Source organism: Ovis aries, chromosome 12 (genome assembly GCF_016772045.2).
Source record: "Ovis aries strain OAR_USU_Benz2616 breed Rambouillet chromosome 12, ARS-UI_Ramb_v3.0, whole genome shotgun sequence".
In the NCBI taxonomy this organism is placed as follows: domain Eukaryota; kingdom Metazoa; phylum Chordata; class Mammalia; order Artiodactyla; family Bovidae; genus Ovis; species Ovis aries.
The window spans coordinates 67,323,825-67,612,182 of NC_056065.1; the positions used below are offsets into that span (position 1 = coordinate 67,323,825).

The window sequence follows — 288,358 nt, forward strand, 5'->3', positions numbered from 1 at the left end:
CACTGGCATAGATGAAACTTAAAAAATAAAACTATCTATTTGGCTGCGCCAGATCAAAATCTTTAGTCGTGGCTTTGGAACTCTTAGTTGCAGCAGGTGGGATCTAGTCCTCTGACCAGGGATCAAATCTTGGCCCCTTGCAGTGGGAGCTCAGAGTCTTAGCTACTGGAAAACGAGGGCAGTCCCAGCCCAGGTGAAACTTGTGTGTAGTCATTAACATCTTTCATTCTAATTCCTTTCCATTCTACTTTTTATTGCCTATAATTACTTTTCAAAGAAGGGGCCATCTGTGGATTACATTGGTTACTCGTAAAAGTGAAGAGATTGATGAGAATGAGTGCGTGTTCTTCTTTCCTTATCGTCAGGTTTACTCCTCTTTCCTTAATGAGAGATGAGTTTAAACTGTGTGGTCCTAGTGGGTATCTGAAAGAATAAATACTGCTTAAGTTGAAGGGGATAATAATGAATAGGAGTTTGGAGGGCCTTGAAAACAAACATCTAAGCTTCTCACTTGAAAATTTTGTTCATTGCTGTTTGTTGTTAACTTTTGGAGGTAAAAGTAATTTTGTCTGGCTCTTCTGAGACAGTATCGTTGAAACCATGGTGTGAACTACGAGTATCCAAACTCACTGATGTGAGTATCATAAAATGCGCTGGAAATGAATAAGCCACATTTTTTCCAAAATAGTCTATAAATTAAAGTATTTACGAAAGCGCTCTAGAGACCCCATTCAGAACAAGGGAGCCGCCTGCACAATTATTCTGAGTGAGGTTTTCCTACTCAGTATGTTGTCAGAGGCCTGGGTCCTCATAACAGGATTTTGCAATTTGGTAATTCCCTTGGGAAAAAGGAAATAATAATGTTGTTACTCTTTAACCATGGACAAGTTTTGAAATGATTGAATAGAGCATTCAGAAACATAATCAACTGTGCTGTTTCAAGGCTGGACACGGTTATTACGCAGTCATTTTCTGAAGGGCATACAAGGTTATTCACACCATTGCCTCTTGATTACCTACTCTCCCTAGCCCCTGGTTGTTGTATTTTAACCAATATCCACATTGGACACAAATAAGAGTGGAAATTTTTAGTGCGATATCAGTGCTTTGAAATAACTAGTTTCCAGCAATGTGAACATAAATCAGCCAGGATGTGAACTTTCTTTCAAACATATAATGAATCAATTTGTCATTATAATATCACCAGGCTTAAAACAATTTTGTGCCATGCTTATAGATTCCTTTTCTTTGGAAATATTCACCTTTGTTCTGTAGAGAAGCAAATTTGCCACCCCAAAATACCTTTTCAGTATGGATAACTTTTGACCTGAAAATAATCAAGGCCAAAAAACAGAAAGAAACTTTGGTCTCCCCCCTAACTGCTTAGAAGAATTTAGAAAGAAGGCCTATGCCTCAGATAGAGCTACCACCAGATATATTTGCAAAGAGTTGGGTTAAATGGGCTTCCCTGGGGGCTCAGTGGTAAAGAATCTGTCTGCCAATGCAGGAGATGCAGGTTCCATACCTGGGTCGGGAAAATCTTCTGCAGAAAGAAATAGCAACTCACTCCAGTATTCTTGCCAGGGAAATCCCATGGACAGAGGAGCATGGTGGGCTAGAGTCTATGGGGTTGCAAAAGAGTTGGATGTGACTTAGTGAACAAGCACCACCACCACCAACACAGACTAAACATGGTGGGGGGAACTTTAGGCAGGGCCTGGAGATCAGAGGCCACTCTGTGTCTCATTGTCTCCCATGGCGCAGCAAGCATTTGTTTACCAAACATTCGTTTGTCCACCTCCATGTAAATTACCTTCCTCCTACTTGAGGTTCCAAACCACTACTCTCAACCTCCTCTTTTGTATTTAGCTGAAGGTAGTATTTAAGTGACTTGCTTAGCCGTTTTAGTAACTTGCAGTCTTGGGGTATCTTTCCCATAAATACATCTTATTAAACTTCTGTTAGTTAATCTGTCTCATGTCTTTAAAAAAATAATTTTATAGATTGATTGATTTTATTTTTGGCTGTGCTGGGTCTTCATTGCTTTGTGCAGGCTTTTTCTGGTTGTGGTGTGAGGGCTTCTCATTGTGGTGACTTCTCTTGTTGCAGAGCACGGGCCAAGTTGCTCCAAGGCATGTGGGATATGTCTTGGATCAGGGATCAAACCCATGTTCCCTGCATTGGTAGGCAGATTCTTACCCACTGTACCACCAGGGAAGTCCCTATTTCATGTCATTTTAATTTTTAGACCTGTCAAAAGAACCTAGAAAGAGAAGAATTTCTCCCTTCCTGATTATTTAAAAGTTCATGAATTATACCAATCCACCCCTGGATCCAGATTGCCTGGCCCACTTGAGGAAGAAAATAACCAAGCTGACGAAAACTGCTTCCGCAAAGTACATCATGAGAGGGTCAGAGCTGTGTTTATCTATTAACACAAAAGGCATTAAGTAATTAACTTACTTTCTACATTCTCTTAAACACATGAGTTGCTAAAGTTAATTGAGTTGCAGTCATCTGGGGGAATCAGTAGTTAGTGAGGACAATTGTCCAGATCCTAGCTGTCACAACAGAGAAAGCACAGCCCAATGTCCTGGTTTCCATTGCACAAAGTGAATAGGAAGCTGCTGCTGCTGCTGCTAAGTCGCTTCAGTCATGTCTGACTCTGTGAGAGCCCCTAGATGGCAGCCCACCAGGCTTCCCCGTCCCTGAGATTCACCAGGCAAGAACACTGGAGTGGGTTGCCATTTCCTTCTCCAATGCATGAAAGTGAAAAGTGAAAGTGAAGTCACTCAGTCGTGTCCGACTCTTAGCGACCCCATGGACTGCAGCCCACCAGGCTCCTCCATCCATGGGATTTTCCAGGCAAGAGGACTGGAGTGGGGTGCCATTGGCTTCTCCCATGAATAGGAAGAGAGCAGGCTTTTCCCTTACTAGCTCCTTCAAATAGCTTTCCCCCCCATGAATTTTTTTAAGACTTAAAAAAATTGCAGGGTTGGGAAGAAAGCTGAGTGCTGAAGAATTGATACTTTTGAACTGTGATGTTGGAGAAGACTCTCGAGAGTCCCTTGGACTACAAGGAAATCCAACCAGTGCATTCTAAAGGAGATTGGTCCTGGGTGTTCTTTGGAAGGAATGATGCTGAAGCTGAAACTCTAGTACTTTGGCCACCTGATGCGAAGAGTTGACTCATTGGAAAAGACTCTGATGCTGGGAGGGATTGGGGGCAGGAGGAGAAGGGGACGACAGAGGATAAGATGGCTGGATGGCATCATGGACTTGATGGACGTGAGTCTGAGTGAACTCCAGGAGCTGGTGATGGACAGGGAGGCCTGGCGTGCTGCGATGTGGATAACTGAATCACTTTGCTGTACAACAGAAATTAATACCACACTATATATCAACTATACTTTAATAATATTTTAAAAATAAATTTTAAAATAAAGTTAAAAAGAAATTGTAAGCTGTTTTATATTTGCCTCTAAATAAGCATTTAAAATTTCTTCTTCTTTTTTAAACAACTAAAGATGGCAAAATCTCCTAAATCCATCAGTTCCTCACTCACTCCTTACCAGACATGATACCCTTGCTCTGACTGTGAATCTTTACCAGCTTCCCATATGATATGTTGTGCCAAGATGCAACTCTACAGCATGAATTGTGCCTCTTAATACTTGACTTAAATTTTATTGAGGAAAACTTTGCTTATTTGTCCAATAACCACTAGTCTAAAGTTCTTCTATAGTTACAGTCTGTAATGCTCCATATCACTTGAGGAATTCTATAGTTTTTCCTGGGCTGACTCTGATTTTTTTCTGCTTTTCAAAAAATTTATTTTAAAGAATGAGAAATTTGCTTGAATTCTGTTTTAAAATGAGTTGATTTTTGTGACAGTAATTAAAAAATAAGGACATGTTTGTAAAATATAAGCTGAGAATTTTAAATAATTTTGTTGCAATATTGTGATTTATAAGAAATATTTATATTTGGTCATATATGTGTGTGAGTACTGTGTTCTCAGTCATTTCAGTCATGTCTGACTCTGTGATCCCATGGACTGTAGCTCGCCAGGGTCCTCTGTCCATGGGATTCTCCAGGCAAGAATATTGGAATAGATTGCCATTCCCTTCTCCAGGGGCTCTTCCTGACACAGGGATCGAACTCTGGTCATATATATATATATATATATATTTGGTTAAATATATTTCTCATATATATTTTGTTTTCATCTATAGTTTCTGACTCATAGTTCTCAAAACCTTTGAAATTTCCTGAAAAATGAGAGTATCTTTGGGAGTATCTTTGTTATAATAATTGTTCTCTTATGCTCAGTTTCTGAAAATGCTTCTTTGATGCCAAGGTAAAATGGGTAAAATGGGTGTCTTGCTATTCGCAATAGGTTCGAATTTTTAATTTTGTGGGTTTTTTTAACAATTAAAATTAAAAAATCTCTGAAAGCCATCTCTTCCTCACTCATTCCTTATCCAGTCATAACAAGTTCTTATAAGAACACTTCCATGTACCACTGTGTCAGGCCCCATGCTCCGCAAGGACAATGCCTCCTTGTGAGGCACCCCCTCCCCACCTCCTTACCACTCTATGTTTCCCTTTGTCTGGCTAGCTCATATCCTTTGTAATAAATCAGTGATTGAGTGAGTGAACGGACTTTCTTGAATCCTGTGAGCCATTCTAACAAGCTAATGAAACCCAAGGATGGGGTCATAGGAATCTTTGATTTATTACCAATTGGTTAGAAGCACAGGTAACTAGTTGGACCTGAAACTGACATCTGAAGTGAAGTGGGGTACGGTGGAACTGAGCTCTTTTACAGTGGAATCTGACTCAATCTCCAGTTAGATAGGGCCAGAAATGGATTGAGTTCTTGGACACCTTGCTGGCATCTGAGAATTGCTCACTAGTTTGGGAGAGCCCCCCACACCCCACCCTGCCCACACACAGGAACTGAGTCCAGGAACAAAATTTATTTATGCACCAATATAATTTTTAATTTATTTTATTTTAAATTTATTTATGCTGCAATATAATTTTTAATGCAGCAATATAATATATTAATTTTCTACAGAAGTCTAGAAAGATAGTTCTGAAAACCATAAGGAAACAAGAGATCAATGCTGCTGCTTGCTGCTGCTGCTAAGTCGCTTCAGTCGTGTCCGACTCTGTGCGACCCCATAGATGGCAGCCCACCAGGCTTCTCTGTCCCTGAGATTCTCCAGGCAAGAACACTGGAGTGGGTTGGCATGTCCTTCTCCTATGTATGCACGCATGCTAAGTCGCTTCAGTCGTGTTCGACTCAGTGCGACCCTATGGACCACAAAGCTTTCCAATGAAATTCATCCAGGACAGCTGTGACTCTTCTCATTTTATTCCCTTCTAAAATGACAACCCACTCCAGTATTCTTGCCTAGAGAATCCCGTGGACAGAGGCAAGAATCCCGTGGCAAGAATATTGGCATGGGTTGTCATTTTAGAAGGGAATAAAATGAGAAGAGTCACAGCTGTCCTGGATGAATTTCATTGGAACGCTTTGTTCATTCAAAGATCTCTTCTCCAACTGCAGGAGCTTACAGGACAACAAGAAGGCTGGTGAAGTGACACCCCCTGCTGACCTGTGAGAGAATGCTATGTCATTTCCCTATGTTTCATCTGGCAGGACTTTTTCCTGAATATGATGATGATGGAGGACACATTATGTTCCATCCTCCCAGGTTAGAATGAAACTCAGTAATTGCAGGAAAGTTTAGAGGTTGGTTTGGTACTTTTGATCCTTTATTCTGATATTTAGCATCTATGACACCAAAACTGTCCTATAATTTGACTCGTTATAGACAGGAATGTGCTGTCTTGGAATTCTACTGTACTGACAGCTCTCAGTTCAGTTCAGTTCAGTTCAGTTGCTCAGTCGTGTCCGACTCTTTGCGACCCCATGAATCGCAGCATGCCAGGCCTCCCTGTCCATCACCAACTCCCGGAGTTTACTCAAACTCACGTCCATTGACAGTGATGCCATCCAGCCATCTCATCCTGTGTCGTCCCCTTCTCCTCCTGCCCCCAATCCCTCCCAGCATCAGAATCCTTTCCAATGAGTCAACTCTTTGCATGAGGTGGCCAAGGTACTAGAGTTTCAGCTTTAGCATCATTCCTTCCAAAGAACATCCAGGGCTGATCTCCTTTAGGATGGACTGGTTGGATCTCCTTGCAGTCCAAGGGACTCTCAAGAGTCTTCTCCAACACCACAGTTCAAAAGCATCAATTCTTTGGCACTCAGCTTTCTTCACAGTCCAACTCTCACATCCATACATGACCACTGGAAAAACCATAGCCTTGACTAGATGGACCTTTGTTGGCAAGTAATGTCTCTGCTTTTGAATATGCTCTCTAGGTTGGTCATAACTTTTCTTCCAAGGAGTAAGCGTCTTTTAATTTCATGGCTGCAGTCACCATCTGCAGTGATTCTGAAGCCCCAAACATAAAGGCAGCCACTGTTTCCACTGTTTCCCCATCTATTTCCCATGAAGTGATGGGACCAGATGCCATGATCTTAGTTTTCTGAATGTTGAGCTTTAAGCCAACTCCTTTAAGAGGAGTTCACTCTCCTCTTTCACTTTCATCAAGAGGCTTTTTAGCTCCTCTTCACTTTCTGCCGTAAGGGTGGTGTCATCTGCATATCTGAGGTTATTGAGATTTCTCCCGGCAATCTTGATTCCAGTTTGTGCTTCTTTCATCCCAGCGTTTCTCATGATGTACTCTGCATATAAGTTAAATAAGCAGGGTGACAATATACAGCCTTGACATACTCCTTTTCCTATTTGGAACCAGTCTGTTGTTCCATGTCCAGTTCTAACTGTTGCTTCCTGACCTGCATACAGATTTCTCAAGAGGCAGGTCAGGTGGTCTGGTAGTCCCATCTCTTTCAGAATTTTCCACAGTTGATTGTGATCCACACAGTCAAAGGCTTTGGCATAGTTAATAAAGCAGAAATAGATGTTTTCTGGAACTCTCTTGCTTTTTCCATGATCCAGCGGATATTGGCAATTTGATCTCTGGCTCCTCTGCCTTTGCTAAAACCAGCTTGAACATCAGGAGTTCATGGTTCATGTATTGCTGAAGCCTGGCTTGGAGAATTTTGAGCATTACTTTACTAGCATGTGAGATGAGTGCAATTGTGCGGTAGTTTGAGCATTCTTTGGCATTGCCTTTCTTTGGGATTGGAATGAAACTGACCTTTTCCAGTCCTGTGGCCACTACTGAGTTTTCCAAATTTGCTGGCATATTGAATGCAGCACTTTCACAGTATCATCTTTCAGGATTTGAAATAGCTCAACTAGAATTCCATCACCTCCACTAGCTTTGTTCATAGTGTTGCTTTCTAAGGCCCACTTGACTTCACATTACAGGATGTCTGGTTCTAGGTGAGTGATCATACCATCGTGATTATCTTGGTCATGAAGATCTTTTTTGTACAGTTCTTCTGTGTATTCTTGCCACCTCTTCTTAATATCTTCTGTTTCTGTTAGGTCCAGACAATTTCTGTCCTTTATCGAGCCCATCTTTGCATGAAATGTTCCCTTGGTATCTCTAATTTTCTTGACGAGATCTCTAGTCTTTCCCATTCTGTTGCTTTCCTCTATTTCTTTGCATTGATCGCTGAGGACGGCTTTCTTATCTCTCCTTGCTATTTTTTGAAACTCTGCATTCAGGTGCTTATATCTTTCCTTTCCTCCTTTGCTTTTCGCTTCTCTTTTTTCACAGCTGTTTGTAAGGCCTCCCCAGACAGCCCTTTTGCTTTTTTGCATTTCTTTTCCATGGGGATGGTCTTGATCCCTGTCTCCTGTACAATGTCACGAACCTCATTTCATAGTTCATCAGGCATTCTGTCAATCAGATCTAGGCCCTTAAATCTATTTCTCACTTCCACTGTATAATCATAAGGGATTTGATTTAGGTCATACCTGAATGGTCTAGTGGTTTTCCTACTTTCTTCAATTTCAGTCTGAATTTGGCAATATGGAGCTCATGATCTGAGCCACAGACAGCTCCTGGTCTTGTTTTTGTTGACTGTATAGAGTTTCTCCATCTTTGGCTGCAAAGAATATAATCAATCTGATTTCGGTGTTGACCATCTGGTGATATCCATGTGTAGAGCCTTCTCTTGTGTTGTTGGAATAGGGTGTTTGCTATGACCAGTGCGTTCTCTTGGCAGAACTCTATTAGCCTTTGCCCTGCTTCATTCTGCATTCCAAGGTCAAATTTGCCTGTTACTCCAGGTGTTTCTTGACTTCCTACTTTTGCATTCCAGTCCCCTATCATGAAAAGGACATCTTTTTTGGGTGTTAGTTCTAAAAGGTCTTGTAGGTCTTCATAGAACCATTCAACTTTAGCTTCTTCAGCATTACTGGTTGGGGCATAGACTTGGATTACTGTGATATCCAATGGTTTGCCTTGGAGATGAACAGAGATCATTCTGTCGTTTTTGAGATTGCATCCAAGTACTGCATTGCAGACTTTTTTGTTGACCATGATGGCTACTCCATTTCTTCTGAGGGATTCCTGCCCGCAGTAGTAGATATAATGGTCATCTGAGTTAAATTCACCCATTCCAGTCCATTTTAGTTCGCTGATTCCTAGAATGTAGACGTTCACTCTTGCCATCTCCTGTTTGACCATTTCCAATTTGCCTTGATTCATGGACCTAACATTCCTGGTTCCTATGCAATATTGCTCTTTACAGCATCGGACCTTGCTTCTATCACCAGTCACATGCACAACTGGGTATTGTTTTTGTTTTGGCTCCATCCCTTCATTCTTTCTGGAGTTATTTCTCCACTGATCTCCAGTAGCATACTGGGCACCTACTTACCTGGGGAGTTCCTCTTTCAGTATCCTATCATTTTGCCTTTTCTTACTGTTCATGGGGTTTTCAAGGCAAGAATACTGAAGTGGTTTGCCATTCCCTTATCCAGTGGACCACATTCTGTCAGATCACTCCACCATGACCCGCCCATCTTGGGTGGCCCCAGATGGCATGGCTTAGTTTCATTGAGTTAGACAAGGCTGTGGTCTGTGTGTTCAGATTGACTAGTTTTCTGTGAGTATGGTTTCAGTGTATCTGCCCTCTGATGCCCTCTTGCAACACCTACTGTCTTACTTGGGTTTCTCTTACCTTGTGCGTGGTGTATCTCTTCACGGCTGCTCCAGCAAAGCGCAGCTGCTGCTCCTTACCTTGGACGAGGGGTATCTCCTCATAGCCACCCCTGCTGACCTTGAATGTGGAGTAGCTCCTCTAGGCCCTCCTGTGCCTGCGCAGCCACCGCTCCTTGGAAGTAGGGTTGCTCCTCTCGGCCGCCTCCTAAATCATTTAGGCCAGTATTATTAGATCAGTTTTACAGAACAAGAAACTAATTTTTAGCAAACAAGATAGATAAAATGGTATAGTGTCAAGTCTAGAGAAACGAGTTTTCCATTTGTTGTTTTTTCTTTATTACTTAGACTATCTAGATTAGTGTGGTTGTTATTCACTGATGTCTCCATAAGACCTAAAAATCTTCTATTTTCCAATGGCTAAATGCCTGTTTTCCAAATGCTCTCTTATTAGCCACTTCCAAAGGAGAATGTCTGCTGAACAATCCTTCTTAATAACTCTTGCCTTAGAATTTGAGCAGGCTGTGGGTTTTCTTTTAATGGTTTTACATACTTTAAAATTCTTCCTTTAATACTCCAGCACCCCAAAAGTTAGTGATTTGTATTATGCACCACAAAATAGCACACCTTGGACTAGAGTCTAATTCTGAGCTTAAATAAATTTCTTAAGGATAGGAACTGGGTCTTCCTAAAATTGCTGTAACACCAAGTAGGCATAATTCTCTTTAAAATCCTCTGTTAATTGTTTTGCCAATGGGAGAAATTGGTGCTAAGAACTGGGGAAATTTCATTCTACTTACAGTCCCACAAAAATGTTGATTTGTTGCAGTTTACCAGTGTGTATTATTTAAAAGTATATACTTTAGATCTCAAGTTACTGAGACCAATATGACAAAGCTACAGTAATCAAAATAGCATGGTACTGGCACAAAAACAGACATACAGATTAATGGAACAGAACGGAGAGGCAGAAATAAACCCACACAGACCAAGCCAGTTAATCCCCAACAAAGGAAGCAAGAATATACAGTGGAGAAAAGAAAACCTCTTCAGCAATCAGTGTTGAGAAAATTGTACAGCAAAATGCAAAAGAATCAAACAAGATCGCTTTCTTATTCCATGCATAAAAATAAACTCAAACTGGACCTAAATGTAAGATCGAAAACCATAAAGCTCCTGGAAGAAAACATTGGCAGCACGTTATTTGGTGCTGATCTTAGCAATAGTTTTTTGGATATATATTCTCAGGCAAGGGAGATAAAAGCGAAAATTTTAAAAAAACTAAAAAGCTTTCATACAGTGAAGGAAACTATCAACAAAACAAAAAGGCTGCTTATTGCATGAGAGATTTTTGCAAATGATACATGCAATAAGGGGTTCATATCCAAAATATACAGGAAACTCATATAATTCAACATCAAAGTAACAAATAACCTGATTAAATAATGGGTAAAAGGAATGAATAGACATTTTTCCAAAGAAGACACACAGATGGCCAACAGGTACATGAAAAGATGGTCAGCATCACTAATCATCAAGGAAATGCAAATCAAAACCACAATGAGATACCACCTTACACCTGTCATAATGATTATTATCAAAAAGATAACAAATCACAAGTATTGACAAAGACGTGGAGCAAAGAAAACTCTTGTACGCTGTTGGTGGGAATATTGGTGCAGCCACTATGGAAAACAGTAGGAAAGTTCCTAAAAAATTAGTTTGCTGTAGTCCCATTTGTTTATTTTTGCTTTTGTTTCCCTTGCCTGGGGAGATATATCCAAAAAACTATTGCTAAGACTAATGCCAGAGAACCAGTCCAGCCAGTTGATTCCTGGATATTTATACAAAGGGGAAAAGTTCATTCTAAATGATACATGCCCCGCTAGGTTCACTGCAGCTTTATTTACAGTAGCCAAGATATGGAAAGTAACTAAGTGGCCATCAGTAGACAGATGGATGAAGAAGATGCAGACTGTATAGTTTTAGCCAGGAAAAAAAGAGTCTCGCCATTTGTGAAAACATGATAGGTAGATCTAGAAGGTATTATCCTAAGTGAAATAAGTTTAACAGAGAAAGACAGATACTGCATGATCTCACTTACACGTGGAATCTAAAAAACAAGACAAATGAACAAACATAACTAAACAGAAACAGAATCATAGGTACCAAGACCAAGCCAGTGGTTGCCAGATGGAAGAGGGTGGGGAGATGAGAGAAATAGGTAAGGGAGATTAAGAGGTACAAACTTCCAGTTACAAAATGAATGATGAGACAGCAAAAGAGACACAGATGTATAGAACGGACTTTTGGACTCTGAGGGAGAGGGAGAGGGTGGGATGATTTGGAAGAATGGCATTGAAACATGTATACTATCATGTGAGAAACGAAGTGCCAGTCTATATTCGATACAGGATGCTTGGGGCTGGTGCATAGGGATGATCCAGAGAGATGATATGGGGTGGGAGGTGGGAGGGGATTCAGGATTGGGAGCTTGTATACACCCGTGGTGGATTCATGTCAATGTATGGCAAAACCAATACAGTATTGTAAAGTAAAACAAAGTAAAAAAACAAACCAAAACCCAACAATGTACATTATGGGAAATATAGCCAATACTTATACAATATCTTTGTATAGTGACAGATGCTAACTAGACTTAACATGGTGACCATTTTGAAATGTACAGAAATATTGAATCACATGTTGCATACTAGGATCAAATATAGTGTTGTAGGTCAATTGTAAGGCAAAAACAAACAAAACTCATAGATAAATAGATCAGATACATGCCTGTTGATGCAGCAGATACAGAAGACATGGGCTTAATCCCTGGGTCAGGAAGAACCCTTGGAGGAGGAAATGGAAACCCACTCTAGTATTCTTGTCTGGGAAATCCTGTGGACAGAGGAGCCTGGTGGGCTGCAGTCCATGGGGTTGCAAAGAGTTGGACACAACTAAAGATGGACATACATAGTTACCAAAGGTTGGGGGTAGGAGGTGGGAGAATTGGGTGAAGGTGGTCAAAATATATAAACTTCCAGTTATAAGATAAACAAGTACTATGGGTGTAATGTACAACATGATCAATATTATTAACACTACTGTATGTTATCTGACATTTAAGGGAGCAAATCCTAAGAATTCTCATTACAAGGGGAAAAAAATCTGTATTTTTTCTATTTCTTTAATTTTGAATCCACATGAGATGATGAATATTCTCTACGCTTTTCGTGATAATCATTTTAGGATGTGTGTGAGTCAAAACACTATGCCATACACTTCAAACTTATACAGTGCTGTATGTCCATTTTCCCAATGAAACTGTATGGGAAAAAGAGTTACTGAGAGCATTTACTGGATGTGTTTTGTTAAAAAGTATTATGTTCTTCCACTTTGACACATTTAAAATTCTCATTGAAGTAAAAATGACGTCACATCCAGATTTAAAATAACTCAGTGCTTAGAATAGGTCCTGGCAGATAGGAAAAGTCCATAAACATCAGCTATTATCAGATGTTCTAAAGCAACAGTATTTAGGGGTCGCCCAAATCCCATAAAGAAGTCTATAAGGAGAAACATTTTCATAACAATGCTAGGGTAGTAATTGCCCATTATTCATTTAACCGTTGTGTTTAGTCACTAAGTTGGGCCTGACTCTTTTGCAGCCCCCTGGACTGAAACCTGCCAGGCTCCTCTGTCCATGGGATTTCTCGGGCAAGAAGCCTGAAGTGGGTTGCCATTTCCTTCTCCAGGGGATCTTCCTGACCCACGGATCTAACCAGCATCTAGTGCATGGCTGGTGGATTCTTTACTGCTGAGCCACCAAGGAAGCCTTATTTAACCATTTTTAGAAGTCACTGTACTCTTCACTGCTAGTACTGCTGCTGCTGCTGCTGCTACTGAGTCGCTTCAGTCGTGTCCGACTCTGTGCGACCCCATAGACAGCAGCCCACCAGGCTCCCCTGTCCCTGGGATTCTCCAGGCAAGAACACTGAAGTGGGTTGCCATTTCCTTCTCCAATGTGTGAAAGTGAAAAGTGAAAGTGAAGTCGCTCAGTCGTGTCCGGCTCTTCATGACCCCAGTGGACTGCAGCCCACCAGGCTCCTCTATCCATGGGATTTTCCAGGCAAGAGTACTGGAGTGGGGCGCCACTGCTAGTACTAGTACTCGTTATAGTCACGGAATCCTTGACTACTATACAATCTCAGTTAAAAAAAAAAAAGCCAGCATTACTTAAAAATGCCCTTTAAGAAGTAGTACAATATAGTAATTTTGTTATTAATAAACCTCAACTTTTGAGTATATTCCTTTTTAATATTCTCTGTGATACAAACAGAATACATAAAACCATTCTATTTCCTGAATATGATGGTGTCTCAAGGAAAAAGCTTGCATACCATTGTCTGAGCTTTGAGCTAAAATAGTCACATTTTTAAGGAACTACCATTTTTAATTAAAAGGCCCACTGGTTGACAGATTATGGTTATTTCGGCTTTAATTTTTGGCATTCACTCTCTCAAAAATGAATGAAGTGAGGCTGTCACTTCAAGGAAAACAGCTCACAGTGTGTGTTGACAATAACATTTGAAGTTTCATATGAAAATCAGAATTTTGGAAAGCTTATATCCAGCACTGTGAGCTTGACAGTTTCCAAATACCTAAACACTTTTCTGATGAGATAGGTAGTAATATTAACAAATGTGACCTTTCGTTTTCTATAATGAAGTGTGCCAATGTTTTAAAGAGTGTGTGACTCAATCAACCAATATTTTCCAAAGACAAACACATTTGCCACAAAATCATGCATGAGTAAAAAAATCTACTCAAGCCTAAGACAAGCCAATGAATTTGAACATTAAAAAAAAGTACAAAAAGTTTATTGATACTTGGTTTCAGAGTCCACATTTCAACTCACATTTAAGAATATTATAGTGTGGTGTGGAAGCAAAGGTAATTGTTTAATTTCATTTATTTATGTGTTTTTGGCTGTGCTGGGTCTTTGCTGCTGCACATGACATTTCTCCAGTTATGCTGAGCAGGGCTATTCTCTAGTCGCAGTGCGTGGGCTTCTCATTGTGGTGGATTCTCGCAAGAGCATGTGCCCTCGAGAGTGGGTTCAGTAGTTGTAGCAGAAGGGCTTAGATGCTCCATGGCCTGTGGAATCTTTCCAGAGCAGGGATCGACCCCATATCCCCTGCATTGGCAAGTGGATTCTTAATCACTGCACCACAATTAAAAAGTGAAAGTGAAGTTGATCAGTTGTGTCCAACCCTCAGCGACCCCATGGACTGCAAGCCTTCCAGGCTCCTCCGTCCATGGGATTCTCCAGGCAGGAGTACTGGAGTGGGGTGCCATTGCCTTCCCCGATCTTAATCTTACTGCCACCTTATTCTTCAGTTTCACCTTAGAGACAGTTGACTACATCCTGAATTAACCTTTCAGCACAGAATTTTTCAATAGTCTCAAATGTGTGAGGGATTTACAAATGTGATTAGTAGTAACAGTAGCCAGAATCATAATGCCCGTCACTAAACCAGGGCTGTTTTAATAAAAGCCATATATATAAAATACTTCCTTGTCAAGAACACATATCTGTGATTTTATTTTATTTGTAACACCCTGTAGGATAGGCTGTTTTTAGCACATAAGCAAAACACTAGGTTTATACTGTTCTATAACCTAAACCAGGTCTTCTTGCCAACCCGGCCCAGAGATAGAGAGATTTGCTTCAGGAAAAGGAAACAAACAGTAACTAACATTCATGTGATTACTAACAAAACTAGAAGAAAGGTCTCTTCACAATGATGCGCACAAGATATGCACAAGGAAAAGTGAAGTTCAGTGTCATTTAAGCTAATCTCTATTCAAACCTCAGAGATAAAACCATTTGAGCAATAATTTAGGACTGAATTAACTTGTTTTTTCCCTCCCTATCTTTGAAGCTTTAAGTATTTCTGCAAGAAGCAAGGTCCTCTTCTATTCAGAAGCTGATGGTGTGTAGTAACCTCTGCACAGCTCAGCTTATCCCAGGCTGATAATCAACAAACAGCCAAATACATACCACATCTGACATACAATCTTTTCCCCCAAGACCATCCCCAAATACTCCATGATAATCAAGTGTTTGTATCACTGAATTCTGTGCTACAAAGCCTTCCAGTAGCAAAAACCGAACTCTGCAGAGGCAGTATACCAGTCGAGGGAAAAAAAAATAAGAGAAGAACCGTGGCAGATATTCATATCAGATAAAAGCTTTGCAAAGAATCCTTCAGATAACAAGTTTAGCAGTTAGACTGAGAAAGATTTCATTTTTTTTCATAAGCCAGTAACAATTCAACCTGGATGTAATCAACTAAAATGCGATCAGCCTTGATAGAGGGAGAAGCCTGTGTTTAGAAAGGTAGTGCTGCTCCCAAAGTCAACACTAATGTTAGCTAATACAGACCTGGGCTTCCCTGGTAGCTCAGCTGGTAAAGAATCCGCCTGCAATGCAGGAGACCCCGGTTCAATTTCTGAGTTGGGAAGATCCCTTGGAGAAGGGGTAGGCTACCCACTCCAGTATTTTTGGGTTTCTCTGGTGACTCAGCTGGTAAAGAATTTGTCTGTAATGAGGGGCACCTGGGTTCAATCCCTGGCTTGGGAAGATCCCCTGGAGAAAGTAACTGCTACCCACTCCAGTGTTCTGGCCTGGAGAATTCCATGGACTGTATAGCCCATGAGGCTGCAAAGACCTGGGTTTCAGTGCACTTCCTTCTGGCTCCCTGGGGTAGGAACTTCTTATTAACTGACATAGAACCAAAAGCATGAGCACCAGTTGCTCCTCTAAGGCTGCATCTTTTGGAATCTTCAGGAGGCTGATCTCATGTGTGTCAAGTCAGCAGTTCCAGACGAAGCCCCCTGACTCTGACCCTTCCAAAGTCTTCAACTCCTCAAGGCTTAACATTTTGCCCCAAAACCTTAACTTAGCCAGCTTGTAATTTGTTAATTCAATTATACTGTTTTCAAGCTATAGTAAATGTCTGTATTCCAATACACACTGCCAAACAGGCATAATACACTTTCAGCATTCTAAGGTTTAAATATTTCATTAAAATATTGGTGATAATATCTACACACTGTGGCTTACTGAAACGAAATAGAGTCATGTCTACACCTGTAGAGCAGAAAAAGAAACGTCTGTGTCAGCATACATTTTAGATAAGCACATATTAGTTAAACTAGATGCAAAGGAAAGAGATTTATCCTCAAGGTGGGCAAGGAGATTCAGCCGTCCTACAATTATAATCCAAAAGAGTTAAGAGAAAAACTGAACAGAGAGCAGATTTATACAAAGGCAACCAGCTGAAGGCTGATCAGTGGAACCACTTTCTTCCTCAGTTTCACTGGAGAATCACCAGTCTTCCAGTCTCATCAGGACTGGGCTGAAAAGTAATAAAAAAACAAGGGCAGTTAGAGAAGGGGTGAAAGAGCAATTGAGGAAGGAACAACCTAAAGACAAAACAGTGTGGATTCTGAATCTGGTGCGAGGAGCAAGGATGTGAGATTAGGCTTGCTGCTAGGGCACTGTCATGATCCCGTCCAGGAAAAAATTACAGCTGCGGTTGCTGTTGTTTAAGTCGTGTACAACTCTTTTGCAATCCTGTGGACTGTAGCCCGCCAGGCTCCTCTGTCCATGCGATTTCCCAGGCAAGAATACTGGAGTAGATTGCCATTTCCTTCTCCAGGGATCTTCCCAACCCAGGGGTTGAAACCATGCCTACTGATTCTTAACCACTGAGCCACCAGGGAACCCCACAGCTGCGGAAGGTGGACTTAAATTCTGACTCACAGAGGCTGGGAGTAGGGAAATCAGTAGGGAGCTTCTGCTAGTAAAACATGGTTTGGAGAGGACGTTGAGGCGTCCAGAAAATATAGTAGAGAAATACTCAGCCCCGTTTTATCCCATATTGTTTCTGTCCAAGGGTGAAAGCTAAGGAAGAGAAAAAGAAGACTCCAAATTTCAGGGACTTGGAGACCAGGATGACCAAAGGTAATTGTTAAAGAGCTATTAAAATATTTCTCTTTTCCCAGTGGCATATCTGAGTGAAGCTGGATTTTCTTTGTACACTCTAACTGAAGCAATATATTGCAATGGACAGACCAGGGACAGTATATAGACATCCTCTCTTCAGCGAGACAGTACAAAAATTTGCAAAAATGTCCAATAATGCTACTCTTCCCACTAATTTTTTTTTTTTTGCTGGAGAATCTTATTTATCCCTAAAATATATTTATGTTCTTATTAATGAAGCTATTATTCTTATTGTTAGATGAATATATAGATAATTGTCTTAAATGTTTCTGTTTTAGTGGCAAAGGCTTTGGTTTCCTCATATGTAAAAAAGGCAGGGTAATATCATCCATTTCACAGGATTACTGTAGGATCAAATAAGAGAATGTTCCCTAACAATGGTAAATCTCCGTAAGAATGTTATTGCTATTGTTATTATTATTCTCATAACTATTATTGTCATTACTTTTTTTAATGCATATATGTATTTTTATAGCCCCAATTAGATTACAAGCTTTTGGAAGGAAAGTATTGAGTCATTCTTTACTTCAATATTCCTCCTTGGTTACTGGTATGTAATAAAGGTTTGAATAAGGCGTATTGAATGCATGAATAAATTTTTACAAAAAGGGAATTAAGAGGGCTGTGGCAATCCCCAAATACATTTTTGTTTTGTTAAGAGAGAAAATACAGGGTGGCAGCCTAGCAAAGTGAAGATTACGCTGCTTTCACTGAGAGATTGCCTCATAGTGATGAAAATAGTCTTACTACTGAAATCTTTTGAGCCACAAGAATTTTTAAAAGATTCTAAGATAAATAATTTATAGCTCCTCAAGGGAGACTGAGGTCAAAATTCTACAGGAAAAGAATGAACCCAAAAAGAAGAGATTTGAGTATGAATCAATATGAAAAATAGAAGTATAACAGAAAATGGTGGTCTGGATTACTTGCTAAGTCATCTTTGACTCTTGTGATCCCATGGACTATAGCCTGCCAGTCTCTGCTGTCATGGGATCTCCAGGCAAGAATACTGGAGTCCTGGAGCCAGGAATCAAACCCGAGTCTCCTGCGTTGCAGGCAGATTCTTTACCGAGTAAACTATGAGATAAGCCCATGATACAAAATAAGTTTAGCTAAATTCCGGGCCAGTAGTTTACCTCTTACACAAAATAATTGAAAAGAGATGAAAGTCATCTATATCAGTGGTGCCCAGCCCTCTAGGCACCAGGGATTGGTTTCACAGAAGACAATTTTTCTACCAACTGGAGAAGGAGGGCAGTGCTCTTGGGATGATTTTCATGTGGAGCACGCATTCTAGATCCCTCACAGGCGCAGTTCACAGCAGGTTCAAGCTCCTGTGAGTAGTCTCTTCTGCACTGGCTGTTGGATTCTTTCCCACTAGTGCCACCTGGGAAGCCTGGTCTATATAGTTAAGCTCTTAATAGTCGATCAACTGAATGATGGGCAGGTTATATGAAGAAAAGCTATGACCAACCTAGACAGCATATTAAAAAGCAGAGACATTACTTTGCCAACAAAGGTCTGTCTAGTCAAAGCTATGGTTTTTCCAGTAGTCATGTATGGATGTGAGAGTTGGACCATAAAGAAAGCTGAGCGCTGAAGAACTGATGTTTTTGAAATAAGCTGTTGGAGAAGACTCCTGAGAGTCCCTTGGACTGCAAGGAGAGCAAACCAGTTCATCCTGGAGGAAATCGTCTCTGAATATTCATTGGAAGGACTGTTGCTGAAGCTGAAGCTCCAATACTTTGGCCATCTGATGCAATGAACCAACTCATTAGAAAAGACCCTGGTGCTGGGAAAGACTGAAGGCAGAAGGAGAAGGGGACGGCCGAGGATGAAATGGTTGGATGGCATGAGTTTGAGCAAACTCTGGGAGATGGTGAAGGATAGGGAAGCCTGGCATGCTGCAGTCCATGGGGTTGCAAAGAGTCGGACACAACTGAGCAGCTGAACAACAGCAACAACAATGAAGGATTATGGTTCTATAAGGAAACCGATGTTAGATGAATAAACTTTCAGCGCTTTCAGAATTACAAGAAATTCTCTTAAATTTCTAATAAGAAAATACCATCTTGAGTTAATATAACTAAAATTAAATTCTGATCCAATGAGAATATTCAAGGTTAATATCAGGCTTATAAGAAAAAGAGTACAGCATCATACATGTGTATGTAAGTGGGAATAGAGAAGGGCAAATGGACCTCATAAACACAGGGATCAAATGAGTATGATCCAATCAGAGGATGCACCCAAGAGGATAATATCTTGCCTGTCTCCTTCTCAATTCCTTTTTCCAAACTTGATAGCTGGGCTTTTTTGACACCTACAGGCACTGCTTGGCTCTGCTTCAGACTCTGGAACCAAATCAAGGAAAACATAATAAGCACTAAAATAATAGTTTTTTAGCTCAGCCTCCAGCAAAAAATGTTGCTGATCTGTCTCTAACTTTGAGACCTACCTAGTTCTCATCTTCTGCCTCTTACTATGATTGAAGTGACCCCTCCTTTGTTTTCTCTATAGCTAAGCCCTGGCTGAGTTGGGGTCTTATACAGTAACATGTTACTCTTCACCACTTATCTGTCACAAACATATCACTGATTCTTCTAAATCTGGGGTCTTTTTGCCTTCTACACAATACGGGAAAATAAATTACAGAATGGTAAACAAGATACATTGAAAAAGCACCTAAAATATTACAAATCTGCTTTTCTGCCTATTGAGGAAAGAATGGAGTTTCTGTAATAACAAGTAAGAGAAAGCTAAGAACAGTGGGCCTTTGATGTTTCGGTGCTAAAGCAATGAGACCCACAAGCACAGCCATCTGGGTCAATTCCCCTGAGCAAGCACAGTCCAACTCTGTGACAATTCCATGGACGCCAAAGCAGTGGATCCAGCACTCCAGTGTCACAGCCTAAGCTGCTGGTGGAGTGAAAGAGCCAAGCTGTGCTCCACAACAACCTTTGGAAACATGATTAATTTATTTTGGTCTTCAGTGACATTGAAAATAAATTCATATTCTAAAGCTAAGATAGTGACTTGTGTTAAGGGACAAGGATAAACATTAGTAAGTTTGGCTGAATGATGACAACTAAATGTTGTTGGCTAAAGTAGAGGGGTCAGCTTGCTGATTTAATAAAGTATGAGTTAAGGACTGAGATGGGTAAAATAATGGATGATCTTCACTATCCATTATGTGGATCTAGGGACTTGTATGGCAACCAGTGGCGTAGATTGTAAGAGAAAACCAGAAGTTAACTGAAAGCAAAGGAATCTTACCGGCCTTGAGAATCTGGAGAGCAGGAATTTATGGTCAGCTGATAGAGATATTCACTCATCCATTCATTAATCTTATATTTGCTGATAATTTACTATGTTCCAAAAAATGGTCTGGGCAGTAAGGGTAGGAGGAGAAGGGGACTACAGATGATGAGATGGCTGGATGGCATCACCAACTCAATGGACATGGGTTTGGGTAGACTCTGGCAGCTGGTGATGGACAGGGAGGCCTGGTGTGCTGTGGTTCATGGGGTCGCAAAGAGTCAGATGTGACTGAGCGACTGAACTGAACTGAACTGAACTGTGGATGCAGCAGGGAGTAAAACAGACGTGGCTTTAAACCTCATGGAACCTACATCTTAGGGAAAGAGTCAGAAACACATAGTAAACACATGGGAAAAAATACCAGATAACAATTGCAATGCAGAAATTAAAGTGAATACTATGAAAGAGACTGAGTTTGAGGTTTTCTTTTAAATCTGGAAATGGGGAAGGGAGGTGAGTAGGGGAGGGCCCTTTGAAGATGTGATATTTAAGCAAAGACCTGATGTCAAGAAGGAGCCACACACATACACTGAGGGATGTGTGGCTGAAATGAACTCAGTCTGGTGGAAAAATTTCAGCAGACAAACGAATTCCAAAACCCTGGGAGGCCAACGTGGCCAAGAAGGAACAGACAAGAAACAAATGGCTAGGCAAGCACGGTAAAGGACCCTGTGAGGAAGGATCTCAGGAGTTTAAACCACGATTCTGAATTATACAGAAGCAGAGAAGCAGTTCAGAGAAAACGTGTCCAGAGCTGGGTACGGGGGGGTAGGTGTGTGATTCAGTCACAGACAAACAGGGCAAAGTTAGAATTCAGTACAGTTGCTGTAAGTAAGGAGGCAGAAGTTAACTTGGATCTGAGGCAGTGCTTTCTGGTGGAGATCTTTATAATAATAATAACCACACTGACAACCACATTGTCACAGTAATCGACCCATATACCTCTGACAGCCTTTTGTTCTCTCTTTGCCTTCATAACATTAACTCATTTTTGCCTATTGATTGAAATCAGGTGTCCCATTCTCTAGACCCAAATTTCAAAGTTTTAAGCATGTATTTATTTATTCATTTGGCTGCATCGTGTCTTAGTCATGGCACACAGGATCTTTTGTTGCAATGCGCAGGCGCTAATTGTGTCTCATGGGCTTCAGAGCACACAGGCTCAGTAGTACTGGCATTTGGGTTTAGTTGCTCTGGGTATGTGTGATACGAGTGATCTTAGTTCCCTGACCTAAGGGATCAAGCCTGAGTCCCTGAATTGCAAGGTGAATTCTTAACCACTGCACCACCAGGAAAGACCCTCAACTTTCAAATTTTAGCTGAGTTTAAGATTCTACCCTCAGGGATCCACCAATGCACAGTGTACTACTATTCTCACACAGGCGCATTGCTTTATATTTATATTTTTACATTTTGATACTATGTGAGTTTTTCCAAGGTGAGGGATTACATTTTATTCTTTATATTACAAATAACTGACATAATGTCTGACACAAGGAAGTGTTCAATATATTTGGTTAAATACATGAATTTAAAAATGAGATGATGGCTTATTTAAATCCTTTGTGAAATCAGGCAGCGCAGATATATAAGACAGTAGCTATTAAAAGCGGAGAAGGCAATGGCACCCCACTCCAGTACTCTTGCCTGGAAAATCCCATGGACGGAGGAGCCTGGTAGGCTGCAATCCATGGGGTCGCTAAGAGTCGGACACAACTGAGCGACTTCACTTTCACTTTTTACTTTCGTGCGCTGGAGAAGGAAATGGCAACCCACTCCAGTGTTCTTGCCTGGAGAATCCCAGGGATGGGGGAGCCTGGTGGGCTGCCGTCTATGGGGTTGCACAGAGTCGGACACGACTGAAGCTATTTAGCAGCAGCAGCAGCAGCTATTAAAAGTGTGAGTGTGTTTAATACATGCCACGTGCTATACCTGCGTTGTTGTTGTTCACATGCGACTCTTTGCGACCCCATGAGCTGCAGGTTTCCCTGTCCTTCACTGTCTCCTAAAGTTTGCTAGAACTAATGTCCATTGATTCAGTGATGCCATCCAAAAATCTCATACTTTCATTATGTCTGTTAATTCTCACAGCAAGTCAATGTGGTGGAGAGTGAAATCATTTACAAACTGCAGCTCAGAGCGAATGAAAAGCAGCAGCAAGGTCATACACCTGATGATGGGCAAGGCTGGGAAATGATGTCTGGGTTCTTTCCACTGCTGTGCTTATCTTATCCAGTTAGCCCAAGATCCCAGCAAGGATGGTGTTGAACTCACAGACATGTGTGCAAGAAGGGGAATTTTCTGTCCAGGTGCAGATAGTTCCTGATTGCTGTGAATGTTTTCATTTTACTAGGCAGTGGAGAACTATTTAAGATTTTAAGTGATACAATAACATGTTTTATGCTATGATGGAAGTGATCTTTGAGATAATCATTTTCATTGCTCTGGCTGCTTTGTACAGGCTGACTCAACAGAGAGATCAGTTGGTGCTTATCACAGATCTTCCACACGAGGAATTATGGAGAATTAGAATTGAAGCTGTAGAACTAGAAAAGAAAAGAATAATATAGGAGATATTGAGTAGGGGAAAAAAAATGACAGAATCTCATTAAATGTAGGATAACATGGAGAGAGTTCTTACAAATTTAACTCTAGGAATATGAGCCTATGGCTCTTAAGAGCACTAGGGAATTTGGAATAGAATCCAATTTTAGGAATGTGCTAAGGGCTGCTTAAATTCATTACATTTTTAAGGTATCCTAAGGGTTCACTTGGGCTTCCCCAGTGGCTCAGTGGTAAAGAATTTGCCTGCAATGCAGGAGATGCAGGTTTGATCCCTGAGTCAGGAAGATCTCCTGGAGAAGGAAATGGCAACCAGCTCCAATACTCTTGCCTGGAAAATCCCATGGACAGAAGAGCCTGGGTGGGGGTGGGGAAGCTATAGTCCACAGGGTCACACAAGTGCTGGATATGACTTAGTGACTAAACAACAAAATGATCTCTTTAAATATCATGGACTGGGTGAATGTGAATTAGAGCAATTCATATCTCAGTTCCTCATATTTGAATTGACGAGAATTTTCTTAGGTGGTTTTGAAGGTCATTGTCCCCTAAATTTGTAAGTTTCTTGTGAATTGAGGCAGTTTCCTTCTTTTACATTCCCCTCCCCTTCCTTCCCTCTTTTTATTTCAAAATGATGGTCCTGAAAGTGACCATTATCTGAATGAACAAATATGTTTAAAAATAGGTATATAATCCGAAATCTTTCCCAGGTTCTACACACAATAGTGAATTTTTTTAGTTTGCAAGGCCTGAAAATGTTTGTGATTGCTTCTTCTCTTCAGTAAGCATTGTTTCACACAACTGCCTACCATTTTTTTCTTTTTTAAAATTTAAACAACATTTAAAGTTTTAAAATTTATTAATATTTAAATTTAAATGACAACTTAATCCATAGTTATGAGATGGTCTTCTATTGTGGTTTCCTTTTCCTCCACAGTAATTATTTGACAAAACGCTTTTTCTGTTTACTTTCAACCATTTCACCATATCACACCTTCAGAAATGACAAAGAAGCCCTACTGCCGTCAATCATCCAGTTGGGGTATGTTGCAGAGTCTTAAGACTTCACTCTACCCTTAATATGAGAAACAGAAGCATACTAGCTTGTGTTATTACTGGTCCTGTATTCATCGCAGCTTATCTTTAAAAAATTAAACCAGAATCTGGGAAGCATAACACAGAATTTGGTAACACAAAGAAGAAATGTTACAGGAAAACATGTTATTCATATATTAAATGCAGAGCAAACGAAGATCATGGCATCTGGTCCCATCACTTCATGGGAAATAGATGGGGAAACAGTGGAAACAGTGGCTGCGTTTATTTTTTGGGGCTCCAGAATCACTGCAGATGGTGATGGCGGCCATGAAATTAAAAGACGCTTACTCCTTGGAAGGAAATTATGGCCAACCTAGATAGCGTATTCAAAAGCAGAGACATTACTTTGCCAACAAAGGTCCGTCTAGTCAAGGCTATGGTTTTTCCAGTGGTCATGTATGGATGTGAGAGTTGGACTGTGAAGAAAGCTGAGTGCCGAAGAATTGATGCTTTTGAACTGTGGTGTTGGAGAAGACTCTTGAGAGTCCCTTGGATTGCAAGGGGATTCAACCAGTCCATTCTGAAGGAGATCGGCCCTGGGGTTTCTTTGGAAGGAATGATGCTAAAGCTGAAACTCTAGTACTTTGGCCACCTCATGCGAAGAGTTGACTCATTGGAAAAGACTCTGATGCTGGGAGAGATTGGGGGCAGGAGGAGAAGGGGACGACAGAGGATGAGATGGCTGGATGGCATCACGGACTTGATGGACGTGAGTCTGAGTGAACTCCAGGAGCTGGTGATGGACAGGGAGGCCTGGTGTGCTGCAGTCCATGGGGTCACAAAGAGTCGGACACAACTGAGCGACTGGACTGAACTGAACTGAACTGAGTAAAACCTTGGAAAGTGGGATACTGATTTATCACATTGTCTCTTGAATGAATTAAGATCAGTTATTGAAACTAATAGATAGAAAATAATCTGACAAAAGAGCTTAGAAAGCTAAGCAGAGAGAATTCATTCATTGAAAATATTTATAGAGTTAATTAATAAATTATTGAGTTAATAAATAAGTTAATATTAACTTATTTAGGTATCAGGCTTTACATTGGTTCTATCAGTCAGGTCAGTCACTTAGTTGTGTCCGACTCTTAGCAACGCCATGGACTGCAGCACGCCAGGCCTCCCTGTCCATCACCAACTCTCGGAGTATACCCAAACTCATGTCCATTGAGTCGGTGATATCATCCAACCATCTCATCCTCTGTTGCCTTCTCCTCCTCCCTTCAATCTTTCCCAGCATCAGGATCTTTTCAAATGAGTCAATTCTTCACATCAGGTGGCCAAAGTATTGGAGTTTCAGCTTCAGCAACAGTCTTTCCAATGAATGTTCAGGACTGATTTCCTTTAGGATGGACTGGTTGGATATCCTTGCAGTCCAAGGACTCTCAAGAGTATTCTCCAACACCACAGTTCAAAAGCATCTATTCTTTGGTGCTCCGCCTTCTTTATAGTCCAACTCTCACATCTATACATGACTACTAGAAAAACCATAGCCTTGACTAGACAGACATTTATTGGCAAAGTAATGTCTCTGCTTTTTAATATTGCTATCTAGGTTGGTCATAACTTTTCTTCCAAGGAGTAAGCATCTTTTAATTTCATGGCTGCAGTCACCATCTGCAGTGATTTTGGAGCCCCCCAAAATAAAGTCTGACACGACACTGTTTCCACTGTTTTCCCATCTATTTGCTGTGAGGTTATGGGACCAGACGCCATGATCTTAGTTTTCTGAATGTTGAGCTTTAAGCCAATTTTTTCACTCTGTTCTTTCAGTTTCATCAAGAGGCTCTTTAGTTCTTCTTCACTTTCTGCAATAATGGTGGTGTCATCTGCAAAGCTGAGGTTATTGATATTTCTTCTGGCAATCTTGATTACAGCTTGTGCTTCATCCACCGAGCGCTTCTCATGATGTACTCTGCATATAAGTTAAATAAACAGGGTGACAATATACAGCCTTAACATACTCCTTTCCCTATTTGGAACCATTCTAACTGTTGCTTCCTGACCTGCATACAGATTTCTCAAGAGGCAGGTCAGGTGGTCTGGTATACCCATCTCTTGAAGAATTTTCCACAGTTTGTTGTGATCCACACAGTCAAAGACTTTGTCATAGTCAAGAAAGCAAAAGTAGATGTTTTTCTGAAACTCTTGCTTTTCGATGATCTAACAATTGATGTCAATTTGATCTCTGGTTCCTCTGCCTTTTCTAAATCCAGCTTGAATATCTGGAAGTTCACAGTTCACATACCTTTGAAGCCTGGCTTGGAGAATTTTGAGCATTACTTTACTAGTGTGTGAGATGAGTGCAATTGTGTGGTAGTTTGAGCATTCTTTGGCATTGCCTTTCTTTGGGATTGGAATGAAAGTTGACCTTTTCATTGGTTTTACAGCAGAGCACAAAATAGACAGTTCCTTTGCTCCGCAAGAGTATAGTCCAGAGCATGAAACTATAGGGAATGTAGGCATTGCGCAATAACATGAAGTTTTAAGATGGAGACACCCTGGGGAAACAGAAGGAAAAGGGGAGAAGCCTGGTTTGTCTGGGCAGAAGAAGGGAAGTGTTGACCTGGTTAAATCTTTTTGGAAAAAGTAATGTTTAAACTGAACATTGAAGTTAACTAGATGCCAGCATGGCAGAGATGATGAAAAAGACATGGAATACATGGGATGATAATTAGACAGTCAAGAGTATGAGATATTCTTTGAACTGAAAGAAGTCTACATAGCCATGGGACAAACAAACAAAAGAACCTACAAATAGAACTACCGTTATGACTCAGAAACCCCATTACTGGGCATATACCCTGAGAAAACTGCAATTCAGAAAGGCACATGCACCCCAGTGTCCACAGTAGCACTACTTACGATACTCAGGACATAGGAGCAATCTAAGGGCCCGTTGACAGATGCATGGATAAAGAAGAGGTGGTACATATATACAATGGAATACTACTCAGCCATAAAAAGGAATGAAATTGACTGATTTGTAGAGACAGGGTGAAGGCAGAAAGAGGAGAATAAATATCATATATTCATGCAAATATGAGAAACAGATGATGATTATTGGGTCAAGATATTCTGAGATGGTGTCAAAGAGAATGGGTAGCATCTCAAAGGAAGTGGGGAGCCATTGAAGGAAAGTGACAAAAGGTTTGTGTACCACAGTGATCATGATCTTACTGGATCCTATTGGAGAAAGCTTTGGACGGAAAATGAATGCAAGTGGGGAACATATGTGTGTATATCTATATGTGCCTCTGGGAAAATACATCTATCAGATAATAAGGTAGATTGTATTAACTGCAGAAAAAGCTAGAAGAAGTTTGGTATGATGATTTATCACATTTATGCAGCCTGGGAAGTCTTCTTTCTTGATGACAGCACTCATTGTGAGATTGTAACTGTTTGTACTGCTGGAAGCATTTTAAGAAAGCAAGATTTTCTAGTCTTTCTGGAAAGGGTTCAAAATGTTGGTTCTCAGACCTTTGGATATCAGGGATCAAAAATTACTTCCTTCTCCCCTCCAAAAAACAAAATAAAGCAATAGCTCCAATAAAAATTTGGATTGCTATTTTTAATGCTAAAAGTTAAAAAAATTTATTTTATTAATCATTTTTATATTGAGTTATTTTTTGCCACACCCCACAGCATGCAGGATTTCAGTTCTCTAACCAGGGACTGAACTCACACCCTATGCAGTGCAAGCGTGGAGTCCTAGACACTGAATGGCCAGGAAAGTCCTTAACACCAAAATTCAAAGAGCATATAATCCCACAGTAGATGGTAAGGCTTTTCATTCCTGTGAAAGGACAGTTAATAACATTTTTGTGTGTATGATTTTTCTAGTTATATAGTTCACAAAGCTATAACATTATGTCTTATTCACAATGGCCCCAAAACGGAATTTGTGTATGCTTCAGCCCTGGGATTTCTTTGGAAGGAATGATGCTAAAGCTGAAACTCCAGTACTTTGGCCACCTCATGCGAAGAGTTGACTCATTGGAAAAGACTCTGATACTGGGAGGGATTGGGGGCAGGAGGAGAAGGGGATGACAGAGGATGAGATGGCTGGATGGCATCACGGACTCGATGGACATGAGTCTGAGTGAACTCCAGGAGTTGGTGATGGACAGGGAGGCCTGGCGTGCTGCGATTCATAGGGTTGCAAAGAGTCGGACACGACTGAGCGACTGAACTGAACTGAAAAGCTCTACCTACCAGAGAGACAGGATAAAAACCAGTGTTGCCTTTAATTGTGAATCAAACATACCCTAAGTCACTTAAGGGTTTGACATATACCTTAGGTCCACAGCTGTGTCTTTGGCTTGGGGTTTCCCTGGTGGCTCAGTGATAGAAAAATCTGCCTGCCAATGCGGGGAATGCAGGTCCGGAAGATCCCCTGCAGAAGGAAAAGACAACGCACTCCAGTATTCTTGTCTGGGAAATCCCACAGACAGAGGGGCCTGGTGGGCTACGGGGTCCCAGGCCATGGGGTTGCGAAGAATCAAATATGATTGAGCCACTAACAACATCAACCAGGGGATTAACCTCTCTTACCCAGAAAGCAATATTAGTTGCTTATTCATTGGAAGAGAGCAGATGTTTCTGAGTTTTCCTTTGTTTGATAGCTACTAGATTTGTAAATATTCCCCTGGAAGACACAACACAATTCTGATGAGTCATCATGCTTTCATTCAAGGGTGCTGAAAAGTAACCCCAGAATAGGAACAGAAACTTAAAACCTCTTAAGACTTCCGTGACTTGTGGCATTTTTCTAAGGAACAGACACCTAAAATAGCTACATATATATTAATTTATATTGAAAATGTTTAGAAAATAAAGATCCAGTGAGTGAGCATCTCTAAAAATGTTTATCGACATTATATTTTCACTTTCCTTTTATTCTTAACTAAAATAGTTCATCTGGGGGAAAAGAGCTTTGGAAACATAAACGTGTAATTTTCGTCTCTATATAAAGCAGGCTTAAGAAGGTCTGTGTGTTTAATCTTCACCAGGAGAGGAACATGCCAGCATGCCTCTACTAGCCCACCAAGAAGAGTATTTCCAGAAATTTGAACTTCCTGCTTCCTTCATCATTTCTTACATATTTTAGAGCAGAATAAATGCTATTATTATTAGCTAAAATCTTGCCTATGTACAGTGTTGGTCAAACTTGTTTTAAGTTATCCACTTTAAAAGAAAGGAAAAAAAGCAATTAAAAAAGCCATGGGCTTTGAAATCAGGAAGACTTGAATCTGGATCTCTGCTCTAACACTTACTAACTTAACCGTGGGCAATTTAGGTAAACTGTGCCTTAGTCTTTCATTTATATGGGAATATTATTAATTATTAATTAATGTGGATAATACCTTGTCACAGTGCAGCTGAACATGAATGAAAGAGCATCAATATGTTTTCTGGACCCTCAATAAATGACTTCCCTGGTGGCTCAGCCGGTAAAGCCTCTGTCTGCAATGCGGGGGATCCGGGTTCGAGCTCTGGGTTGGGAAGATCCCCTGGAGAAGGAAATGGCAATCCACTCCAGTACTGTTGCCTGGAAAATCCCATGGACAGAGGAGTCTGGCAGGCTGCAGTCTATGGGGTCGCAAAGAGTCGGACACGACTGAGACTTCACTTCACTTCATTCTCTTCTCAAGTTCATTCTTCAGTTCTAGTGTACAGCGCTTCCTTTCCACTTAGATCCCTTTGAATACATAGGATGGTGGACATCCATCTACCTGATCTAGAGTGTTCTCCACAAGGAAACATGCAAATGTTAAATTTCCCATTGCTTCTCAAATCAAAGCTTGTCTCTTTGATTAATTCTTTATTTCGATTGAGTTTTAGTTACAGAAAATTTATCAAAGCATTGTTTATAACAGTGAAAAGTTGGAAACAGCATATCCTAAAATACTTATCCTTTAAAAAAAATTCTAGTGTACCATATATTGTAATTCTACAGAACTGTTAAAAATTGGCATGTTAAATATTTCCAACACGCTATGAATAGGGAGAAATAGAAATAAAACAATGTATACAGTGTAATGTTATGGAAAATTACATGCATATGCATAGAATAAAAAACCAGAATGATAATACAACAAATGTTACCCATTGTTAACTCGGGGTGTTAGGGTGTATGATTTCTATTTTTTTTCTTCTATATAACTAGGCTATGACTTCTATAAGCCAGGATGTAAGAAATACCATGTTTCTTCTATTTTTCTAGTCAAAGTTAAGCTGTTCCCAGTTGCCATCTGGCTAGGACATTTAATTCCAAATACTGTTGAAACTTATTTCCTCTTAAAATTCTCCAAGTTTGTGCAAATGTCTTGTGGATACTATAAAGTTCCAAACTTTTATATATAATCTTCAGCTTTTGGCATATTCTCATCATTCATGATAAGCCCAGCATGCCTTCAAATGTAAGAATTGTTCTCATGCCTCTGTGCCAAGCTTGAGTCCTGTGAACTCCTGCAGATATAGTCCAATGTTTACCCCGTCATCGTGCATTTTGTAATCCCAGATCTCTTCATGCGTCCTCAAATTGTTTTTCTCATTTCTTTCTTTGGTGGTGCCACAGGGCATGTGGCATCTTAGTTGCCAGACCAGGGATCAAACCCATGCCCCCTGCAATGGAAGCCCTGGGAGGGTGGAGTCTTATCTACTGGACCGCCAGGGAAGTCTGTTTTTCTCTTTTTCACATGGTAAAAGTGGTTCCCACTAAGAATAAACTGGCTTTTTTGTTTAAGACTTAATTCATGATGTGTGTAAATTTAAAGATGAAATCTGAAAGTACATGATCAAATGCATGCTATTGTATATCACTGTGTACTACTTATGTACTACCATGTAATAATATCTATTACTATGTGTAAGGCGCTAAAGTCCTTAATTCTAAATGGAGTCTCTGAACCAGCAATCCTACACAAATTATCTCCTATCATGTGGCCAGTTAGCCATTCTGCAGAAGTCTTGTTACCTGCTCTTTATCTGAGGCATGGGGTTACCAGTTCTCTGTAAATACACAAATCACCTGGATCCCTTCTACCTTCATGTTTGTTCCCTTTCATAATTCCCTACAAGAATTTGTGCTTTTCAAACATAATTGGGAAAAGACATGGAGGAAAGCAGGGAGTCCACAGTAGTAATCCCCATGCTTTATGGTGGTTGCTTTTACTTCTTAAAAGAGTCTTTATTAAGGGAACACAAAATCATGACTTGGAATAAAAAGAAAAAAAAATACCCACAATCATGAGGGATAAACAAAAAAGGATGGCACATACATTTTTCTAAATGTTCAACAGTGGAATTGTTACCTTTCTAATGTGAATTAAAGAAAAATTATCAGGAAACAAAGCAAGCATCTGTAGACAAAAACTCAGAAACGTCCCCATTTCCTATTTATTTGGGAGCTTTTTCTTTGACTTCTAAGGCTCAATTAATTTATCTGGGAATTTGTTTTGTTCAGTCTCTAAGTTGTGTCTGACTCTTCTGTGACCCCATGGACTGCAGCATGCCAGGCTCCTCTGTCCTCCACTATCTCCCAGAGTTTGCTCAACTTCATATCCACTGAGTCAGTGATGGGCTATTTAATCAAATGTGAACAAGCAATGGGAAATGGCTATAGATATGTAATTTGAGGTCAAAGGTTTGGTTAAACTTTGATGTTCAATTTTGGGTAAATCTTCTACTTTACAAGGTTGGGGTAATGCTGCAAAGACCTCCCTTAATCTTAGAGTTTACACTCCATCAGAAGACCTCAGGACACTGGGGTGTTGAAGAAGAGTTTCTTCTTTAAGCAATCATGTCTGCCCCTCTGAGGACTTAAAAGTAGAGGATACATTTTATAATCCTAAATCTCCTTTTCCTCTAAATTGTTTTTCACAGCTTTCAGATGGCAAAACTGATCCCAACTGAGAATAAACTGACTTAACTTGTTCAGACATAAATATATGAAGTAAGAGGCAATTTGGAGATTATATCTTCAGTCGCTCAGTTGTGTCTGACTCATTGCTTAATTCTTAATAAAACACTATTAAATACATACCACGTAGAAGTCATTAAGTCTCTAGATTGAGTGTCTGAATCATGCATCTGATACAGATTATCTTCTCATATCAAATGACCTGGTTTATTCCTGTAGCTGAGTTTTGTCAAATTGCTTCAACCTAGTCTTTCCCATTTTGATAATTCTCCTCCCTTGGGAGTTGACCATTCCTTTTTGACACAGTAATAATTCTGGGTTTCCCTTCCCCACATTACAGTCTCCATTCTTCAATCTCTGCCAGGTTAATAATGTCATTCCCTTACTAGGCCAAGAAACCAACACCCATCTTGGACAATCAACTACCAAATTCAAAACAAAATAGTGTAACTAACTACTTCCATCATTTTTTCTTTTTTCTATTTTTTTGAATTTGCCACATTCATTTATTCTCTTTGTAAAAAATATTTTTTGTTGTTGAAGTATAGTTGATTGACAGCTTCTTGGCTAGTTTCAAGGGTACAGTAAAGTGATTCGGTTATACATGTATATATACTCTTTCATATTCTTTTCCCTTATAAATTATTGTAAAATATTAAGGATAATTCCCTGTGCTATATAGTAGGTGCTTGTTGGTTACCTATTTATATGTGGTAGTATGTACATGTTAATCCCAAACTCCTAAATTATCCCCCTTCTTCCACTTCGGTGATACCAGGGAAGATTTCTTTCTCACTTTTTTTTTTTTTAATTAATTCATTTTTGACTGTGCTAGGTCTTCATTGCTTTCATGAGGGCTTTCTCTAGTTGTGGCAAGCAGTGGGGTTGGGGGGAGGCTATTCTTCCTTATGGTGCATGGGCTTCTTACTGAGGTGGCTTCTCTTTTGCCTAGCACAGGCTCTAGGGTGCTTGGGCTCCGTGGTCATGGATTGCAGGCCCTCAAGCTTGGGCTTAGTTACTCCTCAGCATGTGGAATTTTCCTGGACCAAGGATCAAAACTTGGTCCCCTGTGTTCCCTGCACTGGCAGGTGGGTTCTTATCCACTGCACCACCTGAGAAGTCCAGGAAGTTTCTTCTTCATCACAGGAAATTGTCTAAATTCCTCCATCTGTTTTTCATGAATTTTTAAAGTCTGACCCTCAGTATACATTTCTGAACTGCTCTCTTCACAAGCTCTCCTCCTTTCTTAGAATTGCCTTTATACTTCCTCTCAATTGTTAATTCCTCCCTTTACCTTTGCTGCTTAAATTGATCACAGCTACCCACCAAAATCCAATCCTAGTTTCATGGGCCAGTTTGGATTTCAGATTTGACTTGGTGCTTTCTTGTCTTTTCCTTACTGTCGTATTTCCTGTTCGAGACACTCGTAATTGCTCTGGTCATATATGTCTTTCATGGTTCATGTGATGATAACAGGTTTCTATGCTTGCACTTGTTGGTTCTGTCTGAAACTTTCCTCTCACATGGTTTCATGGTTGGTTGGCATATCCTCATCTTTCAAGTCAAAATGTATCCTCAGAACAGCCTTTTCTGGACATGTTTTTATTTTTTTGATCATTATCATGTTTATCTTGCTCCTTGTCTCCTGCCTGTGCTAGGATGTAACCTCCATGAAAATATGGACATTGTTCGCTCTCTCCAGGGCCTAACCATATGCTAGGCACAGGGTAAGTAGGAAAGACCTCTGGGGACTGGCTGTATGGAGCCCTTGGTAAAGTTGGGTTATGTTTCCAGGAATTCTCAGGCCCAGTCTTGGCATAGAGGTAGAGTAAACGAGTCTTATTTTCAAGGGATTAAGTGACTTGGCCACTTCAGTAGTAATTCTGTGCTTACTGAGTTTAATTTTTGCTTCCCCAAGTATATTACAAAATTTGTAAAGGATTTCCTCACACAGACATTTAAAAACTGTTGTGAATGAGGGACCAAATGAATGAATCATATTAATTGGGTGAACTGATGTTGTTTACTAAACACACATTAAATCCAAAGAGAATGATGTATGAGAGTTGGTGGAACATTCCAAAATAATGACGATATATAACGTAAGTCGTGGGTTTATTACAAATAGCAGAATGGCTGTTAAGGAAAGTAAATAGAACCATCTAGAGAGCCAAATGAAAAGGAGAATCTTTTTCTAGAACTATTATTTATTGCTAAATAGTTGTACCTTCTTCTTTCTTCCTATTTTAGTGATAAAGGAAAACATTATCTGATATTTCAATGCTTTCTTTAAATTTAGCAATTTGTAAGTGACAATGGACATACAACTGTTTAGGATATTAGCCTAAAATTTTATTTTTAATTCAATTACTGGACTACTGCTATTTTCAGGAAAGCAAAAATACTTCAGTAGGGTATTAATTAGGGAATTAAATTTAAATTAAGTTTAAATTTGTTGAATCAGCACTGTTTTCTTTAATAGTCCTGTCTATATGTAGAAAACAGTTGGATCATTTTGTTAATTTGGAATGAGTTAGATTAGCAGAAATTGTTTTTTATAACTTCTGGATTTTTGTTACTATGGTTATAAATGATCAAATTTTACTCTATCTGAAAAAATAAACTTGGGACTAACAGGACTTTAAGGCTAAATTATAAATGTAATGAAATTAAAATTTGTTATGTGACTATTTTTGTTATTTGGGTGAAGATCAAGAGTTGTCTGTTGTATTTCCAATCAGAGAAAGACTATATATATATATTCATTCTTTATATATATGTAAAGAATGAATGAAAACATATTTTACCAAAGAGAAAATGTTGGTCTTGACAATATATTTAAAAAGTCAAATAGCAAAAGTGCTTTTGAGATGCTTAGTTACTGGTTTTATAAACATAAATATAGAAATGCTATTACCATTCTCTAATGGAAACCCTCTACTGACATCATCACAGAGCTCAGTTAATTGAGGAACTCTGGACATTTGCTTAGCAGTAATTCTTCCTAATCAAGATTACCTTCAAAGCAAAAGACACGGATTCAACTTCTTGCATGACTGCCAGTACATTTAAATTCCAAAGGCACAAGAATTTTTAAATCCCTATAAAGTGTCTGCAAGTCAGTTTCTGAGCTGTGTGACTGGGTTTGTGCCCATTCTGACAGAAAGGCTGAAATTAGACATAAGTTTACTTTACCAAATTTAGTGGGATCTTGAAGAGAAGAAGATAGCTTGTACATTATTGCCACAAGAAAGTCAAATGAATTAGGACGACTTGGTTTCGTCAAAAGTTCCTGAACATGTTCTACTGTGTATTAAGTCATATTAATCACCGAAAATATAACTCCATTTGTACAACATAAATTTGTAAGTCAGGGGTTTTGCTGACTTGGAATAGGCTGAAAACATGGTCAAACAATACTTGCTATAAGAGATGGCATAATACACTGAAATAATTGTCAGACAGACTTGGATTGAAACCCTGGCTTCACTACTGATTAAATAAGGACAATAATGCCTAAGTTAATACAGTGGTTAATGATACTGCAAGTGTAGTGATGAAACAAAGTACGTGGCCCAGCACCGGCTTATCTAGGAGCAACAATGATATGACTGCTGCTTTATCTGGTGGTGTTGTCATTCAGTCGTGCCCGACTCTGCAACCACATGGACTGTAGCATGTCAAGCTTCCCTGTCCTCCCCCAGCTCCCAGAGTTTGCTCAAACTCATGTCTATTGTGTCGGTAATGCAATACTATTATCTGGTGTAGTCCTCTCAATATATTTTAAAAAACCATTGAGGAGGACAAGTTTCATAAAGTAGTAATAATCTCCCTAATGTGTTCAATTAAAAAAATAGTAATTGAGAGAAAAATATCACTTCCATTTTTTAGGTCAAAATATTGATGCAAACATGGGTATGGTAAGTGTACATTGAAAATATAGATGATAACCTCTTGTAGGTATTTAGCTATTAAAATAGAGTTCTTATTGTTCATAAATATACTCCCCCCTAGATCTGTGCTTTCATCATGACATTTAATTTTTATGTATTTTTAAAAATACTGATTTATTTTGGCGGTACCATGCAAAGTCTCGGTTCCCTGACCAGGGACTGAACCCAGACCACGGTGGTGAAAGCTCAGAATTCTAACCGCTAGGCAACCAGAGAACTCCCATGATATCTAATTTTTAAATTAATTGTAAATATATTTTAAGTAGGGTTCATTTCATCCTTGTCTCTGATTATCTTCATATTTCCAGGAATTTTATTAGTGTGTGTGTGTGTGTGTGTGTGTGTGTGTGTGTGCGTGCGTGCGTGCAGTGGGTAGGGAGAGGGACATAGGGTCTCCCTGGTGGATCAGCAGTAAACAATCTGCCTGCCAATATAGGAGGCACAGGTTTGATCTCTGGATCAGGAAGATCCCCTGGAGAAGGAAATGGCAACCCACTCCAGTACTCTTGCCTGGAAAGTCCCAGGGGCAGAGGAGCCTGGCCAGTTACAGTCTGTGGGGTCACAAAGAATCAGACATGGCTTAGCAACTAAACAACAACAATGTAGGGGCATTAAAAAAATTAACATTTTCTTCTTTCATAATGATGAAAATGGCAGTGACAAGTAGGGTGCTAATTGGGTGTTAGGTTTAAGACGTCTTTGAACCTAATACCGTCAATAACAAACTCAACAAACATCCTTTGAGCTCCTAATATGTTATAGACTTTGTGTGGAAAAAGGGTTTACTAAAATAAAGGTCTATTTCTTACCATCATGGAGCATAAAATATTTTTTCTTAGACAGCCAAATGTGATACAAATTTATCAGTGCTTTAGTAAGTGTTCATATTGAAATTAAAAGAATAATTCTGCTGGAAAGGGGAGTGGGTAGAGAAACTTTTCAGACAAGGTATAATTGAGGTAAGCCTGGCAGAATAAGTAGGATTATTTTAGTAGAGAAAGTTGTGCTAGGAGATTAGTTTCTGTGGCAGTCTGAATGAAAGATGAGAGTTAATTAGCTGGATGCCAAAAAAATTCACAAGTGAGACTTACTTTCATTTTCTTTGATTGGGGTGTCTTATTAACTTGATTTTGTTAATATATAAAGAGAGGAATGACATTAATTATATTCACAGGCAGATAAATAGTGACAATGCCAATTTATTGTTTTACTATCACTATTGTTACATTATGGAGTAGGACACCGAAGTGAAGCAGTATACGAGAGGGACATATTATTATGAATAAATTGGTTCACTGGTGACAATTTAGAACCTTCTCTGTTCTATCTGCAATCTGTACTAGAGTCCTCTATTAAGAATCCCATGTTGGCTAATAATTTTCACTGGATGTATGGATTAAACTATCAAATAGTACCTTATTCCTCAAGTCCAAGGTCATGGGAGACTGATCATTTTCATGTGCTTAGAATATAGGAAAGGTGAAGTAGAAGTTGTGAAAAAGAGAATAGAAAGCGACTGCACGTAAAGGAAGAAAAATCAGTCATGAAAACATCAGTCTTCTTTTTTGCTTTTAAGCCATGGATTTTGACAAGTAACTACTTTCTTGTAATTAATTCAGCAAGTTCTTGGGCTGTTCTTTTTGCTTACTTATCTAGTGAATAAATTACCTTATTATCTTCTGTCTAAATTTTTCAAGATTTTCATAACTAATGGTAAAGGATCTGAAACTTAATGACTAGTAATAATGCATAGGGTGGGATTGGACTTAAAGAGGCTGCTACATACAACATTGCTCAGTTTCAGATGGGCCCACCTATATTCCTCCTAACAAATCTTGATGGGCAGGCCCAGTACATAGGATGAATAACAGTCTTCACACCCAATTCATACTATATATCGAGACAGGCTATGAAAGCAGGGACTGTATTACCTAAGGTGGAGATTCTTGGAACTAGTAGGCTAGCGCTGGAAATATTTTTGGAGGAACTAGGACAAAGTGAGGATAGCCAATTTGAATAGGCATCATTCATCAAGGAGTAAACAATGAGATCATAGGTAGGGAGCCAAACTGAATAGAATGTGGGCGATGGGAGGTGACCTGACATCCATTCCAGAGAGGAAGAGACATACCTGCAGTAGATTGTTCACTATAAGGATGGAGTTAAGTCAGTCTGATTTAGTAAGGGTGGAAAGAGGCAAACATCTGCCCATACATTAAAAAAAATTAATTTATGTGTTTTAATTGGAGGCTAATTACTTTATAATATTGTAGTGGTTTTTGCCCGTTGACATAAATCAGCCATGGTTGTACATGTGTTCTCCATCCTGAAACCCCCTCCCACATCCCTCCCCATCCCATCCCTCAGGGTCATCTCAGGGCACTAGCCCTGAGCACCCTGTCTCATGCATTGAACCTAGACTGGTGATCTATTTCACATATGGTAATATACATGTTTCAATGCTATTCTCTCAAATCATCCCACCCTCGCCTTCTCCCACAGAGTCCAAAAGTCTGTTCTTTACATCTGTATCTCTTTTGCTGTCTCACATATAGGGTCATCATTACCATCTTTCTAAATTCCATATATATATGTGTTAATATACTGTATTGGTGTTTTTCTTTCTGACTTACTTCACTCTGTATAATAGGCTCCAGTTTCATCCACCTCATTAGAACTGATTCAAATGCATTCTTTTTAGTAGCTAAGTAATATTCCATTGTGTATATGTACCACAGCTTTCTTATCCATTCGTCTGCCACTGGACATCTAGGTTGCTTTCATGTCCTGGCTATTGTAAACAGTGCTGCAATGAACATTGGGGTACACATGTCTCTTTCAATTCTGGTTCCTTGGTGTATATGCCCAGCAGTGGAATTGCTGGGTCATATGGCAGTTCTATTTCCAGTTTTTTAAGGAATCTCCACACTGTTCTCCATAGTGACTGTACTAGTTTGCATTCCCACCAACAATGTAAGAGGGTTCCCTTTTCTCAACACCCTCTCCAGCATTTATTGTTTGTAGACTTTTTGATGGCAGCCATTCTGACTGGTGTGAAATGGTACCTCATTGTGGTTTTGATTTGCATTTCTCTGATAATGTGTGATGTTGAGCATCTTTTCATGTGTTTGTTAGCCATCTGTATGTCTTCTTTGGAGAAATGTCTGTTTAGTTCTTTGATTTTTTGATTGGGTTGTTTATTTTTCTGGAATTGAGCTGCATGAGCTGCTTGTTTATTTTTGAGATTAATTCTTTGTCAGTTGCTTCACTTGCCATACATTTTGTTTGCTGTTTTGCCATACTGTGTAGTATGTGGAAGCTCCCCAAGAAGGGATCAAAACCATGCCCTCTGCAGTGGAAGCACAGCATTTCGACCACTGGACCACCAAGGAAGCCCTCCCCATATGTTTTAACCCTAATCATAACATACCCTGAAATTCTCTTTAAAAGCATTTAATCAAAACTTTTTTTGATTAAATGTTTTTAAAGATGTATGGATGTGAGAATTGGACCATAAAGAAGGCTGAGTGCCAAAGAATTGATGCTTTTGAACTGTGGTGTTGGAGAAGATTCTTGAGAGTCCCTTGGACTGCAAGGAGATCAAAACAGTCCATCCTAAAGGAAACCAGTCCTGAATATTCATTGGAAGGACTGATGCTGAGGCTGAAGCTCTAAAATTTCGGCCACTTGATGCGAAGAGCTGGCTCATTAGAAAAGACCCTGATGCTGGGAAAGATTGAAGGCAGGACGAGAAGGGGAAGACAGAAGACAGGATGGTTGGATGGCATCACCGACTCAGTGGACATGAGTTTGGGTGAACTCCGGGAGATGGTAAAGGACAGGGAGGCCTGGAGCACTGGAGTCCATGGGTCGCAAAGAGCCGGCCACGACTGAGTGACTGAACGACAGAATCAAAACTTTTATCTCTAACAGGTTACACACTGTTGGCTATCCCCTCCAAATACTGAGGTACAATTTTTTATTATCAAACTGATCTGAGCATGTTGAAGCTGTTTTTCAAAGGAGTCTTTCTTCACAAGAGTCTTAGGATGTATGCCATGAAAAACATAGTCTTTTTTTTTTCACCTTGGGAAAAAGGTAAAAAAGAAAAAATAGTAGTGTGCTCTCTGTTCCTCTACTTAGCATACTTAACCTTCAGAAATTCAGAATCTTCTTCGGAAAGAAAAAGATCTTGACTTTCTGAGACACCACAGACCTTTTCTTTAGGAAGGATAGATTGATGATATAGCAGTTTGAATTTACGGGAGAAAATCAAGACAAAAAGAAGTTGGATCTTGGGCTACAGAAAGCAAATAATTTTCCAGAATATTAATGATGGCATCTACAGAAGTTATATTCTTCGAAAATGTTTTAAAAGAGTGTGCTCAATATGAAAGATAAAACCTAGAGCTTGTTATACCGAGTGAAGTTAAGTCAGAGAGAAAAACAAAATTCATATACTAATGCATATATGGAATCTAGAGAAATGATACTGGTGAACCTATCTGCGGAGAAGCAGTAGAGACGCAGACATAGAGAACAAGCTTATGGACACAGCGGGGAAGGACAAAGCGCGATGAACTGAGAGAACAGCACTGAAACATATATACTACCATACGTAAAATAGACAGGTAATGGCAAATTGCTGTATAACAGAGGGAGCACAATGCAGTATTCTGTGACAGCCTCCAGGGGTGGGATGCAATAGCCGATGGGAGCAAGTTTCAAGAGGGAGGGGACATATGTATACTTATGGCTGATTCACAGTATTGTACGGCAGAAACCAACATAACATTGTAAAGCAATTACCCTCCAATTAAAAATAAATTAAAAAAAGACCGAATTAGAAGATCCTGTGTTTGAAAAGCAAGATATACTAAACGAATAGGTCAGTCTTTAAAGAGACTAATTGATTCTTATGGAATTTGGATAAATTTAATCTATATACCTTCTTTGTTACAGTGACATCAGGTATTTGAATTTACTTTGCATATTTTTGATTTAACCTGATTTGATTTTTTTTCCCCCCTAAATCTCAACATATGTAGTACATTCTTTGGTATGTCTTTAATCTTAAAGTTACAAACACGTGGTTATAAACTGGCCTTTGGTGTTTGGGGAGGAAATATTTAAATTGATTTCATTTTTAAAGTGGTCTAATAGTTCATCTCCAAAATGTGTAGCCTATACTTTAGGTTCGTTATAAACTTTGCTTTTGTAAAGAAGAAAAAAAATGCTCTGGGTTATTCATCTTTTCAGTTGAGTTCTTGTTGAGAAAAAAAAGGAGGAAGCAGTAGCTACTTAAGGACAAGAAGGATTTTCAAACACACACATACATACACAGCATCCATGAAATTTAGAACTGGTTAACTTACATTTTACTTGTGCATGTTGGCTGACTTCAGCATCCTAGTTCTAAACAGTAAACGTTTACATTTAAGATGTTAACTCCTCCAAGAACAGCGCTTTCCCTCCCTTCCTTTTTAATTCCACCTTAACGCATCTGCAAAGACGAAAGGAAACCAGCCCACATTTTAGCCCCTCCTACCAAGGATAAGACTTGAACTTCTCTGTGGTCCCGGGCTAAGAAAGGATCCCGACTGAAAACTAGAGGCGTAAAGGAGCCCGAAGGATCTCACTGTAACTCTGGGAACTGTAAGCAATCTATTTACTCTCCCCGCACCCCCATCCCCGCTCGCTCCCAGGTCTCTCTCCCCCTCTCGCTAACTTTTAGTTTCTACCTTGCTTGGAAGGAGGAAGGGACGGAGGGAAGGCTAGGAGGCATCGCTCTCTCGAAAGTCTGCATGCCCTCTGTATTTTCCAATAAGACACAGATCAGGGGACCTTAATTTGCTTCTAACAAATGCCAGTTTGCTTTCCGGGGGCTAGAGGCACCGTGGAGTCCAAGATAAGGCGTTTCCTTCTTTTACAGCCCGGAAAGAAAGCTAACGTTTAGAACCACAGCGAGGTGACTCTAGCTAGAGCTCCACGTGAGGTTGTGGCCAATGCCCATACGAGCGAGCAACCTGCTGTTTGACAGCCCTGAGGCTCTTTAGCGAAGGAATTTATCCACTCATTTAAGGTTTAATTGAAAAACGGTCATTTCGGTTACTTATGCAAAGCATACCTGGGTATTTAATGTGTAGCAGTGTTATGCGAAAAGATGGACAACATTGAAAAACTAATTGTACAATGACTGGCCTTCTGATTCGTCCTTCTAAGTTATTGGACATGCCAAGAGGGCAGAGCTTGAAACTAGATGTGGAAAAGATTTGCTCAAATAAGAAAGTTAAGTTTTGAGTGGGAAACTATTTTAGTAATTTCGTATTGAAAGCATTCGTTAAAAATAATAAAAAAGCCACTTGGATTTGAAATGATAGTGGTTTAATTTATTTAAGTCTCCTATATTGTACTCATTTTAGTCTTAGAAATGACCTCAAAACGTAAAACAAGAAATGGTCTTCAGGTTGGTTGATGACGTAAGCACTTATTCATCTAAGGGAGATGGAGCATACAGGAGGCAGACCATTTGGATGTATGTCAATTTCAACCTATGATATTTGCATGTATAACCTTTTGGATTCAAGGGGAATTTCTGTTTTGTTTTATTTCTGTTTGCTGCACAAATTTGAAATTGTGGCCTAAGAGAGGTTTGCAGGGAAGAATAATGAAACAAATCTTGCTTAAGAGTTTTAAAATTATATTCCAGTTATCTCTAAACCTTGCCGATCAAGTTGAATATTGGGATTAAACAACAGATATTTGGTTCTTTCATTGTGCAAAGAAAGAGTTAAATTTTCATTTAAGCAATAATTGTGAAATGCACAGAGAAGTGTTTAATCTGCATTTGCTCAAAACTGCTTCACAAACTTCCTGTAGGGGAAGCACATTTCATGGGATAAGAAACTAAGAAATGTATTTAATAATTTTCCTTTTCTCAATTAAACATGAATGAAAAATATCTCAAAAGTGACTTGCAATGTTAATTTTTTCCTTTTTTTACATTTTACATTTATCAGCTTCTTGCTAACAGTACCTGATAAAGCTCATCCCACAGAGGTAATTTGCCTGTGTTTTTAACCTATCAGTATCATTCCTAGTGTCTGCTTAGAAAGCAAAGTCATAAAAACCAAATTGTTTGCATATTAAAAAAATATGTTCCAGGAATAAAAAAGAGGAAGACAGAATTAGCTGTGGTTCCTTTTCCTCTCTTGTGCCTTTTATTTACCATTAGTTTTTTTCTTCCTCTTGCTTGTAGAGTTAAGCTTTAGTCATTCTCAACTTCTTTTTTATTTTCACAGACCCTTTTACAAATCTTATGAAAGCTGTAGATCCCTTCCCTGAATAATGACATATGCTCCTCAAAAATGCACAAATTTTTAAACACCTTTAGGAATTTCAGATTCTCCAAATGATTCATGTCATGTGAAAACATAGTATTTCTTAGAATTTTGGAGTTTTCTGACAGTATAAAATAATTAGCAAATTATTTCCCTTATAAGTAAAGAACTGCCTTATAGTGAATATTGCATTTATTCAGTTAGTGTTTCAGAACTCTAAATAATTGGTGTAATGGAAAAACTACTTGCCTGGAAATCAAATGACCTACATTCTAGACTCCACCCCAATAGTAATTTGCTGTACAGTCTTAAGCTTGCCATTTTTCTGTAACATCTGTATTTCTTATTGCCAAATGCAATCAGTAAAACGTAATAGGGAAGTAAGATACATGTTATTCTTTTTATTAGATTGTAGGATGTCTATATTTGCTACTTTTGCTCCAAAATTCTTAATGACATTTCCCAGCATAAGTATGTTTTATCATATTCTTATTTATTACAAAGATAATTCACGCTTATTGGTTAAATCTTGTCAAATATAGAAATTACAAAGAAGAAAAGGAAAACTGTACATATAGTCCCCCTAAGGGGTAACTACTTTTAAAATGTCATTTATTCAATCAGAAATATTTATTGAGTAACTAGCATGCATCAGCATAGAGACAAGGAATTCAAGTATATACATCTCTTTATATTTTTAGACATTTTTCTATAATACATTTATCCATATGTAGATTTCACAAAATTGTGATTGCACTTGTTAAAAGATAAACTGAGGCATATTAAAAAATATTTGAGTTTATTTGAGGAAAAAGTGATTGCAATGAGGCAGTGCCCAACCAGAAGTGGTTAGGAGTGCTTCACTGACATTATATGGGGGGAGAGATTTTATAGAGGAAAAGCAGAAGCAGAGTAAGGAATTTATTGATTGGCTACAGCGTAAAGCTTAGTTGGCTGTTTCTGAATGATTGTCCTTAGTTTTCGATTTTGTAACTTTGAGGCATTTACTGGCTTAAATTTTGGTTTGCTGATGCAGGTTGTGGTGGCATTAGGGTCACCTTAGTCTAATGACCTCCATGTTTAATTAATTTAATGCACTGTTCTTGCTGTTTTGTAACATGCTTCTCCTCAATCATGAAATTTTCTCACAAGACATTTTTATAGTCTTTAGCTTTTCTTTAATATTCATTCAGATAGTAAACAAATATTAGTGAGCCCTCCTATGGGTCAGGCACTATGCAAGTGATGGCAGTCTAGCCATGAGCCAGAGAGTATGGTGCTAAGATCTAATTTTTTGTCAGTGGAAATTCTGTATTAGCTGATTATAAATTGCTAGATCTTTACAGGGATGAAATTTTTCTGCTGTTATTAATAGTGTTTCACTTAGGACCTCTTAAAACAAATGTTTGTTACATTTGGATAGATTTTTACAACTTTATTTATTTATTTATTTTCGGTTGTGCTGGGTCTTCATTGCTGTTCGCCAGCTTTCTCTGGTTGCAGCGAGTAGGGGCTACTCTTCGTTGCAGGGTTTGGGCTTCTCATTGGCGTGGCTGCTCTTGTGGAGCACAGGCTCTGGAGCATGAGGGCTCAGCAGTTGCTGCACTGGGGCTTCAGCAGTCATGGCGCACTGGCTTAGTTGCTCCGTGGCATGTGGAATCTCCTGGACAGGGATCAAACCAGTCTCCCCTGCGTTGGTAGGTGGATTCTTATCTCCTGTGCCACCAGGGAAGTCCTGGATAGATTCTTAAAATGTATTTTTCAAGTTCTATCAAAAGTTCTCCTAAGTACAGGTGAGATTGTTAAGTCAAATGCTTAATCAAAATGTTCTTTTGTCAACTGTAAAAGGTTAATAATAATATTTATTGAGTATCTAGAGGATTTAAAAAATATTCAGCAAAATATTGTGGAGTGCTAGTTATTATTTTTGCCATTTTTCTGTTGATAAATATTGTATCCATGTATAAATAGAATAAGAGTATAATTTCCCTAAGCCAACATGATGTTAATATTCAAACAGAACAAATAACAGCAAATCAAAAAGCTGAGACAATTGTTATATGAAAATGGTATCTTGTTTAAATTTGCATTTCTTTCAGAAATAAGGTTGAATAGTTTTCATGGCAGCCCCTTCTGTCTCTGTGTTTATGAATTGCCTCTTTTAATGTGATTTTTCAATCTTTTTTTCAGTTTTAATTTCTAACGTGGTAAATATCAGTGGATATAACTTATATAATCAAAGACCCTTGCAGGTCCTCAATAATTTTGAAGAGTGTTAGGGGTCTTAACATTAAAGGCCAAATTTTGAAATAGAAATAGAAATTCTGTAGACATTGCTTTTTTCAAGTTTAAAGGATTTGTTCATATTGTTTCCTGATAACTTTTCTTAAAAAGTGGGTGAGAGGCATAGAAAAATGAAAGCAAGTTTTTTTATTCTCATAGACTGTCATTTTCTACAAAATCAGGGAAGTAGAAGAGATTTCCGAGAAGAGGGCCAAAACTTTTGTAGAATCTCCCACAGCTTTTGAAACGTCCAGACTTGCTTAATGCAGAGAAGATGGAGACAGGACTAAGGGTTACAGATAATTCTTGCTAAAGGCTTTGTAAGAAAAATGGTGTCCATGTTTGTCAAGAACTAACTTAGAGACAATGAATTTAAGCTTTAGCTATTCATCTTCTGCTCCTTGGCCACTAGGGCAGTGACAGTTGGGAGAACCAAAGAGTTGGTTCTGGAGTTCTTTCCAAAGAAACCAGTGCAACAGAGCTGATTTTGTTGCTGTCTTTTGATGCTGCTATACACCTGAGAAAAAGAGATGCACCCTAATTTTGCTACCCTTGCCAGTGTGTGATTCTCACTTTTTTTTTTTTTTTTTGGATTCTCTTTGATTCCTGGTCCACTCTTAGAACATTCTTTGAAAATATAATTTATTTCTCCATCATACAAATATAATATAAGCTTAAGTAATTCAGTGCTCTCCATAAGCAGGTTTATGAAGCTGCACCACCAGTTTTATTGAATGAGTTGAAATAGCTTTAGTGAAACTCAGCAATGGTCTGTAAGTGATCCCTGTCAGAGTTTAATAACCACTGAGTCAAAGATGAAGGACTGGGACCACGTTGCACTCATTTCCCTTGCTTTTCCTTTTTATAGGGAGGAGAGTGCACTTGTAAATCAACTGCGCCCTTTTCCTTAATATTCCTCATTTGCTTGACTTCTGAAGTCTGCAGGGAAGTTTATGCACTTTAGGTAATAGTCTGTTTTGAGTTAGAAAACAAATATCCATAATATGTGTGATTTCAGTCTTCCATAATATGAAAAACTCATTTTGGTAACACTGAGCTTTGTTTTTCATTTTATTTAATTTACAATCTGTTTTCTGATTACCTGGTTTGAAACAAAATATCAGAGGGACAATAATACCTTTTGTTTACATAGCATTTTTTGGTTTATGAAGAGACTGCTTAAGAACTTTGTTCATATACTAACCATGTAAGTTAGCAGAGCAGATATTCACATTTTACACATGTGAAAGAGGTGTGGTTGGACAGTTATATACCATAAGTCCCTTATATACAAACCTTCAAGTTGTAAACTTTCAAAGATGTGAACATATGTCGCAGCCCCTGTATGCCAGCGTTATATCATACTACTGTACATTTCAAAGTACTATACTGTAAGATTTAAAATGTTTTCTCTATTTTTTGTGTTGGCTTTTTATGTGACAAATATTATTAATATAAACCTGTTACAGTACAGTACTATATAGTCGCTTGTGTTAATTGGGTACCTAGGCTAACTTTGTTGGGACTTATGAATACACTCTTGGAATAGAACGGGTTCATATGTTGGGGACTTGCTCTAGCTTATTTAGTATCCAAGTCTTATGATTTTCATTTTGATGTATTTTGTATGCTTCAATTGACTCATTGATTGGTTTATATTTCCAGTTTTGATGCATGTCATTTAAGACTGTCCACCTCTTCCTGTTTGTGTTAACATCAGAAAAATTATAGGGCAAGAACTAGAAGGTACACATCCCAACAGTTCCCCTCTTAACTATTCTGTTCTTATAATGGGATTACTGATTGACATAATAGAGGAAGTTGCATAAACATTTAAGAATGATTGAAGAAGTAGTATATGATATATTTATTTGTTGAATTAGCTCCTTTTTAATGAAAAAAAAATTCTTTTTTTTCCCATTTAATTAATTAATTTATTTTTGCCTGAGGCACCACAGGGTGTGTGGAATCTTATTTTCCTAACTAGGGATTGAACTTACACCCCTTGCACTGGAAGCACAGAGTCTTAACCCCTGGACTGCCAGGGGAGTCTCTGGAAGTATTATATAATTTAGAATTTCTTACTTTGTAACTATTTAGCATTGTATATAGGTATATGCTACTTTAAGAAAATAAGGTATATGAAGTTTAGTCCAAAAATACAAAATAGACATATTATGAGTTGTACAAAAAACGCTAATTCTACTGAAGATTTTACTTTTATTTGGTAATAGAGCATTCTTTTAGAATATTCTGAGTATAACCTGCAGAGCCTATGGTTCCTTTGGCCTCATTAATATTGGTAGTTAGCTTAAAGCATTCATATTGAAATAGTTACTCTGACTTTGGATTTATCATTTGTATGAAAACCTCATCATTATTTTACCTTTCTAAGCAACTCAGTAGCTTACCTAAACTAGATATTGTTTTTTTTCTGGAGTAAAATCAACTTTAGTTATAGAATGGCTTATTACACACACATATGTAAAACTCCATCATAAATAACACACAGTAGGTCATGTTTGACTGCTAGATGAAACTGTGCCCTTTGACACATAAGGTCAGCAGGTAGCTTCTGAATTTCCGTCAGTAAACAGACACACTTCCTATTTGCCCCATACTTTTATGTCCATAGCTTCGACAAGATGAGTGCCGTACCTCAGCAGTAAATTGAAGGGTTAGACCCTTTATGTATTCTTGCGAGATTCTTGCATCTGTAATTGTAGAAGAGATAGTGTCTGCCTGGGATTGTTTAAGGGGAGATAACTGGTGTCTGTAAGTTTTCTTCAGCCTCTTCTTGGCATGCTGGATATTAATTTCCCAATCAGGAATCAAACTGATGCCTCCAGCAGTGGAAGCGTGGAGTCTTAACCACTGGAATGCCAGAATTGTCCCCAGGCTCTCATTTTTTATTTCTTGAAACAAAAAGGTCGTCCATTTTATGGTCTTTTTATATGTAGTTGATGCAATATTATGTGAGTAGTAAGAAAGTGCATGTGCGTACACGTTTTCAGTTGCGTCCAACTCTGCAACCCCATGGACTGTAGCCTTCCAGGCTCCTCTGTCCATGGAATTTTCCAGGCAAGAATACTGGAGGGAGTTGCCATTTCCTTCTCCAGGGCTTCTTCCCAACCCAGGGATTAAACTCATGTCTCTTGTGTCTCCTGCGTTGGTGGGCAGATTCTTTACCACTAGCACCATCTGTCCAGTAAGGAAAGTAATTTAGAGCAATTAAGTAAGAATTTCTAGAACAGCATCCTGGGAGAAAGTATCTAAAGATGCATATGGCTTTGAGGACATACTAGATTCCTGCATTTGTAATTAAGATTTCTTAGTATCCATCAATCCCTGTTATTATCTACCTCAAACAGGTATCAACTTCCTTTCCATGCAACTGTCATGAAGAAGTGACAGACGAGTTTAAAGCTGGTTGAGGTTGTATGAACTTAGATCTCAAAGAGACGATGCTAGGGCATTTCTGTAGTTCATGGAACTAGTTTTCAAAATCATTGCTTTCAGTGTGCAATGGGAATTCATGTTCAAATATGACTTCAGAATATCATTATATCATTGATAAGTATGCCCTTAACTTATTTTAGGATGATTTCTCACAGCAAAAATTCTCATTTATAAAGATTGCTTAATTAAAAATTTAGTTGCAAAATATTAAGATGTGTGGTATTTATTTTTTTGAGGCAGTGGCAATCGGGTTTATATTTAAAATATATAAATGTTCGCAATGTTTATATGAGATTTTTTTCTTATTTTTATCACTAATGACCCCTCTGTTGTCAGTGAAAAGCAATAAAAGAACCAGTTTTTTGAGACTCATTCAGTGTTTGCAGAAAATTTTACTGTCTGCTTAAATTATGTGTTAAATTGATAAATTGGCTTGGTTGATTAATACCTTATGAGCTACTGTCACAATGAAATACGCACTCTTGTAGAAATTATAATTTTCTGTGAAGAAAAGAATTTCTAGATACTGTTCATGAGAATGATTTGATCCCTGGGTTGGGAAAATCCCCTGGAGGAGGGCATTGCAACCCACTCCAGTATTCTTCCCTGGAGAAGTCCAGGGAAGAGCTGGAGCCTGGTGGGCTACAGCCCATGGGGTGGCAAAGAGTCGGACAGGACTGAAGTGACTTAGCACACACACGCATTCATTAATATATGCAACATGCCTAAGAAAAGAGTAGGAAACATATACCTTTTAAAAATTCTTCAAAGAAGAAGAGGTATTAGAGAAAGCATATTAGATAGTCTGTACTCACTTTTTCACTTAAGAATTTTACCTGCTGGGTCAAGGAAATAAAAAGGCAGATGCTAGTATTATCCAGGAATGTTTGATCTCTGGGCTATGCACATTTTTTCCTTCACGAATTCAATATGTTTTAATTAATAATAACTACATGCTAGGCACTGTGCTACATTTACGACATACCTGAATAAAGAGTTAATTCCTGCTTGGAGGAGAGAGATAATAATTAAGCAAATAATAAACAAATAATAAGAGGAGCAAATGGACTTTATTACTACAGGCTAACCTGGGGAGGTGAAGGAAAGGTTTCCTGGGGAGGTAAAATTTAAACTGGGATGTGAAGGTTGAGAAGCCAGGCATGAAAGGGGAAGGGATTGAGGGTGGTGAAGCTCAGATGGGAGCTTCAGACAGAGAACAGCATTTGCAAATAAGCCTGCAAAGGAACAACCAAGAAATCTGATGGAAAACCAGTAGTTAGGATGATGTCATGGAACTAAAAAAGCAAAGTGGTTCCAGAGAAACAGGATAGGAAAGTTGGCAACCACATTTGAAAACTTGGAAGTCATTAGTGGTATTAATAAGAGCAGTTCCAGTGGAGTGGTGGGGATTCGATAACATGGCGGAGGGGATGGGAGATGAGGACTCTGAGGACATGAATAGATACATTGGGAGCAAATGGCCCTTTCAAGAAATGTGCCCAGGAAACACAAGATAAAAATGGAGACATACTCTTGGCAGAACCTCTAGGAGTTCAGTTCAGTTCAGTTCAGTTCGGTCGCTCAGTCGTGTCCGACTCTTTGCGACCTCATAAATCGCAGCACGCCAGGCCTCCCTGTCCATCACCAACTCCCAGAGTTCACTCAAACCCATGTCCATCGAGTTGGTGATGCCCTCCAGCCATCTCATCCTCTGTCGTCCCCTTCTCCTTCTGCCCCCAATCCCTCCCAGCATCAGGGTCTTTTCCAATGAGTCAACTCTTCACATGAGGTGGCCAAAGTACTGGAGTTTCAGCTTTAGCATCATTCCTTCCAAAGAAATCCCAAGGCTCATCTCCTTCAGAATGGGTTGGTTGGATCTCCTTGCAGTCCAAGGGACTCTCAAGAGTCTTCTCCAACACCACAGTTCAAAAGCATCAATTCTTCAGCACTCAGCTTTCTTTATAGTCCTACTCTCACATCCATACATGACCACAGGAAAAACCATAGCCTTGACTAGATGGACCTTTGTTGGCAAAGTAATGTCTCTGCTTTTGAATATGCTCTCTAGGCTGGTCATAACTTTCCTTCCAAGGAGTAAGTGTCTTTTAATGCTGGGCATCTTTGGTACTGATGTGTGAGTGCAGAAGTGGGAGTCTGTCTTTTGAGAGACCCCAGTCATGTTCATTGATGGAAGAAGGGGGTGGAAAAACACCCCGGGGGAAGGCAGTCTTCAACACCGGAAAACAGGTTGGAAGGGATTTTTTTTTTCAGCTTTATTTGGTAATTTACTGATATTTTAATAGTAACCATAATTGTTTTTCTAGTCGTTAAAGCAAGTGGTGTATTCCTACTATTTTTTAAAAAATGGAAACATGAAGGGAAAAGAAATGTGAAGTCAGGGGGAGACTAACACAGTTTGCCAATCAGATGATCTAGTAGAAAGTAAAGTTTGATAACTTAGAAAAGAAAGGCATGGCCATTAGAGGGAAGTACCTGAGGAAGATAGAGGGATTTTGTGTCTAGAAGCCACCCATGGGTCGCAACAGGAGGGGGAACTCTGCTTCCTTCATGACAGGGAGAAGGAGAACCCGAGTGCCTGGGCAGAGGAGTTGGCAGAGTCGCTGGTGGGAAGATGGGGCACTTCTGTCCGCTGCCTTCTGTGTTTTCAGTGAAGGGAAATGAGGTCACAGCCAAGAGTGAGGGTGGGGTCAGGTGAGAGACTTGAAGGGGAGAAGAAAGTCTTTCTAGCGTTGGCATAGAAGGGCACCAGAACAATTTAGCAAGATGCTGTGTAGTCGTGAGAGCCTCTCTGAGATTTGAGAAAGTGAACCTAAGATTAAAAACCAGTTTGCCAGGTTAGGTGGTTTTTCTCCAGCTATGTTTAAATGCTAGGAGCAAACCTAGAAAAGCCAGAATGGCTTCAGTTTTTCTGGATAGCTTTGTTTTGTTTGGTTTCAGGGGAATGAAAGAAATCTAGAGAGAGTGAAATCTTTAAAGAGTGAAAGAAAATCTAGAAATCCTTAAAATAAACCACCGAATACACAAAGCAAACAAAACAAAACACCTAAAACAAAAATACATAGAAATTCATGAGCATGTAGAATACACATCCTTTTTTCTAGAGTAATTATTAACTAGTAGGGAGTAGTCACAGATTAGCTTGATTTCCAGCATCTGATTGGCAAGGATTGAGTCTTTGTTCTTTTACACTCTTGGCCTCTGGGCTTAGCCAACTGGTAGGCCTGGTTCTATACTTCAGTGGCCCTCAGTGCCTTTAACCTATTTCCAGGAGCCATTCTGCTGGGCTCCTTTTCCTTCCTAGTTGATAGATTGTTAAGTTCTAAAAGTTTTAACTGTTGCCATGCCTACCTTTCTTGGATGTCTAGCTGGGTTCTAGTGTATGGTTTATATCTTACTCCTCAACTCCTGCAAGCTCCTAAGGCCACCTCAGTGCTCCCTAGAAGACAGTGGTTATAGACTTGGAACCATTACAACTGTGCAATGTAAAGAGAGCTGAAACATTGAGTGATTGTAATCCACCACTGCAAAGAAGGGTCTTTTCATGTACACACTGCCATATTTAGAATGGATAACCAACAAGGATCCGCTGGACAGTACAGGGAGCTCTGCTCAATGTTATGAAGCAGGATGGGATGGGAGTTGGAGGGAGAATGGATACAGGTATATATATGGCTGAGTCCCTCCGCTGTTCACCGTGAACTATTACAACGTTGTTCATCAGCTATACCCCAAGATGAAATAAAAAGTTTTATAAAGGTTATTTAAAAAAAGAAATACTGACTCTTGTATTTCCTCAAAGTTAAAAAAAATCTTGTTTTAATAAATTTTTGATTCAATAGCCATTTTTCATAAATATTTTTATTGAAGCGCTCTGGTTTTATACTGTTGATGGCCAGGTGCTTCCATGAACGGGAAGCAGTGAATCTGTGTGTGTCAGGCTGGGCAGGGAGGTATGGAGAGGAAACTCTTTGTGATCAGATGAACTTGAGTGTGCTTCTGGCTCGGATGTTTCTCAGATGCACGGCCTGGCACTCAGGAGATGCCTCTTTGTCCTCCTTTCCTCCCTGTTTCAACGACACATGTCTAACATGTGTTGGAAAGTCATCCTGGACTTTATTCCTGGTGCTGCCCAAATTTCCTTAGGCTGTGGTTTAGTTATCAAACTTCTTCCTGTCCAAAATGAAGAGAAGAGTATAACTTTGCTTTTGGTAATTTTGCATTTTCACAAACCCATTGAGGCATAATATTTCATGGGTAGAAGCTCAACTGAAACATTCTTATAGGTTTTATTAATGTTCTTGTCTCTGTTCTCTGCTGTTGATCAAAGACTGAGGAAATGTAAATTTCATAATTTGGAGCAAATGAGTATTTCTAGTTCATTTTAACCTGTGCTTATTATGTGTGTGTGTGTGTTAGTTGCTCAGTCATGTCTGACTCTTTGTGATCCCACGGACAGCAGCCCTCCAGTCTCCTCTGTCCATGGGCTTTTTCAAGGAAGAATATTGGAGGGGGTTGCCATTTCTTTCTCCATGTGCTTATTATATGTAACCCCTAAATATTCAGGTTGGGTTTACATGTTTATTACAGTGCTAGCAGAGGGAACAAAAGCCATTTAGTTTTCTATTGTTTTACCCCTTACAGTTCTGTAAGTTCTGTCTTCAAAAATTTTACATTGAACTTTAGAATTATCTGGGTGTATTCCACAGAGGTAGCGAGAGAAAATGCAAGCCTTCAAAGCATACATAAATACCATTTAAGAGGTCTACTACACTGCATAGATTCCATGTATTTCAATATAATTGGTTTCCTTTGTAACCCAGTGCTTTCATTTTAAGAATTTTTCAGGGTCAGACCATATCATGGGGTCTGCAGTCTTCACCAGACTGCCAAAGAGATCCAAGACACAAAACATCTTAAGGGCTCCTGAGAATTCCTCCTCAGATGCACACTTCCTATGAACAGAGTTCTTAATCCTGCAAACGACTAAATTTCTGGATTATTTCAAAAGCGAATTGTCATTCACAGTGTCTAGAAGCCCCTTCTAAAACTTCTTACAACCTGAAAACAGAATGGTGAACTTGAACCCATATTAAATGTTACACAATCCAGGATTTGTAGAACGCTCATGTCATGCTTCGTGGTTTAGCTTCCCAGTAACCCATGAGATGGGTGGGTATACGGAGCCTCTGATCTTCCACAGCTCCTGCTATTTTTTCTTTCATTTTTTTCCACTTCAAGATCATAGTCAGCATCCCACTTTTAATTATGAGATCAACCTCAGTGGCTGCTTTAAATAGTTACAGTGTGAGTTGAAAAGTAAAACTTCTCCAGAATGTTATAACTCATCCAGTAATAAAATGGCTTTCATGAAACACTGAAGCCATCATGACGGTTTTCCTGGGGGGTTTCCCTGGACTGTTTTCTTTAGAAAAAGATATGTCTTTCCCTGCTGTGGCAATCTTGAGTACGTCATAAAAAGAGGCAGCAATTAAAGAGGGAGTGGAGCCCTCACCAAAACACAGATACACTCTAGGGGGACATATTTGCAAACCGTCTGGTCTGGAGAGAGAAAATTGTAGAAATAAATGCACTTTTCAAAACCCATTCCTTTTCCTGGCATTTTGTGCCACGTTGTTAGGTATAGTTAAGAAGCGTTAATACTGATTCCTCTCCATGATCAGTTTCTTTTAAATAAAAGGTGGAACATTTTCTGAAAATGAGCGTAATATAGTTTGTTCAGTGTCAGTGAGACATTAGTGGTCTGTGTGGGGAAGAAAATTTTTTAAAACTTTTTTTTTCATATTTTATTTTTGGAATATAACTGCTTTACAATATGATACTAGTTTCTGTTGTACATCAAAGTGAATCAGCTGTATGTACACAGGTGTTTCTTCCCTCTTAAGCTTCCTTCTCACCCTCCACCTCCCCTCATCCCACAACTTAAGATCATTACAGAGTACTGAGTTGAGCTTTCTGCGCTACACAGCAGGTTCCCATTAGCTGTCTGTTTTACCCGCGGTAGGGTATATATATGTCAGTGCTACCCTCAATTCATCCCATCCTCCCCTCCCCTCTCTGTGTCCACACATCCGCTGTCTACCGATCTCTAGGGTTTGCAAATATGTCCCCCTAGAGTGTATCTGTGTTTTGTTGAGGGCTCCACTGCCTCTTTAATTGCTGCCTCCTTTTATGATGTGCTCAAGATTGCCACAGCAGGGAAAGCCATCTGAGTCTCTATTCCTCGCCTGCAAATAGATTGATCTGTACAATTTTTCTAGATTCCATATATATATTAATATATGATGTTTTTCTCTTTCTGACTTATTTCACTCTGTATGATAGACTCTAGGTCCATTGTGAGAAGAGGAATTTTTAAAAAACCATCCATGTAGGATTTGTAAGTCAGCGTCTAATAACTATGATTCAAATCTAAAAAAGTATAAAAGGTGAAAATGGCTCTTTGCCAGCTTTATTTAACCAATCACAGAGAGAAACTCAGTTATTCCTTTCCTTCAGATTCATATCTTAAGCCTGCTTCACGCCACCAAAAAATAGCTTAGCAACTTAAAATAGTGGTCAAACTAAGTTGTATACAAATGCTCTTCTAATTTTGGCTCTATTATCTTTTTAGCCTGAGTGTTTCAGGGGAGTGGAGGGAAAGGAGAGGAAGGGATGCTGAAAGGGTGTAAAGAAAGGGCCCCAGCTTGAGAGTGCAAGATGAGTTCAGCTGTTTCCGAAACTGGGTGAACTCTAGGTTTGTTTATATCTTTAGACCTCAGCTTACAAATGTGCACAAGGTCTGTCTAGGTGGCGATTATGACTGCTTCTTTTTTGTGATCTTAAAATAGAGCCCGAATGGCTCCTTATTTTTTGCCACCAAAGTGGTGAAACAATGGAAAAATAACAGCAGACTGTGAGGACACATTATTGCTCTTTTGTAATGCAGCGTGTGAAACTGGGCTAGCCAGTTTTCTGGTCCTTAAAATAGTTTTGTACTTCCCAATCATGAAGGGGTAAAATAAACTACATTATGCATTGTGTCTCACTTAAGTACACTCTGTGTGTGTGTGTGTGTGTGTGTGTGTGTGCGCGCGCGTGCGCACATATGCATATGTGCACGTATGGGGTGTGCTTTCAAAATAACCAGATAAGGGAGGCTGGTCTATCTAAACAGTGCTGTGCTCTCTCTTCTTTATCTCCTCCCGGCCCTAGTTGAGGTGCCCATTTTATGACTTCTGGACCTCTCTGCTGGTTACTCCTCCCTTCTCAAATGCCACCCTTTCCCGTTAACAGTTGTATGCTTACTTGTTTATCTGTTGTATTTATATTACTGAACTGTGATGTGGACTAATTTGTGCCCCTCCCCATTCATATGTTAAAGTCCTAACCACCCCCACCCAGGCCCTGAGAATGTGACTGTTTTTGGAGATTAGGTCTTTAAAGAGACAACGGAGTTAAACGAGGCCCTCAGGATGGGCCCTCATCAAACTGACTGGTGTTATTATGAGAAGGGGCTTCCCTGGTGGCTGAGATGGTAAAGAATCTGCATGCAATGCAAGAGAGCTGGATTTGATCCCTGCATCAGGAAGATCCGCTGGAGAAGGGTATGGCAGCCCACTCCGGTATTCTTGCCTGGAGAATTCCATGGACAGAGAAGCCTGGTGGACTATGGTTCATGGGGTTGCAAAGATTTGGACGCTCAAAGAAACACCAGGGGAACGTGGGTACAGAGGAAAGACCATGTGTGGATTCAGGGAGAAGACGGTATCTTCAAACCAAGAAGAAAGGCATCAGAAGAAGCCAAACCTGGGACCTCCCTGGTGGTCCAGTGGCTAAGAATTCACCTTCCATGCAGGGGTCATGGGTTCAATCTGTGGTTAGCGAGCTAAGACCCCACATGCTGTGGGGCAAGTAAATCTGTGTACTGCAAGCATTGATCCCCTGCGGTCTAGAGCCCCTGCGCCACAAGAGAAGCCAGAGCTACAACTAGAAACTCTCAAGTACTGCAACTAAGACACAGCAAAGCCATAAAACCCCACACCTGCTGGGCATTTTGATCTCAGTCTTCTGGCCTCTAAAACTGTCAGAACATAAATTTCTGTTGTTTAAGCCATGTAGGTTGTGGTGTTTTATTCCAGTAGCCCTAGCAAGTGAATACAAAGTATCACTTCCACTGGGTCCGCTTTCTCTGCCTGTGCTGCGGGTTCTTCTGTAGAATGGCAGAATGAGGTTGAAAGAGAATTTGGTATGAGTTAGAGGGTCAGGATTCTAGGACCAGCTCAATATTTGAAGCTGGACGAGCTGGGCAACATTTCTTAGTCTTTCTGGAAGTCAGTATTCTCTTGTAGAGTATATGAGGGCCCATCTGCCTCAGTTTGAGTTGTCAGTGATTTTTAAACTGATTTTAAACACTCACCCTTTATTTCTAAAACGGCAATAGCAATTCCTCTCTTATTATGAAGGCAAAACAGGATGATATATAAAAATCACTTAGCACAGCATCACTGGCATCTAGCAAATGTTTAATGTGAACTTTGAAGATTAAGTATTTAAATTAGTAATTGCTGAGATATTTTCCAGCTTGTCATTCCAGGTTCTATAATTAGGTTCTACTTCTCCTTAACTGTTACTCAACGCAGAACCTCATCTGTGGTTTAATCAGTTTTCCCCTATACTCCATACAAATCCCCAAGTTTGTTCATTTATCCTTTAATAAATATTAGTTGAGTGATCACTTGAGGTCCAACAAGAATACGGGGAGAAGGAGACAGAATTTCCCTCTTGTTGCTCAATACCCTCTCAATCATGGCAGTAGTGTACGTAATGCTGTGGTAAGAGATAACTAGGAGAAATACAGGGTCCTAACCATGTAGATAAAAGAGCCGGTTTACTTCAGAGAGTGAGTTTATGCAGAATCCTGAAGGACAGGCAGAGACTCTGCTGTGCTGAAGGCATGTGGGGGAGGGAGTCCTTGGTAGTCCAGTGGTTAAAACTCTGTGCTTACACTGCCAAGGGCCCCAGGTTTGAGTCCTTGATCTAGGAACTAAGATCTCACAGACCATGCATGGCGAGGCCAAGAAGGTATGTGGGAGGGGGGGTAGGAAGGTTTTGGGCGGCATTTTGGGGTGACTGGGTAGCACTGATAAGAGCCTGAGATGGGAAGGGCATCTATCTCCACTGTGGCTGTAGCTTGCTATTCATGACCTTTTCCCACAGCACATGTTTTCATCCTCCCCTTTCTAGACATTTGGGCCCTTTCCTGGTTTCAAATATCAGCTCAGTTTTTTGCCTTCTCCAGCAAGCCTTGTCTGTTTTAAACCACAGAAATCTTTCTCTGTTCTGAAACTCTAGGAGATTTTCCGTATAAACTTGTCTGAATAAATAATGAACTCTCAATAATGAAATTTTGAGAGACAAAGAAGCAGAGTCAGTGGTCTAGGAATAAAAATAGAGTGGGAAAAGTCAATTCAAAAGGAATATTGTCGACGAACATCAGTGAGGGAGCAGGTATCTCACTGCAGGGCCCAATAGGCACAAACCATACTCTTGGTTTTCTGGCTTGAGAAATAGACCCAGTTCATTAATCTGTGCCTTTGTATCTGGTGGCATGCTTTTCCATTTCCTTGGAAATGGGAGAGTTATTTTAACGGATTTTGTGCGTGTGTGTGTGTGTTTATGTAATTTTGGGCTGCACGGTGTCTTTGTTGCTGCACAGGCCTTCTCTTGTGGAGGGGTGCAGGGGATACTCTCTGCTTGTGGTGCTGGGGCTTCTTGCAGTGGCTTCTCTTGTTGCAGAGCACAGGCTCTAGGTGAATGAATGGACTTCAGTAGCTGTGGTGCACGGGCTTTGTTGTTCCAGCACGTGTGGAATCTCCCTGGACCAGGAATTGAACCTGTGTTCCCTGCATTGGCAGGCAGACCGTTATCCAACGTACCATCAGGGAAGTCCTTGTATTAAAATTAGGGTTCAGCCTAAGAGACAGGCTTCCCAGGTGGCTCAGTGGTAAGGAATCTGCCTGCCAGTGCAAGCAATACAGGAGACACAGGTTTGATCCCTGGATTGGGAAGATCACTGGAGAGGGAAATGGTAACCCTCTCCAGTATTCTTGTCTGGAAAATCCCACGGACAGAGAAGTCTGGTGGGCTACACTCCATAGGGTTGCAAAGAATTGGACATGACTTAGTGACTTAGCACATATACACAGCCTGAGAGACAGTTCTAATTTAAAGCAGCTCATTTACTTAATTCTTATTGTTTCTTCATTCTTCTGTGCTTGTTGGTGATGTCTAACTCTTTTCTTAGCCTAGGTTTTAGAAAAGCAACAGCAAAATAATTTAAGGATTTAAAACTTTATTGATGTCTTAGTAACTGTGTGTGTGTATTTATATTTATGGATGATGATGGAAACAGTAATGAACTATCCTTAGTCCTTTTAGAACATGTTTCTATATCCAGAATAATGGAGAAAGCTTTGAATTTGGAAGCAGATAAATCAGAGTTATATATATACACACACACACACACACACACACACACATATATGTATGCATATGCTGCTGCTGCTGCTAAGTCACTTTAGTTGTGTTCAACTCTGTGTGACCTCACAGATGGCAGCCCACCAGGTTCCGCCGTCCCTGGGATTCTCCAGGCAAGAACACTGGAGTGGGCTGCCATTTCCTTCTCCAATGAAAGTGAAAAGTGAAAGTGAAGTCGCATACACATACATACAATTTTATAGATCAGAAATAGCAGTACTTTTTAATCTCAATTAAAACTCATTTTTGCGTATCACAAATACACAGTCTTTATAGAAAAGATGCTCATCAAACTTGCCTATTTGAGTTTCTTAGAAATCTTCATAGAGCCAAACCAATCTCAGGAATTTGGGAGAAAGCATGTTTCATAACTAATAATAACAAATGATACGTTTGTATACTTATGACCTGCTAGGTACTGTGCATAATTGTTGACATACATACCTTCAATTCATCCTCCCATTGCCTCTGTGAGGTGTGGGAACCATTTCTCCCATGTTACAGATAAAGAAACTACTATAATTGTGTGGAGGCTCCACAAACTGCACCCATATAGGACAGTAAACTTAGTCAGTATTGTGTGTGTTCTGAAGACTCTATCCGCTGTCTGCTCCCCACCTCTGTCCCTCTCATCAGGTCTCTTTAGTCCCTAAGACACAACAATCTTGAAATTATACCAGTTAACAGGCCCTACTGTGGTCTTTAAGTGTTCACATGAAAGGAAAAGTCACATGTCTCTCACTTTTAAATAAAACACTAGAAATAAGGTTAAGCTTAGTGAAGAAGGCATGTTGAAAGTTGAGATGGGCCGGAAGCTAGGCCTCTTGTGCCAGAGTTAGCTTAAGTTGTGAAATGCGCAGGAAAAGTTCTTGAGGAAATTAAAAATGCTACTCTAATGAGCACATGAATGATAAGAAAGCAAAACAGCCAACAGCCTTTCTGCTGATATGGAGAAAGTTTCAGTGGTCTGGATGAAAGATCCAGTTAACTACAAAATTTAATTCAGCCAAAGCCTAATGGTGAGCAGGGCTCTAACTCTCTTCAGTTTTATGAGGATTGAGAGAGGTGAGGATACTGCAGAAGAAACGTTTGAATCTAACAGAGCTTGGTTCTTGAGGTTTCAGTAAAGAAGACACATGCAAGGTGAGACAGCAAGTACTCATGTAGAAGCTACAGTGAATTATCCAAAGGCTCTAGCTAAGGTAATCACTGAAGGTGGCTAAACAATGGATTTTCAATGGAGATGAAACGACCTTCTATTGGAAGAAGATGCTATTTAGGACTTCAATAGCTAGAGAGGGGAAGTCATTGACTGGCTTTAAAGTTTCAAAGGACAGGCTGATTTCACAGTTGCATCTTGTGATTTTAAGTTGAAGCCAGTGCTCGTTTACCATTCCAAAAATCCTAGGGCCCTTCAGAATCTACTCTGCTGTGATCTATAAATGGAACAACAAACTTGGATGAAAGCATATCTGTTTACAGCATGATTTATTGAATATTTTAAGCCTACGACTGAGACCTACTTCTTGAAACAAAGGCCTTTCAAAATACTACTATTGTTCATTGACAATGCAGTTATTACCCAAGAGCTCAGACAGAGATGAAATTAATGTTGTTTTCATGCCTCTTGACACAGCATCTATTTATTTGACTCAAGTCTTGTTCTTTAAGAAGTAAATTTTATATGGCAATTGCTGCCTCTGATTGGTCTGGGCAAAGTCAACTGAAAACTTTATAAAGGATTCTCAATTCTGGATGCCATGAAGAACATTTGTGATTCATGGAAAGAGGTCACAATTTCAACATTCACAGAAGTTTATAAGAAGTTGATTCCAATCCTCAAGGATGACTTTGAGGGGTTCAAGATTTTGGTGGCGTAAATAACTGTGGTGGAAATGCTGAGAGAACTGGAACTAGAAGGGAGCCTGAAGATGTGACTGAATTGCTACAGTCTGATTGATAAAACTTGAAAGGATGAGGAGGTGCTTCTTATGGATGAGCAAAGTGTTTTCTTAAGGTTGTATCTACTCCAGGTGAGGATGCTGTGAAGACTGTTGAAATGACAGTGAAACAATTAAGATATTACATAAACTTAGTTGGTAAAGCAATAGCAAGGTTTGAGAGGATTGACTCCAATTTTGAAAGAATTTTACTCTGGGTAAAATGCTCTCAAATAACATTGCATACTACAGAGAAATTGTGCTTGTGAGGAAGAATTAATTGATGCGGCAACCTCCATTGTTGTCTCATTCTAAGTAATTGCTACACACACACAAAAGAAATTGCCATAGTCAGCCCAGCCTTCAGAAACCACCATCCTGGTCAGTCAGCAGCCATCAACATTGAGGTGGGACTCTCCACCAGCAAAAGATTATGACTCACAAAGGCAAACTATTCAATATTACAGTAATCAAAGTATGTGCCCCCCACTAGTGCTGAAGAAGCTGAAGTTGAATGATTCTATGATGACCTACAAGACCTTCTAGAGCTAACACCAGAAAAAAATGTCCTTCTAGCTCAGTTGGTAAAGAATCCACCTGCAATGCAGGAGACCCTGGTTTGATTCCTGGTTCAGGGGTATCCACTGGAGAAGGGATAGGCTACTCACTCCAGTATTCTTGGACTTCCCTTGTGGCTTAGCTGGGAAAGAATCCACCTGCAATGTGGGAGACCTGGATTCGATCCCTGGATTGGGAAGATCCCCTGGAGTAGGGAAAGACTACACACTCCAGTATTTTGGCCTGGAGAATTCCATGAACTGTATAGTCCACAGGGTCACAAAGAGTTGGACATGACTGAGTGACTTTCACTCTCATCATAGGGGACTGGAATGCAAAAATAGGAAGTCAAGAGATACCTGGAGTAACAGGCAAGTTTGGCCTTGGAGTACAAAAATGAAGCAGGGCAAAGGCTAACAGAGTTCTGCCAAGAGAATGCACTAGCCATAGCAAACACCCTCTTCCAACAGTACAAGAGACAACTCTACACATGGACATCACCAGCTGGCCAATACCAAAATCGCATTTATTGTATTCTTTTCAGACAAAGATGGAGAAGCTCTATACTGTCAGCAAAAACAAGACCGGGAGCTGACGGTGGCTCAGATTATGAACTCCTTATTGCCAAATTCAGACTTAAACTGAAGAAAGTAGGAAAAACCACTAGACCATTCAAGTACGATCTAAATCATATCCCTTATCAAAATTCTCCAAGCCAGGCTTCAGCAATATGTGAACCATGAACTCCCTGATGTTCAAGCTGGTTTTAGAAAAGGCAGAGGAACCAGAGATCAAATTGCCAACATCCGCTGAATCATGGAAAAGCAAGAGAGTTCCAGAAAAACATCTATTTCTGCTTTACTGATTATGCCAAAGCCTTTGACTGTGTGGATCACAATCAACTGTGGAAAATTCTGAAAGAGATGGGGATACAGACCACCTGACCTGCCTCTTGAGAAATCTGTATGCAGGTCAGGAAGCAACAGTTAGAACTGGACATGGAACAACAGACTGATTCCAAATAGGAAAAGGAATGCATCAAGGCTGTATATTGTCACCCTGCTTATTTAACTTATATGCAAAGTACATCATGAGAAACGCTGGACTGGAAGAAACACAAGCTGGAATCACGATTGCCAGGAGAAATATCAATAACCTCAGATATGCAGATGACACCACCCTTATGGCAGAAAGTGAAGAGGAGCTAAAAAGCCTCTTGATGAAAGTGAAAGAGGAGAGCAAAAAAGTTGGCTTAAAGCTCAACATTCAGAAAACGAAGATCATGGCATCCAGTCCCATCACTTCATGAGAAATAGATGGAGAAACAGTGGAAACAGTGTCAGACTTTATTTTTTTGGGCTCCAAGATCACTGCAGATGGTGGCTGCAGCGATGAAATTAAAAGACACTTACTCCTTGGAAGAAAAGTTATGACCAACCTAGATAGCATATTCAAAAGCAGAGACACTACTTTGCCGAGTAAGGTCCGTATAGTCAAGGCTATGGTTTTTCCTGTGGTCATGTTTGGATATGAGAGTTGGACTGTGAAGAAGGCTGAGTGCCGAAGAATTGATGCTTTTGAACTGTGGTGTTGGAGAAGACTCTTGAGAGTCCCTTGGACTTCAAGGAGATCCAACCAGTCCATTCTGAAGGAGATCAGCCCTGGGATTTCTTTGGAAGGAATGATGCTGAAGCTGAAACTCCAGTACTTTGGCCACCTCATGCGAAGAGTTGACTCATTGGAAAAGACTCTGATGCTGGGAGGGATTGGGGGCAGGAGGAGAAGGGGATGACAGAGGATGAGATGGCTGGATGGCATCACGGACTCGATGGACATGAGTCTGAGTGAACTCCGGGAGATGGTGATGAACAGGGAGGCCTGGCATGCTGTGATTAATGGGGTCGCAAAGATTCGGACACGAGTGAGTGACTGAACTGAACTGATGATTATACAGTGGAAGTGACAAATAGATTCAAGGGATTATATCTGATAGAGTGCCTGAAGAACTATGGACAAAGGTTCGTGACATTGTACAGGAGGCAGGGATCAAGACCATCCCCAAGAAAAAGTAATGCAAAAAGGCAAAACGGTTGTCTAAGGAGGCCTTACAAACAGCTGAGAAAAGGAGAGAAGCTAAAGACAAAGGAGAAAAGGAAAGATATATCCATCTGAATGCAGAGTTTCAGAATAGCCAGGAGAGATAAGAAAGCCTTCCTCAGCGAACAATGTAAAGAAATAGAGGAAAACAACAGAATGGGAAAGACTGGAGATCTCTTAAAAAAAATTACAGATACCAAAGGAACATTTCGTGCAAAGATGGAAACAATAAAGGACAGAAATGTTGCAGACCTAACAGAAGCAGAAGAAATTAAGAAGAGGTGACCAGAATACACAGAAGAAGTATACAAAAAAACCTTGATGGCAAAGATAGCCATGATGGTGTGATCACTCACCTAGAGCCAGACATCCTGGAATGCAGAGTCAAGTGGGCCTTAGGAAGCATCACTATGAACAAAGCTAGTGGAGATGAATTCCAGCTGAGCTATTTCAAATCCTCAGTGATGATGTTGTAAAAGTGCCACACTCAATATGCCAGCAAATTGGGAGAACTCAGCAATGGCCACAGGGCTGGGAAAGGTCAGTTTTTATTCCAATCCCAAAGAAAGGCAATGCCAAAGAATGCTCACCCTACTGCACATTGCACACATCTCAAACGCTAGCAAAATAATTCTCAAAATTCTCCAAGCCAGGAATCAATAGTACATGAAGAGAGAACTTCCAGATGTTCAAGCTGATTTTAGAAAAGCTAGAGGAACCAAAGATCAAATTGCCAACATCCACTGGATCATAGAAACTGCAAGAGAATTCCAGAAAAAAATCTACTTCTGCTTCACTGACTATGCTAAAGCTTTTGAGTGTGTGGATCGCAACAAACTGTGGAAAATTCTTCAAGAGAGGGAAATACCAGGCCACTTTACCTGCCTCCTGAGGAACTGTATGCAGGTCAAGAAGCAACTGTTAGAACCAGACACAGAACAACAGGCTGGTTCCAAATTGGGAAAGGAGTATGTCAAGGCTGTATACTGTCACCCTGTTTATTTAACTTACATGCAGAGTACCTCATGTGAAATGCTGGGCTGGTTATCCAGCACTAGTTGGAATCAAGATTGCCAGGAGAAATATCAATAAACTCAAATATGCAGATGATAAGGCCCTAATGGCAGAAATAGAACAGAAACTGAAGAGCCTGTTGATGAAGGGGAAACAGGAAAGTAAGAAAGCTGGCTTAAAACTCAACATTCAAAAAACTAAGATCTTGGCATCTGGTCCCATCACTTCATGGCAAACAGATGGGGAAACAATGGAAACAGTGAGACTTTATTTTTTGGGCTCTAAAATCACTGCAGATGGTGACTGAAGCCATGAAATTAAAAGATGTTAGTTCCTTGAAAGAAAAGCTATGACCAACCTAGACAGCATATTAAAAAGCAGATACATTACTTTGCCAACAAAAGTCCATCTAGTCAAAGCTATGGTTTTTCCAGTAGTCATGTATGGATGTGAGAGCTGGACCATAAAAAAGGCTGAGTGCCAAATAATTGATGCTTTTGAACTGTGGTGTTGGAGAAGACTCTTGAGAGTCCCTTGGACTGCAAGGAGATCAAACCAGTCAATCCTAAAGGAAATCAGTCCTGAATATTCACCGGAAGGACTGATACTGAAGGTGAACCTCCAATACTTTGGCCCCCTAATGCAAAGATCTGGCTTGTTAGAAAATACCCTGATGCTGGGACTGATTGAAGGCAGGAGGAGAAGGAGATGACACAGGATGAGATGGTTGGATGTCGTCATCTACTCGGTGGACGTGAATTTGAGCAATTTCCGGAGTTGGTGAAGGACAGGGAAGCCTTGTGTGCTGCAGTCCATGGTGTCGCAAAGAGTCTGACATGACTGAGCAACTGAACTGAATTGAAAGGCTGAGATGCTAGTTAGCAATAAAGTATTTTAAACCAAGGTTTGTATATTGTTCTTTGGACACAATGCTACTGCACACGTAATAGACTACATTACAGTTTAAATATAACTTTACTATGCACTGGGAAACCAAAGCATTTTTTGTGCTTAGTTTTATTGAAATACTGCCTTTGTGGTGGTGGTCTGGAACCAAACCTGCAATATCTCTGAGGTATGTCCACGATTGGGCTTCCCTGGTGCTAAGACAGTAAAGAATCCACCTGCAATGCAGGAGACATGGGTTGGATCCCTGGGTCAGGAAGTTTCCCTGGAGAAGTAAATGGCTACTCACTCCAGTATTCTTGCCTGAAGGATTCCATGGACAGGGAAGCCTGGAGGGCTACAGTCCGTGGGGTCCCAAAGAGTCAGACACAACTGAGTGACTAACACCTTCAGTTCACCTTCACATGTCCATGATAACCCCTTGTTTTCCTGTTTCCCATAATTCTAGGCAGGGAAAAGTGTTAGTCAGTCCTGTGTCTGACTTTGCGATCCCATGAACTGTGGCTGACCGTACTTGTCTGTCCATGGAATTCTCCAGGCAATAATACTGGAGTGGGTTGCCATTTCCTTCTCCAGGGGATCTTCCCCACCCAGGGATTGAACCTGGGTCTCCTGCATGGTGCAGATTCTTTTAACCACCAGAGAAGCAGAGAATGACAAAACCTTCTAGTCTGTGGGTATTTTTGTTTGTTTGTTTTCACCTTCCCAAGAGAAGTCCATCTCTCCTGCCAACATGACTAACAGGGTTTTGGACAGACCACACACTATGAAGCATTCGCTGAAAGCCAACAGTTACATCGCACAGGCAAGTGTGTGTTGAAAAGTGTATCTGCATTTCCCCCTCATTAGTGTTCAGGAAGTATCTAATTAGAGGGGAGGGGGGGAACGTAAAGAATAAAAGAAACTATGAGCTTCATATTTGTTGCTTCAGACTTAAAAGACTGTACACTCACCAAGATTGGTTATTCAGCATAATTAGTAAAAACAACCCTCCCCTCCACCCTGCTCCCCCATCCCGCTCCAAACTGCTGTTTTATAAGCATTCATGATAGTGGTTATGCAAACTAGTTGCAATAATGTTTCCAGGCTATGCTAGTTGCAAGGGGTGTGGTGGGGGAGGGAAGCGGGGGTGGCATTTTCTCTGTTTAATGTGGCTGGGTGGACAGAAATGTCATAATTCCACAGAAACTGAAGATATCTATTGCTACTATTAACAGTGTAGGGAGGTAAAATGATGAATGGGTGCCTATTTGTAACTGGAACGGAAAATGTCATCACTGTCTGGCAATAATAACCAATGTTTTTTTGTTTTTTTTTTTCGGAAGAAAGTGAACCTTACCCAACAGTTTCCCCATATGACTGATGTTGCTTCTCTAAGTTTGGAATGAAAATTGTATGTGTAAATTGCACCTATTCACATATAGTGGACTTTTAAGATATATTTTTTATTTTGAAATAATCTAAGTTAAGAAACAGCACAAATTGCCATTTCCATATATTCATTACCCAGATTTCCCCAATATAATATCTTGTATTGTTCAGTTGCTAAGTCGTATCCGACTCTTTATGACCCCGTAGACTGTAGCACACCTGGCTTCTCTGTCCTTCACCATCTCCCACAGTTCGCTCAAATTCATGTCCATCGAGTCAGTGATGCCATCCAATCATCTCATTCTCTGTCCTCTGTCGTCCCCTTCTCCTCCTGCTTTCAATCTTTCCCAGCATCAGGGTCTTTTCCAATGAGTCAGCTCTTCACATCAGGTGGCCAAAGTATTGAAGCTTCAGCTTCAGCATCGATCCTTCCAATGAATATTCAGGGTTTATTTTCTTTCGGATTGACTGGTTTGATCTCCTTGCTGATCAGTAGACTCTAAAGAGTCTTCTCCAGCACCGTAGTTTGAAAGCATCAATTCTTCGGCACTGTCTTCTTTATGGTTGAACTCTACATCTGTACACGACTACTGGAAAAACCATAGACCTGGGCAGTTAGCTATTGTGTGCATGTTGCCTACTTTTGGCTTTAATATGGAGAGAGCCTCTATCTAGGTCCTGATGCAGGATACAGTATTGACAGAAGTGGTAAAGAGTTAGGTGGTAAGCACAGGGGTTATGAATGGAGTTGCTAGAAATGGAAAGAGGAAATAAAGTTACTGAAACCAAGCTTTGGGCACCAGCAACAAATTTCCTCTAAACATTTGGAGTACTAGCCTCACTCCTTCTCGGATTTCACTGGTTCTGATTTTTTTTCTTTTAAAATTAGAGATGGATATTTAACATCCTTTTACATTAAGAATAGTTAGGAATGAAAAAGAGGGACATCAAAAGAGAGTACCCAGTACTATTCTGTGAATTTCCTTCATACATAAACCTGAAATTATGTAATATTTATCCATCCATCCACCCATCTATCCAACAAATATTTATCCTCAACCTACTATATTTTAGGCACAGCACCAGGCAATAAAGATGCATAACTCTATGAACAAGATAAATATGGTCACTGACTTTACGCGTCTTTAGTTCTCTCAGGGAAGGCAGACGTTGTATAAGTGGAATGAAAGACTTGAAAAAGTATAAGGTACAAGTGAAACTGGGAACAGGCAAACCAAACATACTCTGAACATCATGAAAGTCTTCTCAGAGGAGGTGACATTTACGCTGAGTCTTGGAGAGTGGCTGAGCTATATCTAGGTGAATAGTTGTTGCTTCCATAGCCTTGCATGATCTGCTCCTCCCCTTATTTCCAAACTCATCATGAGCCACTTTTGCTCACCATTCACCAGCCAGTGTTTTCTCTCAGTTCCTCAAACGGCCTGCCTGGAACTCTAAATTCTAAATTCACTCCTCCTCACCCTCTATAGTTGCTCCTCTACTGAGATCAAGTTCCCAGTTATTCCCTAGTTTCACTTACTTGTTTCCATCATTTTGTACAGCACTATTTCTAATCACTTAAACTTTCATTTAATTGCTTTCAAATTAAGTTGGAACTTCAGAATGAACAAATCATTTATTTTAAATAATCAGCATTAAAAGTTGAAATTTAACATGAATATGTTTTTAAAACTCTTAACACATAGCTAAAATGAAAAACATTCCTTTTTTAAAATTGTGAATGTGTGTAGTACTGATCCAATTAAGAAAACAAACAGTAGCAGGTGGCATTTTGATTATAAATAGTACAAAAATAATTTTAATTTTCCATAATTGCAATAAATTTCTCATGAAGTACTTGGGAAATGCAAAAAAAAAATCCTGGAGTTTCCTAATAATTACTCACAGAATAAATTTGAACAAATATGGAAAGTAAGCAGTAATAGCAGAATATGTTTATCCTTTTCTAAGTGATGTGTGTATAGCCACACGTATAAACAATTAGGGAGCTCAATCTGCACAAGTCCCCTTGGGTAGAATCTTACTTCCTAAGAGTCATATCCATCATCATTTAAATCTTGTAAATGCATCCAAGAAAAGGCTTAACAATAAGGACTGTTTATTTTGTAGGTTTTAAAGAAGCTAGAGTGCCAAAGAAGACTTTTGAAGTGTGAAGAGATTTCTCGTAATTGAAACCAACATGTCATTTATAGATCCTTATCAACACATTATAGTAAGTCATTTACTGCTTATATATTTTTCTGGGAGGGGGTCAGACATACTTTTGCGCGTGGGTATCGCTGATGTTTCTTGTTAAGTGTCAGTTACAAATTGGCACTTGCCATGGGCACTTGCCATCTACCTACCTCTACAAGTATTAAATCATGTGCTTCTGCTGAGACCTTCAACCACCCCCTGAAAGGAGTTCAGGGTAGAGAGTATAAATGAACCAGGTAATGGCACCCCACTCCAGTACTCTTGCCTGGGAAATCCCATGTGTGGAGGAGCCTGGTGGGCTGCAGTCCATGGGGTCGAAAAGAGTCGGACACGACTGAGCGACTTCACTTTCACTTTTCACTTTCATGCATTGGAGAAGGAAATGGCAACCCTCTCCAGTGTTCTTGCCTGGAGAATCCCAGGGATGGGGGAGCCTCGTGGGCTGCCGTCTATGGCGTCGCACAGAGTCAGACACGACTGAAGCGACTTAGCAGCAGTAGCAGCAGAGAGTCTAAATATGCTGGAGGTGGGGCAGGCGGAACTGGCAGAATAGGTCTTTAGATAGATATTTTCAGGAGCCCATTTTATGAGCCTGATTCTTATATCTTCCATGTCTAGAAAAGCATTAAAATCCTTCATAGTGACAACTGCTCCTTGTGACTAACAACACCTTCACAAGACTAGTAGGAACCTTCTGGAAAATATGTGCTTGATTGCATGTATTCCCCCTTCACCAAAATCGCATATACACTGACCTCTTTGAAGCAGATTCTTAGAGCTATCTGAGGTTCTGTCTCCTGGGTTGCAATCCTCATTTTGCCCCAAATAAAACTTAACTTGCAGCTTTCTTTTAAGTGGACAAAAATATAAAAATCTATGAAAAATCTTACATTTTTTAATGAAAATTATGTGAACTTACTGTGGTTCAAATAAGATAGAATCTGTAATAAAACTAACTCATCTCTTCTTTTTATCACTGTAAGTTTCCAGAAAAGAGGGATGCGGAGGGGAAAATGCCAAAATATCTGAAATAGTACTGAATGTTTATGAAACAATAAAAAGTGTAGTTCAGTTCAGTTCAGTTCAGTCGCTCAGTCATGTCTGACTCTTTGCGATCCCATGAACCACAGCACACTAGGCCTCCCTGTCCATCACCAACTCCCGGAGTCCACCCAAACCCATATCCATCGAGTTGGTGATGCCATCCAACAATCTTATCCTCTGTCATCCCCTTCTCCTCCTGCCCTCAATCCTTCCGAGCATCAGGTCTTCTCCAATGAGTCAGCTCTTCGCATCAGGTGGCCAAGTACTGGAGTTTCAGCTTTAGCATCAGTCCATCCAGTGAACACCCAGGACTGATCTCTTTTAGGATGGACTGGTTGGATCTCCTTGCAGTCCAACGGACTCTCAAGAGTCTTCTCCAACACCACAGTTCAAAAGCATCAATTCTTCGGTGCTCAGCTTTCTTTATAGTCCAACTCTCACATCCATACATGACCACTGGAAAAACCATAGCCTTGACTAGACAGACATTTGTTGGCAAAGTTATGTCTCTGCTTTTCAATATGCTGTCTAGGTTGGCTATAACTGTTTTTCCAAGGAGTAAGCGTCTTTTAATTTCATGGCTGCCATCACCATCTGCAGTGATTTTGGAGCCCCCAAAATAAAGTCTGACAGTGTGTAGTTCTCACTTATCAATTGTCAACCTGCACTCTTCATATGAAATGACAGAGGGAGAAAATAATTAATAGATTAAGGACTATACTTTGGTATGCATTTTCAAGGTAATTAATTTTGTAAACTATCCTTTAGTTAGATATATTGTGTGTGCTCAATTTCTTAGTCATGTCTGACTCTTTGTGACCTTATGCACTGTAGCCCACCAGGCTCCTCTGTCCATGGGATTTTCCAGGCAAGAGTAATGAAGTGAGTTGCCATTTCCTATTCCAGGAGATCTTCCCAACCCAGGGATTGAACCTACACCTCCTGTATCTCCTACATTGGCAGGCAGATTTTTTACCACCAGCACCACCTGGGAAGCTCAAGATATATTTAAACAAACTCTTTTATGCTTGGGTAATTTTTAGTAAAATGTTGAGTATTTCAGATTTTATTGTGGAACTTTCCAAATTCCATTAGAAGTATACTCTCTCTTCTGATCATAGAAGCAGAGGAGAAAAAATTTCTTTGCTAAGTTTAACACTTGAGATCCAGTTAGATTTATATGGACTAGAAATAGTTTTTATGAATAGTAAGGAATAATACAAAGCCTCATTTCTATTTAAATTGAACCATTCTTCTCTTACCCAAAGCCTCACAAGCTGCCATCCTCTCTCTCCTGCTTGGATAGCAAGGATTAATGTACTGTAGCTTTTTGTAGTTCTTTCTTCCATTCACAACTTGAATCATTGAAAACTATATTCAGCTTTTCTACTTCATAAAGGTCTCATCACCAAGGACCTCTTTGCTGCTGAATTAAATAGATTCTTCAGGTACCCCTCCCCCCATCTCTGCTGGTCATTCTCTCTTCTTAAAACTCCTGAAAAAGTTTTTTTTTTTTTTTTGCAAGCTTTTTTTAATGTTTGATTTTTTTTAAAAGAGCTGAAACATAAGATATATAAAGTGCACAAATTTTAATTGTTCAGCTTGATGGATTTTTGCACATGTATTTCACCCATGAAACCATCATCCAGATAAAGGTGTGCATTAAAAGTACCCTGAAAGAGTTGCTCATGTCCCTTCCAGTCTGTAAGCTCCACAAAACTAACCAGCTATTTGTCTTTTCTTACCAAAGATCAGTTTTCCTGTTCTTGACCTTCATTAGATGCCTGCATTCCACTCTGTCTGTGAGATTCATTCATGCTGTTGTGAGTAGCAGAATTCCACACTTTTGCATTGCTGTGTAGTATCTCATTATTTGAATACTGTGCTCATGCGTGCCAAGTCTGACGCTTTCATATCTGATTCTTTGCCACCTTGTGAATGGTAACTCACTAGGCTCAAAATTCTCCAGGCAAGAATACTGGAGTAGGTTGCCATGCCCTCCTCCAGGGGATCTTCCTGACCCAGGGATCAAACTTACGTCTCTTAAGTCTCCTGTGTTGGCAGGTCAGTTCTTTACCACTAGCACCACCTGGAAGCCCTGAATACAGCAAACTTATTATGCCCTCATGCCCTCACTAAATGGCAGTGGTACCTTTGCTAATCAGGCAGTGTATGATTTGGCTTCTTTTCAGTTCCGTTGGTCTTTGTTTGCCCCAATACCGATCCACTTTAATGTCTATGGCTTTGAAATAGTAGTGTAAATCCTCCAACTTTTTCTTCTTTGAGATTTCTTGTCTCTTTTTAGAGTTCTGCATTTCCATATAAGTTTTGAAATCACTTTGTCAACTCACACACACACACACATACATATGCTGGGATTTTTATTGGAACTTAAATTATTTTATAAGTAATTTAGGGGAGAGATGACATGATAATAATATTGAATCTTCCAATCCATTTCCAATGCATGGAGCGTTAGTCTCTCAGTCATGTCAAACTGTGTGTGACATTATGGACTGTAGCCCACCAGACTCCTCTGTCTGTGGGATTTTCCAGGCAAGAATATTGGAGTGGGTTGCCATTCTCTTTTCTAGGGGGTCTTCCAGATCCAGGGATCGAACCTGGGTCTCCTGCATTGCAGGCAGATTCTTTACAGTCTGAGCCACTAGGCGAGCCTTCAATGCATGAAACTAACGTTAAACTAATGTTCAACTAGAAACTAAAATACTAATGTTGCATTTATATGGAAATTATTTTTGCAGATGCAGTGAGCTTACTAAATTTCTTTATTAATTCTAATAGTTTGTAGGTTCTTTTAGATTTTTAACTTGCACATTCCTGCTATTGGTGAATAACTCATTTTATTTCTTCCTTTTTAATTTTTAATGTTCATTTATTTTTCCACTTTACTGATTGGAGACCATCTATTTTAGGTATAGCTTACAAGTTTGAAAATATTTTATTTTCATAATTGTTCATTTAAAAGAATTTTCTAATCTTTATTATGATTTATTTTTTGACATATAGGTTAAACATTTATTTCTTAATTTTCAAACATTTGGTAATTTTTTTGTTTCTCTTTGTCATTAATTTCTAATCTCATTCCTTTCTGTTCAGAGAATATACTCTATAATTTTTGCTGTTTCAGATTTTACATGAGAATCCCCTACACATTGTCTATTCTGGTAAAGGTTCCATATACAACAATGTGTTTCATATTCAACTTTTGCTTTATGAATTTTTAAGATATATATATTAATGCATATGAGTTTTGAATTGTATATCTCTCTGTTTAATTGATATTTTATCATTATAATAGGTCTTTTTTACCTCATTATTAGAGGCTGAATTTTTACTTTGTCTTTTATTAAAATAATCCCTTTTAGTTTCTTTGATAAGTGCATCCTTTCACTTTCAGTTTATATTTTCCTTATATTTAATGTGTGGTTCTTATAAAAAGCATATAATCAAGGTTTAATTTGAGATAATCTTTGTTTTCTGAAACAATATCCTACATTCCTTCTAGCATTATGGTTTTTTATAGATGAATTTAAACAATGAAGGTAGGTTCTTTTTAACTGGTTTTTCATAATGATGACATTTCTATATTTTTTGTGGAAATTAGTTTTTTTCCTCACTCTACCATCTCAAGATATATGGATAGTTTCTGTAACTCAGAGAACACAATCAAAGTGACATAAACACTTTGGCACTTGAATCTGAGAAGAGAGATAAGGTTAAAGTGTATAACCCTGAGCTTGAGACGAAGACCAATGATAATTCTAAATCTTAACATTCGGACTTTGAATTCACTCTGACTCCAAATCTATTTTAATATATATTTTTTCTGAGTACTTATCATCATTTATTTTATTTTTTAATTTTTATTTTTTTGGTTGCAGCTTGTAGGATCTTAGTTCCCAGACCAGGAATTGAACCTAGGCCCTTGGGAATGAGAGTGTGGGGTTCTAACCGCTGAGCTGCCAAGGAATTTCCTTTATCATAATTTATTGAAAGCCCATTGTGTTCTAGTCCTGGTCAGTAGGCACTGGGAATCAAAATAATCCCTGAGTTGAGCTTATAGTGCATATTGGTGCTCAGTCACTTAATCGTGTCCAGATTGAGCTTATATCCGGCAGACAAGCAGTCTATAATAATCGCAATGACTCTGATAGGAGATGATGAAGATTACTCTGGAGATATACAACGTGAATAACTAATAACAGGAATCTTTCTGGAATTCCCTGAGAAAGTGACATGTAAGCACAGATCTGGAGGTTAGGAAAAGAGCGAGAAAATGACTGGATTGGAAAGGGCATGTGTGACCTAAGTAGTCTGGAGGTAAGAAAGTACATGCCATTAGGAAATGAAAGAAGTTAGGTATGGTTGGAGGATAATACGTTTTGAAAAACATTATTACAAATGACCTTCTCTTTTCTACCTCATTTGACCAGGACTTGCTATTAATGCCTGTGCAGTCCCACAGGTCTCACGGCAGTTGACCATATTAACTGGCCATTTAGTTTCTCTCTCTTTTTTTTTCAACAAGGGATAACATATTTAAAATCAAACTGTATCTGGATAGTTTAAGGCTCATTTCTGTCATCTTTCCTTGCAGATTTTGTTAACTATAGCCAAATATGTAGATCATAATAATTCTCTCTCTCTCTCTCTCTCTCTCTCTCACTTAGTCATGTCGAACTTTGTGATTCTGTGGACTGTAGCCCACCAGGCTCCTCTGTCTATGGAATTCTCCAGGCAAGCCTACTGGAGTGGGTTGCCATTCCCTTTCCAGGAGATCTTCCTGACCTAGGGATCAAACCCAGGTCTCCCATATTGCAGGTGTATTTTTTGCTCTTGGAGCCACCAGGGAAGCCCAATAATTACCTATATGGCACCTTAATGTGATGAAATGTGCCAAAGCCACATATTTGTATCACATTTTTCTTGACCTTCCCCAGCATCAGAATTGGACGCCCCATCAACATTCCAGTGTATAGCCCTTTTCTTTTTAAAAAACTTTTTATTGTATATTGAAATATAGCCAGTTAACAATATTATGATAGTTTCAGGTGGATAGCAAAGGGACTCAGCCATACATATACATGCATCCATTCTCCCCTTAAACTCCCCTCCCATCCAGGCTGCCACATAACATTGAGCAGAGTTCCCTGTGATTGTATAGCCCTTTCAAAACAGAGGATCCTAAGAGCTTTCTGGTATTATTCATGCTTGTTTTTGTTATATGTTTTTAAAAAACAAACAAACAACTATGTACGTTTGTGCCTGTGTGTAAATTGCTTTTGTGACAAAAATTTCCTGCTTTAGTTTTCACAGAAAGATACTTTTCACAATATACAGGTAAGTGCACTCAACACAGAACAATTTTATTAAAAAGGAAAGATGTGGAAAGCCAAGCCAACTTACTCGTAGTGAAGGGTGCCAGATGGGCCAACGCAGTTTCAGCTGCCTCAGGGCAGTGAAGATTGGACTCATCTTCACCATACCTGTGATGCAGGGACATGTTGGAGAATCCTGTGGGCTGATACAGCAAGTTCTCATTTTCAGTGGTGCCAACTTTTAAGAATGGAGGAGAAAGTGGAGTAACACATCTATGACAGCATGCAATGTCCACAGGTCTAGAGTTGTTCTGAGGTTCTGTCCAACCTGAAGGGTCTTTATGTCTCCACAGTCTATTGAAGTTGTGCTGGATCAGGAAGATATCAGTGTTACAAAGATAGATCAAATATAAAATATTTATTAAAAAATTTCTATCTTTTTACTCTGAAGGGATGAGTCACTTCCCTGGAGTGAAAAAAATCCAGAGCTCTTCCCACCACCTATTAGCAATGGAGGGCCAGGGCCCCACATCCACGGAAAACTGAGGTTGTGTCCACACTGAGGTCAACCACCTGGGTATGCGAGCATGACTGCCTGCTAAAATACAGGGACCTTTGAAAAAGGTCATTGTAGGATGACTGGAAATGTTACCAAAAAAGTACAAAGCTATTATTCTAGATTATTATGGTAACATGGGGGGTGGGGGAAACCACCGAGTAGGTCATCAAAGAACTAGTGTTTTAGAGCCAATTTCAGATTCAGTTACGTGCTCTTGAGCACTTAAACTTTTAGCTGCTTCACATGTAGTGTGAATAGTACCTGTATGTCTGTTCCACAGGGCTTTGTAAATAATAAATTGTACATAAGTGTTCTTTAGAAACTTAATGAGGTAAGATATTTCCAGAGAGCAGCAGGAGGTGAGATACTGCTGCTGGGAAATCATAAATATAAAGGTGACAAAAATATTACAGAAATACAAGTACAGTGCACGGAGGGATAATGAGATTTATGGCAATAGCATATTTTTAGTGAGCTCTAGCCAATTCTAGCAAAGTGAGAAAGAGGACGGTTAATGATAAGCTTCTGCTGTTTTTCTGATACCAGCCGTTCCCTGCCGCAAGCCTTTCATTTGAGGCAAAAGTATGTGGATTTAAAGTAATGTCCCTATTTCTACTTCTTCACCACAGAGCGCAGGCTGGGAATCCCTAGAAAGTCCCCAGGCTTACTTCTTAGTTCTTGAATTTTGATTTGGTTCTTTTTCAAAACTTCTGAGCCTTAAATATATATAGTTTAATATAATCCTACCGAAGTTTGACTTCAATTTCCTTAAACATGGTAAGTGTAGTTTCACTGTTTCATGGAGAGAACTATTTCTGTGTCTGTTGATTAACTGTGATGGTTTGTAGTCTTGGCGTGATACCTCCTCGTGTTCCTAATTACCTTTGATTTTGCTGAACATCATTATAATGAAAAATCATCTCTAGAAATAATTCTTCAGAATTTCATTGGTTTCCATCAGGCTCCTCAGGAAACTAGCCGTCTGGGATAAAGGTAATCCCAGTTTCAGGTTACTTGTTCTCTGGGTTTCCTGAAGGACACTAAATCTGGCTGACAGTACGGGGTAGGGGGCATTGTACAAAGCTATTCCTGTGGCGCAGTCTGTGAGTTTTAGGCTTGAAACAAAGGAGTGGTTTGCTAGGTTCTTTATCCCTAGATAAAGGGCTTCCCTGCTGGCTCAGATGGTAAAGCGTCTGCCTGCAATGCTGGAGACCCAGGTTCGATCCCTGGGTCAGGAAGATCCTCTGGAGAAGGAAATGGCAACCCACTCTAGTACTCTTGCCTGAAAAATTCCATGGATGGAGGAGCCTGGTGGGCTACAGTCCATGGGGTCGCAAAGAGCTGGACACGACTGAGTGACTTCACTTCACTTATCACTTATCCCTAGAAGGCTCCTAATCCCTCAGCTTCTCAGCCTCCTCCTCTTTGGATCAGCAAATGTCCTGTGGTCAAACTGTGCTCATCCCTGTGTTTCTCTGCACTTCTTGATCTCTCTCATGGGAATTAAGGATTCCTATCTTGTTAGTTCTTTGTTACTGTAATAGTCAGGATCTCTGATTAGAAACAGAACCAAAAGGAGATGGGTAGAATGTCTTAATTTGTTTCGGCTGCTTCCCTGGTGACTCTGATGGTAAAGAATCCGCCTGCAATGCGGCAGACCTGGGTTCGATCCTAGTGTTAAGAAGATCTCTTGGAGAAGGAAATGGCAACCCACTCCAGTATTCCACTTTAGTCTTCCACTCCAACCCACTCTAGAATTCTACTATTCTTACCTGGAGACTCCCCATGGACAGAGAAGCCTGGCAGGCTACAGTCCATGGGATCGCAAAGAGTTGGACATGACTGAGCGACTAATAACAGGCACCGCACAATGCTACAGACTGGTTGGCTTATAAACAATAGAAACTTATTGCTCACATTTATGGAATCTGAGACGTCCAAGATTGAGACATGAGCATGGTTGTATTTGATGAGGGCCTGGTTTGTAGCTGCAGTGTCCACTTTGTGGACGGGGCAAAGCATCTCTCTCAGTTCTTTCATAAAGGCACTTATCCATTCATGTTTTTTTTTTTTTTTCCTTCCCAAATGTCCCATCTTCTAATACCATCATCTTTGAGGGTTTAAATGTCAACATGTATTTTGGGGGGACACAAACAGTCAGACTATAACAGATTGATCTAGCCATGGAGATATATTGTGAAGAATTGCCTTATGAGGTAATGGAGACTGAAAAGTTCCATATCTACCATCAGCAAACTGGAGATCCAGGACAGACAGCAGTGTAATTCAGTTCAAGACAGGAGATAAAATGAGATGTCTCAGCTCAAGCAGTGAGATAGGGAAAAAAAAGGCAAATTCTTCCTTTTATTCTTTTCAGGCTCTCAACAGATTGGATGATGCCAACTCACTGGAGATGGCAATTTCCTTTCCCAACTCCAGTGATTCAAGTACTCATCTTATCCGCAGACACCCTCAGAGACACACACAGAAATGATGTTTAATCTGGGCACTTTGTGGCCAAGTTGACAAATGAAATTAAACATCACAGTTACTTTTAGGAAAATGCTTACTTACCTCATAAAACCTCATTCAGTTTTTATTTATTTTCTGTGGGAAGTGGTAACTCAGATTATTTAGTCTCCCACCATCACAAGTGGAATTTAATGTCTTCCTTTTACTCTAAATCCGTGTGCTTCTAGATAATTCTAAGAAGACAATCATCTCGTCTTAAAAGATTTCCACAGATGGTAAAATTATCCCCCAAACTTGACATTCAATATTGCCGTGTGTGAAATTCTAATGTTGGAATCTGGGTTTGTAACAGGGGACCCTTGAGAAATCCCGTGTAGTTGGTAATATTATAGTTGCCATTTTACAGATGAGGAAACTGAGGCTGCAAGGGGTTCCTGGACCTAGTTCCAAGATGTGTGTGAAGGCTTCTCCACATCAACAAACAATTCTTGGACACTAGCAGAGTGACCAAGAATTCAACTCAATTCTATGATTATAAAATGCTTAATTATATAATTATAAAATTGTTATGATGATATACGTATATTTGATTATCTGCATAACCAAATATATATATATTTCTTATAAATCATAGCACTGCAGGGGTAGAAAATGAAGATGGAAAGGGCAAAACACTATATTGTAAATACCTTTCTGACTTTTGCCTGTGTCTTTTAGATATTAATCACTTTACAATTAATGCTTAAGGGAAAGAACAAATAAGACAAAGAGGTTTTTAACAAGTCCCTTAAAATAAGGGTATATTGTCCAAAATAGTATCTGTAAATATATTCATATTTTCAAGTCTGTTGGGTCTACTAGACTTAAAGTTCACCTCTGAAAATCATCAGTGCAAAGACATCTTAGATTTGAATGGACATGACATATCATCTAGGTCAATAATTCTAAACCAAATTAGTATCTGACACCCAAGGACTTTAAGGACTTATGGGGAGAACTTTTCAAGGGCACATGCTGCTTCCTGTGCTCTAGTGAGCTCCCCCCAGGAGGACAAAGGTATATCTATACTTCACGGGCCTTAACTTTGCTGTAATTACTCCTAGGAGAGTGTAGATTTTTTTCAGGATTATTGTTACCTGAAAACTGGGTGAATGTTGAACCAAAAGACACAATCACGCAAAAGATCAAGAGAAGGAAGGATTTACTATTTGCGGCAAGTAAGGAGAATACCAGGCTTCTTTCCCAAAATAGTGTTTCCCAAACTGCAAAATTGGGGAAGTTTTAAACTAAGGGTACATGCATCTTCATGAAGGGGCTTGAGCCTTTAGTTTGGCATAATTGCAGCAAAGATGGACAGAGTCCAAGCTTTTGTTGACTTAAGTCACAAAGGCTAGAAACAATGCTGCTGCTTCTGCTGCTAAGTCGCTTCAGCTGTGTCCGACTCTGTGCACAAGTCATATTTCTGACTATAATTTTCCTTAATGATGTCTGCTAAAGTTAAATTTTGTTGCCAACTTTGGTGTTTTGGACATTAGGGTAATTTGTACATACAGCCAATCCATGACTAGTAGTTCTTAAAGCAAGTTTAGATAGAACTGCTGATTTTAAATAAACTGATTGCTCTTTTCTTTAAAAAATGTGGGAGAATAGTGTACAAGGTCTGTGTCTCTTAAATGTATTAGAATGAAATCACACTGGAATGTGACATTGAAAATAAGTATTTTTTCCAAACAAGCATCTTGACTCTTGGATGACATCAATGCAGCGGTTCTCTTCAAAATTGCTGAGATCTGTTTGAAGTTGCCTGTGGCTGATTATGGTGATCACAATCTCTGTGTTCAGTATTGAGATTCTGTAGTCCTGATCATCCTAACAGTCTTTAGTTTTAATTTCAGTTAAAATTAGGCAATGGCAGTTGAACAGGAAAAAAAAAAATGTGTGTGCGCAGAATCTACCTTCTCTTCCATCAGGTTTCTTTCATGACTGTTCTTTGTTTCTTCTTTGTGACTGTAGAACTTTCAAAAATTAGGATAATCATCAAATTGATTTTGGATAAATTGATTAGTTCTTTTTTCCCAATCATTTTAGTTACAGATGTCAATATAATTCTCCAGGATGAATTTAATGCCGTAGGAGTTTTCATGATGACTTGGGAATTGTAGTTGTGGAAAAAAAAAAAAAGGAGGGCGGGTGGGTCATGATTTTCACTATGAAAAAGATTTTGGATAACAAGAGACACTCAGAGTAAGGTAATCCAAGACCTGAAGGCAAGGCTTAATCTTGGTGACTGAGTCAGGGCATTGAGCTTATATTTGACGTCTCACTTGAAATATGGCCTCTCTTTTGTCAACTCCCAAGTAGTACAGTGCTGAGTCATTAGGTTCCCCACCACACCGCAGGGAACACTGGTTTTGTATTCAATAACATTATTTCCTCTGTCATTATTCCTGAGACATAACCAAAAGTCTCTTGTCCAAGTTAGAAGCTAGCCTAGTCCATACTAGTTTGAAATTATATGTGATACTGGCCCCAGGAAACATGGCTCTTTACAGCACTTAAAAAGAGCATAATTTTGACACTCTTGTTTTGGAGGTGATGTACTGGTCATCTGAAGATTTGTGATGCCTCCAAAATTAACTTATAAAAACCAAGAGAGTGGGTGCTCCTTATCTTCTGTGAGCAGTGTGGAAGTTCGTATATATAAGTTCTGATTGCAGTTAGTAAGATAGAATTGAGGCTAATGGAAATAAAAACAGATTAAAATGGAGAGTTGAATGATAGAGATAATTACCCAGTTACTAGAGAGACTTTAGAGTAACTTCAGATATAACAGACTAGATTGTAACTATCTGTAAAACTTTAATAAATGGAAGTAACCCTTTTTTACTATCAGGAATCAGTGTTGGTATTATTATTCTCTATAAGTAAGGGAATATAGAAAGAATAAAGACACTGGGGAAAGGAAGACTGGTTTCTAATTCAATTTTAGCTTTTATTGTCTGTGAGATACTGGGAATTACTTAATATCTCAGAATCTCACTTACTCGTCTGTAAATATATATAGTAGCATCTATTTTGTAGGATTATTGGGAAACAGAATTTGCATTTATTAGAATATTTGACATATGGTTCATTCTCAATGAATCCTTATAATAACAATATCATCTCTTTGCACATGTTATTAATAAACATTTGACATGAGTACATATGTAGCCATTTCAAAAATTGTGTTAAATAATAGGTGAGTATTGATAATCATTTTTATCTTACAGGAAAGGTTTTAGACATTTGAAAAATCTTGTAGTATTAAAAGTTCGAGGATATGCAGTCTAAGCACAGAGTCCTCACCCATGGACCACCAGGGATTTCCTTTGATTATCTTTCTCTCTCTCTCTCTCTCTCTTTTTTTTTTTTTTGGTGGGAGGAGTGTGTGTGATTTTTGGTAGTAGTATAAGACAATATGCCTATTTTTAGGCATTCATTTTTTAAGAGTGATAATTTCATTTATGTGGAATAACTTTGGCTCTTCAGAGCTCTTCTGAATATGGAAGGTATTTCTCTTTGACAATAATCCTGAATGAGAATTATCTTGAAAGATTTTATATGCTTCTGTCTTTTTAAACAAGATATGCTTATTCATGACTTCATCTCATCTGCCTCCTTGCTTTTAGACTCATTTCACAGTATTGTCAGTTTCTTAGCTTCTTTTAATTAGTTATGGACTTTTCAACCAGTTTAGCAAGTCTATTAAAATTATGAAACGTAGGAGTAACTTGGGTTTCCCAGGTGGGTCAGTGGTAAAGAATCCGCCTGCCAATGCAGGAGACACGGGTTCAATCCCTGGGTCGGGAATGGCAACCCACTCTAGTATTCTTGTCTGGGAAATCCCATGGACAAAGAAGCCTGGTGAGCTACAGTCCATGGGGTCACAAAGAGTTGGCTATGACTGAGCATGCATGCACACACACACACGTGCACACACACACACAGTTCAGTTCAGTTCAGTCGCTCAGTTGTATCCGACTCTTTGCGACCCCATGAAATGCAGCACGCCAGGCCTCCCTGTCCATCACCAACTCCTGGAGTTCACTCAGACTCATGTCCATCGAGTCAGTGATGCCATCCAGCCATCTCATCCTCTGTCGTCCCCTTCTCCTCCTGCCCTCAATCCCTCCCAGCATCAAAGTCTTTTCCAATGAGTCAACTCTTCACATGAGGTGGCCAAAGTACTGGAGTTTCAGCCTTAGCATCATTCCTTCCAAAGAACACCCAGGACTGATCTCCTTCAGAATGGACTGGTTGGATCGCCTTGCAGTCCAAGGGACTCTCAAGAGTCTTCTCCAACACCACAGTTCAAAAGCATCAATTCTTTGGCGCTCAGCCTTCTTCACAGTCCAACTCTCACACCCATACATGACCACAGGAAAAACCATAGCCTTGACTAGATGGACCTTAGTCGGCAAAGTAGTGTCTCTGCTTTTGAATATGCTATCTAGGTTGGTCATAACTTTTCTTCCAAGGAGTAAGCGTCTTTTAATTTCATGGCTGCAGTCACCATCTGCAGTGATTTTGGAGCTCCAGAAAATAAAGGCAGCCACTGTTTCCACTGTTTCCCCATCTATTTGCCATGAAATGATGGGACCAGATGCCATGATCTTCGTTTTCTGAATGTTGAGCTTTAAGCCAACCTTTTCACTCTCCACTTTCACTTTCATCAAGAGGCTTTTAGTTCCTCTTCAATTTCTTCCATAAGGGTGGTGTCATCTGCATATCTGAGGTTATTGATATTTCTCCTGGTAGTAACTTATAAATGTGAGTCTCTCCTGAAACAAAAATGCTTGAACTTTAGATAAAGTTCGATAAACTTTAGATAAATCTTTTCATTTGCTCAGAGAATTTTGTGAATTCCTGCTTTCCCATTCTGCTTTGGTGAGTAGAGTTATTTGAGAACTAATTTCCAGTTAGGTATTTAATAAAGTGTTTAATTAAGTCTTCTACCTCTTAATATTTCCTATGTGCATACAAGCTATTAGGCTAATAAAAACTTTTGACATTGTCATGTATGGTTTTAACAGATATGTTAAAATTTAGTTTGCTGGTTATTGTTTTACATCCAAAGAATTCTGAAAACTGCTCTGGAAATGTTATACCAGAAAAAAGAGTTTTATTGAACAGTAACAGTAAAAACAAGCAAATTTAGATAATGCAAACATCTTCCTCTGCACTTCACCTTTCTAAGGCAGGTCTTACTTATCACCCAGTACAAAGCCTGATTGTACACCGAGAGAAAGCCTGCAGTCCTTATTTACATTTTTCCTCAGGGCTTGATAAACCCTGTAAAGTAGGGACTGCAAAGCTGTTCTAGCAGTCAAGCTGTAGGGACATTTCAAGCATGATCTAAACATCTCAGTTGTCTGTGCTACAGAGAGGAGAGGATCAAAAAAGGAAGAACCTCAAGATCAGAGAATCAAAGAATGTTTCTGGTATGCATGTTGCTTCCTTTCAACTGGAATATTTTTGATTTGTATCAAGGAAGCATTGAGAACAATCTGCTTGAATCCTATATTTCAGGCTTGTTTGAAATTCATTATTGTTTATTTTCTTCCAGGTGGAGCACCATTATTCCCACAAGTTCACAGTAGTGGTGCTGCGTGCCACAAAAGTGACAAAGGGAACCTTTGGTGACATGCGTAAGTTCTCTTATTTGCTCTTCTGTTGAAAATACGTAAATATGATTCACTCTTCAGTGGCTTGAGTTCCTTGACAAGCCAGGGGCTGTCCCTTCTTCAGATGTGATTATCTTTGTCTACAGCTTTGAATGGTAACATTTCGAATGGTTCTCTGATGCTCTTTTATCTGTTGGAGTAGCGTTCCATGTTGACTTTACATCAGTTGCGAGTTCAGTTCAGTTCAGTTCAGTTCAGTCACTCAGTCATGTCTGACTCTTTGCGACCGTATGAACTGCATCACTGATTCCCTGTCCATCACCAACTCCTGGAGTCCACCCAGACCCATGTCCATTGAGTCGGTGATGCCATCCAACCATCTCATCCTCTGTCGTCCCCTTCTCCTCCTGCCCTCAATCTTTCCCAGCATCAGGGTCTTTTCCAATGAGTCAGCTCTTCACATCAGGTGGCCAAAGTTGTGAGTACTTGGAGTCAGATAAAATGACTGTCCTATGACATACAGAGTTTCGGATTTCAAAGACATTTGTATTCTCCTTTGGAAAGAGGACTGAGTCGAGAATTTAAATTACCTGCATCTGTGAGATATTGTGCCTATAGGATTTTTTTTACAATGCAGTTTATCTAATTCTTACTCCTTTAAGTTGTGTTTTTTATGTGTGAAAATAGCTATAGAAACTGGTGTGGGACAGTTTGAAATGATGTGAACAAAAGCCTCAGGATAATTTTGAATTAACTTGTTGGCAGTATCCTTCTCTATGTTTTAAAATGCAGTTTGCCTGGTTAATCTTACCATTCAAATGACTGGGAGTCATGGATGTGGGAATACAAAGAAAAATGAATAAGTACTGTGATGCTGAATTGGGTAAAGTTAGTTGTAGATGATTGCTAAAATATGGAAATGGCAATCTACCTCTCCGAACGGGTTCTGAGGAAAGATGGAGATTGCCATTAATCAGTCTGGGAAACAGGGAAGTCTTTCCTGCTGAAATGGCATTTGAACTGGTACTCGAAGGAGGAGGGTCTAGTGTTGAGAGCAGGGAGAGTCTCAGGCAGAGAAAACAGCATATTCAAGGGTGAGAGAAGGGCAGAGTACTTGTGAGGTCGTGAGCTGCTGGACACACAGCAAAGGTGAAGGTGAGTGAGATTAATTCAACAAGGCTGCAATTTTATCAGAAATGCAGCAGGAAGAACTTGATGGCATTTGAGTCACAAATCACATGATTCGCCCTTTATTTTAAAAAATATTTGTTCTGCTTATGGTTGCTGAGGGAGAGGGGGAAGGATGGCGGGAAAAGATAGTTAAGGAATTTGGGAAGGACATGGGCACACTGCTATATTTAAAATGGATAACAAACAAGGTCCTGCTGCATAACGCAGGGAACTCTGCTCAATGTTATGTGGCAGCCGGGATGGGAGAGGGGTTTGAGGGAGAATCGATACATGTATAAGTGTGGCTACCTGAAAGTATCACAACACTGTTGGTCGGCTATACTCCAACATGAAATAAAAAGTTAAAAAAATGATCTTGCCATAGTATGTTAAATATATTTGAGGTGACTGTAGGATATGCTTTTTATATTTAAAGATAGGAGTGACTTGAGCTTGTTGAAATCATAATGAAAATGGGCCACGAGAGAGAGAGAGAAAAGTTAAATACTAAGGAATGAAGAATTTGAGCTCAAGCCTTCAGTGATTGAAGAAGAGTGTCCAGGAAGTTAGCAAAAGTTGGGAATAAGGGAATGACCAGGAGGTGGGATCCGATGAGCAATGCTTCTCAGGAGACATGATGGAACAAGGACAATGTCTTTACATTGTCCCTAATCTGATCAGGGATTTATTTTCTAAATTTTATCTCATACACTGATACACTTCAATTAATCATGCCTCTGCCAATGTTTTTGTTGTTATTCTTCTTTTGCTTTTTATACTACTTTGAATTTTCATCAATTCAATGAGAGTTCACTAGAAGAAAGGTATCTGTGAAAAAGAAGCCAAATCAGATGCCATATTTAAAATCTGGTAACCCTGTGACCTTGAGAAAAGCACATGCCTTACAACTCCAGATGTACTGTTAGTTAGAAAAGCCATTTATAATTCGACTAAAGGCTCTGTCAGTGACTCATCAGCCATACAAGTTACTGACCTAATTTGACTTTAAAAATTTTAGTTATCTCTTATACAAAGTAGTGTGGGCTTCCCAGGTGGCTCAGTGGTAAAGAGTTCACCTGCCAAAGAAGGAGACGCAAGAGACGTGGGTTTAATCCCTGGGTCGTAGTTCCGTAGGAACTACTTACCTTAGAGTAGGAACTGGCAACCCACTCCCATATTCTTGCCTGGAAAATGCCATGGACAGAGGATCCTGGAGGGCTACAGTCCTTGGGTTTGCAAGAGTCAGACGCAACTGAGCACAGACATATAAAGTAGCAGCATCCTTTTCTGTTATATCAGTTACAGAACTCTGTCCTGGAGAGACAAGGATCTTTATTATGCTTGAGGTGAGGTCACCAGCAGTTTAAATTCTACTTTGAATCTCTTCAACTGGTATGGATCTGATTTCTTAGCAGTCAGTACTTTCTCCATAATCCTCAGGCACTTTGGCAGTGCTTATTTATTGTAGTTCTGGAGAAGGAAATGGCAACCCACTCCAGTATTCTTGCCTGGAGAATCCCATGGACAGAGGAGCCTGGCAGGCTATGGCCTATGGGGTTGCAAGAGTTGGACCGACTAAGCACACACACATTTATTGTAATTAGGACTGGAAAGAGAGTAATGTCACAAATGTCGTTTTAAACCTACTTGAGTTGATATTGCTAACATTATTCAAAAATAAACATGAGACATTAATTCATCTCACAAAATAGCCAACAGGTATGTTTTGGATCCCCATAGTGTATACAGCACAGGTTGCATTCCTGAATTCCAGAAAGCTTGTTATTGATTTATTTACTTATTTATTTGCTGGCCATGCCAGGTGCCTTGTGGGATCTTAGTTCCCTGACCAGGGGTTGAACCCAGGCCCACAGCAGTGAAAGCATCGAGTCCTAACCTCTGGACCACCAGGGAATTCCCCAAAGCTTCTTTTTTAAAGTGAAGGACCCATGAAAAGAATAGTCACCTGACATTAATCACTACTGGAGAAAGGATTGTGTTGTGAGATTCTCTTAACATTTTTAAACAGCATTTGTCATTTGACTTTATCTTGCTTGAGTTATCATCTTTTTTTGAGGGGGAGGAATTGTTGCCACCCCTTGATGTCACCTTGATGAGTTTACAGAAAGAGAGTCTTAGGGAAATAAATTCAATAATAAGGTTGGTAAGAAATAGTAGAGGAACAATACGCAGTGCCAAACTATTTTCGAGAAATTGTAGGTGGTTATTGTGAGAAAAGGCATGGGCCAGCCTGAGCTGCCACTTAAGAGTTTTGATGGCGTTGCTCGGTGAGCTTGATCCATACAAATTACCTAGTAAACAGAGTTTGACATGTTTGCACACAGAATTTCTTTAAAGATAGCTGAAGATAGAACTATAAAAAATGTCCTAAGATCTGCAAAGGATGACAGGAAACTATGCCCACTTCTGTTGTTGATAGTGTCTACATTTATTTAAAAAGGCAAATTTCCATATAGTTTTGCATGTTGGTAGAGAAGCATGATGGAGAAGGCAATTGCACCCCACTCCAGTACTCTTGCCTGGAAAATCCCACGGATGGAGGAACCTGGTGGGCTGCAGTCCATGGGGTCGCTGAGAGTTGGACATGATTCAGTGACTTCCCTTTCACTTTTCACTTTCATGCATTGGAGAAGGAAATGGCAACCCACTCCAGTGTTCTTGCCTGGAGAATCCCAGGGACAGCGGAGCCTGGTGGGCTGCCATCTATGGGGTCCAGTGTTGGACACGACTGAAGCAGCTTAGCAGCCGAGAAGCATGGCCGATTGCTACTGGGTTTTCCAGTTTTTCCTGTGCGTGTGGCAGCTGCACAAATAGCTGACACCTGACAAAATACCTGTATCTGACTTTTAAAAAAATCTAATACTAAGATTGTATCTATTTTTCATTTTGTCCCTTGTAAAGCCCTCCTATTCTAACTAGCTTCATTTCAGAATACCATCTCGTGTTGCTAAAACATCATCATAGCATCAGGAACACCCCCACAGTCTCTCTTGAGGGAGTAAGAGCTGACATTTGAATCATAACATCACACTCATTTCCTTTTTTAAAATTTTTTTTTAACCTCAGAGCACTGGGCCAGCCCCTTCCCAGACATCACTGTTAATCTCGGTTTGTTCAAATGTATCATTAATACCCAGGGCTTCAGGGCCAGCCTTTCCCTGCCTTCCTATGCTCACACCATATGAAGACGTAGTTTGAAGTTCAGATACGCACCTGACTCACCATGTGTTGCTCAGTTGCTAAGTCGTGTTCGACTCTTTGTGACCATATGGACTGCAGCACGCCAGACTCCTCTGTGCTCCACTATCTCCTGGAATTTGCTCAAATTCATGTCCATTGAGCCAGTGACTCACCATAGACTTATTTTTTAAAAAGTAGTTTGCATTAATTTGACCTGACCAGGAGCCAGTCAGTTGTGCCAGTGCCAAGCATTGATTGGATTAGTTAACATTTTATTAAATATTATATTAAACTCTGTATTTTGCATTGCTCCTTTCCTCTTCTAACAGAAGGTATGTATTTGTAGAATGAGCACAGCGACAGTACAATTTCAGTTGGTTATTTAGTTTCCTTTGTGCATATATGAAACAAAGCACACAGCCCTGGCCACAAATCTCATTTTATAACCAAATAAGACAGCTGGCACAAAGGCTGTAGCTCCTTCAGTGAATTTCTGTTCCTTTAAAGAAGTTGGGGAAAACAGATCATGTATGATAATAGGTGATAATGGAGGCTTGTCTCAGAATTCAGAACTAGGTCGATGAAATCATTGACTAAGATGAAATCCCTAAGGATGATATCAGATAATAAATATCATAGTGTTCTTGAAACAATAAAATGCCTTATCAATGCTCAGTGTTTTTAATATCCTAATTATGCACATGTACTGAGAATCCTTGTCTTCTTGGATGCTGAACTCTTTACAAAATTAGCACCATAAACACTAGGGCTTCTAAGGACAGTTATAGAAATGCAGATAGATCTTCTTTCAGCATTCAGGAGACAACCAAGCTTGATGCCAACATTTAAACTCTATGAAGAAAATAAAAATATTTGGGTGAATTGTGAACTCATTGTATTTAAACCAATTTTTACAAATTCTTCCCGGTTAATATTTTAAGGAAACTTCTCAAGGTTTTTTTTTTTTTTAAGTATCCCACACTTTAATTTTTCATAATGTCTTTGTCTATGGGTAAAGTGTATTTTATTTCAGATAAACTCAACAAGATCTGCATAAAATTCTTCATTTTTAAATAGCAGATCTGAGGCTGACCTAATCTCTCCAGATAGTGCTTCTCAAACTTTAATGTGGCTATGAATCAGCACAGGATATTGTCCAAAACGCAGATTCTGATTCAGAAGGTCTGGGGAGTAGATTCTAGCACACAAATGATGCAGACATTGCCCATCTATAGACTGCATTTGGGGGGGCAAGGTCTAGGCAATTTCTTTTATGTTTGCTTATTCTGAGTCTGGGGCTTCTCAGGTGGTTCAGTGGGTAAAGAATATGCTTGCAGTGCAGGAGATGTAGGAGACGGGGATTTGATCCCTGAATCTGGAAGATCCCCTGAAGAGGGGCATGGCAAACCATTCCAGTATTCTTGCCTGGAGAATCCCCACAGTCCATGGGGTTGCAAGAATCAAACACAACTGAGTGACTAACACACACACATCCCGAGTCCACAGTGCTTAAAAGCTCAGAGAAAAGAAAAAAACATCGAAACTTTAATATTCTAAAATGGGCAAAGATTCTAATGTTTTGGGGTTTCTGCTGATTTGCCTTTTCTTAAACGAAATAACCATGAACACTTTAATAACATTTTGTTTTTAAAATTCCTATAAAGGATTAATTACATGGCTCAATATATTATCCTTGAGAAAAATGATAGAAATAAACACAAACATCTTAAAGGTCCACCACAATTATATTATGAAATTCTGAAATTTATAATATAATTGCATGATCATTCTAGATTAAAGCAATGAAGAGAGTAAGGCATCTATTTTTACCATTTCAAAGGTCAGTTCAGTTCAGTTCAGTTCAGTCGCTGAGTCGTGTCTGACTCTATGCGACCCCATGAACTGCAGTATGCCAGGCCTCCCTGTCCATCACCAACTCCTGGAGTTCACTCTGATTCATGTCCATTGAGTCAGGGATGCCATCCAACCATCTCATCCTCTGTCGTCCCCTTCTCCTCCTGCCCTCAATCTTTCTAAGCATCAGGGTCTTTTCAAATGAGTCAGCTCTCTGCATTAGGTGGCCAAAGTACTAGAGTTTCAGCTTCAACATCAGTCCTTCCAATGAACACCCAGGACTGATCTCCTTTAGAATGGACTGGTTGGATCTCCTTGCAGTCCAAGGGACTCTCAAGAGTCTTCTCCAACACCACACTTCAAAAGCATCAATTCTTCGGCGCTCAGCTTTCTTCACAGTCCAACTGTCACATCCATACATGACTACCGGAAAAGCCATAGCCTTGACTAGACAAACTTTTGTTGGCAAAGTAACGTCTCTGCTTTTTAATATGCTGTCTAGGTTGGTTATAACTTTCCTTCCAAGGAGCAAGTGTCTTTTAATTTCATGACTGCAATCACCATCTACAGTGATTTTGGAGCCAAAAAAAATAAAGCCAGACACTGTTTCCACTGTTTCCCCATCTATTTGCCAAGAAGTGATGGGACCAGATGCCATGATCTTAGTTTTCTGAATGTTGAGCTTTAAGCCAACTTTTTCACTCTCTTCTTTCACCTTCATCAAGAGGCTCTTTAGTTCTTCTTCACTTTCTGCCATAAGGGTGATGTTATCTGCATATCTGAGGTTATTGATATTTCTCCTGGCAATCTTGATTCCAGCTTGTGCTTCCACCAGCCCAGCGTTTCTCATGATGTACTCTGCATATAAGTTAAATAAGCAGGGTGACAATATACAGCCTTGACTCCTTTTCCTATTTGGAACCAGCCTGTCATTCCATGTCCAGTTCTAACTGTTGCTTCCTTGACCTGCATACAGGTTTCTCAAGAAGCAGGTCAGGTGGTCTGGTATTCCCATCTCTCTCAGAATTTTCCACAGTTTATTGTGATCCACACAGTCAAAGGCTTTGGCATAGTCAATAAAGCAGAAATAAAGGTCAGAGTACACAGTTTAAGTGAAATGACCAAGCGTATGGAAGGTACTGTATACCTGTACAGATATAGTACACTCTTTCTCTCATGTACATCAATATAGTCTCCCTGTCGTATACACAAATATACTTTTCCTCTCATATACACAAATATATTCTCTATAAATATTTTAATATGTTTTAATGCTCCCTCAACTTAGTAATCTGTGATTTTATTTAGGACATTTCTAAGAACTCAGGCAGGGTAAATTTAGGTAGTCTGCTTTTCATTGCTGTAACATTGTGAAATACTATTTCTCTCTCCGCAAAGAGCTTTGATTGAGATGTGTACTCAAAGGGTGTTGACTGCAAGAAGTTTGGATAAAAGCTTATCATTACTGAGAACTTGGCTGTTCTTCACAGAAGAGGTTTCAATTGTCATCTTTCACTTATTGTCAAAGAATATATAAAAACATGGTGATTCAAAAGGAATGGAAGACTTTTAAAGTATTCTGGACCACCTGACTTCTTGTGGGGATTCAGGAAGAGTGCTGGGTTTGTACCCCTTGGTCATCTTGCGGAGAGAGGAAGCACACACACTTGGGGCTTTACTTCTACTTTCTGGATTGGCGTGGAGTTGAGGATCAGCAACAGTACTGATGCAGGGCTTGTGACCTGGGGCATGCAAGTGGAGCATCTTTAGATGGTTTGAACTAAAAGCAGACGTTTGTTTACACTAATTCATATGTAAAATAGGCATCAAGTACAGACGCTTACTCCTTGGAAGAAAAGTTATGAGCAATCTAGATAGTATATTCAAAAGCAGAGACATTACTTTGCCGACTAAGGTCCGTCTAGTCAAAGCTATGGTTTTTCCTGTGGTCATGTACGGATGTGAGAGTTGGACTGTGAAGAAGGCTGAGCACCGAAGAACTGATGCTTTTGAACTGTAATGTTGGAGAAGACTCTTGAGAGTCCCTTGGACTGCAAGGAGATCCAACCAGTTCATTCTGAAGGAGATCAGCCCTGGGATTTCTTTGGAAGGCGTGATGCTGAAGCTGAAACTCCAGTACTTTGGCCATCTCATGTGAGGAGTTGACTCATTGGAAAAGACTTTGATGCTGGGAGGGATTGAGGGCAGGAGGAGAAGGGGACAACAGAGGATGAGATGGTTGAATGGCATCACTGACTCGATGGACACGAGTCTGAGTGAACTCCGGAAGTTGGTGATGGACAGGGAGGCCTGGTGTGCTGCGATTCATGGGATCGCAGAGTCGGACACAACTGAGCGACTGAACTGACTGACTGAACTGACTAATTGTTTGCAAGTGTTCAATTCTTTTTGAATCATTCTGTGCTGCTTTTTATGTTTTTCAGTCCTATGGAGTAATTACTCTGAGAGTTCACACATCTCTGTGTAGTGAAATGACTATTCTCCACGCTAATGAAGTCCATAAAATTTCATCTTTTATGATTTTTCTAAACCACATTAACTTTGGCTCTGAGCCCCTGGCTTACAGATTAGGTGGGGGATTAAGGGTAATCTCCCCCTCCTCAGGGTCCTTCAGGTATTTTAGTCACTTAGTGCCTAGTTTCTCAGTCGTGTCCGACTCTTTGTGACCCCATGGACTGTAGCTCACCAGGGTTCCTCTACTCATGGGATTCTCCAGGCAAGAATCCTGGAGTGGGTAGTCATGCCCTTCTCCAGGGGATCTTCTCGACTCAGAGTTCCGATCCGGTCTCTTGCATTGTAGGTGGATTCTTCCCCAGTCACCCAGGCTGCTGTCGTTGGTATCAAACCTTCAGCTAAATGTTGTTTGCATGGATCTGCGCTTTCCCCTAGGACAGGCGCTAGGACGTCTCAGAGTAGTCTTCCTGGTGATCACATGCCACACCAGAGAGAGACTCCACTCCTGTGCTCAGAGCTACAGTGCTTACAGACCAGACTCTGTGACCATCCCATAGTCATCAGGCTGTGCACAGAACAGCAGAAGCATGACTTTTCAACTCTTGTAGAAACTGCAGAAAATCAAAACTCTTCTGAGCTTTAGGACAGGTAGCCCTCTTGTCTCTCCAAAGCAGCGGTCTGAATTCTGTCACCTCGAGACCATCCAGAGGATTAAACTTCTTCAAAGGATGTGACTCCCAACACAAAGTGTTAATAATTCCCTGGGAAAGGCAGTCAGAACTCATCCTTCCTATTTGTAAATGTTGGGCCGAGAGGCATGGTGTTAGGTCTTCATTAGAAGCAAGGGCAATGTAGAAATTACTATGAAAATACATTATCCTCTCCTATAGCCAATTTTTTTTTTTTTTTTTTGCCACACCATAGTGGATCTTAGGTGAGGTGAAGTCACTCAGTTGTGCCCGACTCTTTGCGACCCCGTGGACTGTAACCTACTAGGCTCCTCTGTCCATGGGATTCTCCAGGCAAGAATACTGGAGTGGGTTGCCATTTCCTTCTTCAGGGGATCTTCCCAACCCAGGGATCGAACCCAAGTCTCCCGCATTGGAGGCCGACGCTTTAACCTCTGAGCCACCAGGGAAGCCCATAGGGGATCTTAGTTCATGACTATAAGGGATCTTGGTTCCCAAACCAGGGCTTGACCTCAGACCTCGGATAGTGGAAGAATGGATTCTTAACCACTGGACCATCAGGAAAGTCCCTTACTCTAGCTGTCCTTGAGTTCCACAGTGATCAGAATCTCCAGGGAGGAGGCAGGATGTATTTATGAAAGAAAATGGTCTTCAGGGGCAAAACGCTACTCAGCAGTCTTGTGTCTTCAGGCAAGTTTCCTGTCTTTTTTTTTTTCCTCATCTTAGAGATGTTGAGAGAATTCAGTGAGCTGATACCTGTGATGCATTTACATGCCTCATGCGTAGTAATTACTCAATGAATATTATATATTATTGTTAAAATGATTTTGGATATGAATGTAAGAAGACATTAATTTCTTATATATAATCTTTATATGAATCAAAGAATTTTCTATTTAGGTAGATTATTCACTTGACATAATTTTCAGGTTTTCATCTTGGAAACAGGAAATTTCCATTCTGAATTTCTGTGTTGAGCAGATGATTGGATCCTTGCCACACACCCGCCCACCCCGCCCCCGCCAACACTCTGGTCTTTTTTTTCAAATTAATTTATTTTTTGATTGAAGGATAATTGCTTTACAGAATTTTTTCTGCCTTTTGTTTCTTTTTCAGCTCAAGAGAAATGGTGGAATGCTGCTTTCACTGTCTTATTGATACTCTTGGGCGCAGTTCACTCGTTTGCTGCCTTGACAGCTGTCCAGGCCTCTGTTTAGCACTTATCACACGCAGAAATTCCCTGGTGGTCCAGTGGTTAGGACTCTGTGCTTCCACTGCAGGGGACCAGGGTTCAATCCCTGGTCTGGGAACTAAGATTTACAAGTCACATGGCATGGCCCCCCAGTGAAACAAAAACAATCCCTTCCCACAAAATACTTGTCACATGTACTTGTAAGGCAGGGGCCTAGTTCTTACTTTTTAGAGAATAAGCGCTTGAGTCTGGAAGATCTCAGAGAATTTTGGGTGAATGAATAAAATGCATAAATATATATAACTATACCTTTCTTCTTGGATATTGTTTCCTTTTTTGCCTCACTAGAGAGAGAATTAAAAAAACAATTTCATATTGCATTTTTGTAGACTATAAACACTTCTGCTATTTTTATCCATAGCTATCCAAAATTTTCATAGGTTTCAAACTTATAACACCTTGGATTGATTTATAACATAATTAATCTTTTCTTGGATTAATTATGGAATTGCAAATACTTCTTTTTATAAATGGCACTGCTGTTGTCATCTCTTCTGAATCAAACTTTTCCCTAACATCAGTGGTGATTGAACATGAATTTTGGTTTACTAAATATTTTTGTAATATTTTTGAGTATCCACCCATGACTCTAAAAATTCTGAAATATTTCCCAGTGAGCTTTTTATGGAAAATAATTTCAAGATGAGCAAAGTATTCTGGAACACACACATCTGTCTCTTATCTCTTATCTAGTATTTTCTATGTGGTAGGAAAATAGAAATGTATTAGAGAGGCTTTGTTGTTTAGAACTTAATTAGAATGTCATGCAATTTATTAAGTTGTCAAATGGTTTTGTGAGTATGGTTAGTCTTTTTCCTCTCTATCTAAATTTCAATGGATTTTTTGTTTGTTTACAGGTATATATTTGGGTGTTTTAGGTAAATGTAGTGAATGACACTATTTTATGATATTTTGTTAACATCAATGGATCCTTGGTGGATTTCACCACGTTTATTCAATAAGATAAATAGAGCTATATTCCAGTGGTATATTTGGCAGCCATGCTTCTGTGAGATAATTTATTGGCAGGTTCCTGTCAAGGTGAAGAGTACATTACCAGTAGTAGTAGGGACACAGCCCATGTGTTCTCTTTTTATTTTTTTAAGACTTATCAGTAGTGGATCTTGCTCACCTGGTCTTCTGGGGAATTCCCTCATTTAGTTCTTTATTGTGTATATATCTTATACTTGAGCTTCTTCATCTTAAAAAAATTTTTTATGTTTTTCATACATGTTATTTAACATCTCAGTGTTCTACAAAGTATCTTTAATTTTCTAAAGTTAAAGGAAAAAAACCCTAATTTTTAAAACCGTTTTTACATCTGAGTAATAATAACCTTCTTGTTATGTGCTAAGTAGACACTCTTTGTCCAAAATCATATACCACTTCTATTAATATATTGAACTGCTGTGATTAGTATGTAGTGGAATTAAACTAGAAAACAGGTTAAATGTTTCTTGAATTTCCAAAGAAAAGCATACTGTTAAAGTTTTCATTTCAAAGAGAGTGGCTCTGCTGGTCTAAAATTTATGGGAAGACACTTATCATATATATTATTTTAGTATATTTTATATTTTAACTTTTTTCTTAAGAAGAAAATTGTATGAAGCAGAGATTGAAATGACTAGTTAAAGTTCACTGAGATCTGGTATGAGGGGTTTTGTAGATTTTGCTACTTTTTGGAAGCACTTTTACCTTCTCACTCCTCATTTGATGTATCAGTACGTTTTTCATAAAATGTTTTAGATAAAATCCTAGACAAATTATTTTAAGTTGGTGTTCAAAGCATAATCTAAAGTTCCAGATGCAAAATGAAATAACAGTTCTGAAATTTCATCTTTGGAAAAGAAATGTTACACATCACCCAGTGCTTACCCCAGCATTATTAATGTCATCAATGCTTGCTGAATCAATTATGTGTGCACACACACACACATATATTATTTTTTCAGATTCTTTTCCCTTATAGGTTATTACAAAGTGTTCCCTGTGCTCTATAGGAGGTCCTTGTTGGTTATTTATTTTATATACGTTAATGGTAGTGAGTTTATGTTAACCTTAAACTAATTTATCCTTCCTCCCTCCTAGACTTTTTTTTAATGAGGATTAAATGAGATTGTGAAATGCTTAGAAAAGTGCTTGATGCATAATGTACACAATGTGTTTGTTAAATGAATAAACAAAAATGCTAAGCAGAGTTCTTAGGATTTTATATTTCATATACCCATTTCTGTAGCACTGTGAGATATGTGATGTTGTTAATTTTACCAATATAGGGATTTGTTTAAAGATATTAAATGAATAGCCCCAAATCACACAGCTGTCACTGTTTTGGGGCGAGAGCTCAAGCCTGTCTCATGCTGATGTCTATTCGTGCAGCAGCTTTGCCTTTGAGCTATTTATAACCTAGCTGGGAAGATGAAACGAGTGCAAATAGCTCACAGATTGTGTGTTTAGATTACACAGTATTACTAATTTTGAAAAGTGTTGACAGTAAGCTTCTGAGAAGGCTTTACAGCTTGAATAGAGGTATAGATGGGTTTTATAACTTAAGTAGAGTTTTAATGTCTGGAATGGATATGGATGTGGGATATTTCAATTTGGAAAAAATATAAGAAAATATTTTAAAAATGGGATTGACATAGCCCATTGAATTACACTACTTAGGGAATTTGGCTAATTTCTAATGATTTATCCCAAGAATAAATATCAGATAGCAAGGATAATGCCCTCTAGAGCAGTGGTTCTAAACTGGTGATTAGTTTTGGCCCCAGCCACATGGGGAAATGTCTGGAGATACTTTTATCTTGATTTATTTTTTAATTTATTTGGCCACCCTGTGTGGCGTGTAGGATACTAGTTCCCTGACCAGGGATCAAACCTGCACCCCTTGCACTGGAAGCATGAAGTCTTAACCATCAGACCATCAGGGAAGTCCCTGGAGACATTTTTACTTGTCACAATTGGGAGATCCTGCTGGCTTCTAGTGGTTAGAGGTCACAGACAGTGCCCCAGAGCAAAGGATTATCTATCCTCAAATGTCAATAATGTCAAAATTAAGAACTCCTGTGCCATCTATGGGGTTGCACAGAGTCAGACACGACTGAAGCGACTTAGTAGTAGTAGTAGTAGTTTTAATGAAAAAGAATTATTCTTGTGTAGAGTAGAATTATATATACATATAATATATTGATAAATCCACATAGCTAAAATTAATGATACAAATATATTAATATGATTTATAATTCTACAGAAGAATTTCTAGAGATTTACTCTCTCCAACCTAAAGGGATTCCAAGAAACATCCCTAGTTTATGAATCTTTAAAACATTCCAAGCAGAAATACTGATAACAGAAATATTTTTGTTTTCTTCCAAAAAGGCATCATAGAGATTTAATTAAGAGGGCAATGTAGGTAACAACAAAACTTGCTGTTCTGTTTTAGATCTATGTTTAGCTTTCTTTGGGTCATTTTCCATGTATCTTTGTTCTTTCATCAACACCAGCATTCTTTACGATAAGTTGTTTTTGCTATATGCCAGGTGGTAACTTGCTTCCTTACTCTAGTAAGTCAGTTAGTACAAAATGTACCAAGTCAATTGTGAGTAGATATTATGGGCTTTCTTTCTGACATCCATTTGGCTGATGGTACATTCTGATAGTTTCATGTTCATTTCAAAAGGAAACATGTGATGCTGAGCAGACACCATGCAAGATCAGAGGCTGTGAGAAAAAAGGAAAATGAAAAATAGGAGGTGTTCAAACTGGAGACTCTGCCTGATAAAGGGATCCCTAAACAGTGTTAATAAAATGGCTTCATAATTTCAAACAAAGAAAAACCATTCTATAATTATTTGAGTTCCAGACTATGCTGCCTTAATTATAAGGGTTTTGCACATCTTTCCCCAATTTATATAGAATCACTATCAAAGATCTGTTTTACTAAACCACATCAAATTCTTCACTAACTTTTCCAGCTTCTGCATTTGCAGCAATTTACAGGGGTTACCCTTCAGCACCTATAGCCATAACAATTCTAATTTTGAGCCCATTCTGGCGGGAGTAGGGGCTGCTACTCATAAACCCTTAGCACTTTGCCCTATTTTTTGAGTTATTAAGGAAGCCACTCTGGGATTTGAAGATATGCTTATTTATTCATTTATATTTGTGTTTACTACTTGGAAATAAAAGTTAAATTCAAATGCACTTGGAAAAAATAACTGACATTGATATTTGTGTATTAAAATACAAATAAATGGGGTAGGACAAAGTACTAGGAAGTATGAAACATACTAACAAAGAGTAGAAAGAAGTTAGAGAGGAGAGATGGTTGTGCCTATAATAAAGGTCACCACTTCTACAGTATTGCTGAGAGCTAGTTAAAGATTATGTGGAATTATTTTAATTTTATGAAGATGAGGCCACTAGGAGACATGATTGGCAGTGCCCAATGTAACCCGAGAGGAAAATAGAAGTTGACTTATGAACTAGATAAGGGAAGCATAGAGAGAACATCTCATTCCATGCATCTTTTAAGTGACCCTTATCTTGGATAGTCTTAGGACAAGGACGTGAATAACATTTAGTTATGAATGACTAGTGTTTAGTTATCAGCTAAACTGTCCAATGAAAACACAATGATATGCTTAAGTAAAAGAGAAGCAATGTTCTCTTAGATAGAACAGATGCTTCTGCCATCAATGTGGCTGTGCAGCATGTTTGAAATATGTGGATTCCAGATTTGCTCCATGGCCTGAATGTTCTAGTGCCTGTTGGAGGAGGGTCACTGACCAGAAAGAAACCTGGGGTCCAGTTTGGGAGGCCTTGTAGGCCTGTTATCACAATGATTAGGCTTGCACTGAAGGTCAAAAGTGTTTCACAAAGACAAGTATGGCAGCATTATGGAGAGTGGCTTGAATGTGGGAAGATAAGCAACAAACAAAATTATGTGACTAGTCCAGGTGACTTAGCTGAACTGGGTAGGTGACTTTTCGAGAGGAACTGAGGAGCCAGCATATTAAACGTTAAATAGGTAAAAGCTGGAAACAGGAGCTATGAGGAAAAGAGAATGACTCTCATGTTTCTGCCTCAAACAGCTAGAAATGATGGTACTATTCAATAAAGTAAGAAATTCGGGAAAAATAACACATTTTTATTTCAGTTTTTTTGGTTTTGTTTTGCTTTGTTTTTTCTTTCCTTTTGCATTTAGGGAAAAAAATTCAAAATGGACTACTTAGCAATAGATGATATATGGGTGTATAATGAAGAATCTTGTATTTGTCATTTCCTTAAGGCTACAAGGAGGAATGTATGATGACTGCCATTTAAACCTGAAGATGATTGGCTTTAGAGGATCTGAGAATAGTTATCCTATAGGATTGATATGTGCCGTGTGACTTGAAGGGTGCACACTGAGTATTCTTAAGACTGTATAGGCCTTCCCTGGTGGTCCAGTGGTGAGAACTCTGTCCACCCACTGCAGGGGACATGGGTTTGCTTCCTGGTCAGGGAACTAAGACCCCACATGCTGTGTGATAGGGCCACAAAAAACCCCGAAACTGTATAAGTAGCTGTGATAATTCCTTTTCAAATGTTTTTGACTACGTTAGCACTAAATTTTTTAGAGTTTACTTTCTTCTAAAACATTCTAATGGAGATTTGTAAGACCAATGAAGAGAAAGTCCATAGTTTAGTGGTAAGCTGGGGATAAAAGATTTCAGATACAATGAGGAAACAGAGATGTTGTTAGGGAATCAGGAAAAAAAAATGTTTTGAACACAAAAGAAGATAATTGTGTAAAGGGCATTGCATATATGCCAAATCAAATGAAAATTGAGAAGAAAAACGTACTGAATTTGACATTGAAGTTATGATAGGGGCATGGTGACTGTCAGGAGTTAATGAGAGGAGGTTGATATAGAGAAATGTTTGTTAAAAAGTACACACTTCCAGTTATAAGAAGAATAAGTTCTGGGGCTGTAATGTACAGCATGCTGAGTGTAGCTAATAACATTGTACTTTGTTTCTGGGACTTCCCTGGTAGTCCAGTGGCTAAGACTCTGCACCCCCAGTGCTGGAGACCTGAGTTCCTTCCCTGGTCAGGGAACTAGATCCCACCTGCCACAACTAAGACCTGGCACAGTCAAATAAATAAATAAATCTAAAATTAAAAAAAAAAACTTGTATTATGTTCCTAAAATTAGCTAGGAAAGTAGATCTTAAACGTTCTTACCATAAAAAAGAAAAGGCAATTATGTTAGGAAATGGAGGTGTTAACTAGATCAACTGTGGTAATCATTTGGCAGTAGGTATGTGTAGCAAATAATCATATTTTATGCCTCAAACTTACACAGTGTCATTTGTCAATTACATCTCAATAAAATTGTGAAATAAGAGAGAATAGACTGATTATGGTAATAAAATAAGGCAGAGCATAATAGGTCAGGTGTTTATGGGTAATGGGACTTAGAAGCAGTACATATAAACTATATTATTTTTCAAAAAACTTTGATAGGAGAGAGGAAAGATCTTGAGGAATTGGCAGAATCAATTAAAGGTGTATTTGTTTTTTAGAATAATCAATGTTTGTTTATATTTATAGGTTGAAAGGAAGTAGCCATGCCCACATAAATATATACAAATTACATTTGGAGTTGGGGATAAATAAATGAGAAATCTCTGAAAGGAGGTGGAATAGTCTGAAATTGAGAAAAGAGTACATGGAAACTTATTCTTCTCAGACATCAGGGAAGAGTTTAAGTATGAATAAATACAATTTCATATTATAAATATATTTTTTAAATTGTGAGGGATGGGGAAGAGAAACTAGAAGAGAACATTTAATCCTCTCCTTCTTGTTTTCCTAGTGAAGTATACACCTGAGTTGTTTTCTTAGATGATAAATAGTGAGTAGGGTAGGTGACTCGAGAAAAGCAGTAAATGTTTGAACAACCACATGGAGGATGAAAATAAAAAAGAATAGGGATTAGTTATATGTTTGTTCAAGTTAATAGTTAAATGATCATTGGACTATGCTGAAGCAACTAACAGTAGAGCATTCCTTTCTCCTAAGAGCAATTTAGAAAATACAGATTAAATTAATTTTTTAAATGTCTGAAAGATTTAAAAGCCGCTGAGTCAACTAGGATTTGAGGAACTAAGATCTCAGTAGGAAGAAAAGTCATTGAATTAGGTCCAGTATTCTGCTAGCCGCTTCCTGCTCAATCCACTGTGCAATCTCAGTGGGTATAGGGGTGATGGGGATGTGAGATGTGGCCAGGTAGTGAAGAATCCACTAGAACTTTGGCAATCTCAAAGGACTTGGGGATATAAAAGCTGGATTTCAGAACCAAGTCAGTGAGAATTTGAGGGGCAAGATCCCTGAGAGAAGAGAAGCATAGAGGAGCCCGGAAGTCAGCACCTGAACCATGTGTAGGAGCCAAATTTGTAATTTATGCAAGACAGCAGGCTAAGAGGCCAACACAAACTATGAGAAAAGAAAAGCAGTGTTGTTGGCAGTGTCATAGTGCCAAGAGGACAAGACAAATGGGTACTAGAGCTGCCAGATAAAAGGGGCCAAGGAAATGCCCCAGGCTCTCAGTTGAGAGTGGATAAGAAGTAGACTGAACTTTAAAAATTCTGGGTTGTAGGCTATACACATCCCCAAATGTTCAAGATAATGCCTTCCTAATGATTGCCAACAAAGGTCCATCTAGTCAAGGCTATGGTTTTTCCGGTGGTCATGTATGGATATGAAAGTTGGACTGTGAAGAAAGCTGAGCACCGAAGAATTGATGCTTTTGAAGTGTGGTGCTGGAAAAGACTCTTGAGAGTCCCTTGGACTGCAAGGAGATCCAACCAGTCCACCGTAAAGGAGATCAGTCCTCGGTGTTCTTTGGAACGACTGATGCTAAAGCTGAAACTCCAGTACTTTGGCCACCTCATGTGAAGAGCTGACTCATTGGAAAGGACTCTGATGCTGGGAGGGATTGGGGGCAGGAGGAGAAGGGGACAACAGAGGACGAGATGGCTAGATGGCATCACCGACTCGATGGACATGAGTTTGGGTGAACTCCAGGAATTGGTGATGGACAGGGAGGCCTGGCGTGCTGCGATTCATGGGGTCGCAAAGAGTCGGACACGACTGAGTGACTGAACTGAACTGAACTGAACTCAAGGAATTTGAAGAGAGAGAATTAGTAAACTGAATAGGCTAGTAGAAAGTATCCAGATTAAAATACAGAGAAAAAAAATGTGAAATAAAATATAGATTAAAGTATAATGAATATCTGGGGTATGATTTAAAAATCTCTGGGGAAGAGAAAGAGAATGGGGCAGAAATAATATTTGAAGATATAATGGCTGAGAATTTTCTGTAACTGATAAAAATGCTGTTATGAACTCAAGGGTAAATACAAAAAAATCAGATTTTATGCATATTGCATTAAAACTGTTGAAAACTAAAGGCAAAGAAAAAACATCCTAAAAGCTTATCCAGAGGGGAAAAGACATATTCAGAATAGCAAGAGCTGACTCACTGGAAAAGACCCTGATGCTGGAAAAGGCTGACAGCAGGAGAAAGGGGCGACAGAGGATAAGATGGTTAGATGGTATCACGACTCAGCAGACATGAGTTTGAACAAATTCTGGGAGATGGTGAAGGACAAGGAAGCCTGGTGTGCTGCAGTCCATGGGGTCGCAAACAGTCACACACTACTGAGCAACTGAACAAGAGAAAACCAAAAAACTGAAAGTAAATTCCTCAACAGATCAGATCGAAGCCATGAGGTAACAGAATGACATTTTTCAAGTGCTGAAATAAAATAAGAATAATAATTTACAGTATAATCATTTACTATAAAATGCAATAATAATTATCATAATAATTTATTATAAAACCATTATTTATTATAAACTGTAATAATACTAATTAGTTGCTACAAGCTTAAATGAATACAGTAGACAGTCTGTAAGTCCATAAACACTTATACAACCACTTGATTAATGAAATGTTTATATTGTAGTATTAAATGGTTAAAGACAGCATTTCTAATAAATAATGCCAAGTTTATTGGACAAGATTTTGAGTATGTCTTTTACTCAAGAACATATCCAACAGACCAATAGAAACACATAAAGAATTAGTCAACCTCAGATGGTCATGCAAGATGTGTGAATTTAATCTATAATGAGATATTGTTACATATCCACCAGATGTTTAAAATTACAAAACTGACAATATTAAATATTGAGAATGATTTCTGCCATGTGAGTATTAACATCCGGATGTGCAAAGGCCTAATAATTCCACATCCAAGTAATTGCATTCTTAGGAATTTCACATTAGAAACATAAAAATGTGTGCACCAAATGTCACGTCCAAGAATGTCCATAGCAGCATCATTAGTAATAGCCCAAAGTAGAAACAATCCAATGTCCACTAACGGTGGAATGGATAAACATTTTAGGAAATACTCAAACAGTAAAACAGTTTACATTAATAATGAATGAATGTGTTATTCTACACATGTCAATATGGATGAGTCTCACAAACTTAATGGTGAGCAGAGTAAGCCAGACTGATACATACAGGAGTACATACTGTTCTTGATTCTATTTATATAAGGGTAAAAATAAAAGTAAAAATATTCTCTACTGACAATGTAATGGTCACCCTCCTGGAGGAGATGGGGAAGGCTTTTGGAGTGCTGATATTGTTCTGTATCTCGATCTGGGTGGTGGTATCATGGATGAATTCATTTTATGAAAATTCATCAAACTGTATGATTAAAATCATCTATTAATAATTTTTCTGCATCTATCTTATCCTTCAATAAAAATATTACATTAAGAAAGGGACTAAACTGTTACTGAAATTCATATGTTTATAGTGGAGCTAACCATCACTTTCCCAGGGTTTATATTAGTAAATGAGCTGGCACAGTGCGGGGAGCGTTGAAGAAGCCTGAGCCCCAACTTGATGCATTCAAACTGTGGTGTTGGAGAAGACTCTTGAGAGTCCCTTGGACAGCAAGGAGATCAAACCAGTCAATCCTAGAGGAAATCAACCCTGGATATCCATTGAAAAGATTGTTGCTGAAGCTCCGATACTTTGGCCACCTGATGTGAAGAGCTGACTCTTTGGAAAAGATCCTGGTGTTGGGAAAGATTGAGGGCAGGAGGAGAGGGGGTCGGCAGAGGATGAGAAGGTTAGATAGCGTCACCGACTCAACGGACATTAATTTGAACAACTTCTGGGAGGTAGTGAAGTACAGAGGAGCCTGGTGTGGTGCAGCCCATGGGGTTGCAAAGAGCCAGACGTGACTTAACAATTGAACAACAAAAAGTGTGGAAATAGTGAAAAGGTTGGCATCATAAAACATTTATGTTTTTAAACCTGTAAGTTTAAAAGCTTTAAGTTCTCCATCTAATTATTATTCCTAAATCATAAATGTTTAAAGGAGTGACCCCACTGGAGAATAGTATTCAGAGGCATTTTTTCAACAAATTATTATTTAATTTTTGGTCTTACTATGGCATTCATGCTTTGGTGGCAACTGAAGCAGAACACTTGAATATTAGTCCATCACCTTAAATAGATTGCCAGCTCACACACTCTCATGTACTTTATTCTTGGATTTGTTTTCATTTGGTCACTTGAAAATGTATTTAATGGCTAGAGAGAAACAGACATGAATTAATTTATTGTGCTTAATATAGTCTACAGGCAGAATAACTCCATGATGAAGTCTGGTGAGCATGTTGACTTCTCAGTGCCAAAATGTTTCTACTTTTTTGTGGGTGTTATTAAACCATTGTTCTTTATTTGATTGTCACGTGTGTGCTATCTGCATAGTCGTGTTTGACTCTTTGCAACCCCATAGACTATAGCCACCAGGCTCCTCTGTCCATGGGATTCTCCAGGCAAGAATACTGGAGTGGGTTGCCATTTCCTTCTCCAGGGGATCTTCCTGACCCAGGAGCCGAACACGGGTCTCCTGCATTGCAGGTGGATTCTTTACAATCTGAGCCACCAGGGAAGCTGGTGATACATGATTGTCATGAGGTACTTTAAACCCCACTTTTCAAACTTGTGTGCCTAAGTATCATCTGATAAAGTTGTTAAGATGCAGATTTCCAGGTCCATGCTGAAGACTCTGAAAATGTAAAGTATCTGCATTTTAACACTCCAGGTGATTCTGTGAAGATACTTTAGTGGACTGTTTTGGGAAATACTACTTTAAGCTCATTGTCAGTGGATTGCAGCTATTCAGAATGGGATTTTTATTTTTTAATATATTTGGCTGCCTTGGGTCTTACTTAGATGTAGCACTTGGCCCTTTTGTTGCATCATGCAGGATCTTTCTTTGTGGTGAACAGACTCTCAAATGTGACATGTAGGCTCAGTAATTGCAGCTCACGGGCTTAGTTGCTCAGAGGCATGTAGGATCTTAGTTCCTTGGCCAGATATCCAACCTGAGTCCTCTGCACTGAAAAGTGAATTCTTAACCACTGGACCACCAGGGAAGTCCCCAGAATGGGATATTTTACTGTAGATTTGGGGAGGGGGGCGCTTTTCCTTTGGTTTTTTGTTTGTTTGGTTTGCTGCATATATCACATGAATTGTAACATTATGGGGCATCTTTGGGCTTCACCAGTGGCGCAGCAGTAAAGAATCCAGCTACAATGCAGGAGACTCTGGACACTTGGGTTTGATCCCTAGATCAGGAAGATCCCCTGGAAGAGGGCCTGGCAGTCAAATCCAGTATTCTTGCCTGGGAAATCCCATGGACAGGGGAGCCTGGCGGACTACAGTCCACGGGATTGCAAAGAGTCGGACACAACTGAAGCAACCATGCACAGCATATGGGGCATCTTTATTTGAAGCAAAGGGTTTAAGGTGCTACTGAGCAAAGTGGATATGAGAAAGCAAATGGAGCATATTTAAAATCAGACTTGGAGTTTGGAAGCTGCCACCAGCTCCTGTGATGAATCATATAATATATGACTCAGACAAAGCTGAAATGACAGATGGCCTTGTTATGACTTTAGGCGGGCACTCCTTCAACTACTGAAGTTTATGAGAAGTTTTACAACCCGGGAATTCTGAAGTTATTTCTGATGCGTGTAGTTTCATGTCATCTTTATGGGAGCAAAAAAAGATCTATATCTCACATCCCGAACATTTTTGTTAGTCACGATTCAAACAAAAGGATACAATGTAAGAAAGTCTGTGCCCACACATTGCATCTTTACCACCCGTTTCTTTGGAGCTAATCAAGGTGAAGCTGAATCAGTGACTCAACAACACCCTGTTAATCCGACAGGCATTAATTCACAAAGGCATGATATAAAGTTTTTTTCATGTGTTTGACTTTTTCTCCCCTTAATGCATTTCTAGGAATTACTCTAAAGTATGGGCTAAGTTTTGCTGTCAAAAATGGACTGATGTCCCCTTTCAAAGCTTCCTGCCAATGACGATTATAGATTATGTTTTTTTTTTTAAGTGAGCTGAGATATGTAGTTCTCTTAATCCAATTTTAAAATAGCTTCTTAAAACTTCCTTTCATCCTGTGTTGTCCACCACTGTTACAGCTGTTTCTTAACTTGCAAAGATAAGCAGTGATGCAGATTGCAATATCATGGTTTGCAGCTGTCAGTGGTTTTCCACTGTCTAGCAACCTTTGATGTCTCCTCTTATTAATGAAGCACAACTAGAAAAACCACCAGTCTTGACAAAAACTTTTAGAGTATTGACTGTATTAAGAAGTAAAAATAAGAATCTAAAATAACAGCTTTGCACCAGATTTCAATTTTTTTCTTTTTCAAAAAATGTCTGTTGGACTTCCCCGGTTGTCTAGTGGTTAAAACTGGACTGCCAATGCAAGGGGCATGGGTCACTTCCTGACTGGGGACTAAATTCCTCATGCCATGTGGCATAGCCAAAAGATTAAACAAAAAATCTGTCGATGTTCTGACATATAAACACAGGGCTGGCATCATGTTGTATGGTATTTTCTTAATTATTTTGCAAGAGTTAGAATCTGGAAAAGCATATGACCCAATTGGTAATATCACTGGTTGATTCATGCCACTTCAATTTGCTGCTTCCTGCCTCTATCTAGTTCCTCACAAAGAAACTTCACTTTCTACTTTCTCTTTCTTGTTTGACTGGAGAAAACCTGTCCCTCCTCCTTTTCAAAGATTCAAATAAAGATCAAACCTCATAAGGCCATTTCTCCATCTACGATTTAACATTATGTATGTGTAACAACCTGGGTGACTGAGCTGCTAGTCACTAGTTTAGCGTATCTGCTTGTCTTCCTTGCCTCTAAAATTAGGCTATTAGCATTTGACTCACTTCCAAGTTTCAAATCTGCACTTTCGTGTTTGGCTCCCTCAAACTGCTTCTTGATGGGCAGTCCCTGGCGTTTAGGAGGCAACCAAATATTTGTTGAATGAGTGAATGATATTTACCATGTTTACTTCCCCTTCCTGGCACACTTTTTGTTTTCCAAGATTAGCTTTTGCTTGGTTTTTTGTTTTCCAATATTTTCTTGTTGTTAAGTCGCTAAGTTGGGTCTGATCTTTACGACCCCAGGAACTGTAGCCTGCCAGACTCCTCTGTCCTTGAGATTTCCCAGGCAAGAATACTGGAGTGGGTTGCCATTTCCTTCTTCATTTCCGATATTTCAGGGGGGTGGGGAAAGAGCATTAGTCCCATAAAAAACTAAACTTATGGGATGAGGAAGGGCTATGTTTTTATACATTTAATGTGAAGTGCCATTGCGTATTCTCCTTAAGAGTATGTATTTACTTCTACTCAGAAAAGGAAAGGTATTTTTCTCTATAATCTTCCACCTCATGCTATTCTAATAATTTTATTTCATTATTTTTGGCTGCTCTGGGTCTTCTTTGCTGCATGTGGCCTTTCTCTAGTTGTGGCCAGTAGGGACTACCGTCTAATTGCAGTGCATGGAATTCTCATAGCAGATGCTTCTCTTGTTGTGGGGCACAGGCTCTAGGATCAGGGGCTTCAGTAGTCGTGGCTCTTGGACTCATTGGTTGTGACACCTGGGCTCTAGCACACAGACTCAGTAGCTGTGGTTTCTGGGCTTATTTGCCCCACGGCATGTGGAATCTTCACAGACCAGTAATCAAACCTGTATTCCTTGCATTGGTAGGTGGATTTTCAACCACTGGACCACTAGGGAAGTCCTCTACTTGCTATTCTAAATATGTAGTTTTATTTGTGGTTTGCAGCCCTGAGCACTGGTGACATGGCAGAAACATGGTTAAGGGAAAGGAACAGTCATCTCTTGGTCGAGGAGTGAGTTGAATCCCCTTGTAGCGTGTCCTTCTCTTCTTTGGCCCATTTGCTCTTCCATCCTTCCTGCCTAGTCTTCTGTTTTCTAATTTGTCTACCATTGACCTGTCGAGAGAGAAAAGCATCAAGTTGGAAATTGCTATGTATAAATGTTCTAAACCAATACATTGTGTACCTTACTCAGTGTTACACATCAATTATATGTCAATATGAAGACATATATAAATTCAATGAAAATAACTAGCTATTTCCTTCTGTCTAAAAGAAAGATATCAAAAGTGTGAACAGACATGACCTCCTCAGATCAACTGAATAACTGTTTAAAAATGCAGATCCCCAATCTCTCTGTAGATCTGATTATGGGTCTTATGGAATGAGGGTCAAAGTTTTGTGTATTTAATCAAAACCCTAGGCATTTATTTTATACTTCTGTTTTAAGACTCAGCTGCCCTTGACCAATGATACATAAACTTCAAGTGGAAAAATTAACTAAATGACAATCCCAAATGCTTATTCTTTTGTAGATCTTCTAACTTAACAGTAAAAAAAAAAAAAAAGCCCACTTAAAAAGTATGATAACCACAGAGAACTGTGATGGGCATCAATTACATTATTTGACCATAACTATTGTAAAAGGACAAAGTATATTTTTAAAAATTATTCATAAAATTATTCTTTGAAAGCCAGTCATTTAAGAACTATTGTTTTTGCTCTTGCTTTGTTTTCAATGTTTGTATCTTTTTCTGTGTGAACTTTTGCACCTCTCTCTCTCTCTTTCCACCCTTACCCTCTCTCCGTTTCCACTTCCCCTCTCTTCCCTTCCTCCTGTCTCCCTTCTTCTTCCCCAAAACTCCTTTCCAGCCCCTCTTGCCTTGGCAAGCCACCCATTATGATCACATCTTTAGCACTCAGGAGCATGATGTCATTGAGAGAATGACCGTCGCGGTCGCATCTTGCTCTGATACTTACTAGGTGTATGATATTAACATTTCTCATTTCTTGTTGCCTCAACACTAAAAGTACTTTATAGTGCTGTTTTGTGAGATTAGAATGAGACTCCCGCGTGTGAAGTGCTCAGCAGAAATCCTGTCAGTCATCACTCAATGGCTGGTTTTCGTGGTTATGAGTTATAATGGCCACACAGGAAAGGATGTGTTAAAGAGAAAAGTTGAGTCCTTAAGTTCAGTTCAGTTCAGTCACTCAGTCGTGTCTGACTCTTTGTGACCCCATGAATCGCAGCACACCAGGCCTCCCTGTCCATCACCATCTCCCGGAGTTCACTCAGACTCACATCCATTGAGTCCGTGATGCCATCTCGTCCTCTGTCGTCCCCTTCTCCTCCTGCCCCCAATCGCTCCCAGCATCAGAGTCTTTTCCAATGAGTCAACTCTTCTCATGAGGTGGCCAAAGTATTGGAGTTTCAGCTTTAGCATCTTTCCTTCCAAAGAAATCCCAGGGTTGATCTCCTTCAGAATGGACTGGTTGGATCTCCTTGCAGTCCAAGGGACCTTCAAGAGTCTTCTCCAACACCACAGTTCAAACACATCAATTCTTCGGCGCTCAGCCTTCTTCACAGTCCAACTCTCACATCCATACGTGACCACAGGAAAAACCATAGCCTTGACTAGGCGGACCTTAGTCGGCAAAGTAATGTCTCTGCTTTTGAATATACTATCTAGGTTGGTCATAACTTTTCTTCGGGACCTTAAATATTGTAATCGTTGTTAGATTCTGAAGATACAAAGAGGAGTTCCTAACCTCACGTTGTTCACAGTCTTGTAAGAAAAGTGCAGTAGTGTAAGATGAGGATTCAGAGGAGCCACTCAAGAGACAATGATCAATATTTCCACACACAGGGTCAGTTCCCTTGCTATGAAATATATATATATATATATATATATATATATATATATATAGAGGAAATTTAAACAGTTCATTGCAGTCATTTCTCTCAGTTTAAAATGGTAACCATATCATGTCCTGACTCAGTGGGTCTTTACATGCAACTGAAAAAGCTGTCACTTCCTTGATATACTCACTTCCATCCGATTGAGTACCATAATAAATACAGAAATATGTATTGACTACTATTGTAAATGCCTCCCCTTAGAGTTTTTCAGTGTACAACCTGTACAACCATCCAAGGCAGCCTTGTAACCTTAAACAGTATTTATGTCACATTGGTTTTCATTATTTGGTTTGGCAAATAACATAGTTGGGTAATTTTTCTAATACAAACAATCATGATGATCCTGAGCTCATAATCTTGTCATCATTGTAGTCCTAGGATAGAGGTTATGTTGTGGTTAGCTCAATGAGATTGTTATCATTGTCTGTAGTTGGACTGAAATTTTGATTGCAGTGACCATGCCCTCTAGGCAGAGAGAGGAATTCTGAATAGGTCACCTAATAAATGGTTCCCTCTCAAAGGCCTGTTAGGAAGTACAGGAGCATAATATGTAGAAAGCATATAACCTACAATGTTCTTCCAATATATATCATTTGGTCTCAGACATTTCAAATATGTAGTTGTAGATTCATTGAAAATAACCTGATAACACATGTCAATAAAAACAAATCAGAATTTAATCACATTTTTGCTTCCTTCTCACTTGTGTTTAATGTCTACAGTTGACACTCCAGACCCCTATGTGGAACTTTTCATCTCTTCAACCCCTGATGGCAGGAAGAGAACAAGACACTTCAATAATGACATAAACCCTGTGTGGAATGAGACCTTTGAATTTATTTTGGATCCTAATCAGGAAAATGTTTTAGAGGTAAGTGAGTCATCGGGGGATAGTGGGTCAATGGGGGTCAAGTGAGTCACTGGGTGGGGGGGTTATCTTCAAGTTGAGCTCGAATGCATCAAATTTTCCCTCTCACTGCCTTCATTCTTCTCAGTTAGGTGGCTGGAGTACAGCTGTACCGTATATGGTAGATGAGCTTCTAGCTGCCACACATCAAGCTATGTGAGTGTCCAAATGCAAAAGTTACGAGGGGCTAGAGTCTTTAATCCTCACCATGTATTTTGCTACAGTCCATGGAGTCATAAGAGTCAGACATGATTTAGTGACTAAACCATGCCAATCAATTGCACTTTGGAGAAAATATTCTTTCTGTTTTAAAAGGGAGGATCCAAGTACAAAGGATAAAATATTGCTGATTAGGACGTCAAAATAAGTTAATTTCCTTAAATTTGAAATAGTTAGCTTTAAAATAAGTTCACGTAAATCTTTTCCAACAGTTACATGAGTTTTCTACATTAACTTCTTTCTCATATTCCAAAATAACATTTCCTCTGAGAGGGGAGAATTTCATTTTTCAAAATGTGATAATGAATGGGTCAATCACAAGAGTGAAAAAATGAATGATTATGTTAGAAACTCAGAAAAGACAAAGTATTACTAGTAGAATATTTAGGATTTCAAATGACTATTAAATATTACTTCAAGTTTTTCATTTTTTTTTAAAGTGTGGTGGAGATTTTAGATATAATTTCCAAAGATCCCAGAAAAATTTGATATCTGTGCTCTATTTTTTCTCTCTACAGATCACGTTAATGGATGCCAACTATGTTATGGATGAAACTCTTGGGACGACAACGTTTCCCATATCTTCTATGAAAGTTGGAGAGAAGAAACAGGTTCCTTTTATTTTCAATCAAGTAAGCAACACAACAGAATTATTTTTCAACCTTATGTCGGATAAAATCTAGTTAATCTGGAAAGTTGGAGTTTAATGTTTGGAAATCCTTCCCTTCCTTCCTTTCTTTTTTCCTTAGGTGTGCTGCATTTCTCAGATTTCAATAATTTTTTTAAGAATAATAAAACTTTAGAAAAATTATTTACACTGAGCAAACATTAGAGTCTTTTTACAGGAAACTAGTATTTTACAATGAGAAATGTAAGCAACTGGTAGACCAGGATTCAGAAAGCTTGTCAATGCATTAATTTATTCTTGTTGGGTGCAACCCGGTGTTTCTGTCCCTTCAAATGATTTTCCAAATCTCTCTCCTCACCTGAATGTACATATCCCTTAATCTTACCTCCTTTCCTAACAGTTACCATCCTGAATTATCTCTTTCTTCATGAACCTCCATGATAATTACATGTTGTTCATTGGGACTGAATCTTTTAACCTCTGCAAACTAAAATCCTGTAGTCCAGAAATTTAGAATAGTGGTCATGCATGCCTAAGAAATGACTTAAGCCCTGAGGGCTACCTGACCAGTTCATGTAATCAGAGGAACCCTGGTGCCTTATGCACACTGCAGTCACGCACTCCCCACTTATCCCTTTAGCTGCTACAGGAAGCACGTCGTCTATATATTTTCTGTCCAGTGCCAAGAGATACACTGGCCACATTTTAAAGTTATTTCATTCATTCCTCTTTCAAATGTTTACTGGAGTCTACCCATCATTGTGTTGTGCTCAAGGCTTCTAAAGAAGAATAAGATATAGGAAGCTTTTCCCTCAATTATCTTCATCTGGGGTGGAGGTAAGGTAGAGGTTGGGAAAGCAAATGGATATAGAGAGATAGATGTGATGAAAAGAAACCACCACATAGCAAGATTAAGTATCAATGAGGCATATACAGAGTGCAGTGGGAAGACAGAATAAAGAAAGATTGTGGTATGAGAGAAGGCCAGGTGTGGATCCGTATCAGTAGGTGATTTTGAGCAGGTCAAACAGTGAACATAGCTGTTAACACTTCGTCATTTGAAGCCGGGTTGTTTGGTGTTTAAATCCTACCTTTGTTTCTTACCATCTGTTTCATCCTGGCAAAATCACTTAGCTTCTCTGAATCTGGATTTACTCACCTGTGAAGTGGAGATCCCTTGAGGAGGAAATGGCAACCCATTCCAGTATTCTTGCCTGGAAAATTCGATGCTCAGAGGAGCGTGGTGGGCTACAGTCCATGGCATCTCAAAGAGTTGGACATGACTGAATGACTGAGCATGCAAAGTGGAGATAACATCTCTTAGGAAAATCACTATGATTAAATGAGTTAATTCTATTTATATATATCTATATAATTTATATGTAATGCATATTACATTTAAATATACTCTGATATAATTATTCAGTTCAGTTCAGTTCGGTCGCTCAGTCGTGTCCGACTCTTTGCAACCACATGAATCACAGCATGCCAGGCCTCCCTGTCCATCACCAATTCCTGGAGTTCACTCAAACTCATGTCCATTGAATCGATGATGCCATCCAGCCATCTCATCCTCTGTCGTCCCCTTCTCCTCCTGCCCCCAATCCCTCCCAGCGTCAGTGTCTTTTCCAATGAGTCAACTCTTCACATAAGGTGGCCAAAGTACCGGAGTTTCAGCTTCAGCATCAGTCCTTCCAGTGAACACCCAGGATTGATCTCCTTTAGGATGGACTGGTTGGATCTCCTTGCAGTCCAAGTTAGTCTCAAGAGTCTTCTCCAACACCACAGTTCAAAAGCATCAGTTCTTTGGTGCTCAGCTTTCTTCACCATCCAACTCTCATATCCATACATGACTACTGGAAAAACCATAGCCTTAACTAGACGGAACTTTGTTGGCAAAGTAATGTCTCTGCTTTTAAATATGTTATTCAGGTTGGTCATAACTTTCCTTCCAAAGAGTAAGCATCTTTTAATTGGCTGCAGTCACCATCTACAGTGATTTTGGATCCCCCCAAAATAAAGTGTGACACTGTTTCCGCTGTTTCCCCATCTACTTGCCATGAAGTGATGGCACCAGATGCCATGATCTTCGTTTTCTGAATGTTGAGCTTTAAGCCAACTTTTTCACTCTCCTCGTACACTTTCATCAAGAGGCTTTTTAGTTCCTCTTCACTTTCTGCCATAAGGATGGTGTCGTCGGCATATCCGAGGTTATTGATATTTCTCCTGGCAATCTTGATTCCAGCTTATGCTTCTTCCAGCCCAGCGTTTCTCATGATGTACTCTGCATATAAGTTATATAAGCAGGGTGACAATATACAGCCTGACGTATTCCTTTTCCTCTTTGGAACCTGTCTGTTGTTCCATGTCCAGTTCTAACTGTTGCTTCCTGACCTGCATGCGGGTTTCTCAAGAGACAGGTCAGATGGTCTGGTATTCCATCTCTTTCAGAATTTTCCACAGCTTATTGTGATCCACACAATCAAAGGCTTTGGCATAGTCAATAAAGCAGAAATAGATATTTTTCTGGAACTCTCTTGCTTTTTCATGATCCAGTGGATGTTGGCAATTTGATCTCTGGTTCCTCTGCCTTTTCTAAAACCTGCTTGAACATCTGGAAGTTCATGGTTCACGTACTGCTGAAGCCTGGCTTGGAGAATTTTGAGAATTACTTATATTTATATAATTTTTTATGAAATATGATTATATATTAGTTTATACATTAAGTATATAACACTACATATAAAATGTGCTCAGTCGTGTCCAACTCTTTGAGGCCCTTTGGACTGTAGCCCGCCAAGCTCCTTTGCCCATGGAATTTTATGGGCAAGAATACTGGAGTGGGGTGCCATTTCTTACTCCAGGGGATCTGCCCAACCCAGGTATTGAACCCATGTTTCTTGTATCTCCTGCATTGTCAGGCAGATTATTTACCACTAGAGCCACCTAGGAAGCCCACGTATAAAATATATAACAATAATTGAGTATAGAAATATATATAATACTCAGACAAATTCCCTGGGGCTTAGAGGGTAAAGTGTCCATCTGTAATGCGGGAGACCCAGGTTCAGTCTCTGAGTCTGGAAGATCCCCTGGAGAAGGAAATGGCAACCCACTCCAATACTCTTGCCTGGAAAATCCCATGGATGGAAGAGCCTGGGAGGCTGCAGTCCGTGGGGTCACGAAGGGTCAGACATGACTGAGCGACTTCACTTTACTTCACATAGATTATCCATCCGTACATATAATACTTAGTGCCTCATACATGTGTGTGTACCTATTAAGCAGTATATAAATGTTTGTAAAGAGCTGAATTTCAGTAGGCAGAGAAGCAGTTATGAGCGTTCTAGTTTCTAGTTGAAACTGCCAAGGCATGGAGTCTTGAAAAAAGAAAGCAAGCTGAGGCATGACAAGTTACACAGCTTGGCAAGTACATGCTGGTAGGCAGTGGGTAGAGAGTTAGAGGTGGTAAAAGGCTAACATTACCTAGGCATGGGTCAGTTCTCAGCAGACCCTTGTTGAGGGCTTTGTAAGCACGATGGGCCTTTCTGAAATGGAACGTTTTTTCCTGCTCTTCAGTCTGTGACTCAAAGATTGATTTTAAGAGAGGAAACTTTAGGAAAACATGCATTACCTCTCCTGTCATTTCCTATGCTCAGTTGTGTGGCTGCGGGCTCTGAAAAAGACTTTCTGCATTCCTGAATTTTGAGTAGCTTATATAATTATTTTCTTTAACGTGCTTGAAAAAACAGTTGGCCAAGCAACTTTTTTTTTCATTACACCATTCTTGAGTCCTTTGTAGTTTCAATCTGAATGAGAGTTCTTTTTTGTAAATTAATTAATTTATTTCTTAAAATTTATTTCTTTATTTTTGGCAGCGCTGGGTCTTTGTTGCTGCCAGCTAGCTTTTCTGTAGTTGCAGCGAACAGGGGCTAGTCTCTAATTCTGATGTGCAGGCTTCTCATTGTCAGGGCTTCTCTTGTTGCTGAGCATGGGCTCTAGGAGCGTGGGCTCTCTAGCATGGCCTCAGGAGTTGTGGCACGTAGGCTTGGTTGCTCTGAGGCATATGGAATCTTCCCAGTCCAGGGCTGGAACCTGCACCTGCTGCATTGGAAGCTACGAGTCTCAACCACTGGACCACCAGGGAAAGTCCCTCCATTAACTTATTTGTTTTTAATTCATGAATTTCTATGCACTAGAAAGAATGTCTTGTTTATCATTTGGCTATTTTTACCCAGAAGTTTTCAATGCTTCCCATTTACAGATATGGAGAATGATTTTGTAATAATTAAAATCTAATGATAATGTAATAATGATATCTAATGAAAATGATAATGTAATAGCTAAAAAAATCTTTTTTATGCATCTTTAAAGTATTTACCTAGCCATAGCTTATTTTTTAATATAAGAATCTGAGTCTTTACAGTGTACCTAAAACTTTGTTTAATATCAGGAAAAGCTATCAAAAGTTTCATTTTCAAGGAACTAACAGTCTGTTTGGAGAAGGAGTACGCATTCATGATAGGCTGATAAGTAATAGAATAAGTAGTCTTATGACGCATCATTCATTGATTGACTTATTCAACACTGAATGTGTTCCAGGGAATATTCCAGGTGATGGGCAGACAGCAAAGGACATGGTGGATGATGGTTCCCAGGGAGCTTGCATGTTGATGGGGAAAGTAAATAGGCACCAAGAAGCAAAAGGATAATGAACATAACATCAGCCAGTGATAAATGCTATGGGGAAAATAAAATAGAGGGGTGTGATAGAGAACAGTTGGTGGGCAATGGAGTTTATATAGCCAAAAAAGGCCTTTCAAAGGTATTGTTGTTTTTTTCAAATTTTCTTATCAATTTTCAAGCATATGCAACGTTGAAATATTTTTACATTGGATACCCATATAAATGCTACCTAGATTCTACAATTAACATTTTATTCTATTTGCTTTTCACATATCTTTCTATCTGTCTGTCCATCAAACCATCTTGATACATACTTATGTATGTATGTATATATATATATATATATATATATATTTTGTGGCTATAATAAGGCTTGTGAGATCTTATTTCCCTGACTGGGGATCAAATCCAGACTCTTACAGTGAAACTATGGTGTCCTAACCACTGAGCATCCAGGAAAGTCTCCATCTTGATACATTTGAAAACAAATTGCAGGTCAAGAGGGATGGGACATCCTTCAATTAAAAAATAAATAAATTTCTAATTAAAAAATAAAACAGACTGCAGACAACAGCCTGTTTCCTCCCTAAACACACTTCAGCACATCAGCAACTAGAGTTCAGGATTTATGAATTATAATTGCAAGTACCAAATAAATCATGTAGACAATGTAGACAGTGAGAATTATTCATCCATTTATACATTTTGCAAATAACAATGGAGCACCTACCGTGTGAACAGTCTTTAGGCACTACCTATTCAGCAATACACAAACAAACAGGAATCCTTCCCCTCCTGGAACTCATATTCTATTGGATTGGCCAAAAAGTTTGTTTAGGTTAGTCCCATAACAGTGTACAGAAAACCCAAATGAACTTTTTGCCTAACCCAATACCTAGTAAGATAAATACGTAAAGGATACTTATGTTGGATAGAGAGCTAAATAAATCAAGGAAGGAGGAGAGGGGAGTAGGCATATGTCTGTGAAGAGGGTTGCAAAGGCAGTTTCAAAACTGTGACTAAGAACAGCATCTGTGATGCTATCTGAAGGCAGAAGGCGCTCGGTGTGGGAAGGTCTTGAAGCAGAAGTTTGCCTGACTTGTTGAGAACAGCAAGAGGGAGAGCGTGGCTGGAGCACAGAGTCGCAGGGAGGGTGGCCGGCTGGAAACGAGGACGGGCCTGTGGCCACAGTGGACCCTTGTGGGTCAATGGTGGGGGCTTGCTCTTAAGGGAAGGATGCGGTTGGGTCACTGAAAGGTCAGAAGGCCATTCTGGTGGAGAGAAGAGCCCTGGGCCTTTGCTCACAGTTCCAGGACTAGAAAGGGCAAGCATGTTCAGGAAGTGGCGTCTAGACGAGTGCTGGTGGAGGTCAGGGGGTGGGGTGGGCAGAGCATTCATGTGTGAAGGAAGAATAGATACGTGGAGATCAAACCTTAGCAGGGCTCAAATTCAAGATGAAATTCGAGTATTATCTTACTGATATCAGTGAGTCATGGAAGGTTTATGACCAAGTCATGGGGGAGTTTAGAGCGAACAGGATTTGGCTTTTTCCTCAGAAGTATTACTAAGTCAAAAGTTGGTAGGTAAAGATATAGAATGTTTGATATTGAGAACAAGAAGGTTCATACAGCTTTAACAGACTAGCTCTGTTGAAAGTGGCAGGTATAGATGTGAGGAAAACAGGGTGACATGAGCAACAATAAGTATGGCATTAGCTTTAATGTGTCAGGAAACGGAGAATGGAATGGGTCAGTGACAGTGAGAATCAACTGAAGTTGGAAAGCAGAAGTTTTCCAGCTTTTCCTGAGGCTATGATTTATCATTCAATTCAATTTTAGAATGCTCTCTCTCTTTTTTTTTAGGAGAAAACCAATTTGAGCCCACAGTTTTGTTTCCCAGCTACCACTCATAAAATCTGGGTTAGGCTGTGCTTGTTGGAATCATAAGTTTGGAGACAGTCAGAGTTGTCTTGCGAGCGAGACTGGTGAGACGTGCAGCTTTTCAGACCCTAGGCTCAGAGTCAGACAGACAGCCGTCTGGGTTGGAATCATGATTTGGCTACTTATTCACTGTGTGATGTTGGATGAAATTTTTTTTTCTTTTAGCCATGCATTTCTATTTGTGAAGCAGAGTTATATGTAGTGCCTACCTCTAAAGGTTGTGGTTATGGGTAAATGAGTTAATAGATGGAAAGTTTTAGAGCAGTGCCTGGCTCACTAAGCACCAAATAAATATTAAATATTCTCTTTATAATTATACTGGATGGATTGAAGTATTTGTCAAGTGCTTCATGAACCTGACTTAACTATTACACTTGCTGATTTTACTTACTGACTGAAATGAACTTCTTTATATACAGGTAGAGACTGTACATTTAGTGATCATTGTTTCAACCCAGTTCAGAATCAAAAATGCTCTAGTCACCCATTACTGAATATATCAAGTGTGACATTTGTTGCAGTATCCAATTTTTAAGTGGAAAGATAGGGTTTCTTCTGAGTTTAATATGTTTTGTGTAAGCAAAATCACCCACTTCAAGAAAATCATGAACATGCTAAGGTTTCGAAGTTAGATGGGTAGAAATTACACTTTTTTAATTCTCTAGATGAATCTTTATCTTGGCCATTACTCTGAGGAATGTAGTCTTGGATTTCCTGCTGTATGGTGTTTCAATTGGACATATTTATTTAGAAGTTAGTGTTATTGTTTTAAAATAGCCATATCTCATGGTTTCTGTGATATCTTAAGTTTGACTAAATGTTTCCTTTGGTTATTGTGCATTCCTGATTGTGACTTGAAAATGAATGAGAGAGTCCTATAGAAAAGATAGTGACAAAATTAAGAAAAGGTAGTTTTGATGGTGAGTTAGTGTCAGAATGATTGCACTGGAAAACTATGTATTGATATGTGAAGGCAAAGACTATGATTTAGCACAGTGAGTGAGACAGAGCAGACTTCGGAGGGAAAGCAAGAGAAATATATAATTTTGTGGGAATTTGGGAGATCTTCAGCTAAGATATGAATGCCATTGTATTAACACAGGGCAGAGTTCAAACAAAGGTCAAGCAATTCCTGACTATGAGAGAACGCATTTGTATTTTGGCGTCCTAGCAATGAAAACTTGCATGAATCTATTTTGATACTTCTACAATTTATAACTTTTAAACGTCAGGGCATCTGAGAGTGCCCTTGCATCCTTGGGGTCCTCTTCTGGACCAAAGCTCCATCAAGGACTAGAACACTTTCAGTTACTTATCTGACCTGACAGGCATCAGATACTTTCATTGAAGGAATGGATAAATGAATGCAGGAAATACAGGAAACCTGGAAAGTGCTCAGATGAGCATAATGAAAGTAAATGAAGTTTAAAAAAGAGAAAAACTTAAGAGCATGAGAGATTCCCATTTGAAAAAGAGGTAGTATTTTGGTTTCATAGTAGTGCTATAAGAAGTCTGATTTATTATATGATAGCTGATGATTACACAGTTCTTTCTGAATTTCCAATCTCCATGTTTAAAAAAAAAAAAGGACTTTATGGGAAAAGAGACTGTTGTCAAATGTAAACAGGAAAACTGTGATAAAGTGAAACATGGCTACAGAAATAATAGTGTATTTTTTTGTCTTTCAAATCTTTTAAGACTGCCTGGGATATTTTGAGGGGTACAACTGCCCTGAATTCTTGGGTGATAGATTATGTGATTCCTGGTAGTGAATGCAAATTTAATTTTATTAAGAAGCTATATTTGTTAGCAAGACTTACTGTGGTGATCCTCCTGCAATATATACAGACACCAAATCATTGTTATGTACCTGAAACTAATATAATGGTATATGGAATTACATCTCAATTAAAAAAATGTTAGTTTGCAGTGATATCAAAAAGTCATATGTATTTTAAAAGATGATTTTAGCAGCATATCATTCAATTTTAAACATGCAAAATTTATTTAGATGTGACTTGTATTGGTGATATTATAATTTCCTCTCTGTACCTGGATTGCCTACTTTTCTACATCCACATCCGATTCCTTCTTCATAGGATGAAGTTACAGTTTATGTAGACATGATTCTTTGTAAAAATGACCCTTATTTGTTGATATAATTTTTTTGTTATCTTGCATAGGTCAGGTAAATGCAGATAAAGTAGAACATATCATGTAATTCTCCTGAAAGATGTAATGATTATTGAGTCAACATGGTGATAAGCTGCTCTTTGTTTCTAACAAGGTGGGGAATGGGTAGATTGACTTAGGAGGGATCAGAATTCAAAATCAGTTTTATTGAAAGTAAAGTTTGTAAATACTGGAGTGTTATAATAAGTGATGACATGGCATATTTGAAGAGCTCTTTACTAATACGATAGATTTTCAAGTTACAACTTATTTGACTGTGTGCATCTTTTGGAAATAATTCTAAAGGACTTTCTTAATCCTGGGCACTGTGCTTATTTTATTCACTTTATTATTTCAAAATAACCCTGGAAAGTTTGCAGGAGAATTAGTGGGTTAGATACTTTAAAAGTTATTTTTAAGTCTGAAATGGCTTTAGAAAAATAGTTTCTCGCCTATAGCTCCCCTCCCCTGCTTGCCCCAACTGAATATCTTCCATTATAAGCATCTAAAACTGTTTTACACTGTGAAATTCAAAGAAGAGATTGTTGTTTATCCCTAGAGCATGCAGTGGGTATAGCCTGCTTTTTATATTAGTAATTCCTAGAAGAGGTGGACTTCTCATTGTCCTGGCTAAGTGTATTTTGGGGTTGAGGAGCACAGGGAGATTTGACCACCTTTCCTTTTAATAGCCTTGATAATGCAAGCAACCAGGAAGAGGGTGATGCGGAACTGCTTCATGCGATGTGTGGGAAGGAGTTTTCAATAGTTGTTTAATGCCTCACAGGAAGTACATATTTTTGTGGCTGTTTTATCTGTAATGATATGTTCCAGGTGAAAGATGCAGAGAGATTGTGAATGTCCATCTTCATAGCATGTCTGAACACAGAGCATCAAGTAGGAGAATTTAAAATTTCCTCCAGGTTGTGGGTGGTCCTCTGGGGCAACAGATGGAAGTAAGGACCCGAATCCACGTGACAAGAACCATGGCAGCACCTTCTATAATACTCGAAATTTCAGAAAAATCATGTCTTCTCTTCTCTCCGCCTGCCTTCATTTAAAGAGTCTTATCAGCCTGTCTAGGATCACGAGTATCTTAGCCAAGAAATGTTGCATTTGGATGTAGAAGGGACATTCTCATGGAGAAAACAAATATGACCCTAAACATAGCAGTTAATTTTCCTTTTATTATTGTTGGGACAAGTAGGCATTAGATATATTCAGGCATCAGATGTTTTTAAATGTAAAATACTTAGAGAGCTACCAGTTGAGAAGCCAGCTTTTTCCCACTTTCTGTCATGAGGTGGCATATTGAAATGGGAAGCCCATTCCAACTTAGAATTTTTCCATGAGTTAGAAAACTCCATATTGTAATCTTGTTCTTTTAATTTCCATTCTTTCTTGAGGCTTTTGCCTTTTGTAGATAAAAACAGTAAATCTAGTCTCATTTTAATACCAGTTTTCATGTATTTTTTTTTTTAACAAGCAGACCGTGTTTTATCCACTTGTTTTTTTACTGAATATCCGAAAAAGTAACCTCACTCAGTGTAAAATGTTTTCCAAGCCCCTCTTTGGAAATGACTCCATTTGAAATGTGGAAATGGAACTGTGCTGAACTGTGGTCTGAGCAGTGCTTTCCTTGATAGAATGCACAGCAATTACACAAATTGTTTAGAAGCCAATCACCTTTTTGACTTAAAACTGAACTATAATTTATCTAGGCATGAATAATTCCATTCGTACTGGGATTCTTGATTATTTTATCAACTTCAAAGTAATACTGAATATTCATAGAATTCCTTATGAGAACTGCTGTGTGGGTGGGACCAGCCTATGATTTTTTCCTCTAGCAGCAGTGAAATATTTCTCGACAGGAAATGATGCCTTATATGCTCCTCTTCCACGCACACGTGCACAGTAATTCAACAGATACTTATTGATTGTGTATTGTATGCCAAACACTGCAATGAACTTGTAATAGAGACCTACTTAAGACAGAGCTTACAGTCTAGTGGGAGAGGCAAATTTTTATACAGATAATTTCCATGCCTTTTTCTTACTCATAAAATTCAGTACTGAGAATTATCCATGAGATTATTTTAACATTTGGAAAGCTCCGTCTAGTTTGTTTTATTCCATCTCCTGAAACCAAAAAAAGAAAAAGTCAATAATCTGCAGCATTTTATGCTGGCTCAAAAAATATCCTCTTCCCATGTTAAGAGGCATATCCTAGTTCTGTTCTATTTGAAGGTATTCACCACATTCATTCAAACTATTTTCTTAAAATAACTGATGTAATAAAAATAATAGCACCATCTTACAATTGTGCAGCAAACTTTGAAACATGTTCTCATTTGGTTCTTGTAACAATCTAAAGTTACATAGTTTATCACTAATGGCTGGCATAATATTGAGAAGGTCTTTCTATACAATATATTTATAGTCTCTGGAAAGACATTTTTTAATACCCCTTTTCTCTGTGGATGTTAATCATTCTTTTCTTCATTAAACCCAAATCGGCCTGTTGGAAGGATAGAGTCCTCCCATAAGTTTGGTTGGTTCACACAGTATTGAAAAAATAAAAACTTGAGCCCCACATCCCATTTCAGACGTTTCTTACACTGACCACAGTTGGCTGGCCCCTAGGTCTTGCTGTCCACTTTGGACAGGCATTCTGTTTCTGGTTTACTACAGCGATTTGTCACAAATGCACAAATGTGACTTTTCATCCAGGTTTTCTTTAACTTTGGCCCCTGATTTTGAGGCCTGGGGATAGCCCCTAAATAATGGTACACATCTCTGTAGTTTTAAATCTTAGGAAATTTTCATGATTTTTGAAAAATGATTTTTATATGCACTGCTTTTTTTTTTGGTGAAAGAGGATAACAACTCTATCAAGGCAATTCTTATGCTTGTTAAAATCACGTATAAGACTTCTCTGGTGGTCCAGTGGTAAAGACCCTGCCTTTCCACTGTAGGGACAAGGGTTCATGCCCTTCAGTGGGATCCCTGTTCAGGGAACTGTGATCCCACATACCCCATGGCACAGCCAAAGAGTAAGAGAAAAAAATGATTATAAAGTAGGCCTATCTCATGAAAAAAACAGCAAAAAATTATTTATTGAAATATACCTGTAATTTAGGATCTTAATAGAGCTATGGTACTTTTATTTTTACTATAGTTTAAGGTTAAAAGTCATCTGTCACTTAAAAATTATTTTGACTTTGTTTGCATTATAAATAACACACATCCATTTTATGACCTAACTAACTAATTTATCTGTTCTAGGTCACTGAAATGATTCTGGAAATGTCTCTTGAAGTTTGGTAAGTGCATTTATTTCATTGGATAGAAAATATTGTGAGTGATCCACAGATTTTAATTGTTAAAAATTATGCTTTTAATATATGAAGTAATTCTGACAGCTTTGAGTATCAAAAATGCGCACTAAATGTACTTTGCTTTTCTTTAGCTCTCTCCTAATAGCTACAGCATTAAAAAAAAAACTCCAGAAACTAATATTCTTTGCTTAAATTTCCAGTAATTTAGTGGTTAAATCATAATTGTCAGAAGAGCCTTTAGAAAGGGCCCTCCATCAAGTTAAATATATATTCCCATAGAGATAAATACAGCTATTGAAGCTGATTTTTCATGGTTGATTCAGATGGATATTTAAAACCATGAAAGTGAACATACACAGAAAACTGTAAGAGGAAACACTGAAAATTGAGACTGCCTTTGTTCATAAAGATCAGCCGGAAAACAAATTATGAAGTTCCACGTTATGTGTTGTGCTTTCAAAGTGGCCTCCAATCATGAATGTTGGAAATCCAATTTATTCATTTTCAAATGGTGAGCCTAGGGGAGTCAGGCCTGCCTTGAGAATAAGTTCATCTCTGATCTAAGACTGAGGTCAATAGATGCTGCCTTCTTCAAGCTCTCTGCATCTCTTTGAAGTGGGTTTTTACCAAAGTTACTAATACACACTTTGTTTACATGGACACCACAGAATTAGTGTAACATTTTATATCGTATAATTTGCTAAATGAATGAGTATGGATACATTGACATTGGGTTTATATATTTTTCTTATTTTGATCCCTGGATAATGTTGATTCAACTTAGAAAACTATTACATAAGTTACTGCTGCCCTTCAGTAAATAATCAGGATGTATCAAAGGACAGCTTTTTTACTTCTGTTATTTTGCATTATATCTATTCTCGCTTGTAAGTGATATATTTTGGCATGAGATTAGAAATATTTTTGTTACTTGACTATGAAAGTAATGCTATTCATTTTAATGGGAAATGGTCTCCACTGGTGTAATTAATACACTGTTAGCTTTAGCAAAGCAGAATTATCAAAAATAATGTAGGAAAAAAACCGCAGCTAAATAGTATACATAGGTCTAGAAGCAATTTACTATAGTGGACTCGATGGTCGTTGAGTCTCCGGGAGATGGTGATGGACAGGGAGGCCTGGCGTGCTGCGATTCATGGGGTCGCAAAGAGTCGGACATGACTGAGCGACTGAACTGAACTGAACTGAACTGAACTGAAAGTTTAATTAAACTCTAGTTTTACGTGTTAATTTGTCTTGATTCTAAAATGAAATGCTCTTTAAAGAAAAATTCAATTTTTATGGAATGTCTTCAATTAAATAAAAAATAAAATCAGGAAAGAAATGAATTAGAGAGCTTAAAGATGGGACAGAAGATATGAACCATACCTCTGTTACTATATTTGCCAAAGTATTCAAAATGTTTTGAATTTTCTTTTACAGATTTTCATACTGATATCTTCTAAACATCTATGTTCATTGCTTTATTTGTAGATCTTTAAAAAATCATGCTTCTTGTGCTTAATGTAAAATAATGATCAGTATAGTATGTTACAAGGAACGTGAGTTGTAGAATGAGAAGTCCTGGATTTAAGTATCTGCTTGCTAATTTTGCTAATGGCTGAAATATTTCTAATCACTTTTTTACTTATTTGTAAAATAAAAGTACTTTATAAGTATATCTGTTGTGACAATTTAATGAGATGTTCTTTCTAAAGAGCATGTCTTACCAGAAACTTTTCCACATGTTTGTGGTAATACTGCTTGTAGTAGTTAAAAAAATGGACATAACACCAATACTTATGGATACATAAATTGTGTAATAATCACATAATGAAAATGCCTCAGAGTAGTAAAGATATTTGGATTAATTCTACTTATAAACACAAACGAATCCTCAAAAAAAGTTCAATGGAGAAAGTGATTTGCAGAATACCTCCGGTTGATAGCATTTACACAAAGTATGAAAAACCTATAAAATGACTCTATATTATTTAGACCTAAATGTATAATGTAAAATTATAAATAAGTACATCAGAAAAAGAAAGAGCAAGTTCAAAGTAGTGGTTACCTGTGAGGAACAGAAGAGGAGATAAAACTGAGGAGTGTCCCTTGGATGTTTCTGTGATAAGATGCAGTGGCATCGTTTTATAATTTCATTTCAGATCCCCTCCTAGGAAACGGCTTGAGGGAAGAAGTAAGAATATATCAGTGTAGTCATGGGGGCTTGTGGGAACTGGATGATGTATAACGAGGCTATAGACTTGAGGTCATTAGTTCATTATCTCTGTTTTATATGCAGTTCATCCCCCGATCTCCGATTTAGTATGGCTCTGTGTGACCAGGAAAAAGCTTTCAGACAACAGAGAAAGGAAAACATAAAGGAAAACATGAAGAAACTGCTGGGCCCGAAGAATAGTGAAGGCTTGCATTCTACACGTGATGTGAGTTGGAAATTTTTCAAAATGGTTTTGCAATTTAATAACAATTTTGTTTGTGCTTTCTCTCAAATTGCTCTCAAATGTCAAGATATTGAGACTGAGTATTATTTCTCTATCTTTCTAAGGTAAGGTGAGTGTTTCATAAATGGAAACTCTTTGAGGAAGATCATCACAAGGTCTGCCCATATTTGGTAGTATTTATCAGATGTAATTTTTAAAAGAGGCATAGGCATACTGATGCACAAACAAGATGTTCATTTCATTGGTAGGAAAAGTTTAACCTGTAAACGGGTCATTGAATTCATTTTAATACAAACTAAGATTAAATAATTGTCGAAATTATCATTACTGAGCCAGAACAAAATGTTATAAATCCTAATGACAACAACAAACAAATTTTTTTTCTTAAAAAACATGAATAGAGGAGATAAAAGGAAGTGTTTCAAATTATTACTGTTTCATATCAGGGAGTGAAAAGATATCCAAAGTTGACCAGGTAGTTAAAACAATGATCTCCACATGTGAATATTTTTCATGATTCTAATTATAAAGAGATGTTAAAATTTAAAAAGTTTGTCAACGAATATTGAAAGTACAGTCCTTCAATTGTACTTTAACTCCTTTTTCTTCCCTTAAATTCCAGCAAAGTAAATGGCATTTATTTTATTCAGTAACATATTATATAATCCAGTTTTTGTCTGTTTATCTACTTACCCCTTCTCTGATTTATGTATGTATGTATGTATCTACCTGCCTACCTACCTACCTATCCATCCGTCCATCTACCCATCCATCCATCTATTGGTCTATTCTTCTTTCTGAAATCTACAAAATAAATTTCTGCCATGGTTAATAATTCTGTAATATATATTTTAAAGTTGCTAAGGGTAGATATTAAAAGTTTTTATCACAAGAAAAAAATTTATAACTATGTATAGGGATGAATATTAGCTAGACTTATTATGGTGATGATTTCACAAGATATACAAATAACAAATCATCATGTTGTACACCTAAAGCAGTTATAAGATATGTCAATCATACCTCAATGAAACAACATTTTAAAAAGTGCTGTAGTAATGCTCATCAAATGATAATAATGGAATTTCTTCTTAATGGCGTATCAGGTAATACTTTTTACTTATTGCTTTGAGCTTTTCTGTTAATTGAATATTTTAGATGAATATAATTTACTTTTAGAAAGATATTAAATGCATGAAAGTGAAAGGTGCTCAGTTGTGTCTGACTCTTTGAGACCCCATGGACTGTATAGTCCGTGGAATTCTCCATGCCAGAAAACTGGAGTGGGTAGCCTTTCCCTTCTCCAGCGGATCTTCCCAACCCAGGGACCCAACCCAGGTCTCCTGCATTGCAGGTGGATTCTTTACCAGCTGAACAACAAGGGAAGCCCAAGAATACTGGAGTGAGTAGCTTTTTCCTTCTCCAGGGGACCTTCCTGACCCAGGTATCGAACTGGGGTCTCCTGCATTGCAGGCGGATTCTTTACCAACTGAGCTATTAGGAAAGCCCCTATTAAATGCATAAATCAATATATATCTATAAGCATGCATATTTATCCCCATGCATGTACTCACAGATCAAATATTCAAGATTATTGTAAATTAAGGACCAAATGCAATTGGAAATGAGAGAGAAATTCTGAATAAGGGGACCAAATGTGTACCTATTCCGTATGTGATGACAGAGTATCTACCTGTGTTTCTAGGTGAGTATCGAGGTCAAAAGCCAGTCTGCTGATGCTGAAATGGCTTTGCTATGATAGGAGCAAACTGTAAGATAAGATGCTGCTGATTGGCAGTTTTTGCTAAAAGGAAGCTTGGAGGAGGAGCAAAACCTCCATGGATGTTTCTGTTTAAGAAAAAGTGAGAGACTTCTCTTCAGTCCTTCATCTTGTGGTTGACTATTGTCTCAGTTAGCGTGACTTCCCTGGTGGCTTAGATGGTAAAGCATCTGCCTACAATGCGGGAGACCTGGGTTCGATCCCTGGGTTGGGCAGATCCCCTCGAGAAGGAAATGGCAACCCACTTCAGCATTCTTGCCTGGGAAATCCCACAGATGGAGGAGCCTAGTAGGCTACAGTCCATGGGGTTGCAAAGAGTCAGACACAACTGAGTGACTTCACTTTTTATTGCCTCAGTTAATAAGTCATTGAAGACACATCCTTGAGTACATATTACTCTGGAGTTTCTGGTTTCCTGGGATGTCTTTATGGTCTTGTTTTCTACCTTTTTTCGGCAGTTCTACACCTTCTTTTTGTCCCCAGCCTTGTCCGACACTGTTATATCCTTGGAGCAGAGAAATGGTATTTCAAGTTATTTTTCTTTTCTGCCATTTGTCATTCATTGAGACATTGTGCTAGGAACTGAAGGTGAACAAAGCTGAAATGGTTAATACCAGTCACTTTCCTTGGTGAGGTTTAAAGCCTCGCTGGAGAGAAAGACATTTAAGCAGAAAAAAAGTGATGGAAATGGGTATCTCTGTTAATTCATGGCTCTCAGCTTCATTTGGGAGACCCTTTCTGGCTGTCTCAGTGCTTCCTCACCTTGCTGCTTTCCATTTATTTGCAAATGGAATGAGAATGTTTCTTATTCCCAGCTGCTTATCCACCCTCTGGCTCCCTCACAATGGATAGACTTGCCTGCTAATCTGGGAAATTAAAAGTCATGAGATGATAAATCTTTCATTTCTTGCCAGAGGATTGACATATTCCACAGCCCAGGCTTAGCCTTTGCCACTTCCGTCTGAGTTCAGTAGAAGAAACCACACCTTTTCTTTCCAATTCAGTCACCTCACACCACAGATAGGGATTGCAAACCCAGATTAGGAATCCCAACATAGCACCTTTCCAGTCCTCGCACGACCACTCCCCACCTCTATTGTTGGCCTCGACCTCTGCGTGAACTTTTCGTATAAAAACATAACCATGCTCTAAACTCTGATACATTTAGGAAAAAAAAAAAAAAAACAACAAAAAACAGAACCATAAAAATCCCCCTGGAACGGACATTCCCTTCTCTTTTCTGCTCTGCTTCTCTCCTTATCTTCACAAAATTTCCCAGTTTCCTACACAACCTCATTCTACTTCCTTGCTTCCCTCAGGCATCTGCCCTCATGACTCTACTGCAGCTGTGCCACTGTCCCCAGTACCAAGGAACACGTGCAAAAGGACCTTCTGGCCCTGCCTTACACCTGATTCGATAGCTGCAAATGACTCATGTTTTCTGCTATTTGAAACACTCACTCTCCTTCACTTACTGTCTTCTCTCTCTTTTAAAAATTAGTTTTTGTTGGAGCATAGACGCTTTACAATGTCGTGTTAGTGTCTGCTGTACAGCAAAATGAGTCAGCCATACATACACATCTATTCCCTCCCTTTTGGGCTTCCTTCCCATTCAGGTCACCGCAGCGCGTTAAGCAGAGTTCCCTCTGCGATCTGGGCTTCCCTGCTGGCTCAGATGGTAAAGAGTCTGCCTGCCATGCAGGAGACCCTGGTTCCGCTCAGTAGGTTCTCATTCAGTTCAGTTCAGTTCAGTTCAGTTGCTCAGTCGTGTCCAAGTTACCTATTTTATACATAGTATCAATAGGGCCTATGTGTCAATGCCAATCTCCCAGGTGTTCTCACCCTTTCTCCCCTTGGCATCACTATATCTAGTGTCTTCTCTTTATTTTCATCATGCCTATTTGGTTCCCTTTACCAGATCTTCTTTCTCTGCGCATTATTTGTGAGTTCTTCAAGACTCAGTCCCAAGCCCCCTTTCTCTTCATTCTGCACTTTTCTCTCTTCCATGTTTCACCCAACACCTTTGGGCTGAGATGGTGTTGTTTCTCAGTGACCTAGAACCTCCCTTGTGATCTTCAGCCCTAAATATCGGTACCTCCTTTTGCTGATTCATTCACTTGTGTTCCTCACACCTCACACTCAGCATATCCGAATCTGAACATCAAATCCTCTCCTCCTTATAATTCTACTGATGCTTGTCCTCCTTCTTTCCATTTTTTGTTCACACTGAAGTCTGAATGATCTTTCCAAAACACAAATCTGATTTGATCAAACTCAAGCCTCAAATCCTTCCCCTGCCCTTAGGACTGGCCTCAAAGCATCTTTCCAGCTTCACATGTTGCTGTGCCTGCTGTTGCTTCAGTCATGTCCAACTCCTTGCATCCCTGTGGACTGTAGCTCACAGGGCTCCTCTGTCCATGGGATTATCCCAGGCAAGAATCCTGGAGTGGGTTGCTGTGCCTTCCTCCAGGGGATCTTCCCAATCCAGGGATCTAACCTGTGTCTCTTACATCTCCTGCATTGGCAGGCGGCTTCTTTACCACCAGCACCACTTGGGAAGTAAAGCATACAGCAAAGTGCGGACTTCCCTGCTGATCTAGGTGGTTAAGACACCCACGTGCTGCTAGTTCATCCCAAATCCCCTCCACCCCCTCCACTGAGTACCTCTTGGCTCCAGATCTCACAGAACCCTTTCCCAGTTTGCATTCTCGTGTGCTCATTGGTGCTTCTGTCTGCCTTTGCCTCCCCCATCCCCCTCCCCCCACCCCGCCCCCTCTTCAGTGAACTTACAGCCTCTCATTCTTGAATCAGATCACGTGTTACTCAAGCAGTCTTTGTCATTCGCTTCTCCATCCTTCTGTCTCTCCCCCTGGGTCCAAGTTAGGTCTCTCAGTCATGTTCTTTTACAGCACAGATATGTACATTATCTTATCTGGAATTCCCGCAATCAAACTTTTAAAATACTTGTACAAATTTTCATTAAATGTCTGGTTTTTTTTTTTTCCATTAGAATATAATTTTCACGAGGAGCAGAGCAGTGTCTGTGTTTTTCGCCTTTATATTCCCAGCAGCAGCTCAGCTCCTAGCTTGCAGTAGACCCTCAGTAAATGTGGTGTTGTAATGAAAACAGGAAGGAATGGGGCAAGGCACAACCTTTAAAGAATGACATAGCCATAAGGTACGACAAAAAAGAACCAACTAGGTTCAAGGTGGTCACACATTCGATTTCCAGTGGACCCTGAGCCTTATTATATGCTCATTGTAATAGTTAACTAAATGATACGCCAACCAGCGCCGTGACAGTTGTGAGGCTAACCATCAGAGGCCAAAAAGTGAACCATGGCATCATTCCCGGAAATCTCTGCCCCTTCTCCCAGATAATTGGAATATTCCTCCCACTGATTAGCCTGATTAGTCAGCCCGTTAAAACTAACCACACTCTTTTTCAGTGCTCTCTAGCTTTCTGAGATGGTTCATACTCAGTGGAGTGTATTTTTCTCTAAATAAATCCACTTCCGAACTATCACTTTGTGTCTCACTGATTTCTTTCACAGTGAGACATCAAGAACCTCAAATTCATCAGGAACAGTAAGCGTCAGGGCACAAATGTAGGCAGTGGTTTGGCATTTCAGCCAGGGGATGGGTTCACTAAAGAGAGAGAGCAGGGACTCATAACTGAGGAATATTTGATCAGGTTATTGGGAGGAGGGGGTTTCTCAGGTGGTGCTAGAGGTAAAGAACCCGCCTTCTGAGGCAGGAGCTTCAGGAGATGCGGGTTCAATCCCTGGGGTGGGAAGATCCCCTGGAGAAGGGAATGGCAACCCACTCCAGTATTCTTGCCCAGAGAATCCCATGGACAGAGGTACAGTCCGACTCTAACAAAGAGTCAGACGCGACTGAGTGACTAACACAGACTGGGGAGGAGACAGGTTTGGATGAAAAGATCGCAGTTTGAAGGGTTGAATTGAAAGTCTATGGGGCATGTTGCCACAAAAGTCCAGTGGCCTTTGGTCATGGGTTTTCCTTTTCAAAAGGAAAGTTGCTGCCTCATCTCCTAGGCACTCCTGTTGTGAAAAAGAGTCTTTCTGGGAAAATGAAATTTGGCCTGCTATTCATACATATTGACTTTTCTGCAGCAGATGGAGAATGAGGTAATTATGCTTTTCTCTGGGCTAGTCTTCAAAAATATTAAACTCATGTTTTTGGTAGTCATTCCTAGAATTAGAACTTTTGATGTTTTAGTTGAGATTTTTTTCTCTTGGCAGAAATCATTCACTTAGATGTATTCAGCACCACCCATTCCCATAACACAAGTATCATTTTCCTATTTTGTGTTTCTCCTGGGCCAAGGGCCTCTTAAGCTCCCATTTCCCTTGCTCCCTGCCAAGATCTTCACCTTCGATTCAGTACTGGCTAGGTGGCCTCCTGAAGGTTAAAGGAGCAGACTGCTATAGCAGTTTGTCTAAGACAGAACAGTCCTACTCAACATTGATGCGGAGATGTTGCCTGTCTTGTTCCCAGTTTTCAACAAATATTTTGCAGCATCCAGTTTAGGATACCAATGTTGACTTAAAATGTAGAATGAATTTTGGCCGAAGGAATTTGGGTCCCTTGCTTCTTCTCTGTGTTTCACTTGTAAAATAGAGACAATGTCTCTTATTCAACTAAAAGGATGAGTGTAAAGGCTTGTAAACCAGCCCAAACAATGTGTAAGGCACATCTTGGTTACTTAATACTATAGTAGCACTTAATACAATAGTAGCTATTAAACCAATATGTGGGTATTGCTGTTACATAACACCCCAGGGCAATGTCAAATTCAGTAAAACCTGAGCTTTCCTACTTGGATAATGCTGTGTTTAGTCATGCAGTCGTGTCTGACTCTTTGCGAGTCCATGGACTGTAGCCCGCCAGGCTCGTCTGTCCGTGGAGATTCTCCAGGAAAGAATACTGGAGTATGTTGCCATGCCCTCCTCCAGGGGATCTTCCCAACCCAGGGATCGAACCTGCATTGCAGGCGGATTCTTTAACATCTGAGCCACTTGAATAAGTCAAATAGTTAATGTTTCGAGTAACCCAAGAGTTTCTTCTCCTCAGCACTAAGACTTAAAAAAAAATTATTCTTGATAATAAAAAGTTCTAAAATGTATTGATTTTAGTCATTTGAATGAAAAGTTTCTAAAAAGCATCACTCTTTGCCCAGACTGAAGTGGTTTAAATGCTCTCGTGTCTGCAGCCACTGCGATCAGCTGCCATTTCTCCAAGCTCTATGTATTCCCTAAAAGTAATTTCTCCAAATCATCCCTTTCTCTTTCAACTTTGTTTTCATGGAATTAAAATCTGATAAGTGAGCTTGTTGTTGGAACAGTGTCTCTGATGAATATAATTCCTCCATAAATAAAAAGGGCTGAGGTCTTTCCTGTGAGTAAGATCTGTGACACTTTGTGTGTGGGAATTTTTGTCGTATTTGGATTATTTAAAGGCCAGTTCTTTTAAATGTTCTTGTTCCAAAATAGCTTTTAATCAGATGAAGCTTCCAGATTAGAGTCTCTTATTTGAAGAGAAATGCTGCTTAACAGTTTTCATGTCCCCACATAACTAACTATACAGAGAGCAAGAACTGATTAGGGGACTCAGATTTGAAATTAAAATAGCAGGGAAATGAGAGAAGGAAATTTGTTCCAACTTTCATGGAAGAATAAAGATGGAAATGTTCCTTCTTAAGGAAGAATATAAAGAATACACAGACAGATAGCTTTGTATGGAAATAAGAGTATAAGTAGTCCTTAAGTAATATATTCTGTTATCTAGACTACTATTATGTACTTAAGTTTGTCAGATAAATTAAGTGAAAAACTAGAGAAAGACAAGATTGTCTAGTGACAGAGGGGGAGAAAAAGCCAAATAGTTTCAAAGAAGGAGGTAATAAAAATCAACCTTGGGTTTTCAGTAAGAATTTTTATTTCTTTGTTTATTTGATTTCCTGCATTAAGAATATTCTTCCTCTCACTTCCACCTTCATTATGACAATAGCACTTTCCTGTGTCAATTCCTATTCCTTTTAGTTGTAAACATGGTTGGACAATCAGTTGGAGCTCCCCTTAGCTAGTTTTGAATGGGGTCCAAAACAAGAGAAGGCTCTACAATAGGACTCAGTTAAGTTGTGAGCTGCTCTGCCCCGGGGGCCAGATCTGTTTGTATGTGTGGCAGATAGGAATGCTCTTTGCTGGCTGGGGTAGGTACTTGCAGATGGATTGCAGCACAGGCACCTTGGGTACAAGACCTTGCCATCCTCTTTGATTAACTACCATCCTTCGGAAAAGTAGCTTTTGGCCTGCTTACTGGGCCTTAGTAGAGATTGCATGCTTAAGTATAGGTCACCAAGTTATCATGTGACCTCAGCTGACTGTCATGTTATCTGACCCACCAAGTCATAAAGTTGGGTGTGCGCAGATGCACTCCATCATACTACAGAAAGAAGTTTTATACATGAAATCAGGCTGACCAGGCCCTGAAGATACACATAAATTCCATTAAGTGGTGGCCCAATTGCCCATGTGTCCCACTTTTGTTACCCTAATCTCTCTTTTCCATCCTGCATCCAGAGCCTCATGAGGGAGTCAGTTGACAAGAGGAAAGAACACTAGTTTCTTGTCACAGGTGATTTTGCAAATGTTTCGGTACCACCTGAAAGAGGACAGCTGCAGGACCCCAGTCCCTTTCTGAGATACCCGTGAAGGGAAATCTTCCCAGAGGGCAGAGTTATAAGAGGGCACCTACTCTTTCATTTCGCTTGGGTGGGGAAGTGGCCAGACATGAAATTATATACTGATACATGGCCTTGGCCAATTCTTGGGCTGCTTGGTTAGGGACTTTAAAAGAACACAATTAGAAAACTGATGACAAAAAAGGAAAAGATTGTACAGGAGGTATATGAATTGATCTTTCTGAATGGATGGAAAATAGCTGTATCCTAGGTCTGTGCCCACCAAAGAGTGGCCTTAGCAGAGAAGGATTTTATTGATGAAGTATATAAGATGGACTGTTCTGTGGATACCAGTCAGTTTCTTTCACAAGTCATCTCTGTCATCACCCAATAAGATCATGAAAAAAGTGGCTATCATGGCAGGGATGGAGGTTAGGCTTGGATTCAGCAGTGTGGACTTCCATCTGCCAAGGCTGAACTGGCTGTAGCAGCCGCTAAGTACTCAGTTGGCCAGCAGCAGAGACCAACCCTGAGTCCCCAACATGGCATCATTCCTATGGGTCGTCAGCGGTAGATTGATTACACCAGACTGCTGCCATCATGGAAAGAGCAATGTTCTGTGTTTACGTGAATAAACACTTACTCTGGATTCAAATTTGCCTTCCCTGTACTCAAGAATTTTGCCAAAACTACCATCTGTAGACATACAAAATGCCTTATTTACTGTCGTAATATTCCATACAGCATTGCTTCTGATCAAGGAAATCGCTTCTCAGCAAATGAAGCATGGCAATGAACCATGTCACGGAATTTACCTGCTTTGCCATCTTTTCCACCATCATGAAGTAGCTGCTTTGATGGAATGCTAGAATACCTTTTGAAGACTCAGTTACAGTGCCAGCTCAGTGGCAGTACCTTGCAGACCTGGAATATGGTTTTCTGGGAGGTTTAAATCCTCTGAATCAGCATCCAAAATTGGTGCTATTTATCCCCAGGATTCATGACTCCAAGAGTGGAAGTGGTTCCACTCACTATTACCCCTAGTGACCCACTAGCAAAATATTTGTTTCCTGTCTGCATGACCTTATACTCTTCTGACTTAGAGGTCTTAATTCTGAGAAAGGAGTGCTTCCACCAAAAGTGCAACAATGATTCCACTGAAGTATAATTTAAGACTGCTCCCTGACCTTTTTGGCCTCCTCTTTATTCAGCAGGTAAAGAAGGGAACTACTATCCTGGTGGGGGTGATCGATTACTGACTGTTAAAGAAGGATTGAACTCCGGGAGTTAGTGATGGACAGGGAGGCCTGGCGTGCTGCGATTCATGGGGTCGCAAAGAGTCGGGCACGACTCAGTGACTGAACTGAACTGAACTGATGATGTGGTAAGGAAGAGTATATCTGAGATACAAGAGATCCTCTGTGGTGTCTGTCTGTTAGTATTACCATGCCCTGAGTTACATCAGTGGAAAACTCTAAGAACCCAGTCCAGGAAGGACTGCTAATGACCCAGAACTTTCAGAAAGGAAGGTTAGATCACCCACCAGCTGAGGTGCTGGTTGAAGGCAAAGAAAATAGAGAATGGATAGTGAGGCAAGGGCACCCCACTCGAGTGCTCTTGCCTGGAAAATCCCATGGGTGGAGGAGCCTGGTGGGCTGCAGTCCATGGAATCGCTAAGAATTGTACACGACTGAGCGACTTCACTTTCACTTTTCACTTTCATCCATTGGAGAAGGAAATGGCAACCCACTCCAGTGTTCTTGCCTTGAGAATCCCAGGGATCGGGGAGCCTGGTGGGCAGCCGTCTATGAGGTCACACAGAGTCCAACATGACTGGGGCGACTTAGCAGCAGGCGGTAGTTATAAATACCAGCTATTACCAGATGACTGAAATGAGATTGTATTTGACATGAATATTTCTTCCTTAATTTATTATGAATGTGTGTGTGTGTGCATGCACACACAGAATTATAAAAACAGATTCCTATTTAAGTTATGAGGCATCAAGGAGAAGAGTAAGCATATTTAAGGACTTTGCATTCTTTTCTGGGGAAAGGATTAGTGCATTTCCATTTGCACACAGGATATCTGTATCATGTGCAGTTCAGTTCAGTTCAGTCACTCAGTTGTGTCCGACTCTTTGCGACCCCATGAATTACAGCACACCAGGCCTCCCTGTTCATCACCATTTCCCGGAGTTCACTCAGACTCACGTCCATCGAGTCCCTGATGCCATCCAGCCATCTCATCCTCGGTCATCCCCTTCTCCTCCTGCCCCCAATCCCTCCCAGCATCAGAGTCTTTTCCAATGAGTCAACTTTTGCATGAGGTGGCCAAAGTACTGGAGTTTCAGCTTTAGCATCATTCCTTCCAAAGAAATCCCAGGGTTGATCTCCTTCAGAATGGACTGGGTGGATCTCCTTGCAGTCCAAGGGACCTTCAAGAGTCTTCTCCAACACCACAGTTCAAAAGCATCAATTATTTGGTGCTCAGCCTTCTTCACAGTCCAACTCTGACATCCATACATGACCACAGGAAAAAACCATAACCTTGACTAGCCAGACCTTAGTTGGCAAAGTAATGTCTCTGCTTTTGAATATGCTATCTAGGTTGGTCATAACTTTTCTTCCAAGGAGTAAGCGTCTTTTAATTTCCAGGCAATAGTCCTGGAATGGATTGCCATTTCCTTCTCCAGGGGATCTTCCCAACCCAGGGATCGAACTCTGGTCTCCCGCATTGTAGACAGAGGCTTTACCATCTGAGCCACCAGGGAAGTCCTGTATCATGTTAGGTAGGTGTATGACCTTGTTGTCTTTATTGGAGATTAAGTATGGTTAAAGGGATGCATATAGCTGCTGAGTTGAGAAGGGGTGGACTTGTGATAGTCAATTTTCATCAGTGTGGAGGATGTTTTTTTTATTTGATTAGTATTTATTTATTTATTTGTCTGCCCAGGTATTACTTGTAGCATATGGGATCTTGAGTTGCTGTATAAGAATTCTTGGTCTCAGCATGTGGGAACTAGTTCCCTGATCAGGGATCAAACCTGAGCCCACTGCACTGGGAGCATGAAGTCTTAGCCACTGGACCACCAGGGAAGTCCCTTGATTGATCTTCAAATCAGTGAAATTTGAATAATCAAGTTGTTATCTATAATGTGGGTGGGCCCCATCTAATCAGTTGAAGGCCTACATAGAACAAAAGGATCAACCTTACCAAGCAAGAGGATTCTCCAACAGACTCAGGCTTCACCTGAGTCATCCGCTCTCTTGGTTCCTTACCTATTGGCGTTTGGACTGCAACGGCAAACCTGGACTTGTCATTCTTCATAATTGTGTGAGTCACTTTCATACTTAGATAGATTACCTTCCTACCTACCTACCTACCTACCTACTGGTTCCATTTCTTTGGAGAACTCTGACTAATACAGGAACCAAGAAGGCAAAAGTCTTATATAATTGTTGGAACTTAAAATCTATTAAAACATAAAACAAATCTTTGAGCATCTTCACATTTTATTTTGCAAAGGAGGAAATTAATAATATCCGCAAGCCCATGCATGAGAATAATGTAATCAAAACACAGGGTTTTGGTAAGTAAAATTCATTTCCTGTAATCGTATGACAAAAGTATGAGAAATAGTCATTGATATCATTTATACACAAATATTGGTGCAATTAAGTCTAAATATAACCTAAAATCTCACAGCAACTTCTATTTTTTTCATTTTTTTAGACTTAGAGCCAGGACTAACATCTGCACCTTATAAGTCCCCCATTATTCTTTGGAAGTTATTTCAGAATGACTACCCCTATTAAAACATCCAAAGTTTGTCTTTATTTGTTACATAAAATTGTGCTGGTGTCTGAAGTGATGCATAAATCTGAAATGTAACTTAGGGAATTCCCTGGTGGACTATGTACTTTCACTGCTGAGGGTGCAGGCTCAATCCCTGGTCAGAAAGATCCCAGCAGCAATGAGCCATGGCAAAAAAAAAAAAAAGAAAAAGGAATTTAGCTAAACACCAAATGGTTTCTCTCAACAAGGATTACTCTAATGGGGAAAAGGAAAGAGCATGAATTATGTGCCCATGGCTCCGCATCTCACATTCTGATTATCAGCAATATGGATGCAGATACGGTATAACGTGTGTACTTAAATACCTCCTCAGTTGAGACATGAAAATAATAATCTCCTTTTGAGGAGGTTTCCTAGGTGGTGCAGTTGGTAAAGAATCCGGCTGCCAGTGTAGGAGTTACAAGAGACACAAGTTTGATATTTGAATCAGGGAGGTCTCCTGGAATAGGAAATGGCAACCCGCTCCAGTATTCTTGCCTGGAGAATTTCATGGACAGAGGAGCCTGGTGGGCTACAGTCCATGGGTTGTAAAGAGTCGGACGCAACTGAGCACACACACACACACAAGATTAAATGAAATAAATTTTCTTCGTAAGTCTAAATTTCCTATTTATAGTTAATAAAAATTTTAATTTTATATTTTAAAAATGCATATTCTGTACGACTTATAGAATCGAGAAAGTTACCAGTAGCAAAAATTTTATTAATCCTACCCCCAATTTTTTTCAAAAAGAATTTCCTTTGCTAAGGAAGTTCAAAGAGGATTTCCTTTGCTAAGGTCCCCGTAGGTATGGGGGAATCTTTCCGGTGGAGCACAGTGAATTTAAAACTTCAGAATCTGACAGACCCAGCTTTAAATCCACAGGACACCACTTTCTGGCTTTATGACCTTGGAAAAGTGATGTTTCTTGTGTTTCAATGCCTTTATCTTTAAAATGGCAATAAGATATATCTCATAGAATTGCAAAAATTAAATGATACACAAAAACATAGTAATTCATGTGCCATAAATAAGGTTGTAAATTGTAATCTGTACAGTTCAATTATTTCATTATTTAATTTTTATATACAAATAATATGGCATTTTCTTTCAAATGATAGCAATCCGAATTTTTGACCTGAAAACCTCTTTGCTGCTAAGTGACTTCAGTCGGGTCCGACTCTGTGCGATCCCGTAGAAGGCAGCCCACCAGGCTCCCCCGTCCCTGGGATTCTCCAGGCAAGAACACTGGAGTGGGTTGAAAACCTCTTTAGGGTTACTGTAAAGCAATGATGAAAATTGAGTTACATGAGTCCCAGTTTAGTAAGTGGCTGTTTTCAGAAAATTCCTAACATAAGATTGTCATCCATAATTATGTGCTGGGCTCCTGGCGTGTGAAGAAGGACATCTGGAGAATTGCTTTCTTAGGATTAAAGAGGTCTTACATTCAATTTTCCAGCTTCTCTTATGAAATTTCTCTTTGAACAATATTGTAGATTTTGTATTATATGTTGAAACGAAACAGTGTTACCTGTTACTTTTACTCTGAACTACCTTATTTGTATTGGGCTTAACGTTATTTTCAATAACACAGTGTAGCAAGGAACCAGATCAACAGAATTAAAAGCCCCCACATAATTTTGAATGTAAATAGTCTTCCTCCTTCTACAGTATCAACCCTGACATTTTTTTCCCTTTAAAGTCTTGCCTAATCTTTTTTTCCTAGCTCCCTAGTATAGTCCTACTACTAAGGCTGATCTTTTCATCTCAGAATCACATACCTTTTCTTATTTGCAGCTATTTGAGGTCGCTAAGGGTTAGACATGACTGAACGACTTCCCTTTTACTTTTCACTTTTTCTGCATTGGAGAAGGAAATGGCAACCCACTTCAGTGTTCTTGCCTGGAGAATCCCAGGGACGGGGGAGCCTGGTGGGCTCCCGTCTATGGGGTCGCACAGAGTCGGACATGACTGAAGTGACTTAGCAGCAGCACCAATAGTGAAGTCGCTCAGTCGTGTCCAACTCTTTGCGACCCCATGGACTGAAGCCCACCAGGCTCCTCCATCCATGGTATTTTCCAGGCAAGAGTTCTGGAGTGGGTTGCCATTTCCTTCTCCAATTCATAAAAGTGAAAAGTGAAAGTGAAATTGCTCAGTAGTGCTGAACTCTTAGCGACCCTATGGACTGCAGCCTACCAGGCTCCTCCATCCATGGGATTTTCCAGGCAAGAGTACTGGAGTGGGGTGCCACTACTCTTAATACTGTATTATACTCCATTCACCCACTTTAGTTTCCTATCTTAGCTTTCATCCCTCTCCATATAAGTTTTTCAGAACTTATATATTTTATTTTATTTACAATTTTAAAACTATGTTTCAGAGCATTCCATTCATCTAAGTATACACAAGTTCAAACCCATTTCAGTTGCTTCATTGCACTGTGTTTTCATGAATGAGGGCTTCAATTGGCTTGAAATTTGATGGCCACCACAGAAGAGCTCTGGATTAAGAAATCAGTTCTGGTTGTCCTGCCATTCACTGTTCTACCTCCAGTAAGACCTAACCCCTGTAGACTTCCCTTTCTATATGCAAGAATTCTATAGCCTTTTTGGTCCTTTTAGTTCTCAAAACATGATGTCACGAATGTCTATATTTATCCCACTGGTGAGTGAACACCCAAGCGTTAGGATTTAAGTGCTTGAAACTCAATGCAGGTTATTCTGTGTTTTTAAAGTCAAACTGTTGCTCTATCTAATATCATCTAGTCTCTGGAAAATTTCATTTTACACTCATGAGAAAATGAGAATGAAAGAAGGAAAGGAAGATCTTCTTGTTATTGTGAAAAGACTTTTGACTTTGTGGGCCCCCTGAAAGCTATGCACACATGAGATAAGGCATGCTACCAGGGCCGAGGGTATGACTCTTGACTCAGCTGTGCTAATTATTGATTGCATGGCTCTACATAAGTTTTCCAAATAAACACGCTTGTATCTCAGTCATGTTACAGACAGTCTCTGCCTCTCTGTTTCGCTGCAAGTACTCTTCATTGGCCTGTGCTGCTCCCATTCCCCAGAACAGCCTTCTCCCTTGTCTTTATCCCTCCCTATGGGATAATTTTGCATCTCTAACATCAAGCTCAGGTTCCTCGGTCTGTGAAGCTTTCTCCACCACTCCGATCCTTCTGATTGGAACTGACCACACCTTCTGGACCCGATGTGCTGCTAACCTGTAGCACTTGACTTTAAGGCGTGCTGCCACGCCGAGCGTATGACTCTTCACTCAACTCTGCTACTTATTGGTTGCATGACTCTGCACAAGTTTTCAAGGCCTGGGTTTCCTCACTTGTAAAATAGAAATCTCATAGAGTTTTCGTGAGGATTAAATAAGGCAATGTCTATAAAATATTGAGAACAATTCCAACCAGATAATAAGAGCTCAGTGAATGTTATCTATTCCTTTCGTTGTTGTCATGATTACTATTACATTTCTGCCTCAGTTAAATTAGCTATATTCCCCAGATCCACTGTGGGGATGCCTGAAACACAAAGGCCACTTAATCGGATTGATGAATGACTTAAAGATGGAAGAGATAAATTTTATATGTCATTAAGATGATTGCGTTCTTTTTGATGGCTTAAATAATAACATATTTTTTGAAGTGAGTCAGCATAAAGGATAGCTAAGAATTCTGGATCAAGAAGGCAAGGTGCTTTCTGAACTACAGATTACCAGCTAATAGATCTTATATAGTAATAGCATCCTTTCAGAACTTCCATCTGAAAAATGACCAAATACTGTTTTTGTTCATTTACAGCAATTTTGAAAGGATCAGTTAAAACAAAAAGTACACCCAAAAGCAAGCCCCAGACTGCAAAGAGTCAAGCAAATATAAAGGACTGCTGTTGCTATTATTATTGTTTTCAAATAGGGTTAGTTGGCCATTTTAATAATGTCTGCTTTCTAATAGACATTAATTCTTGATTTTCTTAAACATTATTTTATATTTAACAGATAATATCAAAATATGAATGAACTTATAATCCCTTATTACCAAATGTGGGACATATCAAAATGGAGATGAGCATGACATATTATATGACTTTATTTGATAAATAATCCTGTGTTTCATCATTCCAGGTGCCTGTGGTGGCCATACTGGGCTCAGGTGGGGGATTTCGAGCCATGGTAGGATTCTCCGGTGTGATGAAGGCGCTGTATGACTCAGGGATTTTAGACTGTGCTACCTACATTGCTGGTCTTTCCGGATCCACATGGTTAGTATACATTTTACATCTTGGTTTTATCATCCTAAATGCTTAGCATTTATCTACCTGAAACCAGAAAAGAGTATTTTAAAAGTTGACATTAACTTCAAATTACTGAACTATTCCAGCTTGATGCAGAAATTTGTTTCTTAAAAATATTTTTGAGGCAAATTCATACCTACTGATGCCTCTCATCATCAGTTTGCTCCCTTTAAAGCCATTTGTGACTTAAAATGTAATAGTTAAACTTAAAACAAAAAATAGATCAATTGAAATAATTCTATAGAAATATCTCATAAGTGGAATAACGTACTCCACCCATAATTAATTTAATCTTCCTATAATTTACTGATTTGTAATCTTGCAGTGATCATGTCTAAGTCTACATGATTCACTGGGTATTCATTTTCTTCTTTAGGGCAAATAGAGTGAAATGCAAGAGACTTTAGTAAACAGAAGAAGGAAGACAACTTTTGAATGAATAAATGCAATAAATTTCATTGACTTATATCTGACTAGTAATGAAATTAATCCTTCAAATATATCTAAGTTCAACTAAATTTGGATGGAGTTAAGGCATAATATTTGTAAATATTTGTATACTGTAGGTCTGCCTTTTCAAAAATATATTTGTAAAACATTTTCAAAGATGATACTACGTACCTTTTGGTGTGCTTACCTCACAGAAGCACACTGAAAATCAAGTGTCTTGCTTAGCTGCCTCAAATAAAAGTATCACCTATTACAGAATGGTTTACAAGGCCTTTTAGTCATTCAGCCTGTGGTAAAACTTATCTTTTATAATATTGTATTGTATATAATTATATAACGTAAGTATTATATAAGTATATATTATATAATTGTATTATAGATTATATATATTTATAATATATTATATAATATAAGCATATATTATATAATTACAACATATATATAATAATATATATTATATATGTCTGTATTTTAAAATTTCTATATCTTCTCATTCCGTGAGTTGGCTATGAGCTTCTTCGTTTTTCAAGCAAAGAAAATATGACTCAGAAGTCAATTGATTTGTCCAAATCATAGCAGAGCCAACATAGAAACTCAGGGTTTCCATCCCCTATTTCTGGATTCTTTCAACTCAACCGTAACCTTCTCTTGTACATCTGTCTATTCTACCTAGAGAGTCACATTTTAAAAATCTATAGTTTCTTAAATATTTTGAACCAGATTCTTCAGCTGAAAAACAGGAAGCTAAAACCATGATTGCCATCTATTTTTTCTGTCCCCTCAACATGATTTACCTCTTTTGAAAGAAGGGTGTAGCCCATCATTATTCCTTCCCTTGAAGGAAAGAGCAGGCACCTGCCTGTTTAATGAGTAATATGAATATGATGGAAAAACTTGGACCCTTAGATTAACTTCACCTACTCAGGCATTTTATTATTATTCTTCAGATAATTTTCTTTATCTAATCATTATTCTTTTTAAATCCCTTTGGTCCAGCACTGACTAATACATTGCAAGAAACTTGTCTTAAACTCATCTAATAGAGGAAGACCAGACCTTCAGTGGTATTTGCAGGGTGTAATGGTGTATATTTGGGCTTATTAGAGCTGCAGTCATTGCTTTGGTTACACATTTAGGGACACATCTAAAATCCTGTCAGGGTTCTGAAAAAAGGATAATCAAGGGAATTTTAAATACTACAGCCCAATCATTTAAATATTGTAGGTCACTGTTTTATACATACAGCATTTCTGCTGTATCCATTAGCATCTGATTTCCTCAGATTAGCCTTCTTTTATTTATTCTATTTCCTTAAAGGCCATGTTCTCCTAACAGCTTCCCAGATGGCTCAATAGGTACAGAATCTATCTTCAGTAGAGGATACACAGGAGATATGGGTTCAGTCCCTAGGTTGGGAAGATTCCCTGGAGAAGGGCATGGCAACCCATTCCAGTATTCTTGCCTGGAGAATCCCATGGCCAGAGGAGCCTGGTGGGCTACAGTCCACAGGGTCACAAAGAGTCAGACATGAATAAAGTAACTGAGCATGCACAGGCATGCACTCCTAAAATTCTTACAATCCTTTTTCACCTGGAGACCACGTAATTTCCAAATATAATGGTATCTTTTAAAGTTACTTTCCTGACTTCTGCAGGGAGTCTGGGAAGATGAGGCTGGGAGTTGAGACCTTTCACACATTGAATTGTCCCTCCTTCAGATCCCACGTATCTTGTCCCCCCCATCCTCTCTGATTGCTCTCTCTTCATTGTTGTCTTTTCTGCTTCTACTACTTGTCCCCTTAAAATGAGCTTTTCTCCAGGACCTCCCTTTTGTTCTATTATATTTTCACATCTTCCCTTAGTAATTTCACCACCTTCTACCACTTCAGTTATTATCATCAGCCATTCCATTTGTAGATCTCCAAAACATCCAAAAAGTTAGTGGGCCAAAAGAAGAAGAAGAGGAAAACAAACAATGACAGACAGAGCAAAGGAGCCAAGGATGGGGAATGCTTCACAAGTAGTGTATATTTTCATAGAGCAAAAATCTGTGAGACGCTTCCCTTAGAACTGGGTTTAGAGTTTTCATGGTTTTAGCAAAAATTAAAGTAGATAAGGTACATGAAGGGCACCTTTGATCACGAAATTACCAATAAGAAATGAGTAGAATATGAAAGGAAAAAAGGTGGGCATGTGAACCTTAGTAGGAGCCGTTTACTGTTTCAAGAAGGGGAATATAGGACCCAGGAAATGTTTTTGCTTTGTTTTCAGAATATAAGGGACTAGAGTGTTTATGTGGAAGTCTGAGCCAAAGAAAATAGTGTAGAGGGATCGATGAAAGATAAAGAAACAGATGGATCATGGGTAGAAAGATTTGGGCAGAGACAGGATAGGGACAAGATAAAAGGCTGTCAACCATGGAGAAGACATACTTCTTGAGACAAAAGAAAAAGTGCTCAGGATGGCTCATATGAACAATTTTCTTTTGAAAAGTATAGGCGAGAAGGTAGTTTGAACGAAGGGATTCAGAAAGACTTGGAAAAACAAATTGCACTCTTGTGTAAGTTTTTATATTCTGCTGATACATGACCATTCCCTGGCGCAAGTTAGTTAATACGGGACTATCTGGAGAAGGCTGGGACCTCCCATAATGTTTTCTGTGAGAGAACTTTATGTAAGACATATGTAATGTTTTCTAAAGAGAACTTTATGTAAGACCAAAGCTTCTTTGTAATTGCTGCTACCTTTATAGTAATTATTTCTGAAATGACTTTGGGATGATGGCTGTTATTCATTAAATAGGCCTGAGTGAACTAGTGACAGTAAGCGCTCTCCCTCAGCACAGCTGTTCATCTGGAGTATCAAAAGGGCTGTTGATTTTTTTCTCCTTTTTTTCATTAATAAGTTAATTTTTATTGGAGCAGAGTTGCTTTACAATGTTGTGTTAGTTTTGCTGTACAGAGAAGTGAATCACCTATTCGGATACATAGATCCCCTTTTTATTTATTTTTTTTTTATTTTTACTTTATTTTACTTTACAATACTGTATTGGTTTTGCCATACATCAATAATGTATGTATGTCAATCCCAAACATGAACCTCCCACCTCCCTCCCCACAACATCCTCTAGGTTTATTTCTGCACAAGATTACATTTCTGTATCCTGCACTTACTTCACTCTGTGTGACAGTCACCAGGTGGTCCATCCATGTCTCTACAAATGACCCAATTTCATTCCTTTTTATAGTTTGAATAATATTCCGTTGTATACATATGCTTTATTTTCTTCACTTATTCCTCTGTTGATGAACATTTAGGTTGCTTCCATGTCCTAAATTCCATATAATGTGTTAGCCATACTGTATTGGTGTTTTTCTTGGGCATATGCCCATTGGAGTTTCATCCATCTCAACAGAACTGATTCAAATGTATTCTTTTAACAGCTGAGTAATACTCCATTGTGTATATGTACCAAAGCTTCTTATCCATTCATCTGTGATGGACATCTAGGCCAGTTTTAATGTCCCCAGAAATCCCACTAAAGATAAAGATTATGTTAGAAAACTAGAATTGAAAGAGACACATGTACCCCAATGTTCATCGCAGCACTGTTTATAATAGCCAGGACATGGAAACAACCTCTTTTTATTTTTGGATTTCTTTCCTATTTAGGTCAGCCCTGAGTATTGAGTAGAGTTCCCTGTGCTACACAGCAGGTTCTCATTGGTCATCTATTTTACACATGCTATCAATAATGTATGTATGTCAATCCCAATCTCCCGATTTATCCCAACCTTTCTTTCCCTCCCTTGGTGTCTCTATGTTTACTCTCTACATCTGTAGCTTTATTTCTGGTCTACAAATAAGATTTTATTTATTTTAATTTGATTTTAGTAAAGCATTCATATAGAGATACTTGTTTTCATTTTAACTTACTTGACTCTGTGTGAATCACCAGTTTCCATCCATGTTCTAGGAAATGACCATTTCTATTCCATTTTTAGTTTCAAAAATTCAAGTCATACGTCATGCAATATGTCATCACTATAATTCACACTGTTGATGAAGGAAATGGCTTATGTACTGAACAAGCAAAACTGCTTCAGTGAGTCATGTCTTTTGGAATTATGATTTTCTCTGGGCATATGCCCAGTAGTGGAATTGCTAGACTATTGGATATTGACTGCTGTATTTGTATGTCATTATCATTGAAAGGAAAAATGAGAACAGTTCTGTATCTATAGACCATAAGACCTGATTTGAAGCTATAAAATGGAATTCAAGAATGAAAACTCTCAGTTTGACAGTCTGAAGAATTTGTGGGACATTGGAAAATAAGCCAGTTTTAATAGAAGTTGGCCCATAAGAAATGGTAGACTAAAAGATAAAGATTATGTTAGAAAAATATGTTGTTTGAAGTGGGGAATATTCTTATTTTGTATCCCTATGAACCTCTCCCACTTGTCACATACTTAATGACTAAATGAAGATTTGCATAAGTAATTACATTTTGGGAAAAATTAAGAATTTCTTTAGGGTTTCAGGATATTTGCTTCACAGTGTTGAGGGTCTTGTCAAGATATGTGCAGCATTAGTTGCATATGAGAATTACTTCTAGAACTTTTTTAAGCACAGAAATTCTAGATCTTTATCCCTGAAGATTTTTGATTAGGAAGGTCCTGAGGCACCAGGCACTAATATTTTAAAACATCAACTCTGTGATTTGGCATCAGGAATTGAGCTGAGAATTCCTTGCTCTCTGGAATAATTTTAAGTTTGTTTATTTATTTAATTTGTATTTAGCCTAAAAGGCATTCATATAGAGAGAATGAGGTGTCCTATCATATAAATGTGTTGAAAAACATAAAAGTGAATACAAAAGTTTTTTTAAAAAGTTATTTTAGGAAAATTGACCATTGCCTTCTAATCCATTTTTAGCCATCACCAAAGCAAAAATTCAAGTCATAGATGTCACCGCAATGATGTCATCAAAGGTCTATCCAATTCACACTTGTTAATTCTAAGGGAAATGGGCTTATAAATACTGAACAAGCAGAGAACATTAGCTCCAGTGCAAATGGTTGAGGTGTTGTAGGTCTTTCTGTTTCTCTAAGGGACTTGTATACTTGAGCCAATCTTCTCATGAGAGAGGAAGAAAGAAAGGGGAAAGAGACTCCCTATGTGAATGAGGTAACTTCAAACTTTAGATAGCAGAAAATGGACTGCAGCCATTCTACAAGGAGCAAAAACAGAGAATCGAGCTGACATCCATATACATTTGACCTCTTATAAAGACCTACCTCTGAAATTGTGGCACAAAGTCCTAGATTTTGAGCAATCCCTTAACCTAAGAGGAAGGATTTTCAATCTAGATCCAGTGGCTAACACTGGGAGAAAAGAACAAGAAAAGAGGAGGCTCCAGGTTTTTCTGGAGGAAATTTATGAGGCTAAGGTTCTTGTTAAAATCATACATTAATTCACTGAAAGACCAACTAAATATAGAGGAGTCTTAAGTAATGTAAATGAGATTACATCTTTCTGCTGAACTGTTAAAAACAACTTCTAATAGCAGAATTATCATATTGTTTCCTTTTCACCTACCTTTAAAAAAACTATTCTGTGACTGAGTTGATTTCTCTGACATCATGTAGATTCTTTTCCTTTTCCTTGTTTTTAAATCCTGCTTCATTAAGGAAATGATTTAATGTAGTTTTACAAGTAAAGTAAAACCGAATTTCATACAATAAAGATAGAAGTGGGAAAAAAGTATCAATATGTGTGTGTTGTATGTATATATGCATAGAACTATAAATTAAATTAAAAATTCATGCTATAACCTGTAGCTTTGGGAGGCATGAGACATAGGCTTGGTAAGTTTTCTAGAATTCAAGGCTAAATCCAAACAATGCATAGTTACATAACATACATTTTTTATAAGTTAAGGGCAAGCCAGTGGTCCATGGATGTAGAACATATTCTTGATAATAAGTGAGACCAATAAAGAATTTCTTAATGTTATCATAAATGATGAAACACATTCTCAATAGTTCCAGAACTGATCACTTAGAGACTCAAAGAGAATTTTTGTTTTTCCATTTTTATTGTATCTTTAAATGTAAACCAATATCTTTACACCACTATGTGCATTTATTGAAAAGTATGGTGAGGTCCAGAATTGGATCCTTGTTTATATAGAGAATCATGCAGCAGAACTTGGAGCAGCTATAGAAGTGAATGGACTCTCCATCTTTCTAGCAACTTCAGCTTTCTCTTTAGTAGATATGTGTTGATTATACCAGGCTTGAGTTCAGAGTTTGCCTGTTTGACTTAATCTTTGTTGCTGTGTTCAGTCTCTAAGTTGTGTCTGACTCTTTGTGACCCCATGGACTGCAGCATGCCAGGCTCCCATGCCCTTCACTATCTCCTGGATTTTGCTCGGATTCATGTCCATTGAGTCAGTGATACTATTGCATGTTATGAGAAATGTTAAGAATCCTTAACATTAATGTTAAGAAATGTTTGTGTAATAAATCTCTTTTAAGAATTTTAAATTTTTTTGCAGAGCAAATGTTCCATTTTCAGTCTATAATCACTCTCCATTTGTTAAGTTATGGTTAATCTCAGTTTGTCTCTAAATAACTCTGAATCCATCAAAAAATTCCAATTCAGTGTGTTGTGGGAATCATTTGGTCTCTAAGACTTGAAATCATTTTAAAGATTTTTTAAGAAATAAAACCTATCAGGGGAGAGGACAAATTTAAATTTGAGTTCTTCTGTTCCTAATTGGGGAACTGTGAAAATATTATAAATTCATCAGTCCTCTGCTTATCTTTAAAATGGAAGAATTGAAAGCTATCGCAAGTCTTCAAGACAATACCTTGTGATCAATTAGCCTGCTCAGGCCTAGAACATACCGGAGTTAGTTTTCTCTCCTGTATGAAGGGAAAATAAATCATTGTGGTGGCAATTTGACTTGAATATAAGGAAACAGGAGATTTAAATATATTCACTATGTTCTCTTTGGTTGGATGAAGTGGTGGAATATTTCATTATTTTGTGCTCCCAGTTCAACAGTGCAAAACAAGCATGCTTGTCATATGCTAGGTATTGGCTAATCATTGAGATAAAAACAGATATAAATAAGTAAAGCTTTCCCTGATGGTGATCACAACTAATTAAGGGAGACAGTTAAGAAAACTAATAATTAATATTTAGTATGAGAGCTACAGTAGTAAAGATACTGGTTTCCAGGAAGACTGTAACTTCATTTATCATCTCAGTATCAAATACTAAGCTACATGTTGATTTCTAGCATCACCTTAAGTGGCCAAATGGCTGGTGCCAGAATCTTCATTAGAAGACATTTACCTGATAGCACTATTCTCTCTAGGATTTCACCAGTAGATTTGTATGCTCAGAAATTCTGAGACATACAGTTGGCAAGACTTGGGATTTTTGTCTCGTTGGCCAATGGACAATTAAAACAAAAACCACATGTATCCGGAGAATTAGGCGTTCACAATAGTCGGAGAGCACATTCTCTACCTATAGATAATCACCATGGAAAGTGAAATGGTCAGATTGCTTGGCTAGTATTATGTACAGGAAAAAAAAAAGTTAAGTGTTAATCGCTTAGTCGTGACCAACTCTTTGGGAAGCCATAGACTATAGCCCACCAGGCTCCTCTGTCCATGGAATTCTCCAGGCAAAAATACTGGAGTGGGTTGCCATTTCCTTCTCCAGGGGATCTTCCTGACCCAGGGATCAAAGCCAGGTTTCCTGCATTATAAGCGGGTTCTTTACTGTCTGAGCCACCAGGGAAGCCCATTATATCCAGAAAAGTCCCATTTATTCACATGGTTCTCAATGTGTTGTGTCATCAGTGTCTTATGGTCAGATAGGGATGCCCATTCCTGGAGAAGAGAGGGTGGAGAGTGAGCCCAGTAGGCATTCTCTCCTCTGGACTATGCAAGGGAAGTCCACTGTTTCCTCTGAGACCTCCCCTTTACGTCTATTGTAGACCAGCTATTTTCTGATTGATGCATTCTTTTCTTAAATGAGTTAATATCTTCAATCAGATGAAGAAGTCAATGGCAACCCATTCCGCTACTCTTGCCTGAAAAAATCGCATGGACGGAGGAGCCTGGTAGGCTGCAGTCCATGGGGTCGCTAAGAGTTGGACATGACTGAGTGGCTTCACTTTCACTTTTCACTTTCATGCATTGGAGAAGGAAATGGCAACCCACTCCAGTGTTCTTGCCTGGAGAATCCCAGGGACAGGGGAGCCTGGTGGGCTGCCATCTATGGGGTCACACAGAGTCGGACACGACTAAAGCGACTTAAGAGCAGCAGCAGTTTCAATCAGAAGATCAGTTAATCAACTACTTCCATTATTCTTTCTTTTTTTGATAGCAGAGATGCCTGCTTTCTTTGGAGACTACTTACTATGTGATGCCCTTTATCCTGACTGATTATCTTTTATTGTCTTTACAGGTATATGTCGACCTTATATTCTCACCCTGATTTTCCAGAGAAAGGGCCAGAGGAGATTAACGAAGAGCTAATGAAAAATGTCAGTCACAACCCTCTTTTACTTCTCACACCACAGAAAATTAAAAGATATGTTGAGTCTTTATGGAGGAAAAAAAGTTCTGGACAACCTGTCACCTTTACTGATATCTTCGGGATGTTAATAGGAGAAACACTAATTCACAATGTAAGCTCTGTCTCAGTCTACAATCCTTTTAATGCAAGAAGACCATGTATATCATGTTTTTAAATAAAACAAAATGTGATGCATTTTTGTAAAAGTCAGTTGACTGCCATTATCCTATAAACATCCACTGAGTACATACTCCCTGCCAGATATAACTCTTCTACATTTCATGCTACAATTGTGCCTACTAATTGATTCTAGCTGTGTGTGTCAATTATATGTTGTTGTTGGCTGTGCTGCTTGGCTTATGGGATCTTAGTTCCCCGACCAGGGACAGAACCCACACTCTCAGCAGTTTGAGTGAGGAGTCCTAGCCCCTGGACTTCCCGGGAACTCCCCATGTGTCAATTTTGATGTATAGGGAAATACTTTTGTATTTTTTTTCTTTAGGAATCTATACATTTTAACCCTTAACTGCTCATTCTGCCCAAGTAGCAATATTTTTAGATAAAGAGGTGAATACAAGTAATATTTAAGTGGCAGAGGAAGAATGGAGGTTGCCTGGAGAAAGCCAGAAAAAAAGGAATGAATCACATGGAAGAAACACATTTGACATATGACCAGAGGGTGATATTTTATCTGAAGATAAAGTAGGCGTATGGGGCCCGTGCCAGAGAATCTGGGGGTTAAATTCCTTCTGGGCGCCATCGCTGCCAAATCTTTTTCCATTTCAAATGTCAGCATAGTCCCCAGAGTTATGGCTGTTTTTTAGAATGAAGATAATTACTTCCAGTGAGCTTTTATTTTTTTTCAGGATCAGAAATTTCTAGATAATAATAAGGCTAATTTTTATCATAAAAGTTTTAAGGATCTTGATTGGAAGCACTATTTTACATAGATTTTTTTCTTATCTGTAAGAAAGTTTATATAAGTAAAACCTTTTCTTTCTTCTGTGGACAGAGAATGAACACTACCTTGAGTAGTTTGAAGGAAAAGGTCAATACTGGACAGTGTCCTTTGCCTCTTTTCACCTGTCTCCATGTCAAACCCGATGTCTCAGAGCTGATGTTTGCAGGTATGGAATTTCATCTTGCGAAACATTTCCTGGAAACTTGGAACTGTGGTTCTTAATGATTTTCTTTAGAGGAAGATCATAAGCTATTTTAGTTGCTTATTTTAATATATTTTCTATAACATAAAAACATTTGAAAATCTAATATTTTACACTAGATAATTTTCTGGTTGTTTGAGATGTCTTATGAAACTAGTTACTAATATCTTCATTCAAATCAGTGGGAAAGGAGATATAAAAAAGTAAATCATGAATGTAGTCAATATTCAATCTTAATTATCCATTTGTCAAGGATTTTTAACAAAGTAGCTTGCCTGTTTTAGGCAATGCATATCTTTTTGCTTGCTGCTTGTCTGTTCACTAAATTGGGTTACATGACATTTACCATTTAAAACTCTATTCTAATTTTTATAATTTAGCACCTTAAAAGTATCAGTCTATATTTGTGACAGATGGTGAATAAAATGCCTCATTCTGTTAAGTCTTAGATATAAACATTTATTTCTTCTATAGCTCTGCTTCTTGGTGGGTGCTCTCAAAATACATGACTCTCTACTTCTTTCTCGGGGCCACTGACAGTCCTAGTTTGCAGTGTGGCAGCATCTATGACTGTGGCTCATAGGGTTCATTATATTTTTAGGAAAAGTACCTCAGTGACATTAGTCATATCATGAGCTTAAAAAAATCATTGTAAATGGCATGAAATTAATTCTAGATTTACATCTAGAATTCTTTTGTATTTTTTCCGAGTCTCACTTTTTCTTCAACTGACTACCCTCAAGCAAGATTTGGAATAGTTTATAAAAGCAGTACACCTGGAAATCATTCATTCAACAAGTGTTTTATCAATTATCTTGACTAAAATGTTTCTCATGCATATGGTTCAGAAAGCACTCATCATATTTATCTTATTCAACATAAACTATAACCTAGGGAGGAAGGGAAATATATTTGCATTGCTTCAAAGAAGAAAAAACAAAATTTCAGAAAGATTCGATGATTGCCACATACAAAGTAAGTAGAAGAGCTAAGAATTGGTCTTGAATTACTTTGTTCCTTTTATGAAAATATTGATTTCTCTGATTGCTGATGATGTAGAATGTGGTACTCCGGGCATGAAGTATGAATTCTCTTCCCCTCCACAGTATGTTACCCTTTTCCTGTAAGACCTAGTAATCTTTTTGAGAAATTTACAGCAGTTATTAAAGAAGTTAAGGCAAAAAAGAAGAGCACAGTGGTACTATGCACTGTTTCCTCGGCCAAATTATGATATCTTTTAGCCTGTTTCCTCGTCTGTTAAAGTGAAGATGAGATTCTCATAGTTTTTGCTAAATAAATGAGATAAAGTATGTAAAGAACTTAATTGTAAGCCCAAATGAAGTTTCAATAAATCTTAACAATTTGGAATCTTCTGTGAAAACTGTATGAAAAAAGTTAGAGGTCTGGATTTTAAAGATGAATGGAATCTGTATATGAAAGCAAATTTAGTTGTCAGATGGAGATTAAGACATTCAGTTTTATTCTAGGATATCCTAGGATTCTTGGATAATCATGGCATACTCAGCAGTAATAAGGAACCACATTTTGTGAAAGAGATCATTGTTGTTGTCAGTTGTTCAGTCATGTCCACCTCTTTGCAACCCCATGGACTGCAGCACACCAGTCTTCCCTGTCCTTCACTGTCTCCCGGAACTTGCTCAAACTCATGCCCATTGAGTCAGTGATGCCATCCAACCATCTCGTCCTCTTTTGTCCCCTTCTCCTCCTGCCTTCAATCTTTCCCAGTATCAGGGTCTTTTCCAGTGAGTTGACATTTCATATTAGGTAGCCAAAGTATTGGAGCTTCAGCTTCAGCATCAGTCCTTCCAATGAATATTCAGGGTTGATTTCCATTAGGATTGACTGGTTGGATCTCCTTGCAGTCCAAGGGACTCTCAAGAGTCTTCTCCAACACCACAGTTCAAAAGCATCAGTTCTTCAGCACTCAGCCTTATGTATGGTTCAACTCTCATATCCATATGTGACCACTGGAAAAACCATAGCTTTGACTAGATGGACCTTTGTTGGCAAAGTAATGTCTCTGCTTTTTAATATGCTGTCTAGGTTTGTCATAGTTTTTCTTCCAAGGAGCAAGGTTCTTTTAATTTCATGGCTGCAGTCACCATCTGCAGTGATTTTGGAGCCTGAGAAAATAAAGTCTGTCACTGTTTTCATTGTTTCGCCATCTATTTACCACGAAGTGATGGGTCCAGATGCCATGATCTTAGTTTTTTTTTAATATTGAGTTTAAGCCAGTGTTTTTACTTCAGTTCCTCTTTGCTTTCTGCCATTAGGGTGATGCCATCTGCATTTTGAGTTTATTGATATTTCTCCTGGCAATCTTGATTCCAGCTTGTGCTTCATCCAGCCCATCATTTTGCATGATGTACTCTGCATAGAAGTTAAATAAGCAGGGTGACAATATATAGCCTTGATGTACCCCTTTCCCAATTTGGAACCAGTCTGTTGTTCTCTGTCTGGTTCTAACTGTTGCTTCTTGACCTGCATACAAGTTTCTCAGGAGGCAGATAAGGTGGTCTGGTATCTTTAAGAATTTTCCATGGTTTTTATGATCCACACAATCCAAAGCTTTAGTGTAGTCAATGAAGCAGAAGTTGATGTTTTTCTATAATTCTCTTGTTTTTTCTATGATCCAATGGATGTTGGCAATTTGACCTCCGGTTCCTTTGCCATTTCTAAATCCAGCTTGTGCATCTAGAACTTCTCTTGATTCACTTTCTATCGTATATGGAAAGAAAAGGCCGTGACAAATTGGTGTTGTTGTTGTTTTGCTTGTTTGTTTCCCTTTAGCTGGTGTCTTGTAAAGTCTTGGAATGCTTGGAAATTGGTTGGTAAATATACACCTTAAGTGGGTCTATTACTCTCTCTGATTCTTATTTTCATTATTAAAAAAGATATTAATAAATCAGTTTATCTTACAGAGCTATTAAGACAATTGAATGAGATATGGATAATACTGAATGAGAAAAAGACACATTAAAATATAATAATTTTTTTATTACTGTTATGATTCTTAGGGCATTTTCACAGTTGACTCTTTTTATTCTATACTTCCAGTCAGTGGCCGTTCTCAAGAGAAAATCTCAGTAAAATAATTAAAGAATGAATAATATTTTAGCGAGTGAATAGTTTTGATTTATTTAGAGTAGGAAAAGGCTGCTTGATGTTCAATTAGTAGTCTTTCAACATGAACGTGCCTGATTTGGGCCAGCTGCCTAACCGAGATATCGTTACCGAGACAAGGGAAGCCCCATTAACCTTCATTGTTAAGCTCCTATGATAAGGAGGTTCAAGCGGTTTCTTCCAACAGAGTTGGACAAAACCATGAAGCATTAGTTATGTGGATCTTGTACGCAGATAAGACATTCAAAGGGGCATGTTATGAATGTTCAAAGAGCTTGAGTTGTGGAAGAAAAAAATGAGAGACATGTCTATACTTTATGCCTTTAAAATTTGCTTGGATTAAAATGGGTCAGCTATTCAGGAAAAAAGTTAAAATATTATTCAAATTATATTATGAAAAGTCAAAGATCCCAGTTATCTTAGCTTACAGAAGTTTTATCAACTTTATTTCAATAATACTAGAGAATGTTTTTCTTCCCTCTTAGAAAAGTTTTAAACACGTTCACCTTTTGAAGAATTTAAACAAATAAACGTTAGTTGTTTAAATGGTTACATATTTTTGACTCCTCTACTTCACTACATTTCTGATAGGATTTCAACCTTTAATTTGCGTTGTCAGTGAATTGCAATTACTGAGCACAATTTACAACTTCACATCATGTTAAGTCCTTTAACAGACATTACAGAAGAAAAACATAGTACTCTTCCTCAAGAAGATTCCATTCCTATTGGCAAGAAAAATACACATAGAACATTGTTGTCTGTTAGAGTATATAGACTTGACATAATGTGTAAGATAGTAGAGATTTAGCGTAGTTGTAAGAAAGACTTCATAAAGGTGGTAGAAGTCAGGTTCAAGTTGAACTTGGAAAGATCTACCAATTGGGGGTGAAACATCATCTTTGTGTAAAACAGTATAAGAAAATGCTCAGAAGAGAAGCCAAAGGTGAGTTTCAGGGAGCAGTAAAAAGACACTAGATTTGGTTAATGTATGAACTGGTGAAGAGTAGATGGTATATTTGGAAGTTAGTGTCAAGCTATAGAAAGATTTGACTTCCAGATAGAAATGTTTCTATTCAATTATGATAAGGGGAAACATTTAACGATTTTTGGTAGGGAGCTGTTTAAGTTGTGTTTTTGAAAAAAAGTATTTTAATAGTTCATATGGGTAGATTGGCACAGAAACAAACTGAAAGCTGTGGTATTACTATATTTTTGTAAATAAGGGCTTAGAACTAGGGAGATACTGATAAGGAAAGAGAGGAGAAGATGGATGTGAAAAACTGAAATATTACCAGTGAAATGTGTGATGGATGGATGGATTTGATGTGAGTGGGTACAAGAGTGATTTCGGTTAAGAGTTTTTTTCTGGACTGTGATAGCATGGTTTATAGAAACAGGTGAGCTAGAGCAGGAAGAAAGGTGATGAATTCCTTTCCAGGCAAGTGTAGCGTGATGTGATGGCAGCATACTCAAGTGTAAATGCGCGACAGGGAGTTGGAGATGAATAGATGGAGGTTCATGAGAGAAATTCAAGTTTGAAATGTACTAGTTCAGCAGCAGAGAAATAGTAGTCAAAATACCAGGGTGACTTCTTCAGTAAGGACCAGGGAGCAAATCTGCCTCTCAAAAATGTGTGCACAAAACCACAGCATTAAACAAGAAGAGACTGCTGGAGAAGTAGGAACCAGGAAATCTTTGTTTTAGTACGGCGGATAAGGGTGTGAAACTCACAGATAAGAAATTACTTGTGGTGATATAGAAAGTTTCCTAATGGTCTCTGATTCATGGTTAGTCATGTCTCACTAACTCCATGTAAATCATTATAAAACATACCACTTTGTCATGAAGGGTATATGTGCCATTTGGCTTTGATCTGAAATGAATTGCATTGTGTTCTCATCACAATTGTGGTTTATAACTTGTTTCACAAAAGTAGAACATTCTATATTATTGAGTAAATAATAAAAACATACATATCCATGATTTTTTCCCCACAACTTTGAGGACAGATGTTTTAAAATTCAGAATATTTTAGATTTTGAAGTTATAAAATATACTTACACTATATTATATGTGCTTATACTATATATTACATAACGCCCCACTGGGGTCTTATAATCAAATAGTGATTTCTCCAGTGGGATATATTGATATTCATATTGAGTGAGATATGTAAAGATTAAGCCTCATGTGAAGATTAAGATTAAGACTGGTTTTCTACTAAATGAATTCAGGGCAAATTTTAGCATCGAATGAATAGAAAAGGAATTGCAAAATCCATGTGAATTTGGGGGTTATTTGGATTTCAGATTGTTGGATAAGTGGTTAAAGACGCAAAAATTTTAGAAAAGGGAAAACTGGGATGAAAAAGGAGGACAGAGGGTTTGGGGTTAGGCAGGGATGCATGGTAGTTGGCTTCCATAGAAAATGGTCAACAAAGACTTTGAACTAAAGGGTAAGAAGGAGCAAGCCTTATGATTACAGAAGGAAATAGGGAGCATAAGGGCTGCAAGGTGGGAATGAGCTTGATCTCTTGGAGAAAATTAAGAAGGTATGTGGCTGAAGTGGAATAAGCAGGACAAAATGTGCTAGGAGACTGTTTAGGACATGGGTCAGTCAGGGAGCATGAGCCAGACCATCATGAACACTTCTCGACCATGTTTTTATTTCAGTAAATAAGAAGCCATTGGAAAGTTTTCAACTGGCATTAGTATGCTGTGATTTGTATCTTTAAAAATTCATTCTGGCAACAGGGTATCTAAAAGATAGTAGGGGAATAGAGAAAATGTTTTCAGAGGCTATTGTGAAGATCCAGGAGAGAGTATGGCAGCTTATGCCAGTATGGTCTTGGTGACCAAATGGATCACTAGCCAGTTTCTAATCACATCTGATGATAGAGCCTACAGAACTTGATTTTTTTCTCTTTGAGATATAAGACAAAAAGGACCATCAAGAATAAGCCTAGGGATTTCTCTGGCAGTCCAGTAGTTAAGTGATTGCCTTCCAATGCAGGCGGTGTGTTTGCTATCTTGTCAGGGAGCTGAGATCACACATACCTTGTGGCCAAAAAAGCAACATTTAGCAATCTTGTAATAAATTCAATAAAGACTTTAAACTTGTTCCACATCAAAAAAGAAATCTAAACTCTAAAAAAGAGTTATTCTAAAGTATGGCAAGGATAGTATGGATGGTGGTATGAATATATGAAAAGAAGTACCATTTACGAAGAAGGGGAAGATTGAGAAACTGACAAGGAAGTGGGATTTAGAGCTAGGAATTCTGTTTGGATAGATTAAGATTCAGATGATTTTTAGACATAACCACAGGAATATATGAAATATAATAGTGGCTACTATTTACTGAGTGATTAAAATGTACTATGTCCTCTTCTAAGTTCTTTAAGTTTCTTAACTCATCGGTTCCTCCCCCAAATCTTGCAAACTATCTACTGATTTTATTAGCATTTTACAGATTAAGAGACTAAGACACAGAGAATACATGTAATCTATCCAAAGCTGCATAGTTAGTAAACAACACAACAGAATCTGAGCTCAAGTTTCTGGCTGCAAAGCCTCTGCTCCGAGAAAATAAACTCTGTTGGCTCTATTCCTATGCATTTCTGAATATATACACTATAAAAGCTTTGCACTGTAATTTTGTGAGTTAGAATAATGGTTAATAAGAAAAATGAAGGAAAGATGAAGAACAGGCAAATGTTAGACACCACTTTCTTCCATTTTTATAGTCTGCTTCCATTATCAGAAAGAGTTTAATTTCCTTTGTCTCCTCCATGGATTTCAAACATCTGAGTCGGCAGTTGTAAAACTGTGTCTAATTAAGATGGACTTTATAAAAGATGTCTGAGTTTTTAAATGCCAAAGGGTATTCAGTTTGTGCAAAGTAAGGAATCCTTTTGTGTTCTCATTCATCTATGAGCTTCATCCCCAATATCTATATAACGTCATACGCATGGTTGTTCCTTGTTGTTCAGTTGCTAAGACGTGTCTGACTCTTTGCGGCCCCATGGATTGCAGCATGCCAGATTTCCCCGTCATTCACTATTTCCTGGAGTTTGTTCAGACTCATGTCCATTATGTCAATGATGCCATCCAATCATCTCATCCTCTGTCACCCCGATCTCCTCCCGTGATGACTCAGACAGTAAAGAATCTGCCTGCAATGTAGGAGACCCAGGCTCAATCCTTGGGTGAGGAAGATCCCCTGGAGAAGGGAATGGCTCCCTACTCCAGAATTCCTGCCTGGAGAATTTCATGGACAGAGGAACCTGGCAGGCTACAGTCCATGGGGTTTCAGAGTCAGACACAATTGAGTGACTAACACTTTCACTTTCATATACATGATAGATATTTGTTTTTTTTGTTTTTTTTTTTTGACAGTTTCTTTTTTTTTTCTTTCTTTTTTTTTTTTTTTAAATTTTAAAATCTTTAATTCTTACATGCATTCCCAAACATGAACCCCTCCCACCTCCCTCCCCATAACAACTTTCTGGGTCATCCCCATGCACCAGCCCCAAGCATGCTGCATCCTGCGTCAGACATAGACTGGCGATTCAATTCACATGATAGTATACATGTTAGAATGTCATTCTCCCAAATCATCCCACCCTCTCCCTCTCCCTCTGAGTCCAAAAGTCCGTTATACACATCTGTGTCTCTTTCCCTGTCTTGCATACAGGGTCGTCATTGCCATCTTCCTAAATTCCATATATATGTGTTAGTATACTGTATTGGTGTTTTTCTTTCTGGCTGACTTCACTCTGTATAATCGGCTCCAGTTTCATCCATCTCATCAGAACTGATTCAAATGAATTCTTTTTAACGGCTGAGTAATACTCCATTGTGTATATGTACCACAGCTTTCTTATCCATTCATCTGCTGATGGACATCTAGGTTGTTTCCATGTCCTGGCTATTATAAACTATAAAACACTGATGAAAGAAATCAAAGAGGACACTAATAGATGGAGAAATATACCATGTTCATGGATTGGAAGAATCAATATAGTGAAAATGAGTATACTACCCAAAGCAATTTACAAATTCAATGCAATCCCTATCAAGCTACCAGCCACATTTTCACAGAACTAGAACAAATAATTTCAAGATTTGTATGGAAATACAAAACCTCGAATAGCCAAAAGCAATCTTGAGAAAGAAGAATGGAACTGGAGGAATCAACTTGCCTGACTTCAGGCTCTACTACTAGATATTTGTTAATGTTTAAAAATATTTTAAATGAATGAGAATAATTATACCAGTGTTGGAGTAATCGGTGTGTATATCTCTGCAGTATTTTTCTACTAATGGATTGCATTTTTAAAAATCATTTCAGATTGGGTTGAATTTAGTCCTTTTGAGATTGGCATGGCTAAATATGGTACTTTTATGGCACCTGACTTATTTGGAAGCAAATTTTTTATGGGAACAGTTGTAAAGAAATACGAGGAAAACCCCTTGCATTTCTTAATGGGTAAGTGATCCAAATTTACCATGAGTTTGTTTGACTGTTTTAAATCTTGGTACATTCTAAATCATATTCTGTTTTTGCTCTCCTTTAGGTGTCTGGGGTAGTGCCTTTTCTATATTGTTCAACAGAGTCTTGGGAGTTTCTGGATCACAAAGTAAAGGTTCCACAATGGAAGAAGAACTAGGTATTGTAAAAACATGCTTGCATTGGTCATAATTATGCTATATTGATAAACTTCATTAACACATACATACAAAGTTAAATCTTCATAAAATTGTAATTATTCTAATGCTATCAATATTTTAGATGAATCAACATAATTATTTGCTAAAAATACATGCTTTTACCTCTTAACTATCGTTTTGACATTGAGGTTGTAGAGTTCATAGAAACTGCTGATTCCTGAGAATCCTTTCGTTTTTTTGCCCCTTAATTTTTTTAATTGAAGGATATTTGCTTTACAGAATTTTGTGGTTTTCTGTCATACATCAACAAGACTCAGCCATAGGTACACCCATGTCCCCTCCCTCCCGAACCTCTCTTCCATTTCCCTCCCCATCCCACCCTGCTAGATTGTCACAGAGCCCTTGTTTGAGTTCCCTGAGTCATATGGCAAATTCCCACCGGCTATCTGTTTTACATATGGTAACGTAAGTTTCCATGTTACTCTCTCCATAAATCTCACCCTCTTCCTCCTCCCCTCCCCTTCCCCATGTCCTTAGGTCTGTTTTCTATGTCTGTTTCTCCATTGCTGCCCTGAAAAGAAATTCATCAGTAACATCTTTCTAGTTTCCATATATTTATAGGATCTATGTATATGATATTTATATTTCTCTTTCTGATTTACTTCACTCTGTATAATAGGCTCTAGGTTTGTCTACCTCATTAGAAGTGACTCAGATGCATTCCTTTTTATGGCTGAGTAGTATTCCAGTGTATATATCTACAGTGGAATCAATTTTATGAGAGCATCTTTATTCCTTTTAGTTATTATACATCAAAACATACTATTCGTATTAGAGAATACAAGTGGCCCCTGACTTACTATGGTTCAACTGACAAGTTTTTAACTGTACGATAGTGCAAAAGTCATATCACTCAGTAGAAACCATACTTCAAATTTTGAGTTTTGACCTTTTTCAGGCTAGCGATAAGCAGTACGATACTCCCTGCCAATAGCAAGCTGCCACTCCCAGTCATGTCAGCCATGCAATCACAATGGTAAACAACCCATATACTTAAAACCATTATGCACCCTTATCAAGCATTCTGTTTTTCACTTCCAGCATAGCATTCTATAAATTATGTGAGTTCTTCAACATTTAATATGAAGTGGACTTTGTGGTAGATGATTTTTCCCAACTGTAGGCTAAATGTAAGTTTCTGAGCATGTTTAAGGTACGCTAGACTAAGTTGTGGTGTTCAGTAGATCAGATGTATTAAATGCATGCCTGATGCATCTGACAAAATTTTCTGCTTAGAGTAGGCTTATTGGGATGTAACTCCATCATAAGTCGAGGGAGATCTATTCTCCTTTTATGAATAAGGGCAGCTTTTGGATGATTAGATTCATCAACAGTTGAACACCATATGATACTTAAATTCAAGCTTGATAGTTTATTACCTCTTCAATACTACCTCATTAGAATTCTGTTAGCTTACCAGTCTCCTCCGTCCATGGGATTTGCCAGGCAAGAGTACTGGAGTAGGTTGCCATTGCCTTCTCCTCTTATTGCTAATTCATACCAAAAACATGAAAAAAATATTTCAAATCACAGCTAATAAACTACTGCTAATAATTTTCTTCAAATCTAACTCATGAGCCCATAATAAATTAAAAGTAACTTTTATACAACTTGTAAAAAGTAGAAAAACTCAATTGAGGACCAGTAGTTTTCATTTGTTATAATATTAATGCCATAGAAACATGTTATCTTTAATGAATAAATTTGATTTACACAAAACATACATTCAGGATCTCTCAAGTGCCGTGCCATCTGTATCGTAGTCAGCACTGAAGTTTTGTTATGACTATTTTAACTGGAAGTAGGAAGGGTCAGGGGAATGCTGAATTTGAATTTGGGGCCAGCCCAGCACGGTCTGGGAAGGATCCTGGAGATTATCAACAAAGTACCTCCCTACCTCCTCTTCTGTGCCTCCGAAGTATCCCACATCTATTTCAGAGTTAACAGAACAACAGAAATGACTTTTTCAACAATATCTTTGAAAAATACTTGCATGTTAACAACTTACTGTAGGGTTTTTTCTGATAAACTGTCCTTAGTTATTGCAGACAATGACAGCTGATTTAATTAAGCTCTATATGCAAACAAAAATACAATTATAACTTTAATTGATGTACCCCAACTTGACTTTTAAAAAGTGTGAAGTCACTTTTCCTGCAAGAGTTGATTTTCGATATGTGATATATATATATTAAGTGCAGCAACTTTCTATAGTCCTTAATATTTTGGGTGTAATTCTTAATAAATAATGTGAAACTGATCTTATGATTTCCCTAGAGTCAAAGACTTTAGAATAAAAATAAAAACAACCAAAGAGGCACTTTGTCCTTTAACTTGCTCCTGTCTTGTGAGCATCACCCAGGGAACAAGCAGCCAAGATTGGAACTTTGGAGCGTTCTCTGACCTTAACCACAGGGCTACATGCTCCTAAGGGTAACTGCAAGGCAAAGTGTTTAATGCTAAAATGCTCTGACATAACTTATTTTAATGAACATTGTATCCCAGATGAATATCCTGTTCTCACCTTTAATTTTGTGGGTATAATAAACTCTTCTCTAAGTTATGTAACGTTTTCAGGCAAGAAAAAAAAAGGAGACAAAAAGAACAGAATTACTGCCTTTTTCGAGGCTTGCTTCTCTTGCCCTTCTCTCTTGAATAATCCAGATAAACCCACGGTTTGTTGCTTTTTCCTCCTAAGATAGGAAGAGAATAGGACTGAAACAACACATCTGAGGGTGGGTGAGACAATAGCTGAAGGCTGATGAAAAGCAGAATGTTTATATTCAACATTCTTGAGAATACTCTTTGTTGTTAGATGTCCCCTTTGAGACCAGTGGTTGGCAGCTTCTTTACTTTCACTGTGTGTCAGAATTAAGGGGAATATTGTGTCCTGAGAACCCCCGGCTGGCAGGATGCATGTTACCTCAGATTAGGGAAGGGTTTCCAGGAATGAGACTGGAGAGGTGAGTGACTGAGGGGAATCTCAGGACTCCTGGTGACCCTTTCATCCATTGGCCAGCTAAACTCTGCCTCTTAAAGGGATGCTCAGAGGTGGTTTTAGTTTCATTTTTCTCTTTCAAAGAAAGATTTTAAGGTCAATTGGAGTGTAATATGAACAAACCACGGAGAAGGCAATGGCACCCCACTCCAGGACTCTTGCCTGGAAATTCCCATGTACGGAGGAGCCTGGTGGGCTGCAGTCTGTGGTGTCACAAAGAGTTGGACATGACTGAGCGCCTTCCCTTTCACTGTCCTGCATTGGAGAAGGAAATGGCAACCCACCCCAGTGTTCTTGCCTGGAGACTACCAGGGACGGGGGAGCCTGGTGGGCTGCCGTCTATGGGGTCACACAGAGTCGGACACGACTGAAGTGACTTAGCAGCAGCAGAATGACCAAACCAAATATTATACCTATATTTTTCTGAGTTTAAAAGCCCAAATGGTTCTATCACTGAAAACTATAAATTTGAAGTCAGTCAAAAAAATAAAAATTCTATTGACTAACAGAAGGGAAAAAAAGTCACTCTACAGAAAAGGATTTCATGTAAATATCCCATCAAAGTTTAATTTTTCTATAAATGATGATTATAAAATGGTCTGTGTGTTCCATAATTTGGGTACTTTTTTACTTGAAAAAAGAGAGCTAGGTATAATGATAAATTTCACTCTTATCTTTAAGGCTTTATGGTTTCTATTTTAGTTTTTATAACTGTTCTCTTAATACATTCTGAGGAAGCACAAATTGAAACCAAAACACACATTTCAATAGATAATATTCATTATTATTTAAAAAAATCCCCTCATATTAGTAACTTCATTCATCTTAATAAAACTATTGTAGCCCATTGTAGATTTTGGCTTTACCCTATATTGACTTTCATAAACGTCATTTCAGCACATTTAATTAAAGAAAAATGTATCTCTTGGATAATAAGAATTCTATAATCAAGCTATTCTTCCTGTAAGAATTAATATAAACAAAAATTCTCCCCTTTAAATCACATATGAAGAAATTCTAAACTAATTTTTCGTGCTCTGGGAAATTTTGCTTTCCAATGAGAAATTTGAAAAATACTAGTGAATCTAATACATTTAAATTTACTAAATTGATCTAGATTTACACTGATAAATCTAGTAGCGCTCGCTGGGGTTTTGCTGAGAGTACTTCCTTACAGTAAATTTCACTGTGAGTCTTGACACCTGAGATTCTTTCATTGTTTTGTTTTCTTTCCACAGAAAATATTACAGCAAAGCATATTGTGAGTAATGATAGCTCAGACAGTGATGACGAATCACAAGAACCCAAAGGTAAGAGAGCTGGAAACTCCTCTGGCAGAACTGCATTAGGAAAGACTGTGAATGTTTTGTCTGATTTTCTCACTCAAGATACGAATGGTAGTCTCTGCTTAAGGCACGGAGTGATAGAATTGTAGCTTTCAATTCAGAGAGAGAATCAATGCCATATATGTAATAAAATATGCAACATATAAGTATGCCTTGTTCCATTTATTTTATATACCTCAAAAATTTAATCAGTTGAACAGAGAACAAACTGAGATGGTATAACAGAAATACCAAACTCTGTGTTAAATCTGATTAGAGCACTAGGTTTCTAAGCATAGAAATGGTGATGTCAGAACGTTTTTATGTAGCTTTAATAATTAAAGTTTCATCCTTTAAAATCTTATTATTAAGTAACATTTGAAAAATTAAGTTCTCACTCCATTCCTGAGCTTTATCCCATTGCCAAAATTGTCTCTCTGAAAGGGGATCAGTGATGGAGTAGATTGAGAACTTTTTCTTTCATGTATCACTTTGTTGTATAAACGAGTTCTTTTACACCTTGACAAGGCAGTTTTCACCTTGTGTGGATCACAATAGTCCGTGTGGAGTCAGGGGAGAGCTCTGGAAAAGATCTGGCATATTTGTTGCAGTTATTATGTGGTAAAATGGAATGATTTTACATTTGGACAGAGCCATTTGGGCAAATGTTCCCAATAGCTCAGAAACCAAAAAAAAAAAAAAAAGAATATTTTACAACAACTAGATGATCATGTCCTGTTATAGTTTAAATAAAATCATCTGGATTTTAAAAGAGATTAAAAACTTTTTTGTCCAAAACTTAATTATTTCATCAGCTAAGGTAAGGCTATTAGAAGAGGCTGTTTTATCTTTGCTGAATCAACACTGAAATTAAAGTTCTCTTTTCATAGCCAGGCTGTTATTTTTTAGTTGTTCAGGTCTTTTTTCTTCTATTTTGAATTTCCTTTTAATGAAGGGGGATATAAAAAATGATGGACAGCATATGCTTACCACTCATAGAATTAATTTTGTATTGATGTTGGGACCATCAAGTAGATTAATAATGGTTTATTGATTATTAAGTAAATTGCCAAAATCATCAGTACATTTGATCACCTCTACCAGTACTGGCAGATTATCTTAAAGCTGAGAAGCTCAAGGACCCTCTGTATATGGCTGCTTTGGTTTCAATACCAGCCAACATTGGAGAATGGTATTTAGGGTGTTTTTGAGGATTTCTTATTAGCTCTTAATATTCTGTTTTCTTTTTAAATAACCTTTATTTATTAGAGTAGTTTTAGACTCACAGCAAAATTGAGCAAAAAGTAGAGAGAAGTCCCATATATTCCCTGTATCCACACACATTGCCTCCACCACTTTCAACATCCTGTACTAGAGAGGTACATTTATTACAGTCAATGAACCTATACTGACATGTCATTATCACCCAAAGTCTAAGCTTTAGGGTTCACTCTTGATATTGTATGTTCTACAGGTTTTCACAAGTGTATAATGACATATATCTAACATTATAGTGTCATAAGAGGAATTTCACTACCTTTAAAATTCTCTGTGCTCTAAATATCCCTCTGTTTCCCACTCCCCACCCCCTCGGCAACCCCATCTTTTTACTGTCTCCATTTTGCATTTCTGGAATGTCATCTAGTTGGAATCATTCAATGGATAAACTTTTCAGATTGGCTCCCTTTGCTTAGTAATATGCATTTGAGTTACCTCCATATCTTTTCATGGCTTCATTTCTCTTTAGCATTGGATAGTATTTCATTGTCTGGGTATTATTACACAGTTTGTCCATTCACCTACTGAAGAACATCTTGGTGACTTTCAAATTTGGGCAGTTATGAATGGCTCTGTTATAAAACTCCATGTTCGGATTTTTATGTGCATATAAGTTTTCAACTCCTTTGGGTAGAAATGAAGGAGAATGATTACAGCATCATGTGATACAAGTATAATTAAGTTTTGTAAGAAACTTCCAAAGAGGTTGTACCACTTTGCTTTTCCACCATCAGTGTTTGAGTATCCTGTTGTTTCAAATTCTAACCAGCATTTGGTGTCGTCTGTTTTGGATTTTGACATTTCTAATAGGTGTGTAGTGTCATCTTGGTTTTATTTGCATCTCCCTGATGACGTGTGATGAAACATCTTTCCATAAATGTGCTTGTCATCTATATGTCTTTTTTTTTCAAGATTTTTTTTTTAATGTGGTCCAGTTTTAAAATCTTTATTGAATTTGTTACAATATTGCTTTGTTTCCTGTTTGGTTTTCTGACCTGGAGGTATGTGGTATCTTAGTTACCCGCCCAGGGATTGAACCTGCGCTCCCTGCATTGGAGGGTGAAGTCCTGACCGTTGAATTGCAAGGGAAGTCCCCTTTTTCGGCACGGTGTATGTTAAGGTCTTTTGCCCATTTTTAAATCAGGATGTTTGTTTTCTTATTTGTTGAGTTTTAAAAAGTTCTTTGTACATTTTGGGTAATACCCCATTATCAGATGAGTCTTTTGCAAATATTTTCTCCCAGTCTGTAGCTTGTCTTCTTCTCTTGAGGCTTCTTTGTATTTAGTCAAGTGATTTTGAACGTGATTTTAAGACATTTTCAGGTTCAGTTTTTTCAAATCTCTACTGGCATCATTTTGCCTCCTCTTACAGAATTGCTGTAATCATAAAACTAGCAAATGCATACTCTTTGTGGCCCCATGGACTATAGCCTACTACACTCCTCCATCCATGGGATTTTCCAGGCAAGAGTATTGGAGTGGGTTGCTATTTCCTTCTCCAGAGGATCTTCCTGACCCAGGGATCAAACCCAGGGTTCCCGCACTGTAGGCAGATGCTTTACCGTCTGAGCCACCAGGGAAGTCAAATGCATACAAAGGGCTTTACACTGTGAAAGGCTAATAAATAGGAATTTACTATTAGTATTAAAGCTAATAAGCAAGATGTATCATTTGTGTTATCTTGTTGCCATTTCCAAATATGTCATATGGAAGGTAGACCCATTGCTGGCATAGAAGTGAGATAAATTTGATAACAACAATACTGATGACAGAAAAGGAAAAGAAGAGGAAGCACCAAATCTTCCCGGGAAATAATTGAGGATCTTATTCATATCCTGTGTAACTGAAGATATAGATCATTTATTTTAAAGCTTGATTTCTTCTAGTGAAAGATTTTCTTTGTCATATTTGGCATTAGAAAAGCGTGGGAGTAGAAAAGATTGTATATTTGTTTTTTCATGACCATGCAGTCATCTGGATTGGTGATGGAGAGAAAGAGCCCTTCACTTACTGAGCTCAGTTAAGCTAATCTTTTGAAGATATTATGGTTTTATGTACGTTTAGTTAGCGTTTATTGAAAATTATGAAGTTTGAATATAGATTCTCTTTTTCCTCTCTCAATACACACACACACACATATAGATTTATATATGCATGTATATTTATAGTCAAAGTTCCCAGAAATCTGAACAGAAGTGTTCTAGGTAAGGGATTATCCTCTACCATACAGTGTTCTTAGATTTGACTTATGAATGAAGAATATTGATGATAACGATTACGATGCTGCTGCTACTACAGCTACTCCTACTAACCAACTAGTGTTTACTGAGGATTTAACGTAGGCCAGGCACTTTTCCAAGAAATTTGCATGAATGCATTAACTTAGTTTATCCTCATAACAACCCAATGAGGTTTACTGATGAGGAAATGAATACTGAAAATAGTAAACAGTGGAGAAAGGATTGGAATCTGGGCAGTCTGATTCTGGAACCAGTGCTCTAAATAATGACACAATATGGCTTCCCAGTAGTATTGACGAGTGCATCGATTTTAAGGAAAATGTCATTGAAAACTGCTTCTTTTGGAAGACTGTCAAATTTTAAAACCATTTTAAAACATAAATTTAAATTATAGACTTTTAAACCCCAAACTTTATAAGCAAGAATGCAATGACCTTTCAGAGGGTGTTTATAGAGAAGCAAATATATATTGAGTCCTTCCATTGTCTGCTCTCAGTTTGCATGATTTCTGGATGTTTCTCTAACATGACAGGGAAGGAAACTTGGGAAAGGAGGGGGATTAGCTACTATGGATATTCCCTCTTATGCATAGCCATAGCCAAGAAAAGAGAAGAAAAGAATTGGGGAAAGGGGAAAAAATGGAAAAATAGAAGTTTCTCTAAAAATCAAAGAATAAGCCAAGTAACACTGTCAAGAATATAGCCTTTAGACTGACTATAGGTAAAGGGTAGAAAGAAAAGTGAAGTCCGACTCTTTGTGACCCCATGGATTGTAGCCTACCAGGCTTCTTCATCCATGGGATTTTCCAGGCAAGAGTACTGCAGTGGGTTTCCGTTTCCTTCTCCAGAGGATCTTCCCGATCCAGGGGTCAAACCTGGGTCTCCCACATTGTAGGCAGATGCTTTTACTGTCTGAGCCACCAGGGAAGTTGGTAAAGGTAAGAACAATTTAAGAACAAAAATGGTTAACTGAAATATTGACTTTATTAATTTACATGAATAAACATTTGTTGAATAAAAAACTGGAGGGGTTTCCTTGGCAGTTCTGTGGTTAAGACTCTGTGCTTCCACTGCCAGGGGGCATGGGTTTGATCCCTGGTTGGGGAACTGAGAACCTGCATTCCCCTAATGTTAACACTCTATAGACCAAAGATCTTTTTTCATTTTTATGGATTTTGGACAATGTATAATGATCTTTTTCTGTAGGCACTGAAAATGAAGAAGCAGAAAGGGAATATCAAAATGATAATCAAGCAAGTTGGGTCCAACGTATGCTCATGGCCTTGGTGGGTGACTCAGCTTTGTTCAATACCAGAGAAGGACGTGCCGGGAAGGTGCACAACTTCATGCTGGGCTTGAATCTCAATACATCCTATCCAATGTCTCCTCTGAGAGACTTTACCATGCAAGAGTCCCTGGATGAAGACGAACTGGATGCCGCTGTCGCAGGTAGGTACACAAAGTGTAACCCACGAAAGCTAATTCAAGAGATTGTTCTTCCTTCTCTGCAGAGGAGCATTTTAATTACTGTTACTAGTAACTCATTTATAATCCAGTTTTAAAACATGCATTTAATGGGGGGTGGGGGAGGGAATTCTCTGGTGGCTCAGATGGTAAGGAGTTTGCCTGCAATGTGGGAAACCCGGGTTTGATCCCTGGATCCAGATGAGCCACTGAAGAAGGAAATGGCAACCCACTCCAGTATTCTTGCCTGGAGAATTCCATGGATGAAGGAGCCTGGCAAGCTACAGTCCATGGGGTTGCAAAGAGTCAGACACGACAGAACGACTTCGCTTTCTTTTCTTTTTAATGGGGAAGGACCATGATTTATTGGTTTTTTGGAAGAAAAAATACGCTGGACAGGAAACAGCATCGTCGTGTCAACATAAACGATTTTCATTGAAATATTGAGAGGGACTTTGCTTCTCTGTGTTGGTCAAGGCTCACTCACTGGAAACAGGAAACCCTCTCGCTTGTTTAAGTGAAAGGGGTTTAAAGAAGGGAATTGAGTGCTTACAAAACTGTTCTGAGGCATGGAGGAGCAAGCTCCAGGCTAAGCATCTAGGAATGATTCCAAAACACTTCAAAATCACCCCCACAAACACCCCCACAACAGTGCTTGGCAGTAGAAATAGCACAAATGCAGTCTCTGTCTCATTTCCTCCTTCAAATCTCATGTGGGTGTTTCTCCTTGGCAAAGGAAGTAAGTCTCAGCAGACCCAGAGCTGGGAGGGAATCTTATGTATGAAGTCCTCCCCGACCCCTGCCCCCTGCTCCTAGGAGTGCAGAGCAGTAATGCCTGCCCCTAGGGGTGAGAGTCAGCTGTGTTTACCTATTTACAGCATCCCTCTGCCTATAGAATTTTTTAAATTTTATTTTTAATTGGAAGACAATTGCTTTACAATATTGTGTTAGTTCCTGCCAAACTGTCAACATGCATCAGCCATAGGTATACATATGTCCCCTCCCTCTTGAACCTCCCTCCCACCCCCCACCACATCTCACCCCTCTAGCTTGTCAGGGAGCACCAGGTTTGAGTTCCCGGCTTCATGCATCAAATTCCCACTGGCTATCCATTTTACGTATGGTAATACATGTTTCAATGTTAACTCTTTCCATTCACCCCTCTCCTTCCTTCACCCCCAGTGTCTACAAGCCTGTTCTCTCTGCATCTCCTCTTGCCTTGCAAGTAGGTTCATCAGTACTATCTTTCTGGACCCCGTAGAGTTCCTATTATACAGAGTGAAGTAAAGGCAGAGAAAAAGAAATACCGTATATTAACAGGCTATTGAATTTGTCCCTCCAGTTCTCTGAAAGATTAGATAACTTTCTTAAGGCCCCTTAAGAATCCCACTAAGAACCCACTTACTGTCAGGATTGTCAGCTAGCCAAACTAAAGAATACTTCCAATTCTTCATTTCCATGGGTGTTCCAAATTAAAAGTTAAATTTGCCTTGGTGACTAATCACTACATAATCATCTTTCTTATAATGCTCCTGTCATCGTAAACTTTTTCTACTTCATCATGCCATGTTGTTTCCCTTAATTGCCCAAATGTCATTTTGCAATCATTTCTGCCTAAGAACATTGACAGGAGGCTATGAAAATGTAAACGGAAAATTTTCCAAAAATCTTCCTGCTACTCTTTGTTGAAGGATTCTACCTATATTTGTCAAAATTAGGACATGGCTTTAGATCTTTTTGTTTAGGTAACGCTGTTTGTTTGTTACTTGAGTTTAAGGGAGATTGCAGAAGCAAAATTTACCCCTGTTTTTAAACAAGAGAAGTGGAAACTCACTATATTTTGCATTATGTTTGTGGCATCAAAGTCTAGGATATGAGATATATCTGATTATACACCTGCCATGCAAACCCTTTCATATGAACTATAATAAAAGTCTATGAATATTTGTGATACAGTCAGTATCTTTTTAAAAATTCATCCAAAATAAAAACCCTTGACTGTACAATCAGTGATGGTATTTCTGTGTGTGTTACTTATGATTTTACTTACTGCTATTGCAATACCAGTTAAATGCATCTTCTTTAGAAACTTAGGCTTTATAGATGAGTGATGATGGGTTTAAAAAAAAAAAAAAAAACTTAGCCTCACAGAGCATTTAGAACCAGAAAGAATCATTAGTATTTTACTCCATAGAAAAGGAAGATCAAAGGAGTCAGCATCATGTTTGCCTAGAATTGCTCAACTGAACTGGAATTGGGACACTTGAATAGGCCTCTTGACATTGCTCAGAAGCCTTTCCCTTCTGCTCACTCCCTTCCGCATAGCCTTTGGTTTTATTAGTCATTGTCTTGCTGATGCAAAAATGGAAGTTTCCTTGTGTGTACTTATTACATTTGTTTTATGTTACTACTTTGATCTTTCTGTGGTTTACACAGCACGAGCTCCGCACTCAACATTTTAACAACTTCCTGGTGATTTCACAGTAGATTTGGAAATGTTAGGGTTGCTAGGTAAAGCACAGTGCTCAGTTAAATTTGAATTTCAATTCATATATATATAGATATATATCTATATATGTAGATAGATATATATCTATATATATATATATAGGGAGAGAGAGAGAAAATAAGTACGCTCCTTTGTAACATTTGGGACATTCTCATATAAAAATCATTTGCTATTTATCTGAAATTCAAATCTAACTGGACATCCTACATTTTTATTAGGTAAATTTGGTACCCTTAGGAAGTGTGCCTCTTTCATTATGCTTACCTTATCTCAGAGTGTTCTTCATTTTCCTCTTTCCTCTTTTCATCCTAAAATATGATATTACATATTTTAATATTGCAATTAAAATATATTAAATAGACTAAATATTTCTATTGTTGGGAAATTTTGATTTGTTCTAACCTAGAATTATTAAAGTATTAGTAGCTCAGTTGTGTCGACTCTGCAACTTCATAGACTATAGCCCACTGTAGCTCATGGAATTCTCCAGGCAAGAATACTGGAGTGGGTAACCATTCCCTTCTCTAGGATGTCTTCCTGACCTAGGGATCAAACCTGGGTCTCTTGCATGGCAGGCAGAATCTTTACTGTCTGAGTCACCAGGGAAGCCCAAAATTATTTTAAAGTAATGAACTTTGGAAGGAGCTTTAAATATTGTCAGTGAACATCTCATCGAATTATACTCGTTATTTTGTATTTTTCTGATTGGAAAAATGTATACAGAATGTTGACTAGTGAAAAATCTAGTCAGATGAGTGACAAGTTCATTCAAATTTATTGTTTATAAACCAACATTATTAAAAATGACTACATTTTAGACTAAATGTACCAAGTTGATTAGTGCTTTTTCAGATAAAACTTTTACCAGGATGGACTCCACTTATCTCCTTCTGGTTATTTCCAAGTTTTAGAATGATTGTATGTTTGGAATGAAAAGTTTCAAGGTTTAGCATAAATAAATGGTAGTCAACTTGGTTCATAAAGTCTTCATTAAAATTTTTATTTATTATACAATTAAAATACCACAATTAAATTAAAACATTAAGGTTATTCCTCTTTTATCTTAAATATAGAGTTTTTTTATCTTATCTATATATTATGTTGGAAAATTTTCACATTTGCTTTACTATTTTGTTTAAACAGATTAAAATTTGAGCATCTTAAAACAATCAACCTAAAATGAGAAAAAGATAGTGTGCTATTTTTGTGCTTATTACTTCACCTTGCAGTCCCTCTTTTGAAAACAAGAGAAATCAGATGATAAAATTCCCTTCATTTGTTTACCTCAAAATAGTTGTATACCTGTGGAAACTAATTTTGGATAAGCTGGTCATTAGTTACGTGACTTCTTTCCTGTTTACTTTTGTGTTTATGTTATTTTCTGCAATACACGCCATCTGGAATAAGAAATCAAGACATGACTTCATCTAGGGAAGAGTTCAAAACACAAACATCCAAATATTTGTGCATTATAAATGGAATCAGTTGATGTATTTGTAAAATGACCCTCATAAAATTTCCACAGCAGAATCGCTTTAAGAAAATGGTTCATAATTATAAAGCAGAGCACGTTTCCATACCTATCAAAGAACCTGGTTCACTCATTCACAGGTTTGGAAACCATGTATGCTTTAATTTACGGGAGGATGTTCTTTCATAGGGGCACTTATCAAACTTCCTGTAACATTTTAGTGGATGGTAATAAATAGGGATCAAGTTCAAATAAGTTTGGTAAAACTAACAACTCCACATCCCACTTCACAATGCAATGGGATGCTCTAATGAGTTTGAGAGGTCCTACTTAAAGACTGGTTAAGTATAGTACTTTAAAAGCAGACTAGCTGTATCTGTGGAGAAGGAAATGGCAACCCGCTCCAGTGTTCTTGCCTGGAGAATCCCAGGGATGGGGGAGCCTGGTGGGCTGCCGTCTGTGGGGTCTCACAGAGTCAGACATGACTGAAGCGACTTAGCTGCAGCAGCAGCAGCTGTATTTGAATCCCAGTTGTGTCATTTATTAGCTGGACAGTCCCGTGCCATTACTAGCTTAACCTCAGTAAGCAACAAGAGAAAAGTAGAGTAACGCTAAAAACCAGCACCCTGATCCTGATGAACCTGTAGGTTAGTGAGTATGCAATAGTCCTTACAGTTTACCCCGAAGGTTGACTTTAAAATAGAAAGTTGTTAACTGTCTTATAGAGTTATTGTCAGGATTAAGTAGCATCTCCTCTTAAAAGTGCTGTTAGTCCAAGGCATAGTAAGGAATATAGGGAACACACATGATAATTTGCTGTTACTTTAAGTTGTTGAATCTTGTATTTCTCAAACCTATTTAATCATGCAACTCTTATTTTTTACATAGAATATCTGGTAATATCTTGCAAAACTGTGTTTTTTACAACACAGTTAAGAAATGTTGTTTCCTGTCAGTTTAGGTGGATAGTTGGAATCATGGTGGTTAGCTACATGCCAGAGCTGTGAGCTGGTCTACATAAAGACTTTTCTCTCAAATGTAATCTTGGATTTAAAAGAGGAAAAAGGAGACTATCAGTTTCATGATGAGAGGGAGCAAATCAAATAGAATAAGAGAGAAATAGTCTGTTACTAGTTAACCTTTTAGCTGAAATTTAAAGCATCAGTTTATGAAACCAAAAAAATTATTTGTGAATTATCATTGCAGTTTGTTAGGGAAAATTTCTGCATTGTAAACAAATATTCCCATTAATGATTTAATTTTTTATGCTTATTGTGAAATATGCATATCAATGTGGTTTTCATGATTGATAGATGCATGTGCAGATTACCTCTGTGCATTGCATTTATTGCGTTTTTAAATTACCCATTTCAAAATTCTTGAGTCTTATGGCTGTGCCACTCACTTTCTGAAGTGACAATGTGACTCTGTGTTTAGGGTTTAGACTTCGTGGACCAGGCTTTGAGTCTTCATTCTTACTATGTTCAACTGGACCCCATGGGGCCTCATATCCTTATCTTTAAAATGATATAAATGATATTTCCTTTGTCTTCTGGTAAATCTTATATATGAAATTACTAATACATGGGCTTCCCAGGTGGCTCAGTGGTAAAGAATCTGTCTGCAATGCAGGAGACACGGATTCGATCCCTGGCTCAGGAAGATCCCATGAAGAAGGAAATGGCAACCCACTCCTGTATTCTTGCCTGGGAAATCGCATGGACAGAGGAGCCTGGAGGGCTACAGTCCATGAAGTTGCAAAGAGTCAGACATAGCTAAGTGACAGAGCACTGCTGCTATACAATATATTATATACATGCAAATAAAGCTGCTTTTAGGAGGAATACAAATACCCAAATAAAAATTTTCCAGCTTCTTAGTGAAATATTTTAAAACTTACACAGACTCACAATTTTTTGCCTTATAGAATTGTTAAACAATAAACTTTTCAGAGGGATAGATGTTAAAGTTGGGTTTGATAACATATATGTAATATAACAAAGGGGCTTCCCAGGTGGCACTAGTGGTAAAGAACCCGCCTGCCAGTGCATGAGATGCAGGCTTTGTTGCCCCGTGGCTTGTGGGATCTTAGTTCCCAGACCAGGGATTGAACCCATGTCCCATGCATTGGAAGGCAGATTCTTAACTGCTGGACTAGCAGGAAAGTCCCTGAATCTGGTCTTAAAGTCTCTGTCTCAGAGAGGTCTCTCCTGACCATCTGCCTGAACTTCTTCCCTACCCTGCAGTTGTTGTTGTTGTTGTTCAGTCACTAAGTCGTATCCACGGTTTTGCAGCCCATGGCCTATAGCCCAGCAGGCTCTGCTGTCCATGGGATTTCCTAGGCAAGAATACTGGAGTGCGTAGCCATTTCCTTCTTCAGGGGATCTTCCCCGGATCAGGGACCCCGGATCAGGGATCAAACCCATGTCTCCTGCATTGGCAGGTGGATTCTGTACCATTGAGTCACCAGAGAAGCACACCCCCCCCACCCCCACATTCCTGTTACCCTCTATTATTATTTTCATTCCTTTTATCAGTGCCTGAACCATTTTTTAATATATTTGTTTACTGACTTACCAGCAGTGTGCTCTATTGGAGCAGTTTGCATCTCTTGTTCGGCACTTAAGTAGTGCCTAGATAGTAGCAGATGATGTGTGTTGGCTCAATTGCCTGGACTATTCTCCGGGACTTCCATCACCTAGAGAGATGCTTGTGGGACCCTTCAGACTCTGCCACTCCCTAGTTATGCCACTTTAGAGATGCATTTTATGTATTTCATTCTCCATTTATAGTATCCTCTATCTCACATGTCTGTTCTAAGTCTTTAAAAAGATAATGCCTGAGGAAGTGTTTTTAAACCTGTAAAGACCTATGTAATGTAAGTAATCCTAGGACAGGGCTCATGGTACACAGCTTAAACTTACTCCTAGGGCCTGAGCCTTGCTTGCATTTTCAATATTTTGTCCTACTTAATTCTCACAGCAGCGACTTCCCTGGCAGTCGAGTGGTTAAGACTCAGGGTGTGTGGGTTTGATCCCTGGTCCAGGAGTTAAGATCCCACATGTCTCATGGCCAAAAACCCAAAACTTAAAACAGAAACAATATTGTAACAAATTCAATATAGATTTTAAAAATGGTCCACATTAAAAAAATAAATCTTAAAGAAATTCCTCACAGCACTCTTACTGATAGAACCTTTTACTCTGATGTTACAGATGAAGAGTCTCCAAGGCCTGAGGGTCTAACCTTTCGGAATTCTTCTCACATATATACATAACAAATAGTTTTAAATTCTAAATAATGTTAAGTGATCATTTAACCCATTCTGATCATTTCTTTCCTTTTTAAAGATCCTGATGAATTTGAGCAGATATATGAACCTTTGGATGTCAAAAGTAAAAAGATCCATGTGGTGGACAGTGGCCTCACATTTAACCTTCCATACCCTTTGATCCTGAGACCTCAGAGGGGAGTTGATCTCATCATCTCCTTTGACTTTTCTGCAAGACCAAGTGACTCCAGTCCTCCGTTCAAGGTAAGGAGAATTTATATAGCATTCCATCACCTGCCACATTCTTGTGTATGTCTTGTAGCTATCTTTGTCTTCTGGATCCTGATTTCTTATCCCTTTAGCATCTTTTCTACTTTATTATGAGTAATATTTCTAAAACACAGATGTGATTCAATCACTTTTCCACTTAACAAAGCCTTTAATTGATTTCCCAAGCCTCATTCAAGTTCACAGTCCTGAACAGGACAAGAACAATGCAATATGTTTGAAGTTCAGGAAGCAAATTAGCTTGAAATTTGAGAGTTAGCAGGTAAAAGATAAGTAAAGCCAAGTGAAGCCATGCATGGGCTTCCCTGGTAGCTCAGTTGGTAAACAATCTGCCTGCAATGCAGGAGACCCCAGTTCCATCCCTGGGTCGGGAAGATCCCCTGGAGAAGGGATAGGCTGCCTACTCCAGTATTCTTGGGTTTCCCTGGTGGCGCAGCTGATAAAGAATCTGCCTGTAATGTGGGAGACCTCGGTTCGATCCCTGGGTTAGGAAGACCCCCTGGAGAAGGGAAAGGCTACCCACTCTAGTATTCTGGCCTGGAGAATTCCATAGACCGTTTAGTCCATGGGATCGCAAAGAGTCAAACATGACTGAACAACTTTTACTTGACTTTTCAAAGCCATGCATGGGGAATGTATACCATGAGGAGAGAAGAGGACATGAAATAGTATCTTGATGATTCAACAGCAGTATCTGGGGAAAAGGACAAAAATGAAGGAAGTATGCAGTATTATAAAACTAACTGAAGATATTTAACAACAAAATGTCTTTGGTTAAGTGGATGAGAGCAGTTTCAATAGGACCGAAAGAGCAGATGTCATACTGCAGTGATTTGAAGGTTCAGTGGAAGTTAAGAACATGGAGACAATCCTATAAACCATTCCAGGAAGAAGGAAATGGACTATATCTGCAGGAGGATGTGGGGAATAGGAAAATTGCATGTATGTGGAAGGGTGGGTTGGAAATACTTGAGTGTGTTTAAATGTTTTGATGTCTAGGACTTGTGAATGAAGCAATGTTGTGGAAGATGGAGAGATGATGTATACAACAGAATCACATCCCTGGGAGATTGTAGGGGTGGGGAGTGGAAGGGAGATACAAGAATACAGATGGAGAGGAGTCTAGATACATCCGTATTGGGGCAAGAGAGAAGGGGGATGTTGTGGTTGTGGATTGAAGGCACAGAGTTGTAGGTACAGAGATGGGAAGATAGGAAAGCACTCATGCGATGACTTCTAACTTTTAGAGGAATTCGGGAGTCAGCACTATCTTTTGAGTAGAGAGGAGGTTGAGCCAGGGGTACAAGGATAACAAGTCTGCCTGTCTGAAGACACAAGGAAAATTTCTAACTAGGGTCATGTGGAAAGATTGCTGGGCAGCATCTAAGTGAGACATGAATGTTGTTTGTCCCCTTGACTTCAAACTTCCTTTCAATATAGCTCAAATATTACCTTTCTTGACCTCCACAAGTATAGTTGTAGTAGGAAAGGCTTAGTAAATTCTCCTAACACAGCAATTTTCATGTTGTCCTGTCTATATTTGTTTACTTCCACTCTCTGTGAACTCTCTGTGAACTCGTTGGAGACTAGAACATTAACTTGTGTGTGTGTTTGTGTGTGTGTGTATTTGTGTTTTGTTTTAATCATTTGGTTCTAATTGCTATATAAGTGCTAGCCAAAATTATGGGATGTAGGATATGTTTTATGGGTGAATGAATGAAATATTATAATAGAGATGAAGTTACTATCTCCATTTCATAGATTAAGAAACAGGTACTCACAGAGATCAAGTGAAACATTTCACCATCTCCCAACCAGGAAAAGTTAGTGATGACCCAGGTCCTTGGACATGTTTTCATTTCTGTTGTACTCTTAAGATGTTCTCAAGACCCAATGATGGTTATAATAACTCTTTAACATATATAAATCTCATATTTTAAAAGCGCTTTCATATTTCACCTTTTTTGAGGCAGTTAGTAGTATTCAGAGAAGGAAACAAGGATTGATGAGATAAGAAATCTCATCACGCCAAGAAATTAAATAAGATAATGGGTGAAAGGTCTTCCCATTAAGAATCTGCTTGCAATGCAGGAGACATGGGTTCACTCCCTGGGTTGGGAAGATCCCCCTGGAGTAGGAAATGGCAACCCACTCCAGTATTCTTGCCTGGAAAATCCCATGGACAGAGGAGCCTGGTGGGCCACAGTCCATGACATTGCAAAAGAGTTGCACTGACTTAGCAACTAAACAACAACAACAACTGTGAGTGTTATAGGAGATCCATTCAAAAATAGATCGGTGTGTTCTGGAGTAGACAAGCAGGGAAATAAGTGAAATTGGATGAAAATGGCCCAGAAATGGCAATGAGCACATCTGAGGAGTGATCTGATTAAAATGATAGATATTACACTCCCATTAGGAGGGCTTTAAAGAAGAATTTATGGTTGGATGATAGCAAATGGAAAATCAGTGAAGGATTTCCAGCAGACAAATGACTTCATGAAACTGGAATTTTAGAATGATTAATCTGATAACAGAAAATTGGATGAATTGGGGGATGGAGAGCAAAAGGTTAAAATTAAGAGGGATTTACTGTAATGTAAGTGTAGGACAGTGAAGTATGCACCAGGGAGGGTGACTGTGAAAACCAAGAGCAGGATTTGATGATGGATGAGCAGCAATGGGGAGGTGAGTTTCAACGTATGACTCCACTGTGATAATTTAGGAGCTCACTCTGGAGGTGGAAGAACCTGATTATTCATTTCACCAATGGAAATGTAAAATGTCAAAGTCATCATTTTATACATGAATCAGAGCTCCACCACCTTAATGAACTGATATTAGAAGGTTTTAGAATATTATGTTGTACCTCTGAAAAGAACCATTGTACTTTGTTGTAGTTTTTAAACATACTTTGATTCACTATTTCTAATTAAAAAGATTACTCATAAAAATACATCAAGTGCTTCTGCTATTCATAGACAATAGCTGCTGATATTTTGTTTCTATTTTTTTCTCTCTTCACTGCATGTGTGCATACATACGTGCATATGTATGTATCAACACCAGGGTTATATGTTTTTGCAATCTGCTTCTTTCTTCTAAAAGTTACATTGTAAGCATTTCCCCATGCCATTCAATATTTTTAGAACATAATTTTAAACACAGAATGATATCTCTGTATATGAAGAAGCAAGAATTTATTATCAGTGCTCTGTTTTCGACTTTTAGATTATTGCTATCTTGTCAATTCTTTCTTCTAATTGTCATCTTTGCACATGAATCTTTAACCACACTTTTTATTATTCCCTTACTTGGATTCTTAGATATATATATGTTAAGATTTTTAATAAACATTTCCAGATCACTTTCCAAAAAAGCTGTACCAGTTTATATTACTGTATTAGGTTGTATAGGCAAATCCTTGTTTTACATGGCTTTACTGGCATGGAAAAATATTACAGCTGTTTATGCTCATAGATGTGCTTTAGAATGATTTTGTCAATTCCTTACACCTTCCCCTCTTCCTCCTATGTGAATATACCCTTTAACGATTGGTTTGGTGTAGCATGAAGCCTGTCATTCTAGCATTAATGAGCTGTATTTTCAGAGACTTAATACAAAAGAAATTTCAATATATTATATATGATACATTTTCCTCCAAAAATGGACTTCAGAAAATACAGAGTGAGTGAAATGAACTTTTCAGTCTCACTTGGAATATTTAAAAAGATTTTTTAAACTTATGAGTATTGTTATATAGATTGTCATTATAATAATATGCATTTCAATATGAACTTAAAAGATTACTCAAATATAATTTTTAAGTTAATAAAAAATATTGTTTAGTTCAGTCACTCAGTTGCGTCCAACTCTTTGTGACCCCATGAATCGCAGCACGCCAGGCCTCCCTGTCCATCACCAACCCCCAGAGCTCACTAGACTCATGTCCATCAAGTCAGTGATGCCATCCAGCCATCTCATCCTCTGTCGTTCCCTTCTCCTCCTGCCCCCAATCCCTCCCAGCATCAGAATCTTTTCAAATGAATCAATTCTTCTCATGAGGTGGCCAAAGTACTGGAGTTTCAGCTTTAGCATCATTCCCTCCAAAGAAATCCCAGGGCTGATCTCCTTTAGAACGGACTGGTTGGATCTCCTTGCAGTCCATGGGACTCTCAAGAGTCTTCTCCAACACCACAGTTCAAAAGCATCAATTCTTCAGCACTCAGCCTTCTTCACAGTCCAACTCTCACATCCATACATGACTACTGGAAAAACCATAGCATTGACTAGACGGACCTTAGTCGGCAAAGTAATGTCTCTGCTTTTGAATATGCTATCCAGGTTGGTCATAACTTTTCTTCCAAGGAGTAAGCGTCTTTTAATTTCATGGCTGCAGTCACCATCTACAGTGATTTTGGAGCTCAAAAAAATAGAGTCTGACACTGTTTCCACTGTTTCCCCATCTATTTCCCATGAAGTGATGGAACCAGATGCCATGATCTTCGTTTTCTGAATGTTGAGCTTTAAGCCAACTTTTTCACTCTCCACTTTCACTTTCATCAAGAAGCTTTTTAGTTCCTCTTCACTTTCTGCCATAAGGGTGGTGTCATCTGCATATCTGAGGTTATTGATATTTCTCCCGTCAATCTTGATTCCAGCTTGTGCTTCTTCCAGCCCAGTGTTTCTCATGATGTACCCAGCATATAAGTATAAAAATATTGTACTATTAATACTAAAGTGGAATACTTATTATAGGTATGATATGTACTAAGTTGCTTCAGTCATATCTGACTCTTTGTGACTCTCTGAACAAGCCTTCCAGACTCCTCTGTTCATTGGAGTCTCCAGGCAAGAATGTTGGAGTCGGTTGCCATGCCCTCCTCCAGGGATCTTCCCAACCCAAGGACTGAACTCGGGTATTCTGTGTCTTCTGCACTGCAGGCAAATTCTTTACTCCTGAGCCATAAAAATTGAGTTGTACATAAAAGTTTTTGATAGCAGAGAAGTTCCAATGCAATACCTGAATATATGCAATATGATTCTTTAAGGTGATTAAATAATGAATAATTTTCTATTTGGGTGGCTTGTCTGGTGGCTCAGTGGTAAAGAATCTGCCTGCCAATGAAGGAGATAGGAGTTCAGTCCCTGGGTCAGGAAGATCCCTTGAAGAAGGAAATGGCAACTTACTCCAGTGTTCTTGCCTGGAATATCTGATGGACAAAGGAGCCTGGTGGGCTACAGTCCATGGGGCTGCAAAGAGTCAGACACAACTTAATGACTAAACAGCAATGGCAACAACAAGTGTCCTATTGCTTAGACTGAAATTGGATACCATTTGAAGTTAAGGAGTAGAGCATAAATCCTGAGCAAAAATTTAGAGCCAGTAACTATGTTTCTTAGGCATTTCATAAATATAGTTAAATCTCAGATTTTGTCAGGGAGATATAGAATGATGGATATCGTGCCTTTTGATAAAGGCAACACATTTCATATTATATCTACTTTATAACCAGCCTAGAAAGTTCATGACGTCAATGTCAGTGATAATGAAGGATTTTGTTTTTTGTAGATTAGTGGCTACACACTCTAATAATAGTCCAAATATACAGAACCTCATAACTCTAAATAGTGTTATTAATTGATTTAAGAAAAATAATTTTGGGTTTCAGTTTATCAAGTTCTTTTTGTTAATCATTTAATAACAGATATATGCCATACAAATTTAGTTTTCCTGTAGGGTTTACCCAAGATAAATTTTGATAAGGTTTGTTCTTCATATTGGTCATAAAATAATCCAGTACCTTCATAGTCAAGTCATCAAAATAAATAGGTTGAATTTAAAGGAGGGGGGAAAAGCTTTGGATGTTTTGAGGAATAAGCAAGGAATACAGGGAAGTTTAGAGTTTATCATTCTAGATTTTTTCTTTAGCTTATAAAGTTTTATGTAGAGTAATGGATTTGGATTGTTATTCCATAAATTATGTTACTTTATGCTGCCATATGTTGGGCATGAATCTAGCTGTATTTCAGTGCCCTTTTAAATGCTTAGTGTCTGGAAGTCAGAACAATGAGTTTATCCTCTCAAAAATAAAAGGAAAGAGAGAAAGAAGGAGAAAAGGAAAGAAGGAAGCAATGAGGGAAGGGGAAAAGGACAAGAGAATTAAAAGGAAATTTGAAAGTAGCTAGTCTTTACAAATTATAGAAGTAATGTATCTAAATTAACTTTGTCAAGGTCAAAATCTCATTTACCCACAAAAAAAAGAATCCATCTGCAATGCAGGAGACCTGGATTTTTCAAACCCTGGGTTGGGAAGATCCACTGAAGAAGGGAACCCATTCCAGTATTCTTGCCTGGAAAATCCCATTGACAGAAGAGCCTTTCGGGCAACAGTCCATGAGTCAGACACAATTTAGCGATTAAACCACCACAACAAATAATGCAAAAAAGAATCTGTATTTTTCAATGCTAACCTGATTTATTTGTTGACATTATGGCATGCTCCTTGGTTTAGAACCTCAATGGCACCCCACTCCAGTACTCTCGCCTGGAGAATCCCATGGACGGAAGAGCCGGATAGGCTACAGTCTATGGGGTTGCTAAGAGTCAGACACGACTGAGCGACTTCACTTTTACTTTCACGCACTGGAGAAGGAAATGGCAACCCACTCCAGTGTTCTTGCCTGGAGAATCCCAGGGACGGGGGAGCCTGGTGGGCTGCCATCTCTGGGGTCGCACAGAGTCGGACACAGCTGAAGTGATTTAGCAGCACACGGTGTACTTAGACTGTTAAGTTGGGTCAAACCGTCATGGCCAGACCAGTCCAGGTGTTAGCTCTGTGGGCATCAGTCCAACATGGCTGATGAAGGGAAGTGCATGTTATTGAGTGCAGCCTTAAAGGCTTACGGCTTAAGTCCATTTCTGGGGTTATAGAGTCAGACACGATTGAAGCAACTTAGCAGCAGCAGAGCAGCAAATTGCCACAAACAACAGAAATGTATTCTTCTCTCACAGTTCTGGAGACCAGAAGTCAAGATCAAGGTGTCCTCAGGACCACACTCCCTCCAAAAGCTCTACAGGAGCATTCTTCTTTGTCTTTTCCAGTTTCCAGTAGTTCCAGGCTTTCCTTGGTTTGTGGCTACATAACTCCAATCTCAGCCTCCGTCTTCCTATCTCCTTCTCCTCTGTGTGTGTGCGTTTTCATAAGAATATTCATCGTTGGATTTTATGGCCCACCCAGCTAATCCACAATTATCTCATCTTCAGACCCTTAACTTAATTATACTTGCAAAAACCTCTTCTCCTAATGAGGTTGCATTCACAGGTCCTGGGGGGTTAGAGCATAGGCTTATCTTTTGGAGGGCCACCATTCAACCCACTACACCTGTTTGGTCATGGAGGATTAGAGGCCTTGTCATGAGGAAATATACTCAACATTAATTTCTCCTTACATGTTTTTGTGAATGTATAGTAACCTCTCAGTGAAGAAGAACTAAGGAGAAATGTAAAGTGCTCTGTACACTATCAGATATAGAAAATTATTTTTGTGCATATTGTATTGTAAAGCTAACACTTTACACACTTTACACATTGGGACCTAACACTTTTTTTGGAAGTGAGAATGATCATAACCACAAAATAATGAATTCTAAATTGTTGTTTCTACCTATTGTATTTTACATTAGTTTCTTCAAAAATTTCCTAGAATTCTGTAAATTTATTTACACAGTTATACTCCTCCATCCAATCTAAAAATAGATTTTAAATAATGAGGAAACACATGCCCTAGGTATATAGAGAAAAAAACTTCATTTCCTCTGGAGAAAAGCTAATATAATATAATCATTTAAAATATATATTTATCTACATGTATAAATAAATAAAATGGCATATATATGCCATTCACACTATAGTTTGTACATATTTTTATATTATTCAGATTGTTTTTCCTATCTTTCAAAGTGTTTTCAGTTCAGTTCAGTTCAGTCGCTCAGTCGTGTCCAACTCTTTGCGACCCCATGAATCACAGCACGCCAGGCCTCCCTGTCCATCACCAGCTCCGGGAGTTCACTCAGACTCACGTCCACCGAGTCAGTGATGCCATCCAGCCATCTCAAAGTGTTTTAGTACTCTTAAATGAGTATAAACATCCTACAAACTATAACTTTGAAGGATACTTTCAAATTTTTATCTTCACAGATAATCATTTTAGTTAATACTGTGTAAGTGAAGTGAAGTGAAGTCGCTCAATCGTGTCCGACTCTTTGCGACCCCATAGACTGAAGATTGCCAGGCTCCTCTGTCCATGGGATTTTCCAGGCAGTAGTACTGGAGTGGATTGCCATTTCCTTCTCCAGGGACTCTTCCCAACCCAGGGCTTGAACCCAGATCTCCCTCATTGTAGACAGAGGCTTTACCGTCTGAGCCACCAGGGAAGTAATTTACCATGAATTAGTCTGTGAAAATCTGAGGTGTCAAGCAGTAACCCAAATGGACGGTTAGAACTCAGTTCTGCTGTAATTTGTGGAATAGCAATTTATTCTTGCTCACTGCATTCTTTTAAAATATTCTTTTCAAAGTCGTCTGTCCCACTCATAGTTGTGTCATTGTTTCTCAGCCTTTACAAACGAGACAAGGGAGGAGAGGAGACGGTTTTTCCATCCTGTAATCACTGCCTTTATAGTCATCAGGTTTTAATCCTTTCCACATCAGGCTCATATAAGGAAAGGGAAAGTTTCCATCACTTCCTGATTCCTGCATAAAATATCTGTCTAAAAATAGCTTGGTCTTTTACCTCAGGCGATTCCCTTCTCTTTCTCCGCGCACTCACAAGTCTTGGTCACACCCTTGAGTCACGTTTGTAAACACTGGAGAGCCCTTCCTTTCCCTTGTTCCCATGCAGTTCCACAGTGTGAACTTTTGGTTTTATTTTGATGTTGAATAATTGTTAATGAATAACTGTGAACAGTGCTAGACAAGAAATAACAGCCTGAATAATTCAGCTGAACAGGAAGATAAAGGATTTAGAGATAATTCTCAAGTTTCAAACATGCAATTGTCCCTGTGTACATATGGAATTTTAAGGGAAATATAATCACATTTAGCTTGACAGTTTATGGAACAAATGTTTTAATATAAATCTGTTTTCCCAGGTTTTTATTCCTCAGTAAATGACATTGAGAGAGTCAATCAGCTTAATGTTCACACTCCAGAAGCATCAGGAACAGTGAATGCTCAGTGAAAAGCATTTTTTTTTTCCCTAAACTTAAGGTGCTATTTTAAAGTAACTATTTTCTTCACTAGGTTAACACAACTTTGTAAAACAGTTTTCATCCAATTAAAAAAATAATTTATCGGGGAAAACTCACATATAAATAAATGCTTTTCTTAAATATAAATTACTGAGTTTTTAAAAATACATGATCTCACTTAATCCTCACAGCAATGCCCAGGAAGATAATAGTATCAACTTTATTTTACAGCTCATTTATTTACAAATAAATTGGTGGGAAATAAGAAACAGCCGAAATGCAGATTAACTGGGATTGTGTGTGTGCTCAGTCACTAAGTCATGTCTGACTCTGTGATCTGATGGACTACAGCCCTCCAGCCTCCTCTGTCCATGGTATTTTCCAGGGAAGAATACTGGAGTGGGTTGCCATTTCCTTCTCCAGGGGATCATCCTGATCCAGGGATCGAACCCTTGTCTCCTGCAGCTCCCTCTTGGCAAGCAGATTCTTTACCACTGAGCCACCTGGGAAGCTCCTGAATGGGATTGGGAGTCTGCTACTTCAAAGACAGTACACAGCCTGGTCCATGTGTGTTGGTTGTTACTTATGACCCCTATGGTGCCATTAGAGGAGCATCACTGCATTTCTTTTTTCTTTTTGTACACAAAACCATTTCTTCCATGTGGAGCTATTGTGCTAAGCGGTTTGTCTCAGATCACCCAGCTTGCAAGTCAAGATAGGCTGGGCCTTTCAGGCTGCACAGCCCAGGTATGAAGCCATCCGTCATGTTCCCTATCTCTTTCATACTGCACTATCATGTCTGTTCTTTATCTTCCCCCTTAATTTATGATCCCTAGGTATTCAAGGATAGCTCCTCTCTTATGCCTGGAACATAGATGCTTCATCATAATGCTGAGTGAATTAATATGCACTGTGAGGAAATAGTCCAGGTATGCTGCAAAATCTCACGGCAACTAAATACTTTACTCATAGCATTTGCCACAGTTTTAAACCTAGAGGGCTGTTTGATTACTGTCTGTCTATGTACATCCTGTAAGAATAAGTTTTACTCACCATTATGTCCCCACCTCCTAGCATAGAGCTTAGACTGACGACTAATGATTATCATTGAAGGAATCAATGTGATGACAAAGTAGTTAAAAAAAGAAACAAAAACTTAAGATGGTAGTGATCATTTCTCCAAAACTTCTGCTCTTTAGGGATTGCCCTAATAGTTGCTCTCTCTCTTCCTTCTTCTTCTTTTCTTTCTTCACTTTTCCCCCTTCCACATCTTTTCCTCTCTTTACTGGCTTTTATTTGGCAAACGTGTATAAAAAGTGACGTGACAGGCATGCTACTAACTATTGTAACCATGCTAATTTATTTCATTCTAATAGCAGTCTTATGAGATATGGATTATCTTGACCGTCTTTATTTTATATTTGAGGGTATTGAGTGTAGGGGGAACATGCCCAAGGTCCCCAAGCGTGCACTTTAACTTGGGCAGTCTGGCCCCAGAGTCTGCACTTTCCTACTACCACAGTCTGTTTCTTACTTGTCCCCTGTGCCTTTCAGCTGCATTTCAGTAGAAATAAGCTCTATTCACTGCACCTCTCTGTATGGATTTATGTTCTCCAGTTTGAATTAATTATTTTTTGTGCTTACCCTCTGTGTTAGTCTTCCTTGACACGAAAATAAGCCTAAAACCTCAGTGAAGTGAAGTCGCTCAGTCGTGTCTGACTCTTTGCGACCCCATGGACTGTAGCCTACTGGGCTCCTCCGCCCATGGGATTTTCCAGGCAAGAGTACTGGAGTGGGGTGCCATTTCCTTCTCCAGGGGAACTTCCTGACCCAGGGATCAAACCCGGGTCTCCTGCATTGTAGGCAGACGCTTTACCGTCTGAGCCAAGGCAAGCCCAAAACCTCAGTTCAGTTCAGTTCAGTCACTCACTCGTGTCTGACTCTTTGCGACCCCATGAATCGCAGCACGCCAGGCCTCCCTGTCCATCACCAACTCCTGGAGTTCACTCTGATTCATGTCCATCGAGTCAGTGATGCCATCCAGCCATCTCATCCTCTGTCGTCTCCTTCTCCTCCTGCCCTCAATCCCTCCCAGCATCAAAGTCTTTTCCAATGAGTCAACTCTTCGTATGAGGTGGCCAAAGTATTGGAGTTTCAGCTTTAGCATCATTCCTTCCAAAGAAATCCCAGGGCTGATCTCCTTCAGAATGGACTGGTTGGATCTCCTTGCAGTCCAAGGGACTCTCAAGAGTCTTCTCCAACACCACAGTTCAAAAGCATCAGTTCTTTGGTGCTCAGCCTTCTTCACAGTCCAACTCTCACATCCATACATGACCACTGGAAAAACTATAACCTTGACTAGACGGACCTTAGTCGGCAAAGTAATGTCTCTGCTTTTGAATATGCTGTCTAGGTTGGTCATCACTTTTCTTCCAAGGAATAGGCGTCTTTTAATTTCATGGCTGCAGTCACCATCCACAGTGATTTTGGAGCCCCCAAAATAAAGTCTGACCCTGTTTCCACTTTCCCCATCTACTTCCCATGAAGTGATGGGACCAGATGCCATGATCTTCATTTTCTGAATGAAAATGAAAATGAAAAGCCAACTTTTTCGCTCTCCACTTTCACTTTCATCAAGAGGCTTTTACTTCCTCTTCACTTTCTGCCCTAAGGGTGGTGTCATCTGCATGTCTGAGGTTATTGATATTTCTCCCGGCAATCTTGATTCTAGCTTGTGTTTCTTCCAGTCCAGCGTTTCTCATGATGTACTCTGCATATAAGTTAAATAAGCAAGGTGACAATATGCAGCCTTGACGTACTCCTTTTCCTACTTGGAACCAGTCTGTTGGTCCATGTCTAGTTCTAACCATTACTTCCTGACCTGCATACAGATTTCTCAAGAGGCAGGTTAGGCGGTCTGGTATTCCCATCTCTTTCAGAATTTTCCACAGTTTATTGTGATCCACACAGTCAAAGGCTTTGGCATAATCAGTAAAGCAGAAATAGATGTTTTTCTGGAACTCTCTTGCTTTTTCCATGATCCAGTGGATGTTGGCAATTTGATCTCTGGTTCCTCTGCCTTTTCTAAAACCTCAGTAGTCAACAGCAAACATGTACTTCTTGGTCATGTTACATGTCAACAAAATAGCTTCTTTTCATAAAGAGAAGCAAAAAAAGAAGCTGATTCAGAGCAGCTCAACTGTTTTTGCATTCATAAGATGTATTCATTTTTAATCAGTTTTGTGGGGAAAATGCAGGTAAAAATTCAGTAACAGAGTGCTCCTCATTCTGCCTCAACGGATTTTTTTAACTTTGAAGGGTTAAAAAACATTCATATAACTTCCAAATGCCCAGAACCCATTGTTGTTGTTGTTGTTGTTTAGTCGCTCAGTTGTGTCCAACTCTTGCGATTCATGGGATTTTCCAGGCAGGAATGCTGGAGTGAGTTGCCATTTCTCACTCCGGCTATCTTCCCTGAGCCTCCTGCCTTGCAGGCAGAGTCTTTACCACTGAGCCACCAGGAAAGCCTACCCAGAATCTCTAGCAATTGCATCAGTGTAATTTCAGTCAGTTCAGTTCATTAATAATTTTTCCAATGCCTCCTATGGAACTAGCCTTATATAAAGAAGTAAAAAATGATCGTGAGTTTGTTCATGGAGTAATTTTGTATTTCTTGAGATTGATAAGTTTCTTAAGAACAAGATCGTTACTCATCGTCAGCAAGGAACGTACTAACACATGGTAGATAGCTAATGAATAGTGAATGGTGAGCAGCCCAGCTGAACAAATGACCTTTCCCTCTCTTCCATAGGAACTTCTACTTGCAGAAAAGTGGGCTAAGATGAACAAGCTCCCCTTTCCAAAGATTGATCCTTACGTGTTCGATCGAGAAGGACTGAAGGAATGCTACGTTTTTAAACCCAAGAATCCTGATGTCGAGAAAGATTGCCCGACTATCATTCACTTTGTTCTGGCCAACATCAACTTCAGAAAGTACAAGGCTCCAGGTACATCAGGAGTTATGGTCTGTAAGGCAGAAAGCTGATAAAGCATAAGAATGACGTTAAGGTGCTTCATGCTGGCACTGCCATATCAGCTGTTACAACATTGAACACTTCCTTTACCTTGATAAATGGCTACCATCCTGAGACTCCAAGCACTTCCCCCGCTTTCTCACCCTAGAGTCTCCTGAGTTCCTCACAATCCAGAAACTGAAGGGTAATTAACTAGCTTGATAAAACCTCTGGGGCTTTATTCTGCAATCTCAGGTTATATTTGTTCTGATGGATTGGAACAAATGTCCTTGTCATAGGCATTGTTAAATATTTTGATTGCTGCCTTTGTAAGGGAGGCCTTGTTTCAGAAAAAATTGTGCAAAAAAATTGTGGGAATGTTAACTGACCATAAAAATTCATGAAATCTAGCAGTACAATATGGATAGTAATTTCAGGTCCACCATGTTACATTCCTTTAGAAAAAGAGAATCAAGTTCAAGGCACCAGCATTTTGTTTTGCCACATCCAAAGGAGTCTATGGACTCTGCTATATCCTGGAAGATACTGATTAACAAAAGGAGAGCTAGAGATTGACCGGCAAGATACTAAATGTCTCAACGTTATATTATTTTCAGACCAGAAAATGTAGCTGTTAAAGAAAAGATGAAAAAATAGCCATGGAAGGTTGGAGACTATGGGGAGGAAAGTGATCTTCTTCTACATAGTGGACGAAGTCAGAGAAAAGGTCAATGGAGGTGGAGGTTCTCCTGAGTCATGCTTCAACACAAAAGAAGGAAGGATTAGCTGGAATTTTTAGCTATTGAACAGTGAAATACCTAAAGCATAAGAAATGTTGAATTTTCTATCACTGTTAATTCTCAAAAACAGGCTGTGGAGGGGATTCTTGTGACATGAAGACAATTAATTAATGTCTGGGTTTGGGTTCTACCAGAAGTAAATTCCAAGCAAAGGGTTCAAGTGCAAAGAGTTTGTTTGGGTGAAGTAGGAAACTTTAGTAAAAGAGCTGAGAACTGATAAAAGGAAGAAAGGCAGACAGCAAAAGATGTGTTAGTAAGCCTGCTACCACAGGAGAACCTGATCCTAGGAGATGAAATGGAATCTAGTCAGATCATGCTTTCCACTTACACAGCAAGTGGCAAGAGAACCAAGGAATTTATATACCAATACCATAGAGTCTTTGGTTGACTGCTTCCTGGGACAGAGTATTATTGACTGGAACTTTCAGCCTGCTGCTAATAAGCAAAGCAGCCTTGAGCAGTTACAGGGAAGAGTAGAAAGCCTTTGGGGCTTCCCAGGTGGCTCAGTGGTAAAGAGTCCACCTGCCAAGCAGGAGACACAGGTTTAATCCCTGAGTTGGGAAGATCCCCTGGAGAAGGAAATGGCAATCCACTCCAGTACTATTGCCTGAAAAATGCCATGGACAGAGGAGCCTGGAAGGCTACAATCTATGGAGTCACAAAGAGTTGGACACGACTGAGCGATTTCACTTTCACTTTCTTTCCTGGAGAAGGAAATGGTAACCCACTCCAGTATGCTTGCCTGGGAAATCCCATGGACAGAGGAGACTGGTGGGCCGCAGTCTGTGGGGTTGCAAAAGAGTCAGACACGACTTAGTCAGACTAAACAGTAGCAGCAGAAAGCCCTTAGCACAGAGATGCAGGTGCTGGCAACTGGAAGGTGCCCAGTCAGAGTACACAGAAATGGTCAAATCCAGGGTATGTGAGCAGAGGCCTCATAGTGTGCATTGAGGATTATATGACTCCTGAAGGGTCTCCCAAGGTTGTGTTTATGGCTATTTGAATGTTTTATGCCCTGGACTTTAGAGCTATTTTGTGGTTTTCGAAATAACATCATTTGAAACTCTTCCTATATTTAGGTGTTCCAAGAGAAACTAATGAAGAGAAAGAAATAGCTGATTTTGATATTTTTGATGACCCTGAATCACCATTTTCAACCTTCAACTTTCAATACCCAAATCAAGCATTTAAAAGGCTGCATGATCTCATGTACTTCAATACCCTGAACAACATTGATGTAAGTATCTCCTATGATCACTGACAATGTCCAATATTTCCATATCAATGAACATAGCAATACCTCATTTTAATTCATAAAAAATAACTTTTATGAATGATACCACCCCCAAATTTACCATTTTCAATTTTTTAAATTCTACTAATCTCCAGAAGAAGCCCATAATATTCACAAATAAGGAACCCAGTGCCTCCAAATTGGCAGAGCCCACATTTTATGCTATTGTGTGAAGGATTAGTTAATCCTCAGCTTCTTTCCCAAAGTATCTAGTAGGTTTATCGTATGATAAAGTAAACTATAAGTTGGAAGAAAAGTCATACAATGGAAATATGAGTAAAGAAGTGAGTGCTACCAGAAGTGCAATTAATCTGCAAAAATAGCATGAATTTTAATGAACAGACTCATGCCTTTAAATGTCTTTTTATTTTTGTGGATCTTGGAACTGTCTCCAGAAGTAGCAGTTTCTCCAAGTTTAGCCCTGGAGATATCAACTGTGCCTTGCTTCACAAACATTAAAACAAGTCATTCTCTTCAGTGTTATTCCTAGCACTAGTATATCTGCTGCTAAGATTCTGTATCTGTGTAAAATTCTTTAGCTGCTAACTCACCATTTAGACCGCTGTTGTGTAATTAGATTCATGTTGGCTTGTGGTTCCACATCATAGTGTCTGACAAATGATGATCAGTGGTAAAAGCCCAAGTTCATGAGTCTACTTGGATTTTGTACATTAGAAAAAAAGCATAAAAGGAAAAGAAAGAAAAATTAAATGGAGAGGAAAAGGCATCACACCCGATTTGCCAGTCCTTTTGGAGATTGTATGAATGGAGTAAAAGAATGGACCACGTGTGAATGAGTCTTCTGTGCATATGAGATTTCATTCGATTTTTGTGATCTAATAGAATTCTGGCACGTCTAGTTTGTTTGTTTGTTTAGTTTGGCCTGAAACTAGTAATGATCAATTGTGTGCAGTTGTGACAGTTACGCCATAATATATTTATTAATCAATATCTTTAATTTTTTTAAACATATGAAAACTTCCCAATAACCTTCAGCTTCTGCAACTCCAAAGTGTTTCTTGTCAGTGTTCATTTGTGAACAATACGTGATTGTTCAGGTAAAACATGGATAGCAACATTCATAGTACATATCATTTTCCAAATGGATTTATTTCTTCTCTTTTACCTTATTAGTCAGTGAAAATCTGAAATCTGCATGCTGCATTGTTTCTGTGGTGATGGCGAAAATTTAAAGAATAATAGAAGAAAATCAACATTTTAATCTATGATTTTAGGGAAAAAAAAACAGATATTCTCAGAATAGAGTTGTATTTTATAAAACCTCATGCTGTTAAAAACAAAAAAGCACTAAGGGTTACTAAAGCAATAATCCTCTGTTTCCAGTATGAAGCCAGTAAAAAAATAATTATATTGTCTTCTCATGGGGATGAAATGTATTAGACTTGATCAGTTGTCCTCAAATGGATTAAAAAAATAGATTATAGGAATGTATAAATACCCATTGGACTTGGGAAAATTAAAGGATACATACACAAACATACAAGTATATCTGCATATTGACATATATGTATATATTCGTGTTTATGTATATGACATATATATACATATAGGTGTATATAATTTACACAACTTCATTTTTCTCATTGTTTTCAGTTCTGGTTTATATAAAACTCACTGAGCTATTTAGGGAATGATGTAGTTCTGATTATATATTTTACAAACATTCTTCATAGTATGAATAATTCATCTTTGTTTGACACATAGATGAAAAAGTTAATGCCTAAACAAAACCAGGCTGAATCCCAAAATAACTGTCCTGACTTAGAACTCATCAAACACAGATTTTTCACAAGCCATTCAATTAAACAGGTTTTAATTACTCCTAAGAACTTACTTGACACAGTAAGTAGAAGCCAGGTCATGGACTGTATATCATGTTTAGCTCTTAGATGGGCTATTTTTATGACTTTGAATAAGCTGCTTAAACTTTTTGAGCCTCAATTTCCTCATCTCTGAAACAAGTGTAATGGTACCTACCATGGTGGCAGTAGTGAATTTTCAGTCAGGTGTGCAGCTCAGTTCAGTCACTCAGTCGTGTCCAGCTCTTTGTGACCCTATGAACTGCAGCACGCCAAGCCTCCCTGTCCATCACCAACTCCCAGAGTCCACCCAAACCCATGTCCAGTGAGTCGGTGATGTCATCCAACCATTTCATCCTCTGTCGTCCCCTTCTCCTCCTGCCTTCATCCTTCTGAGCATCAGGGTCTTTTCAAAGGAGTCAGCTCTTCACATCAGGTATTAGAGTTTCAGCTTCAGCATCAGTCCTTCCAGTGAATATTCAGGACTGATTTCCTTTAGGATGGACTGGTTGGATTTCAACACCACAGTTCAAAAGCATCAATTCTTCTGTGCTCTGCCTTCTTTATAGTCCACCTCTCACATCCATACATGACCACTGGAAAACCATAGCCTTGACCAGACGGACCTTTGTTGACAAGTAATGTCTCTGCTTTTCAATACGCTGTCTAGGTTGGTCATAACTTTTCTTCCAAGGAGCAAGTGTCTTTTAATTTCATGGCTGCAGTCACCATCTGCAGTGATTTTACAGCCCAGAAAAATAAAGTCAGCCACTGGTTCCAGTGTTTCCCCATCTATTTGCCCTGAAGTGATGGGACCAGATGCCATGATCTTCGTTTTCTGAATGTTGAGCTTTAGGCCAACTTTTCCACTCTCCTCTTTCACTTTCATCAAGAGGCTCTTTAGTTCTTCTTCATTTTCTGCCATAAGGGTGGTGTCATCTGCATATCTGAAGTTATTGATATTATTGATCTTAGCTCTCCAATCCAGGATTGAACCCATGTCCTTGGCCTTGGAAGGCAGTGTCTTAACCACTGGTCCACCAAGGAAGTCCCTCAGTCAGGTGATGGATGAACAAACAGTTCCCTACAAGCAGAAGCTGCTTAATAAGTGGGAACTATACATCATGAGAAACACTGGGCTGGAAGAAGCACAAGCTGGAATCAAGATTGCCAGGAGAAATATCAATAAGGTCAGATATGCAGAGGACACCACCCTTATGGCAGAAAGTGAAGAGGAACTAAAAAGCCTCTTGATGAAAGTGAAAGTGGAGAGTGAAAAAGTTGGCTTAAAGCTCAACATTCAGAAAACGAAGATCATGGCATCTGGTCCCATCACTTCATGGGAAATAGATGGAGAAACAGTGGAAACAGTGTCAGACTTTATTTTTCTGGGCTCCAAAATCACTGCAGATGGTGATTGCAGCCATGAAATTAAAAGACGCTTACTCCTTGGAAGAAAAATTATGACCAACCTAGATAGCATATTCAAAAGCAGAGACATTACTTTGCCAACAAAGGTCCATCTAGTCAAGGCTATGGTTTTCCAGTGGTCATGTATGGATGTGAGAGTTGGACTGTGAAGAAAGCTGAGTGCCGAAGAATTGATGCTTTTGAACTGTGGTGTTGGAGAAGACTCTTGAGAGTCCCTTGGACTGCAAGGAGATCCAACCAGTCCATTCTGAGGGAGATCCGCCCTGGGATTTCTTTGGAAGGAATGATGCTAAAGCTGAAACTCCAATACTTTGGCCACCTCATGCGAAGAGTTGATTCATTTGAAAAGACTCTGATGCTGGGAGGGATTGGGGGCAGGAGGAGAAGGGGACGACAGAGGATGAGATGGCTGGATGGCATCACTGACTCGATAGGCATGAGTTTGGGTGAGCTCCAGGAGTTGGTGGTGGACAGGGAGCCCTGGTGTGCTGTGATTCATGGGGTCGCAAAGAGTTGGACACGACTGAGCGACTGAACTGTCTGAACTGATACCTAGGTATGTCTATATCCTGCACCATGATGGATATATGTCAAGACCTTTGCAAATGGTGAGAAGTAAGAATAGAAATAAATGAGTACAGGTAATAGCAGCCTAGGCAGTAAATGCATGTATTTTTGAGGGAATGAATTTAGGCTTCCCTCTTAAATTATATAACCGCTGAGATTTTTCGTGGGTGTGTATATGTGTGTATGTGCCTCACACCCAGGTACGACTTCTAGTTTTCACGGACATCTATCTCTCCTTTGATGACGCCCACTCCTTGTTTTTAACCAGGAAAGCATATTTTATTAGAATCAAAGCTTCTTGATAAGTGATGAGAAATAAAGATCAGCCGAACTCTGAGGTGGGCTGTTAGGTCATTAGGCTCAGTCATGAGCTAAGTCACTGGCTCCCACACCATTTGACGAGAGTCAGTGACTCATGCACACAGCAGCAACACAGCACATGCTTCCTTGCCATAGACTGTCAGAGTTGCTCACCAGTTGTGGACACTGTATACAAACTCTTCTCATGCACAGACATCTGAGTGCCCGTCCCACGGAGGCAGTTTTCAACTTTTTGGCCACGACCACTATGACTTCAGGGGAATTTTCAGCTTCAATTCACATTCCGACTTAAACCTTGACTCTGAAAAGACCAACCTGTCTCTGACAGCTATGTGCTTCTGTTGCTTCATTTTCCAGAGGATCTCAGAGGGCCAGCCTCACTGAAGCTAAATTCCTGTTCGTCTTAAGTGGCTTCTGTTTCTTTTCATTTTGTGACAGCAGGCTGGGCTTCTCATTAGCGTCAGGTTTCTACACTTACTCAGTCCTCCCAAATTCTTTTTCGCTGAACATTGCTCAAGTGCTTTTATGGTGGCAGCATATCAATTTTGGGGGTCTTTTTTTTTTTTAAGGAAACCTAACATATAGTGACTTACACTGGTAAACAAGTGGTATGTGGAAAATGCAGAGGCTTTGAAGTCAGGCCAAATTTGGTGCTCAAATTTTTGCTGTGTGACCTTGGGCATGTTGGTTAACTTTTCCAAATTTTACTTTCCTCATTTGTAAATGGAAATAGTGATATGTATTTTACAAGATCGGGATGACGATTAAGGAAAAGAATATAATTTAAGAGCTTAGCATGCATGAGACACTCAATAAACTGAAATGGGTAGTATGATAAGGTTGTTAATTTTTATCCGTGTTCATATTTATCTTCTGCTTTTAATTATAAATGTAAACCATTTAAAAGCAATGGCTTGCTTTTTTTACCCTGTATCCTCCAGAGATACTGATCACAGTGGCCAGTACCAAAGTAAATATGTAATAAAATGTCCACAATTCGTTTAGAAAATGTCATCGACTTACTGGCTGAAACTGTTGAAGAATGTTAATATGCAGGATAAGGGGGTAGCGAGTGTCAGGATATAGGACTCTGGAGGCAGATGCCTGACTGTGGAGTAACTCCATGAAATGCATGCTGACCAGGTAATGTGGTTACATGCTCTACCCATAAACTGCCACCTTGATCTGGAGGTAACACACCTTCTGAGGTTTCTTTTCCAAGACCTTGATGATTCAGTTATCCCAGGAAAATTACTGTTACACAGTTTCACTCATTCAATGTATTAATTTAGCAGGCATACTATAAAAACAGTGACAGTTTATTCAATATATACCAATGCTACGTAATCATGAGCTTTTAAAATTCTTTCTCCAATGATCCTATAAAATATTAAATATTAGGTGTTAACTAAAATGAAGAAAGGGCTTCCCTGGTGACTCAGCTGGTAAAGAATCCACCTGCAATGCAGGAGACCTGGGTTCAATCCCTGGATTAGGAAGATCCCCTGGAGAAGGGAAAGGCTACCCACTCCAGTATTCTTGCCTGGAGAATTCCATGGACTGTATAGTCCATGGGGTCGCAAAGAGTTGGACACAACTGAGCAACTTTCACTTTTCACTCAAAATGAGGAAAAACATATATCCATAAGTATTGGTATCTACTTCTTTATTTGTTGGTATTTCATCATCATGTTAAGAGTATTTAGGTACAAGTTAAAGTTTTTATCTTCTACAAAATAATTTAGCAGTTTATTATATATCATAGCCTTTTAAAAGTGTGATATCTCTAGGCATTTCTTTGTTTTTAAATTGAAGTATAGCTGATTTCCCTGGAGAAAGGAATGGCTATGCACTCTAGTATTCTTGCTGGAGAATTCCATGGACAGAGGAGCCTGGTGGGCTACAGTCCAAGAGACCGAACAGAGTCAGACACAACTGAAATGATTTAGAAAGCATGCACGCATAGCTGATTTACAATGTTAAAGTTCAAGTTACTTTCAAGTATATAGCACTCTGATTCAGTTCTCTCTCTCTCTCTCTCTATATATATATATATATATATATATGTGTATGTATATATATATATATATATGTATATATATATATATCTCCCTTTTCATGTTCTTTTTACTTTTAGGTTACTACAAAATATTGAGTGTAGTGTCCTGTGCAGTATACTAGGTCCTTGTTGGTTATCATGGCCTTGAATATTAGGCCCAAATTCATTTACTTTTAACGCTACTTATCATCTTTTTTACATCTTATTTATTTATTAATTCAACACGTATTTATTGAGTATCTACTGTGCCGGGCACTGTTTTAGGAACTAAGGATAAATAATGCACAACATGAAAAGAACAAGGAAAAGTTTTGAGTGCTTGATATAAACCAGATACATCCTTTTCAAATATTGAGCACTCAGAGCTGGCCTATGAGGTAGGTACTTTTTTTTTTCTATGTGAGGCAACTGAGTCGTGGATTATTGTGGCTGACTCCTGGAAGACACACAGTTTTGTTGAGGGGCTGAGATGGGGCCATAGGTTGGTTTGTTTTCTTCCTCATTCTTTCCTCACTTTTGAACCATCTGTCTCACAGGCAGCCTTATTTCCTGGTTACGCCATACACAGCCTCCTTCCCAGCCAGCCTACTTCCCAGGTATTTCCTGTACATGCCCTCAGCCTCTTTATGAAACTATCCTTTTCCTGACAAGACCCGGTCTTTCCACTCCATGTATCAAATCCTGCTTGTCCTTCACCTCAGCTCAAGTCTCATTGTCCCCAGGCATTGAACTTTATCCTGTTTAATTTGACCTCCAGTGAGCACCTTCTGGACAGTCATTAATCTTACAAATATTTATTTTTCCCTTCCGTGTTCTAAGTGCTGGAATCAAAAATGAGAAGACTAATAAGACCTTTGCTTTCATAACACCAGTTTCGATTCAGAAGGCAGGCATTAACCAGCAAATCCACAGTAATTTAGGCCAGACTATCCTCTTGCCTTTTGTTATATTTAGAAGTCTTATTTCTATTGCAGAATACACTGTAACTTTCTTCTAAGGCTGATTTTAAATTTTCTGTTCTGAGAATTCAGTGCTTACTTGTGGAATGCTTCCCATCTCATGCTTCCAAGTTTGTTCCTTTTGGGGAGTGATGACATTTTGCATGTTTTCTTACTTTTTGCCTTTATTGCCAAATATTTAAAGTATCTGGCAGATTGGGAGACCATTAAATGGTACCAGAAAGATGACCCATGTCTTATTTGGGAATAGGTGATGGGGTTGGAGGAGGTTGATTATGAGGATCTGTGCTAGAATGACACTGATGGGAAGGCTTTGGAGTTCAATGACTTTCAGAGGGGAATGAAAAAAGAAAAAAAAGATATGAATACTATTTACAGCAGGGGCTTTCCTGGTGACTCAGGCGGTAAAGAATCTGCCTGCAATGCAGGAGACCCGGGTTCGATCCCTGGGTCAGGAAGATCCCCTAGAGAAGGAAATGGCAACCCACTCCAGTATTCTTGCCTGGAGAGTTCCATGGACAGAGGAGCCTGGCGAGCTACAGTCCATGGGATTGCAAAGAGTTGGACATGACTGAGTGACTATACTACTATTTTTAATTACTTAGTCTAATAAGAAAATAGGAAGGCTCAAATATAACTTAATGTCTCTTTGAACATGTCTAATTGTACCACGTATCCTGCCAAAAGGTTTTAATTTAGCCACTGATGTAGTATTAAGCTCAGCCATTCCTGTTGATACATCCCAACCAATGAGTATTTTCTGCAATAGCCTGAAAATCTGGTTAATGGTTTCATAGTGTTAATGTGCCACCTAGTGGTTCAGATTGCACATTCTAATTGTATGTGATTTAGGTTTTTCAGGACTTCCCTGGTGGCTCAGATGGTAAAGCGTCTGTCTATAATGTGAGAGGCCCGGGTTTGATCCCTGGGTTGGGAAGATTCCCTGGAGAAGGAAATGGCAACCCACTCCAGTACTCTTGCCTTGAAAAATCCCATGAACGGAGGAGCTTGGTGCAGGCTACTATCCATGAGGCTGCAAAGAGTCGAGCACGACTGAGTGACTTCACTTTCTTTCTTTCTAGGTTTTTCAGAGTTATAAATGTGGATATCCATTTTCCTTGATAATCATGACCCTTTATTAAAAGTATCTGCCAGATTCCAACTATGATAAACCCACTAATTTGTGATATTCATAGTGTTGTTTTTGCTCAAACACTGATATGTTTTTTTTGTATTCATGAATTCATAGTAAAGGGGTTGACTGCAGTCATTATCAGTGTGATGTCCCCAGTGATCTTTTACATATTTTAAAGGTTTTTAGTTATTTGGGAAGTAAACAGTTGATTTTTAATTTTACTTGGGTTCTCTGCAATGAGAGTTGCTGTGTCTTATGTTGCTTTGGTGCTCTTTTCAGAAGGAGAGACTAACTCAAAACTTGCTGACATGATTTCTAGAATGACAGTGAGATTAATTAAAAGGAGACATAGTAGGGCACATTTGATAGTGTAATGGATTTGCTGACTTTTATCATAAAAAAATCTGCTATTGGCTATATATGGTGGGTTTATTTCTAGTAAATATTACAGCCTGCCATCTAAGGTAAAGCTCCTAAATTTTCTCATGTATGGTTAGTGAAAATACCAATAATAAATAGATGCTAGTTGTGAAATGTTTCCTATGTGCTAGGCGTTAATAAATGATCTCCAGTTCCCACAGAAGTTCAGATTAATGTTATTATTTCCATTTTAAAGAAGAAGAAATGGCTGGGGGATATAAGTTAATTCCCCTTGATATCCACAGCCAAGAAATCCCTATGCCTGGAGGCCCTCTAGTATGGTCTCCATCATAGACCTGAAGCCCCATCTTCTATTTCTATAGAATTATGTTTCCCTCACTCATGGGAAAGATGAGGTCAATGGATATCTGTTTTACTTAAAAGACTCAGTAACATTCGAACTCATCTTTTTCAGTAGACAATTATATATCGATTATAAAATTATAATTAAATTGTAATTTTTAATTATAATTATAAAATTATAATTAAATTGGAAAATTATAAAATAAAGCTAAAATTAAATTAAAATTATATATAATTGTCTTCTGGGAAAAACACATAGAAAATTAAAAATCACAAAGCCAATAAAGGCGTCACATTCCCATGATAAATCCCTCTTCCTAGAATATGACAGTTTGTTTAAAGTTACCATTAGCAAACAGAGGGCCCCGCCCTAGTGGGTCTCACATAAGTCACAGAAGATTAATGTAGGTTAGCATCACCCAAGTCACGCATTTCTCTTCTCCCGGCTTGCCCATGGAGATTGGATGAGGAAATGGGAAAACCCTACTGTGTACACATCTCCAAGGCCAAGTGGGCCACACCAGCTCTGGGTGGGAGGAGCTCTGATGTTGTAAACTTCTCAGACTTGCCTCATTTATAGATATATAGATAGATGACTGGAGAAGGCAATGGCACCCCACTCCAGTACTCTTGCCTAGAAAATCCCATGGATGGAGGAGCCTGGTAAGCTGTAGTCCATGGTGTTGCTAGGAGTCAAGCATGACTGAGCAACTTCAGTTTCACTTTTCATATTCATGCATTGGAGAAAGAAATGGCAGCCCACTCCAGTGTTCTTGCCTGAAGAATCCCAGGAATGGGGGAGCCTGGTGGGCTGCTGCCTATGGGGTCGCACAGAGTTGGACACAACTGAAGCGACTTAGCAGCAGCCACAGATGGATGATAAGTGATAGATGGATGATGTATAGAGACAGATAGATAGAGATACGTATGACTTGCCCAAACAACTGTTTCACTGAGTTCTGAGTAACACTAATTACACATCTTTTGCCTCTATTTGCAGGTAATAAAGAATGCTATAGTTGAAAGCATCGAATATAGAAGGCAGAATCCGTCTCGTTGCTCTGTTTCCCTCAGTAGTGTTGAGGCAAGAAGATTCTTCAACAAGGAGTTTCTAAGCAAACCCACAGCATAATTTGTATACTGGAAAGGGTAGCAATTTCTGATGTGAAGGCCTTTTGAAATTCCGTGACAACTGGATTTAAAAGCCCAGGACAGGTATTAGCACTGATCTTAAGAGACTGGTTGATACTCAAAGTTGCAGTTACTTAGCTGCATGAGAACAATACTTGTAAAACTTTGCTAGATTGACAGATGATGTCAATTTTGTAAAAATATAGCTTAGCTACATTTTCTATCGGTATGAATTTCCTGATGCAAATGTAGGGACATATACTGTATTTTTTAGATACTCCTCACCAACTAGCTCTGTGTCCTCTTTTTTTAAAAGGTGGTTCCTTTTTTAGAATATTTAACAGTTCAATCTTTAAAAGACTTTGTATTGTGTGTGAGTGTAATTCACTGACTGGATTAATTCATGCCATGAGACAACACTATTTTTTATTTATATATGCATATATGAAATAAATACATCTGTATACAAATGAGCAAGAGGTAACTGAGTTTTTGTTGTTGTTGTTGTTATCTTTAATGAACTATTGTGCTGTGGCTATGACAGATGCTCAGATTCATGGTTTTCAGACACAAAAATTGTTAACCCTACACTCAAATGTGAAACAACATTTTAAATCATGGTGATTTTTCTTAGAAGAGAAAGTATGTGTTTTTTGAGCAAATGGTTTATATTTATTCAGAATATAGGAAAAAAAAAATGTTACCCCTTCTAGTTTACTTTGCTGATACTATCCTATTTGTGTGACAGACAGCAGTTACCTCAGAGAAAAATCCCGAAGAGTGACAAGTGCTGTATCTGTAAGGCTTGTCTTTAGGGACAGTCTGTATTTCATGACTGTGGTTTGTCACTACTGAACCACTAAGGTTCAGAGTTAGTATCCCAAATAGAAGGGCTTCCTTTTCTTGCACTGAGTCTACCATTCTTTAATCTCTCTGTTCATGTGTCTTTTTCCCTCTCACCTTTCACTCACATTTCTACCTGTGAGGAAAGACAAGGTGACAAGTTCATTCATTGGTTGATCATTCATTGTAGAGGGCACATGGCAAATGAGTGCCCTCTACAGGCCATCAGGCGTGTTGCAGGGTCTGGGGACACAGCATTGGGCAACAATGACGAAAATGCCTACCTTCAAGGACCGTGGGCCTCCCTGGTGGCTCAGGTGGCAAAGAATCTGGCTGCAATGCAGGAGACCCAGCTTCTATCACTTTTACACTTTTAAGAACCTTACTTCCTAATGGAGAAGACCAACAATAATCTGTACCAATAAGTTCCTAGAATGTTAGCCCTGGGGAAGCTCACAATGAGATGGTTGTTGCTGCTGTTTAGTTGCTAAGTTGTGTCCAGCTCTTTTGCAGCCTCATTGACTGTAGCCCGCCAGCCTCCTCTGTCCATGGGATTTCCCAGACAAGAATACTGGAGCTGAGTGGGCAGGACCTGTGGATATTTAAGGGAAGAACATAGCCAGCAGAGGGGATAGGAGATACATATGCTCTCAGGTAGAGCGCCAAGCATGTTCCAGGAATAAGAAAAAGACCAATGTGCCCAGAACAGAGTGGGAAATGTAAAAAATTAATTTTCACTTAATTTTTTTCAAGATGCGACAATACTGTTTATATTCCATTTGTCTTTCAAAATACACCCTGGGAAGTAACAAGACCAGAAAGCTTCCCTTGTAGCTCAGTCAGTAAAGAATCTGCCTGCAATGCAGGAGACGTGAATTCAATTCCTGGGTCTGGAAGATTCCCTGGAGAAGGAAATGGCTAACTTACTCCAGTATTCTTGCCTGGAGAATCCCATGGACAGAGGAGCCTGGCGGGCTACAGTCCATGGGGTCACAAGAGTTGGACACAACTTAGCTACCAAACAACCACCAGAGAGCTTAAGAGACTTGTCCAAGGTTACTAATGTCTGAGCTGGTGTCCTATGCCCTTGACTTCATGGCATCTATATCATAACTGATGGTGCTTCCAAGAAATTAATTAGATGGAAACTTTAAAGACTAGTGAATTATAAAACTGGAATGATCTAGGTTCCTTGCTTTCTCTTCATTCACAGGCTTTCATTTTCTTAAATGCCATTACAAAGGCTCCTAACTAGTTCAGTGTTAACAATTTGTTCATTTATACATTTGCTAGAGTTCTGATTTTATAAAAACACACTTTGACGGCAAATTAAATCTATAAATGTGTTTTTTTTTATCCTATCTCTGACTCAATGACTGACTGATAAATGAGATGTCCTCTGTCTTCCTGCAGACTGTCCACATGCACCATAATTTTGGCTTAGTTCTTTGCTTTTTGACATAAGCATTTGCTTGTTGTTCATGTTCTTGACTGGGATCCTACTTTACTTCACCCAGTACAGGCTGACAAATTTCAGGTAACTTTCTTTGTTGTTAAGTAATAAAAACACTAAGATAAAGTTTAGTGTGTGTGCATGTATGTGTGTGTGTGTGTGTGTGTGTGTATACCTAGACACATATTTCATTTCTCTGAAAGCGATAATTTTAGACACAAGTGCTTCATTCTGATATTGAAAACCTTCATAAAAAGTTTTGGTGATGGTTCCTCTTTCTTTTCTTTTCCTCCTCCTCTCTTTTTAATTCTTAAACTATTTCATCCTAAAGCCATCAAGTGGGGCAGAGACAGGTAGGCAGAGATGGTGATGGTCATAGAGCCACCGTGAATCAAAGTAAGACATCAGAATAAGCACAGTGTCAGAAGACATCCAGAGAGAGAAAGAGCACTGCTGTTGTGAACGGGTTACACGCCTGGAGATTAATTAAATGTGCTCAGCGTAACGGAAGCCAGGTTTCTCATCTCAGAGGAAGAATGAAATTCTCAACAAATATGAACATGAAAACCAGAATGTGTTCAGTAGTGTTAGGTTGAAATGGAAAGTATCAGCATTCTTATCTATATCTACTTATTGCTGACAGATCTCCTCCAGGCTCCTTGGGATGATCTGCAGGAAAAGTCTCTGAGTAACACTGACTTCTCATGGTTCACTGATGGTTTTTTTTTTTTTTAACTCAATTTTATTTTTTAAATATAAATTTATTTCTTTTAATTGGAGGTTAATTGGGAGCCTGGTGGGCTGCCGTCTATGGGGTCGCACAGAGTCGGACACGACTGAAGCAACTTAGCAGCAGCAGCAGGAGGTTAATTACTTTACAATATTGTATTGGTTTTGCCATACATCAACATGAATCCGCCACAGGTGTACACGTGTTCCCCAACCTGAACCCCCGTCCCTCCTCCCTCACCCTGTTTGCAAGACAGCAAAAGAGACACAGATGTACAGAACAGTCTTTTGGACTCTGTGATGGTTTTATTTTAAGGGTTACAATGGTAAATATCGTGCTGGATACGCTATTGCAATCCTGTTGATATTGTTGAGGCAATGTACTTACCTATGACCATGTTGACCCAACAGGATGAATTATATACTCTTACATGAGTTTGTACTTTAACCAAGGGCAAAATTGCCAATATTTTCACTGACAGTGGACATATTTTGAAGTCATTCACGATTTTGGAATGTTGTGGAAGTAACATGTCTTCCTTCCTTCTAGCAGAAATAAAATTTAAAATGGCCTTTGTGGCCAGGAATTATTGAATATGATACTGTTACCTGCCATTTTAGCTCTTAGTAAGATTCTGGGGCATTCTATGCTTGACTTTCTGGAAGCTAGAGGAAACCACCTTGCTAACCTTTCTACAGGATTGCTGCCTTTCAAGGAACCATCAGCGGCCAGATCTCTGTCATGGTCTGAAGGGCTATGTCCTCAAATGGTAGCTTAAGAAAAATAAGCTAGAAAAGCCCAGTCATTGGTCTCAGAAAAGGAAAAATGAGATTGTAAATTCAAAAAATACTGGTTTGAAAGAAGAGAAAGAGAGAAATATTGGTTTAGATCAAATAATAACCTACCCCTACTAGAGGCGCTAAAACCCACCCCTCCCCCACTGTGAATGCATTAAACCCTTGATGTGTTGAGAAAATGAGAGGACTTCTGAATCGGTTCTGGGGCGGCAGCGCGGGGGAACATTAACAAGGCCAAAAGCGTGCCTGCCTCACTTGTTCTGCCTATCTGAAACACAACCCAAGGAAGCCTGATCATCTGCTTCCTGACGTTTCAAATTTGCCCATTTCAAATGGACCATCCAAACTCATACAACTTCCTCATTCAATGGGCAGAATTTGTGTTAGTCATGGTCTGTGTGTTTTCGTGGGCTTCTCAGGTGGCTCAGTCAGGAAGAATCCATCTGCCAATGCAGGAGACCCAGGTTCAATCCTTGGGTTGGGAAGATCCTCTGGAGGAGGAAATGGCAACCCACTCCAGTATTCTTGCCTGGAGAATCCCATGGACAGAGGAGCCTGGTGGGCTATAGTCCATGGGGTCACAAAAGAGTTGGACAGGACTTAGCAACTAAACAACAACAACTATAATGATCAGAAATATTTAAAGGCTACTAATTTTTAAAACAGTAATCACACCACTTATTTTGTCTGGTGATTCTATACCTGGGAAAGCACATTTTAGGGATTGGCACAGTATTTTTTTGCTGATGGTATAATGCATGGTAAACAAAATAAATTCATTTTGAAGGACACATGAAATGAAGACCCCTGTCATTAAGGAATTTATGATACTTTTGTTGAGTGAAAAAAGAAACAAATATGAAATACCTTTAGGATTTCTGAATTATGTGCTAGTTATCATGTACGTTTTGGGAAGGGCAAGGAATTATGGACTTCAGCATTTACAGGTGGGTTCATGAAGCCATGAGAAGTTAAGAGAAATTTATAAGTCTGAGTCACTGCATGAACTGAGGTGCAGAGATGAAACTGAGCTTGGCCCATTTGTCAGCTATGAGGTAACACTCCTGGCTTAGGGAGTGTGTGTTGATCAGCAGGTGGGTGGAGTGGGGACCACACAACTAGATGTAACTTACTGCCAAAGCCTGAAATTTCATATTCGCTGTTATGTCCAGAGGTGCTTATTACATTATTAAATACATACATGCAGGCATATACACATATTAGAAGAGAGCTATACATGGACCAGGCTTCCCAGGTGGCACTAGTGGTAGCCGCCTGCTAATGCAAGAAGCATAAGAGATGTGGGTTTGATCCCTGGGTGGGGAAGATCCCCTGGAGGAGGGCATGGCAACCCACTCCAGTATTCTTGCCTGGAGACTCCCATGGACAGAGGAGCGTGGCAGGTTAGAGTCCATGGAGTCACAGAGTTGGACATGATTGAAGTGACTTAGCACACATACATGTATACACGGACCAATCATAAAAACGCCATGAGCTAAGGATTAAGATGAAAACAATTCTGTGATCTTGAAGTCCTTTATGGGAACAACAACAACAACAACAAAAACAGAAATAAAAGCAAAAACACACCAAAGCTTCCATGAGCCTTGCTTTATATACCCATTAATAAATGAGAAAACGGAGTATAGCTCCTGTGGTAGAAAGTAATCCTCCTCAAACTGGTAATTTGCTCCCATTCATTTCCCTGATGAATTGCAAGCAGATGTGATGTAAGTTATTGCTGAATCAAGATGAGAAGTACTACTTTCTTGTGTGAAATTCCTGAGATCTAGGAGTCATTACGCTGGCATTAAGTAGCCTATGCCGACTAATACATTACATTATGAAAACCTTCACATCTTCCAAATTCCAGACTTACAAAATTGATATGATTCATATCACATAAAGGATTCATAGCTTTACCAAGAGAGTTAATGATGAAACGAGTCTGTAATGCATCGAGAAAATGAAACATTCAAACTGAATTGTCCTGATATGAGGCAGTTTTTGCATGACGCCCTTGGGGTAAATTTCTTACTCTGTTATGTTTTTGTTTGCTCACCTATAAAAGGGGGAATAAGATTAAATACTTTTATATCCTCCTAAGATGACTATGAGTCTCAAATGATAAAGGGTGTATAAAACTTTAAGTAATCTCCAAAATGTACAAGCAACACATGCAGCTCAATTCCAGAAAAAAGAACAACCCAATCAAAAAGGGGGCAAAAGACCTAAACAGACATTTCTCCAAAGAAGACATACAGATACGTAATAAACACATGAAAAGATGCTCAACATCACTCATTATTAGAGAAATGCCAATCAAAACCACAATGAGATACCATCTCACACTGGTCACATCAAAAACCACAAGCAATAAATGCTGGAGGGGGTGTGGAGAAAAGGGAACCTTCTTACATTGTTGGTAGGAATGCAAACTGGTACAGCCACTATGGAGAACAGTGTGGACATTGCTTTAAAAACTGGGAATAGAACTCCCTTATGACCCAGCAATCCCACTGCTGAGCATACACCCCGAAGAAACCAGAATTGAAAGAGGCACGTGTATCCCAACGTTCATTGCAACAGTATTTACAATAGCTTATAGGACATGGAAGCAACCTAGATGTCCATCAGCAGATGAATAAATAAGGAAGTTGTGGTACATTTACACAATGGAATATTACTCAGCTATAAAAAGGAACACATTTGAGTCCGTTCTAATGAGGTGGATGAACCTAGAGCCTATTATACAGAGTGAAGTAAGTCAGAAAGAGAAGGACAAATACTGCACATTAACGCATATATATGGAATTTAGAAAAATCGTTCTGACGGTCCTACATTCGTGGCAGCAAGGGAGACACAGATATAAAGATTTGGACTCATTGGAGAAGGCAAGACTGGATGATTTGAAAGAACAGCACTGAAACGTGTACATTACCGTATGTAAATAGGTGACCAGTGCAATTTCGATGAATGAAGCAGAGCACCCAAAGCCAGTGCTCTGGGACAACCCAGAGGGATGGGGCGGGGAGGGCAGTGGGAGGGAGCTTCAGGATGGAGGGGACACATGTGTACCCGCTGCGGATTCATGCTGATGTATAGCAAAAACCATCACAATATTGTAAAGCAATTATCCTCCAATTAAAATGAATTGGTTAAGAATTGCCAACAACAAAACTTTAACAAATAAAAGGTCTTTCTTGGATGACTTATTTTTTCTTTACAGAGGCTATTTCCTCAAGAATCAAGAGACCAGGTGCAAGACTTAATTGTTAGCACCCCCAACAACTGAAAATAAATAAAAGATCATTAAATATTAATGAATAACAAGATATTTAATCCGTACATAAAACTAATAAGAAACACAGAAATATATTTGCATGTAAGTGAATCAATTCATAGCAAATAGATGGGGAAACAGCGGAAACCATGACAGACTTTATTTTGCTGCTGCTGCTAAGTTGCGTCAGTCGTGTCCGACTCTGTGTGACCCCATAGACGGCAGCCCAACAGGCTCCTCTGTCCCTGGGATTCTCCAGGCAAAAATACTGGAGTGGGTTGCCATTTCCTTCTCCAATGCATGAAAGTAAAAAGTGAAAGTGAAGTCACTCAGTTGTGTCCGACTCTTAGCGACCCCATGGACCACAGCCTACCAGGCTCCTCCGTCCATGGGATTCTCCAGGCAAGAGTACTGGAGTGGATTGCCATTTCCTTTTCCAGACTTTATTTTGGGGGGCTCCAAAATCACTGCAGATGGTGACTGAAGCCTTGAAATTAAAAGATGCTTACTCCTTGGAAGAAAAGCTATGATCAACCTAGACAGCTTAAAAAGCAGAGACATTACTTTGCCAACAAAGGTCCGTCTAGTCAAAGCTACGGTTTTTCCAATAATCATGAATGGATGTGAGAGTTTGATTTCTAAAGAAAACTGAAAGCTGAAGAATTGATGCTTTTGAACTGTGGTGTTGGAGAAGACTCTTGAGAGTCCCTTGGACTCCAAGGAGAGCAAACCAGTCCATCCTAAAGGAGATCAGTCCTGAATATTCATTGGAAGGACTGATGCTGAAGCAGAAACTGCAATACTTTGGCCACCTGATGTAAAGAACTGACTCATTGGAAAAGACCCTGATGCTGGGAAAGATTGAAGGCAGAAGGAGAAGGGGACAACAGAGGTAAGATGATTGGATGGCATCACCGACTCAATGGACATGAGTTTGAGCAAGCTCTGGGAGTTGGTGATGGACAGGGAGGCCCTGCGTCCTGCAGTCCAGGGGGTCTCAAAGAGTCCGACACGACTCAGCGACTGAACTGACTGAAATTCTCAGTTTGACCACTAGATGGAAGCATTCTTCCAAATATTGTTCTACATTAGTACGCCTTCATCGGAGAAGGCAATGGCACCCTACTCCAGTACTCTTGCCTGGAAAATCCCATGGACAGAGGAGCCTGGTGGACTGCCGTCTGTGGGGTCGCACAGAGTCGGACACGACTAAGGCGACTTAGCAGCAGCAGCAGCAGCAGTACGTCTTCATACTATAAAGGGAGAAGGCAATGGTAACCCACTTCAGTACTCTTGCCTGGAAAATCTCATGGATGGAGGAGCCTGGTGGGCTGCAGTCCATGCGATTGCTAACAGTCGGACACAACTGAGCGACTTCACTTTCACGCATTGGAGAAGGAAATGGCAACCCACTCCAGTGTTCTTGCCTGGAGAACCCCAGGGACGACGGAGGCTGGTGGGCTGCCGTCTATGGGGTCACAGAGTGGGACACGACTGAAGCGACTTAGCAGCATACTATAAAGAATCCGCCTGCAATGCAGAAGACCAGGGTTGGATCTTTGGATAGGGAAGGTCCCCTGGAGGAGGGCCTGGCAACCCAGTCCAGTATTCCCTGGAGGGTCCCATGGACAGAGGAGCCTGGTGGGCTACAGTCCGTGGGGTTGCAAAGAGTCTGATGCAGTTGAGTGACTAACACTGGCAAGTCAATAGGTCTGTTAATGCAAATATAGTTACATTTCTCTAATGAGAAATAGAACTTCAGAGCATATCCTGCACTTAGAAAACATGTATAATATTATGTAATTGGATTATAATAGTGTAACACATATTTTAAAAAATGATTCTACCATCTTTTTGTAAATTTTGTTTGCTACTGTAAATAATTTAAAGATACCCAAGGAGTAAAATGGAGTAATGAGAAAGACATAATGAAAACCTATAAGTGGATGATCTACCCAACTCAGAGAATCACCTTCCCATTTTTAACACATTCTCAACCATGCCTTTATACATATTGTCCCTGGGCTTGGAATTTCTGCAAAATCCTAGCTTTTCCAGGTGCTAATTGCCCTCAGCTTTTTTCCTGACCTTCATCCTAAGGGCAAAAAAGACCCATTTCTCTCTACATGTCTTCCCTTCACCTGCACTCCGTGTGCTTATCTGCACTGTAGCACTCCCCTGTAGATGATTGTCCTTTAGACGACTCAGTGACTATCCAACAACAGAGTTGTAAAAGCCCAGAATTTCTTACATTGTTTTGTGAATGTGGAAATGTTCTTTAAAGCTGTTAATTTTATAACAACGTTGTAATATAAAAGGATGTATGTAACCTTATTTCAGAACTTGCTTGAACTCATTGTATGACTAATAACTAATGATATGAATAAAAACAGATAACCTGGAGTTAGGGAATTTGAACGGATCTGAACCACATATAGGAAATATACCCCTGACTCCTTGGCAACACTTTCAAGAAACTTTTATGAAATTACTGCTGCCACCCGCTGCTCAAGGAGATGGTCTTCTAGCCAATTTTAAAGAGCAAACGTCTAAATTTATTACCATGTTAGCTCCTGTGAGAAGTGAGTTAGCTTAATCTCCTTTGCGTACAGTGTTTGGATTTTTTGAAGGTTTATCTAATATCAGAATTACTGTCACATTATCTTCAAAGCTCACCTTCTGTAACTCCAGATCTGTTTTACTACATGTAATACATATGTTGTACTTAGTGGAGACTCTTTACTAAGCCAATAACGTTGCATCCCTAAATGATAAGATATCAGTAAGAACTGGATGATTATGCATTTTTCCAGTCTGGTATAAAACTCCTAATTTTGAATGAGCAATTTAAAATGGACATTTTAGCTTAGGTTACAGTTATCAGTTTATTGCATTTTGAAAAACCATGATTAAACTTCACCATGATTGATAGGAGAGAGTCTCTAAAGACAAGCAAGGGGAGTAGGATTAATTTATTTACAAAAAAAGAACCAGAAACTCATGGATTTAAGTGACCTGCTTACCACTATACAACTAATCAGACAGAGATTAGCTTGCAGTCCTGGTCTCCTGACCTCTGACCCCACATGTTCTCATAATCATCCAAATGTACTGACTGCAACCCAGAAACCCCAGTCAGATTTCTGTCACTTAAGTGCTATATAAACATTAGTACCTATAGAGTTTGGATTTTATTCTCCTTGGTTGAAAAAAAAATGAATATCACTACCTATCTCTTCTGTTTGACAAGATTACTGTAAAGTCCCTCCAACCTGGTAAGTCCTATTTGCAGTATTAATGTGATTTCTGAAAAATATGTGTAGTAATTGATCCTTTTGGCCTGGGAAGCCAAGATCATTAGTTATTGCAGTGGTGGCGGGGTGAGGAGGAGGGTATCTTTTAGGTTATACAGGCGTTTGCTTACGTCATAGATTATTGAAACCATAGAACTTGAAATCAGATAAAAGTAAAACTTAGTACTGCTCATCCATTTACCAGTAGTGTGACTTTTGGCCTTTAATTAATAATAACAAACCATCATGTGTGTCTATTTTAAGAGAATCTTTAAGCTAAACAACTGATAGATTAAATTTTTTTATTTTAATGTGCAGTTATGGAAGAAATTTTAATAGCAATAAAATAATCCTATTTTTGGAGAAAGCGATGGCATCCCACTCCAGTACTCTTGCCTGGAAAATCCCATGGACAGAGGAGCCTGGTAGGCTGTGGTCCATGGGGTCATGAAGAGTCGGACACGACTGATCGACTTCCCTTTCGGTTTTCACTTTCATGCATTGGAGAAGGAAATGGCAACCCACTCCAGTGTTCTTGCCTGGAGAATCCCAGGGATGGGAGAGCCTGGTGGGCTGGCGTCTATGGAGTCACGCAGAGTCAGACACGACTGACATGACTTAGCAGCAGCAATCCTATTTTAGCCTCAAAAAACTTTTTGGTCAAGCTTATATGAAGTTAGGTACTATAACCACACTGTGGCACCCTTTGCTTACTTATGACTTTTCAATTTACATTTTGTCAGTAAATTGTGCTGGTCAATGCAGTGCCATATTATTCCTGGGGAATTCATTGTCTTTTCTTACATATTCTTTAGTATTGTAATCATTTATCGCAAGGTTTCATAAAGATTAATACAGTAATCCCAGACCATTGAAAAGCAAAAAAAATATATATATATATATATATTATCTTAACATTGTAGCATCAAATTCTCAAAACGCTATAGGTTCTTGGTTTTGATTGTGTAACGCAATTGTGCACCCACACAAAACAACTTAGTAATGAAAGAACAGACTCAGTGACATTCCAACAAACTACTTGCTTGACCATCTGAGCCACCAGGGAAGTCACTTCATTAACACTCCCCACAAAACCTTGCATATCAAACAGAAGACTGCGGGGGGCGGGGGGGGGGGCAGCGTGAGGAACTCCGCCCATGGCAAAGGACAGGAGGAAGGAGGCTTGGCATACGCAAAGGCGTGATCAAGCCTCAGGAAACCCCCTGTTCCCGAGCATCTAAGCCCAAAACCAGAGTCTGTTTTATGCTCTCACCTACACCTCTGACTTTGCGGGGGGCTCTCCCCCATAACTGTTTCTCTCGGAGAAGGAGTAAACGTGCAGCTCCAAGTCAATAAAAATTCCTGGGTGTGACAAGAGTATTTCAGTTTACGGACTCCTCTGAAGGTTATCTAGCCCACCTGTATAGGTTCGTCCGGCCACATGTGATTGTTTACAGCTTCCCAACCTGAGAGGCACGAGATGTTTTAGACTTACTAAAGGCAAATTCTTTTGGGGAGTTGGAAATTATTAGTATAGTGGGTTGGTTAGGAATTATATTGGTGAAGGGTTTTTCATTTGTTGTGTCAATAATTGCTGCTAATTCCCTGCCCTGGGTGGGACAAGGATGTCTCAGGTCAAACCTCTCTGCTGACAGACTAGCTTGTGTGACAGGATTATCCATACTCCTGCCACTACGCACATGATTGTTTACTACCTCTTAACCATAAAGAGAGTTTTCGAGTATTTTGAGAGTCTTAATTAGCATAGGGCTTTTTCTTCTTGTTGAGTCAATGATTGCCGCCAGGCTTCCATATCCTTAGGCACCTGGGAATACATTAATCAATGTATTTGGAATATAGAAAAGGAAATATAGTAGTTTTTAAGGTTAGCAATACTAGACTTTTTGAGTTAATGGATTTTCTCTTTTGTAATAGATCACTGTGCTTTGTTATAAATCACTGTGTCCTTGCTATGTAAAAATGTAACTTTATCACTATCTTAAGACTAAATAGATCTTAAGGGGAACATTGGTGAAAGGATTTTCATTTGTTGGGCTGATGTTTGCTGCTAAATCTCCATATTCCCTGCCCTTATAATGAATATAACTAACATATAGGAGAAATAAGTATTAACCTTTAAGATTAATCATGTTAACCTTGGGTTAAATAAATTCCTTTCTTGATTGTAACTCACTACACCCTCACCCTATAAGAATGTAACTTTATTTGGAGGGTGGTGCCTGGTTTAACAAAAAACACCCTTGGAAGAAATAAGTTTTTGGTTATCAGAAAGAAAGGATCATAAAATGTCAGCAGGTCTCATGGCCAGATGATGTAAAATCCCTAAGACCTTTTTATGTGAAGCACCTGATTTTGATAAAGGTCAGGACTGCTGACCCCCGTGTGACTCTGTATTCATCCCTATATGTAACAAAAGGTATATAAACAAACCCAAAAATAAAGAAATCGGATCAGTTTCTGGAAAGACTGATTCCCCCATGTCATTTCTTTCTTGCTCCCTGTTTTTCTGGCTGAATTCCCATCTGGAGCATGGATGCTATTCCACGTAATCCAAGTTATTCAGCCTCTTTTTCTCCACTAATCTTCCTACTACACTATCCTTTTCTAATCTCTCTATATATCTGTAATTAAATATGTATTTTTCCAAGGACGCTGACGCTGTCCCCACCTTCGAATTCCCTGGATCCACCGGGGCTGGACCCCAGCAGACTTAGTTCCCAGGTGACTTCTTTCCCAGAGGTGTGTTGCCATAATGTGCTATAACTTGAGATGACTTATCAGGCAGAGAAACAAGATGGTAGCCTTCGCTGAGAGAAGATAAACCCAAGCAACAAATATTAACTGAGGATCTTATTATAGTTAAACCATTGGAATCCATTACATCCGGATGTGACCCACGTGTCCCCAACAATAAGATGTTCAAAATTTTTTCCCACCAGAGACTCTCCATGAATCATTTGGAAGAAGAATAGGCAGTGGTACTGGGAAAAATCACAAAAAATCTGGACAGGAAGACATACTGGCTTGCTAGAGGGTGAAGCAGCTAGAAGAATGACCTCCTTAGGAAATCTAACCAAGAGATACCCCGGTGGGGTAGAAAAGGTCAGTGTGTCCCAATTTGCTCTGTCAGGCACCCGAGAGATACTTCTCCAGTGGCTTCTATTGCATTAGGAACAATACCTGATGGCTAAAATCCACCGCATGACTGCGCTACTTTTTTAACCTCATTTCCTATGATTTTTTTTTTCTTCTCCTCCTGTAAATGTTCTCCTTCAGCCATACAGTCTGGAAACTTACCAGGTCCTCTCTGATATCAGGACCTTTGCTCATCCTTTTCTTTGACTGGATTTTTTCTCACTCAGATACTTGCTTAGTCTTCCCCACTTGAGGATACCATCACAGTGTGCAAAGTAGCAACTGTGGGCTACTGCCTGCTCCTCTTCGATTATTTTTCTCCATAGGACTCATCACCATTTGACATAATGTACTATATAGCGTGGACTTTCCAAGTGGCTCAGTGGTGAAGAATCTGCCTGCCAATGCAGGAGAAGCTGGAGATGCGGGTTTGATCCCTGGATCAGGAAGATCCCTCGGAGGAGGAAATGGCAACCTACTCCAGTATTCATGCCAGGATAATCTCATAGACAAAGGCTCCTGGTGGGACTACAGTCTATGGGGTCACAGAGTCGGGCATGACTGAGCATGCATACAGACACAGACGATACAGTGTAGACAGTATGTATTTGGTTGATTTTCAGTACGTTCCAAGATGGCAGCTTGCCTTGTCCCCTTTCATAACCTCAGTGACCAGAATAGTAAATATTTATGGATGGAATTGTTGTGATTATTTTGCTAAAAGTGTGGACAGTTTTTTCCTTCCCATTGTCATTGAAGGACCATGATGTATTAAAATGAATAAGTTTTGCACACAGACCATATATGCTAGACACAGTAGCAGGTGTACAATAACAGTGATCAAGACAAAGTCCCTTCGAAGACTTTGGGCAAATAAACAGTTAATTACATACAGAGTAATAAGATGATTCATTTCCAAGGTGCTCTAGGTGAACATAGTATGAGCACCTAGCCCAGGTCTAAAAAGTCAGAATATATATCCAAGAGGAGATGGCATCAAAGAGGGGCATGAAGGACAAGTAGAAGTTAGCCAAACAAAGAGAAGAGGGAAGAATATTACAAACGTGCAAAAGGCAAGTTGTGCCAAATGGAAATCACAGGAAAAAATGTCTTAAAATTATCTTTTGTTTTTCCTACTAACCAAGGATCTTGAGTTGCAAATATCTTAACAGACTCCCACTATGCATTTGAGTAGAATGTCTCCTCAATTTCCTGTTGCTTAAAAAGAGTCACTTCCTGGCCTAGGAGGAGAGTCAAATGTTGTGAACAACAGACCTGGATTTGGAATCTTGTTTACTTAACAGTTGAGTGTTTGAGCCAAGTGTTCTAAGCCTGAATTTCCAACTGTAAAACAAGAATGCCATTACCCACTGCATTAGGTGGCTGTGAGCATTCACTTGTTCAAGCCAAAGATCCCACTGGAGGCCAGAAACAAATTTAGAACCGAAGCTGCAGTTGCAAAGATGGGTAAGAACACTATCCTCTTGCAGTTATACCCAGTTTAAGTGTCTTTGCGGGCTAGGCGGAGAAGCAGACATTTAACAAATAAGTTTAAACGGAAGCAAGTGACGTAGAAACGCGAACATGAGGACAAGATGAAATAGAGAAGTGGAGTGGGGGTTATTTTGGGTCACGTGACCATGGATATTTTCTCAGAGGAAATATAATTTCACTGAAAACCTAAAGAGTAGGAAGAAGCAATTGCAGGAATTTGGGGGGGATGAAATTGTAAGCAGAATCAACAACCAGTATTAAGGCCTGGGGCTGAAATGACTTCAGGGTGTTTGAGGCAAAGAATGTAAAGTGTATATTGGATGGAGGCGATGGATGCCCCAGGCAGCTCATACCTAGGATGAGATATCAGGTCAGGAGGGCAGGTGAGGATTAGATTAGGATCTTCGTACCAGCTTTATGGAGGCATAACTGACAATTAAAATTGTAATATATTTAAAGGGTACAATGGCATGATTTGATATACATTGGGAAATGACTGCAAGCAAGTTAATTAACACATCTTTCATTTCACATACTAACCTTTTAATTTTTTTTTTGTTTGCTTGCTTTTTAAAACATCATATCTCTTCCCACTTCATTTTTTAAATGATTTTATTTATTTATGTATTTTTGGCTGTCCTGGGTCTTTGTTGCTGCACACAGGCTTTCTCTAGATGCAGCGAGCATGGGCTTCTCACTGTGACGATTTCTCTTGTTGCAGAGAAGGGATCTAGAGCACAGGGCTTTACTAGTTTTGGCTCCCAGGCTCTAGAGTGCAGGTTCAGTAGTTGTTGTACAGGGGCTTAGTTGCCAGGGGACAAGTGGGATCTTCCCGGACCGGGGATCAAACTGTTGTCTCCTGCATTGGCAGGCAGATTCTTTACCACTGAAGCCCTGTTTGCTTGTATTCAGTGAGAACACTTACAATCTACCCTGTTAGCAAATTTCAAGTACGCTATAATAGCCTCTAGTGACTATGCTGTACATTAGATACTCAGAATACTCATAAAAATTAATATTCTTAATTACAGTGTCAATTTCATCTAAATTTTTAGATGCCAGTAAGAGTTTATATTCCTTCTGCAAAAGATTCTTATTTGGTTTACTTACCAAAACATCAAGGGATTGCAATTAGTCATATTACCAGGAATTAAAGTCATGTTTGTAGATTCAGTCAATGATAAACACATCATAATTTCAACATCACTGACAGTGACGCCAAGACACCAGTGATTAGAAGATGTCAATTTTGAAGATGTTAAAATTTGAAAAAAGTGCACTTTATGAATGATGAAATATAGAAAGTGAAAAGATAATCTAACTTTTGAAACTGAACATTTCTTGAAAGTGAGGGTCGCTCAGCTGTGTCTGAATCTTTGCAACCCCATGGACTATACAGACCATGGAATTCTCCAGGCCAGAATACAGAAGTGGGTAGCATTTCCCTTCTCCAGGAGATCTTCCCAACCCAGGGATCAAACCCAGGTCTCCCACATTGCAGGTAGATTCTTTACCAGCTGAGCCACAAGGGAAGCCCAAGAATAGTGGAGTGGGTAGCTTATCCCTTCTCCAGCGGATCTTCCTGACCCAGGAATTGAACCCGGGTCTCCTGCATTGCAGGTGGATTCTTTAACAACTGAGCTATCAGGGATATAGGTATATAATTTACTTTTCTTAGAAAAATAAGTAGCTCCGAATTACAAAGCTACCAAGCGGCAGAAATTCAAACTCAAATCAGGGCTTCTGGCTCTTGAATCTTATATTTAAGTCTTTAAGCCATTTTTTGAGTTTATTTCTATATATGGTACGAGGGAAGGTTCTAATTTCTTTGATTTACATGAGACTATCCTGGTGTCCCAACACCATTTGTTGAAGAGACTGTCTTTTTTCCATGGTATATTCCTCCTTTGCTGAAGATTAATTGACCATATAGGCTGATGGGTTTATTTCTGGGCTCTTTCTTCTGTTTTTCTCATCTATACATTGGTTTTTTTCATGTCAGCTTTCTTTGGTTAGCACTTGTATATATTTTTATGTTAGAAATTTACTGAAAACTTTATCTTGATGTTTCAGGTGCATTTCTTTTAAATAGAGTATATCTTGAGTTTTTAAAAGTCTAGTTTCATAATTTTTTTTTTTTCCTGGAGAAGTTAGTCTATTCAAACTGGTTATGTTTATTGAGGTCTTAGGTTTTATTTCTTCCATTTATTTAGCGCATTCTATTTGCTTCTTTCTGTGTTTTTAAAATTCCTTTTTCTCCAATTTTGTTCTTTCCGCTAATTTGAGAGTTACACTTTTGTAATTTTATTCTTTTAATATTTGCTGATATAGTTAGCAAATTTCTAGAGTCAACTAATATTTTTCACCATCCTGTCAATCAATAAAAAGAACTTAAAATTCTGTATCCCAAATTATGCTTCTCTCAATTCATGACATTATTATCTAAAAATTTGTCCCACATATTAACCATTTTTATTATTGTTTTATATAGCCTACTTGTTCAATTTACTCGTTTAGCAGTTCTTTTTTTGGCTCATAATATGAGCAGAATATTTGACCTTCTTTGATCATTCTTCTTCATTCCTTCATCCTTTGAAGATTCTTAGTGGAGCATCTTTGTAGTAATCTTGTTCAGTTTTTATTTACCAATTTTTGGAAAACCTCTTTATTTCAGGCTTGAGATTGCGAGACGCTTTCTTTGGATACAAATTTTTACATTGAACGTTATTTTATCTTAGCATTTCAGATATTCTATCTATCTACAATAGTAGATCTTAAAAATTTCAACAAATATAGAAGAAACATAAGCTCACAATGTGTAAATTCGCTAAACACATGAGAAACAAGTCACCATAAGTAAGATTAGCAGAAATTCAAACTGAAAAATCAGATACAAGTATTAAAATTCTTAGACACAGGATATACTTGATATATTTAAAGAAAGAAAAAAGAGAATTTCAAGTATGGTAAAATTACAAGAAACTATAAAAATTAACAAAGCAGATATCAAGAAAGTACTTTTATAAATAAATAATTGTTGGAAAAAATGAAAAAATTTGTCAAGCATGCTAAATTTAAGATTAGACAAAACCATGGAGAAAATTAGTGAATTGAAGTATAATCTTAAGATATTACACAAAATCTAACATAGAAAGATAAAAATAAAACAAATCAAAGAGAGAGTGAGAGAAATAAAAACTAGAAGAAAAAGAGAATATTCTGAACAAAAGTAAAGAATAAGTGGGCGAAAGCAACATGGGAAGAAAGAATGGCTGAGATTTTTCTCAGAATTTAAAAAAGAAAGGCATCACAATTTATATTCAAGAACCCAAATGAACTCAAGTAGAATAAGAAAAAAAAAATCTATATATAGATTTTCTGCAGTGAAATTGAGAACCTCAAAGACAAACAAGCATATAAGAAGTACCAAAGAAACTGTAACGTAGAAAAGAAATTTTGAGGGCTGCCAAGTACATTTATGCAAGATGTATACTCTACACTTGTGGTTTGCAGCCATGAAATTAAAAGATGCTTACTCCGTGGAAGAAAAGTTATGACCAACCTAGATAGCATATTCAAAAGCAGAGACATTACTTTGCTGACTAAGGTCCATCTAGTCAAGGCTATGGTTTTTCCTGTGGTCATGTATGGACGTGAGAGTTGGACTGTGAAGAAGGCTGAGCACCAAAGAACTGATGCTTTTGAACTGTGGTGTTGGAGAAGACTCTTGAGAGTCCCTTGGACTGCAAGGAGATCCAACCAGTCCATTCTAAAGGAGATCAGCCCTGGGATTTCTTTGGAGGGAATGATGCTGAAGCTGAAACTCCAGTACTTTGGCCACCTGATGCGAAGAGTTGACTCATTGGAAAAGACTCTGATGCTGGGAGGGATTGGGGGCAGGAGGAGAAGGGGACGACAGAGGATGAGATGGCTGAATGGCATCACTGACTCGATGGATGTGAGTCTGAGTGAACTCCGGGAGCTGGTGATGGACAGGGAGGCCTTGTGTGCTGCGATTCATGGGGTCGCAAAGAGTCGGACATGACTGAGCGACTGGACTGAACTGAACTGATGAATTGTTTCCTTGGGAATTGAACAGTGCCTATTCTGATCAGTCTTGTGCTCCATCCCAGTGTCTGCAAAAAGTGGTGACTAACTTGACAGCCGACTTGTCACTGGCAACAATAAAAATTATAGCTGGCGAGCTATTTAATAGCAACCTGGGAGGATTGTCAACCTGAATCTACTCCAGGCTAAACTTTTGACTTGCAGTTTTTTGGGCCACATTCATAGAATTTGTGTCACATGAATATCACCCAGTGGTTTATGACTTTTAAGGAAGACATTTTTCTTTTCAACTCCAGTCTACCCAGAGCCAAATGTGAGACTAGAAGTCACTTTCTTTGTGGCTGCAATTTACCTGGATCTTACATCAACTGTGGAATATCTTTAGGTATACCAGCTTCATGTAGCTGTCTGATTTTAATTTCTATCTAGTCATACCTCTATATTTTTGTGGTCATTGAGTTGCAGACTCTAGACTATCTGGGATTATCAGAAATCTTTAGTCAAGTAAGTGGTTTATTTTTTATCCTTATGAGACATCACTTCTTATTTATTTTCACTAATTGTTCCCTTGTTGCCATAAACCACTACCGACTGGTCAGACACTTTCTTGTGAAGTTTTTAAAACTCTATAAACTTGCCTCTGTAACCAGGCAGATATTTCTGCCTGGTTGTCCTTATTATATATATATTATTTTTTATGGTATCTCTAATTATTTGTGACTCTTACTTGCTTCCCTGTATTCTCCCAATTGATGACAAAGCCTTTAAGCACAGGAAGTGTTTTTTTCTTTTTTTTTTATATTCATTTCTATGTCTCTAGGACCTCAGACAGTGTCTGGCTCATAATAATTTGGTGAATGAGTGAATGGATAATGAATGAGTCCCGTTCTTTTCTCGTTCAATGCCTTTGCTCACACTGTCCCTGTGTTTGAGATATTCGTTTTCTTTGAATAGCTTCCGTGTTGATTATCTGCCTCAGATGCTACTTCTTGCTCACAGCCTTATTTGAAAGGAATCTGTTCTGTATTGCCATGGTAATGAATTACTTTCACATGGCCCTTGCCCCTTTATGCTTTGTTTTATAGTGACTGTTTCATCCATTTCTATGTTCCCCACAGTACCTGACATAATGCTATACTTCAGGAAGATGCTTAATAAATGCTGCTTGATTTAACAGAAAAAATTGTGTCTAGATAGCAGCTTATTTCGGGGTCAAATTTTAAACCACATTATCCTGACCATTTGTTTAGTCTCTTGTTCCAGGTATCTTTCTCCAGTCCCCAAATGTTCTCATATTGTTAAAAGCTCAACTCTGGCATTAATATTATGAATAGTAACAGTTTGTGGTATTTGCTGAGTGCCTATCTTTGTCAGGCACTGTTCCAAGTGTCCCACATGTATTAAGTAGCGTAATCTTCCCTCCAAATGCAGTGGGAGATTTATCACTTTTAAAAATACAAATGCTCTAGAAAGCTTAAGGAACTGTGAGTATTCCAAAAATAATGGAGCAGAAAATCAGCTTTATATTTGGATTTGATGAATGACTTTAAGTAACAAACTCTTTGTATTTTGGTACCCAAATCTGTAGAATTAGAATACGCTATTCTAGCTTTATGGTACTTTTGCTCCCCCAAATAATGTTTTTGTAACCTGCTTCTTTATCTGAGAAATGAGATTAACACTAACAATATTGTTCTGAAAATTAAGGTAATGCATTTGAGAGATGCTAAAATGGTGCTTGACACACAAGAAGTACCAAAATAATTCTTGTCAGGTTTGATATGATGCAATAATCTCTTCATTTCTGGAATCTAAATTATCTTCCAATTTTTGTTGTCACCAAACACTGATATTTCTTAAAATGTGAAAGTTGTTAAGAAGGTTGTTCATTACCACCTTTCTCAGTGACAAGGTACTTCTCAACTTATCTTTAAGGAGGAATTTTGAGCCGTTAAAATTATGTGAGTGGATTGCTTTATTTACTCTTTGCTAGAGGTCTAATGTTAGGGACACCAACTAAGCCAAAAAATTGAAGATAAAGAAGAATTTGGAAAGAAATTATAACAACATGGCCTAAATCTGTGCAATTACAGACCCCTCTGCCCTAAATAGAGTATTTGAGAAACTGTGAAAGTTGTTTTGACGTCCCGCTTAAATTCAACCATTAATAAGATGGAGAGCTTAAAGCAAAATCAGTTTACCAAACACTCAGAAGAATAATTTTTATCCTTTGGATACTGGGTAGTGTACCAAGTTTAATGGAGCCCTACAAAAAATTTAGTACCCATGTTTCTGTTCTCTTGACTATGTCCCCTGGGACCTCCCCCACCTGCCAAAATGTTTATCAACAACAAAAAAAAATGTTTATCAACATAGTTTTTAAAGAATACATTCAGTATTTTCTTAAAAGAATTTCCAGAACTAATTGCCAAGAAAAGAAATCTGTTTCCATTTCTTACACGTGTTTCTGGCTTTGGAATAAATGCTATCTATTCCTGTGGTTCGTTTTGATTCTAGTTTATGCCAAATGATTTTTGGTGTCTATTGCCTTTTCAGCCCATTGATTAAGGAAATACAAGCAGAATCAGCACTGACTCTAGGCTTATCTCATTAATGATATATTTTATGCCTTATTTTTTTTTGTCCCAAACAGAGTCTAGATAAAATTATATCTGGTATAGGGGAGGCACTTAATAAGTATTTGTTAAATGAGTCAATAAAGGGTCATTTGTCAGTTGGAGATGTCATTCTCCCGCCATCTCCTTTCTCATACCCATTCAGATTCCTGACACTTGGTCTATTGTTCTGTCCTGCTCTTGACCTCAACTCACACATCCCTCATCAAGAGGTGATAAAATTCCCCTCTCTTGCTTCTCATCATGGACTCTACTAAAAATTCCACATCCTGTATGATGTAACTCCAGGACCTGTAAATATTAATTAATCAAATCCATTCTCCTTCATGATCGGCTATTGATTTTTTAGCTATCTGGTCACTCCAAATGCACCTTTTCTGTTTAGCCCATTGGTAATAACGAAGACCACCACAAGCTGGCAGTGGGGGTTGGGGGTGATGTTGTTGGTATATGGATGTTTTTACATATGTTTTTATACTTCCTCTCAAATCTCACCTATTTCACTTTCAAATAAGACCACCTGCCTCACTAGTTTTTTATCATGAGGCTAGAGGTCTGGTACTAATATTAAGACTGTTTTGCCTGTTCAAACATGTATGATCATGAAGTCGTTTATCACATGAAAGTCTCCTCTGAAGCCCTTTTCTACCACCTGGAGGAGAGAGCCAGTATGCTAACTATGATTGACTGTTTCTACCTCTGAATACAGCTCAAAATTGTGAATCATGATTGGGTTTTTTGCTGCTGTTGTTTTTTAAACATGTATATAGTGCTCTTTATATGAAAAGTAAAGTAAAAGTGTTAGCCACTCAGTCATGTTTGACTATTTGCATCCCCATGGACTGTAGCCCACCAGGCTGCTCTGTCCATGAGATTTCCCAGGCAAGAATACTGGAATGGGTTGCTATTTTCTTCTCCAGGGCATCTTCTCAACCCAGGAATTGAACCAGGATCTCCTGCATTGCAGGCAGCTCTTTACCATTTGAGTCATAAGGGAAGCCCCAGTACATACAAGTACCTGTTCTAAATATTAACCATTTGAAATTTAAGACAATTCTATAAGATAGAAACCATTCCTGTGCTCATTTTACAGGTGTGGAAACAAACTTTTCTGAACCACAGGAAAAATAAGCAATGTGCTCAATGTTCCTTAGGTAGTAAGTGGTAGAGTTGGGCTGTGGACCCAAGGGCCATTGCTCCAGCACCCACATTCTAACACTGCTCTGTTGGTTTTGGGAGTGAAGATTCTACTGTCTTCAAGAGAATGACTAGAAATGTATTGTGTTTGAAGGCTTAAATTCTTCTTTTCCCTCCCTCCACAAATCACTCTCTTGTGCTTCCCTGATGGCTCAGCTGGTAAAGAATCCACCTGCAATGCAGGTTTGATCCCTAGGTTGGGAAGATCCCCTGGAGAAGGGAAAGGTTACCCACTCCAGTATTCTGGCCTGGAGAATTCCATGGGGACTATACAGTCCATGGGGTCACAAATAGTCAGCCATGACTGAATGAATGACTTTCAGTTTTTATATAAGAACAAAAGTGATTCTGGACTATTTCAGCAGAAAAGGAATTTGTTGAAAGGATGCTCAGTTCGGTTCAGTTCAGTTGCTCAGTCATGTCCCACTCTTTGCAACCCCATGGACTGTAGCACACCAGGCCTCCCTGTCCATCACCAACCCCTGGCACTTGCTCAAACTCATGTCCATCAAGTCTGTGATGCCATCCAACCATCTCATCCATTGTTGTCCCCTTCTTCTCCTGCCTTCAATCTTTCCCAGCATCAGGGTCTTTTCCAACAAGTCAGTTCTCTGCATCAGGTGGCCAAAGTATTGAAGCTTCAGCTTCAGCATCAGCATAAGTCCTTCCAATGAACACCCTGGACTGATTTCCTTTAGGATTGACTGGTTTGATCTCTTTTCAGCCCAAGGGACACTCAAGAGTCTTCTCCAACACCACAGTTCAAAAGCATCAATTCTTTAGCACTCAGCTTTCTTTATAGTCCAACTCTCACATCCATACATGACTACTGGAAAAACCATAGCTTTGACTAGACAGACCTTGTTGGCAAAGTAATATCTCTGCTTTCCAATATGCTGTCTAGGTTTGAAAGGATGTTTGGTAGGTCAAATAATCATTAAGAATTCCAAAGAATTGAACTTGGTAATGTTTTGGAAGAAGAGAAGCTAAGGAGCCAAACCACACCCTTGAATCAGATCAGTGGAGATACTGTTGTTTCTACCGCTGCTACTGGACACAGTATGCCAAAGCTTTCATTGCTGGGTACCACTGCATCACAAGTGTCCTCGTTACCATGGAAACTTGATGCTGCTGCTGTGGCTTCCACCAGGCCAGTGACTAAATGGAGTCCCCGCTGTGCCTGCTTCTTCTGATTCAAGATCTGGTCAATCTAGTGCATCTAATTGATTAATCTTAGGTCACAGGACCATTCTCTGTCACATCCTTGCTCCATAGGAGACTGGGAAAGCAAGATCTTGTCTTCTAGGGTAGCAGAATTTGGAGGCTATCCTTATTGAGCATATTTTACTGAAAATTTATTTTCTGTTTACATGAAATCTAAATTTAGTTGGGCATCCTGTGTTTTTATTTGTTAAATCTGACAACCTTATTGCCTTCTTAATTTCTATATTCAAGAGAAAACAAAGATTCAAAAGTGGACAATTTTCAAAACATAGGGTAAGTTCTCTATTGAGAAGAAACAAAAAGGCTAATATTAATGATACTCCTTTCTAATATTTTTCCTTATAGTCACAGCACAATAATGCTGCAGTAGGGGAAAAAATACTCTCTGGCATCAAAACAACACTCAAACTGTAATCAGATTTTTTTTTAACCAGTTTTTCCCCTAATGTTGTATCACAACCAATTTAATTCTCTATAATTTGAGGTGATCATTTGGGCAGCATGCTTTTATTACTAACATAAGCTTCCTTTTTTGACAATAAATGGAACCCTCATTCTCAATCCCAAGGAAGTTTCATTGTTGCAACCTGGGCAAGCTGTATAAACATACAAACACATTATATTGCAAAATGCATTAGCAAGAAATCCACGTCATAAAATTTCACTATATATAATTTACTGCTCTGTACTTTAGTGTCTCATCTTCATTTTCTGAAGGAAATATCTATATTTATGAAGATAATATTCAATAAAAATATTTTAGAAGCTCTTCTATAGATAAAAGTGATTTTGAATGTAAAAAATATTAACAGCTTAGAACAAAATAATTTACCCCATAATTCTCTTTAAATAAAACTTTCTGACAAGTTCACCCCAGAGTCAAAAAGAATAAAGTAACTGACAAAATATTTTATTTTGTTTATAATTTTTATGAATTTTTGCTTTATATGTCACATCTGTTGAATTTTAAGCCCTTCAGAAGGAGAGTTGGAAGTAAGGAAATAATCTAATAATTAAACAGAACTCCAACTAAAGCTATAATCATAAAGAGAAATTTTTATTATAATACTACCATAATTATTTAGACTTCCTATATTGATTTGCTATGAAAATACAGATTTTTACCAATATCAATGCATTCCATTAACATTGATGGAAGAATTACCAATTTGAAAAGTAATGAAAAGGGACTTTAGCAGGAGAAAACAGTCTCTTTAAAAATTTATTTTAAGATAAATAATAACATATTAGAGAATTCACATATGCAATTATCTGCTTACAGACACTATTTAAATTTTTGTCTTTATCTATTCTCCAGAGCAAAACAGTAGATTAGATTTTGCAAACAGTGGTTGTATAACAGGAGGAAATGATAGATGGCTAAGTAGTGGAGGAGTGTCACCTAGAGCCAGACATCCTGGAATGGTAAGTCAAGTGGGCCTTAGGAAGCATCACTATGAACGAAGCTAGTGGAGGTGATGTAATTTCAATTGAGCTGTTTCAAATCCTAAAAGATGATGTTGTGAATGTGCTGCACTCAATATGCCAGCAAATTTGGAAAACTCAGCAGTGGTCATGGGACTGGAAAAAGTCAGTTTTCATTCAAGTCCCAAAGAAAGGCAATGCCAAAGAATGCTCAAACTACCACACAATTGTACTCATCTCACCTGCTAGCAAAGTAATGTTCAAAATTCTCCAAGCCAGACTTCACCTATATGTGAATCATGAACTTCCAGATGTTCAAGCTGAATTTAGAAAAGGCAAAGGAACCAGAGATCAAATTACCAGTTTCCATTGGATCACCAAAAAAGCAAAAGAATACCAGAAAAACACCTACTTCTGCTTTATTGATTACACCAAAGCCTTTGACTGTGTAAATCACAGCAAATGGTGGAAGATTCTTTAAGAGATGGGAATATCACACTGTCTTATCTGTCTCCTGAGAAATCTGTATGCAGGTCAAGAAGCAACAGAACCTGAGATGGAACAATAGACTGGTTCCAAACTGGGAAAGGAGTACATCAGGCTATATACTGTCACCTTGCTTATTTTACTTCTATGCAGAGTACATCATGCAAAATACCAGGCTGGATGAAGCACAAGTTGGAATCAAGATTTCCAGAAGAAATATCAATAACCTCAGATATGCAGATGACACCACTCTTGCGGCAGAAAGCGAAGAAGAACTAAACAGCCACTTGATGAACATGAAAAAGGAGAGTGAAAAAATTGGCTTAAAACTCAGCATTCAGAAAATAAAGATCATAGCATCTGGTCCTATAACTTCATGGCAAATATATGGGGAAACAATGGAAACCATGAGAGACTTTACTTTTTTGTGCTCCAAAATCACTGCAGGTGGTGACTGCAGCCATGAAATTAAATGACACTTGCTCCTTGGAAGAAAAGCTATGACAAACCTAGATAGCATATTAAAAAGCAGAGACATTACTTTACCAACAAAGGTCCATCTAGTCAAAGCTATGATTTTCCAGTGGTCATGTATGGATATGAGAGTTGGACTATAAAGAAAGCTGAGCACCAAAGAACTGATGCTTTTGAACTATGATGTTGGAGAAGACTCTTGAGAGTTGCTTGGACTCCAAGAAGATCAAACCAGTCAATCCTAAAGGAAATCAGTCCTGAATATTCATTGGAAGGACTGATGCTAAAGCTGAAACTCCAATACTTTGGCCACTTGATGAGAAGAACTGACACCTTGGAAAAGACCCTGATGCTGGGAAAGATTGAAGGCAGGAGAAGCGGATGACAGAGGATGAGATGGTTGGGTGGCATCACCAACTCGATGGACATGAGTTTGAGTAAGCTCCAGGAGTCGGTAGTATACAGGGAAGCCTGGTGTGCTACAGTCCAAGGGGTCACAAAGAGTCAGACATGAACGAGTGACTGAACTGAACTGAACTGAAATAGTGGGGTGGCATATAAGTATTCTAGTTCGTTCGGTCTCTAGATTGTAGCAAAGATCCAGATAATGTTCTTGACAATTAATAAGCATGAATTCTGATTCTCAGTTATACAAGTTTTATTATATTCCTCTGAATCTTACATATAACTCTATTTCCCACATGCAAGTATTTCATTTTCCTTTATTATATTCACAAAAAAAACATCAAGCTAATGATATTTCAAGATCTTGAAAAAGAGCTCTTTGCCTGATTTAAAATAGTTTTTTAAAAGCTGCTTTTTAAAATATCATTTAAAATATTTGATTATTTACAGTTTATTGTTTTGTTGTATACTAAATAAAATAAATATGTAATTATTAAAAATCCAGATAATAGAAAAGCTATATGTTAAACAATTACAATCTTCTGTTTGTTAATCTCAATAGATAACCATTGATAACAGTTTGATATGTAACCTTGTACAATTCTCTCTAAGGATACACAGATAGCACCGATAATAGTTGAATTTTAATCATTCATTTAAAAAGTGAGATTCTACTATAATTTGTAGCTTTTTTAAATTTAAAAATGTTATCTCATAAATGTTTCCCATGTAAGTGCATACATATCCACCTTACTCTTTTCAGCAGCTACATCACACATTATAGTTTTTATATAATTTGACATTAAAATTTTCTAATTATGAAACTGAACATTTAAGCAACACAAAAATGTACTTATTATGCTGTAATTAATTTAACTATTCCATATTAATGGGCATTTAGATTGCTTTTTAGTGTCAGGTAATTCGTGGAAAACATCTTTGTCTGTATAGGTTGATACACTTGGGTAAGTAGGCCATAGTTCATGGGGCCACAGAGATGGACATGACTGAGCACAAAGGTGGTTATACCTTGGATATTTTATGCATAGACTTCCCTCAAATATTTTAATCATATTACAAATCTTGATAGTGTCTATGAATCAGGAGGAGGTGAAAAGTGAAGTCGCTCAGTCGTGTCCAACTCTTTGGGACCCCGTGGACTGTAGCTCTCCAGGCTCCTCCGTCCATGGGATTCTCCAGGCAAGAATACTGGAATGGGTTGCCATTTCCTTCTCCAGGGGATCTTCCTGACCCAGGGATCGAACCCAGGTCTCCCGCATTGCAGGCAGACGCTTTAACCTCTGAGCCACCAGGAGGAGATGAGGTGGACTGTATTTTTTTTCCTCCTTTTTTTATACTAGGGCACAACAGGAGACGAGATTTGAAGTCAGTAATGAGATGGAACATATATTATTCAGTCAGCAGTGTTTTGGCACTTAACACATGTATGTGTAAACATCTCCTCTTCCCTGCAGGAGACAGCACCACGGCTAACCAGGGAAACTTCATTTCCATTTTTTTAAAGAAATAGGATCGCTTTATCATGAAAATCAATTTACTCCTCTACCACTAGACATAAGAAAGCCTTTGAAAGCCTCCACAGGCTCCTCAATCTTTTCTCAACTTTGCTTCCACTTCTCTGTCCTTGTCTTATCTTGCTTTTAAACCAGTGATGTTGTCAAAGAATACATAAACCAGCTATGAGCTGGGGCTTTTGTTGGCCCAGACTTAGGGCAGGATACACATTAAAACAATTTTTGTTGCCTTATCTCTTTGATTTGTAAAAGACCAATTTATAAACCACTCTAACCCTTTTGAAAATCTTTTCCGTTCTTAAAATCTTTTTTCCCCATTCCTCATAGGCCTCAGACCTTGAAACTTCATTCTCCCTCCAAAACTCTCTTTGACATCTGCCTGTTTGGGATCTTGGATTTTTCTCCAGCTTGGGCTTCCCTGGTGGCTCAGATGGTAAAGAATCTGCCTGCAATGCAAGAGACGCAGGTACGACCCTGGGTCAGGGAGATCCTCTGGAGAAGGAAATGGCTACCTATTCCAGTATCCTTGCCTAGAGAATTCCATGGACAGAAGAGTCTGGCTGGCTACAGTCCACAGATTGCAAAGAGTTGACCACAACTGAGGACTAACGCTTACACTTTCTTTCATTTTGCTTTCCATATGCCACTGTTTGATTTTTCTAAATATAAATTTTCACTTTTTCTGCTGCAGTTCCTTTCTCCACTTCTCCTACTCGCCTTACCTTTCTCAGATTATCCCAATCTGACAAATAGCACCGAGATCATTCTAAGAGTTTGATTCCTCTAGCTTCATAACAGATTTATGAGATGGGAATTATTATTATTCTCACTTTACCTATGAAAGTATGGAGATGTTAAGTAACTTGCCCAAAGTTACACATCGAATGAGCAGCAAATCTGGAATTTAGATACAGGCAATCTGCTTTTAAAAATGTAATTTATTAGACTCTTTTCTGATCTTTTTTTTTTTGTATGTAGAAGAAACATATACATTTTATTTAGGTCTGGCTCCATGTACCTTCATTATTATGTATGGTCTATCGGTTCTTTCCAGTTGCGGGTAATGGAAAAATGCAATCCAAATCTCTTGAGAATAAAAATGGAAACTTCACAGTTCATGAACTTGGAAACTTATCCAGGAGTAGAGCTGGTTTCAGGTGCAGCCTGATTTCAGCCTCTAACACTTCCATCAGAGATCTGACTTTCTGTCTTTGCTACTTTATGCTGCCTTTGGCAGGTTGGTTTCACTCTCAAACTGTACATGATGGTCAGATGTCTGCTGGAGCTCAAGCTCAAGTTCAGTTCTAAAGAGACAGTCTCTTTTTTTGGTGGCTCTTGCCAAAATTCTCTTATTCACTGTATTTGAGCCAACTTCAGACACAGAGAGGTGGAAGTGTGAATTCCCAAAGGAAAATCAAGATTGTTGTCAAAAGGAGAAGAAAAGTGATAGTTCTTATTTTCACCAATACTTCAACTGCAACACTGAACCTCCTAACTGCCCCCTTTTTTATTTGCTAATAAAATAGAACTTTAGACAAAGGACGCACTGGTTTTTCTTCTTCTCTCCCAAAGTTCTGCCTGTTGTCTAGGAGACCTCAATTTTCACATAGACAACCATCCAACAGTACTTTTTATTTCCGGGATTTAAATGGACTTTTATCTATATTCACTGAATGCAAACTGTTTGAATAACATTTATTATGCTTAACTATTTGCATGCCATTTTCCTCCAGATTATGTGTTCTTTGAGGTTGGGTTGTATATCTTTATCCTATCATATTGGCTGCCATGTCTGTTAAATATGCACAAAATTAGTTAATACTCCTTTCAGCAACACCCTGGGTCTGGAGTGAAAAAGAGGATAGCTGGCAAACTTGTGGCAAGGCAAGGAAGGAAACCACTGAAAATAGAGTTGGATTATTCCACCAGTGGAATTCAGCATGACAAAGAGGGGAGTTGCAGGGTAATTGAGAAAACAGGGAGTTATCTAGAAATTAAAAGCTGTGGTGAGCTTGAAAAGGTAGGTTTAGTCAGAAAGAGTGAGACATGGAATGCAAGAAGTTGGGAGTTATTACTGGAGGTTTCATAGTTCAGTATTTCAAAAGTGAATCAAATTGATGCAATTCATGCTAAAAGAACTTAGAATTGAGGAAAGAAACCCGAGTCGAGATGAGGATCATTAGGAGGCAGCAGTACTCAGTTGCCAAAAACTCAGCTTTTGAGATCAGACAGAGTTGGATGTATATTTCATTCTCTTACTTAGCTCCTGTAGAAATGAAAAAAAAAATTAACCTTTATCTGTTTTCTCATCTATAGATGGGACTAATATTTGTATTGGGCTATAAAATTAGATACAAATTATTACTATCATTATAGTAGAGTGGATTGGAGAGCTATGATACAGAGATCTTGAGCCGGTCAGATCTCTTTGGATGACAGAAGAAGCCAGTCTAGAGAGGAAAACAGTGAACTTGGTGCTAATATCCTTGTTAAACAGAAACAGCCAAGAAACGTGGGCAATTAAACTAAGCTGGTGTCAGCTAGAGGGAGGAGGTTCAAAGATGGAGCTTCTGTGAAATGAGGACGGTCACCAGAGGCCTGGAAACTGCCGTGAGGAGCCAGGAGAAAGTGAATCTTCCCTGATGGCCTCCAGGCCAGGTAGAATGCTACCAGCAGAAATACAGCCAGTTTTTGGTGTAATCAAACATCGTGAACACTAAAGGAGGGAGGAGGGTTCAAATGAAGGTGAAAATGAAGCGAAATGAGAGCAGCAATGAGTGTGGGCCGCCGGATAAACTACCAGGGTGTTCACTGTGCATTTGGACACTGCAGTGCCTGGGCACAAGTGAGTAAAGAATTTCACATTAAGGGAATTGCAGAAAAAGCAATATCCTCAAAGGATCCAGATTCAGTTAAGGAAAGGAAATGGAGGGATCAATAGGTAAAAATCAAACATGCATTCCATTGCAAACTCATACATTCCAACCTTTAAAATATTGTCTAGTGACCATTTGCTATGTCTTTATGTCCCTTTTCTCCTGTTCATCCTGTGTCCTCTTTTACATTTATATAGCTCCAAGTGGATTTTTTTTTTTTTTTTTTGGAAGAAGCAGAAGGAACATTTTGGTATCTTTGGTGTTCTACTTCAGATCTCGAACCCACCCTAATCCAAACAAATTGACATTCTTTGCCACAGGCTAAATATGTTCCAGAAATCTAACCCTAATGTACTTGGAAAAATTGATACACTAAATTATTGATGGACAGTTCTTCATATTATTCTAAATCAATTCATGACTTCCATCTATTACGTTGAATGAAAAGGTCTATCAATCATTGTATCAGAGTAGAAAGAGATTAGCTTCAGTTGCCTCGGAACAACCAGCAGCTACTCACAGGAAAGTAGAATCAGACACCTCGATCATTTCCTCTGCCCCTCTTGAATATTATCCGAGCAAAGAGTAACTAAAATAGCTCATTTTTTTTTCCTTTATGGAAAGTCTAGGAAATCACAGGTATCGCATATTAAATAGACTTCTTTAAAAGAAGTCCTTTCTTTTCACATTTGAATCTTCCTTTCTTCCTTCTCTAGAAAGGAAGGTTATCTTTAGAACAAAGGACTAGTCATTTTCTGAGAGCATTTTGAGTGATTAGAGTTCAGGAGTTAAACATTTGGTATGAAAAAATATCTGCGGGTATAGTCGCTGATAGTGATTAAGTGAGTGATAGTCGCTTAGTTGTGTCCTGATAGGGAAATGGTTAACAGAGCTTTGGGTTTACAGATTTATCAGAAATAACAATTCCTGTGGCTTCTGCTTGTCACTGCAAGAACAAGCCACTCTGGATTTTATGGGTCGAATATGATTGCTTTTGAGTCAGATGTGATCTGTGGTAAGATCCCACATGAACGTGCTGTGCTGTGCTTAGTCACTCACTCATGTCTGACCCTTTGCAACCCCATGGACTGTAGCCCATCAGGCTCCTCTGTCCATGCGATTCTCCAGGTAAGAACACTGGAGTGGGTTGCCATGCCCTCCTCCAGGGCATCTTTCCAACCTAGGCATCAAACCTAGGTCTCCCTCATTGCAGGCGGGTTCTTTACCATCTAAGCCACCAGGGAACCCCTCCCACATGAATATCTAGCATTAATAGTTACCATTTTGAATACTACTATACACTATACTATCCTGTTTTTATAGGTGAACAAATGGAAACTCAGAAAAGTTGAATAATTTATCCAAAGTAACACATTTCGTAAGTTGTAGATTCAGAATTCTAACCCTCACTTTTTCTCTTAGTTGTTGCGCTCTTGTTCAGTCTGTAAGTAGTGTCTGAATCTTTTGCAACTGGATGGACTGTAGCCCTCCAAGCTTCTCTGTCCGTGGAATTTCCCAAACAAGAATACTGGAGTGGCTTGCATTTCTTTCTCCAGGAAACTGTCCTGACCCGGGGATCAAATCCCCATCTCCTGCCTTGACAAGTAGATCCTTCATCCTTGAGGCACCTGGGAAGCTCTTTCCACCAGCACTATACTGCTCACAGGGCTTCCCAGGCAGTTTAGTGGGTAAAGAGCCCACCTGCAATGCAGAAGGCATAGGAAATGCGGGTTCAATCCCTTGGCATGCCACTCCAGGATTCTTGCCTGGCGAACCCCACGGAAAGAGGAGCTTGGTGGGCTCTGGTCCATCGGGTGGCAAAGAGCTGGACATGACTGAATTGAGTGAGCACGCATGCACACACACGTACTGCTTATAATTAAAACATGAGTGATTTATTCCAGAAAGAAAATTGCAAACATTATTCTACTGAAAACAGTAACAGAAGACCAAACAAATTTTACAGGCATTTATTTAAATTAATGCTGATAGAGTGGAAAGATATCTGACCAGGTATTTACATTTAGATGATGATCTTTCCATTATTTTGAAATAGTTAAAGAAAAATGCACTATGACTTAATTTCCAAATAGTTTCTTTCCGAGCTTATGGTGAAAGGGAATGCTGCATTGGAAAATTCATAACATCAGTGAACAATTTGAATCAAATTAGACAGAATTTAGGAAGCAGAACAATTGGCTTCAAGACAAAATTTTTCTAACTATTTTCATATATCCTCAAAGAGTGGGACAGAATTACTGTGGGTTTACAGACCAGACATTTCCAGGCATGTTTTCTCATTCAGCCCTGTGGGTCTTAGGGGTCCATGATTTCCAGCCTGTTCTCTCTGCTCTGAGCCTCTCTGACCCGAGACATCAAAGTAGCTGTTTTAATGTGATGTCTCAAGCCATTTCCCCAGCTTTATCACTGTTATCACCATCTCTATCAACTGTGCCTTCCCCTTGTCACTCTGACCTTGAACTTAAGTTTTAGTATGGTATGTAGAATGAGTGTTTTACATAAATGCTTTTGGAAGATCACAATTCTAAGTTATTCTTTGAAAATTAAACTCTGATGACTACAAGTGCAGTTTCAATAACGCTAATTACTGAGAAAGGGATCAATTTTAATACATTTAAGGGTGCTCTTCTGCATCCCAAAGAGTTAAATGGTTAAACAAGTTCTTGTAAGACCTAGAGTTCATTGTCATAATCAAAGTTTACCTTAGAGCAGACCAAAATGAGTTCCAGCTCTCATGCGTTACTGTTTCTGTGAGTTTTCCTGAGCAAGATGAACTCTATCACCTTCAGGAATCTCTCTCTTTTTCAAGAACACCTTTATGTTTTCCTTTTTAACTTTTTATTTTGTATTTATTCTGTATTTATCTTGTATTGTTAATGGCTGTGAGGGATTCTGGCTGACAAGCCCATCTGAAGTCCTGATTAATAGTCAGCAATGACTACCTGTCATGTCAAGAGGGAAGCCTCCGAGATGAAACTAGTACCAGACACCATTTGACTGCAACTTCAAGAAAGTCCATGGAACAAGAACTACTTCATGCCCAGTCAACTACCAGAGTTGGAAGAGATAAGAAATGATTGCTTCTGCTTTATGCTGCTCTGTTCAGGGAGGTTATTATGCAAGATGTTAGAACTGGAGCCATCTAAATCAAAACCCTTAAAATAAAAGCAAATACCTTTATTGTACAAAAGATAGACATCACTGAAATTAAATTTTAATAATCTGCATCTTGTAAAAATAGTGAAGAGGTCAGAGTGCATAAGAAAAATGATTGATAGATGCCCTTGTTTGATGTCTTCCCACTTAGCAGTCTTCCTTTTCAGTGAATAACTAGGAGTGATAAACTTTTCTAACATTGTGCCTCAGATAGGACAGCATTCTTGTTTGTTAGTGCTCGGATTCAGAGCAGGGCAGCCACATTTCCCAGGTTTCCTAGGATGGTCCCCATCTACATATGTGTGGTCCCAGGGTTGTTACTGATGACTCCCCCATCCTTTGCTTTGCTTTCAAAAGTGTCCTAAATTGGACAGTAGATTATATGGTCATGCTTATCTAACTGACCAAATACACAGTCAGGTAGGTCATTATTCTCGAAATTTTTCTCACCCACATTAAAATAATGGTTAATGTGTGAAATTGCTTTATGTTAATTAACCTAGTGAGACCAGATCCATAGATCATGTCTGTGTAGAGAGTACAATGGCTAGGCTTCACCACATCATGATCAGTGAACCCAAGAACATTTGGGTTACATGGCTGTCCATCACAGTCATACTGAATTTATGAGGATTATCAATGTCATGCTCTGATGAAGCGGGATTTGAAATGTGGGCAACAATCACGGGAGTACCAAGGACAGCATGCAAGATTCATTTGTTCCAAAAATACCATAGAAAGCTCACAGCTTCCTTCTATGAGGCATTGTTACGTATTTTACAGCAAACAAGTAGGAGAAAATCTTGAAGTACTAAAGCTCGAAGCCATCATTTACTACCCAGATTGGATTCTTCCTTGCTAAAGAAAATGGAAATAAAAGTCCAAAGTCAAGAAAGCTTGCAGAATGCCAATATTAATCCTGTAGCTTTAGAAAATTTTATAAAATGGCAAAATGAAAAGAACCCTAAAAGGTTGTGCAGGAAGGAGGCCAGACAACTCTTTATTCTGCATCAACAGTATCCAGGGAAGAAAATTCCACTCTTTTTATCTTAGCAGCCTGTTCCAAAGTCTAAAATTTTTTACAATTAGCAAAGTTCTGTTTAGTCACAGGCATACAGTTTTTCAAAGTGCTTTTGTATAAATCGTCTCTGGCATTGGGTAGAAAAAACACACACACCTGACTGATTTTTTTTTTTTTTTTTTTACTGAAACTGCATAGCTAAAACCTGATAGTTCTAGCTAGTTTTAAATTTCTTTCATGACATTCAAGTCTCTCACATTCCTCCTGCTTTTTAACATTTAAATCATTTTAGCTGAATTTTCAAATCACATACTTTCTTCAGCTCTCTGGTTCCTTCTGGCAAAATGCTCAGAGGCCATGGTATCCATGCTTTTATCAAATGTTTTAATTCATTATTTTAATTTAATATAAGTTCCCATTATTATTGGTGTGTAAGTGCAATCTTGAGAGTCCCTTGGACTGCAAGAAGATCAAACCAGTCAATCCTAAAGGAAATCCATCCTGAATATTTATTGGAAGGACTGATACTAAAGCTGAAACTCCAATACTTTGGCCACCTGATGAGAACTGACTCATTGGAAAAGACCCTGATGCTTGGAAAGATTGAAGGTGGGAGGAGAAGGGGATGACAGAAGATGAGATGGTTGGATGCCATCACCGACTCTAAGGACATGAGTTTGAGTAAACTCTGGGAGTTGGTGATGGTCAGGGAAGCCTGGCATGCTGCAGTCCATGGGGTTGCAAAGAGTGACTGAGTGACTGAACTGAATTGAAGTGCCATCTGTGTGTGTATTTAGTCTCCAAGTCGTGTCTGACTCTGTCATGATTCCATGGACTGTAGCCTGCCAGCCTCCTCTGTCCACTGGATCCTCCAGGCAAGAATCTTGGAGAAGGTTGCTATTTCCTTCTCTAGGGCATCTTCCTGAACCAGGGATCAAACCCACGTCTCCTGCAGGCAAATTCTTTACCACTGAACTACTGGGGAAGCCCAAGTGCAGTCTAGAGTATATTATGTCCCATATGAATATGCTTATTAACAGAATGTTATGATCATAGGGAATGATCAAATTCAAAATAATTGAAATGCTCTTAGCTTTTTGCTGTTTTCAAAGACCACTTCCTTCAGTTCAAATTTTAAATAACATTTTTATGGTTTTCAATGTAGTTTTAAACTGTCTTAAGCATTCACATTTCTGTAAGTCTTCTAAAACTAACAAATACCTTAAAATAATGTATGTAAAGTTGATATATACAACTAGATATAAATAAACAGTTAAAAATGAGACACACGTGTATATTTAGTATATCCATAGAGAATATATTGGGGCTTCCCTGGTGGCTCAGTGGTAAAGAATTTGCCTGCAATGGAAGAGATGCAGGAGACATGGGTTTTATCCCTGGGTTGGGAAGCTCCCCTGAGGGCATGACTGGGGAGGCCACAGTAGATGAGGTCACAAAAAGTCGGACACAACTGAAGTGACCAAAACCTGAGCACATACAACATATTAAATTGGAGGAACCTGGATATTACAACAAAAGAAGTAAAATTTGACCTGTTCACTATATTTGTGTTTTCTGAAAAATGACAAAATATATGGCATAGAAAAGTCTCTATTTATAAACATTGGTCCATATCTGCCAGGATTTGTAACTACAAAATATAGACTCAGAAGCATCTGCTTCAAACCTTATTCTTTTAGAAGGGCATTTTCTTATCCTTAGCATTTTGCTCTATTTTTCAACGATATTGAGTAAGCTACACTTTTTCTAATGTAGTTCACAGGCCAACACTATATGAATTCACTTTTGGTTCCTTATTTATATTAGGAGATGATAATAAATAATAGAGCTAAGAAAGCGAAGAGCAGGAACTGTCAACAGCACAGTGTTGGTAGGGAAGAGTGATTTATTTCTCATTGTTAAACATCACTGTTGAAATCTGTCAAGCAGCTTGACGGTCAACTATAAAAGCGTCAATAAATATGAGACCTAGGCTTCTTGCTGGAGAACAACAGAGGAGAGTCAGGAAACACTCTTTTCCTTGGCGGAGATAATGAGGCACTCAGAGAGACATAATAGTTCCACCTGATTTTCTTCTTTGCAGCTCCAAGTTCAAGGATAGCACTCTGCTCACTGTGGGAATAATATAAGCTTTGTAATAACTTTAGCCTAGGACTGCATAATAGGATTAAAATGGTATCAAGTTTGTTTAGTTGAACAGCATGTAGCAAGCTTGCACTGCGAATAGAGATCCTTACACCATGTTAGAGGAATTTCCTTAAGAACAAAGTGGGGAAAATGCAGAAAGAGGGAAGGGAATCAACTAGGAGACAGTGGAGACCAGGGCAGGTCATGGGGGAGGAAGGGAACTCAGAGCCAGAGGGTTCAGAGGAATTCTTGCTCATCTAGTGTAGCCACACCCGCATCCCCTTCCCAGACCTCCCTCTCGTCCTGCTTTTTATTCTGCTTTTTTTTTCAATCTAAACTTCAGGGAAATCTCAACTTCCTGAATTTTTGCTCTTTCTTCTTAACCTTTATAGAATATTGAAATTGAAATCAGGCACATGATGATAATTTGAGGCTCTAAGTACGCAAATTTCATAATTTCTCATCTTCACCTGTGAACCATAAGACACACACATACCAAAGGTATAATTTAATATGGTTTTCCTATAGAGTTTTATGTGGTTTTAGAATAATAAATTTAGGGATCAAAAATTTTGGCTTTGTGTCCCAAATGTCGGGTTTAGAATTTATGATTACCACAAATCCATTCTTCAAGTAAAGAGGATTTGCTATTATATTTTTATGACAATATGAGACTTTCTATATAAACACAAGTCAGACAAATATTTATAGACTCTAGGCACTAATTAGTTGTTTAGAAAGTATACGTAGTAGTGTAATTAGTTATATGAAACAATAGAAAATGTGGTTGCCATAAATTAAACCTACTCCCACTGCTGGAAATTCACAACATGTGGATTGTGCTGAGGCACTTATGGTGGCCTCATCTTGACAGAAAAAGAGACAGAAGGGCAGGACTTCCTATAATATTATTAGCAGCTCTGGAGGTGCCCTATATCACAGGTTTCTAGATTCCATCAGGCTCCCCTCTGGTTCAATACAATTTTTAGCTTCTTTCTAAGAGCAATTTCAATCTCATGAGTAGATGTCGGGTTTTAAAGACTGATGCAATTGATGTGCAAACATACTAACATTATAAAAGCTATAAGTATTTTGAGGTCAAATGTTAGAGTTGAAAAGTCTTTAGAGGTCATCTAGTCCTACTTGCTGCACAACACATAGATCCCTTTCTTCCAGCTGTGGATCATAACTCACTTCATAGACCAGTTAGAGAATCTGAGCCACCAGCTCAGACGGTAAAACGTCTGTCTACAATGCAGGAGCCCCGGGTTCAGTCCCTGCGTTGGGAAGATCACCTGGAGAAGGAAATGGCAACCCACTCTAGTACTATTGCCTGGAAAACCCCATGGACAGAGGAGCCTGGTAGGCTACAGTCCATGGGGTTGCAAAGAGTCGGACATGACAGAGCGACTTCACTTAACCTTCTAGGGTTGTGAAGTCACTTTAAATATGGACTGCTGCTACTGCTAAGTCACTTCAGTCATGAGGCAATGGCACCCCACTCCAGTACTCTTGCCTGGAAAATCCCAAGGATGGAGGAGCCTGGTGGGCTGCAGTCCATGGGGTCGCTAAGAGTCGGACACGACTGAGCGACTTCACTTTCACTTCTCAGTTTCATGCATTGGAGAAGGAAATGGCAACCCACTCCAGTGTTCTTGCCTGGAGAACCCCAGGGACGGGGGAGCCTGGTGGGCTGCCGTCTATGGGGTTGCATAGAGTCTAGCATTAATTAAATTAAGAAAAATTGATTCAAGCCAATGGATAGAATGAAGAAACATAAAGTGGTTTGATGTGTATGTGTGTTTGTATGTTTATAATTCACTTTACCCTCTTTGCCAGAAAACAAAATGCTGGTTTAGCAGTGTATTTTCTCAACTTCTATATTTAACTGATTCCATCCTGTAGGACTTAATCACACTAGACTTTATTTACAGATTTTCACAATTCCAAGGTCCTCAATGAATGAAAAAAATCCATGTTGAAATAAATTGATCAGACATGTCTTAATGATCAATCAATTCTCCAGGTGCAATTATATCTTGGCTTTGGCAATCAGAGGTGTTCTATAATTGATCACTCAAACATGTCCCATCTTGTTTATTTCAGATGCTCAAGTTCTCTAAATTTGAAGGGAAATTTTAGTGTTTTTAAAAGCATTAATTTATTTGGTTCTCTCAAGTTTTACAAATTGTCAATAATTGATGAAATGATCTGTCCTGTACCCCCTTCTTTCTCTATTTTCCCATCTACTTCAGGGCTTTCCAATGCTCGGCTAATTTATAGAAACTCCATAATTTCAAGCACGATGTTCAGGTCTATAATACACTGCATTTAATGGCGGATTGCCTTAGTGATAACTTTTGTTCATCATTTAGTATGATATGGCTATGAAATTTGATAGAGGGATACAATCTGAAATTGGTAATTATCTCACAGTTTCATACTATGTGAGCTTGGTCCTTATTCTGTTCATCTCTTCATTCATCTTCAGTTCGGTATCTTTATTATATTCTAATCTATACTGTTCTAGTTTTTTTAAATGCAATTGTCTCAACTTCCATTTAGAATATAAATGACAAGTCAGAATCTATTAAAATGTTTAAATCACTACAGTCACCGTATGATTAGAAACACTTTTTTTTTTCTCACTTTGTTCTTTATGTAGCACAGAGCCTGGCTCTTTAAATTTAATAATGTGATTGTCATGTATAAATTGCCTCATAGCTTCTGCCTTATACAGTATGGAACTACTTTCAACAACGGATAATCCACAGCAAACATGAAACATCTGACACGTGTTTCATGACTCCTCTATTCTGAATGAGCTCAGACAACCTTCCCAAGAAGCCCAGGAGTCTGTGATACTGGATAGGAAGAAACCGAGGAGAAGGGTCAAGACAGTTCATCAGTCCTGGAAAGTAGATACAGAATCAGACAGGCAAAAGCTTCTCTAGTATGAACATATGCAAGTTTTGTGATCACATTATTAAATTTTGCATTAGCAGACTGCTTGAGGTATAGTTGCCTGATCAGCGTGTGTCAGATATACTGGCAGCCACCTGATTTCTTTGAAAATGCAACCCATAAAAATAAGCCCAAGGCGAAACTGACACAGAGGTCTTCTCAAGCCAAATGATGGCAAAGAATATTAAGACAGGATTTTTATGATTCAGAACAAGACTCCCCATCATAAAACTGCTTGGTGAGTAGGCTAAATTGTTTCTTCTACTTTAAATGTAATATTTTCATACCACTCAGTGTCTTATAGCATTGAGAACTGAATGCTTATTATGTGTGTGACCAAGACATATGAAATGGAATAAACTTGTGTGTTTGCTTGGGCATCGAGAAAGGACATTTTTGCATCATTGTCTTTTTACAAGAAGCTGCTGTTTGGTCATCTGTGTATTTTCTCACTGAACGTGTGTTAGGTACATCTGTTGATGACAACTGCGGCTCCTGTCTAAGGCTGCTGAGACTACTGAAGAATTTTGCCTCTTGGTTGGCCTGAAAATTTTTCTCTAACAGAACAATTCTACCTCTCATGGCTGGCACCAAGCGCCCTGTCACCATGGTGCACACATGCTAAGTCACTTCAGTTGTGTCTGACTCTTCTGAAATCATATAGACTAGCTCTGCAGGCCCTCTGTCCATGGGATTCTCCAGGCAAGAATACTGGAGTGGGTTACCATGCCCTCCTCATTCTCTGTTCTATTTGCAGCTCCTAGAACTACGCCTGACTAGTAGGTGTTCAAAATATATGTATTGATTAAACGAATAAATGAGACTAATTATTCATGGACCCACACTCTAACCTGGAGACTTTCACCATAGTGTCCCTTTTGGTTCATTCTCTTTTTTGAGGATAAATGTCTCTGGGAACAGAGGTTCCTTAGGTAACAGAACAGGGTTGCTTAAGTAACAGAATTTAATGTGAGTTTCTCAATCTGTAGTCTTGATAGAAATTAAGTTGGGGTATTCCATTACTGGATAAATGTGATATATAAAGGATATCTGCTTCAGATTTATTATCTAATCCAACATAATTGTTTGTTCTAGTCCATTCCATCAATAAGTGGATTAGACTGACTTTATGGATTAAATGACTTCTTGCCCAATTAGCGTAATTAAGTAGGTGTCATGGTATGCTGTCTAGGACTGCAGAGGTTTAAGCAAGAAGAAATTGGCTTAAAAGAAGTGGATGGATTTCATTAGTCATAGCAATAAATTTTCCTGATTATCACTGTGATATACAAATCAAACAGGAACATTTGTTGTCTACTGAATCCTTAGTATGTGCTGACGTAGTACAAAGAGGCTTCTATCTCACTCAGTACTCATGACAGTCAAGGGAAGGAGGTGTTCCCCCCACTGAACAGATGAGGAAACAAGATCTTAAAGCATTGTATGGAAACTAACCTAGGGAAGAGGCAGAACTGGCAGAGATGTAATTCAAAATCTGATTCTCTCGATTTCAAATCCCATCTTGATCTGCTTATGCTGAGGCTATTGAAAAAGAACAAAATCACATCTACTTGAGGGAGCTCCATAGAATGATTAAATTGAATTGTCTTGAAAATAGAAAATAATACGACCTGTTCCAATTTAAAAAAATTCTTCCTTGGTGTTTGGTTCATACAGACTGCTACTGTGCGTTCGATCATCCTCATAACCTGCCCCTTTTCACGCTGTGTTCAGTGCAATTTTGCTTGAGAGATTGTCAGCAGAGCAACTTTCTCAAGAACCATAAGACACTGTCAGTTGAAAAGATGACATTAATAGCAGAAGTGGAAAGGAGGGCAATTTGTCTTATGTTTCAATTTCAAGATAATAGACTAATCCCATCAATGGGAAAGTTTATCTTAAACTTCTCTCCTCATCCCACTCCTCTCCCCAAAATAGCATCTCTCACTCTAGACTTTCCAAAGTCTTCTCTAAAAAGTAGTCTTTTTGAAATTCTTGGACTTGGAGATACTGTTTTTTATTTTTTTTTTTAAAAGAGGTAGACTATAAACTTGTCAAGGGCTTTCATCCATGAACTTGTTCTGGAGAGGGTCATTGATATTTTAAGTGCTTTTTGACACTGAAAAATAAATCAGGAGACAACTTTATGGAAAAATGCTGTCAGTGGAAAACACAATTGGTGAGTGAGTTTGATCAGTTTGATTTTAACAGAAGGGAAAATCAAACAGGAATTTAAAAATACTCTTCGTTAGTCTTTTTAAAAAAATTTTACTCAGCAAAACTGTGGAGACAGTAAAAAGATCAGTGGTTGCCAGGGGCTCGAGTGGAAGGAGGACTAAGTAAGTAGAGCCTATAGAATTTTTAAAGGAGTGAAAATACTATAAAGATGGGTATATGGCATTCTCCATCTGTCAAAATCCTTAGGATATACACCACCAATAATGAACCCCAATGTAACCTGTGGACTCTGGGAAATAATGATGTGTCAGTGTAGGTTTATCAGTTGTAACAAATGCACCACTCTGATGGGGGATTTTCTTTTTCATTTTTTAAAATTGAAGTGCAGTTGATGTACAATATTACATAAATTACAGGTGTACAACATAGAGATTGATAATTTTTAAATGCTATATTCCACCTATAGCTACTACAAAATACTGCCTATATTCCCTGCATTGTGCAATACAGCTTTGTAGCTTGTTTATTTTGTACATCATTGTTTGTACCTTTTAACTCCTGTCCCAATCTTGCACTCCCCTCTTCCCTCCCCACTGGCAGCCACTAGTTTGTTCTCTATATCTGTGAGTCTGTTTCTTCTTTGTTATAGTCACTAGTTTGTGATGGGGGATGTTGATATCGAGGGAGGCTGTGCCTGTGTGGAGACAGAGAGTATATGAGAAATCTCTGTACCTTCCTCTCAATTTTGCTGTGAATCTTAAACTACTCTAAAAATACATTTTACAAAACTGTAGGTTTTTTTCGGTGACCTGAAGTTGAAGGAAGAGTCCAAAAGGGCGGGGATATATGTATATGTATAGCTGATTCTTTTCTTTTTTGCTACATAAACTAACACAACATTGTAAAGCAACTGTGCTCCAATAAAAATTAATTTAAAAATATGTGTTTTCCTTCTGTTATTTAAGAAGATAAAGCAGCTTAGAGTGACCTGCAAAGTTTGCTGACGAAAAACTCCCTCTCTGCTATCGATGCATTCTGATGGTCCCAGCCTGTCTATAAGGCTGGTTTCTGCCTGCGGAAGAGCTATAAAACCTTTGCTCTGTATCTCAGGTAAGACCAATATCTGATTAAAAAGATGAACGAGCTGGTAAGTAAGATATATATTTGTTGAAACTGAGAACTTATTCATAAGCAGTACTAAAAATATCTCCACAACTTGACCCAGAAGCAAGATAACATCATTAAAAATGTCCTTGACAGGAATAAAAAAGTGATAAACAGGATTTTTAATAAAAAATAGTCACTGGTGTTAATAATTTATATTTAATCTTTTATCTGTATTTTGATATACTATCTCTGTATTTAGGAACTTTTATTAAACATATCCTGAAATTAAAACTTTTTTTGTATGAGACTGATGCGACGGACATGAACTTGGGCAAATTTCTGGAGATGATGATGGACAGAGAGGCCTGGCCTGCTGCAGCCCATGGGGTCGCAAAGAGTTGGACATAACTGGGCATCTGACAACAACAATAAAGTAGAAGCTATTTAGCAATCAAGGTCGCCTGCCTTATCTATTTACTGACTCATAAATTATTGTTATAACTAGTCTTGTTGGTTTCCTATCGCTATAGTAACAAATTGCCACAAACTCAAAGGTTTATTAGGAGTGTTCTTGCCTGGAGAATCCCAGGACGGGGGAGTCTGGTGGGTTGCTGTCTATGGGGTCTCACAGAGTCAGGCACAACTGAAGTGACTTAGCAGCAGCAGCAGCAGCAGCAAAGGTTTATTACATTCCAATCTGGAAGTCAGAAGTTCAAAATGGATCAGCAGGGCTGCATTCCTCCTGGAGATTCTGAGGGAGAATCTGGTTGCTTTTCTTTTCTAGCTTTTGGATTGTCGCTAAGTTGTGTCCAACTCTTACGACCCCATGGACTGCCGCCCACCAGGCTCGGCCACCTGCAATCCTTGGCTTGTGGGCCCTTCCTCCATCTTCAAGGCCTGCAGTCAGTGTGGCATCATCCAAACTCTCTTTCTTTCCTTCCACTGTCACATCAGCGTTTGATTGACCCTGCTGCCTCCCTCTTATAGGGACCCTCGTGACGACATTGGATCTGCCCAGATATTCCAGGATACTTTCACAACTCAAGGTCTTTAACACATCGGTAAAGTCTCCATTTCAATGTGAGGTAACATATGTTCCAAGGATTAGGACATGCACATTTTGGGGGGGACCATTATTCTGTCTGCCACACTAAGCTGCTGGATATAGATAGCTCCTGACACCCATTCCAGCAGAGTCTAAACATGCCAAAATATTTTTAAGTTTTATTATATTACACAATTAATAATGAATACATAAAAGTATTCTCATTGTCATATATGCAAAAATATTATGCTAACACCAAGTCTTACTTCACCATCACGTTTAATGTCCAGGCCCTTCCCTTCTAGTGACCATTATTATTTATTTGGCTGCGTCAGGTCTTTGTTGTCATGCAGGATCATTCGTGTGGGGCACAGACTCTCTAGCGGTGGCACTTGGGCTCTGGAGCACGGGCTCAGCAGTTGCCGCCCACAGGCTTAGCTGCTGCACAGCTTGTGGGATCTTAGTTCCTTGGCTAGGGATTGAATCCAGCCCCCTGCCTTGCATGGTGGATTCTTAACCACTAGACCACCAGGGAAGTGACCAAGTAGCCATTACTATCAATGAATATCTTATATGCTATGAGGCCTTTCTATATATTTGCATAAACAAATGTCTCTATACAAAAATGGTACATAGTATTTTTTTAAGATATAAATGATAATGTATATTCCCATATCCAAATAACATTTTCCCATAAGATACTAAAAATTCAGAAAAGGGATATAATATGTTGGGGTATAATCATTTTGTTGATATATATGCTTATATCTCTTTTTTTAAACAAGCAAGTTTAACTACTTAAAATTGCTGCAATACCTCATGCATATCTCTCTAGGCACACTACTAGAATGGTTCTCTAGAGAGCTCTAGAGCTGGAAGTGGCAAGGCATAGGAGATGCGCCTCAAGAAGTTCTGGTACATATATATGTGTGTGTCTGGTACATATATATATATATATATGTATATATATATATATATATATATATATATATATATCAGTTCAGTTCAGTTCAGTTCAGTTCAGTTGCGCAGTCATGTCCGACTCTTTGCAACCCCATGAACTGCAGCACGCCGGGCCTCCCTGTCCATCACCAACTCCCAGAGTTTGCTCAAACTCACGTCCATCGAGTCAGTGATGCCATCCAGCCATCTCATCCTCTGTTGTCCCCTTCTCCTCCTGCCCCAAATCCTTCCCAGCATCAGAGTCTTTTCCAATGAGTCAACTCTTCGCATGAGGTGGCCAAAGTACTGGAGTTTTAGCTTTAGCATCATTCCTTCCAATGAACACCCAGGGCTGATCTCCTTTAGAATGGACTGGTTGGATCTCCTTGCAGTCCAAGGGACTCTCAAGAGTCTTCTCCAACATCACAGTTCAGAAGCATCATTTCTTCGGTGCTCAGCTTTCTTCACAGTCCGACTCTCACATCCATACCTGATCACTGGAAAAACCATAGCCTTGACTAGACGGACCTTTGTTGGCAAAGTAATGTCTCTGCTTTTGAGTATTTATTTATATATATGAATATTGGTCAAAAAAAGGAATGAAATTGGGTCATTTGCAGTGATGTGGATGAACCCAGAAAATGTCATATAGAATGAAGTGAGTCAGAAAGTGAAGCACAAATATCGGAGGCAGACGCTTTAACCTCTGAGCCACCAGGGAAGCCCATTGTATATTAATGCATATATATGGAATCTGGAAAAATGGTACCGATGACTCTATTTGCAGGGGAGGAATAGAGACATGGACATAGAGAATGGACTTGGGGACACATCAGAGAAGATGGTGGGACAAACTGAAAGAATAGCACTGGCTCGTATACACTACCATGTGTGGAATAGCTAGCCTGTGGGAAGCTGCCGTATAGCACAGGCAGCTCAGCCTGGTGCTCTGTGATGACCTGGAGGTGTGGGAGGAGGTTGGAAACGTAAGGGAGGTTCAAGAGGGAGGGGACATATGTATACATATAGCCGATTCTTGTTGTCATACAGCAGAAACAAACACAGCTTTGTAAAGCAATTATCCTCCAATTAAAAAAAAAAATCTAACAAATACCACAAAATTGCTTTCCAAAGTGACTGCACCAATTTACTACTAGCAGCTTTGGAGAGTTATTGTCACCTTTAGGCTCAATAAATAGCTTTTGATATTATAGCATTTTCCCCTTAATTAGATCATTTTTTTTTAAAATGGCATCACATGGTTGCTTTAATTCCCATTTCCTCCCTGACCCGTGAGGCTGCGTGTCCTGTTTACTGGCTGTTTAGTCTTCCCCTTTGGAATCACCAATTTATATTCTTTCCTTATTTTTGTAGAGCATTAAAATTTTAATTTGTAAGAGTTGTGTTTTTATATGCTGAACATGAACTATTTTCTTGTGATAGAGATTTCAAATATATTTCCCTTTTCTATTGTTTGGTGTAAAAGCTTTTATGGTTACGTATAAGGCCTTTTAATTTTGAGGTAGTCAAATTTATTACTCCTTTAATATTTTGTTTTTCATCTGCTCCAACCCCATTTATTGAATAATGTATCATTTCCTTAGTGGTTTAAAAACACCAGCTTTATTTATTTACAAAATCTACATTTATTAATGTGTCTGTTTCTTGATTCTTTGTTTTGATTGATTGACATGCTATTCTTATTGTGATCCTTTTTTTTTTCTTCTTTTTTTATTAAGTTGCTCAGTTGTCCCATGGGCTATAGAGTCCATGGAATTTTCCAGGCAAGAATACTGGAGTGGGTAGCCTTTCCCTTCTCCAGGGGATCTTCCCAATCCCAGGGATCGAACCCAGGTCTCCCACATTGCAGGCAGATTCTTTACCAGCTGAGCCACAAGGGAAGCCCAAGAATACTGGGGTGGGTAGCCTATCCCTTCTCCAGGGAATCTTCCCAACCCAGGGATCTAACCCAGGTCTCGCACACTGCAGGTAGATTCTTTACCAACTGAGCTATCAGGGAAGCCCTATTGTGATCCTAGCCAGCTTAATTTCTGTATGTTGTTTAGCTATGCTTTCATAATACACTTTTTTCTTCTTTGTCAAAAATGTCTCAGATATTCTTATAGTTAAGACCTCCTACATGATATTGTGAATCAGCGTGTCAAATTCCTTCAAAAATCCTCTTGGAATTTGGATTTGGACTATTTTTTTGAGAACTATAATGAATTTCTTCATTTATTCAGATTATTATTTCTGTCATTCTGGATAATTTTATAGTTTCCTTAAAGTCTTGCATATTTTAATTTCTCTTTTACAGGATTTAAAAAATATTTTTCATTTATTGTCTTAGTGCTCTGGCAAAATGCCCCATTACAGTGTTTTAATTAAATGATAGTAGAGAAAAATATTTCTGGTTTTCATCAAATGTTAAATGTGATGCTTACGTTTGAAATTTTGTAAATATCTTTTATTAGTTAGTGAAGCTCACTTTTAGTACATAAAAAACCTTCTCCCTTTTCTTTTCGTGGTGAAAAGAGGACTAGCAACACAGACTCAGTTTGTTCTTGAATAAGAACACAAGAGTTCTGGAGAACCATGAGGGTTCTTCCACTTTTACTTTTTGAGTGTGTGCACAGCACATGCTCTATAATAGACCACCTGGCAAATGCCTAATGACCCTCTAGGACAATTCCTAAGCATCTTTGTTTTTGTCAAAATCACACCAACATCATTTTTGTTGTCGTTCTACTAGCTAAAACACAGTCCTTTGTGATAATGATTAATTGTGAGAGAAGCTGAGAAATGCAACCTCACTGGGTGTCCAGGAAAAAAAGAGATAACATTTTGGTGAAGAGCCAGCAGCTTTTGTCATAATCTGTAGATAGAAGACCCAAAATTTGAGCCCAAGTTTTCAGCCTACAAAATCTCTGCTCTTTTCATTATATCATAATGTCCTTGACTATCCACCAAATAGAAGCAAAGAAGAGATTTTTTTTACAGAATAAACACGGCCTATTGAATCTTGCCCGTTAACCTGTCACAGAGAGACTGGCCTGGAGCTCATCCTTGGCAACCTTTATTATTTTCTTCTTTGCAGGCAACTGCCAATCTATCTCCCTTCTAACTGCCCAAATTCTTTGAAATGCAATGTTTCTGTTTTATCTTCAGTGTTCCTGCATCCATGACCTAAGTTGGAGCCTTGCTCTAAGCCAAGTTCACAAGGATAAGTTTCTCTTTTCCTCCAATTTGGGTTCCCAATTGCCATCTTCCTCCAGAAGAAAACTGCTACTACTTCTCCATGGACTCCTAAGGGGTCATTCTTTGCCTACATCATAACTGAAGGTTGCCAAGACCATGTGGAAATATGCCTCACCCACTATGATGTAAACTTAGCTCCTATTTAAATATTTACCTAGTGGATGATTTTCAATCCTTTCTCATGCCTTCTGTGTTGTGTTCTAAATAAACTATTAGACTTTGCTGAGAAATTGTTGTATACGACAGAATTTTAACCCTGAAACCCTGATCCAAGATAAAGTTTGGAAAAGCTATTTCATTTTAACTTTGCTAGAATATAAATCATGCCACCTCTTACACAAATCAACAAGTAAATTCTCTGTTACTTTCCAAGATAACCCAGCATGATCCTTGTTAGCTTTCTTTCTGTTTAGAGAAAGATACACCATCATCAGATATTTTTATGAAGTAACTGAAAGAAAAAAGGTCTCAACCAGCATGTTGCAAAAGTTGATATTTATTAACCAGTATGTTACTAAAGTGTTTTTTTTTAATTTCCACTATATTTTCAGTCAGTCCATTGGTTATTTCTAGTTATTTTTATCACTTTAATTTTTTGTCATTATAACATGCATTCTGAACCTCCAGTAGAACTTTCTTACTGAGTAACCACAAAAAATGAGATAAGTGAAACATCCCTAAAATGGGTTTTCATTTCTTCATTGTAATCAAAGACACTCTTATTGAATAAATTGAAACAGGTAACAAAAATTGACCTAAATTATTATCTCACATACTATGAGTCTGGAAATATAAAATAGAAACTAAGATTATAAACATATGAGTTACTTTGCAACATTTTTTCAACAACTTAACAGTTCATAAGAGCAATTTAGGATAACAAAAGTCTGGATCTCTAGGAGCCATTGCAAATCAATATTCAGAGCTATGAGCAACGTGGTGCAAAACAGTTAAAAGGATCTCCAGTAAGCAATTGCTTATAAGAAAGCCCCTTGTTGGGGATGATTTAAGGTCAATATTTTACATTTTTCGACTCCCATTTAGACACTCGTGTGATGCAGCATTGCGGGTATTTTCAATCTAACCATGCCTGTGCTACTATTAATATAAGTGGCTACTGCCCTAGTTCTTGCCTGATGAATTGGTAATACTTCTTTGTCCTCTGGATGCTTACTATGAGCCAAGTGGCATTTTTTTTTCTGCTGCCATATGCTCCATCAATCTGTAAGCACTTGTTCTATATTTAAGTGATACTTAGTTCAGCTCATTTATGAAATTGGCTTTGGTGTCATGTATTAAAGACATAGCTGGCTTTGCTGTTCCTTAAAAAAAAAAAAAAACCCTGACAACTGGTCAGACATTATAATGTAAATGTGCTAATGAAGACAAATATATCTACTGAATTAAAAACATTATCTCAGAACCACAGCTTTCTGTATTTTTCTGGAGACACAAATGATCTTATTCAGAAATTCTTTCCCCTGATGGTATTGGAAGAAATTTACAATACAGCCAATATATGCTTAATTAAAACATTCCACATATGATATCAAAGCATTTTATCTTTTCTCACTGCAACAGAAATAGGACTATCCAGTAGTCATAAAAAGAAGACTGAAGAAGTATCATGGAGCCTCCACAGCTCCACAACATTTAGACACAAAAGTCATCTGATGCTGTGAAAGTGTAAGTTAGTGTTAAACTGGTTTTATATTGAGTCTCTATGACTTGAGAGAAATCCCACAATACTAGCAATTTTAACTATAGGAAGATAAAACTGAATCAAAGTGATTAGATCCAGTGGCTGTGATGATAATAAATATATGTACATATTGCCAAGGTATACAATTGTAGTTAGAACTATTGATTTAAAATATACTTGGTATTGAAAAAGCATCAGCAACCTGCTCTGCTAAAAGTCGTTTCCTCAGCTTTTCTTTCTGCTGTGTCTCTGGGGAGGTTTTTCCTGGGAGAACTGCCATCAGTTGTATTCAGGACCAGAAGTCCTAAGGGAGGGATAATGCTGATATACAGAGGGAAGCATCAACATTCATCTTTGGGTGAAGACAAATCAAAACCACTTATTTATTATAATTGATGTTTGAAATACTTGTTCATTTTATTCCTCAGAACTCATCTAAATAGACCATATTCTGAGTTCTATGCCATTATATGAGCTTCCCTGGTGGCTCAGATGGGGAAGAAACTACCTGCAATGTGGGAGACCCAAGTGTGATTCCTGGGTTGGGAAAATCCTTTAGCGGGAGGGAATGACACCTCATTCCAGTATTTTTACCTGCTTCATTTTTTTAATTTTATGCCATTTTATTGGTGGAGAAAATATATTTTTTAAAATATAGTTTATACTGGCTACTAAGCAGTTTAGAAATTGTAAACATTTGCTTTGTTGTTGTTCCGTAGCTAAGTCATGTCTGACTCTGCAACCCCGTGGACTGCAGCACCCCAGACTCCTCTGTCCTCCACTATTAATTAACACCAACTATTAAACAAGTGAAAACTCTGATAGTCTTTGATTCTCAAAGTTATAAATAATATATGAAAAATATGTCTTCTTTTATTACCTTGATTATTTCTTTTATCATTCAGTTTTATTGAGGCTAATTTACATGCAGCAAATGATGCTGTTAAATAGGCCAGCAAATTTGGAAAACTCAGCAGTGGCCACAGGACTGGAAAGGGTTACTTTTCATTCCATCCTCAAAGAAGGCAACACCAAAGAATATTCAAACTATCATATAACTGTGCTCATTTCACATGCTAGCAGGGTAATGCTCAAAATCCTTCAAGCTAGGCGTCAACACTAAAGTGAACCAAGAACTTCCAAATGTAAAAACTGGATTCAGAAAAGGAAGAGGAAGCAGAGATCAAATTGTCAACATCTGTTGGATCATAGAAAAAGCAAGGGCATTAAAAAAAAATCTACTTCTGCTTCATTGACTACACTAAGCCCTTTGACTGTATGGATCATAACCAACTGTGGAACATTCTTAAAGAGATGGGAATACCAGACCAACTGACCTGCCTCCTGAGAAACCTGTATGCAGGTCAAGAAGCAAAAGTTAGAACTGAATATGAAACAACAGACTGATTCAAAATTGGGAAATGAGTTTATCAAGGCTGTATATTGCCACTCTGCTTATTCAACCTATATGGAGTACACCATGCAAAATGCTGGGCTGGATGCCGCACAAACTGGACTCAAGATTGCCAGGAGCTGTATCAAAAACCTCAGATATACAGGTGCCACCACTCTTATGGCAGAAAGTGAAGAGGAACTGAAGAGCCTCTTGTTGAAGGTAAAAGAGGAGAGTGAAAAAACTGGCTTAAAACTCAACTTTCAAAACATGAAGATCATGGCCTGTCCCATCACTTTATGGCAAATAGATGGAGAAACAATGGAAACAATAGCAGACTTTATTTTTGGGTGCTCCAAAATCATTGCAGAGGATGACTGCAACCATGAAATTAAAAGACGTTTGCTCTTTGGAAGAAAAGCTATGACCAACCTAGACAGCATAATAAAAAGCAGAGACGTATCTTTGTCAACAAAGTGAAAGTGAAGTGAAAGTGAAGTTGCTCAGTCGTGTCCAACTCTGTGACCTGTGAACTGTAGCCCACCAAGCTCTTCCGTCCATGGGATTCTCCAGGCAAGAATACTGGGGTGGGTTGCCATTTCCTTCTTCAACAAAGGTTGTCAACAAAGATTCATCTAATCAAAGCTTTGGTTCTTTCAGTAGTCATGGATAGATGTGAGAATTGGACCATAAAGAACGCTGAGAGCTTAAGAATTGATGCTTTTGAACTGTGGTGTTGGAGGAGATCAAACAAGTCAATCTTAAAGGAAATCAGTCCTGAATATTCATTGGAAGGACTGATGCTGAAGCTGAAGCTCCAATACTTTGGCCACCTGATGCCAAGAACTGACTCATTTGAAAAGACCCTGATGCTGGGCAAGTTTGAAGGCGGGAAGAGAAGGGGATAGACAGAGAAGGAGATGGTTGGATGGCATCACCAACTCGATGGACATAAGCTTGAGCAAGCTCCAGGAGTTGGTGGTGGATAGGGAAGCCTGGTGTGTTGCAGTCCACAGGGTCTCAAAGAGTCAGACACGACTTAGCGACGGAACAATAACAGTGATATTTTATTAATATTTTATTAGTGTTTCAATTTGCATTTTCTTGATGATATATAATGCAGAGTATCTTTCATATGCTTATTTACCATCTGTACATCTTCTTTGGTGAGTTATCTGGTAAAGTTTTTAGCTAATTTTTCAGTTAAATATTGTTCCCTTAGTATTGAGTTTTAAGTTATGATATATATTTTGAATCACAGTCTTTTATCTTATGTGCTTTTCGCTTGTATTTTCTCCAATTGTGGCTTGTCTTATCTATCATTCTCTTGACATTTTCTTTTGTGGAGCGGAAGTTTTTAATTTTAATGAAGTCTGGTGTATCAATTATTTCTTCCATGAATTGTGTCTTTTTTTTTTTCATCTAAAGATAATACCCAAGGTTATTAATGTTTTTTTCTATGTTATCAACTAGGAGTCTTTCAGCTCAACATTTTACATTTAGGTTTGTGATTCACTTTGAGTGAATTTTTGTAAAGGGTCTAAGGTCTGTGTCTATATTCATTTTTTGAATGTTGACTGTCTACTTGCTTCTGAATTATTTGTTGAAGAGACTATCTCACCTCATTGTATTGCCTTTGCTCCTTCATCAAAGATGTTTTCTATCTTCCTGGGGTCTGTTTCTGGGCTCTATATTATGTTCCATTGATCTATTTTTCTATTTTATCACTGATTCCAGACTGTCTTGATTACCATAGCATTATACTTAAGTCCTAAAGTCCTAGAGTGTCAGTTCTCCAACTTAGTTTTTCTTTCTTTCCTTCAGTATCACATTGGCTGTGCTGGGTCTTTAGCCTCTCCATAGAAGCTGTAGAATCAGTTTGTTGATACACACAAATTAACGTGGCAGGATTCTGATCAAGACTCCATTGAATCTATGTCCCTGTATTTTTGTCATATAAATGGAGCCATATAATATCTATCCTTTTAAATTTGGCTTTTTCACTTACCGTAATGCATTTGCAATTTATTTGTTGTTGAGTGTATTAGAAACTCACTCATTTTAATTGCTAAGCAATGTTCTGTTTTGTGGCTCTAACTGTTTCTTTATCCATTCATCATTTACCAACTGAAAGCCATTTCAGTTGTTTCTAGTTTTTGGTAATCACGAATAAAGTCACTATAAATATTCAAATACACAGTTTTGTATGAAAGCACAAGTTTTCACTTAAGTAAGCAACTAGGAGGAGGATTGCTGGTCATATAAATGTATAAGAATTACTTTAGAGGAAAAATTTGTGAAATACATATATGAATATTGTATAATAAGCTATAATATTTTCTTCAGTTCAGTTCAGTCACTCAGTTGTGTCCAACTGTTTGTGACCCCATGAACCTCAGCATGCCAGGCCTCCCTGTCCATCACCAACTCCCAGAGTTTACTCAAAATCATGTCCATTGAGTTGGTGATGCCATCCAACCATCTCATCCTCTGTTGTCCCCTTCTCCTCCCACCTTCAATCTTTCCCAGCATCAGGGTCTTTTCCAATGAGTCGGTTCTTTGCATTAGACCGCCAAGGTATTGCAGTTTCAGCTTCAGCATCAGTCCTTCCAATGAATATTCAGGACCGATTTCCTTTAGGATGGACTGGTTGGATCTCCTTGCAGTGCAAGGGACTCTCAAGAGTCTTCTCCAACACCACAGTTCAAAAGCATCATTTCTTCGGTGCTCAGCTTTCTTTATAGTCCAACTCTCACATCCATACACAACTACTGGAAAAACCATACCTTTGACTAGACAGACTTTTGTTGGCAAAGTAATGTCTCTGCTTTTTAATATGCTGTCTAGGTTGGTCATAACCTTCCTTCCAAGGAGCAAGCATTTTTTAATTTCATGGCTGCAGTCACCATCTGCAGAGATAATATGTTCTTAAGTTACTTTAAAGAATTTTTTACAACTTCCGTAGTAACTTATCTAAATAATCCTACTAATACCCACTTTTTTTTTTTGTCATGTTAAGAAGGTTGGCTGGGTTAGATTTGTCTACTAACAGTATTTTATTTTTTGTCTTGATAGATTTCAGGATTAAAATGTAAAACAAAATTTTAAATTAAATATATCATTTTCATATTTGTTTGTTACACTACTATATACTTTCCTTTCTTTCTGGCAATAGATGCCAATTCATATCTGTTCATTCGCTCTGAATAGAGGGAGTCCACTTAGGTAACTGAAAGTGAAGTTGCTCAGTCGTGTCCGACTCTTTGCGATCCCATGGACTGTAGCCTACCAGGCTCCTCCCTCCATGGGATTCTCCAGGCAAGAGTACTTGAGTGGGTTGCCATTTCCTTCTCCAGGGATCTTCCTGACCCAGGGATCGAACCCTGGTCTCCTACATTCCAGGCAGACACTTTAACCTCTGAGCCACCAGGGAAGTTCAGGTAACTGAAATGCATATTAAATAGTGGGAATACATACCAATAAAATCTTATATTAGGTCCTATTAGGTCTTTTGCTTACCAACTATCTTCAGCACTACCAAGATATTGACAGATTTCTGATATTACCTTCACATGGCTTATATCTTCTGATCAGTTCCGGCAACCAAATAAAAGAGAGAGAGGGAGAGGAGAGAGACCGGGGAAGAGAAAGGAGGAGGGTGAGAGAAAGGTCAGGAGGAAGAATGGAGTGAAGGAAAGAAAGAAGAAAAGAAGGGAGGGCTTAATGGACCCAGATAATTCACAAACTGCACTCTCAGTGTCTGTCTGTATAGAGTCTAATGACCACTTACCTGATTTCAGTATATTTAGTGTTTACAAAATCGTAACAATAGGACAGTTAACTTTCATATTGATTTATATTTTATTTTTTGTTCTTCAATAACCATGAGAGCAGAGATCATTTCAACTATATTTATAAGAGTAACACTTGAAAGAAGATACTACTTGAAAATTATGAAATCTGCTCTGGGATGCATCTATCAAATTAAATTCTTATTTCTTAGGAACTTTTAACAAATTATAATAAAATGATAGATTTGTTAATTGCTCAGTACAAAGTGTAACACAAACAGAATAATAAACTATTTTAAGCTCTAATTATTATAGTTGACAAATAATAACAATTATTATTATGTCTTCTTTCAAAAGTACTGTGTTAGTGATTTTGCACAATTCTATACAACTAAACACTGATAGATGCTTAAACACTTTTAAACAATGATTTTATCAAGTTTTCTCAGCACAGAAGCATCATTTTTTAGAAGCCTTGATTGAACTCCTTACTTGGTAAATTATCTGTTTCATTAGCTGTTTTTTCAAAACTATTTCCTTGTTCTCTCATTTGAAACAAATTTCTCTGCCATTTCATTTTGGCTTATTCTCTCTGCCTTAGTGAAATTAGATGAAAGAGTTACTTCTCCCAGTCTTAAAAAAGTGTCCTTGTGTGGTAGTATCCCATACAGTCTGCCCAATGGCTTTGGTGGGAGAATGGTATCTGAAGTGAGCAAGAATCATATCTTTCCCCAGGGTAAGTTGGCAGCTATCACTTGGTAGGAGATGGGGCTGGAGATGGATGGATGGGGCTAGAGCCAGAGCCAGGTGTGAACCCTGGTGTTTCCTCTGTTCAGCGGCCAACACCATCCTATTGGAGGGCAAAGTCAGGCCCTAAGTTGCTGGAACAGAAGGCTGCAGGTCAGGTCTGAGCTAGCTATGCCTGCTTCCAGCACCTGCACCCTTGCCCTACAGGGAAGCAGTTCTGGGGCCAGATGGGCTGGAGTAGGTGTTCAGCACAGGTTGTGGTGCAGCCTGGGATGGTCCTGGCCCCAGTGACAGTTCTGGACCTATCCCAATTCACTGTCTTTTTAAGCACCATCAAAGGCTGTCCTCTCTCCACTCAGATACTACATCATGCCAGAGATGGCTTCAATAGGATTGCAAGGTACAAACTCTGTGTATGAAATAAATAAGCTACAAGGATATGTTGTGTAGCAAAGGGAATATACCCAACATTTTATAATAACTTTAAATGGAGTATAATCTATAAAAATATTAAATCTTTATATTGCACACCTGAATCTTTATTTAAATCAACCCTACTTGAATTAAAAAAGCTCTGATTGTAATTAAGTATAAGGTATATATTTTAAGAATAGAAGAAAACATTTCAAGTAAAATATATTTAAATTATATTTTTAAAAATGAAATTAATTACAAGTAAAAATGATAAATATACCAGATTCTGCAAGATTGAGTAAGTATATCAAAATAAAAAATTTTGATGACCATTCATGCTTTCCATAAATATTATTGATTACCTGCTATGAGCCAGATACTTTTCTAGGCATTGAGGATGAAGCAAAGAATAAGACTGATAAGACAGGAGCTGGCAAATATGGTGCCTGGGGCAAATTTGTTCTGCTATCTGTTTTTTAAATAAAGTTTTATTGGAGCATAGCCATGACCATTCATTTGGGTTACTGTCCATAGTTTCTTTTATGCTATAAGGGCAGAGTGCATGCATGCTCAGTTGTTTCAGTTGTGTCCGACTCTATGCAATTCCACGGACTATAGCTCACCAGGCTCTTCTGTTTAAGGGACTATTCCAGCAAAGATACTAGAGTGGGTTGCCATTTCCTTCTCCAAGGATCTTCCTGATCCAGGGATCGAACCCATGTCTCCTGTGGCTCCTGCATTGGCAGGCGGATTCTTTACCACTGAGTCACCTGGACTTCCCATAAAGGAAGAGTAGCTAAATGCAATACACACCATATGGCCCATACTGCAAACAAAAATTTACTATCTGACCATTTCTATAAAACGTTTGCAAAATCCTGGACAAGACTATTCTCATGGAGCTTATATTCTAGCCAGGAGGTGACTGGGAGAGAAAAATTGTGCATGTACATAAGATAATATCAGATTGTGCCAAGTGTAAATAAAGGCAGATATGTTAGAGAGGGACCAGAGTTTGATTAATTTCTTTATACTGGATATTTCTAAGGAGAGGATGTTTGAGACACAATCTAAGTGAAAAGAAAGGTTCAAGTATGAAATAATCTGGAAGTAATCTTCTTTAGACAAAGAGAATAATAGGTGTAAAGGCCCTGAGTTAAGAAAAAACTTGGCATGTGTATGAAACGAAAGACAATAAGGCTTGAGTTAATACATCAGAGCCAAAGGGAGAGATAAGGTTGAAGGGTTTGTTGATGACAAGAGCTCTTCAGTTCTTATAAACCAGTGGTCCCCAACCTTTTTGGTACCAGGGACTGGTTGTGAGGAAGACAATTCTTCTCGGGATGTGGGGAAAATGGTTTCAGGATGATTCAAGTGTATTACGTTAACTGTGCTTTTTATTTCTATTATTATTACATTCTGATATATAACAAAATAATTATACAACTCACCCTAATGGAGAATCAGACCATAAGGCATTAGGTTCTCATAAAGAGCATGCAACCTAGAGCCCTCACATGCACAGTTCACAGTTCATGCTCCTGCGAGAATATAATGCTGACCTCGGATCTGATGGGAGGTGGAGTTCAGGCTGTAATGTGAATGGAGGGGAGCGGCAGTAATGTAGACGAAGTTTCACTTGCTTGCAGCTCACCTCCTGCTGTGTGGCCTGGTACCTGTCTGTGCCCCAGGTTATGGGCCCCTGTTATAGACTATAGTAAGGAATTTGGGATTTTCTTCTCATTATAATGAGAAGACACTGGAGCAACCTAAAAATGGGGGTGATTTTATCTGTCTCAGTGCTGAACATATTTCTAAAATATAAATTCCTGGTAAAGTGACCTTATAAGTCATTAAGTTTTTTTGGTAAGGAAACTATACTACAAACCACTAGCTAACATTTATTTAGTGATAAACACTGTAGGCATTGATTGTCATAATCAGAGATAAGAATATTACCACTTTTATTTAATATTATTTTGGAAATACTAGCTAATGTTATAAGCAAAATAAATAAGAATTGCAAATACTGGAGAGGGAAATGGAAATTATTTTATTATCTGTAGGTATTGTGGCTGAAAACCAGGATATGCAAAAAGGAAAAAAAAACAGTAATTACAAAGTAAATATACTGGCATAAAAACAATAGTTTTCTCCTTATCAACAAAAAGCAACTCAAACATATAAAAGGGAAAAGCTCAAATATAATAGCAAAAGAAATATAAAATAGTTAGAAATATCTAAGAAAATACTCAAGAAAACTAGTGAAAAATCCCTGAGTCACATAAAAGAACTTGAGAAGAGATACTTGGCATTTTTCTAATAAGAAACCTAAATAAAAACTGAAACTGAAAAGTTGACAATTTTTCCTGAATAAATTGATAAATTTAAGTTAACCTCAATTAAAGTCACAGAGTGTTAGTCACCAAGAGCAAACTCTAATATTCATAAAGTTTGGGAAAAAACACATACAACTTCTCCACCAAACAGAGAAAGACACACTTCTTTTAAATGGGATATGCTGCCTGATTGGCAATATAATAAGTATACTAATGCCCGTGACTGGGCTTCTCATGTGGCGTTAGTGGTAAAGAATCTGCCTGCCAAGGAGGAGATGGAAGAGACTCAGAAAAGATTCTAAAGTAGCCCCTGATTTATAGAGTTACAGAACACAAAGACAAGATGAACCCACGATAATGAGACAGTAATAGACAACACATAACGTTAAACAAAGTTTTATTAAGATGTAACTTACATGAAATAAAATGCATCTATTTTAAGCATAGTTAGATAAGTGAAAGTCGCTCAGTCATGTCTGACTCTTCGCGACCCCATGGTCTATACAATCCATGGAATTTGCCAGGCCAGAATACTGGAGTAGGTAGCCTTTCCCTTCTCCAGGGGATCTTCCCAGCCGGGATCAAACGCAGGTCTCCTACATTGTAGGCAGATTCTTTACCAGCTGAGCCACAAGGGAAGCCCAAGAATACTGGAGTGGATAGATAGCCTTTCCCTTCTCCAGGGAATATTCCCACCCAGGAATCGAACCAGGGTCTCCTGCACTGCAGGCAGATTATTTACCAACGGAGCTATCAGGGAAGCCCACAGTTACATAAGTGTTGACAAATGTATAACTACACATATAACACATATAATTACATGCTTATAAATATACAAAAATATTAGTCGCTCCGTCATGTCCAACTTTCTGTGACTCCATGGGCTGTAGCCCACAAGGCTCCTCTGTCCACGGGATTCTCTAGGCAAAAATACTGGAGTGGGTTGCCATTTCCTCCTCCAGGGGACCTTCCCAACTGTACATAGAGGAGACTTCATTAATGTGCATTAGACGATACCCCAGGTTACCTGTCATAGAAAACCGTCTCTTGAGCCTTTAAATTCTATACCAATTCTACACCTCTGGTTGGCCGACTAATCTAGAGCCAGACATCTTGGAATGTGAAGTCAAGTGGGCCTTAGAAAGCATCACTACAAACAAAGCTAGTGGAGGTGATGGAATTCCACTTGAGCTGTTTCAAATCCTGAAAGATGATGCTGTGAAAGGGCTGCACTCAATATGCCAGCAAGTTTGGAAAACTCAGCAGTGGCCACAGGACTGGAAAAGGTCAGTTTTCATTCCAATCCCAAAGAAAGGCAATGCCAAAGAATGCTCAAACTACCGCACAGTTGCACTCATCTCACACGCTAGTGAAGTAATGCTCAGAATTCTCCAAGCCAGGCTTCAGCAATACGTGACCGTGAACTTCCTGATGTTCAAGCTGGTTTTAGAAAAGGCAGAGGAACCAGAGATCAAATTGCCAACATCTGCTGGATCATGGAAAAAGCAAGAGAGTTCCAGAAAAACATCTATTTCTGCTTTATTGACTATGCCAAAGCCTTTGACTATGTGGATCACAATAAACTGTGGAAAATTCTGAAAGAGATGGGAATACCAGACCATCAAACTGCCTGTTGAGAAATCTGTATGCAGGTCAGGAAGCAACAGTTAGAAGTTGACATGGAACAACAGACTGGTTCCAAATAGGAAAAGGAGTACATCAAGGCTGTATATTGTCACCCTGCTTATTTAACTTATATGCAGAGTACATCATGAGAAATGCTGGACTGGAAGAAACACAAGCTGGAATCAAGATTGCCAGGAGAAATATCAATAACCTCAGATATGCAGATGACATCACCCTTATGGCAGAAAATGAAGAGGAACTAAAAAGCCTCTTGATGAAAGTGAAAGAGGAGAGCGAAATAGTTGGCTTAAAGCTCCACATTCAGAAAACGAAGATCATGGCATCTGGTCCCATCACTTCATGGGAAATAGATGGGGAAACAGTGGAAACAGGGTCAGTTCAGTTCAGTTCAGTCACTCAGTCATGTCCGACTCTTTGTGACCCCATGAATCGCAGCACGCCAGGCCTTCCTGTCCATCACCAACTCCCAGAGTTCAAATGCCTCTGGGCTCCAAAATCACTGCAGATGGTGACTGCAGCCATGAAATTAAAAGATGCTTACTCCTTGGAAGAAAAGTTATGACCAACCTAGATGATAGTATAATCAAAAGCAGAGACATTACTTTGCTGACTAAGGTCCGTCTAGTCAAGGCCATGGTTTTTCCTGTGGTCATGTATGGATGTGAGAGTTAGACTGTGAAGAAGGCTGAGTGCCGAAGAATTGATGCTTTTGAATTGTGGTGTTGGAGAAGACTCTTGAGAGTCCCTTGGACCGCAAGGAGATCCAACCAGTCCATTCTGAAGGAGATCAGCCCTGGGATTTCTTTGGAAGGAATGATGCTAAAGCTGAAACTCCAGTACATTGGCCACCTCATGCGAAGAGTTGACTCATGGAAAAGACTCTGATGCTGGGAGGGATTAGGGGCAGTAGGAAAAGGGGATGACCGAGGATGATATGGCTGGATGGCATCACGGACTCGATAGACGTGAGTCTGAGTGAACTCTGGGAGACAGTGATGGACAGGGAGGCCTGGCGTGCTGTGATTCATGGGGTCGCAAAGAGTCAGACATGACTGAGTGACTGAACTGAAGTGACCTGGGGCTATTTGTTTCCATCAACCTGATTGAGAATCTAAAGACGCTGTTGAAATGTCTATTTTTCTTGCCATCCTCAGAAGATTGCTGCAGATCTACTCTATGATTCTCATTCTTTTCAGCTGACAATACAAATAGCTTATTATTTTTTGCAACCTATGGCTTATAATAAAGCAGTGCTGAAAAATTAAATAGAAGAATGTTCAGTTGCCATATAGGCTATGAAAATGATTTGCTGATGGTGATTTTTAAGCTTGATTCTAAATAGATTTATGAAGAATGGCACTTGGAAGGTGTGGTTGAAATTTTGGTATTTAAGGTATCTTGAAATTATAGGCCTACTCTCCCTGAAATTTCAAGAAGCATAGAGCTGAGGCTCTTAAGGGTATAGCAATGATGAAAGCTTTCATAGTCATTTCTAAAAAGCAACACTTTGTAGTTTTCTGTCTTCAATGGTTCTCTAATATACTTGTAGAAGGAAGGCAACAGAAAACCAAGAATAAAAATAACTGAGCTCTCCACAAGTGGGCTTCCTGCTTACTTTCCCTGTTCAAAGAAAAGAGGAGACACCATCTTGCAATAGAGGCTTCATAGACAACTGGGCTTCACCAGTGACAGTAGGCATTTGATGTCCCATATCTCTGGGTTCTTCTTGTTGCCAATGGTCGGCCTGGTGACACCCCAGAAAGTTACTTTATGCTTCTTTGTGGTCATTCTTTTGCATTCTGACCCCAGGCAACTATCTGGGCCCTGTGAAAACAACCATTCAGAAAACAACCATAATGGCAAAAGTTTTTCTTTTGTATCTTCATTTTCACTTTCTGCTCCTTCTCCCTCAATTTATCCAGGCACCAAGCTCCAAGTGTTAATCATTTAATGAGTGACTAACGCAGGGTACCAGGATTGGAATAGAACAGAACACATCTAGAAATAAAGTATTTCAATAGCAAAGAAGTAACAAAAAAATTTTCCAGGAGCAGAAACAGGCTTATGGGAGATATTTCATCTGTGTGTGCATATATGTATGGGTGTGTGCTCCTTAGATGCTTGACTTCCTGAGAGGCAAATTATGAGAATTACATGAATTATTAGGTATATTCATACAACAAAATACTAAAGAGTCATTGAAAAGAATGAGATACATTTATGCCTACATATTTGTGTGTAAATACATAATAGAAATAATAGATTAGTATGCAGAGAGAAAAAGGATGGAGGGACATGTTTCATTCAGTTAACTGTGGCCATCTCTGAAATTTTTGGTGAGGAGGACTTTCTTCCCTTTTTAAACTTAATTATTTCTATAGTGTTTGAATTTTGTATGATTTGAGCAATCAGAAAAATAAATAATAAAAGTCAAGGGAACTCCAGAGTTTGCCTAAAGTGGAAGCTTATCTGGTGGATCCATAAATCAAAATAACTTAAAACACAGCAGCTTAAGTATTCACCATATGTTCAGTTAAGAGAGAAGGTGCTTCTAACTTTAAGAATGTGAAACTGAAGAATACAAGTTACATTTTTTTGTTCCACAGACCTGATCATCTCACTTCCAACAAGTTAAGGAAAGGAGAAAGAACGGGAAATGAAAAGCTTACAGAGTGATGGCTGTGAGACAGGAAGGAAAAGACTGACCACCAAAGTGTGTTCCAAGAAATGAGTACACAATTGGACTAAAGTGTTAAAAGGACACATTTGAGAAGGGGACCCAGAGTGATGAGCAGCAGCAGCAGCAGCAACTGTCCCAGTGTGCGAAGCCCTCCTCACGGTTCTCCTCAGTTCATCCCCACATCAACATGGTGAGGACCCTTACCCTTTCAGAGCCTCAGTGTTCCCCTTTCTAAAATGGGTATGAGCACTGTGCGACTCACTGGCTGGTTGTAAGGATTAAATGACATGATGGCTGTAAAACACTCAGCATAGTGCGTGAGACACAGCACTGCTTGTTCACTGTGATTGCTTTCTCCACCCCCATTTTACAGATGTGGGAATTGTATCTGAAGCTTGCCCAAGGTCTAAGAACTAGTAAGTGGCAGAGCTAATATCTGAATCTGGGCTTGTCTGTTTCCAAATCTGTTTCAGGATTTATGTGAAAAAGTTACATTCTGGAACCCTCTTTAAACACCCTGAAAATTCCACTAGTTTTGATGATCATTTTTAGGGTCATGATGTACAAGTGTAAAACTAACTAAGACCTATTGTTGCAGGCAAATGGAAACAGACTCACAGACTTAGCGAACAAACTTACAGTTGCCGGGGGAAGGATGGAGGGAAGGGATAGTTAGGGAGGTTGGGATAGATGTGCACATACTGCTATATTTATAATGGATAACCAAAGAGGACCTACTGTATGGTACAGGGAACTCTGCTCAATGTTATGTGGCAGCCTGGATGGGAGGGGAGTTTGGGGGAGAATGGATACATGTATATGGCTGAGTCCCTTTGCTGTTCACCTGAATCTGTTACAACATTAGTAATCAGTGTTAACAAGTTTTGATTAACAATCAACATTGTTATCATTGTATACCCCAATACAAAATAAAAAGTTATTTTAAAAAGACCTATTGTTGCAGAAATAAGCATGTTGGTGGAAGCATGCATTATTAGAGACATCAACAAAAATAGATCACACCTTTTATGTAGACGAGACCATGTTCTATAAGCAGGGTTTGTAGATTGTAATGAATTTTTCTTAAAATAATACTGAAGCATAGAGTGTGACCACTTCACTTCCAGTGCTAGTGGGAGAGAACAGCACATGACTTCTGCAGTGACTGGCATCAAAGTGACAGATGACTGCCCGTGACTCTGACTTCCTGGCATAACCTACTACCTTCCTGCCAGTATAACAGGAGCTGCTCCAAGGAAAAGCTTATGATGAGGTGGGGCAGGGCTAAGGCATTAACTTTGCTACTGCTGCTTTGTAAAGATAAGTCAAGACAAGTCAACTTTGCTAGGGAAGTTATACTGGCACTGAAGAGGAAATCAAAAAGACAGAAGCAAAGAGGAAAGGACTGCAGGTCTTTGGTCAGAGGTCAGTGGTGCTGCAAGTTGGGATGCCTGGCCAGGAAATATTTTTTTAAACAGGCAAATCCACTGTGGTGTGTGCTTTAATGGAAAATGCAGACCCACAGTGTAGCAGTGAAAAGTGGTGCAGACTCTAGTTCAGCTTGTCCTAAACCAAATTGATTTCCTGGCTTTGAATGCTAGACAGAAACTCCTGGTTCAGTTATTCAAACTGAAAAAAAAAAAAAATGTCCCCTGAAGGAGTACGGGATGAGAAATGAGTGTGTTGAAAGGGTAGCAAGAGAGCAAGGGGAGCGGGGAGTTAGTGTTTAATGGGAACAGAGCTTCAGTTTGCGTGCTCAAGTCACTCAGTCGTGTCCAACTCCTTGCGACCCCATGGATTGTTGCCCGCCAGACTCCTCTGTCCATGGAATTTTCCAGGCAAGAATACTGGAGTGGGTTTCCATTTCCTACTCCAGGGGATCTTCCTGACCCAGGGATTGAACCGGCATCTCCTGTGGCTTCTGCATTAGCAGGAGGATTCTTTACCACTGTGCCACCTGGAACCCCAAGTTTCAGTATAAAAAAGCAAAAAGTTTGGGAGATAGATGCTGGTGAGAGTTGCACAACAGTATGAATGCACTTAGTCCCAGTGACCTGTGTAGTTAAATATGGTTAAACTAGTGTGTTTTATATTGTATGGCTTTTACCGTAATAATTTAAAAAAAGTAAAAATAAGGGTGAGGTTCACAAAGCTGATGTTTTAGAATCAGGTGCAGACACCTGGCTTTAGAATGAACGTCATGAAGGAAAGACAAGCTTCACTTGAATATAACCCAAAGGCCAGAGGAGGTTAGTTCAACCTATTCATGTCTCCTGTCTGGCACTGCCATCTGCTCTGAGCCAAACTGGCTATGAAGCACAGTGGTTGGTTTATCACTTGGTACAGACCTGTCTGTCTACCTTAACAGGAGGGAATTTGAGGCAGAAAGCAAATTCTTGGATTGCAGTCATTAATACACGGTGGGCTTCTATTTTACCAAATCTCTGGGCAGAGGAAAATCTTGAACTTATAAAAGTGACAGGGGAATGTCCATTCACTTAACCAAATAGAAGTCTTGTCCTCTCACGTCTAGCCTGGATCCATGGTGAAGGGCAGATTTCTGAACCAGTGGGGCTATACAGCAAGGATGGCAGTGAAAACGGCTCTTCCTACATAGTCATCAGGATGACAATTCCCTGGCATCCCTCCCCTTTGCTCCTGAGGGTCTGAGGAAAGAAAAGGGGGAAGGAAAATCAGAAGAGTGTAGACTAGGAAAGCATGAAATTTTTTCTAGAGGGGCTTAGAATTTTCCTGAGTCTGTAGCTTGTAGACACTCTGTAGACAGTCTGTAGCTATAGACACTTAAAGATTTGATTATCTTTGCTAGGGACTGAATGTGTACCTCCAAAACTGAAGCCTAGTACCAGATGTGATCGTATTAAGAGGTGAGGCCTTTGGGAGGTGACTAGATTATAGTGTGTGTGTGTAGTGGGGGAGCTTCCTGAATGGGATTAGCGCCCTTACAAAGAGACTGCAGAGAGCTCCTGTGCTCCTTCTATTAATACTGTGTAAAGATACAGGGAGAAATGGCCAAGTGCAACCAAGAAGAGGACCCTCAATAGAATCCAAATATGCTGGCATCCTGATCTTAGACTTCCAACCTCCAGAACTGTGAGAAGTCAATTTCTGTCATCTATTACCTACCCAGTCTGTTGTATTCTGTTACAGCAGCCCATACCAACTAGACACTCTTATGCCAACAGTAGCCATCTATGCTGGTAGAGTAATCAAGTGACTTGAGGGGGTGCTAAGTATTTTTGTTTTTCTAGGTGTTCTTGTCAAACAACAATAAATGTTTCTTAGTTATATGAGCAAACAAATGAAGACCCCAAAATAACTTGTTTCGAGTGATAACTATAAAGAACAAAAACAACCAGGGAGCAGTTGGCTATATTATCTGGGCCTTAGTAGATATCTGAAAAGATTTCAATGTCCTCATCTCCACTCCTTATCACATACTAATACTCATGTCCAGTCAGTTTGCAAGGGGCACATTTGTACAAACAGGTGAGTGGAAAGGATCACTCATTGATCTCATTCTGATTTTACATGAGATTCCTGTTCCTGTTGTTAGCAGACATTGTTATTAGAATGACTTAATGGACAAGAGGGTCTGTTAATACATGTCTTGCTCCAAGCAGTTTGGAATGTTTCAGAATGTCTTTCTACTTCCCTTTGTTCCAGTGAATGCAATCTTTGCTAGAGTTGCAGGTATATTTCTCAGGTGGTCATCCTCAGGGGGGACAAACACTGTGCCAGAAGCAGTGAAAAAATTTCACTTAGACATCCTAACACAATGTTGCAATTTTTTTTACTAAGTCTCATGCTTGAGTAACATAAAAGTACTACTGTCTTCTAGCACTAAGTAAGGAATTAGACAGATTTTCTGGTAGCCTGGTCCAAATCTCAGAGCAGGAACCTGAAGGAGAGCTTGTGATGGGTTCCTGTCATGAACAAATCAATATATGTATAGATATAAATTATTCTTGGTCAGCTTTAAAACAGCAAATTCAGAGATGAATCCCTATAAAATAAAGTCCTTATTTTTTTGTGTGTTTTATAAACTTTTTCATTTTATGGTGCCTTGAGCATCAACAGATGTTGATAAAAACATGATTCTTTATACCATCTTAAAAAACATAACCCATAAAAAAATTAAACTAGTTATTTCTTTCTGAGACTCATTTTGGGAATTATAGATGTATAATTCTTATTTCAAATTAAAAGAGAAAAAAAGGTTTCTAGAACCCCGCCAATCCTAGCTTTTATGGCAGCTTTAATTCCATTTCTTTTAGGAAAACAAACTTGTCCTTGCTAGAAATGAATAAATAACAATCCATTAAGAATCTCCTGTTAAGCAGGAGGAAATTATTCTTCTATTACAAATTGCTAAAGCATAAATCACTGTGCTTTTAGTCTTCCTTACCAGTGGTTTAGAGAGGACATCACTCCTCTTCCACTGTTTCAGGAAGCAGCTTGAATCTTTCCACTCTTGAGTAAGACTACAGGTTATTCCATAAGATTCCAACAGAATCAGTGTTGAAGAACTGAGTTTGAAGAACTCTTTAGAGACTGAGATTCATCAATGTCAGCCAACGGAAAACTCATTTGATTCTTAAGAAATGTGTATGTATTCTCTTTTGACTCCAGTGGGCCATTTGCAGCAAGACAAACTAGTGGGCGTCTCGGAGAACAAGGAATGGCACAAATCCATGCATTAATGCACTGCTTTCATCTGGCTTCACAAACGGTTTACCATTCCATTCACTTTTTTCCTACGGGAAACTGGAAAAATGCTTCCACTGGCCTCTGGCACAGTGCTTGTTCCCTTCAAGTACAACCATCTCAGGAACACACCTGCACTCTCGCAAAGATTGTGTTCGCCGGAACAAAGGGGAGGTGGAAAGACATTCTGAAATGTTCCAAATTCCTTGGAACATGCCCTGTATTAACAGACCCTCTTGTGTGTTAGATCATTCTACTCACAAAGTCTGCTAATGCCTTTTGTGAACAGGAATCTTTGTAACTTTAGCGAGGGGGAGTAATGACCTCAACAGCTTTTACTGGACCTCAAAAATATATAATCGTCAGCAACATGACAATTTTTTTACATCAGTAACAAAATGGCTTTTTTTTTTTTTTTTGTAAATAAATACAGGAAACTGCTTTTACATTTATCTGCAAAACAAGGACCAAAACAAGCAAAGATATGCAAAACATTTTGTCAGGGGAGGGGGGGAGCTAGATTCTTAACTTTATGTACAAAGGTCATGCAAAACAAAGCAAGCTACAAGTAAAATGAACATAAAACAATGCAAATTTCTAGTGAAAGGAGTTGTCTAAAACTGTGAAAGGTCTGAGATTTTACACTGCTTACAAACTAACAAGTTAACCTGACACGGTTTCATGGATGCCTGTAGAAGAATTGAGACTCCTGGGTGAGAGACGAAGGCCTATTTATTACTCACAGCAATAGCGATAGCCGGAGTATCTGTATTTGGTGTTGATTTTCTGAGGCTGTTCCCATAGGGTGATGTGAATAGGGCCAAATGACACCTGCGCAGGCAGCGGGTTGCCTTGTAGGAGAGGAATTCTGAACTTTGGGTACCTGGGCACTTGAATCTTTTATAAAAGGCAGTAATATGCAGGTCAGGAAGCAACAGTTAGAACTGGACATGGAACAACAGACTGGTTCCAAATAGGAAAAGGCTGTATATTGTCACCCTGATTATTTAACTTATATGCAGAGTAAATCATGAGAAATGCTGGGCTGGAAGAAGCTGGAATCAAGCTTGTCAGGAGAAATATCAATAACCTCAGATATGCAGATGACACCACCCTTATGGCAGAAAGTGAAGAGGAACTAAAAAGCCTCTAATGAAAGTGAAAGAGGAGAGTGAAAAAGTTGGCTTAAAGCTCAACATTCAGAAAAGTAAGATCATGGCATCTGGTCCCATCACTTCATGGGAAATAGATGGGGAAACAGTGGAAGCAATGTCAGACTGTATTTTTTGGGCTTCAAAATCACTGCAGATGGTGATTTTGGCCATGAAATTAAAAGATGCTTACTCCTTGGAAGAAAAGTTATGACCAACCTAGATAGCATATTCAAAAGCAGAGACATTGTTTTGCCAACAAAGGTCCATCTAGTCAAGGCTATGGTTGTTCCAGTGGTCACGTATGGATGTAAGAGTTGGACTGTGAAGAAAGCTGAGCGCTGAAGAATTGATGCTTTTGAACTGTGGTGTTGGAGACTCTTGAGAGTCCCTTGGACTGCAAGGAGTTCCAATCAGTCCATTCTAAAGGAAATCAGTCCTGGGTGTTCTTTGGAAGGACTGATGCTGAAGCTGAAACTCTAATACTCTGGCCACCTCATATGAAGAGTTGACTCATTGGAAAAGACTTTGATGCTGGGAGGGATTGGGGGCAGGAGGAGAAGGGGACGACAGAGGATGAGATGGCTGGAAGGCATCACTGACTCGATGGATATGAGTTTGAGTGAACTCTGGGAGTTGGTGATGGACAGGGAGGCCTGGCGTGCTGCGATTCATGGGGTCGCAAAGAGTCAGACACGGCTGAGTGACTGTATTGAACTGAAGCATGCTTTCCCTTTGCTTTGGAGTTAGTCATTATTTTACTGAATTGTAGTTACATCTGTCCTTTGTTTCAGAGCATCATCTCCATCTTAAAAGGCTGTGAACAAAACTTCTCTTAGCTCTAGTGGGAGACATTATCTCTGTCTTCTAAGGTGGATTGGTAGGTGAACATCCTTGAAATTGTAGTCTAGAACAAGGGGCAGCCAATGACTATATGCAAGATGTACAAAAATGCCAAAGACCCATAGTGAATCATCTTCCAGTAGGACTATCTGTGATACCGTGTTCTAGTTTTAACCAATAACAAACTTCAGGTCATCAGCCATTCATTCATTCTCAGTGGGTTGCTCATTCAGTCAATGACTCTTTGTCAGTCATTACACAAACATTACTGAGTGCTTGCCATGTACTGTAGAGAAGCAAAAAGAGAAACATTGAGTACATTTCCCTGAGGAAATTACATACTAGTGAAAGAAACAGTAACTAAAAAGATGATATTAATGTTAGGCAGAGATAACACTGTACATTCACCATAGTTTTTCTTCCTGGGAATGCATAAAAACTGTGCTTTCAGGTTCCCTTATATGTGCCAGATAGAGCAGTGGTAAATAATCTGCCTGCCGATGAAGGAGACACAAGAGACTTGAGTTCAATCCCTGGGTTGGGAAGATTCCCCTGGAGTAGGGAATGGAAACTCACGTCAGTGTTCTTGCCAGTAAAATTCCATGGTTAGAGGAGCCTGGTGGGCTACAGTACCAGGGTCACCAAGAGTCAGACAGGAATGAGCATGCACAGCTGCCTTGTACTTGCCATTAGTTTGGGAACATGTGACTTAGTTCTGGTCAATTGGATGTGACCAATTGCTTGTACAATGTAAGCTAGTGGCAGGCTAGGTTCTGCAAAACTTTCCATGGAACGATGAAGCTTTCTCTTCCTTGGTCATGAAATCTGTGGAAGGCTGCCAGTTCCACAGCAGATTTGCATGAGCAAAAAATTAACTTTTATTATCTCCTGTTTACAAATGAGGAAACAGAACCACACTATAATGCACTAAATTTGTTAATGGAGATCTATCATTTCCAGCACCATGAACAAACTCGGAGCAAGAGTTCTGACTTACTCATTTCACGTTCACTTGCCATTTATGTCAAGAAAGAGATAGTTAGAGTAATACCTATGGGGCACAGAATTAAAGCAGATACTTTTTATTTGTTTAGGTATTTTTTTTTTTAAGATAAAAAGTGTTTGAATATAACCTTAGGTGAAGGAAATGAATCAATGGAGAGGGAGAGGGTGAAGTTATGGAAAGAAAGATCTTCAAGGGAAGGTAGAAGAGGAAGGTCTGGAAGAGCCAGTAAACATGTGAGAAAATCACCTCTTCTTTTTAAAAAAATAGCCTATTCTTCTCTGACCACATGAGAACAAGGAGTAATAAACACTTGAGTGATGCCTTTGGGGAGTGATTGTTTTATTTAAGGCAAGGGAAATAGAGACAGCATTAAGAAAATACGTTAGGTTGTAGACTTCAGCCATTGACAGAAAAAATAGTACGTACTGTCTATTTTGTACTAAACAGTTTGTTAGAGCATTCACAAACATCTCAATGAATCTACTCGGTATTCAACAAGGCACTTTGATATTGCTATTATTAATTTCACAGATGAAGTAACTGAAAGTCCTAGCGGTGAAGTAATTTATCTGCTAAAAAGTGGCAGAGCTAGGGCTCAGATCTGATCTGATCTGACTCCATGCTGTTTCTGCACTAGAATGGTCCAATGGAGGAGGCTAAGGAACAACATTAGGTCAGCAATCTCAGAGACTTTGAGCCAAGATGTTTGACTGTGCTCTTGAGGTCACATCGCCTATGTCCAGGAATAGTAACCTGCCAAAGGAGATGCACTGAGAACCTCCACATAGACAAGAGAGCTTTAAAAAGATTTAAAAATGGAACAATGAAGTCAATCAACGATAGAGGAATGAACTCACCAGTCTTCTACCGATTTGGGTTCATGATATTATGCAACTTGAATGGCTACAACCTTCTCATTGTGAAAGCTGATTCAGAAGGAATTAAAAGGTTGTAATAGACCTTTGGACTTTCCAAATGGTGCTAGTAGTAAAGAATCTGCCTGCCAATGCAGGAGACACAAGGGACATGGGTTTGATTCCTGGGTCAGGAAGATCCCCTGGAGAAGGAAATGGCAACCCACTCCAGTATTCTTGCCTGAAAAATTCCGTGGATGGAGGACCCTGATGGGCTACAATCTATGTAGTCATAAAAAAAGAGTTGGACACAACTAATGACTGAGCACGCACACCAGACCTCAATATCTCCACTGCTGCATTAGCTTATTATCCTTTTCAGAACTACACTGATTCCTTTGAAGATGTAAGCACAGATTGCAGGAATATAAATGAGAAGGATTTATCAAGTCATGGGTGTGAGGCTGAAATAAAATTTTGGAAAATATTTATTATCTTGACTTAGTAAAATAGTCTTCAGGACCTGAAATTAGAGATCCAAAATTGTATGTGTTCAAATAGGTTGTGCTTTCTAAACCAAAGAAACCCATTAATTCAGCAGTAAATTCCAGTAAATGTTACCTTAAGACTTAAGGTAAGTCTTTACCTTAAATGGAATGAAATGAATATTAATAGTGACACTGCACCCATGCTGGGAGCTATAAGGATGACAACAGAAGACCCTTGGTACAGGGTCTTCCAGGAAGGTACCTGGAGCATCAGGTGAGCCCTGTTCAGCAATGGAAAGAGATCATAGATTACGAGGTAAAGTAAATGAACAGGATATATAACATGGGCTTGGCTGATGCTCTCCTTTCCCTTTTTTTCAGAAAAGCATCTCCTTTCACAAAACTCTGCTTGCTCCTGCAAATTTCCACCTTGATGAGAACCTAAAGTGCAGTGAATTCCCACAGCTTCCTAATGAAGGGATTATTTTGCTCCTGGGAACGCATTTTTCCCAGAAGAGTTTTCTGGTCTGGCAACATGACTGAAAATGATCAAGAATGCCTTTGCACATTTTGTGGCTGAAACAAGGTCTACATTCCAAGTGTAAGCCCTTGACTGAGAGAAGCCAGATTCCTCTTTGAATCCTAAGGGATCTCACGAAAGGATTTACCCAGGTGTTTGGGGATTGTGTAGTTTCACTGCAAAGAGGCAGAGCATCTGAAAGCCTTCCTTGTTTCAACATCTGTCTTCCTGTGTGGTCCAAGCGTACTAGTCTGTTATTAATTTTTCCAACTTCAGTCTTGTTTTGTGGAATTAAAGTTTTAATGCTTTCTTGATTAACTTCCTGTTAACTGATTGAGACAGCGTTCTTGGAGTGTGGTGCATGAATGTTTAGTTGTGCAGTTGTGTCCAAGTCTTTGTGACCTCATGGACTGTAGCGCACCAGGCTCCTCTGTCCATGGGATTTTTCAGGCAAGAATACTGGAGCGGGTTGCCATTTCCTCTTTTAGGTGATCTTTCTGACCCTGGAATCAAACCCTTGTCTCTTGTGTCTCCTACCTTGGCAGGCAGATTTTTTACCACTAGTTCCACCTGGGAATCGCAGGAATGTGGTACATTCTCCAAACTTGCCTGTGGTTCTAATTCTGAGCTTCACTTGGCCTTCCTACAGTGCATGATATGTTTCATCTTATACATCTGGCATTCATTTAGAATTTCTGATAATTCAACCTCACAAATATGTGTTAAGAACCAGGCTGCTGTTGCTAAGTCAATTCAGTCGTGTCCGACTCTGTGCGACCCCATAGATGGCAGCTAACCAAGCTCCCCTGTCTCTGGGATTCCCCAGGCAAGAACACTGGAGTGAGTTGCCATTTTCTTCTCCAATGCATGAAAGCGAAAAGTGAAAGTGAAGTCACTCAGTTGTGTCTGACTCTTAGCGACCCCATGGACTGCAGCCTACCAGGCTCCTCCATCCATGGGATTTTCCAGGCAAGAGTACTGGAGTGGGGTGCCATTGCTTTCTCCAAAGAACCAGTTAGGTCTCTGCTAATCTCTGCAGCGCCTCCAAAACATGAGCAGAACAGTCCTTTTAGAATTTTTATCAATAAGCTTATAATTAGAAATTAAATCTGCTTTGAGAACTACAATCCATTAATACAATAAAATATGCTTGCTAGCATTCCTATAAATCTCTTAAATACTTAAAATAATTGGTAGTACTCTTTTACTAACTCTATAGTATAAAGTACCATACAGACTTCAAAATGTCCAGCCTCGTCATAGCCAGCGGACCCCTACGTCTATATTCCAGCCACGACATTCTCCTTTCCCCATCTCACACAAGCTCTCCTTTCCTACCTCTGGGTTTTATTTCATCCTTCTTAGAGTTTTCTTTCTATAGAAAAGAATTCTCTGATCATCTGTCTTCCAGATCTGATTGAGGTCCCCTTCATTTTTCATATCACCTCTCACTGCCACCATCACAGACTTTATCACGGTGTATTGTGACTGTTTGAGTTATTTTCTGCCTCCCTCATGATTCATAAGCTCCATGAAAACAGGTCCCACTTGAGTTTTATTCTTTGCATCATACCTCCTACCACAGCTAAAGCCCACCATTGATAAGTAGTCATTATATTTGGGAGATAGGTTAAATATATGAGAAGACATAGGTGAAAATGCTTTGTAATCTATAAAATGCTAATTATCACTCAATCTTCTTAACTGTATTTCTAGTTCATCTACAATATACTAATTTCCACTGCATTTTATGTTGCTTTTAAGACTTGCTTGGGGCTTCGCCAGCGGCTCAGCGCTAAAGAATTTGCCTGCAATGCATAAGAGGTGGACTGGAGATGCAGGTTTGATCCCTGGGTCTGGAAGGTCCCCTGGAGAAGGAAATGGCAAGACTCTAGTATTCCTGCCTGCAAAATCCCAATCCATGGGGTCGCAAAAGAGTCAGATATAACTGGGCAGTTGAGCGACAACAACAAGGTTTGCTTAAGATTTTTTCATGTGACTTTTTTTCTTCCCCAAGAAAACTATAAGTAATAGAAGATTTCACTTATTTAAAAAAATTTTGTAACAGTGCTTGTCACCCTTAAAAAGTTATAGAAAATTTAAGGCAGAGATTTTATGACGTATCAATTGGTTTGCTTTTATGATTTTCATATTAGCAAATATTTAACTAAAATGTATCTGTATATTTAAGAAATTATATATTTTTTCTACTTAACACAGTTTATACCATTAACATGGAGAAGGAAATGGCAACCCACTCCAGTATTCTTGCCTGGAAAATTCCATGGACAGAGGAGTCTGGTGGGCTACATTCCATCGGGTCGCCAAGAGTTGGCCACGGCTGAGCACATCAGCACATACCATTAACAAATAAAAATTATTTATATTTACATTTATAAAAAATTAGATACTTTATCCCAGATCCATTAATATTTCATCTCTGCTATCTGATACAATAAAAATCAGGTATGTGGATTACTTGATTTTAACAATATTGAGGTTTTCATGTACGAAAACAAAATGCATTATTTTAAAAGTATGGAGCTTATTTATTTATTTTGACTTAAGTATAGTTGATTTATATTATAATAGTTTCAGATGTATGACATAGTGAATCAATATTTCTATAGATTATACACTATTTAAATTATTATAAAATATTGGCTCTATTCTCTACGCCATACAATATCTTTTTATAGCTTTTTTATCTTACAAGTAGTATCAATATTTTATACCTCTTAATTCCCTACTCCTTTCTTTCCCCTATCCCCTTCCCTCCCACCACTGCTAACTAGTTTGTTTTGTATATTAGCGAGTTGGTTTCTGTTTTGTTATATTCATTCATTTTGTGTTTTTTTTGGATTCTACGTATAAGTGAAAGTATACGGTAGTTGTCTTTCTCTGACTTATTTTACCAAGTATAATACCCCTGGGTCCACCCATATTGTTGCCAAAGGCAAAATTTCCTTCTTTACGGCTGAGTAATTGTTCAGTGTGTGTGTGTGTTCTTTACCCATTCCTTTGTTGAAATTGCTTCTATATCTTAGCTATGGTAAATAATGCTGTTCTGAACATTGAAGTGTGTGTATTTTTTCAAATTAGTGCTTTCACTTTTTACGGATATATAGCCAGGAGAGGAATTGCTGGATCATATGGTAGTTTTACTTTTAGCTTTTGAGGAGCTTCCACACTGTTTTTCATAGTGACTGATCCAATTTACATTTCCACCAATAGTGTACCAGAGTTCCCTTTTCTCCATATCCTCATCAACACTGACATCTGTGGTCTTTTTGATGATGGCCATTCTGACACGCATGACGGGTATCTCATTGTGGTTTTGATTTGCATTTCTCTGATGATTAGTGATATTTAGCATCTTTTCATGTAATTGCTGGCCATATGTATGTCTTCTTTGGAAAGATGTGTATTTGGATCTTCTAATTTTTTTAACCTGAGTTATTTGTTTATTATTGAGTTGTACGAGCTGTTTAGAAATTTTGAATATTAACCCATTATCAGTCATATCATTTGCAAATATATTCTCCCATTCAGTAGGTTGTCTTTTTGTTTTGTCAAGTTTCCTTTGTTGCATGAAAGACTTTAAATTTAATTAAGTCACACTTATTTACTTTTGTTTTTCTCCTTTGCCTTATTTATCTTTTGATGATTTATGTCAAAAAATGTTCTTCCTCTTCTCCTCCTTTCTCAACTCTCTATGGATCCTACAGAAACTCTAAAAATAAAAGATATGTGAATATCTTGCCAAGTAAATTTAGCAAATTAGGTAAAACGGTCACATTCTTGCAAAACACAATAAAAATGTTTTGACATAAGAAGAAATTTGAAGCCTAAATCATTTTATATCTATTAATGAAGTTGAATCTATAATTTAAAACCGTCCATAAAGAAAATTTTCAGTCATGAAATCTTTATTTGTGAATTATTCTCAATAATTAAGACTGAAATAACATGTGACTTGTGCAAATTCCAGACAATAGAAAAAAGAAAGGGAAATCAATTCCCAACTTGTTTTATAAGGCTAGAACACTGATACCAATATTTGACAAGAAAATTATAAGAAAATCAAATCAAACTACAAGGCAACATGGAAACACAGATGAAAGACTACTGAATTACATATTACCACATAACATCTATTGATATATTCCAAAGATCACACATCACTATCCAGGTGGTGGTTTATCCCAGAATCACAAGGTTGGCTTATCATATTAAAATCAATCAGTACCATTCACTATATTAAGAGAATAAATAAGAAAAAATGTATGATCACCTCAATACATACACAAATATTTGAAAAAATTTGTCACTCACTAATTATAAACAGAATTCTCAGAGAATTCATAACAGAAAATATCTTCCACAATCCAGTAAAGGATAACTACAAACACCTAGCAACTTCACACTTAATGATAAAATATTGAAAGATTTTTTTTAACATTTAATTGTAAAAGATAATGCTATTAAAGTATTGCACTCAACATGCTAGCAAATTTGGAAAACATAGCAGTGGCCACAGGACTGGAAAAGGTCAATTTCTTTCCATTCCCAAAGAAGGGCATTGCCAAAGAATGTTCAAACTAGCACACAATTGCACTCATTTCACATTTTAGCATGGTAATGCTCAAAATCCTTCACACTAGTCTTGACTAGTACATGAACCAAGAACTTCCAGATGTACAAGTTGAGTTTAAAAAAGGCAGACGAACCAGAGATCAAATTGCCAACATCTGTTGGATGTTAGAAAAAGCAAGAGAAGTCCAGAAAAATATCTACTTCTGCTTCATTGACTTTGCTAAAGCCTTGACTGTGTGGGTCACAATAAACTGGAAAATTCTTCAAGAGATGGGAATACCAGTCCGCCTTACTGGGCCTCCTTTGAAACCTGTATACAGATCAAGATGCAACAGTTAGAACCAGACATAGAAGAACGAACTGGTTCCAAATTGGGAAAGGAGAAAATCAAGGCTGTATATTATCACCCTGCTTATTCAACTTATATGCAGAGAACATCATGTGAAATGCTGGGTTGGATGAAGCACAAGTCAGAATCAAGATTGCCAGGAGAAATATCATAGCCTCAGATATGCAGATAACACCACCCTTATGGCAGAAAGTGAAGAGGAACTAAAGGGCCTCTTGATGAAAGTGAAAGAGGAGAGTGAAAAAGCTGGCTTAAAACTTAATATTAAAAAACTAAGACCATGGTCCCATTAGTTAGTTAGTTCAGTCACTCAGTCATGTCCAACTCTTTGCGATCCCATGAAACGCACCATGCTGGGCCTCCCTGTCCATCACCAACTCCCAGAGTTCACTCAAACTCATGTCCATCAAGTTGATGATGCCATCCAGCCATCTCATCCTCTGTCGTCCCTTTCTCCTCCTGCCCTCAATCCCTCCCAGCATCAGAGTCTTTTCCAATGAGTCAACTCTTCGCATGAGGTGGCCAAAGTACTGGAGTTTCAGCTTTAGCATCAGTCCTTCCAAAGAACACCCAGGACTGATCTCCTTTAGAATGGACTGCTTGGATCTTGCAGTCCAAGGGACTCTCAAGAGTATTCTCCAACACCACAGTTCAAAAGCATCAATTATTCAGTGCTCAGCTTTCCTCACAGTTCAACTCTTACATCCATACGTGACCACTGGAAAAACCATAGCCTTGACTGGACAGATTGTTGGCAAAGTAATGTCTCTGCTTTTGAATATGCTATATAGGTTGGTCATAACTTTCCTTCCAAGGAGTAAGCGTCTTTTAATTTCATGGCTGCAGTCACCATCTGCAGTGATTTTGCAGCCCCCAAAAATAAAGTCTGACACTGTTTCCACTGTTTCCCCATCTATTTCCCATGAAGTGATGGGACCAGATGCCATGATCATACTTTTCTGAATGTTGAGCTTTAAGCCAACTATTAACTCTCCTCTTTCACTTTCATCAAGAGGCTTTTTAGTTCCTCTTCACTTTCTGCCATAAGGGTGGTGTCATCTGCATATCTGAGGTTATTAATATTTCTCCCGGCAATCTTGATTCCAGCTTGTGCTTCATTCAGTCCAGCATTTCTCACGATGTACTCTGCATATAAGTTAAACAAGCAGGGTGACAATATGCAGCCTTGATGTACTCCTTTTCCTATTTGGAACCAGTCTGTCGTCCCATGTCCAATTCTAACTGTTGCTTCCTTACCTGCATACAGGTTTCTCAGGAGGCAGGTCAGTGTGGTCTGGTATTCCCATCCTTTTAAGAGTTTTCCACAGTTGGTTGTGATCCACACAGTCAAAGGCTTTGGCATAGTCAATAAAGCAGAAGTAGATGTTTTTCTGGAACTCTCTTGCTTTTCTGATGATCCAACAGATGTTGGCAGTTTGATCTCTGGTTCCTCTACCTTTTCTAAATCCAGCTTGAACATCTGAAAAGTTTACTAAATTTAATGTAGTTAAAATTGAGTTCCTCCCTTTAAAAGTTATCATGATGAATGAAAATCTACAAAGCTGAAGATAAACTTGCATTATATTAAACACAGTAGATGACTCATCTAGATTATCTAAGTCTAACAAATCAGTAAAAGAAAGACAAATCAATCTAATTAATACATAGGATAATTCTTAGAACATATCTTCTGATAGAAATATATCCAAATCACCAATAAGCATTAAGAAAGATGCTCAAATTTTTTAGGCATCAGGGAAATATAAATTAAAACATGATGAGATACTACTACACATCTACTAGAATGGCAAAAAATCTAAAAATCTGATGCCAGCAGTTGGTGAGAATGTAGAACAACTGGAACTTCTGTATACTACTGGTGGGAGTTTACATTTGCAAAACCACTTTGGAAAACAGGATATATAATCTATGACTCTGCAATTTCTCTCCTACACTTATTTCCAAGATAAATGCTTATACATGTGTTCCAGAAGACATGTACCAGAATGTTGAGAGTATCCTTGCCTGTAACAGCCTCAAGCAACTCAAATGCTACCAATGGAAAGGATAAATAAATTTGGATATATTTCTATAAGGGAGCTGTGCAACAATGATAAAACTGTGATACCTCAGAAAAAGCTCACAAACCATTGAATGAAATATATCAAACACATAAGAGCAAATGCATGTGCACTTTGTATGATTATTTAAAGCTCAAAAACAGAGAAAACTTCATGTGTGGTGATAGAAGTTAAATGAGCGGTTTCCTTTAAGTGGTAGTTACTGAGACTTGGCTCAGAGGATTCTGCGTGAATGTTAAGTCATTTCAGTTGTATCCAACTCTTTGTGACCCCACAGTCAGTAGCCTGCCAGGCTCCTCCATCCTTTGGATTCTCCAGGCAAAAATACTGGAGTGGATTGCCATGCTCCCCTCCAGGAGATCTTCCTGACCCAGTGATCAAACTGAAGCCTTTTCCATCTCCTGCACTGGCAGGTAGGTTCTTTTCCACTAGCGCCCTGGGAAGCCTGGTGCTATTCTATACGCTGCTCTGTGCGGTTGGATAGGTAAGCATCCATCTGTAAAAACTCTTTGAGATATATATTTAAGATTTGTGCATTTTTTGTATGCAAAACTTAAAAACTTTTAAAAAAGACTATATAGGCTGATACCTTGTGTTAGCCACACCTGCAAGGATGTGGACTTCCCTGGTGGCTCAGAGGGTAAAGCGTCTGTCTACAACACGGGAGACCTGGGTTCGAGCCCTGGTTTGGGAAGATCCCCTGGAGAAGGAAATGGCAATCCACTCCAGTACTGTTGCCTGGAAAATCCCATGGACAGAGGAGCCTGGTATGTTACAGTCTATGGGGTCGCAAAGAGTTGGACACGACTGAGCGACTTCACTTCACCTTGTGTTAGCCACACCTGCAAGGATAGTCTTGACCTCCTAACTTCTTTTAGTAATGGAAAATGGTTTAGTATTTCTGTAAATAAACAAATGAGCTTGGCTAATGGATGGTTTGACAATGCATCGTATATTAAGATTCTACTAAATCTATTTTATTAAAATATTTATCAGAGAAATTAGCAGATATATTTAGTGCAATGCACCTTTTTTCAATAATAAAGGGGACAATTGTTTTTAGTACATGAATTGCACGCTTATTGCCCATACTCCTGTCAAGAATAGATTACTTCACATTTCTTTCTTTTCAAACCTCTATAGGAAAATTCAATGATCATGACTCTACTCTAAAATGATGTTTTTTGTCTGATGTGGTTTAGTGACTATCAATTTGCTTTGGTGTCACAGTACACACTCATTCCAACATCTGAGCTCCGTGTTATGATGACCCAAAGGACCGACTGTCTTCACTCTTGCATAAGTTGCACTTTGGCTGTACATTGCTACCTTTATTTTGTTCAGGGAAGGTAGCCATCCAAATAATTAAATAATTGTATAATTGGTATTTGTGAATACTGTTTTCTGTAGGAAGTAAATAGGAAAAAGTGAAGTGGAAGGGGAAGTAAGTTTTGGCCGACTTCAGGTGGGAACAAAATCCCAAAGCATATTTTTCCTTTCCAACTACAATTTGCTTAATTACCTCCCCCTTCATTCTAGAACCTCAATCTAATTTAAACTTCCTGGATTTTGCAACAAGTCTCATCTAATCAGAATGGT

General features: G+C 38.8%; 1 protein-coding gene and 1 non-coding gene across 3 annotated transcripts; both read left to right on the plus strand.

Annotated features, from left to right (window-relative positions):
• Positions 1–41,643: 41,643 nt before the first annotated feature.
• Positions 41,644–206,690, plus strand: PLA2G4A (phospholipase A2 group IVA). Of its 2 annotated transcripts, XM_042229206.2 has the most exons (19): positions 41,644–41,749; positions 43,114–43,153; positions 69,750–69,852; positions 84,859–84,940; positions 112,515–112,663; positions 113,437–113,550; positions 125,630–125,667; positions 127,985–128,126; positions 144,606–144,742; positions 153,718–153,940; positions 154,841–154,955; positions 163,491–163,628; positions 163,717–163,809; positions 168,107–168,178; positions 172,916–173,158; positions 180,504–180,688; positions 193,776–193,971; positions 195,857–196,014; positions 206,087–206,690. In XM_042229206.2, exons 3-19 carry the CDS (start codon positions 69,820–69,822, stop codon positions 206,216–206,218), a joined length of 2,250 nt encoding a protein of 749 aa, XP_042085140.1. In that variant the 5' UTR covers positions 41,644–41,749; positions 43,114–43,153; positions 69,750–69,819; the 3' UTR covers positions 206,219–206,690. The 2 variants fall into 2 exon arrangements, with proteins under 2 accessions (XP_042085140.1, XP_004013929.1); XM_004013880.6 differs by lacking the exon at positions 43,114–43,153.
• TRNAG-UCC (transfer RNA glycine (anticodon UCC)) lies at positions 95,543–95,615 on the plus strand. The gene has a single exon. It is a non-coding gene; the product is annotated as a tRNA-Gly (tRNA).
• Positions 206,691–288,358: the final 81,668 nt, after the last annotated feature.

Bases quoted from the DNA above. Each gene is read 5' to 3' on its own strand.
- PLA2G4A (XM_042229206.2), top strand. From the start codon at position 69,820: ATGTCATTTATAGATCCTTATCAACACATTATA. The intron at 163,810-168,106 runs GTATTGTAAAAA...TTCTTTCCACAG, and splicing joins CACAATGGAAGAAGAACTAG to AAAATATTACAGCAAAGCAT. The intron at 173,159-180,503 runs GTAGGTACACAA...TCCTTTTTAAAG, and splicing joins ACTGGATGCCGCTGTCGCAG to ATCCTGATGAATTTGAGCAG.